A 288,358-nucleotide genomic window follows, 5' to 3' on the forward strand; every position below is an offset into this window, starting at 1 on the left:
TGGATAGTGCGACATAACATAGAGTCCACCTAGAACATGACTAAGGAATACATGTCTGCAAGAATGGAAGCTTTGTATGTTCTGTCCTTGCAAAGTTTCTCAACGTCTATGGCTAATCTATTAAATATCTGGAAGGAGTTATGTGGAAACATATTGTCCAGGGAGGACATGCTACGCAGCTTCGATCTGTATGGGGAGGTGTTGGACTGGCATCTTCTCCTGTCGGACGGTCTGGCGATGGGATGTTAAACTTCTCCAATGTGTATTTGTGGGATGGTAGAGGATACAGAGCATATTTTACGGCAGTGCGTAAGATATGATATACAAAGGAATATGTTAATTAGGCAGATTGGCTCCGACTCATACACCTGGAGTGACTTGTTTAAGAATGCAGTGAAGCTTTTGCTGGGTTTGCTAAAGAAGTCAGCAGGATTAGACAATTGTAAAAATTTGTATATATGTAAATAGTGTTTTTATGGAGTTGAGATTTAGTTGGAATTGGAGTTTATAGATTTTATAGTTTATAGTTGTATAAAAAGGAAATGTTGAGAAAAGTATAAAATACAAAGTACAAAAATGTATTGATGAATTTTATTGGAGTTTTATATTGATTTTAGAGTTTATAGTTGTATAAAAAGAAAATGTATAAAATACAAAAATATATTGATGAATTTTAATTTGGCTGGAACACGAATCACAATTTATTAGAAATTTGCCTTTGAAGTTTAAAGTTTAATTGAGTTCTAGATAGTGGGGATCCGCCTCTTCGGGGAAGGGGGCAGGGGGGGTAACCTGTTTGATTTATATTACGGAGGATATGACTAAGGATTAAAAGATTAAAATTGATAGGATAGAGGAATAAAGTTCGGATGAGCTTTTATTGCTCATGAAGCGCAGGTACAAGTAGGTGTTAGGATAGTGATGATGATATGCTATTAGGCTTATTAATCGAATTCCAGAGGGTATATGGCTTATGCCGCATATTCTTATTATATTCAAATTCTAATAAATTTATTTTTTAATTTCCAGTAAATATTTTTTAATATTTGTTTTCAAATCTTTCAAATAAAAAACCAGAATGTATATGCTATTCACCTAAAAATCCCCGCGTATATCCTCCACTACAGCCCTGTATTGTTGTACCCGTTGGCACTACTAATGGTGTTAAGAGTAGGAGATCTGCAGACTTAACAACTACAGGGAAATGTAAAAAAGTAGCAAGTTAGGGTTAAATTTGAAAATGTCTGCAATTCTGCTCAGATACAATAGGAGGGAGTATATCATGAGAGTCTTGTCAATAAGTTTGGCCTTGGAGAGACTGTGCAACGCTCATGGGGTAGAATTTTTCTCAGTGGTCTGTGCTTGTTAACAGGAGAGACTACTTCTACAGAGATAGGGTACACTTAAATAGAAAGGGTGCAAGAATATTGCTGATGCTGTTCAGGTAGTGTTAGGTGGTTCGGAAAACTGCTAGCTAGGGAGATACGCAGATTAACAATAGCCTCAGTATGAAGTGAATGTGATTCTTGCACTGCTTCTATTGGAACGAGCAACAGCCTTGGAAGCAAGATGCTGGGAATGTGAAGGACTGATGGGAATCATCATGAATCAAGTAAATATGTGGGTTGTGTTAGGGTAATTAAGAGTCAGAAAAGGTGCATGTATATTTGCATGTACAGCAATGTTAGGCGTATAGTAAATAAATTTAATGAAATTCAAGACATCAAATGCAGACATTGTGAGATTTCAGAGAAGTGGTATCAGTCAGATGTAAGGGATGCAGAATTTGAATATGGGAAGTACAATGTATACAGAAAGGACATGGTACAGTGTAGTTTGGCTAGCAGCACCAGGAAGTTCCCCCAACTCCGCGATTGGTACTTGGAGACGTATACAGTACTCTGTAAAGGCTAGATAGTGTGACTTAGTGTCTTAGGATAGAGGAATAAAGTTCGGATGAGCTTTTATTGCTCAGGAAGCGCAGGTGTTTGGGAACGGTTAGTATAGGTTGTGTTGGTAATACAGAAAGTACAGACATGAGGGAGGGAGGGGTTATGCTTCTTAGTTAAGAAGCACATAAAATCTAAGGCAGTGAGTGCATCCAATTGACATGGGTGGTCAGTGCGATGTTGAGTCACTTTGGTTTGTGACATAAGTGTATTATACGACATAAGTGTGAAGATCTAGTGGAGAGAGAGAGAGAGAGAGAGAGAGAGAGAGAGAGAGAGAGAGAGAGAGAGAGAGAGAGAGAATCTTTAATGCCCTTCACTGCCAAAAAGCCAGGGGTTTACATTTTTAAAGCCTTCCGAAACTTCCGGGAAAGTAGAACAATTAATTTAAAAAAACAGGTAATTTTACAAATGAAAACATATTTTGATACAAAGGAGAGAACTCCTTACGAGAGTTAGGTCTGACTGAGCTGGCTTAACATCGAGATAAGAGCACCAGCTCAATCAGACAGGAACAGATGCAAGGTACACATGTCATTGCTGATTAGTTCTACTAGACATATTTTTTTTCCTGTAAGTCCGGTCAACAGCGAATTTGTTCAGGTCGGCGTCAAGTGCCTGGGTTTGCTTGAACATCTGCTGAGGGAGGAACCTGTCCGAGAGATGGAGTCGCGCTGAATGCGAGTAGAGCTCAGGATTGGCCCTAAGGGCAGCAGGGGGAATCCTCCAGCCACAGGTATCCCAGAATGAAGGTGTTGCGATTATGCCTGTTATCATCTTGACTGTTGCTAGGAGGCGTTGGTCGTCGACTAAGGTGGGAAGCCGTGGAATCCCGAGAGAGTTGGCAAGCTGTGTGGTACGAATCAGAGCTGGAAGGTTGTGCTTCCTGTTGGCCCACTTTAGGAGCCAGAATTCTGTGGCAAAGAGTGGTTTCTTTATTGACGGTGCCGCTGACGCCAAAATTTCAGCAGCATAGAGTAAAGGTGGAAAGATAATTGTTCTTATGTACCTCACGGTTGTCTTTTTATCTCTGATATGAAGGAGATGCTGTTTTGCTATCCACCGGAGTCTTGAAGCACGTGTGAGGAGCATGTCTATGTAGGCGTTGAATCGAAGTTTAGAGTCGAATACAACGCCCAGATCACGATGGCTGGATACAATTGGGATGAGGGTGTTGCCGACCGAAGGCTGGAGAGAAGGAGTTTGCTTCAATGAATACACCATGAATTCGGACTTAGCAGGAGTGATCTTGAGCCCGAACTGGCAGAGGTAAGATGTGACTACAGTGAGAGTGTTGTTAATTTCCGTTTTTACCAGATCAAAGTCTTGACCAAAGATGATGGGAGTAAGTATCTTGATATCATCTGCATAGCTTAGTAGACATCGAGAATGTGCAACCAGTGGGAAGTAATAGATGAGAACAGAAGGCCGGAAAGGACCCCTCCTTGTGGGACTCCTGCGGTGACGGATCTAGTAAGGGTGCGATCTCCTGTATGAAGCTTTATAACTCTGTTATTCAGAAGAGAGGAGAGAAAGCATAATATGTTCCCTGTGATCTGGTAGTGGCATTCCAGGAGAGTGAGTAGTTGGTTTACTTGGACGGCATCAAATGCAGCCTCAATGTCTAAGTAAGTAACAGCTAGTTCGTGCCTTTTCTCGAATGCTGACAAGATAGTATTCGTGGTGGCTAGCAGATTTGTGATCGTTGATCTGTTTGGAAGGGAATAGTGAATTTGGGCTGGATTACTGGGCAAGATCTACTTGGTGAGGATGGGGAGTAAGGTCTTCTCCAGGAGCTTCAGCAGGCTGGAGGAGTTGGAGATGGGTCGGAAGTGTTTAGGTTTCGATGGCTACTGAACTTTGGCTAAAGGTTTGATGAGATAGTTTTCCCATTGCTGTGGGAAAATCTGGTTCGAGAGTAACTGGTTGAAGATAATTAAAAGTGGCTGAATAATGTACGGACTTAGGCATTTGAGCATGAATTGGGGAACTCCATCATCACCAATGGTTGACGAGGCAGGTAGAGAATTGATAGCGACGAAGATTGAATAGATCCTGCAAGAACTGAAGAGATGCCGCTGAGACTGCATAGCATGCACGCACCAAGGCAAGTAATATGCTCCTTTGTATAGAAATTAATTTGTATTGAAATTTTTTATTCTGTAACCTGTGAAACCAGGCTGAGGGTTGCAATAGGGATGAATGCTGCTTACTAATTAAAGACTTAAGAGTTTTCCTCGAAAGGCTCCTGTCTTGTCGAATAACACTTATGCGAGCTCTGGAGAAAATTTTAACTTTTGTTGCCAGATGAGAAAGATGGACATTGAAATCATTCAATATTAATCCCAAATATCTCGTTTCTGCTATTAACGGAAGTTAAAGATTATTAATTTTTTTTATGGAGGTCTGTTTTGATCTGATTTACCTTTCAGCAGAAGCATTTTAGTTTTAAGTGGATTAATATTTGATTTGTTCAGTTTGGCCCAATTTGTAAGATCTTATAGTACCGATTTGGCATTGGATTCATGTATTGCTCTTGATCTTCCCCTTATAATAATAGTAACATCGTCTGCATACGGAATGTTATGTGTGTTTAAAAAATTTCTCATTAGCCAGTCGTTTAATACCAGATTCGATATCAGAGGCCCTACAGTAGAACCCTGGGGCAACCTTCTGTAAACAGCTCTAGTAATAGATTGATGTTTAAATTTTATTAGAACTTGTCTGTCCTGGAAATAGTTTCGAACTAAAGAGAAGAGTTGGGAGCTACAGTTTTTCCCAAGTTGAAAACTGCCCTCAAAGGAAAGAGATTACAGGATGTTGAGAACATTAAGAAAAATGTAATCGCCGAACGGAACATAATTTCTGTGGACGCCTTCGCTGACTCTTTTCAGAAACTTTTAGAAAGGTGTAATAAGTGCATTCAGTCAGGTAATGATTACTTTGAATAAAAATAAAACCGTTTTTGAACACCTTCACTTTGTGTTCTTTTTATTGTACCATTCCGGGAACTTCATTGCCACACCCTCCGTACAAAGTTATGCATTTGAGGAAAAATCCTGGAATCATATATCAGCTAGGGCGAAAGGAACTAAAAGTGGTTCACGGCGAAAACGACTTAGGTGTTACGATTCAATGAAAACTAGCCGTCTGTTTATACTGCATCAAAAATTATAACATTTTCCACAGGATAAATGGCCGCTAGGAAGGCACATAGTATTCTGTCCATGGTTTTAGGAATTTTGTTAGCAGGGAGAAGGGCGTCATTATCTTTCTTTACAAGGCGATGGTTAGGCCGCATATGGAACATTATATTATTGAGTTTTGTGACCTCACCTAAAAGACAACTTATAATTCTTGAGAATCTAACATAAGAAGAATGTGAGATTCTCGAGAACTTTGCAGTCCACACTTTCTCGGCTGAGAAAATATGGACGGAAAAGTTTGACAATTCGACATTTAATGGCAGATCTCATTGAGGCTGAAGGAGCTGAGTAAAATAAATAGCTCTGTTCTTCCCCTCAGGTGAGAGACAGATGGCACAAATATAAAATCTTCTGTTATTATAAGGGAATAACAGAAGATTGGATCTTATGAAGTTCACTTACGGGCAGCTGGTTGTCCAACACTGGAAAAGTTGCCTCAGAGCTAGTAGAGGCAGAAAGTCTGGTTAAGTTCAAGCAGAATTGGATGATACCTGGTGGAAATGGAAACACAGTAGTATCAATATTCTGTTTATTTATTTTACCTTTTGCTTATTTTTATATTTTGACCGATACCCACAAGTCTGCTTTCTTGCATTATTTGTCCTTACTTGTACTAATGTGTGTGCTTCACTGGCACTTTGCTCTCCTGAGTTGTCTCGTCTCTAACTGAATAAATAAATAAATAACTAATACAAACAGATTGCATGAAAATCGTTGCTTCCTTTTGTGTCTATAATAAAGCTTGCAATTGTTGCAAGTAAATTATTAATAAATCTAAGCACGCGTTCCTTGAGTGGACCGGGGTTCAAGCCCGTGACTACTAAATACGATAAATATTTGTATTGACGATTTATTGTAAACTCTACTGACTTGGTTGTCGTGCCGGAGTATAATTTAAAGTCTGAGGTTAGAAGATTTGTTTCTTATATATTGGTTGCTGTGCCGTTTTGTCCTCCCTTACCTAAGCTGTTGGCAGTTGGGTCACCTCTTTTACATGGGATGCCATTCTGATTTTCCTCTTTAAATCTTTAATGATTATGAAGTCTGCTCTTGATAAACATTATCAACACTTCTCACTAATGTCTCTTTAGATTAGATTTTTTGTTAGAAATTAATCTGAACAAATTTGAGCATTCTTGATGCCAGCAAGTCTTGTAATCTGTACAATTATTAATTCCCGAGTTATTTTTTGTATTCCGCCTTTATCTTGATTTTAACTACTTTTTATGCAGTCTTTTGTTCCACTAGTGTTTTCCTGTTGCATGGAAATTAGACTGAAACAGTGATACAGAGTGGCGCACGAATGTGTTTGTTTAAATGTTTACTAAGAAACTTACCCTTGCTTAACAAAACCGCTTGCTTTACTGATAAACTCATTCAATCATTAACTAACTTTTACAAAAAATCGTTATGAATTTTCATGTCAGACTCTTGGGAGACGTTTTCATTTTATTGCAGGTTCAATATGTCCTCCATTTTGATGAACAATTTCCTGAATGCATACACCAACTATTGGCGTATGCATTCAGGACGCGGGCAGGAAGTTTCTGTTGCCCCAAACCATACATTCTGCTTCGTTATAATCCTGTACAAATGAAAATAAACTTCGTCTGTTAGCCGGGGTTTGTGTAACACTGTATTTCTTCTCTCTACCTATGCTGCTAATTGAAGTCATCTCTGTTTATCATTTTTCAGAAAGTTTATGCAGCACCGTAATCATGTATGGAAACATTTTCAAATATAGTTGAAAGCATTCGTTGAACAGAAGGCTGAGATATTCCAAGTTTATAAACTGCTTTTCTTGTTGACTTTCCTGGACTCGCTGCATTGCAACTCGGAGGGATTTGAAGCATTTAGCACTTTCTGGAGAACGGACACTGGCTGCGCGAGGTCGTTTCAGTTCCTTTATATATTTATATAGCTTTCCTCTTCACACTTCTGGTATATACCAAGAATCCGTTTTTGTTTTTGTATGTCCATTGTTTAAAAAAAAAAACCTCGAAGTCTCTGCACAGCAATTATATTTTTTTTGGCGAAAATAAGCACTTTTAGGCTTCTGCTCGATTGGAGGCGCGACTTTTCTGCCGATTTGATTATTGACGGAGAGCACGTTGGATTCACGAGCATGTAAAGTTCCGTGATTTATTGCTACTTTCTAGCATTTTTTTTTAAAGAAAGTGCTGCAGACTACTTCCGAATTTAAACGAAATTCAGGTAATAGTTCTGTTTTAATCGGTGGCACAAATGTGTCAACACTTCGGTGGCCATCCTATATATTCTGTCTGATTAACGATTGGAAGTAGAGAGGCCCCCAAAAAGAAGTTTGAAAATTAAAATTTGATTGGATTTCGCATAAAAGTCGCCTAAGCAAGCTCCTCTTCTGTCATCTCTCTTGTAATTGGGTAGTCAGTTTTCTCTCTGACTGTACTCTCTGGCTGATGGATGGTTTTCTGTTTTCAAACTTCATGTCTATAGATGGAATACTTGAACGTATTGCTCTTTCTTGTACTTTCTGCCATTAACTGGAAATCCTGTTCGCAGATGACAGTTTTCTCTGTTTTTTTTAATACAATCTGTATCCTTCTCTCTTGGTTTACAAACTTTACTATCGAATATTCATTTTTACATCCTTAAAGATGAATATTTTGGAGCTGTAATTAGCTGATAGAAGGCGGAGGGAGTGCGGTCTTCTAGCTCACCCAACGTAAAGATACACTTTTACAGAAATAATACATTGATGCAGTACGATGCCGATGCGCCGTAATACCAACAACTCAATTTTGAACGCTGCTCTTCATTTCACTTGGCATGTTTTGCCAAATGTTCTCGATACTCCCTCTGAAGAGGTTCTAGGATCGTTGACGCAGCATTAAAGCGATATAACTTTTAAATTTTAAATGTCAAAATGTTAAAACTCTAAGAATACAGATTTTGACATCGACCACGAACTGCTACCAGCAACAATTAAATGGAAATTTAAAAATATGAAGCCATAGAACAGTGGAACAATATTAAATATATCGAAATTTGAAGAAGACAAAATAAAAGAAATTTATGGGAAAACACTACAAAAATTAAAAGACAAACTATTCAACATCTGTGGAAAAGGCCCGTGTTGGAATCCCGTCGATGACGCGAGGAACTGTAATGGGCTTTTTTCACTCCGCAGCTGAGTTAATCGGTCTCAGGCGTAGACAGTAAGGTTTTTACCCCCAGAAATGGGGTTTTTCCAGCAAAACAGGCAAATCGACCAGAGAACACACAATTTAGACGCAATACATATATGGGTATATGGGAAAAATTCTGGGTGACTCTAAAATATAATTGTTTGTTTATCCATCATCTGTGGAAAATATATGGGCAAAAACTAAAATAAATAATTAAAGATACAGCTGCGTAAACATTAGGAACTAAACCAAAACCAAATAATCCTTGGATTACAACAGAAATCTTAGACGTATGGAGAGAAAAAAGCCAAATGAAAAACCCCCTAAACAAAGAAAACACCGAAGAAAATAAGAAAAATATAAAATCGACAACCTATGTAAAGCCGCTAAAAGGAAATGTTGAAAGATAAAGTAAAGCTGTGCAAAGAAGCAAATAAACGCCACGACTCGAAAACGACTTACCGGGTTGTAAAGGAACTCTCTAAAACATACATCCCGAAAACACGGACAATGAAAAACAATATAAAAAACAGGAAACACGCAAAAAAAAAAAAAAAAAAAAAAAGAAAGAATATTATTAAACCCTGTTTAAAGGGGAAAGAAAAAATGTTATTGCCCTAGATAATAGGTGAGATAAAGCATCCCTTCCCCATAACAAAAGAAGAAGTTCAGAAGGTAATTAGCCAAATGAAGAAGACAAGGCACCTGGAAATGATGATGGTATCTGATCAGAATTATGGAAATTTGGAGTCGAAGCAATGTTAAAACATCACGCACAATTATTTAATCTAATTCTATTTACAGGGATATACCAGAAGACTGGAAAAGTGGAATAATAGTTAGTACCTATACTTAAAAAAAAAAGGAGATAAAGAAAATTGTCAGAATTATAGACCCCTTTAAACCATATATATATAAAATATTCATAAGGATCTTACAAAACAGGATACTTAAAATATATGAAGAACTAAAATCACAGTACATCGAAGAAACAATAGGGGAAGAACAAGCAGGATTTAGAAAAGACAGATCAACAATAGACCAAATATTCGCGCAAAACATCATTGCAGAAAAATATTGGAACCGGAAGAAACCTCTTTATCTATGCTGCATTGATTTTAAACAGGCATTGACTGTAAACGGAGAATATTTAATGGAAAAACTACAAAAATCCACCTAGATCACGTTTGTAAATATTTACTACAAAAAATACAAAAACTATTGTAAAATTGAACAACCTTAAAACAGAAATTTGAAATAGAAAAAGGAGTTATGCAGGGATGCCCTTTATCCCCATATCTATTTAATATCTACCTCGAGGAACTAATGAAATTAATTGAAGAAAAAAGAGGCACAATAATAAATGGGGAAAATAGGAACCACATAAAAAGTATGCAGATGATGTGGTGATATTAACAGAAACCAAAGAGCAACTCAAAGAAATTTTAACAAACATCAATAACATAAGCAACAATTATGGAATAAATAATTATAAGTAAAACCAAAGTAATGCAAATCGGAAGAACCACAGAAGACATACACCGATCAGCCAAAACATTATGACCAGCAAGTCGTTATGCAAATCGAAGCAGCTGCAGGTAAACTACAGCGCGTGCGCGGGTCGGGACACGGTATAAACAACACCTGATACTAAGTTCCGTTAATCAGTGTTACCCTTGTTCTTCAGATGGGAAAGGCAGCGAAGCGAGTTTGACAAAGGCCAAATTGTAATGGCCAGACGACTGGGTCAGATCATATCCGAAACGGCACGGCTGGTGGAGTGCTCACGGTCAGCCGTGGTTAGTACCTACCGAAAGTGGTCCGAGGAGGGAAAACCCACGAACCGCCGGCGAGGTGTTAGACGACCACGGCTCACTGATGCTCGAGGTGTGCGAAGGCTCTCCCGGATGGTACCTGGCAACAGAAGGGCGACTGTGGCGCAACTCTTCGGTAATTAGAATGCTGGTGACGGGAGTAATGTGTCACAACACACAGTACATCGAACCCTGCTGAAAATGGGGCTGCGTAGCCGCATGCCGCTCTAAGTGCCCATGCTAACTACGGTTCACTGGCGACAGCGCCTACAATGGGCATGCGGTCATCGAAACTGGACATTGCAGTGATTGGAAGAAGGTCATCTGGTCCGATGAATATGGTCCTGGACGGCTTCTTGAACCTAAACTTGAACCTGGAAATGCCAAGTCCCAAGCATATGCGGATGACCTGATTTTGATGCTAGCTAAAGACAGCAGAGCCCAACTAGAAACCACCGGAAACCGAACAAGAATGGGCCGACCAAAATAACTTTTTTTTTTTTTTTTTATGAAAACCCCAAACACGAAAGGTATCAAAACCTATAGTACTTAGTACCGTGCATAGGTTGAAGAAGTATGGGGGGGGGGATGCCGGAAACTTTGCTCTAGAGACTAAACATGGATTTCACCACTTCAAGCCTCCAATAAGCAAAGTGGTGGTATTTCACCTGTTGATGAAAATCATCTACCACCTCAAAATATCATTAACAAAGACATGCTCAATATTACTTCGAAGGACCCTAGACATTAGGAGACCCCCCCAAATAAAAGTGCAGGGGACCACAATCAAATTAACAACTGAGCTGAAACACCTTGGCATCATCTTGGACAGACAGCTATCCTTTGCTCCTCATATCAGCTACCTACGCAACAAAATCAGAAGGTACTCCTCCCTTATTGCCATAGTTACTCGCAAAGACTGGGACTTGAGAAAGAAAACCCTCGCCCTCTACCACAAAGCTGTCTTTATGCCAATCATCCTGTATGCGGCTGGAATAAGGTACCACAAAGCAACTACTGCAACTAACAGACGAAGGCTCGATGCAACACAGCGCCACATTCTGCTCACCATATCCAGAGCATGCAACACAGTCAGCACCCATGCACTCCAAGTTCTGATGGGTGACCTCCCCCTGGACTTGGAAATAGTTCGCTGTGGTCTCTTCTGCCACCTTTCCAAGGGCAAAACTGTCACCTGCCAAGATTTTACAACGGATCCGAGAAGTGACATCAAAGCAGAGAAGAAGAGGCTTACCCTACACCTACAGCAAACCTGGCAAACACGCTGGGAAAACTCAGAATGGCACAATAACTCGGAAATTCATACCTCAGGTACTCGCCGTCTATTCAAAATACCCATACTGGCTATCACCAGGAATACAACCACCTATCTGCTCACCGGCCACGGTGCCATCCGACAAAAACTGACTGCCTTGGGACTCAGTAACACATCTCTTTGCCACTGCGGACATTCAGAAACGTGGGAGCATCTTATGCACCACTGTGAATTATACGAGGATCTACGATGTCGCATAATCACAGAAACACAATACGTATTACAAAACCAGGAGCATCATGTACTAGAGGAGGAGTATAGCTACAAGGCGCTAACTAAATATGTGTAGGACCTTTTCGGCCGAAGAAGAACCTTTCCTGAGCCATAACCATAAGAAGTGAAACCCCGTTGACTCACCAGCCCAAAGAACGCTCTTGCCTACATAAACTTTCAGACCGAAAAAATATAACTACCTGGAAGAAACCCCATCTCATTACTCAAACTCCCGAGGGAGAAGCCTCTCACCTGGACTAGACAAATCCATCAAGTGCAATACACAGGGACACTATCCATATGGACATGGAAGCGACTATCACCAGAAACGGTGCTGCTAGGTAGAAATCGCTGACGCGTTCACCCGCTGACCCGCAGAAATCGCGTGTGACAGCTCACCTACCAGACAAAGAGTGTAAACTAGACGCCGCTGGCAACGCCGTCGAGCAAGTCACCATTGAGAGACATCATCCGCAAATGGCATACGCACCGAGACAACAACTTTAGTGCCAGAACCTGCGGGGACAGCAACACCAATGACAAGACAAACAGCAAGTAAACTGCTGCAGAGCCTTACTGGCGATCTGAGCCGGCTCCCTTGCTGGCGATCTGAGCCGGCTCCCTTACTGAGCTCACTATTCTCCCCTACCTGGCGGGTGGGGGGGCGACGTCCTTCCTGTGTCCTCCTCTAGCCAACCCCTCTTTTCCTTCTGGTGGGGCATGCCCATGCCCCACCAGACTTTTGCCTGGGTCGTCTTATCCATTGACCCCAGTTCTTCCTACCTTTCTCCCCCCAGTCTTCAGTCTTTCCCCCTTCTCTATCTGCACGCCAGCGCACGACCTACCAAAATTTTAACTTCTCTATAAACTGCTTTCGCCAACTGCTCGGCCACTAAATCTCCAATGCACCACCATCTAACCGGGAAAATACAATATGTATGTGTTCAACTTACCAACGGGCCCGATATATACACTTTTTTTATTTTTTTTTATAGGTCCTCGCCACTGAATCAGGAAATTAGGTGGCAGGACCTGCCAGAGAAATGCAAACTACTAGGTACCTGGTCTGCTTCCACGGGGCGAATTTGGGACAACGTTGGGCCTCAGCAAGTCCTCCCTTATTGCGGCTAAATGGCCAGAAGAACAACGGTACACGACACCGCACACCTCAAGATCCATACACTTTTAAATTTCTGGCCTTTACAGTGAACTGTATCACCACACAATGTAAACTGTGCGGAGATGAGGGAAATCCCTGGTGCCGTCTGACCCTAAATACACTTTACACTTTACCTAAGCATCATTACCGATCAGGTACACCCTTTCATGGCAACGAGCTTCCCCTCTGGCGGTGCCATCTTTCAGCAGGATATTGTGCCATACCACACCGCCCGAATTGTTCAAGACTGGTTCGCAGAACACGAGGAAGACTTCCAAATATTGCCCTGGCCTCCAGTTACCCCAGACATCAATCCCATCGAGCATCTGTGGTTTGTGTTGGAACAGCAACTCCGATCTGCGGCGTCTCAACCACGGACCTTACAGGAGTTAAAGGATTTGCTAGTTACGTGTTGATACCAGATACCACAAGACGCATTTAGAAATCTTGTAGCGTCCATGCCTCGCCGGGTACGAGCTGTTTTGGCTGGACGTGGAGGACCAACATCATATTAGGTAGATGGTCATGTTTTAGCTCATCGATGCAAATATAAACACCCAAATCAACAGATAAAACATGTGTAAAAATTCGTATACCTGGGCTCTTTAATAACGGGAAACCTTGGTAATTTTGACCAAATTAATCACAGACTGAACATCGGATGGACAAAATGAACAGACTCAAAAACATATGGAAGAACAACAAAATTTCAGTCTAAAAATTAAAGTCATCATACCCGCAGAAACTTACGGATCAGAGACATGGAGAATAAATAAGGAAAAAAAAAAAAAAAAAAAAAAAAAAGCAAAAGATAATGGCATTTGAAACGAAATGCCTAAGGAAATTTAGTAAAACAAATTGGAAAGAACACAAAACTAATGAACATGTAAGAAAAGATCTAAATTTTGAACGCAGCATAATAGAACTGATCTACAAAAAAACAACTTCGGTGGTTTGGACATGCGAATCGGATGAAACAACAAAGGCTTCCAAGTGTAGTATTGACAGGAAGAATTGGAGATAAGTGACCATCAGGAAGACCCAAAAGAGAATGGCTCCAATGTCTAAAGGAGAACACAGGCTTTCAGCGCTATCGACAAATGATGAGAGATTCAGGAGACCGACAACAATGGAGGTCGATGTCCAAATAGAGACTCAACACGTGCTAATCGGAAAAGTAGAATGATGATGATGAACTTTTAAATAAAAAAGAGTAACTTTCCTCTTGGGGTAATGCTACTTTTTTTTCGAAAATAGTGCAATAGATAAGGCAAGTTATAGAATGAGAAGCTAGCATCGGTATGAGAGAATTAAGACTTACAAAAAGTTTTTAGCTCAACCTCATCTGGCAGGCCTGCAGCATAGGAAAAGGATTGGCTCGTCCAACTTTTCGCCTTTCCCAATACCTGACATAATTTTCTGATAACACAGACCATGGATTATAGTGTCATCTTAAAGCTAAACCGCCATCTTGATGAAAATAAATGGTGTCAGAATAGCTATTATAATTAACAAAGCTGCAGGTAAATTTAAGAAAAGCTTAAATTTTATTTTCTTCAGATCCTTTTTAAAAATCACGAATGGCAATTTAATTATGAAGATTTTGTTTTGTAAAAGTTACTTTTTTTTTTTTTTTTTTTTTTTGTACTGTATTCTGTATATATGAGATGTTATGAGTCCACTGGGTTGAAAACAGCAAAGTATGTATAAAATACTTCTAATTATAAGACTTTTTAATATGGGTACTGTAGTAATCACTGTCTGGTGAGGCGTAGATTATACAGTATATTTCCTGAAAACTCGGGGTTTTATAGGCACGCTGACGCCTCGTGGCTTTAGTTGCCTTGGAGAAGTCGGAAAACAACCCAATCTTCAGTAAAGCTTGTATTTCTCTGCTTGGAATAATTTTAAATTAGTTTTAATGCAAAGTTTTCTAATTTTTTCTTTTCTCTTTTTTAATTTTCGTTTCGAAAAATTGTATCACTTCCTTTCCTCCTAACACTATTCCAAATCAGAATAACTGCCCATCCTGTGTGAATTCGAACTCCATCCTACTGTATGATGCCCTCATTCCATCTGTGCTATGTGAGTTTGGAGTGAGCGTCCTCGATTCCTAGGTAAAATTCTTCTACTTGGTTCAAGACGCGGGACTTTTAATCAGTTCCTTCACATTTCATCTGCAAGCTTTCTCTGAACTCACTTTTCTTCTTTCTTACTCATTCCTTCTGCTTTTCTTCTTCGGACTTTCTAAAATGTATTTCCTTAAAACTGATTTTCTTGAAATCACTTCCTTTTGTCTGCAGTGCCATTCCTTTGATTTGAAGTAACTACTGTCTTTTGCATCTTCGAATTCTACATATATTTCGTGTACTGTGCAATGTCCCTTTCCAATATCCTTAAAAGTCCTTTTTTGGATTATGCTCAAGCTATGCTTATTTTTGATTATACACTTTTTTTTTGCTTTTTATTGTTTAATAATGTAAAATAATGTTTAATTTTATTTTATAAAATGTGGCGAAAGGTAGTCACAGAATAAGCTATGTCTTTCACTTTTGTGCTTACATGTTATATTTTAATACAGCATTGATTAAATTGTCCTTACAATGCAGAGTCCAGTTACACATAGCTTGAATGCGATTCAGAAGCGAAATGTGGCAAACTGTGCAGTTAGGAGAGGTATTCGTGCTCTAACATGCAAGGTTCATACCTTTCAGTCGCTATTTCTTTTGAAAAATTCTGAGTAATTTCCGGGAAATATATCACAAGGGCAATCAGTGGTTTCCCTGCTAAAGAAAAGAATGAACTACGTGTAATATTTTCTTGTTATTTATCGTCCTGAAACCCGGGTCATTCTGTAGCACGTGGTTCTGTATTATTCTGCCCACTAGGTTGACGAAACAATAGCCTGGCGGCTGAATCAACAAGCGCGCACACGTGTCACGGGCAAAGAACTTGTAAATAGGCAACAGGGACTATTACAGTGACTGCACTCGGTGCGAGTGAGGGGGAACTGGGACTGGCAGAAAGAGACCTGCGAAACAGGAAACTAACACGCGGACATGTTCCGGTCTTGGCTACCGTAGTCAGAGGCCCGTGTGGCCATTCACTGCGCTGAGTACCTGCAAATTTCGCCAGCTACGGGAGGTGTGTCCTGTTGACTAGCTTCTCTGCTCGCTTTCTCCACTGTTTGCTGTAAGAAGGAATGACTGGCGAGAATTAGGTTTGCGAGTTTTGTTTCTAATCGCAGTGTTATGTAAACACTCCCTCCTTCATTTCGTGATGTACAGTGTGCCGCATCGAACTCTGCGTCATAGCATCCGGCGATGAAGCACCTGTTAGAGCGCAGGTGGGCCGAAACTCGTCCAACCTGTTGCTTCGTTCACCGCTGCGGCTACGGTTGTGTTCGTGGCCCTCGCTCGCTAAGGAGGGCGTGATGGTCTAAGTGTTATTTATCTTGGATTCTAAACAACACTCCCTACCCGCTATGATACAACTTAGGTTTGCCTCTGTGATGCTTCTGTGGGTACTTGTGTCGCCGTGTACAGCACAGTTGTGTTACCCACCCGGTGGGGTGGCAGGAATTGTGATTGCGACATTTGTGGTCACCGTGGTGCTCGGAGGACTGTCTGTTGCCGCTGCTTGGTATTTTTGGAAATGTAGGCAAGGTAGGTCTAGTTTGGATTGTGTACTTGAGAATCCATAGTTATTATTAAACTTGAAATACAGCTTTAAGAACTGGTATATAGATTTAGTTCATGGCAAATCAATTCTTAGTTACATAAAAACTTGTTATCTTGACAACTAAGTTGATACTGTTCTTGAATTATTGATAGAAGTCAGTAATTCAAGGGGGCTGAGTTATTTATATATTGTAAAACACATTAAATAAAATTTCTTTGGCAGCCGAAGATTATGAGACTCGGCCCTCATCATATTATTATGAGCTTCTTTACTTGCTGCTTAAAAATTTGTCCGACGTTTTTGAGAATGTCTTGAATTATAATAAATATCAATGCACACAATCCACCCAAGAGGTCGGAGAATATTATTGATAATATTTAATTCTCTTTTCTGACGATATTTATGTGAAAAGGGACCGGTCTAGAAACGCAAAAGATAACAGGAATGAATTCAAATAATCACCAGTTAAATCTTTTTCATTTTGATTCATTGAAGAAATGCTAATTTTTAGTTAGGATAAACAGCTAAGAGAATTAGAGATGGCAGCCATTTGCATTTTTATAATTTATATTAATATTAATATAAATTATAGTCATTGGAAACCTTTGCGTGTAGTACAGTGGGTGGAAAAGACCCGACTTCGAATCCCATAGATGACCTGAAGAATTTTTAAGGGCCTTTTTCAAAATGTCTCAGGCGAGGATGGCATAGTTTTTCTCCGTGAAACTCTGGTATTTCGTCCAGAAAACAAGGCAAATCGAGCATACAACATGCTCAGTTTGCTGACATAATATATACGGCACAATGTGGCCTAAGTCGCTGATGCGCCTAACACCCTACAGCAAACACACATAGTCACTGGAAATATTAATTTGAAGTAAAGGGTACCTACCATTCAGAGACCTCTGATAGACGGCACCGAAGTGCCATTTAATGTATTCGTTTCAGAATCCGAGAAAATACATTGTGACACATGCATACACCTTTAACATAAAATTCACATTCTATAATGCTTGGTATTTGTGGAGTAGAAGGATTTATGGATGTAATTGTAATCTTTAATGCTTTTACAGAAATCCAGTGCGGCATCCCCACTGCAGAGTTCTGCAGTACGGTAGTTGTCCATAAACCGAAGGATAACATGCTGTTTCCCTTATTTATCCCTTCACAGACAAGCAGACTTCTAAGATGGAAAAAGCTCAGATATGGTTTGTTAAATAAAACTTCTTCGAAACGACAGATACATCATTAATTCATCGACACCTTACCATTTGGTATTTTTTCAATGAACGTAAATGTTTCCCTTCTTGTTTATGTGTGGTGTAAGACTGAAGCAACTCATGGTGATTTGCTTCACAATATGTCTGATGCGATTATGGAAAACTTTTAATTATTTTTCTTAAATGAATTTTTTATTTCGGCAAAGAGGTAAAAAACTTATTCCAAAAACTACAGATGCGATGTGGGTTAAGTCGTTTAGGGTTGATACCATAAAATTACGATTTGTTTCAATAAAAATATTCACTGGTTTAATTTTCTCAAATCAGATGTCATTGGTTTAAATATTAATAAATGAAAGAATTTTGCTCTCCAAAGAAGAATCTGGTATTTAAAAAAAATAATTGAATGTAGAGAGAATATTGAAAAGTGTTAGAATAGGAACATTGAACATTGGGAAGATGAATGAAAAGAGCAGAGTGCCGACCCCATATGAACGTGGGCAGAAGGTGAGGACAAAGAAGAAGAAGAAGAGAGAAAATATTGAATCTAACTGACTAATAATTAATTTTGGTGTTCGAAATCAATCGCAGAAAAGGAAAGGATATTTATAAATTTCTCTGCTGTTTAGTACAGTAAAAGAAACTGAATTATTAACCAAAAAATAACCCCTCTTGCTTGCACGCCGTACGAGGGGTATCTTATAATCAACTGAAAAATAAATAAATATCGTATCTCCTACTTTGTGCACTCATGAGCCAAAACATTATGACCATTAACCTAATAGCGTGTTGGGCCGTCTTTCGCCTTGATGCCCGTTTGCAACCCGCTTGGCATCGACTTCACCATGGAACGTGTCTTCAGGTATCCTAGACAGAAGGATGTCCCGGAGTTCGGCAACGGAGTGAAGTACTAGCGTGGACTGGTGAATGTTGCGTTCAGCCGCATCCCACAAATGTTCGATGAACATTGAGCACGTTGATCCCGTACCCACTACATACAAAATATCTCGGTCTAATCATAGACAACAAACTCGACTTTCAAGTTTGTTGTCTATGATTAAACAACAAACGTGTTCTTGACTTTCAAGAACACGTAAAGCAGACATCAGAGAAAATAAAGAACTTCTCTGATGCAGTAATGAGAGTCTCAAGACAGGAGTGGGGTCTCAATAGAAAAGTACTTGCACTGTACTTTACATAAGACTATCTTCGTCCTTATCATGACATATGCTGCCAGGGTCTGGTTCAAGTCAGTCGCCAAAGTCAAAATCAAAACCAAGTTATTATCAGCACAAAGGAAAATCCTACTAGCAACCACACATGTACCAAGAACAGCATCAAACGACGCGCTACAGGTAATAGCAGGAACGATCCCCCTAGATCTCCATATAATATACACAGAAATGTCACAGAACCTGAAGAAAGGGGCAAGCACAACTGTGCATGGAATAACCACCATCCCAGAAAACAGTCTTAAAGACGAGAAGAAAACCACATGGCAAAAACTGACAGCAATCTGGCAAGACAGATGGGACACCAGCGAACACGGAGAACCTACAAAAACGTTCACCCCCAAGGCAGATTTTGCAAGCAGTAAGATAATAACCAACTGGTTCCAACCTAAGAAAGCTACGACCTATCTAATCACAGGCCACGGCTCACTAAGAGCAAAGCTTCATGAAAGGAATCTAGAATCCGACCCCCACTGCTCATGTGGCGATCCCGATACCTGGGGGTATATGCTACTAAACTGCCACCTCTACTCAGATGAAAGAACAAAAATAAATGCGAAACCTTCTACCAGAACTTGACAATAACTACCTCCACATCCTCCTGGGAACTTGAACGCCTTCCAAACCTTTGCTGAGGAATCATTCAAGAAAAGACAAACAATAAGAGCAACTAGATCAGCAGCGGGAACCAGTAATGGATAATCCCGCTATTGATGACTCTAAGCTTTTTTTTTTTTTTTTTTCCCTCCCTGGACAGCAACTGGAAGCAGCCACTCATCAGTATAGCACTACCTCTGCTGAGTGGAAAAGTACAAGTACAAGCACATCAGATGATAGCAAGAGGTCCGGCTCCTCGCGCCTAGGGCGGACACCAGGGGGCAGCAAGACTTTCCGGGCTGCCCTCTGGTGGCCAAGTGACCTAACACTAACAACACGCTACACAACACAAACAACACCTCCAACTGCTTAAGCACTTTCCTATCCAAAATTATCACAAACCATCACTAATAAAAAAAAAAAAAAATTCCTCTTCTTTTCTAAATTAACTTTATCTCCTTATAACTTCATCCTTCAAGAAATTCAGATAGGCGCCCAGATCTGCAGAAAACTGCAAATAAGAGGCCTGAGGGACACACACACCTCTGCAGGCGGAGATCTCGATGACGGTCGGTCAACTTGAGCGCACGAACTGGTCGCCTACTCCGTAGACCTATCCGTTAGATGGTGTGCTTGGAAACGCTTCTCTGCGTCCCCTTGTTGTAGCCTGCCGTTAATTGAGGGTCGTGAGCTGACAGTTAGCATGTACTGTCTGTTATCCGGAGCAGCACATGCTAACCGCCGTTCACCTCGATTGTCAACCAGTGATGATCTCCCCGTCCGCGCTTTGGGTGGTTGTCTGTGTCCGTCTTCGAACCATTTCCACCACACCGTCACCATGGTGGCCCTCGAACAGCCGACAGTGCCTGCAGTTGCTGAGATGCTGGCCCTGCCTTCCAAGCGCAGCAAATCATTCCTCGTTCAAACTCCGTCAAGTGCTTCCCTTTCCCCCATTGCACGGGCTTTGTACTGACACGTAGTACTGTGCCGTCACTATATATACTGCTTCACTCGTAGGTGCTGTGGGTTAGCTCAGAGACACAGAGAGAGCCACCCGCCGGGTTTTTCAGTTTACACAACAAACAAATCAGTGTTGGCACATTGTAAAACCAACACCAGCACACAAACCACTGAGGTCGCACCCCTTTTTTGCTCCTTTTTTCCGGCGCCTCTCTCTCCCTTTCACTTGCAACAGTTGAGCTTCATCAGAAGCTATAAGGCGCTATTTGAATACACAGTAGCATTAGCTGCTTAAATTGTATTGAAACTAAGTATGATTAAGAGCTTCTATTGTTAAAAAAAAATGTCTTCACTTCAATGTTCCCAATGGAATGAGTGAGTTGCATCCCAGTTGTAGTATCATTCAGTCTTGCTGTTATCTGCGGACATTTCCAGGCTTCAGTCTGATTTCAGAAAACGTAGTTTTCTGAAACTACGTTCTCCCCTCTGAAAAATCTTTTCAGAGGGGGAGAACGAATTAGATTATCCTCTATTTTGTGTCTATTACCATGAGTTCACCAACCGTTAGCTGACTTCTTCAGAAAGTCAGAAGAACTATAGGCCATCGAAGCGAGGAAGAACTTCTTCCTCGCTTCGATGGACTATAGTTTGCACACCTCAGTATAAATTAACGTTCTGGCAATATGTTTTTAGAATTCGCCGTTTCCAGCTTTTAAAATTTCACGCTGAACTACCGTGTTTTTTTTTTTTTTTTTTTTTTAATAGGGAAGTGTGTTTCAGTTAGGTTTTGAAGCTAAGAGGCGTAGAGTGTTTCATGAAATACAGTTTCAAAGCTATTCATAAATGCATAAATTGTTTATGTATGATTTATTGTTTATGTATTAATAACAACCATAAGAATGCGAGTTTCCTCGCATTCTTATGGTTGTTAGAATATTAAATGGCATATTTTCCTATGAGTAACCGGACGGAAATGATCAATTCTTCTTTTTCATTATATCGTGCACTATCAAAATACATTTCACTGCATTCTTAGTCCACCGTCACAGTTAGTGGTTCCGCCACTTGCCACTCGTTTGAAGAAGTCTAGGTTCGATTCCCTTCTATGACTGGAGGAATTTCTAAAGTCCTCTTCAATCGAGTCTGTGGTTAGCCGATCTCAGACGGAGGAAGTAGAGTTCCTTCCAATGAATTATTCGAGTTCTTCAGCCCGTGCAACATTGAGATTGCCCCTTAAACAAGCACACACTTGTACAGACATAATACACAACTGTACAATATCAAAGGCCTCCGTAGCCGAGTGGTCAGGAGCGGGAGTGCAGTGGCACACGCTCTTTGAGTATACCGGGGTTCAAGCCCTTGACTGCTAAATACGGTCGATCTGCAAACCCGCACTGGACCAGCGTGGCAGATTATGGTCCATTTCCCTCAGCATGAATTGTTGAGGAGTCTTCCATCCTGCAATTTACTTTTTACAATATGATTTAAATCGCCGCTGCACCTAAAACCTTACGACAGTAATCTTAGTGCGTATTACTTGGAAATCCTTCATCAGATTCACTAGTAATGTGCATTTATTCATCTATCTAACTACGGTTTATAACTGCGTCGGTGCTGTTCGGGAACAGGTTTGAATGCATGATAAATTCTTTGCACTATGTGTGTAAAAGTTTTCGCTCTGGTGAGAAATACTTGAAATTTATCAGTCTGTTGAATGGTCTTATTCCGTTACGCCAAGTGGAAAAATGAAGCGGTTTTTATTTTGCTTTGTCATTTGAGTCTTGAGGTATACGAAGTGTTTAAAAATATAGGGCTTCCTCAAAGCTCTTTTGAAACAAGAACAGTGAATTTACTTGGGACAGGAAATTCCAATGCAGTACCAATACACTGGCCTGCATAGCATGCAGGCTAGTGTATTGGTACTATATTTGCATCAGTTCCATTACATGGATAACGTCCGAAAACGTCGAAGACAAAAATGCGACATACGCAAATATAAATACGCAAATATCATTGTATCGTCAACGAAAGAAAGCATTTGTGTAAATCCCACACTATAGGGCGGAATTTATGATTTCAGTAATATTGGGTCCGAAACAACTCTTCTTTCAGGGTCTGTTGCGTTAATTAGGTTATCTTTTGAAATTAGCCGCGTGTAAACAATTACTTCTGACCACAGTACACTTGTGTGGTTAGCACAGTTGGTAGAATCGCCATCCTCTACCCACCGGGTGGAAAGGACCTGAGTTTTAGTCCCGTCGATGACATGAGAAATTTTTATGGGCATTTTTCACAACGTGGCTGAGTTAATCAGTCTCAGGAGAGGGTAGCATGTTTTGTTTTCTCCCGGAAACTCGCGTTTTTCGTCTAGCAAACCGACCACAGAACACGCAATTTACAGACAGTATATAAGGAGCAATATGGCCTTAATCGCTAATGCTCCCAAAAACCTACTACTACCACTACCACCACAGTACATGCTGTAGTCATTATCATTTTTAAATGAATGTAAGAAATAGCATCAGATCAGTATTTCAGTTTTTTATTTGAAATTGTCCTTTATGAATCCCCCCCCCTTTTCTCGTAGAAAAATGTTTATGTCTGAGGCACGCAAAGTTATAAATGTGTTTCTGTCACACGTTCTCCGTGACAATATTGTGCTTTCGCCACCTTTCACTCTTATCGATATGGAGAAGCCCTCGTAGATAGTACAATCGGTATAATCACCGTCCTTTCCATACTGGCTGTAAAAGGCTCTAGGTTCCAATCCCGCTAATGACGCAAGGAAATTTTATGGGCTTCGATTTTTTCTCCCGGAAACTCGGATTTTTCGTCCAGCAAACAGGCAAATCGGCCACAGAACACACGCGATTTACAGAGATGTATATTGCGCAACATAAGATGCATTGCAGGATCATCTAGACAAGACTGCAGCAATAATTCAGACACAGCATGGGTTTGTTAAGGGAAAGTCTTGTCTGACAAATTTGATAGGATATTATGATGTGGTTACAAAGGAACTGGATGCAAAAACCAATTTTGATATCATATATTTGGATTTCAGGAAAGCTTTTGACACTGTTGCGCATGGAAGACTATTGTACAAATTGGAGCAGAATGGTATTAAGGGTAAGTTGCTACAATGGATAAAAGGATGGTTAAGTGCGAGAAGACAAAAGGTGGTAATCAATGGGTGCTGCTCTTCTTGGACTAATGTTATTAGTGGAGTCCCACAGGGTTCGGTGTTAGGTCCACTGTTGTTTTGTATATTTATCAATGATATTGATGAAGGTATATCAGGCTTAATGTCAAAGTTTGCAGATGATACAAAGGTTGGCAGGGTTGTTAATGACAGTAATGGCAGTCTGCTACTGCAACAGGATCTAGATAATTTGGGCAGATGGGCTAAGAAGTGGCAACTGAAGTTTAACCTTGACAAATGCAAAGTACTGCATATGGGTAGAAATAACCCCAGAGAAACGTACCAACTGTGTGGTACTACACTTAAGGTGGTAGAAAATGAAAAAGACCTGGGAGTAATTGTGCAGTCAGATATGAAGTTCTCTGAGCAATGCAGACAGGCTGCCAGGGCAGGTCATGGGGTTTTGTCAATGATATATAGGAATTTTGCTAGCAGGGAAAAGGAGGTGATTATCCCGCTGTATAAGGCAATGGTCAGGCCACGCCTTGAGTACTGCGTACAGGTCTGGAGACCTCATTTTAGGAAGGATGTAGATTTACTTGAGCGGGTACAGAGAAGGGCAACAAGATTGGTGAGGGGAATGAAGGGATCCTCTTACCAAGAGAGGCTTAAGTTCTGCAAATTGCAGTGGCTGGAGACTAGGCACCTGCGCGGTGATCTGATTGAGGTATATAAGGCCTTGAATGGATTGAGCACGCTGAATTCTGATGGGATCCTTCCACTTGTTCAGATTACGAACCTAAGGGGGCATAAATTCAAATTAAGAAAAGACAGATGTAGAATAGATGTGCGGAAATTTTCCTTTAGCCAGCGGGTGGTTAATTGCTGGAACAAACTTTCATCTGTCGTTGTGGAAGTTGATAGGTTGAATAAATTTAAGGAGGAACTGGACAGGCATTTGGAGGGAATGGTGTGATTTTTTTTGGCTGATGCTGCATAAGCTCATACATTTGCTTTCTTGCATCACATGCCACTACTACTACCACTACATGGAGCTTTCTATTATATACGGCTTGTTCCTCATCAATCTCATTTTTAGAACTGTGAACGACAAGGAAAGAGGCATTTGCTAATTTACTGACAAGTGGAGGACGGTGTTTTAGCTAGTATTTCTACTTTATCGGCATCGCCATAGATGAGTTGCCTTTCCGCACATTTATTTTCGAAGAAAATAAATCTTTAATGATATTTGTTTTTATAAACTTTAAGTACTTTTATTAATCTTTATTACCTTCTAAATTCAGAGAGGATATCATCCTTGGGTCGAATTGTATGAGTTGCGTTGGAAATGGAAAACCTGCAGAATGAAATTTGCTTTTATTATTATTATTTATTCAGGTAAAGGAAAAGTTACATTCACTCCTAGGCAGAAAACATTTGCTAGCAGGGTAAACAACTATAACACATCAAACGATATGTACATTGAGTAATATAAAAGATGCAGAGATACCGTCAAATTAATGACAGCAATCTAAGACAGAACATGTTCAAGATATGTTCTAAATATATTCAGCATCCTTCCAAGAAGGGTGCAGGGTTACCAGAAAGTTGTAGAAGGCTGTCCAGAACAGGAAAAGGAGCGCAGGTTATCCTCAAACACAGAAATCCACTGTGAGCGAAGGAGACAAGAGTTGAACTCTGCGACTCCTTCCACCCTCTCCGGTTTACGTTTACAAACTTTGATTACTTTAGGGGAATGTTTTCGGCCAACTGTCTCCAAATCTACAATAAACTGGACATCAACCCTGATAAGTTCGGGGTTTTTTTATCGAGTTTTTCTATTGATTTTTTTTATTTTATTTTTTGTTGCACCTACTGACCATAATCATTCAACAATACTTGTATGAAGCTTAACAAAGTGAAATTAGCCATTTCCGTGTATACTGTTTGGAAGGTTATCATCAAGCAAAGCGGTTTTAAGTTGTTTAAAGAAGGAAAAATCAACAGGATCAGTGAAAGACGGGCCAAGATTGGGAAAACCAAGAACACCTAGAAGGTCCCCCTCTTTTCCTCGCTTCTATGGGGCCAAACATTTGGCCCTACCTTCTAGGTGTTTTGTAATTAAACCCGCTTTGTAATTAAACTTAAATAGGAGGATGTATCAAATTCAGCAGTTTCGAGAATATCACCCTACAGGATTAATTTTTTAAAGCTATATTTATACATAACAGCTGGTGTTGTAAGGTGTTCCGAAGAATTTGACCAGATCAACCCGTCTTATTCCCTGACATCCTATTTTTAAATGAGATCGTTTTTTCTTAATGGAAACTAACACGCATAATTTCTGACACTGTACTTGTAGGACGGAACTCGTCAATTTGCCATTGTGAGTAAAAAAGCAAACAGATCGTCTATTATACGTGATTAAAAATTCTGTAGACGGTTGAAGGTCATTCGTGAGCTGCCGCTTCTCTTTCATTCCGTATACCTTTCGCCCACATAGTCCGTGGTACCGACTGCTTACGTAAGTAGCACGTTCCCTAGACTAAGAGTTTGTTGACGAGAAGAGGTGGAATTGTATTATTATAATTGTTGCTCTTATATTATTTCTCCCAGATTGAGTATTTTACCCCGTGACGGGTATTGCTACCAAGTACACAGAGTGGTTGTTGTTATGTCTGGTGTTACTTTGGTCTAGGAACTAAATGACTATCCTACAGGTGTTCAGGAGTAGCTAGTGAATGACTTTGATCCACCTAAAAATTCTCCCTACTATAATATTCTCCCTACTACTCTAGTGTGGCAGGGTTGGTTAGTCGTTTTACGAATCAACAGCATCTAAAGCCACTTTCTCCGCCTCTGATCGGCTGACTACAGCTCCAATTGTAGAGGTCTTTAAAAATTCTTGTAGTCTCCGACGAGAACTATGATTTCACCATACGAGTGAAAAGAGGCAAAAACACAATATTGTCTCAGACAACATGTCGTAGAGGCGCATTTATAAATTTGCGGGCCTACATAGCCATGAATTCAAACAAGACCAACAGTAATTCAACCATCGGTTTGTGGCAGTCTCATCTCAGTTGTGAATAGCTATAAGGACCTTGACGTCTATTTTGACCTGAAACTGAGATTTGATGCTCACACAGAATACCTCCAGAAGCGATTTAACACTTTACCTGGAGAACGGAACAGCACTTATACTCCATATTAACGATGCTGCAACCGGTATCCGATATCTATAAACCATTGTTTATCTCGTAATTTTATATGCTGCTGAAATTTGGGCATCTGCTTGGCCCTCACTTCAGACACCGGTGTACGCATGTGAATACTGGACCTTGAAATTGACCACTCGTAATCATCGCCGACCTCTTCAACTGCGAACCATTGACATGGCTGCAGCTAAATGTGCTTAAGCTCTCAAAGTTGATTGACATCATACGTTTAATTACTAATGCAAAAAATGTTCAAAGGTATGATAAATGTCCCGAACGTCTGGGATATCTATCAGTAGCACAACCATCCCCATCCTTGAGGTCTAATCCCACACTTATCCTGAAACACCATCGTCTGAAACTATGTGATTGTTTCTTACCTGTCCAGGCGGTTTTAAAAACACAGGCATTCCTGCGACTTGTAATTGATCTGCAGAAGATGAATGCCGATAAGAAATTCTGTCGCATTTTCCTAGAGCGGATCAAATCTGTACAATTGGAATAACTCCTCCTAAATTTCTGGTGTAAACTGTGCCAGATTACCTAATAATGAAATGAGCTGTCCACATCGCCTGTTCGAGTCCCGCGGTAATTATAGAACTGCAACGTCTGATATTTCGTAACAAAATCTTAGTTTTCTATTTTGATTCAGCTTACTTGCCATATCTTTTTTAGTGGTAATGTACAACGATATAAATATTCTCTTTGAGATTTTCCTTTATTATATATGCATTTTTAAATAAAATTTGTGTAACTAAATATTCTTGGCTTGTATCTCTTTGTTTTGGCCATAGACACTGCCATCCTTTTTTTTTTCCTTCTCAATTTTATGTATCATATTTTACATAAATGTAATATTCCTGGCCATGTTGCCATGATGAGTAATATTGTTTCTAGTACTGTACTGTGTAATATCTGTACCAGACTTAGTAACATTAAGATGTTTTTTCTTTGAAAAATTATTTCACTAAACTGCAGCATTGAATTCAATTTACGAAACACTTGAACCACAGGCACGTGCGTAGCCAGGTGGGAAGGAGCCGCAGTGCGTAGCACACGCTTCTTGATTAGACCGGGGTTCGAGCCCGTCACCACCAAATACGGAGGATGCGGAAAGGTCAGGGAATGACCACCGCATATCCCGGAGCAATATGGCCTTAGTTGCTAATGCTCCTACAAACCAAATAACAAACAAACAACTTGAACCACAAAATAAAAAGCAAATTAATTAATCCAGTTAATAGGGTTATCAGTAAAATAACTGAAGTGTTTCCTAAGTTCAGTTGAATAGCATTATAACCATATTTTCATTCTCCATAATAAACTGCAGGCATTTTAGCATAATAGGAAAATTTTATTGAATTGTGAATATCAATAGAACTAATAATAACTTTTAATATTTAGACTTCTAGAAATGATCTCGAAGCACTTGCAGCAGTGTCAACACTAGAAATGATCTCGAAGCACTTGCAGCAGTGTCAACATGTGTATGTCAAACATTGGAGGGGGGGGGGCGAATGTTTAAATCTGAACAGTTTGGAAACTTACTCATGTCGTGCATAGCTATAATTCCGTGTTTTGTCTCTGGGATGTATAGTGGCATAGTATAGTATTTAGGGTAAGGGGCCACCGGTGATCTCCCACAACTGCGCCATCTCTTGTGAAGTATACGGACGACCTCTGTAAATGCCGGAAGTGTGTGGGGCATACATTTCCCCCCATTTATTGAGTAAAGTAATTTATTTAATTTATTGATAATATTGTGTTGGGTTCCGTTGTTTCTATAGCTACTTGGCCGCAAGCTCCCAGCAGGATCCTATGTTGCCCGCCACCACCACTAGGCGGTAAGCCAGGCTGCCCATTATTCTTTCTCTGGCTGGACTCCGCCAGGGTCGCCTGAACTTCCTGGACTAAGTCCAACTTAAAAAAAAAAAAATATGAGCAAGGATGATAGTCGAAGAATGGGAGTCAAAGCTCGGAGGAAGATGGAAGGAGAGGAAAGAAGGCGCCCTCCAGATTAGGAAAGGCAGGGAAGGAATGAAGGATTGGACATTCCTGGGTCGGGAAGCCCACCCGAGCCCAGGTACAGTAAAAGTTTGCAAGGCCAGAGAACCCTGCAAAGAGGAATGCCATTTGGCATTCCACACCCGAAAGTGTTAGCAGCACCTGACTCACTCTACGGTGTACAAGTCATAATTATTTCACACCCGAAGGTGTCTGTGGGGGAAGAAAAAATCCTACCCTTCTCAGGGTTTGCAAGGTAGGTTGTTCCTGCTCAGGCATGGGAAGAATATATCATCTTGCACTTTAGGGGAGTGTCAGAAAGAAGATCCGACAAGAAGGCATAATTTGCCTATTATTAATTTTCAAAATTTTTTTCGCCAGCCGATTAAAACCTTGTCGAGGACGCAACTGGCCCACACTTTGAGCACACCGAGTTTAGAGAGAGAGAGAGAGAGAGAGAGAGAGAGAGAGAGAGAGAGAGAGAGAGATAATCTTTATTACCCTTCACGGCCATAAAGCCAGGGGCTTACCCGGAAGTTTCCCAAACTTCCGGGAAAATTGAACAATTATTTACAAAAAGGTAATTTTATTTTAGTATACAAGTAAAGTATACGAGTACACAAGAATGTGTTTTCCTTAGACAAAACACTATAGTTTTTAGCTGCAGTTTTAGCTCAACGGTTTTGCAGTTGGATTTTAGGCGCATCAGCAACTTAAGTCACAAGTATGAGACGCAATTTACAGTCATATTATATACTTGCATGCCCAGTATATAATATGTCTGTAAATTGTGTCTCTTCTGTGGTCGATTTTCTGTTTGCTGGACAAAAAATCAGAGTTTACGGGAGAAAACACCATGCTACTCTCGCTTAAGACCTGCTAAATCAGGAATATTGTTAAAAAGACCCATAAAAATTCCACACATCATTGACGGGATTTAAACTTTTCTATCCGCTGTGGGGAAAGATGGTGATTATACCAACTGTGCTACCCACGAGGGAGTTTTGAAGTTGTGTATAAAAAATGGTTATTACTGTATAATTCAAACAAAGAAACAGTCGGATAAGTAACACTTTTTTAGCTCTGGCTTATAATTGGTTATCCTCCGATCCTCTTCAACATGTCAAATAGCTGAAATAAAAGTATCAGAAAACATCGTATTTACTGGGAACATGAAATTATTTCGGAAATATAAAACTGGGAATCTGAAATTATTGTGGAAAGATTAGCAACCAGGTTCCCCAGACAATAATATAATTAATTATTCTAAAAAGAAATCATATCATTTTGCATTTTCGTCAGATGTGCTTGATTTCACCATTTTACCAAAGTTGTATTTTAAATTGAATGCTATATTTAACTGCATGTACACTATATTAAATTGTTAAATATAGTACATAAAAGCTGAAAATATTTCATTCTTACCCAGTTTACTTTCAAAAGTTGACGCTTTATGACGTCGCAGAAAAAAGTTTTCATAGTTAAAATATGAGTTCATAAATCGAATGGAATGTTTGGTGTCAAAAAATGTTTGGTCGTAAGATCGATGGATGTTCTTAAATCAGAGCGATTCGCTGTTGAGAAATGAACGAGCGTTCTAAATTCTTCAATCCATACATAGCAGTTCTATTTGTTGACTTGACCATTAAAATTGAAATAGTTGGTGTTTTGACTATTTTTATTACCTTGGTTTACTTTGGTTTGAGTATCGAAATCTGCTCCCGTAATCTTTTAAGTTTGAAGTCTAAACAAAGAGTTTATATGTAAACGATTAAAGATTCTAGGGCAAGATACTTCTTTCTTACGCTTGTCTATCTAATATTTTTCTCTGCCGATAACTATTTCGTGAGGATTTTTTTTAGGGTTTTGTGTCTGTTTGGTTTAATGACAGCAGTGGAACTTTTAGGACTTCCGATAAATTTGCGATGGTACGCAGCTGATATCAGTTCTCTTTCAAAATGGGCATCAGCTGCAGAGTAGAAGAGCAGCCTCCTCGTTCATCCTAAAGGTGTTCAGAGGGATTCTAGTTAGGAATCGGTGAAGTGAACGCCGTTCTAACGTCATTCTCCTCAAACCAGGCGTCTGGTCTGCGGGGTAGCACAGTGGTATCGTCACCGTCCTTCCTACACCTGTTGTAAAAAGCCCGGGTTCGAATCCCGTCGATGACGCGTGGAACTTTAATGGGCTTTTTTCGCTCCGTTGCTGAGTTAGTCGGTATCAGGCGTAGATAGCAAGGTTTTATTCCCAAGAAACTGGGATTTTTTTCGTACAGCAAAACAGGCAAATCGACCTGAGAACACACGCAATTTATAGACATATACTGTATACGGGTTTATGTATTGAATTACGAGTAACCCTAATGTAATAATTACATTAGGGTTACCCGTAATTCAACCAGAAGTCTACAAGTTAAATTTTTTTCCTAAGCATTAAAAGACGGTTATTATATTAGCACAGTGTCTCATATAGGGTATTATTTAAAATGTCAACGTTTGACGTTTCAGTTTCTAGGTACTTTGATCAACTAGTTGTCCTAGTCGCACAAGAAGCAGCTGTACACTGTGATATCTAGTCCAAATTGCATCTTAGAGACAATGCATTCCGGTAAGTAATATTCTCCAGGACATCCTCTGTTTCTCCATTAACCACTTGACCGTGTACTACGAGCAGTATATACCTTACTTATCCGTGGACTTCTTTCCACTCTTCCAAATATGAGAGGCATCGCACCACTCCAGGCAACATTTGACGCTGTGTTGAGTGGTTAATGAACTGCAGCCCTCCTATGGAAACCAAAGCTGTGCAACTGCCTATGGAGAGTGAGGCACTTAGAGCCTCTGTTCTTGGCTCATATGATATTTTCATAACCATTGTCCATCTTCGTATTTTGCCATTTTCGCCTAATCACAGTATCTTTGTAAGACTTAAACAATATACAATATACAATTACAAATAACTGATTTCACATCTGACAATGAAACGTTTAAAACCACGTAATTTCTGCATTTCGTCCTGCATTCCTTGTTATTGACACGTCGTTTAACCTTAAGACTTATATAAACTGCATTTACTTTATGTGGAACTGGTCGGACCTATTTCATTGGCGTCGAAAGGATGTACACATACCTTTGATAGTATAGTATAGTGGCATAGTGTTTTGTGGAAAGCGCCACCGGTGGTTTCCCACATCTGCACCATGGTACTTTGCGAAGAATTACAGAATCTCTGTAAAAGCCAGAAAAAGTGTGTTGTCTGGTTTGTGACTGAGTAGTGCTATGTTCTGTCTTTGGCTGCTTAGCCGCAGGGCCCTAAGGGAACCCCACTTTTCCCGCCACTACCACTGGGAGGTGAGCGTGAGCCAGGCTGCTCATTATACTCTGGCTGGCCTCTGCCAGGGTTGTCTGAGCTTCCTGACGGAGACCAAATAAAAAAAAAATTATAATAAATAAATAAAAAAAAAAATATATATATATATAAATAAAACATAAATAAAAAAAAAATATATATATATATAAATAAAACATAAATAAAAAATAATAATAAATAAATAAAGTAAATAAATTAACAGATTAAAAAAAATAGAGAAAGAGAGAGAGAGGAGCATAGAAGAAGAGAGGATTGGAGGGGGAATGAATTTGGGTGGGTTGACAGGGGAGAATAAATTCACCCTAGTTTAGGCGAAGTATAGGAAAGGGTGTGGGTTTAAAAGTCATAGGGAACAGACGCTCCTGTTTAATTGCCAATGGCATAGTGTCTGTAGATCCTGCACTGTGGTCAGTGTCAGCAATCCCACACCTAGATAGGTGCCAGCAGTATATCCTACCCATTTCGGGTTTGCAATGACTTTTAAATCCCACACTCCGAGGAGTGCCAGCATCCCGCACCTTGGATGGTGCCTACAATAGATCCTACCCTATTAGGGTTAGCATGATCATGTCGGTGTTGTTCTGGGGGGATGGAGAGTTATCCCACGCCGGTCCGGTTTAGTTCTTAGGCTCTGAGTTCTGCAATCTTAGCTCACCTAAGTGCAAATGTTTCCTGCGCGTAGGTGGTTAATGCCTTATAGGTATCTTCCTCGAGTAGCAGAGTGAATTCTTGATTGCGAGGGTTTCTCTGTATTGTGGTGAGGAATTTAAGCCTACAGTTGTCGCAGCTGGGGCACTCATACATGAGGTGCCCCCAGGACTCCTCTTCGCCGCAGTGGCAACATGACTCATTCTCGATTCCCATGTCGGTCAGTTTTTGTTGGAAGGATCCATGGCCGGTGATGATAAAGGTCACATGGAGGCCAGGCGAAAACCAGGGTGGAGGTTCTGGGTGAGTTGAACTTATAGATGGAAGGAATCGTTTTGTGATGGCCCCTTTTGTTGTAGTGTCCCAGTTATGTTGCCATATCGCTTGTAGATGTTGGGTTATCCGTTGTCTTTCCTGCCTGGTGCAGTTTGTGGTGTCAAGTTGAAAATTAAGCAGTTGGGTTGGAACTCCCTTCCTTAAGTGATAAAAAAGCCCTCTTTTAATCACATCTAAGTATAGTGGCTGACATCCAGTCAATACCTGCAGAGCAGGGGTGCTGACGTTGCGGCACGCCCTGCAAATTGAAAGGAGCATGAACCTCTGGATTGAATCCAGCTTACATTTATTTCTTGCTAGGATGGCTTTTCGGTACCAGATGGAGGCACCATAACACACAATTGGCACGTATACCGCTTGGTATATGAGAGTAAGAGCTTTGTGCTTCAGTCCCCCAGTCTGCCCTGCTGATCCGCCTTATCATAGCACTGTACCTTTGAATTTTGTTGGCTAGATATTTTAGGTGGTGGTGGAAGGTAAGCCCCGAGTCTAAGAAGATACCTAGGAGCTTGACTTGAGTGTGCAGCCGTATGGGTGTAAAGTTTAATTTTATTGTAGGTGGTCTTGTGATTTGTAGCCTGCCTTTAAGGAGTATGGATTTTGTTTTCTCTCCTGAAATGGTAAGGTTGTGCAGGGCTGCCCAGTTCTGAAGTTTTACCAGTGCTCCATTTGCCATTTTTTCCAGGTCCGTCCTGGTGTTAGAACATACCAAAAGGACAAGATCATCCGCGAAGGCCAAGGGCTCAACACCTCCCAGGTCCATGCCCAGGAACTCATCCAAGACAATAGACCAGAGGAAAGGGCCAAGCACAGAGCCCTGCGGATAGTCTCGATCGATGTACCTAGTCATTGTCTGGAATCTGTTGGTAACTTGGACTTTTCTACCAGTTAAATATGACCTTAAACTGTTGTATAGGTTGTTGGAAACATTTGATTGCCGAAGCCTCCGAAGAACACTGGGCCACCATAGTCGATCAAAGACCCTCAGCGAAGTCTACCATGATTGCAAGGGAGTACTTAAAGGCTGTGTGAGTTGCTTGAGTGATTAATCTGTTAATGGCATCTTCTGTGCTGCTTACCTACTTTGAATCCAAATTGCTTGTCACTTGGAAGTTTTTGTTCTTCATATCTGGCGGTTAAGCGAAATAGGAGCAGGCGTTCTTGTAACTTGGCCATTACAGAGAGCAAGGCAATCGGGCGGTAGGAGGTTGGAATTTGTGGTGGCTTGTCGGGATTTTTCAATATAAATTTCAGGGTTGCCGTTTTCCAGGATGTTGGAAAGGTGCCTTCTGTCAGGCACCTATTTAGAAGGTTTAGGAGAGTAACAGAATAGTATTCTGCAAATTTTTTAACCACATCCACTTCCAGCAGATCCACACCAGGTGTTTTTCCTACTTTCATTTTGTTTATTGCCAAGCCCATCTCAATGTTAGTGAAGGGGGATTCCACAGAAGCAGGATGATAGTTGTGATTTTCATCTACTATTTCTTGTTGTTGTTGAGTCATAGCTGCAGCTTCAATGGGATAAACGTGTCTAGAATATTGTTAATGCTATCCTTCCAGGTGTAAGTAGAGGAGCCATCCATCTTTAGTGTCGTATCGAGTACTTCTCCTCGCGGCAGCTTGTTTGTTACGATCTTGAAAACGATGCCTCAGGGGTCCTTATTCCCAGAAGTGGATACCAGGGTTTGCCACGTTTGCTTTTTACTTTTACGTATTAGCTTTGTGTATTCATTTCTGACAATGCGGTAAGCCTCCCTGGCGGCATCTACCTCATGGGGAGGTAGCCTTGATCGAGCCTGCTGGAACATTTTTCTTGCATGGTAGACTCTTCTTCTGAGATCTTGTAGTTGGGGATTCCACCAGTGAACTGCATAGTATAGTATATACTTGATTTGAAAAGGAAATGCACAAGGCATGATCTTTATGGGTTTTGGTAATTAACTCTATAATATCGGTGTAGATACGCCATAGTTAACCCATAAATTTGAACTACGTATGTAGGATAAAAGGCATCGTTTTAATAGTATCTCATATTGTGGGTGCCTTCACAACGAGATAGCTGGTATTGCACTACTTCAAATAAATAACGCTTCTCTGGTAGAGAAGACTACTGTTATTTATTTTCAGAGGATACCGCCACCCAGACGATCGTTTCGAAACTAGTGGGCTTCATCATCAGGGGGCGGGCAGGTACCCTGGTAGTGCAAGATGCCATCACAGTTGCGAAGTTATATCCACAATATGAGAGATGCCAAAGGGTATTGGTAATAATGTATTTGAAAACGAAATGCACGAAAACGAAAGGAGTCTTCTCTAATAGAGAAGACGCCTGTGCATTGAAGACGCCTGTGCATTTGAAGTAATGCAATACCAGCTATCTCGTTGTGAAGGCACCCACAATATGAGATAGAATTAAAACGATGCCTTTTAAACTACATACAAAAAAGTAGTTCAAATTTATGGGTTAACTATGGTGTATCTACACCGATATTATATAGTATATACTTGAGTACATGAAGGTAGCAAATTTTTCTCACTACAATCTCCTTACACACACACACACACACACACACACACACACCTTGGATTAGCGTTCTCTGAAAGCCATCGAATCACCCTTAGATTTGTCATAAATCTTGTGTTTTAGTAGTTTCAACCCCCCCCCCCCCACCGCTTTCGTCTAGCGACAGTAATCTGATGAGTTTTGGCGCATGAGTAAACTGGCAAACCAGTTATCACCTTCAGTAAGGCTGGGGTGAACAGTTCCAAAGGATTGTTCTTGATATCTTTGTTATGTTTCCTCTGCTTAAATACTAATAATGTAATTAGTGTGCATGCATTCGTGCATGCTTTTCGTCTTTCTTTTGTTCTTCCTGCTATTAGTTCCGCACGGCATGCATCTCTTGATTCGATTGTTTGTGTAAAACTTAAGCACACCTTACTTTCCATTATTTATACCCTGAGTGCCTTTAGTATTGGGATAATGAACTTCATTGATGTCAGTTATTCAATTGATAGCAAATATTCATTGATAGTAAGCGAATTTCCTTTAGATTTAATTTTTCATTTAAAATCACCGAAATTACACCCTTTCGGCAGTGTTGAGAGATTAGGACCTCCCTCCCCCATCACTATCACGACTATAAAGTAGCAGGAGGACACTGTACGTACTTTCGAATTCCACTTCCTTGATGCTGTTAAATATCGGTCATTTAATTTTGAGCCTTTTGGAAATTTCAACATCTCTATTAATGCTAACCTTTTGTTTAGTACAGTATTTCATCCGATTGGCTTAATATTTCGCTTATTTTCAAGGTAAAAAAAGTATAGCTTTTTCCAGGTGCGTTTCCGACAGGGCATGATACTCATCGTAGAGGTGTTATGGTAAAACGGTAAGGGCGTTATTGTGAAGAACATTAGTTACCGTATTTCACCACACCCGGCTTTGGGGTAGTTCGGCTGAAGAGTTTTATTTCTTTTCTGATCAGGTGGTTCTCATACACTCGTATCTCTCTTCAATGGAAATATAGTGCATTGTTGGCAGTCACTACTGATCCAAGTCGCCATTTATAGCTTTATACATTGAAAGGTATGCGACTCTTTATTGTCAGTAATATAATAAAAATATTGATCTATGTATTGATACAGATATTGGTTTTAAGGTAATTTTGATGATAAACAACAGAAAGCAGCGTTATTCAATATCGAAGTGTTATTCAATAGCTTGTTTGAATTTTTTTTTATAACTTATCTATATTTTACTGAAAAATTCCCTAACAAGTGACAGAAAAACTGAAAGCACACTTTTGTAATGTACTGACGAGAAGAGTAAGCCTGTTTTCTTTTCATTTAATTTTAATTAGCACATCCCATGTGGATCCCACGCTCTTTCTTATCTGGTAAATCATTTATGAACACGTTAAACTGGAGTATTTCACGATGAGTTATAGAAACTTCTGAAGCAGGTGTGAACGAAGCAGAGGAAGCACCTTTACGATCCAAAAGACGAGAGAAAACCTAATGCAGTCATGGAGATTTTTAAAATTCCACAAAATTTTTATATTAATTGTTTGTTGCACTCCTGGGCAAAGTTAAGGATGTTGTATCGTTTTCATTATCTGAGACAAAATTTTATATACACTTTGCTTTTAATTATTATCTAACTAAAGGCAATGTCCCACAAGGTGACCTACGTTTTGGTTTATTCTTCACAGCCGTGAATAGTAAACAAGAAAGTACGTATAGCCATCTTCCAGTAATGTTTAACAGCACTTCAATTTCAGGGTCTACCACATCACAGATCTAGAAGTGATATTCTGACTAAAGATGCCTGTGGAATTGTAGCATAGTTCCACAGGCATCTTGAAGTCCTTCACATCAGAATGTGTAGATTGATGGACAGCAAAGCAGCATCTACCTCACGTTTGGGACTCAGCAGTTTCCATCAAATACACTTATAAGATGATTCAACCCCCATTTCTACATATTTCCAAGATTTGGGCTTCAGCTTCCACATCAGTACTTGTCAGCATTCATTAGACGAATGTTGGATGATCAGATGGCTTGCACGCAAACATAGGAGGATCCAACATTAAACTGAGCCCTTCCTCATTTTGGATGTATTTCGTAACAGTTGCAGTAGGCTCCACCTAGCTGATCGCTTCATCCCTACCAGCATGCTTCAGACAGTACAGAACGTGAATACAGATCTCTATCTATTTATAAATAAAAATAAAAATAAATTTTCTGTTTATACTCCGGGATGACCAAACGGTCAGAGGAGTTCACAAGATAGATTGAATACAAGAAACAGCATCGTATTCAGCAGTCACGGGCTTGAACTCCGGTCACTCAAGGCACGTGTACTTATGCACCCACGCACCTGACCACTAGGTTATCTGTGATACAAGTGTAGAAAAATGTAATCGTGAGCAATACAACCATTGCAGAGCCGAGCCGAGGATTTGCTATACCGTGTAATATACGATTTGCTATACGTTCATTTTAAAAGTTTTCGTTCTATTGTTATTCGATTTCTGACTTTGTAAAAATTCTATTTTTATTTTATTTCAAAAACCGGTACTTAAATCAGAGGTCTAGAGAGGCTCAAGATTTTGATGAGCCATAATTGTTCTCCCCCCCCCCCGTGTAAAAGCCCTGGTAACTGGCCATGAAGAGTGTTTTTATATTGATTTGCAATAAATATTTTTATATGAGTCGTATATAAACTTTCAGCTCTTTAAGGAAATATGAAATATATATAAGGTTCACATAAAAGGCCCCAAAATGCAACTTTTAGCATTATAGAGATAGACTTAATTAGTAGCTTTCAGTTTTATTCCTGTTAGTCGAGAGAACGTACGACCTCCATATGGTTCAACAGTTCGCCCGACGTGTCAATCGTGGTTGTGAAAACAATTCCAGGAGATAGAAATGTGTAACTGTGAGAAAGATGAAAGCCTTATACAGACAACAGCGTCGAAATACGAACCAATATATAGCCTTCAGTGCCAAACAGAAAATATCTGCAGCCTTGCTTAATAAAACTACGTTTTACGTTGTCTAAACTTAGCCGGTCAGTTTAATTTCAATTATATAATATTTATTAGTCTCTCCCATATACTTTTTAGTCTCTTTTCTCTCTGTATCTCTACTAGTCTTACATAACAATACGCACGAAGCATGCATGGACTTTAAAAGGATTCTCTCTAAAGCCAATACTACTGCTTTAAAACTGCGTTTAATCTATGAATTTATTTTTTCCATACAATTTGTATGGAAAAAATAATTAATTACCGAATTTCTATTGATCCAATTTTAATGAAATTTGGAATGGCTCAAGCAATTTTTATAAAAATCCGTCCCTGCGAGCCGTCCGTTACATCCGAACCTGCGGACAGACAGACAGACATGCTGAAGATAATAGGGGCATATATATATATATACACACACAGTACTGCCATAAATACTGTCACAAAAGTAAGACTCTCGTAAAAGTAGAAAATGATATCACAGAGCTGTGGGTTTTGCATCATGTGTAATACTAATGTATGGTTTTCTTTAACAGGTATCATCAACTAGTAAAGGAAGCCAGTGAAAATGGAATGGGGAGATAAAGAAAACAGGACCACTATCATGCCTACAATTTTCAAACTTCTGAAACCACTTGGAATAAGCCGAATATTTGTCTACATGGCAATTGAGAGGTACAATGAACAACAGAGAATTGATGATAGGCCCGATCCGGCCGCTGAATCCCCTACGAAAACATAAAATCATGTCCAGAGAAACGGAAATATCACCAAGGTCGATGTCATGCATAATCAAAAGTGATCTCCTGCGGTAGGCACTCATCCCTAGATGAGTGCCTACCGCAGGAGAACAAGACAGTTCCTAACTCCAGCTCTGATGGAACGGAGGCAAAAAAGATTAGAGTCACTGCACTGTACCCTAATGGTAAGCATCGACAGATACTCTTCACAGATGAAAAGATTTTTACTATTGAGGAGAGTTACAACCGTCAAAATGACAGGGTGTATGCCCATAGCTCTGCAGTTGCATGTCAGGCCGCCGTTAAAAGGATTGAAAGGGGTCATCATCCAGCATCAGTGATGGTTTGGTGGGGTCCTACAAAGGTGTAACAAAGATGCATTTTTGTGTTCAGGGGGTGAAAACCAGTGCAAGGGTGTACCTGAATGATATTCTGGAGCCGCATGTGAGACCTTTCAGTCAGATTCTCTTCAATGGTCAGCACTGGATCTTCCGACTCATCGCCTGCCCACAAGACAAAGATAACCCAAACATGACTGACAGAGAATGTGCTTGGGTTCATCAAGCATGACGAATGGCCACCTGCCAGCCCAGATCTTAATCCACTTGATTACCGTTTGTGGGCTATTTTGGAACGGTTGGTCTGTGGTAAAAGGCATGCCACATTGGAGAGCCTGAAGAGATCACTGGAGCATGCTGTGGCCAATTTCCCCCTGGATGTCCGTACTTCTATTGATATTGCCGGATCGTTTGAGGTCTTGTGTAAAAAACAAGGGGGGGGGGACATTTTGAATGAGTGTTGTGTTGCTTCATTTGTTGGGTGTTCAATAATAAACGCACAGAGTTTTGAGTTCCTGTCTTTTTATTTTGTGGCTACATGCAGTAACACGTGACAGCATTTACGACAGTACTATGTATGTATAAATACAAAAGTTGTAAGTTATGCGACAATATTCTTTTCTAGTGTGTGCTTCTTGATTTATTTCATTTCCTTACTCCTTTATTCCTTTTATATTTATTCACTTTTTTATTTTTATATGAATAAACTATATATATATATATAACTGTATACAGCTATATAGAGTTCCCTAAGAGATTGTTTTCATTCTGTCTTTTTTTTTTTTTTGAGTTCGAATTCCGTCAGTGACCATTAGGAATTTTTATAGGTCTTCTTTTTCAAAACTTGGCTGAGTTAATCGGTTTCAGGCGTGGGTAGCATGTTTGTTTTTTTCTCCAGAAAACGCTGGTTCTTTTTCCAGCAAACAGCAAATTGACCACAGAACACACGCAGTTTACAGACATATTATGTACGGTGAAATATGCTCCCTAGCCCTGCAACAAACAACCAACCAACCATTCTGTCTTTTATATATATATATATATATATATATATATATATATATATAGAGAGAGAGAGAGAGAGAGAGAGAGAGAGAGAGAGAGTGAGAGTGAGAGCTTTGCAATGCTTGGGCGCAAAAAAAAAAAAAAAAAAAAAAAAAACCCAACCAACCAACCCTGCATTGACCTATATTTTATTATAAATCGCATGTTTATTTATTTATTTTAATATTTTATTTTTTTTTACGAATTTTTGTTATTTATGTTCGGTGTGGCATTTCTTTAAATTGCTGTAAAACTAGGATGTAACTTACTCGAACTTCGAATGTAATATGAGTAACCTGAGAAGCAGACACATTGGTTACTTGCAGCTAGACAATTTTTACAGGAAAATGAACTGTGTCGAGGTTTTATATAGAACATACGATACTGTTGGAGGAATGACGGCGGGACCGCTGTCCAACTTCAGCTGGCATCCACAGCCTCGGATGGTTTAGGTTCATTTTCAGTAGGTCATTTTATAGAAACCACAACATTTCTCGAATTGAATTTTTTTGTGCATGTAAATCATACTGCTATTTACAAGAATAGCAGCTACGTAGATTTAAGTCTTAGTTATGCGAACCTAGGTAAAATCAGAGGAACAGTGACTCTCCAAGGTATAAAAAAAAAAAAAATTTTCAAATTTACTGTAAAATTACTTTAGAGGTGATCACGCATGAAACGAGATATCCTTCATTTGTTTAAATTTTCGGTCCCATAGAAGGGAACGTTTGTAAAATAATTCGTCTTATGACTGGCAATTAGCTTTAATTATACCTTTTTTATTAGCTGCTTTTAACATTTAAATAGCATTAGTAAGGAATATGAGAAATAAACGAAATAATAATGAAAGAAAATGCGCAATCTATCAGTGTTGCGCTTAATACTGTGTTATATTTCATTGTTGTTATTTGGATTTTCCGGAACTTATGCAATGCTCTGTCGAACAGGGTAAAAAAAAAAAAAATCTCGTGGACTACACGGATGCCATGTCTGAACGTTTTTAGAGGTGCATATATAGGTGAAAAGTATGTGGTATCTCTGCCCAACGAACTATGCTCTTGTGGGAGATACACACGATGGTAGTTTGCTCAGATAAGTACAGCGTATTATTATGGAGTTTCTGGCCAATTTTTGGTCGCATGCTGGTTTACAGAGAACATTATCTGAGGCAAGAAAGCCGCAGGTGCTCAGTGGACTGAGCACCTGCCACGATCTGGATAAAACACATTAGAGTTAACAATATTGCAGTTGTGAAGGTAAATGACCTAGTATAGGCAGGGTGTTGTTGTGTACTGTTTTGAGAGAGAGAGTGAAAGTAGTAAATGTCATTGTTAGTATTATGAGTCACGGGTACTTGATATCTAGCTGGTGGGTTGGATTATATGCTGTTTATAATTTTAATTGGTTGTTCGTTGCATTAATCAAAAGAACTGTTTATAAACAATCTGAGGATTTCTCCTCGATAGACTGATGTAAATCAGTCTTGTAGTGAATTATATGATATAGCATTGCGTTGTGGAACAATCCATTTGGTGGATTCTTGGGAAGTTTGTTCTTAAAAGACTATGTCAGTTGTCTGTGGAAATAATTTGTTGATGATCTGGCTAATGTCTGGAATATTGACATTATATAAATAAATTATATAATGTCTGGTATATAAAGACGAACTGACATGATGTTAGTTTCCTTGAGTCTTAGTTCCATTGTTTTAATTTTAAGTTTATTTTGTTTATTTTCTTGTATGTTGTGAATGGAAAGCCCAGTTCACAGTTAAACCAAATTAAGGTTAATTGCTGTAACAAACTTCCATCTGTCGTTGTGGAAGTTGATAGCTTAAAGAAAATCAAGGAGGAACTGGACAAACATTTAAAGGAAATGGTTGTGTGATTTTTTTTTTTTTTTTTTTGGCTGATGCTACATAAGTTCATACGCTTGCTTTCTTGCATCACATGCCGTGATTACTATTACTATTAAGCCAGCTAAAATCCAATATTACTATTAAGCCAGCTAAAATCCAATTTGCGCTGGTGGCACCAGCTGTATGCTAGCTAAATTAGTGTGCTCTTAAAAATTAATAAATAAAGAAGGTTTTCGGGAGTGTTGCTCAAAAAGAAGTTATATTTTAGATAAAATAAGTGTGGGTGAGTGATAGGTTAAGATTTGGGACCTAAACGTGGTTTTATTTTTCGGACTGAACTTTTTAAAATGGTTATCATTATTATGTTCGGACATAGGAAATTTCAAGGTCATTAAATTTTTAAGGAACTATAATCAGTCACTGGGAATTCTTAGTAGAATAGTTGTGCTACATGATAGCTTTGATGTAGAAGTTTTCAGGATACCAAATTGTATTTAAAAATGCTCACGTTTTGCTGAGTTATACATTATTGGTATTTTCAAGGTCACAGTAATTTTACCGAGTCAGCCATTTGGATGTTTCCAGGAGATAAAACTACAGCAGTGCCACCTGCTTGGTCAGTGGTGACTAGAAATTCGGCATAAATTGCGTAAAATTATAACATCACGAGGCAGCTTCATCACTGAATAATAAGAGCTACTCCATTTATATGGCTGCGGCAGGTTTAGTAGTTTAATTTGTTAAACTACTAAAGTAGTTTAATTTGTTAAACTACTAAAGCACCGAAAGATATATGCTCCCAGAAGGGCCTCCCATGGCGGAAAGGTTTCAGTGGAGACGTCAGACGAAACCCGTTTCAAAAGGTCCACACACGACCTTTTCAACTAAATTGTGATCCAAGAAAGCAACGGGAAACTACTTGGATTATCCTTCCCTTGAAAACTTCAATGATAGCAAGCAAAATAAACCACGGCCCCGAGTCTCGGCGTCCCTTGAATGGGACAGAGGTGCTAAGAATCTCCGAGCTTGCGTCGAAGAATTTTCTGAAACTAGCTACATGGAACGTTAGAAGCCTACTACAACCAGGAAAACTAGCCAATGCTTTACAAGAAATGGAACGCATTAACATCAACATACTTGGGCTAAGTGAAACCAAATGGCCTGGAACAAAGAAGTTTATATCAAACGACCACCACGTCTTCTGTTCCGGAGGAGAAGAGAACACCAAGCAGACGTACGGCGTCGCTTTCGTTGTCCACAAACAACTGGCCAACAAAGTCACCAGTTTCACCCCAATATCGGAACGAATCGCACTACTACAGCTAGCAGGCAACAAGATCAACCTGAATGTGCTCCAGGTCTACGCACCAACAGCGGACAAAGACGATCAAGAAATTGAATTGTTCTACGACAAGCTAAGCAACACTTTAAAGTCGCTGAAGAAGCACGACATGACGGTCATCCTCGGTGACTTTAATGCCAAAATCGGTCAAGGAAAGCTACAAAATATAGTCGGAGAACATGGCTTGGGGACACGGAATGAACGAGGCGACAGACTCGTCCAGTTCTGCCAAGAAGAAAAATTTAGCATTGCCAATACTTGGTTCAAACTACCACCTCGTCGACTATACACCTGGACCTCACCACAAGACTCTGACAACAATATCGTCAGGAACCAAATTGACTACATCTTAATCAACATCAGATATAAGTCAAGTGTCCTCAAGGCAAAAACTTACCCCGGAGCTGACATATCATCAGACCATAACCCAGTAATAGCAACACTACGTCTTAAGTTACGAGCAGTCAAACGCACAACAAAAAGAATCGACCTGGAGAAACTGAAGAACACCGCCAACAGGCGACAAGTACAGCTTCATCTCAACACTACAATCCGATCGATCGAAGCAGTAACAACAGACGTGCAAGCATTCGGGCGTTCACTCAAACAGTGCATCAATGAAACAGCAGAAACCCTGCTAGGACATCAGGCGTCGAAAAAGAAACAACGGTGGATGATCCAGCACATACTAGACCTAATGGATGAACGGAGAATATTCAAAAGCAACAACAACCGGGAAAAGTACAAAGAAATACAACAAAAGATCAAACAGGAAATCCGGAAGGCGAAGGAAAAATGGATGGAAGATCAGTGTGCAGAAATCGAAGACCTAATCAAGAAAAATGACAACTATAACCTGCACAAGCAGCTTAAAGAAGCTGGAAACATCTACAAACCGGCTCCTATCCCAAGTTTATATACGGACAACAATCAACCTATACTAAGCAAACAAGCCAAACTCGACACCTGGAAGAGCTATATATACAATCTGTTCGGCACCAACAGAAAACCGGCAGAAACGCAACAACAAACACAGGAAGACAATCTCCACATATTAACATCTGAAGTGGAACATGCCATCCGAATAACAAAGGCTACCAGCCGGAAATGCGAAGACTTCAGGCTGATCAGTCTAATGAGCCAGGTGCTAAAAGTCTTCCTCAAGGTGATTCAGCAAAGGATTAGATGTAAGTGCGAAAGTGCACTAGGAAACACACAGTTCGGATTCTGCAGGGGACTAGGCACCAGAGAAGCAATTTTCTGTTTACAAATATTGCTACAAAGGTGCTATGAACATCAAAAAGACGTGTATATATGTTTTATTGACTACGAGAAAGCCTTCGATTCAGTAGACCACGACCGCCTAATTGACCGACTGAGAAAACTTGGGCTTGAAAACAATGATATCAACTTTATTACAACTCTCTACTGGAATCAAACAGCCCGGCTTCGCTATGACAACAATCTGACAGACCCAATTCCAATAAAAAAAGGCGTCCGGCAAGGCTGTCCATTATCTCCCATTCTTTTTAACATCTATTCGGAAATGATCTTCGACCAAACACTGGCTGACAAGAACATCGGCATAAAAGTTAACGGACACTACATCAATAACTTAAGATATGCCGATGACACAGCACTAATAGCGGATTCAGAACAAGATTTACAGACTATCTTGAACGAAGTGGACATAGAAAGCCAAGCATGGGGGCTACGAATCAACAAAAAGAAAACAAAGGTGATGAAGGTCAGCAGGACTGCAAGCAATATCACGATCAAACTAAACAACGAAAAATTAGAGCAAATACACCGCTTCAAGTATCTCGGAGTACTCATTGATGACCAGCTGAACCATGAGGCCGAAATCAAAAGCAGAATTGAACAAGCCAGGCAGGCATTCACCAAATGGAGAACCCTCCTCACCGACAGAAGCTTGAACATCATGCTCAAATTACGCACATTGAAATGCTACATCTGGCCAATACTGCTCTACGGTGTAGAAACCTGGACTCTAACATCAGCCACTACAAAAAAGCTCCAGGCCTTCGAAATGTGGCTCTACCGAAGAATGCTGAAAATTCCGTGGACAGCCAAGATAACCAAGGCACAGGTCCTGCAGGACATGCACACGGAACGGGAGCTGCTCAAAACCATCATCAGCAGGAAATGCAAATACCTAGGTCACATCGCTAGGAACCAACAAAAATATCACCTACTACCACTCATCCTGGAGGGAAAGATCGAAGGCAAGAAACGCCCAGGCAGACCGAAAATGGCATGGCTAGATAACATCAACACCTGGCTTCACATGACAACAGCACAAATTCTACACGCAGCGCTAGACAGAGAACAATATCAAAACGAAGTCGCAAACGCCATTCGGCAGCATTAAAGAAGAAGAAGAAGAAAATCCAATATTCTATGGCAAGGAATTTCTTGAGTGGATTGTGGATTGTGGAGCAGTGGTATATTCAGACAGAATATACGATTGCTAAAATCTGTTTCTGTTGCTAAGATAACCAGTTTTCGTAGTCATATGTTAATCTGAGGTAGGTGTAATGCTAGAATTTATGATAATTATTTTACTGTTGTTTATGGACGCTGCTTCCTGTTTAATGATCCACATGGAGTTTTAGATTTCTATGCTACATGAGTGTAGTGTTGGTTGGAACCGAAGGTTAAGCCAACATTCATGCTTAAGTTTTTATACGATGCGACTCTTGACAGAGGCTTGTTGTGAAGTAAAAAAAAAAAAAAATCTAATGACTGTGGCTTCTTCTGAAATGGTAGAATATCCTTTGAGGAGACGAGGCCTACTTCTACTTGAATGCGACTGTCAACACCTGTTTGGGCCACGGAGCCACTCGCTGCAATACAGAAAATCGCCTTTCATTTATTTGGGAAATTACTTCAAGTAGTATTAGTATTGACAAGGAAGAAAGTTTATACAGCACAAAAAAAATAATAATAAAATAAAATAAATAAATAAATAAATAAATAAAAAATATTACTCGCCTCATCTGTTGTTCTTTTACAATTTGTTTAATTCTTCCTTAAATTTGTTCACACGACCCACCTTCAGAACACAGACCACAACACAGTTTGTTCCAACAATCAATCATTCTCTGGCAACTTTTTGCCCATTATCCTATAACAATTCATTTTCAGTTTAAGTTTATGTCTCCTTACGTTCGTTTCGTTCAAACAAGAGTTGAGATACCATCTTGATTTAATTTACTCAATCCAATTAAGGTCTTAAACACTTCGGTGTAATCTCTTAGCAGTTTTTGCCGAATTTTCAGCTGCTGCAATTTTAGGATGGAATATTTCTTATTATCCTTTCGTGCCCCTTTTTAATTTTATTGCTCTTCTCTGCAGTGTTCCAACAGATCCACATCCTTTCAAAAATGAGGCTTCCAAACCTGTACTAAATATGCGGCCTAACCATTGTCCTACACAACTGGACAATCAACTCCTTGTCCTGCTGGCGAAATTTCTGTATATCATTGACAAAACCCCATGAGCTACCCTGTCAGCCTGTGTACACGCACATAAAAGTTCATGTCAGATTGTATAATTGCCACCAGATCTTTTTCATTCTCTAATTACCCTGAGTGCGGTACCACATAATTGGTATGTTATTCTTGTATGTGATTTTCTGGGATTACTGCTTTCTATATGCAGTACCTTTGCATTTTTCAACTAAACCTCAGTTGCCGCCTCTCATCCCATCTAGCTAATGTTTCCTCTTGTTGCAGCATCATACCTGATTTCTGTTATTAAGCACCTTCGTATCATCTGCAAACTTTGACATTATACTTGACATATCTTCATCAACATGTTAACAAATATAACGATAAACAATAAACGGTCCAGCACTAAACCGCGAGGGACTCGACTAACATCGGTCCAAGAAGAGCAGTATATATATATATATATATATATATATATATATATGACCACCAAATACGGAGGATGCGGAAATGTCATGGAATGACCACCGCATATCCCCGGAGCAACATGGCCTTAGTTGCTAATGCTCCTAAAAACCAAATAACAACAACTGTATATATGATGTTACAATTATTTTTGGATCGAGTTTCATTGTTACTACGTCGTTGTAGCGAATCACGTTTATTAGACGAGATCCTTCCTTAATGAATCTTCGAGATCCTTCCTTAACGAATTCTTACTTTGATTGCCGTATAGCGGCATTCCTGTTAAGATAATCCTGCATTACTTCTTTGATCATTTCTATTAAAGGCGAGACACAGTAATACACTTTTCTTTTAACTCGTACTCAAAATAATAGAAATTTATAAATTATAGAAAATAAACTTTATAACAGAGAGCAGTTTTAAGTCCCCAGCACATCCTATTACAATTGCGTCCGCGTGTTTTCGAATATTTTAAGCTTCAAAATTTTCTAGCAGTTTTGAATCCCCCACCCTCCTGTCACTCTGGTTTTTCATTCCTCAATATTGGAAAACCAGTCATACATACACTGGTGTGCAAAATTTTAGGACCAACACTATTTCTAAAGGTTATAACCATAAAATCAAACGAAACAGTCTGTGGCGATTTGCATAATTGTGGCCATTCAGTAGAAAGCTGGTGCACGTGCAGAAATTTGAATCGTGATGAGAGGGCTCACATAAACAGATAAAAGCAGCAGTTATGTGCAAATTACCGAATGGTGAGCACGATTGTTAGAGACGTTCGATTGGTTTCATACAGTGTTGCAGACAACGAAATGGTCAGTAGACAACATCTGGATGACTTTACCCGGGGTCGAATAATTGGGAAGGTCGAAGTGCGAGGAGTGTGGCTGCAGAGTTCGGTATCACCCATATCATCGTCTCACGTGCGTTGTCGGCCTTCAGAACGACAGGTACAGCTGTTCGAAGGACCAGTGGTGGTCGTCTACAAAAAACAACGCCCAATAATGACCGCTATATACTCCTACAGGCCAAGAGGGACCGACACCAGACAGCGGAATTCATTGCAAACCAGCTGCACAGGACGCAGAAAATCGCGGTTTACTGTGGCCAGGCGACTCCACAAAGGTGGACTGTTTACCCGACGGCCATTACGCTGTGTCCCTTTAACACCTGCCCATCGGAGACACCGTTTACAGTGGTGCATCGCACACACAAGGACTCGACAGCAGCGCATTGGAGTAAGGTACTCTTTACTGATGAGAGTAGATTCAGTCTCAGCAGCGATTCTGGACGTCAGCTAATCTGGGGAGAGGTTGGCACACGGTATCACCCCGCAAACATCACTGAAAGGGATCGATATGGCGGTCGAGGTGTTTTCTTGGATGGACGTACACAACTCCAGATACTGGAAGGCGGTACTGTAACCGGTGCACGCTACTGTACTGAGGTAATCCTTCCCCATGTGCGTCTGTTCCGAGGTGCCATTGGCCCCGAGTTCGTGTTTATGGATGATAACGCCACACCCCATCGCACTGCAGCCGTTCATATGCTTTTGGAAAGTGAGGACATAGTTCGTATGGATTGGCTTGCCCGTTTCTCCCAATCTAAATCTCATCGAACACATATGGGACACTCTGGGGAGACGCCTAGCGGCACGTCCACGCCCACCAGAAAATGTTCACCAGCCGAAGTGGCGCTGACAGAGGAATGGACGATGTTACCGCAAGACCTTATCAACAACATTGTTCTAAGTATGGACAGGCGGTGCAAAGCCTGCATCGACATTAGGGGTAGCCATATCTCCTACTGAGGACCACCTCTTTCCTTTGTTCCATCTTTGGCAGTGATGCATCTGTATCATGGCAGCCAGTACTATGTTGCCATTTTTGAATAAAGTCGCTCTGTACCGTTTTGTTTCCGTTGTTGAGTCGGTGTTGTTTCCTTCATCATTTCTGTACCTCACGAGGTTCCTTTGGTATGCTTTTCCCATATCCAGGTCACTCCTATGAGAAGTTACAGGTGAAAACCTGACTGGTCCTTACGTTTGCACACCAGTGTAGTATACAAACGGTTCATTCCTGACGCATGTTGTTATTTGTTACTTTCCTTCAGATTGCAAGTATGTTAAGCGCCCAAGCAACTAAAGCTCCAAGACATCAGTATATTGCGTTTATTCTTTGATTGATTTGCTGGACGAAAATCCAGTTATGAAAATTCCTCGTCTCATTGATAGGATTCGAACACAAACCCTTTACCATCCGAGGCGCCTTCGTAGCCAGGTGGGAAGGAGCAGCAGTGCGCACACGCTTCTTCATTAGACCGGGGTTCGAGCCCGTCACTACCAAATACGGTGGATGCGGAAAGGTCAGGGAATGACCACCGCATATCCCGGAGCAATATGGCCTTAGTTGCTAATGCTCCTAAAAACCAAATAACAACAACCTTTACCATCCGGTGTGGGGAGGATAGTGATTACATCCACTGTGTGGTCGCTTCCTTTCACATGCTAACGATACTCACTCTCTTTCGCTGATATTAATGCTTCGTATTTGTTATAATATTTTTTCTCCTTCCACTTTCTTTGTATATGTAATAATAATTATTGGTTTTATGTCATTCTGCGTTGTTCTACCTTCACGGATAATAAATATAAGCGTCGTAATAATGTTTCTCTTAACGGTTCACTCCGCCTACCTGAATCCCCTTGATCCATTGTATTCTCATTCTGTGACCTAGTTTTTTCCCCTTTGTTCTATTCTTTCTTTTCTTTATTAGTTAGTAACGTTAAAGGGTGTAGGGTGGGAAGGGGGAACCGGAGCAAGCCTTATGGAGTGGATATTTCTTATTCGTTTTTAGTAGTGTATCAGTTCAGTGTATGAACAAATTTTTGAGTCATTAATTATATTGTTTCTTTCATGTTTTTTCTTGTGTTTGAAACCACTTTGATAACGGAAATTATATTTTTCTGACTTAATGAAAGTGTCTTAAATCCATATCGGCAACTTTGGCACTTTCTGACAGCCGTTTACTGTTGATTTTAGCTTTTTTTATATATATTAATTTTTAATGTTTAACACAATATAACGATAATAGAACTTACACGATATTTAACTTGAAAACTTTAAAATTGCAATTAACTTCAAAATATACTAATTAATTGTAGTAGATGAAACTGAACTGACTAACCGCTTTTTTAGATGTGACTGCGCAGTTGTGTATCAGGAATGGTTAATGGTATAAATAAGTACAGAAAAGAATCGCGAGGAGCTTTCACACAGTCATATTCATTTTTGGTAACAGAATTTATAAATAAGCAGTTAGTTTAGGATATTGGAATTCTGGATGTAAGGTTTTTCCCGACATTACAAAATTATGCCTGCTATTCAACATGTCAATTCAATAAATGTTTTGTAGCAGTTTATTTCAGTGTTCCTTTGATTAAAATTAGCTCGCACCTCACTCAAGCTTTTCTACTAATGGTGAGTCACAATCACACAGTTTTCTTGTACAACAAGAGTGTTCTTTTAGACAGGATAAATATTTGTTTATTTTTTTCCTGTGTATTATGCGTATCATAAGTTGAAAATCATCAAACTTGAAGGTAGAGTAATTTACTTCGGCTGCGTACTATTAGTATCTTTGCAGGACAGCAGTCATGTTTACTAAATGTTATGATTCTGGAAATATTGGTGGAAACACAGTAGGATTAAAACGATTTAGTTAATTACACATCAGATAATTTTATAGTCTAGTTTCTACCAAATTTACAGGAGTTGCTTCTTAATTATTCGAAACTGTTGGGAGGAGCACTTGCTCTCTGAAATTCTCTGCTTAGCTGCTACGAATCCCAACGTGAAGTTAGTGTTGGGACTTCTGATAAGCAGATGACTGCTCTTTTGTTTATTTTGAGTTTTGGTGTTTTTGTGTGACAAGCCTTATAATCTTATCTAAAATTATTGAGAAGAAACTATAGCTGGCAATAGATGATAAAATAGAACCAAACCATTTAAATTCTGCAAAATTGGCAGCATTTTTAAACTATCATTTTTGCTCGATACTAAGTCGGACCCCACGATGTTTAACTTGAAAACTTATATTGTTTACTGGCTTATTTTACTGTTTTATGCAAACAAAATAGGTGCGAGTATTAACCCGCACCTATTCCTCTCCAAAACCAGAAACAGTATGCCAAATAGTAGTAAGAGCTGAAAGAGTTGATCTCAGAGCATATCCGTCTTTCTTGAACTTCAGAGGATGATGAATCAATTCGTGGCCCTGGTATATTGCTATACACGTACTGTACCGAGCAGCGACTTTCATTTTGTTGAACGCTTATGGTGTCTACCTATGGTGTCTACTGGTTGGCTGAACGAACTATTTCTTTGCTCCTGCTAAACGTTTTTGCTCTCTCACCTGTACTGCGGAGATGAACTGCGTTCAGGTGTCGTCCTACATAAGATACTACTTCTCTCACCTGTATGCGGCTGTCTATGGCATACCTTTTTCCTTCGCTTTCTCCTGATCAGGAAGAAACTACTGAGTTCCAAGGAGAACGTTCCACTTCTTCAGGACTTTGCTACCAATGCTTTGTTTCGCTGAAAACAACTGCTTGCATCTAGACCGGTGGTTGTCAACTGGCGTTGTGCAGCGAGATAAAATAAAAAACATTAAAATTACAAATTTTCAAATTTTTAAGAAAAATAACAAAAATGCGCTATCACCTGTTTGTCAAGAGTTAGTGCCAGCCAGATATAATAGAAAATTCATTTTATAGAGATGGAATTCGTCTTCTGTGCATGGTCCCAACTTGAGTCTGGGGAATTCCGCCGGAACACCCCTTTGGTGTCACGGTTATGATTTGTATATAACCTCCTTCTAGCTGTTATCTTGCTTTTAACTTGCTTTTCCATAATGCTTCATCATTTCTAACCTCAAGAGACCAGTTGGAAGGAAATAGTGATTACGGAAGGAATTCCGCAGAGAGAGAGAGAGAGAGAGAGAGAGAGAGAGAGAGAGAGAGAGTGCTGCCCATGATGGAAACAACCGAGCTGTCTACGCAGCGCAATGCTACTTCTATATAATTATTACAATGAGCATTACATTGTAATACCTTCTCTGTGGTGGTGCCAGCTTTCTGGGTGCAAGCGCTATCTGGCAACTTATGCCCATTGGCCAACTCACCTAAGAGAAATAAAAAATTCTCATACAGTTTTGCTTTGCTCGGTAATTTGCAGAGATATAATCAGCGTTGTGAGTACATTCGTATGATTACATAAAGCATTTTAGCAGTCTATTTTTCATCGTTTAATATAATCGTTAGTTTTTCATGTTTAAGTAGCCACCCTAAAAGTAAAATGTAAAATTTCATCAGAAGACGTGGAGTATGCTGCAACAAGGATTATATTGGGAAGCCCACGAGTGATAAAAGCCAGCTTGATTTGAGAAGGGACACGTACCCGCAGAGGTGCAGAGTTAACGAAAGTATATGGACAGTTTCAAGTTGCGGGGTTTCTTCGTGTGAAGAGGACTGTCATTTACATCCGTGTATTGTTTGTAGTGAAAAACTTTCCAAACGATGCCATGATTCCTAGCAAATTGAAGAGACATTTAATGACTAACCATGCGAATTTTGTGGATAAAAATTTGAGCTATTTCAAAAGATTACTTGAACAATAAACCGGCAAACTATTTTGAGAAAAGAATACAGATTTCTGAAAACGATCAGACTGAGAGAGATAATCTTTAATGCCCTTCACGGCCAAAAAGCCAGGGGTTTACATTTTTACAACCTCCCGAAACTTCCGGGAAAATAGAACAATTAATTTACAAAAACAGGTAATTTTACAAAAGAAAACATATTTTATACAAAGGAGAGAACTCCTTACGAGAGTTAGGTCTGATTGAGCTGACTTAACATCGATATAAGAGCACCAGCTCAATCAGACAGGAACAGATGTAAGGTACACATGTCAATGCTGATTAGTCCTACTAGACATAATTTTTTTCCTGTAAGTCCGGTCAACAGCGAATTTGTTCAGGTCGGCGTCAAGTGCCTGGGTTTGCTTGAACATCTGCTGAGGGAGGAACCTGTCCGAGAGATGGAGTCGCGCTGAATGCGAGTAGAGCTCGGGATTGGCCCTAAGGGCAGCAGGGGGGATCCTCCAGCCACAGGTATCCCAGAATGAAGGTGTTGCGATTATGCCTGTTATCATCTTGACTGTTGCTAGGAGGCGTTGGTCTTCGACTAAGGTGGGAAGCCGTGGAATCCCGAGAGAGTTGGCGAGCTGCGTGGTATGAATCAGAACTGGAAGGTTGTGCTTCCTGTTGGCCCACTTTAGGAGCCAGAATTCTGTGGCAAAGAGTGGTTTCTTTATTGATGGTGCCGCTGACGCCCAAATTTCAGCAGCATAGAGTAAAGGTGGAAAGATGATTGCTCTTATGTACCTCACAGTTGTCTTTTTATCTCTGATATGAAGGAGATGCTGTTTTGCTATCCACCGGAGTCTTGAAGCACGTGTGAGGAGCATGTCTATGTGGGCGTTGAATCGAAGTTTGGAGTCGAATACAACGCCCAGATCACGATGGCTGGATGCAATTGGGATGAGGGTGTTGCCGACCGAAGGCTGGAGAGAAGAAGGAGGTTGCTTCAATGAATACACCATGAATTCGGACTTAGCAGGATTGATCTTGAGCCCGAACTGGCAGAGGTAAGATGTGACTGCAGTGAGAGTGTTGTTAATTTCCGTTTTTACCAGATCAAGGTCTTGACCAGGAATGATGGGAGTAAGTATCTTGATATCATCTGCATAGCTCAGTAGACATCGAGAATGTGCAACCAGTGGGAAGATAATAGATGAGAACAGAAGGCCGGAAAGGACCCCTCCTTGTGGGACTCCTGCGGTGACGGATCGAGTAAGGGTGCGATCTCCTGTCTGAAGCTTTATAACTCTGTTATTCAGAAGAGAGGAGAGAAAGCATAATATGTTCCCTGTGATCTGGAAGTGGCATTCCAAGAGAGTGAGTAGTTGGTTTACTTGGACGGCATCAAATGCAGCCTCAATGTCTAAGTAAGTAACAGCTAGTTCGTGCCTTTTCTCGAATGCTGACAAGATAGTATTCGTTGTGGCTAGCAGATTTGTGATCGTTGATCTGTTTGGAAGGGAATAGTGAATTTGGGCTGGATTACTGGGCATGATCTGCTTGGTGAGGATCGGGAGTAAGGTCTTCTCCAGGAGCTTCAGCAGGCTGGAGGAGTTGGAGATGGGTCGAAAATGTTTAGGTTTCGATGGCGACTGAACTTTGGCTAAAGGTTTGATAAGATAGTTTTCCCATTGCTGTGGGAAAATCTGGTTCGAGAGTAACTGGTTGAAGATAATTAAAAGTGGCTGAATAATGTACGGACTTAGGCATTTGAGCATGAATTGGGGAACTCCATCATCACCAGTGGTTGACGAGGCAGGTAGAGAATTGATGGCGACGATCAGCTGTTGTTTTGTGATCTGAATGGTGTTCAACACTTCTTGCTGGGTGGGCTCTGTTAGTAGAGCCAGATCTGAGTTTGGCATGGGATTACGATTAAATCTTGTGACGAAATCGAGCCACAATTCAGGATCAAGTTGCAGAGGAAAATGATGGTTCACTTTCTTGTATGGAATTTTTCCTTTAGCCAGATCTCGGTTAACGTATAATTTGATTGCCTCAGATTTCATGCGATTAAATTGAGCCCGTGCCCTAGAATAAACGATGCGATCATTGGCATTTTGCGACTGTTTCCATGTGCGATGGAGCTGTTGCTTCAGCTGGAAACTCATTTTGAGTTCTGAATTCCACCAAAGTCTTGTATATGGACTGATTGTGATTTTTTTAGAGGCGGCATATTTGGCAACCGTGTTGATCCAGTTTGTGAGAATGTTCACAGCTATTTCTGGGTCACAAGTCTCTAAGGCCACCCAGGGAATGAGAGAGGCGGCTCTGATGCACTTATCTACGTCAAGTAAGTTGGGGCTAGTGATGTCAACCTTTTTTGTTGTCCTTCTGGTTTCTAATTTGGGGGCTGGCAGATATGCAGTCACATGTATTGGGACATGATCAGAGTCGAATGACGTTTCTGCAATGTAATCAAGGGTGCAAGGGACTGCTTCTTACCAAGCAGCAGAAATCATTGCATTGCCAAATACCGCACACCGTAGGTGGTCCCTTATTTCGCCAGCTTGTTATTTGATTGTGAGAACACTGGTGCTGAAGCTGAAAAAGAAATTTCTAAAATGTTCCTATCTGATGACACTATTAGAAATGTCTTCTGATATCGAGGAACAAGTATCTACAAGGGAAAAAAAAAAAAAAAAAACCAGATTTCGTTACAAGTGGACGAATCTACTGATATTAGTGGCAAAGCACGTCTACTAGCCTTTATTCGTTTTATTCATGGAACTGAAATTATAACTCAATTCTTACGCTGCAAAGAGCTTAAAGAATGCACCAGAGGTAACAACGATTTTGATACTTTGATCGGCTATTTAGAAAAATTAGAACTTTCATGAAAGTCGTGCGATACATGAATCTGATTTAAATAATAATAATAATAAAATATATATCTGAAACCCATAAAAAGGATATCGCTGCTCTCGTAACTGATCACTTAGCTTCGTAACTAATCGCATTGGAAAACAACATTGAAAATGCTAAATACAGAGAGTTTTGACTGGGGACAAAACCCTTTTATGTCGGTCTCATGTGATTCACTATGATTGAAGAATTAGCATCTGTTTCATGTGATGGCTTAAAATTAAACATACTGAAGTCCCTCTAGATGCGTTCTGGATTTCAACCCAAGATGAGTATCCTGAAATTTCAAATCGTGCCTTGAGAATTTTATTGCAGTTCTCCACATCTTATTGTTGTGAGTTGGGATTCTCGACATTAACAAAAATTAAATCCAATAAAAAGGAAAAACTGATGTGAGTTGAAGACGACATGAGAGTAAGTTTATCTGAAACTTAGATAGAAAATTGATCAAAAACATCAAGCTCAGGTATCTTATTAAAATATTTCAGTGAACCCTTCCAATTTGTATATTTGGCAACTAAATAAAAAGTCTTTGGCTTGGGTTCTTTCTTGATTGAATATTTAACATTTTTTTAGTTATAACCACCACATAAATTATATTTGATAAAGTGTACCGCAAAATTCACATTAATTTTAAAGTGTGTCATGTGCCCAAAAAGGTTGAGAACCACTGATCCTCCCCTTTCCTCCTGCCTGGTTTTGTGCTTGAGGCGGGACTTTACTGGTGCCAGGGTTGTGGCTCCTGGCCACGGGATTGCATTCATTGGTCTCGCACTCCACCACTTTGTTTTTTCTTCGTCTCCTTTTTTTCTTCTTTTTTTTCTGGCCTCTTTATTTTATTTTTTTGAGGTTCTATCTGAGTTTGGGCTCCCTGGGTACGAGCTGGTTAGTATCCACCGGTCTTGCACTGCACCATTGGATACAGGGTTTTTAAATTTCTTATAGTTTTTATTTTAATATCTTATTACTATTTTTTATTTTTAATTAATTAATTAATTTTATTTTATTATTATTTTTTAATGATTCCAAAGTCCCTTTGGGCATTCAGTATGGAATAGTTGGCAACGATTCATGCTTAGTTGTGGCCCGTATCCTCGTGGTGGTGTAGTTGGACACTTGGCAGGCTTTCCAAGTGATCTTCCTGGTGGCAAAGTAGCCAAAAACAACTAAACAAGTTCAGAGTTATCTTAAACAGCACAACACAACAGCCCACATACAGTGTGTGTACACTGCACAAACATAATATTATACACATTACTAGGCCTTTACAAATATCTGTATTCGTCACAGTGTACCCAGCAACAGTTGAACTAGTGTTTCGGAGTCGCACTACATAAGATACTATACATGTCTGTCAGTTAGATTCCGCACTTGTGCTCTCCACATGTTGATAATCGATAGGCTTACAGAAGGCGTGACGTCTGTAACATCTCAGGTAACATTCAGCAATGGCGTTATTCATACATTGATCTGTCAGACCAAGGTTTCATGCAATCACTCTAAGCTGAAAGAATATATCGTCACTAACGAACTTGGTATTGTGAATAGATTCTGGAGTATATTATTGAAGGGCCACATTTATAGTTTATACATGCTGTGCATTTTCGGAAGAACTTATTTTATTTTGGCATTGAATATAATTGTGCAGTACAATAAGTAGCATGTTTAATCTATACGTCGGAGAGATGAAATAGAAATGAAGCTGAACTTCTCTAGATTTGCAGTTAATAATTGTGAGTGTAGATATGAGGCAGGTAGTCAAAATACGAATTAATCATACTAACAGTCGAAGATATTTATGGCTGTTTAGAGATGCTTAGTTATTTTAAAATTTGAGTGGGTATCAGCTGATAGAATTGGCTTTCTAGTATTTGAAGTAATTTGAAACGTATAAAGGACAGAGAACTGTAGCTAGCTATTATTCTCCTCTAATAACTGATCATATCACGAGGTACTAACGAGGATAAAAGGGGAAATCGTGATCACACAAGGTTACAGAAAACCACGTGACCACTCACCACCGGAAATCCTTTTAGCTGGCAGCTATATACAGGTGTTTTGGTCAGTGAAAAGTGACAGCACGAAGAAAGCGCTCACGAACCTATTCAGAACTTCAGGTGTGATTATTGTAATTAAATGAAGAAGTAACGAACTAGCGTAATTTTTCTGCTACGTTTCATGTACTCCTCCTTCAGTTCTTCTACTCTGTGATATATATAGAAATACAGTATATATGTACACTTCCCTGCGAGTATATTAGAAACCGTATCTCCTCCACACACTTGAATTACAGCTTTCATTCGAGATCGTGGATCCAGCTAGTGGCCAAAAGGAATGTAATGAAATTAAACCAGCGTTGTGGCAATAATTCCTCCAAGTTCCTTCGGGGATGAGGGTAGCATAGAGCGCATCCGTACACCATGTTCTAAGCTTTCCCATAGACTTACAGTGGGATTCAGATCTGTAGATCTGGAGAGGGGGGGAAGAAGATTACCGAATTCACCATGATGTTTCTGGAACCACGCACAAACAGATTTAGTGCGATAGATAGTCGCACCTGTAATTGCTGTTTCCTTTAATAATTGCGATGCTTTACTTGTTCTTTTTTTTTTTTTTTTAAATATATAATCTGAAAAATTGCCGATCCCTTTTAGAACGAATAAAAAAAAAATAATAAAAAAAAGAGAAAAAGAAAACAACTGTTCTGGTCCGTAGTGTTTCGTGTGATTTATGGAATTTGAATTTTTTTATAGAAATTAGCATTTTTAAATTACTTTATTTTTGGACACTAGAATAATCATTCACTCGGTTTTCTTTCTTCTAAGCTTCTTTCTTGGTAGGTGCTTACAAGTTAGTACACATGTAGGCATAATAATAATAACAGAATTCATTTAATTGATATAATTGTGATTCTACTCCTAACATTCCCCCTGTATCTTTTATTCGTGTTGTACCCTGAGATACATCGCAGGTAACAAGATGCTATGGCAATGGCTACTTTGTCATTAGCTACTCGTCATATAACTGCCTGGGTGATTACTCGGTAAATAAAAGTTCCCACCTTAGTAGTGTAGCATAGTCACTTGCTTTGCCGTTTTCCTCTAGTGTTGTGCACGCTTGTCAAAAGGCCAAGGACATCAGGTAGTAAGATCAGAAAAGTGAATGAGACGTTTTTTAGTAACATGACGTAGTAAAACAAAAATTCTGTTCTTGTAAAGTGAACTTTGAAATTAATTAAAAATAATTGATCATTCATTGAGTTGACGATTACATAAAACATTTATTTTTTAAGAGTAAAAGAAATCTTTAATATGCTATCTGACTTTGTCTCTGATGGATTAAAGGATTTCCTTTAATCTGTTAGGAACAGCGCAGACAAAGAATGAATTGTGCGAAATACTGATGAATAACCTCACTGTCCTTTGAAATTAATTTTCTGTGCCTAAATATTTTATTTGGGTGCTGTACTTAATTAAGATTTAAAGCACATATCCACTTATTGCTGCAATGAATAAAATTTCGAATGAAGCCAGATCTAGGTTAAATTCGCTTAATATACTCTCTGTTCAGAGTTATCCATTTATTTCTTTACTTTTACACCAAATCTCATTGGGGAAAAATATCGATAAGCTAGACTTTGTTAAATGCTCAGATTAAAATCATATGGATCATTTCTTCTATGTCTGCATTGCAAAAAGAATTTTATAAGATCAAAAGGCACTTGAATAAGGATAGCAGCATAAAAAAATTTAAAACATTTAAGGTTTCTCACGTTAGTAACTAATTTCACACAAAACTTATACCTGATATGTCTGATATGTACTCCAATAACATATTTTAATTACAAAAGCGGGTGAATTTTTATAGATAATTCTAGCTAAAAGTTTCGAAAACCAATGTATGTTATGTGCTGAGTGAGAGGTTTGTATTTGAGCCAAAGAAACTAAGGCATTATGTACTCTGTAAATGCCTACAGTAAATTATATGGTCGCTTTGGCTTTTCCTGGGGGGGATTAAAATCTCGAGTTTTCGAGAGAGGAGGAACCATTAGACCTTGTCTGAGGCCAACTATTTCGCCACACTGTAAAAAGTCCATGAAAATTCCTCCCAACTTGATTCGAACACAGGTCTTTTCACACCATGTGAGGCGAAACCGAGCGAAGTACTCATCTACCCAGGATGCATCTAATATTTCTGTAAAATTGGATTGGCGCGATTGCTCTTTTTATGATCTTACAATTATATTTACAATTATATTAGAAAACTATAAAATATGATATAAACATTTTATGATTCTTATTCTTAAGTTGCTCATCTTAATTTTCTTTACAAGACTTCAAGAATCGGTTGCTTTTCTTATTTAAATTGGCATTTTTCGTAAAATATTTTACTTTCAAAGTTTTACAGGATAATCTGTATTTGATTATAGTTAATTGCGATATAATATTTGTCTAAAATATAAAAATTAAAATCGCGTTAACTGGATGAGATCAACGCAGTTTTTGTCTGAATTTTGTTGTATATTGAGTGTCATGAATTGAATTCTGATTGTCGCTGGTTCTAAGGGATTCATAAATTTTCGATGTCATCTGTTGGTAAAACAGAAAAGAAAAGGGTAAAACATAACAACTTCATCCTTCAGGTTAATGCTTGAAAAGTAGGAAAAATATTATTGCTTCTATTTTTGAATGCGCTAATAAATCTGATGAAACGATAGAGCTAACAAGTGCCTTTTCACTAAGAGTGCGAAGTTCTCTTGACTATCGAAAAGGGTGTAACATTTGGATAGGCAGGCGGGAAGTGCAGGAAGTAAAGCTGTAAGGACTTAGAGTCGTGAAATAGGACACAATTGTTTTGTATCCTCTTTTTAAGCCGGGAACATACCGCCTTAGGTCAACAACCTTTGCAACAGATACCTAGAAAGGTTATTTTAATAGTGATTTAAAAGCATCTCTATGAGCCCTTTCATGACCATTACGATCTATTTCCAGGAGCATCCAGGTTGATTTTTGACATTCCTTCAAAGGCATTGCTGCGGAACTGTAATATTTCTTGTCAAGAACTGAAGGCTTTTAACTAAGGAGAACTGCTTCAGAAAGCAAAAGTGAGAGGTTGATTAAAAACAAAAAGTGAAAGAGGTACGAAAGGCATGTAAACACGGTTTACGACTATGACGCCAGCGTGCCGTCGGCGCTGAAATTCCATTAGCGCGTGACACCACCATTTAGTCCATTCACCTGCGTCTGTTTACGGTGCACTGAGCTAAAAACTGTCATAAATATTTCTTGCGGTCAGGTATGAACTTGGACATATTTTGGTACACGTAATATGGAACAGTGTGAATGGATGCAGTTGGTTTGGGACGTGCTATGTGTTCATCTGTATTACGCTCTGCTGAAGATTCATTTCTACATCACGAAGGGCGATTTTGCGTTTTAAATTGTAATTAGAATTTATTTGATAATAGCATTCACAAGTTGAGAGAGCTACCAAAGGAGATAAAAGATAATATTCTCTGTAACTAAGGTATTGAAAGTAAAAGATGGCAAAGAAGAGTGATGTATTGTAAACATATAAATTTATGGTAAAGTAGGAAGAATTGGATAAACAGCAAATTGTAATCATGTATGATGTCTCCCCCCCCTCCCCCAGCTTTTACGTCTGTGTACAGATGATTTGCAATATACAGAAAATAAATAAGTAAAAATAATAAAATATCAGTACTAGTATATATTTTTTAATAATCTGGGATATTTTATGCTTTCCATGGCTATTCATGCCAATGAACTAATTATTGTTGAAACTGAATTTCAGTATAAATGTTAATGTCATTTAAAATACATTTTTGTGTAACAGCACATTTTTTTATAACTATCATATTTGTATATTGTGTAAATGGCTGATTGCTAGCTATTTAACGCGGTTGGCAAAGAGTCAGCTATCTAATTAATAGTCCTCCGTGGCATGATAGTGGTTTCGCCACTTATTATTGTTTTTTTTTTTTTTTTTTTTCACATATTGAGGCCTTCAGAGTTCTCACTACAGGATAACAAGATGCAAGAAGGGTTGCACATCAAATATGATACACATATGCAAAAGAAGCAACGCCGTAATAGACACAAAAATATTTGAAAATTGAAAAAAATATTCTAAAACTGGCAAAGAATGTTAATGTAAAAAAAAAAACAAACAAAAAAAAAAAACACTATCAGTGCTCGTATTATGCAAAAGTTGACAACACACAGTGGTTAAGAGCATGAAAGAAAGATGAATGCATGCACATCTCACAATTAAATTAGAGGAGTGTTACGCAGATTTCTAAGTATTGCTTGTTAAATGGTACCAAGCAATACTTAGAAATAATACCAAGCAATACTTGCTTGGTTGCTTGCAAGCAATTCAAGCAACCAAGCAAGCAGTCTCGCAGATTAAGCTTCTTCACAGGTTAGCTCTAAACTCTTCAATTCAAGCAATTCAAGCAACCAAGCAAGCAGTCTCGCAGATTAAGCTTCTTCACAGGTTAGCTCTAAACTCTTCGAACTAAATGTTCCTTTCTATTTCTGTTCTTTGGAACAGCCTTCCTTCATATATATTTCCTAAAAATTATAATTTTCTAGTCCTCCAAAGCAGAACCTACCACACACAGTACTAGCGAACTATAGGTTCCAATACTTTTCGTGTTTGGACTCCTCCTCATAAATAAATTTATGAAAATAGCCCCGTTAAGTTTGGGGGAACACTTCAAAACGCTCTGAGTACTTCATGGCTACTACACTGCCTGGACACTTTATTAAGAATATGACAGTTTTGGCTAGACTGGGCAAAAACGTGTTAATCAAACCAGTCATATGGTATGTGACATGCGCAGGAAAGCTGTGGGACCCGATTAGTGCCAAAATCAGTTCACCGGTAACGGAGATGGATATGATCTCCGAACTTTCAAAGAGGTAGGATTGTCGGTGCGCGTTCAGCAGTGCTGCAGTACAGAGGGTAAAAGAGCAGTGTCATTAGAGTCTTTAACGAAATGGAAAAACGCCAACAAATATCCGTAAATGGGCTCAACTGCAGCCGAAAATGTAAAGAATGTATGGAACGAGAAGTTCAACGTAGAGCGGATTATCAAGTTCAATCGTCGCCGAGCAACGGATCAATTAACCTCTGCATTTCATAGTATCCAGTCAGATTGGCCAGACAACGTCCCCCTTAACAAATCCATGCCGTGACTGTATAACTGCATTCTTGTATAGATGGTGCTGCATTACTTCTTTAATTGGTAACTCCATTTCCTTGGAACAGAAGTCAAGCTAACAGGTGGTAATTACTCGCGTCACCCTTTGATCCCCCACCCACCTTCTGAATTGGAAATACATTCGCACATCCCCAGTCCACAGGGACCTCTCCAGAATGCAAGGATTCACAGACATCACTAAATGTTTAGTTACTTACCTCTTCTGCTGATCTATGAGATCTATTCAATTATATTAAACTCCTTTAATATAATTAGATAGATCCCATCCACACCAGATACCTTTTTTATGTTTAACTTCAACAATTTCTCTTCCACGTTCCTCAGTTGCCACAGAATCATTGAGCCACCTTTCAGAATTTGCTACACTTCTGGCATCCTCATCCTTAAAAATTTTCTCATGTGTGTGTGAATGCAAAATACCTATTCAGTTTGTCAGCAACCTGAGCAGAGTCATCAACAGTTAAACCATTCATCTCGTGGACAATGTGATTCATTCCCTTCCTTCTAGTGTTTATAGAAGTAAAGATTGTTGTTGTAATTGAGGATTTTTGGCACATGGGTCTCCTGGGCCATATTGTGCCTGTTCATGAATTTCTTATGACTGAAAATTGTATATTATGTCTTTCAGAGATGGTTATATAACTTTATTCGTTTCAAGTATTGAAATAGTTCTTCAAAATTTTCATTTTTGCTAAGTATGTGTAATAAAGTTAAAGGTTCCTGCAAATTGGATAGAGAATAGAAACAGGATTTTCGGATAGTATTAGTATTAGTATTAGTAACGGCCGCATGGTGCAAGAAAGCCTATGGCTTATGCTGCACCAGCCAAAAAAAAAAAAAAAAAACCGAACAAAACGATAGTTGTGTACTGAGGGCATTCTATTAGAATATGTTTAATTGTTAGCTGGGTCTGACAGATGAGACATTGAGGAGGATTCTCTCCCATAAGCAAGAACAGATGCGTTGTATAAGAATGACCAATTCGAAGTCATGCCAAAATAACTTCTTCTCGCCTGCTTCTCCTGAAACTAGAAGTCCACAGCTGAGGTTCTTTTTTAATCTAAAATAGTTTATTATTGACTTTTGTTTGCCACAGTTTTGACCATTGAGTTCTACATGCTGTTTTAATAGTGGATTTATAATCAGTGTATGGGACTTTCAGATGGCAGAATGATGTACTGTCAGGATGTTTAGCAGCATGATCCGCACGTTCATTACCTGGGATGCCGACATGACCAGGGATAGAAGTAAAGAATCTTTGCATTCTTTGTCAGAGACGTTTTCTAATCTGCCTTAGCTTGCCTAACCACCTTTGTCACTTGATTGTAGATTAGTTTATATCTGCTGTCGGTATCTGTATTATTTGATAATTTATATGCATCCCATGCATTTTTCTTCTCTACCACCAGTCTCATTAGTTCTGACATCTATTTAGGTCTAAGCCTTGAACACCCTCGTGGGTAGTACAGTTTCTAGAATCTCTGTCCTCCCCACACCGGGTGGATAAGACCTGGGTTTGCGTCCCATCGATGACGAGAGGAATTTTTATGGGCATTTTTCACAATGTGTCTGAGTTAGTTGGTCTAAGGCGAGGGTAGCATGGTCCCCCCCGGAAACTTGGGTTTTTCGTCCAGCAAACAGAAACTCGACCTCAGAACACACGCAATTTACAGACACTATACACCGAGCAATATGGATTTAGTCGCTAATGTTCCTAAAAATAAATAAATAAATAAATAAAAATAAGCCTTGAACTTTTTTTTATACCAACTCTCATAGTTGATATAAAAAGCCTATTTGGTTCTACGATTACTTTTCCGAATGCTTCCCATTTAGAATTCGTTGATAACTTCATCAGTTGATTCCACTCCATATAATTTAAAAACTGTCCAAGACCGCTGACGAAAGCAAAAGCCCTTTCCTAACATTAGTAATATCTTTAAGCAAATTCCACGTCAATACACTGCGATCTTGTATCTGCGTTTATTCTTAATGCATGAAGTGTCACTGTGATGTATGGTTTTATGTTGCCGTTCCCTTATTTATTTATTTCGAATATGAGATACAGAAAAGATACCCATAGATGCGCAGTTCAAACAATAACAGTAATAAATAATGGTTAACCACATGGTTGGTCTTTGCTTAGACTTACCGTTTCCTTAATAACAATATAATATCTTTATTGCAGGCAGTGAATAGTTACATGGATGTCAGATGCAATAATACCCATAACAGCGACAATGCTAAGCTATACATACAAGTTAGTGCATTGTATCAAGTCTGTACGTACGAGTAAGTTAACCAAAGTTGATTACCTGTTTTATTTACATCTCACATTGTGAATAAGCAACTCGTTGTGGAGGCTTTCACATTATGAGATATAAATAAAACGATGCCATGTAATCAACTTCGGTTGACTTACTTCGTACAGTCTTGATTCGGTGCACTAACTTGTATGTCTAGTAAGTTCTCCATAGTATGAGGCTTTCAGCTCAAAATTTTTATTGAGTTCAGTATAAGCTAGCTATTTTCGATCAGTCTAAGTAGGATAAATACACTTCTTCCTCCATTTTGAAAATGATTTTATCAAGGCTTTAATCTGTGTGTGTTTAATCATGCTAATTGAATAATAGCTACAGTGTACCTCACTAGTATGAACAAAGCAATTACTTTTTAGAAGTGAGTATGTCGATTTTTCAGAGGTCCACGTCAGTTCTTGCAAGACAGTTCGGTGTGCATGACAGTTCACTTTTTTGCGACAATTCGGTGTATGTTAGTTCGGTGTATTAGACAATTTGATGAATGACATTTCGTTGTATGTGACAATTTGTGGAAGACAGTTGGTGGCTATGACAATTCGGTGTTATCACACAGAGGTCAGAAATTAACAAAATCAAGAGAAATTTTGGCGACTTAGAAAAGAAGACTGCAGAAATATATAAAAAAAGAAAAGAACATTTTTTTTATCCATATATTTTGCATAAAAGGATTATATCGATCTTTCTCATAGGCAGGTTGGAAAGTAAGTACGTGCCTGTTTCAGCATGACTCCGTTCATATTGTAACACCTGTAATCTAGATAAGATTATTTATTAATTTGTTTTTAACATACTTACTCAGTAGAATCCAGTGCTTTTTCAGGAGCATAAATTTCTTGAGGTTTGGGTTGGGAAGCTGGAAGAAAATTACGGGCTCAGAAACCAGGTGAAAGGAACAGAAATGAAGATTATCACTGTATTTCCTAAAATATGCAAGTAGGCTAGTTGTCTACTACTGACTGCTTTGAATAAAAACTATAGCGCGGGTTGCAAACCGAACTTCAGATGATGCGCATCATCCAGCCGGTATCCCTTAATGATCTGTACTTTTGACCTCTGGAACGCTACATTCCCCATTTCTATTTCCTAAAAAATACGTCTTTCAGAAGTGAACGTAAAGTGCAAACAACGTTCTCTTGTATCCTAAACTTTAACCTGTCTGTGGCACTTTTTTAATAGGATCTCTTAAAATAAAGTAGAATGTTCATTAAAAACGAAGGTGGATAGTACGCTCCACAAAAAAAAAAATATAAAATACAGTATCATGAATGTGAGCAATAAATTCACCATTTACAGTAGGGCATGCCTAACACTGCATTTTTCGTCTTGCTTTGCCATACACCGAATTCTTCCAAAGAATTCACCGAATCGTTGCTCCTGCTGCTGCTGTAATAGGGTTTTAGGAGCATCGGTAACTAAGGTCATATTGATCCGTATGTACTGTCTGTAAATTGTGTGTATTCTGTGGTCGATTTTCTGGACGAAAAACCCGAGTTTCCGAGAGAAAAAAACATGTTACCCTCCCCTGAGACCGACTAACTCAGCCACATTGGGAAAAAAGACCCACAAAAATTCCCCCCGTGATCGACGGGAATCGAACTCAGGTCTTTTCCACCCGGTGTGAGGAGGACGGTGAACCTACCAACTGTGCTTCCCACTAGGGCTACCGAATCATCGTACTCATCGAATTGTCGTAGCCACCTATTGTCTTTCATCAGATTGTCATAAACTAAATGTCTCATACAGCGAAATGTCATTCACAGATTGTCTCGTATACCGAACTGTTATTCACCGAATTTTGGCATACACCGAACTGTCATGCATCGAATTGTCGCGTGTATTATGATGCTAAGCACTTTATATACATAGTCTAAATTTGTTCGCAGCTTGAGGCTCTAGCCCTAAATGCGCCTTAGTCTAAATACATCATACACCATCAGGCATCTCTCATATTGTGGAGTTATACTTCATAACTGTTTTTGCCATCATTGCATCACTTGGGTACCTACCCACTCACTGACGAAGGGCCAAATAGCCCTGAAACAGTGCTGTCTGGGTGGTGGTACCTATCTGAGAATAAGTAACACTAGTCTTCTCCTTAGGTGAAGCGTTACTTATTCGAAGTAGTGCAATATCATGGCAACTCGTTGTGAAGGCATTCACAATATGAGATATAACCTAAAACGATGCCACCATAAAAATTTTCTGTTTATTCAGAAATGGCTGTGTATTATGATGCTAAGCACTTTATATACATAGTCTAAATTTGTTCGCAGCTTGAGGCTCTAGCCCTAAATGCGCCTTAGTCTAAATACTTATGACATTGTAATTAACATGATTCTATGCATCCGCTATATATATACATACATACATATTATATTATATACAATGATTCTATCATTTCTCTATAGGGGCCTCTTGTTGTTTTGTTAATAAAGAAAGAAGAAGACAGAATCTCAATCGAATCTTTCGATTTTTCAGAAGAAATGGCTTTCTTGTAAGCACTTCCAGATCCCAGTTTCTTCAACTACCGTGACATAGATCGGTTGGAAATGGGTCATTCTTTGCTTAATTTGAATATTTCAGTCATTTTGTGTACACTGGACTTTCTAATCTGGTGTATAATTCGCTTTAAATTCCTGGGGTCTCATTCTTAGTGTACAGATTCCTGCTTAATTTCTTTCTTAAAGCTCTAAAGAGCTGCAATTTTCTTTTGGATTCCACTCATTGTATATTTTGGAGATGGTTGTTTTTGGCACACCAGTAATTTTCTTTGCTTTTCTGGATAAGAGCTCCTGTTAAATGTGATCCAACAATAACAACTGTCTGAAAATTGTAAAAAAGAAAAAAAAAAAAAAAAAAAAAGATTATCTGTATTCTCTGACCGAATCCAATCCAATAAGAAGCTCCAGGGAAGCTTACAGTATTTATCAGATACCAAGGAACTTACATTTACATATCGTACGTTTAATTATTTGTTGACTCCAAAAGATTCCTAATTTTTTGGCCAGTGATTATATTAGGCAATGGTTAGGCCATACCTTGATTAATGAATACAGGTCTGGAAGGATGTGGAGCTGTTGGCGCAGAGAAGGCAATGAGATTAGTGAGGGAATAAAAGGGTACTCTTACCAAGAAAGACTTCAGTTCTGCAAATTCAGCGTTTGAATATTAGGCACCTGCGAGATTTGATTGAGATGTTTAAGGCTTTGGATTAAGTAAGCTAAATGCTGATTATATCCCCTAAAACTGTTGATCAGGCAACACACATGAGGGGCCATAAATTGAGATGGGACAGTTGCAGGATAGATGTCTGGAAATTTGTATTTATCCAGCGGGTAGTAATAGTAATAGACATATAGTGCAAGGAAGCCACAGGCTTTTGCTGCACTGATCAGAAAAAAAAAAAAAAAAAAACCCCGAGTAGATAAGAAAATACAAATTATTTGTTTCCCCTCCTCACATAGGTATCTATCCAACTGACCTTTGAATTTATTCAACTGTCATCCTCAACTACCTGTGAAGGCAGCCTGTTCCAGCAATCAACGACTCGCTGGCTAAAAGAAAACTTCCCGCAATGTAATCTAAACCTCAACCCCTGCAATTTGAATTTGTGGCCCCTAGTTCTGGAATTCTTTATAACAGCGAAATTCCACCTTCGTTCATTTTACAAAACCCTCTCGGAGCCTTATAGACCTCAATCAGGTCAACTCTGAGGTGCCTGGTTGTCAAGCTCTGCCGCTGACTTATACGGAGTCTTTCCTCATATGGTTGCCCTTTTGCCGATCTCACTATGCGAGTTGCCCGTCTTTGCACCCCTTCAACCTCAATGTCTTTTTTCAGATGAGATCTCCTTACTTGAGCACAGTATTCATAATGTGGTTGTAGAGTTGCCTTATACATTAGGACTATGACCTCCACATTTCCACAGGATAATGTTCGACAATTCACCGATAGGGCACCATGGACTTTCCTGGCTGCCTGTTTACACTGTTCAGAAAACTTAACATCCGCCCGTATTATAAATTCAGATCCCTTTCCTTTTCCACTGTTTTTAATTGAACCCCACCAAATGTGCAATTTATTTTTGGAATTGTTATTCCCCAAGTGTAAGACCTTGCATTTTGCTGCATTAAAACAAAGCTACCAATTTTCTGTCCATTCTTGCAGCCTGTTCAAGTCACCGAAAGGAGCTCTGCTTGGTACTGATCATTAACTACTCTACCAATCTTGACGTCGTGTGCAAATTTTGGCATCAAGCCTTCTATACCATCGTCGATATCGTTTATGAAAATCAGAAACAACAGTGGTCCAAAAACCGACCCCACTTCTGACTTTACACCAGCCTGAAGAATATCCATTAATCAAAACGCTCTACCTTCTGCCCTGCAGCTACACAGCAATCCATCTTAGAATTTTTCCAGAAATCCCAACATGTTTCAGATTATACAATAGCCTTTCATGAGGGACTGAGTCAAATGCCTTACTAAAATCCAAATAAACTATGTCAAAATTTTACCCTACATCCAGCTCATGAGTAACTGTCAAAATAGCCTTTTAAGTTAGTTAAACATGATTTCTTCTCCTTAACAAAGCCAAGTTGTTTGTTCTTCAGGATGGCATATCTATCTAAATATTCCTGGATTGCACTCTTAATCATTGCCTCTAAGATTTTTTCTACCATTGAAGCTAGACTAATCGGTCTGTAATTACCAACTTCACTCTTAGAACCTTCTTTATCTATTGGCACTTCTCCAATCCAAAGGAATCTACCCTGAGCCCAAAGATGCCCTCATAATTAACTTCAGTGTTTCAATACACTCTCCCTGGCGGCATCCCTCGAAATTATTGGGTATATGCCATCAATTCCGCCTTACTTGCCTTTATGCTCGAAAGTCGAAATTTTTTCTAATAAACAGGCATTTGTAATTTCGAAATCACTGATTTCATATTCTGCCTCACTTGCACAGCTTCTTCTCAGCATGAAGAGTCTTTCTTCGTGATTTATTGATTGTGTATTGCCACTTAAAGTCCGCGGATATTCTACGGATTTGTTAGTAAGCATGTATTGACGGTTTTGTTTGTGTTTGGATATGCTTTGTTAGATGGTTTTCCTGATGCTATTCAACTTTGAAATTAATGCCTTTGATTTACCATTTACTGTCATGGTTTGTGAAATTCCAGGTAGCGGGGCACCAACAATTAAGTCCTCTCTCTCTGGATCTTCGTTATAAATTTATTCTTTCCCATTTCTGGACATGCACGGATCTGAAGTGAGTGGGCTGTTTTATCCAGCAGTGTTGGAAGTACGTCTGGTTCCACCATGGAATAGCTTCCTCCATCACTCCTATTTTACATACGATGACAGTGTGTGTGCTGTGACAGGAGTTTCTAATACTTTTTGTCGATAATGTAAATTAATACGACGAAAACCGCGTTCTGTTTATCTGTGCGTACCTACCGCCTTGCAGTTCATCGGTAATATGTGAGCAGAGACCAATAGCGAGTGGCCAACTGTTCGTACTTCAAGGATATATATGTGTTATGCACGAATGAGAAAGGAAGAGGAGTGTAACAACGCCAAGAATGTTTTTCACATCGCGCAGCTAACTTTCTGTGTGAGTTAATTAGAGAAACAAACTAATGAGCACTTTCACAGTACCTTTCATAAGTGCAGCTGCTTTTACATGATTAGTCAGGTCGTAATTTGAAATGTTCCTTTTATTTAGTTACAAGATAGCAATTTTCTGTTTCGCTTATTCAAAAGCAATTTTGATGAAGAGTTGGAATCTTTTGAAATAATTTGTATTGTTATTATATTTATAATTCGGATCAGTGTGAAATAGTTAAGGATGGCGTAGTTTTCAGCAGGAAAATGACTCGACGGAAATGCTGCAATTTAAAGCGAGACCTCCCTTTACCCTTCCCTCCAGTTTCATTATTTTATTCAAAATAAAGCCAGTCTTTGCTAGTCGGAGACCTTCATGGTTTGTGAGTTTTGGGTCACGGCCAGCTTGCATATCAAAGTGGTGCAGCAAATAGGCACATGCTTCACGGGTTGTGAAAGTTTGATGAGTCAGGTATTTCAGAATGAAAGTGTTTCGGTGTGTTTGAAACAGCTTGCAAAAAACTAAGCGCGAACCGCAGATCTGAATAGTTTTCCACCGTGAGCATCTCCTCCGTACAAGGTTGCAGTACAGGATGTACGGAGTAGTTTCCTAAAATTCAGTGGCATGAAAGCAAAATGAAACATACTGTATCGAAGTGAAGTTTGCTGTAAAAAGTTCTGAAGAAAAAGTTTATGCAGAACAATTCTCTCACACTTACCCTCAATAAGAACGACTCTCTGGGAATCAGTGGCGTGATACGAACAGGGTAATCTCAGCCCCTGCGGTTCGGAGGCCCACAAAAAAAGGAAGGATCAGAACCACAAGGCTATGGTGTGTGTGTGTGTGTGTGTGTGTGTGTGTGTGTGTGTGTGTGTGTGTGTGTGTGTGTGTGTGTGTGTGTGTGTGTGTGTGTGTGTGTGTTCCTGCTGGTAAGTTCCCTGGTAAGTGTAAGTGTAAGTGTAAGTGTATTTAGGGTCAAACGGCACAAGGGGTTCCCCCCATCTCCGCGTAGTTTACATTGTGGGTGAACCAGTTGACTGGAAAAGCCAGAGATTTAAAAGTGTATGGACTTTGTATATGTGTGATGCCTTGTACCGTTGTTCATCTGGTCATTTAGCCGCTGGGCCCCTACTGAGGCCCAACGTTGCCCCACTTACGCCCCGTGGAGGCAGACCAGGAACCCAGTAGTCTGTTTCACTCTGGCAGGTCCTGCCACTTAATTTCCTGAGATTTCGGCGGCTAGGACCTTAAAAAAAAAAAAAAAAAAAAAAAAAAAAAAAAGAAAAAAAAAAGAGACAGAAACGCGTCGACGTAGGGGTAGAATCGCTTAGTTTTGCTAGGCCAAGTTATGGGCGTAAGGTAATTTAGATATGTTAGGTTTTTGGGTAGGGCTTTCGCTAGCTTATAGATAGAGAGGGGGGGAGGCAGAAGGCTGGGGGGAGAAAGACAGAAATATGGGGCCAATAGAGTAGGTAGCCCCAGTTTTCAGTGGGACATGCCCATGTCCCACCAGAGTAGAAGATATAGGGTGGAGAGGAGAGGAGGACGAAAATGTCCCCCCTCCCCCCAGGGAAGTAGGTTTAAAGGTGAAGGAGGCTAGAGTGCCCTCTTCAGATCGCCATATGGCTATTGGCAGCTATTGTTTCAAGTTTCTTTATTCATGGGGCAAGCTCCGTCCTTGTGCTTGTGTCCCTCATCTTTAGTTGCAGCCTTTACATTGTGCTGGCTGGTGTCTCAATAGTGGTACTTGATGTCAGTCATTGTAGATGGTGATTAATGTCCTTCTCCTGATGAAGAGGTCTTGTGCGAACTGGGATAATGCTCTATATTCATCCTCAGTATCTATGAAATGGGATTCCAATCCTTTTGGTAGGTATCTTATTTTTGTTATAAGTACTCCTCTGAGGTCTTCATATTGTGGGCACTCGTACACTATGTGATTCCAGCTTTCTGTCTCCCCGCACGTACAGTTTGGGTCCTCAGTGAGTCCGAATCCGTGCAGCTTCTCATTGTAGGGTCCGTGTCCTGTTATTAGAGATGTCAAATGGTACCCTGGGAAGTACCAGGTCGGCTGTTTTGGGTAGATTTTCTGGAGGTCAGGTAGATATCTTCTGGTTATCTCACCCTTGGTGGTCTCCGTCCATCTTCTCTGCCATAATTTTAGCAGGTGGTTCTGTAATCTAGTTTTTTCCGTTTTTAGGTTGTTCGCTGGGTCAGTTGTGTAGTCCAGATGTGTGGCCGCCACTCCCCTGGATAGCAAGTATAGCAGACCTGTGCGAACGACCTCCAGGTCCAAAGGAAGCGCTCCAGCGAGTACCTGTAGTGCTGGAGTACTCACTGTACTACACGCACGCGTCGTAGTTAAGAGTATGGTCCTTTGGATCATGTCCAGAATTCTTCTATTCACTGCCAGTGCAGTTTTTGGGAACCAAATTGCTGAGGCGTAAGTAATTGCTGGGAGAAACGTTGTCCTGTAATATAGCGTCAGGGCTCTTTTTTTGAGTCCCCAATCTTTCCTAGTAACTCTGGCTACCAGTGCAGAATAGCTCCTGATTTTTTTTCTTATGTACTTTAGGTGCAGCTGGAACGAGAGGTTGTTGTCCAGCACCACGCCTAGGTACTTAAGTTGGTTTACAAACTTAATGGTGACATTGTTAATTTTTATTTGCGGTGGTCGTCGCAATTGCAGGGTTCCTTTAAGCAGGATTGAAGAGGTCTTTGTGGGTGAAATTGTTAGCTGGTGTTTTGCGGCCCATTGCTGGAGTTGCTGCAGTGCTTGGTTTGCGTGGGTTTCCAACTGGGCCCGGGAATCCGCTCCCACGGTCAATATCAGATCATCAGCGAATGCTTGTGTCCTGACGGGTCCCAGATCCATCACTAAGAACTCATCTAACACCATATTCCACAGGAGTGGTCCCAGCACCGACCCCTGCGGACAGCCTCTGTGTACTTCTCTTGTGACCTTATGGTATTCTACATTGATCTCCACTCTTCTATGTGATAAATAGTTTTCCATGACCTTGAATAGGTTTGTTGGCACCCGTGCCTCCCTCAACCTCGCCAGGACGCTTGGCCACCAAAGTGAGTCAAACGCCCCAGCAAAGTCAACCGAGATGAGAAGCAGGTACTTGTTTCTACATTCTTGTACCGTCCTGAGTAGGTTTCCCAGTGCGTCCACTGTCGAGGTCCCTGGCTTGAAGCCATACTGATTCGCGGCATGGAGTCCAGCTTTTCCGTAGTGAGCAATTATTCTTCTGTGAAGTAGTCTTTCGAATACTTTACTTACCACCGAGAGCAGTGCGATGGGTCGATATGCATCTGGGCTTTCTGGGTTTTTTTGGGGTTTTTTTGGAATTAGTTTTAAGTTGGCCGTTTTCCATGCCTTTGGAAAGTGGCCGGCTTCCAGGCATCTGTTGTATAAGGTGAGCAATAGGTACGGTGCGTATTCAACAGTTTTCTTTAAGATTTCCGGCTCAATCATGTCGAGACCTGGGCATTTCTTGCTTCTTACTCGACTAGCTGCCACGCTGAGCTCGTCATTGGTAAAGGGGGGCTCCATTGCCTGATTGGTGTAACTGGCATTGCTCTCGCATATTTCTCTCTGTGCTGTTAGTATCGGCATCGCTGGTTTCTGGTAGATTGTGTCCAGTATATTGTCCATCGACTGCTCCCAGGTCGTGGTAAGGTTTCCCTGCCGGGTCCTGGTTGTGGCATTCACCTCCCCTCTGGGCATTTTGTTGGTGGTTACCTTATAGACTAGGCCCCAGGGGTTAGTGTTTCCTTCTGTGGATACTAAGAGCTCCCAAGAGCGTCTTTTGCTCTTCTTAATGGCATCAGTATAGCGGTTTCTTATCTCCCTATATTGTTGTCTCAGGACTTCGACTTCGTTTGCAGGCCATGATCTGCGGGCCCTCTGAAAGTCCTTCCTTGCTTTTATCGTTTGCCGCCGGAGCATGGCAATTTCTCGAGTCCACCAGGGTACTGCCCCCAGTTGGGGGTGTTTTTTTCTTATTGCTTGGTTACTGATAGTTGTCATCAGTTCCGTAGTAACTTTCTGCAGGTCGTCTGGGCTGTTCAATGGGTTCAGGGTTAGTGGGTTACTGTTGATCGCTGTGGTTAGTAGTTCTTTGAATAGCGGCCAGTCCGCTTTGGCAACTGCATATCTATGGCATCGTTGGTTGATTGTTGTTGCTCTTGTCATTGTTCTTGTTATTGTGCAAGTTATAACTCGGTGATCCGAGGTGGTCCAGGCTTCCTCCACCCTCCAGTCGGCCACGTGGTTCGCCAGGTTCCTAGTGGCTAAGGATATGTCGATTGTGGCCTCCCAGAGGGTGTTACAGAATGTCGGTAACTGGTGTGGCTGGTTTAGGACCGCTAACTGTGATCCTGTCAGGTAATTCTCAAGCTGCTGTCCGTTTGCTGTCCCTTTTCTATCATCTGTAGCGCTATACCATAGCGGGGAGCGGCAGTTTACATCCGCGCCTATTATGATTCTTTCGTTTGGCAGGATGTTCTGTAGGTAGCGTAGGTAGTTGATGGCGATCTCTATTTCTTGTCCCGGTCTACTGTATAGAGCCACCACGTAGAGGGAACCCAGTGCTGTGATGAGTTGGGCACAGGCTGCCCAAGCCGTGCATAGTTGCGTTATTCTTGTTGCGGTAATATTCTTGTTTCTGACCAATACCGCCGCCCACGGGGTGTCTTCTTCTGTGTGGATCACTTTATATTGTAATGGGTAGCCCGCCACCCGCCTTGCATGGACATACGGCTCCTGTAATATAATAACGTCTATGTTCTCTTCATCGGCCTTGACCCGAATCTGGTCAGCCACCGCTTTTGCTCGCTGGGCATTTGTTTGTATTATTTTTATCATGGTTGTGTTATATTTCTTAATTTTTGTACCCATAATCGATTCTGTTTTGGTAGGTGCTCTTGGCTTTTATATAGATTGGGCAGTTAGGATCCCTGATTGAGTGTGTATATTCGAGTTTCATTGTTTTACAATTTGCGCATGTGGCTTCCTTGTCTTTGTGTGGGCATTCTTTATATTCGTGTCCCTTTTCAGTGCAATGTCCGCATGTTGGGACTGTCTGGGAACAGACGTGGCTGGAGTGGCCGAACTTACAGCATCTAAAGCATTTCGGTACTGCCACCCGCTCACGAAAACGATAGCTTCCCCATTCTATGTAGACCCTTGTCCGGTCCTTTAGGACTTGCCACGCTTCCGGGATTAGTTCCACACTCCAGCTGTTTTTTAAGCCTCCTCTCGCCTCTATGTGGAACTTTGGTGTTATCACTTCTTGTGGCTGCTTGTCCGGGATCTCGCGTTGGAGGTTTCTGTGGTAAAGTTCTTCAGCTATCTGGGTGGCTGTAATTTCTGGGCTAACGTCATAAATTATTATATTTGGTCCCTTCCTTTTGGGCGGCTGGGCCGTTAATCCAAGGGCTTCAATCTTGGGGTTTTCAATGATGCTCTGGATTTCTTGCCTCGTCTCTGTCTCTATTACCAGCCCTACGTCTCTCATCTTTCTCATCCCTTTTATTCGTGTTAGCTTCAGATCCTCCTTCATGTTATTTATTACTTTTGCTTTGAGGTCTTCGCTTGTGGGAATTTTCCCTGTTTGTTTCGGTCTAAGTATCACCAGGTTTGGTGTTGGTAGTAGCGTCTTCCTCTTCTGGTGCGTTGTTATTGTCTGGTGCGTTGTTGTCTGTTGCGTTTCCGTTGGGGTCCTCAGCGCTTCTGTATATGTCGGGGCGCGCTGTGGCATTTGTCTTGCCCCGCATTCGATGTAGGCGTGTAGCCGTGTGATGGCTCTCTCGTTTTCAACATATGTGTCATGCAGGATTGTCTCCATCTTGTGAAAGATGGTGACAATCTGTGATCTCAGGCCAGACGATATCCTACTGGGATTCTCCTTAAAAATGGTTTCGAGGGCCGTTTTCAGAAAGAGAGTTTTCTCGTATACGGAGCCTTCTGGTATGGTATGGTCCAGACATAGTTCTTGTTGTTTTTCATCATTTCTTTCTTTTTGCGATGCATTGGCTTCTGGCTGTTCCTTTGTTTCAACCCGAGATCGTGTTTCGCGTTCCGGTTCGGGAACCAATCGCTTGCGGGTTTTCCGCTTGGTTGGGGGGGTCCCAGGTCGGGTGTCCTCTATATCCTCCAGTTGATCAATAATGATGGGATCATCATTTTGTGTCTCTGTCAGGGAATGTTTGTGCTTATCTTTCCCCTCCATATCCGTGGATTCCGGATTACCGGGACTGTTCGGTTAATCGGGTTCACAATGTTGGGGTTAGATGGTTTGTTAAAAATGATGGCGATTGATGCCAACCACAAGTTCGTGGGTGTATTTGAAGGCACACAATGGACTGTGAAAGTTTTGGGTCTCCCCACAGCACTTTGAGCGGGGGGAGGGGAACGCCGGATATATAAATTCTCCTAAAAGGACGGGATTACTTTCCCAGCGTGATATCTAGTAGCGGCGAAGACGTTCATGGCATTCAGGTTTCTGGTAGAAGCACAGGTGCGAAGATAGCCTCTCTCTCTCTCCGTGGAGAGTTTATGGTGGGGGGGGGGAAACGCCGGATATAGAAATGCTCCTAAAAGGACGGGACTACTTTCCCAGCGGGATATCTAGTAGCGGCGAAGACGTTCATGGCAGTCAGATTTCTGGTAGAAGCACAGGTGCGAAGATAGCCTCTCTCTCTCTCCATGGAGAGTTTATGGTGGGGGGGGGGGACACATTAAATTCATATTTCTTTGGTGATATTATTCGGTAAAGGCACAGATTGATAGAGCACAACAACTGCTCAGTTTGCACTAGTTGGGGCACCTCCCCAGTCAAGGTGTCAGGTGGAAACGCGGCCGCCGTGTTATATCGGCAGCCTCTCTATAGCCCTGTTGTCAGCGACATGGTGACCATGCGGTCTGGCAACAAAGGATACAGATAAATAACGCTTCAACCTGACCAAATTCCCAATATATAGGCAAAATTTTCTCACCAAAGGAATCCAGTCCAGTTTGTCTTCAAGTGAGGATACATTTCATGGCACTGACAGAAGTAAAACACATATTTTAAACTGAAATTAGCGGAGCGATGAAACACACGTCTGTTCACAACGGCAGCCATATTGGCGATCCAGTTCCCTGGTATGGGCAACCCAGGGAGCGGTATTGCTGGCACCCACTGGTATTGCACTACCTCCGGTGGGTGCGGGATTTCATGCGCGAATTGCGCTATAGTAAAACCAGACCCAGGTAATTCAATATACTTTCCAGGCCTGCTTTGTAAAGACTCAAATTTTCAAGGTGGAGTTGGGCTTATGCTTGGGGGCCACCCTGATTAAAGAACACACTTACACACACAAGAGTTTAATGATATGTACAGAGCATCTAATTATATGTAAATAGATCTTGTTTATAAATAATGTACATAAACTTGAGACCATATATTGTGCGTAATTAATAAATGAATGAAAAATGAACGTGTGTGTGTGTGTGTGTTTGGGGCTTGGGTATTCTTAAAATGCTGGGTTCCGTTTATCAAGTTATTCCGCCGGCTCTGTGAAGCATAGAAAATGTTTTTCATGATTTTTATTGCACAGTGTATAGTACGTCATTATTAGTGCCGAAAATTTCAGAAAATAAAGATATTTGAAATAAATACGTAGAATTCTCAAATACGATCTTTTGGCCATTGCCAATTTCGTAATGAAACCTTTTTTGATACATCGCCTTACTATCAGTGGTGCAGCGTAATAATAATAATTTGATATACAGTATCAGTACACTGTAGTTTATTTTTAATGTGATATACGCTAGAAAATAAACTGTAATGTATGCATTAAATAAATAATGCATTATCCTGTGGCTTCCTTTGCATCATTTGGCGCCCTCGCGCGTAGTACAGTTTGTATTTTCACCGGGTGAAAAAGACTTTAATTTGAACCCCGTCAATAACCAGGACTTTCTATGGACATTTTTCGTTACGTGGCTAAGTTAGTCGATCTCAGGCGAAGGTGGCGTGGTTTTTCTCCCTGAAATTCGGATCGTCCAACAAACAGGACACACGCAATTTACAGACATAACAATAAACGACTCAATATGGTCTCATTGATGCTCCTAGAGCCGTACAGCTAACCATCATTTGGCCATTCCAATATTAATCATACTGCAACAGAGAGCGAAACATTTTTTCCCCTCTATACGATATACATGTATGATGCATGATTTACCATTATATCATGATGAAGTCAAATTAAAATTAATATTTACTTCCAATTAGATTTTTTTGCTAATAAGTGGTATTTTATGTTTCAAAAATTTTCGGCCACATTAAAGGCACACGACCCATCTGTATACAAGATTTTTTATACCCTGATAATAATTATAATTGTATTTTAGTTGTTGTTGGCCCTATCACTATTGTTTTGGCTTCCTTCACATCTCATACGTGTGTAATTGACTACCTGTGATATATATATATATATATATATATATATATATATCACAGGGTGTTTCAAAAATGATGGTCAATAATTTAAAGGTGAAAAGTACAAAGTATTCAAAGTATTTTATTATATTTTTTTGGCGGGCTCCAGGGTTTCCCCTATTAAAAAATAAGCAAAATGTTCCAGTGAATATCGGGCTGCAAATGAGCCGTTTTCGAGATAATGCACATTTTCTGTTAAGATCCGCCACTGACTATGGGCGCACTAGTTTAGCAAAAAGCTGTGAATCCTTTGCTAAGGGTGGTTTTATTAAACATAAGATAGTGCATTTTTAATTTTTGGTTTCAACACCACAGGATTTTACAGATATTACATGTTACAGGATGTTACAAAAGATGTTCAAAATGCTGTCCTTGCATCCATACGCAGCTTTGTAGTCTTCTCTGCATTAAGTTGCGAATCCTCTCAGGCATTCCTGGGTCATTTCTGATTTTTTGAAAGGCTCCTTCAACCCGATGCTACAATTCCTCAACTGTGTTAATGTCAGAAGTGCACACCAAGCTTTTTACATTAAGCCAGATACAAAAATCCATAGGATTTATGTCTGGTGTTCTGGGAGGCCACATTACAGGCCCACCTCTACCTATCCACCGTTCACCATACCTTCTAGTTAGATACCAAGTCACAACTCGAGCAAAATGAGCCGGTGCACAATCATGCATAAACCACATGTTCTGGCGTTGCTGAAATGGAACATTATTATCATCAAGGAGGTCTGGAAGAACATTCTGCAGGAACTGAAGGTACAGCTCTCCTGTTAGCCTATTTGGCAGAAAGTGTGGTGCAGTTAGACGGTCTCCTGCCCAGACATTCAACGAGAAACGTTGCTGATGTCGTGACTCAGGAATTGCATTAGGATTTTCATTGGACCAAACGTGACAGTTATGAAAATTAAAAATACCATCACTAGTAAACCCAGCTTCGTCAGTGAACAAAATGTTGTTTAAAAATTGGGGGTTCAGGACACACTGCTGTTGCATCCACTGGCAGAAGTTCACTCTGGGAGGGTAGTCTGTATTGCTGAGACCTTGTATATACCCTGGTTATGGTAGAGGTACAGTAATTGGCGATGTAAAATTCGCCACACACTGCTATGACTCAGTACACTCTCTTGCAGAGCAACCCTCCATGTCGAAATTCCTGGATTTTGTTCTTTTCTTTCTAACATCCTTTCTTCAACATCAGGTGTTATGATTCTGGGCCTACCTGCTCGTACTCCATGTGCGAAGCGTCCATGTTCTCTAAGGCGTTGATGTACCCTGATGAATGTGCGCCTATTGGGCTGCCTTCGTCGGGGAAATGCTTCTTGGTACAAACGTGCAGCCTCGAGTGCACTGTTGTTGGCTTTACCATACATGAAGTGCATGTCCGCATACTCTTCGTTGCTGTAACCTCTTTCCATGTTGACTATCCTTTGACAAGTACTAGTATGCCTGCTACGTCTCAGAGCATTGAGAGAGGGGAAAGGGAGAGAATGAGCATAACCTAACCTAAACAAACAAGTCAGTGATGGATCCCAACTCTGTACAGTTTACCTTGTCAATGGTGGATCCCAACTAGAAACGTGCAAAGGACCCATGTTTACTAGGCTTTTTTTGCATATTGTATTCTGTACAGTTCACCTTTAAATTATTGACCATCACTTTTGAAACACTGTATAATAGAACCGCCGTCCTCCCCATACCAGGTGGAAAATAATCGAGTTCGAGTTCCGTCGCTGACGTGAAAGTATTTTTACGGGCCTTTTTCGCAACGTGGTTGAGTTAGTCGGTCTTGGTCGAAGGTAGCATCGTTTTTACTCCAAAAAACTCGGGTTTTTCGTCCAGAAAATAAAAAATCGACCACAGAACACACTATGTTTACAGACAGTATACACGGAGCAATATGGCCATAGTCGCTGATGCTCCTAAAATCCTACAACAACAACATTAACATGAGTCGTGTGTGGTTGGGCATTTTATGTAACAATATGACACCATCGGTCAGATAACCAGTTGCATATTTTTGAAAGCACTGTCGATCAGTTTTGAGGATTTGTGGCTCAATATTGTGAGTTGACTGCTTCACTTTCACTTGTAAAGTAGCATGCATGTGTTAAACAACAAAGCCAGTATATGCCTGGTGTACTATACACCTGCACAGGTGCAGGAACATTGGGCCATTTTTAAACACCTGGGCAAAAGAACGTTGTGTCATCATATTTCCTCGCCCTTGCAGGAGGATGTCCATCTTTGGGGACAAACTTGCGTTATCCGTATGGAGTTGTAGTACCACGTCCTCCATTTTGGACCATATTTCTGCCTATATTATATCGGATCTGATAGCTGCAGAAATCCTGTTCTTCTGCTTTGCCATGTATCTTTCCTGTATCTCTCGAAGTTTGAGGAATTGATCGATTGGTGTCCCTTCTAGCGGCTCTTATCTCTCTCTTCATCCTCATTTGAGTCAGACTCGCATGGAGGAGCCTCTCATATGCTCTTTTGGAATGTCCCTAAGAGGAGGGGACTCAATACCCGACTCGTATATACTGATCTCTTAGTTGTCCCCTACTCTGGTATAATTTAAGGTTCCTCAAAGGGTCCTTATCCACATCACGGGGTGTATGGACAGGTGGCTCTCTTTAAACTTTGCAAACCCCTATAAAGTTTTCAAATGACAAATAGAATCATCTCCGAAAGCTGTATTTAACGTTTAATATTAATATCAGCTATATGAGTTCTACGTCCGAGTTCGACATAAGGTAATGTTTCCAAACTACTAAAAGAAAGTACGGATAAGCTAAGTTTTTTCGTATTATCGGATTTTCGTATTACCGTATTACCGTATTTTCGTATTACCTCTAGAAAGCTGCTCTAGCGGTAATCCGATAATCCGAAAAAAACAGATTACTCCAAGGAAACCCATCAATAATCACTTGTATCATAAAAAAAAAAACCGTTCTTGCTGCATATCTCCATCATTTGGACTAAACCTAAACTCGAAAAAAATCGGTCAGAGTAGTCCCCTCCCCTAAATACTATCCCGAGGTTATCATGCTCTCATTATCAGGTAAGAACATTTCCTATGTCACCAGTTATAAAAATCTGGGCATCACATTTGATTTGAATCTCAGATTCAAGTCACCACATTTCAAAAGTTCTCAAGAGACTCAGCTCCCTTTGCCAGATAACTAAGCTGAATATCAGTTATACAAGGACCATGACCAAATGCATACTTCTATAAACAGCAGCTTAACCTACAATTCTGTATGCAGCAGGAATATGGGCATCGGCTGCACGCTCGGTTCAAAAATTTTTCGGATATTTGTCAGTAGTATGTCCCATCTCCAGCATTCAGGTCTTACTCCATTCTTTGAAAAAGAACAGACTTTGACGAGAAAAAAAACAGACTTACCGGTTTATTTCTGCTCATGTGGACATGTGTTTTTGTAAGGTGCGGCACCTAGAACGGCAGCTCACATCAGCCTCGTATCTCTGTGAAAAACAGTACCACTGTAAGAGAGCCAGAAATGTGAGTAGTATAGGTTTGTGTGTATTATGTATGTGTTCTATTGTTATGTTATGTTATGGCCGCTTGTCTACCCAGAAGCATCAGTCACCTGGGCATATGATTCTGGGTACTTGTCCACACCACGGGATTGTGGGCCAGTTCCACACCAATGGTATCAGCGTATGAGCCAAAAAAAAAAAAAAAAAAAAAAAAAAACACCACCCTCTCTATGGGGCCTATTCCAGAGTGGGGGGGGGGAATGCAGAGGAGAAGAGAAAAAAAAAAAAAAAAAAAAAAGAGAGAGAGAGAGAGAAAGGAAAGAGAAAAAAGATCAAAAGAAAAGAAGAGTAGATCTTCCAATTGTGCAACCATTAAAAACAGCAGCATCAAAACACATCAATGCCTCCACCCAGCTGAATTTTATCAACCACATATCATTGGAATCACCCAGCTGAATTTTATCAACCACGTATCATTGGAATCATTCTTTTCCTTAGTTCAAACACTTCTTTAGCAAATACCTGAAACAACTGAAACTTACTACAGTCTGTTAAAAATATAAGTGGCGGACAAAAAAAACTGCATCGCCTTAAAAAAAAGTAATATTTGTAGTGAAAGGTATAAGATATTGTTTGATTACAGTCATTTTGTTTGTCGCAAAGCAAAGAGCTGAGGGCGCTGTATCGTCCAGTGTGGCTCATGTGTTCTGAATGTGCTCCTGCTTTTTGAGATATTTAATGCGTTCATTGACAACCCCCTTATGTGTAAATATGTTTTCCTAGAAGTTAAAGTTGTGGTGAGTTCATAGGTGATTTTTTGGTTGTTGGGACCGTGGGGTTGTGGAATTATTTGCATGAGATTATATTACAAACTGAGTAATTGATTTCATAGTGCTTATACATATATCACTGAAATCTCCCATAGAGATACCATTATCCCATAGACTTTGTATGGATGATAATGGCGACTTGAAATATTCCTTTTTTTGAAATTAGTCATGGAGACGGAAAACATTTACTAGCGCCATCGCAGTATTTTGACTTAATATCGTTTGTTCATTAGTTTACTTAAGCCTTCTGCTGGATAACATTGTGGGCTTGTTTGGGCTATCATTTCTCAATCTTAAAGTTGATATTTCTCCTCATCTATTGGTCCTTGGGACCCCGTTATTGGTAGGTGAGGATCTTATAAAAATACTTAATTTCAAGAATTTTTCTGGCGCCCTCAGGCTATTAGGGACTGAGATCTAGACACTGCTTTTCGAAGATTTCAGAACTTCCCTTCCACTTTCCATCCAGCTGGATAAGTGAAATACATATTAAACATAGACCTATTGATATAACTCTGTCTTTAGGGTACTAATGAGTATCCTATTAGGATTGAGAAGACAAGTTTAGAACAAGAGGATAGACAATAGTCGTGTGGTTTTTTTTTTTTTTTTTTGCCTACACTTATCTGACATGGATACTGACTTGGACCATGACCAAGTTAGGATACTGACACAAGATATTGACATTGAGAATTCTTCTGGATCAGAGTCTACGGATTCATCTAAGAAAAAAAAGGGATGCAGGGGGAAGAAAACTCCCAAAACTCCTAGAATTACTCAAGCTCGAGGAGATAAAAACATTGTGGTGGAGAGTCCCTCTGTTTCGTTGGCTTCTGAGCCGCCGATGGTCATTGTCGATAGTAACTCGATTCCAACAGAATCTTCTGAAGATCTTTCTCTAACAGAGGGATTGGACCTGGGTGGGTCTTTGAATGTTTCAATTGTATATGCGACGGTTGCCAAAATCAGGAAAGCTCTGGGAGAGTTTCTATCAAAGGATTCTAGCAAGATAACTAAGTCTGCCTCTAACCGCATTCATAGTCTATGGGCGGATCTAGAGGCAGTTACCACCGCAATCTTAATTGACAATGAACGACTTAAGACCAAAGCATCTGAATTGGAAATCAGAGCAGGTCTTTTGGACAAGATGATACAGATCCAACGTGATCTACATCCTCATAAGACTTTTACGGAAGTTGTTCGTGGTGGGACAAAGCGAAATAGACAGACTCCTGAAATAACAGAGATTCCTCTGCTAACGTCTTCAGTGGAGGTGGCAGCTTCTTCGGGCAGACCAATTGCTGGTGAAGATAGGATGGATTCCGGAAGTGGGATCTCTGATTCCGAAAACATACTAATACTTAGGCCCTCAGCAGAATCTTCCCTGGCGTCTAGCCAGGATATCAGGAAGGCAGTTACTGAAGTGATTAAAAAAGATCACAAGGACATGAAAATCAAGGGTGTACGTCTTTTGAGAAATAAAGGTGTGTTGTTAGAGACAACAAATCCTGATGATGCCAAGAAGATCTCAAGTGCTTCTGCATTAAAAAAAGCAGGATTATCAATAGAAAAACCCAGATTGTCCGATCCTACAATTTTGATCTACGGTGTCCCGAAGGAATATTCTAAGGAGGATATTTTGGAGGATTTAATTAATAAAAATTTAAAAGACTTTGGTTTTAGCCAGGAGGAAGTTAAGAATGAGATTACATTCAGATTTAACTCTGGCACCGGAACCAGAGTGACCAATTGGGTTATTGGTTTCAGCCCACGCCTTATGGGACACGTGATTCAGAGTGACAAAATTTATCTAGGTTTCACGTCACATAGATTTCGTAAGTTTACACTTGTAAGCAAATGCTTCAGATGTCTAGGATATGGTCACAGTGCGCAGTTCTGTTCCCATAAAGCTGTATCTTGTGGCCACTGCGGGGGTGGAGGCCATGTTTTTTCTGATTGTATTCACAAGGAGGAACCACCACAGTGTGTTAATTGTAAACGTAGAGGTAGGGATTGTAATCACTCGGTCAGGGATAATAAATGCCCTGAGTATCTTAAAGCTGTTGAATTGACAGACCGAAGAACCAGACATGAATAATACAACGGTAATTGATTCAACAAGTGTTAACCTGCAATACGGCGAAATAAAAATTCTTCAGATTAATGGGCAAAGATCTCGTGCAGCGGCGGACGAGATTAGGAAAGCTGCTGATGATCTGGGGTTTGATATTGTATGCTTGCAGGAACCGTATTACTCTTCTCAGGTAGGGGGTTCAGCGTATAAAGTTATAGGATATCCAATTTCGGCAAGGATTATTGCCTCAAGTGACGATCGACCCAAGGCCGCCATAATTATCTTTAACAGTGAACTAGTAATAACAACTATATCAAGTGAATGTTCTGCTACCACAGTTTGTATCCTGGTTTCCTCCAGGGACCAGTCGTTTTATCTGGTTTCCCAGTATTTTCCTCCCTCAGAAGATATTCAGCCAGCCTTACACAGACTTGACAGGGTATGTAGCAGATTTTCAGCTAAAAACCTACTAGTTACAGCAGATTTCAACGCTAAGTCTACACTTTGGAACAGCGGCTTTTCTGATGCTCGAGGCGAGCAGTTGGTGGATCTGATCTTGGATCATAATCTCTGTGTAAAGAACTTGCCAAATAAACCATATACATTCTCGACGACAAATGGTGAATCTAATATAGATGCTACTTTAACCTCCATTAATCTGGTGGATAGGGTGCAAAATTGGGACGTCAATCCGTATCTAATTAATAGTGACCATCGAGCAATCACCTTCTCGATTTTACCGGAGGATAGGCAAGTGAATATAACAATAAGGGATTTAAGGCGTTTTCGGATGGACAGGGTGAACTGGACCAAGTTTCGTGAATATCTGAATACAATTTTTAATGGAGATAACAAAGTAATCATTAACACCTTAACAGCAAAAGAATATGTTTTTCTGGTTCAATATCATTTATATCAAGCGATGGCCTACTCGACGAAAAGAAAACAGACAGGAAGAACTTCTGTCCCATGGTGGTCTTCGACACTAGCTGAATTGAGACAACAAACTCAACAAGCACGAAAAGCATACCAAAGGAATAGGCATCTATCGGACGCAGACACTCAGGCTTTGAAAAATGATTACAGAGACTTGAGGAAGAGGTACCATAAAGCAATTGCTGATAGCAGGCAAAATTGTTGGCAACGTCTGGTGAAGGAAACAGGAAATGCTGACCCTTGGGGTATAATCTATAAGCTTTCAAGAAATAAACTTTTGTGTGGTGAAATTTACAACACGATAATTAGAGAGAATCAAGAAACTTCGGACTGGGAATCTACAGTCGAAGGGATAGTGAGTAGCCTATTTCCGGAAGATTTGCCGTTTATGGACAGCCCTGATCAAGCGGAAATTAGACGCATTAATCGTGAATATAAGGGGACAACCGAAACTGCCATTTTTAATATGCTTGAGCTAGGTGCTGCAGTAGCTAAATTGAACCATAAAAAATGTCCTGGCATTGACCTCATTGAGAATCAAGTAATTGGAAAATTTTATGAATTCTTCCCTGAGATTTTATTAAACTTATTTAATAAATGCCTGCTAGAAGGGCTTTTCCCTCTCGAATGGAAGCTTGCGCTCTTAAAAATCTTGCATAAACCGGGAAAGCCAAAAACAAACCCCAGAGCATACAGGCCAATCTCTTTATTGGCAAATCTTGGCAAATTATTTGAAAGGATGATTGCCCCAAGGATTTTTAAATTATTTACAGAACATAATCTCTCCTCTGATTGCCAGTTTGGATTCAAAAAAGGACGTTCCACTGAGGACGCAATCTCAACCCTGCTGACTTACATTCAGGAGGCAAACAGCAAATATGTTCTTGCTGTTTTTATTGACTTTGAGGGCGCTTTCGATTCCCTTTGGTGGGAGAGTGCTCTCAGGTCACTGCAACTGGCAAAGTGTGATGACTACCTGTTCAGAGTCCTCAGATCTTACTTTAAGGATCGACAAATTAGAGTATGTGCAAAGCATTTATCATACACGACTACCGTTTCAAGAGGATGCCCTCAAGGTTCAGTCTTGGGACCTCTCTTTTGGAATGCAGTGCTAGACCAGTGGCTCACGAAGGATAGCGATGAGTTCATCCAAGTTGCATATGCAGATGACTTGGTGGTGGCGGTGCAGGGAGGATCAAGACAAATTCTCGAACAAAAAATTCAGTCAGTTTTGAATAATTTAGTGGCATGGGCGGGTTTGAATAAACTAAAGATTTCTGTCACCAAGACCAATTTCATGGTGTTTAAACACCACTTCGATTATGGAAGGCCGCCAAAGGTAACCCTATATGGTACTCAAATTCCATATGTACAGAACACCAAATATCTGGGTTTAACTTTAGATGATCGTCTCAGGTTTCATGTACATGTCACTAAAATCAATGAAAAAATCAAAAAGTTCGTAGCTGCAGTTGTTAGAATTTCCCGCAAGGAATGGGGTTTATCCAAAAAAACTCTGGTATTGTACTACAAGACGATATTTCTTCCCATTGTAGATTATGGTGCTGGTATTTGGTTTGCGGCTGCTACCAAGGTTACAACTAAAGCCAAGCTTCTGTCCCTGCAACGTACAATGTTGCTTACAGTTATACGCGCTCCAAGGACAGTGTCGACAAATGCCTTACAGGTTATTGCAGGTACCATCCCCTTGGATTTACACATTATTTTCCGAGGTATTGTATATAACTTAAAGAAGGGAAGGGCGTTACAAATATTGAATATCACCTCTAATCCAAATAACAACATAAAGGAGGAAAAACGTAGAATTTGGGGCGAGCTTGTGAATTGCTGGCAGCAACGTTGGGATTTGAGTGAGTATGGAACCATTACAAGAGGCTTCATTCCAGCCGTAAGCTTTGCAATGGACAGGAGGGTGTCGTCTTGGTTTGCTCCCACCATGACAACGAGTTACTTAATCACTGGACATGGCTTAAGGGCCAAACTATTTGAAAGAGGATTAGAACCTGACCCCTACTGTTCGTGCGGTGAGGTGGAATCTTGGAGACATGTCATCCTTGAATGCGGACTGTATACTTCAGACAGGCAGGAATTACTAAATAGGTTGCCAAACCTCACGGAGAATAATTTACCTCTCTTGGTTCAGAGGTGGGACATCTTTGCTTTGCTTCAGGAATTCTCGGCCAAAGTTTTTAAAAGAAGACAGGAGCTAAGAAATCTATTGCAGGATACCAATTAAGGGAAGTGCTGCACATTTGACGACAGAACACTTCGTGTAATGTCATCTTTATAGGATGTTTCTTGTCTACAGCGAGATGATCTTCTGCTCCTGGACACCCAATTCAGGCTTGCATTTGTGGATGGACTCTAAAATGGAGATAATGTTAATGTTTCTAAGTGTTAAGTTAATGTAAGTGTATGTATTTGCTATTTGCATGTAAATAATCGTATAATGTTGCTTTTTTTTTTTTTTCAACAAGTGTACATTGTCCTTAGTTGGAAAATTTTTATTCTTATTTTTTATTTTATTTTTATTTTTTATTTTATTTTTATTTTTATTTATTAATTTTTTTTTTTTTTTTTTTTTTTTTTTTCGCTGGCCTCCAAGTTTGGGCAGCCTTGGGGGCGGGATTGCTGGCACCTACCAGTATAGCACTACTTCCGGTAGGTGCAGGATTTGTGCATTACAGCACACATAGAGAATGGTGGATCCAGGTGTTAGTTAATCCCTGGTGGCGAAATGGCCTGACATAATGCTCTTTTTTTCAGGCCTGTTTTGCAGACGTTCTGAGCTTTCTCAGGAGTAAAAGGTGGAGATGGGCTTGTGTCTAGGAGCCACCCTTCATATCAGGACACACACAATCAATGTACAGAAAGACTACAGTATATATAAGAGCATGTATATAAATCTGTATATAAATATTGTATATAAATTGATTAATATTGTATGTAAATTGATTAAGATAACTTGAGAATGTATATACAGTTGTGTGTTAATAAATAAATAAATAATAATGTCGCAAAGCAAAGGTATTGCGTCAGATAACGCTGCTGTTGCATCAGACAGTAATTGCAAGGCATCAGCCGTTTCTATAAATACGGCGTTGGAAGGGTATACACGCTCATTAGTATTCTGTTTTGCGGAGGTGTAAGCATGGCTCCATATGTTCAGTTGACACCGAGAAAAAAAGTGTAGCTGTTGCTCTGTCCCAGGAAAGGCTTTCTACGCGTGCTATCGCTAATAAAATAGGCTGCCACAAGTCAACAGTATCCTGGGTGCTGAAATTAAAGCGTGAAACCGGTGATATGAAGAGAAGACCTGGATCAGGCTGTAAGAGAGTGACTACGCTTTCCCAAGATCGATATTTGAAACGGCGATGCCTTCGTAATCGCCATGCTAGTACTTCTGATCTAAAACTGGACTTTGAGAAGGCCTCTGGTGTTGAAACAAGTGCACGAATTATCGTAAGTCGGCTTTAGGAATGTGGTCTGCATTCAGCCCAACAAGAAGCCTTTGGTGACCCAACAAATGAGGAAGAAGCGACTTTCTTGAGCTAAAACGCATGTTTCACGGACAAAAGAACAATGGGACACCGTGATCATTTCTGACGAATCGAAATTTAACCTGCATGGCTCGGATGGGAAGCGATATGTCAGAAAACGAAAATCGTAGGCATACCATTCTGACTGTAAAGTTCCCCGCCGGTCTGATGGTCTGGGGATGCATAACAAGCGGGGCGAAACAAGGGGGGGATTAAGTTTATTAACGGAACGGTGAATACAGAAACCTACACTGCTATCTTGGAGGAGTGCCTGAAACCCGTTATTAGGGATCACCACGCAGACGTCCAAAACTGCATTTTTAAATAGGACTCGGCATCTTGCCACACAGCAAAATTTGGTAAGTTTTATACTATTTAGATTTAATGATGAGTTTGTCTTCTTGTCTCACAAGGTTTAAAACATACTTACACCAATGTTTTCCCTCGTTTGTCTCCCTTAAGGTGCAGCCATACCTCAGAAATGCTGGCATTACAGTGTTGGATTGGCCCGACAACAGTACAGATTTGAACCCTATTGAAAATTGGGTATATAACGTCGTCTAAAATTGCCCAGAAGCAGCCAACAAGTAAGATTCGGCTGCAGGAGAGTGTTGTAAGGGTGTGGTATCTCGAAATTGGGCAACCGTATATCCAGAAGTTGATTAACTCTATGCCAGATCGTTGCAACGCTGTAGTTGCAGCTCGAGGAGGAACAACAAAATATTGAGGACTTATTTTGCTTATTTGCAGTACACAGTACTATTACGTTAACTTGTCATTTCAGTTTGTACATGTCAATGCAATAAAATGTATGTTTGGTTGTCATGATTGCAATTTGCGCGATTTCTCATATTTCATTAATTACGCATTTTACCCTTTGGGAAGATATTTATTACAATTAGGTATATCAGGTGGAGTCTTTTTATTGGATTTCATTCACAAAGCTATATATCCCATCCAACAAATGCATTTCGAACATTTCTGCAACCCACAATGCAGCGCAAAACACATTATTTGCAAACTCACAAGTGATGCAGTTTTTTGTCCGCCTCTGTAGCTTCTTGTCCTGGAGCTATACTGTCGAGGATTTCACGTATCGCTGTCCTGGCATTGTCATATATTCGACAATCATATAGTATGTGCTGCCAGCCTTCTGTGGCCCTGCAAAAACAGAGTTCCGTATTACTTAGTTGTAATGCATATAATTTCTCATTCAATTGACCCGTGCCCTGTTAACAAAAGTAGTGACTGTAAACTAGATGTAAACCAATTGCGAACTTTTTTATCATTAAAGAAAGTCACATTCGGGATAAACAAGTTGGCCACTCTTCCAGTAGGTGTGGTATCCCATCTTGTCTGCCATAAATTGATTACTTCATTCAAGCGTCTTTTCTTTTCGCCTCTACAGTCAGAGAGAATATTGATCTCTGTACCAAATATTTTTGTAGGAATTACCCTCTTAATACGGTAACAAGACCGCGTACAACAAATGTAGATCCAGGGGTATCGCTCCAGCAAACAACTGGAGCGCTGCAGTGGACACCGTTCTGCACACTCTTAGGATACCAAGAAGTACGATGCAGTATAGAATTTAGAATTTAATTTAGAATTTATATAATTTGCTGTATAGAATTTAGTTTAACCCGAAACCTAGCAATTTTAATTCTATAAAACCAGGCTCCCGCTGTGTATGTAGTTATAGGAAGAAATATTGCCTTGTAATACAGAAACAGTGTTTTATGTCACAGGTCCCAGTCAGACTTTGAAATTCTAATGATCGCACTAGAAAATTTCCTGATTTTATTTTGCATAAATATACAGGGTGTCTCAAAAATATTGGTACAAACGTTTAGGGGAGGTAGGTAACATCTAAAGGAATGTGAATCGCATAGGAACCCATAACCGGAAATGTCACCGTAAGTCGGTACACGGCGCTGTTCACCATTTCGCGAGAGGGAAAATTTCTGGTTTACTCATTCAATCAGTAGTCGCCGCACGAAGAGCATGCATCGATATACGAACTGTGAGCTGGCAGACATGCACCTAGTGTATGGATTAGCAGAGGGCCCACACAGTGTGCGTCCCCATGCGGCACAACATCGCTTCGCAATAAATGTGTGGGCAGGTATGGTCGGTGACTGCTTAGTCGGCCCATGTTACCATCCCGCATGAACTCCGCTAAATCTTTCTTGAACAAGTTCTACCAGGGTTATTTGACGATGTTCCAGCAAATGTGAGACGCATCATTTGGTTTCAACATGACGGGGCGCCTGCCCATTATGGAAGGTGTGTTCGTAACCATTTGAACAGGCGTTTTGGGCGTCGATGGATTGGCCGTGGTGGACCCGTTGTCTGGCCCCCACGCTCACCTGATTTATCGAGCCTTGATTTCTTTCTGTGGGGAGGGTCCTCAAATCTATCGTGTATGAATCGCCTGTGGAGACGGAAATGGATCTCGTGGCGAGACTCGTCTGCGCTGCTGCTACTGTCAAAGAAACTCCAGGTGTGTTCGACCGTGTCCGCCAATCCATGCTGCGTCGGTGTCACGCATGCATCGCGTCTCATGGTGGAACCTTCGAGCATCTGTTGTAACACCATGAAATGCATCCATCTCGTACTCCATTGTTAATATTATGTCAAATAAATGTTTGCCACTAATTACTGTCTTGTGTCATTTCTGCTTCTTGTGCCTCTGCTACTACTTTCCCGTGACGTTTCCGGTTATGGGTTTCTATGCGATTCACATTCCTTTAGATGTTACCTACCTCCCATAAATGTTTGTACCAATATTTTTGAGACACCCTGTAAGTGCTGGTGAAATGACAACTTACTGTCCATAATAATTCCCAGGTATTTGCTATCCAGGACCATAGGTAACTGCACGCCATTCAACTTGATCTCAGGAGGTCAATTTATATCCACAGCTGTTTTAAGCATTTTGGTTTTGTAAGGACTAATAACAAGCTTATCACTTTGAGCCCAAGAACTTAGTCTGTCAGCATACTACTAGCGCTCTGTTTTAAGAGTGAGCGAGATCGTACCTGCAATTATAATCGTCAGATCATCTGCAAATGCCAGCACCCTACAATTAGGGAACATGCGACCCAACCAATTCTGTAAGGCTAGGTTCCAAATAAGGGGTCCCAAGACTGAGCCTTGAGGACACCCTCTCACAACTTGTTTTCGTAGCTCAAAGTGCTTGGACTTTACTAGCACATTTCTATTTGAAAAGTAACAGTTGAAAAGCATATACGATACCTTGGAACAATCAGCGTTTCTTAACTGAGCCATCGCTCCCTCCCACCAAACTGTATCAAATGCCCCTTCGAAATCAACGTAGATTGCTAATTCATATTTGGATGTAGAATTCTTAATATGCGTTTGAAACGCCACTAGACAATCTTCACAGGATTTCCCAGGAGTGAACCCATATTGCTGAGGCGATATCATATTCTGCTGCTAGCAGGTCGGTTACCCTTAATGACATTGCCAAAAGAGCGATCGGGCGATTTGATTTAGGTTCAGATAGTGGCTTCCCAGGTTTTCTAACTTCAATAATGGAATCTTCCACTGTGTTGGAAACAGCCATTCTGATAGACATTATTATTTGTTATCTTATCTTATGAAATCTTATTATTTGTTATACAATTATAAGAGGATATTAGGTAACGACTTATAGAACCTTGTTATAAATATATTCTCGATTAAATCAATTACAGGACATTTTGTGAAATTAAGCTTCTTCAAAACTCCTGCTAGTTCATCCATCGTAAACTCCGCAGTTTGTTCTTGGGCTGCATAGAGCCGATTACCTATACGTAAACCGGCTTGATAATCACTAGCTTCGTGAGGATCGTCAGTTGGTAGTAGCTTACTCAAAATTATCTCAACGGAGGCCTTCCAGCCGATAGTCTCACTGATATCCGTGGTTACGGTATTAAACACTTCACCCCATACCTGAATTTGTCACGTGATATAGTAAACATGTAAACCACGTCGTATAATAAACCACGCAGGTTAGAATTTCCCGATTCTTTCACAAAATGTCTTCAAGTCTCCTGTTTTTGATCAGATATCTTCCTGCTATAAGTGTTTTCTTAAGGACAAATAGTCCTCGTGCAACCTTGTAACCTCGGAGGAGGACCAATTTCTATGGCATTGGTAGTCCTCTAGCCCTATTTACTGCTCGCCTTAATACTGTTAACTCTGGAGTCCACCAAGGCAGGATTTCGATCTAACAACTTTCTTCCTACCAGACTTGTACGCTTCCTCTTATAATTGAATCCTGTATAAATATAGCAAGAGAGTCAGCCGAATACTCTATTAACTGTCCATAAGAATTGATGCATCGAACACAGATTAATGAATTGTTTTCATTGAGAACCAAGCCAACTCTGGCACTCGATGTTGACTAGCTGAAGTTACTGTAACATTTTTTACATAAAAAGACATAACTCTATGGTCACTAGATGTCCAGTCAGAAATGACCCACCAATCATAGATGTGGTGTCGTAGGCCAGAAGTTACTAGAGTTATATCAATGTTGGACTCCCCATAGGTCCAGAGAACGTGGCCGGCTGATTGGATATATTCATCACATGCAAATTGTGATTAAATATAAATTCTTCAAGCAGACGACCTCTCCCATCTGTTGTAGAACTATGCCGTAAACTTGATTTAGCATTTGCATCAGTAGTAATTATTACATGATTAGGCTTTAACATAAATAGTACATGTTCCAAGTAATCCAAAGAGCTATTAAAATCCATTGATGGAGGACAATATAATGAAATAAGCTAAAATTGCATTGCTGTTGTTGTTGCAAACATCACGCATGTGGCACATTGATTACACAAGCCGTGTATTACCACAACATCTAAATCGTTATTGGTTACCACGATTCCTGATTTGGGCTTTTCTTGTATCGGCTGCACAACTCGTGTACTCAGAGGATATCCCGGTTTATTTCTGCTCAAGCACACCTCGTAATTCGAGACCTTCAAGAGCTCTGTATTAGACGATCACTATTAGACTGTGGCCAATTTATAAGCAATGTCCATAATTATGATATCCCGAAGGAAAATACCTTCTGCCCATGGAATACTCAATAAAGTCACTTAGCTATGACCTGACATAACCGAGTGGTCAAGAGCGTAAGTGCAGTAGCACGCGCTCTTTGAGTGCACCGGGGTTCAAGCCCGTGACTACTAAATACGATTAAAGTTTGTATTCATGATTTACTGTAAACTCTACTGACCTGGTGGTCGTGCCGGAGTATAAACAAGAATCCTTTTTTTTTTTTTTTTTTTTGTTTGTTAGTAAATGCTTACGATTAAAATTTGTACCGGATAATGTGATTGAGTCTTGTTATATCCAGGCATGCTGAGAGGTCCACATTGGCCTGGCCACTTCCCATAATTTTAATGTAGCTTTTTCTCCCCTCTACATGTGTAAATGCACTAATTATTGAGTAAAAATCTATTTGAAAACCTATTTGAGCTCCACCCTTTGAGCTTGAGGCCCAGGCCAAATGGCCTTCAAGTTCCTCCCCTGATAGGTATTAGCTGTATCGTATATATCTATGTATGTATATTTTTTCTGCGGCATTATTTAATATATCTTATAATCTCTATTACATCCTTGGGTTTTCTGTTGGCCGTGAAGTATAATCGTATTTGTAATTGCATTGTATAATTGTGCAATCATTGCACAATTGCATGTGTACTTTACTATGTAATAAAGATTATCTCTTTATTTAAACAATGTATTGTAATAATAGCAAAAACTCAGAAGTTTAATACCTAATTTTTCATTCTCAAAATTTGGGTCCTCTTCAGTTATACAGAAATGAAGGTTACGACTTGAATTTGGAATAATAGTTTTTCTATCCTGCGCAGAAAAACGGTAGTTTTGTACAGTTAGAATGCTTCCTGTTCATTTTATGGTTCCTTTCTAGGGTTATAAATCATATTCCAGCAGTTGGAGAATAATGTCAAGGTGGATCTGTGTACGTTTAAATGTCGCAAAATATTTTCATGCTCTACTGGTTATTTGTATAGAGGTAGTCTTATAGTTATCTTTGAACGAATGACATTGTTAACGTTTCAAGGTCGCTGCTTTACCGGAAGGTATACTGGTTTCATCCTAACCAGTCATCAGATGTCTTCCATTCACGAAATTATGGTCGCCTCTGTTTGATTATAGCTAACTTGTCTGGTAAACAGCCATCACTTTACAACCTCCGGGATTAAAATTCAGGCCAATAGCCATGACAACCGGATGAGATTCATTTTTGTGGAGAAAAACAAACAAAAAAGTTGTAATCTTATGCTCTACATTCTTGCCTGTACTTGCCCGTATCTGTACTTCTGTTAGCTTATGCGCTTTAACGATCCCTAGAAAAATATGTTTTTTTGTTGGTTTTTATTTGGTAACCGTAATAATTATTTACGTAACATTTTAAGGAAACTAAATCTCTTAAGTAACAAAACCTTATGATCTGTAAAAGTAGCATGTTTTGTATTAAAAGTTGTCTAATTGTGCCTGGCTGATAAAGTACTTTGAATTTAGCTAATCGATGCAAATAAAACCGGAAAATCAACGTTAGTTATTTTTTCTTTTACAAAGATGAAAAGGAATCTGTTAGCTTGCAGCTCGATGCTAACTGCTATGTATTACAAGGCCACTACTACCTTCGATGAGGTTTCAGATAGTAGTTATTTCCTATCTTATATTAGGACAAAATAAACGAGCACTTGACCCTGGTAAATTCTGAATTTCTTTATTATAAAATGACTATACATCCGACGTTTCGTGGATGTTCCTCCTTCTCTTTTTCATCGATTGCTATACCGCCTTCAAAAAACGTTTTGTGAAGACTCGGAACGACTGATGTGTAGCCCTTTCATAATAAAGAGATTTAAAATTATTGCTTATTTTGTCCTACTTGTCTGTCATTTTCTCAATTTATATCGATTTTAAGAAATAATTAATTTTCTATGTACTGATCAGTTCCATTTTGTCTTTACTCACATAGGGCTGGCTTGACTCCAACACGGTCAAGAATCTGGAGAGGGAGGTAAAAAAAAAGTATATAGTCTTGGCTGAAGCTTAAGAGATGAGCTTTTGCCCTAGCACTCGTATGATAATTATTAAAAACGCGACTAAAGTATATGAGTTATAAAACCAGAATAACGCAATGACTACAAGATTAAATTTCTCATTCAAATTTTTATGTTCTAAAAAAATTCCATAAAATTAATGATAGAATAAGTTAAAAACGTATTAATTAAATAAGTTTTATTAAAATATATTAATAAAACTTATTAATTAATAAATTATATAATAGAATAAATTAAAATTAAAAAGAAAAGCAAAAAATGAAACCACGACGTCCTTATATAGTGCCTGAAGTAGTTATTACTTAGGTTTGAACTGAATGAAATAAAAACTATTTTTCTACTTTTACAAACGAAAAATTTTTTGTTATAACTATTACATAGAAAATTATACTGTACTCCGTCGGTAGCGTCATTACTGAATAATACCTACACTGCCCAGTAGAAATATTATGACCATCTATCTTATAGAAGTTACGTTCTCCTCTTGCGCCACTAACTCAGCCACACGCAAGGCATGGAGTCTATAAGGCTTATGAACGTTGCAGTTGGTATGTTGTACAATTTCGCTAGAATTGCATGACCTAGATCTGTGATACTTCGTGGTGGAGGGCCCAAACGCCGGATCTGTCAATCCACTCAATCCCAGAGATGTCCTATGGAATTCATATCCGGCGCATTTCGCGGCCAAATGATCACCAAAAAGTCACTTTTGTGTTCTGCGAGCAGTACTGTTTCATATTAGGACCAACCGAAAACTAATTCATCTGCCCACGTGTATTATGTCTGTAAATTGCATCTGTAAATTGCGATTTTCCACCTCACCGTGTGGCTCACCTCCCTGTGGTGTAGACAGACATTGGACTGGCTTTCCAGGTGATCGCCTACCTGGTGACAAAGAGGCCAGAAACAACGTAACAACACACACATTTCTGGCGGCGCCTCCGTAGCCAGGTGGGCAGGAGCAGCAGTGCGTAGCACACGCTTCTTATTTAGACCGGAGTTCGAGCCCGTGACCACCAAATACGGAGGATGCGGAAAGGTCAGGGAATGACCACCGCATATCCCCGGAGCAATATGGCCTTAGTTGCTAATGCTCCTAAAAACCAAATAATAACAACAACATTTCTGGCCTTTTACAGAGTTCTGTATCCATCACAGTGTACCAAGGAGGAGATAAACTGACGTTCAAAGTGCCGTCCTACACAAGATAATATACATGTCTACATGGTCGATTTTCCTATTTTGCTGGACGAAAAATCTGAGTTGCCGGGAGAAGAAACCTTGCTATATACTCCCGAGACTGATAAACTGCCACGGAGTGAAAAAAGTCCATAAACGTCCCACGCGTCATTGATGGGATTGGAACCTGGGCATTTTCCAATTTTTTTTTTTTTTTAAGGGTGGGGGGGGTTGATTATAGCCATTGTGGTACCCACACGGACTCTGCGAGCAGTATTAGCAACATGGTAGGGCGCACTATCCTCCTGGAGCACACCTGGGCAATCCTGGAAGACAGTCAGCATGAAGGGGGTATACCTGATCAGCCATAATGGTTAAAAAACTAAACTAAACTATTATATTTAGGGCCACCCGTAGTTTCTTACATATACCCATTTATTTATTATGTCTGTAAATTGCGTGTGTTCTCTGGTCGATTTGCCTGTTTTGCTGGACGAAAAAACCCCAGTTTCTGGCCGGGGAGCCCTTGCTATCTACACCTGAGACCGACTAACTCAGCCATGGAGTGAAAAAAGCCCATTAAAGTTCTTCGAGTCATCGATGGAATTCGAACCCGAGCCTTTTTCAGGCGGTGTATAGAGGACGGTGACGATACCACTGTGCTACCAGTGCAGACCGCAATAATGGGTATAAGGTCTCGGGGTATAAGAGCCTCAAGAGATTCCCAGAAAAAACATCCCCCATACCAAAACTGTCGCCACCTGCATGTTTCGGTTGGATCGCGCGATATCAGAGTGATTAATCTTCGCATTTTATCGCTTCCCATCATGGATGGTGATGCTGATTCCATAGCAGAAAACGTTTACTTATAAATAAGTTTCAGATAATCTTATCTTAATTTGGCCATTTGGTTTCAGATCTTTATACAGTTAAAAAAGGACTGTTATGTACTAGCCATTTGTAGGTGAAACTTTTTTGTTTTGTATTTTTATTGAGATGTCAGGTCACGTTACAATATTTCCACCAGTCTAGGAAGTAACTTCAACAAAATCACGCATCAAAGCGATTAATTGGCTGATTCATTGCACAATTGCATGTGTACTTGACTATCCCAGAATCATGTCAAATGTGACTAGTGCGCCACCATGAGATAGCAGTTTGTCAACAGAACCGGGAAACAGTTAAGTTATAAGAAAATTCCTTGCATAGCAGATTGGATTCCTAGACTTTATAATAATTGGTATAAAGAATAAAAAAACTTTCTGCTGTTTTACGTGTAGATGAACTTGGATGTTTGGTGATGCTGATTCCAAATAATGAATATTTCTAGTGATTATGCTCTACTACCAGATCAGGTTTTCTGATAAAATCAACAATTAAAAATATTGGTTTCCTAAGTAAACATAATACTTTTACTTTGAAATAAGTTTCAGATAATCTTGCCTTAATTTGACAACAATTCGAAACCTGTTTATTTTCTATTCAAAGGAATTTGGTTTTATCTTAGGAACCCAAAGTAGCATAATACCTTAATTAGAAAACAATATTTTGAGTTTGTAATGCGACTAAATTATAAAACTAAAATTATAAAGGACAGTTGCATATCTTAAATAAAATATATAAAAAAGGTTATGGATAGACTTATCAGCCACAATATTGTTTTTAATAATAAGAAGAAACAAACTTAAACACACAACGAAATTTACGTGTAGTCTAATTCATTCAGTTCCTTCATAAACTAATTCATTCATTCAGTTCCTTCTCCACTAATTCATTCAGTTCCTTCATAAACAAAATAATGAATCAGTTATGAGAAATGTCAGTTAATCACAGGGCGCAGTTCTTTGTTCCTTGGTTTAGAACGTCGAAATTAGCTGCCTGGCTTTCCCAGTCAACTAATTTCTCTAATATTTTCGTCAACAAGAACTCACGTGCAAATTTGTAATTTCTTGATACAACTCTTGTAAATGGTCTTTTCAAATGAGCCTCAGAAAATAAATTATATAATTTTCTATGCTTTTCCGACATTCGAAATGAGGCTACAAGTGACCTCCTATGGTTACGTTAATCGAAATATTTTTATCTTTGAAAACCAAAGAAAGTCAAAATTTTCGTTGAAATGATAACGCACATGACAAGGTAGGATTACTAAATATTCGTTCTTTGTGCCTTCATATTGAATTTTGTGTCTATGAGCTCATCAAGGACTCAGGTATTTCGTAATCTGCCAAGTTGTGTACCTCCAATTTGGGTTCCGGAAAAAAATAGCCAAGAGCAGACTACTTTTATTGGAATCTACTCTATTGTCAGGGAAACAGCTAACATTTTTTGTAATAAAAATAGGTGTGTTTGCCAGGGGCAACAATTGATCGTGTTACCAAAGGTTTGTCGAATTTTGAAGGAGGTAAAGAGAGAGCATTGTTATTCATGTGGTGATTTATTATATTAAATGTACACGACCTGACCATCTGTTGAATAAATATAGTACTATGCTGAAAAAATGCCACGAGTTAGGTCAGAATGTGTAAGTGTCTGAAATTTTGCCCAGAAACGAAACGAGGGATTATATGTGAGGCTTGTGGATTAACTCGAGACTTGAGGGAATCCGCAAGGCTCTATGGGAAAGGAATTTTTATCAGCGTGGTCCGCATTTGTAGGAAGGAGGAATCTGTTTTGTAGAGATGGTATTCATTTGAACAAAAGTGATGCAAGGACTTATGACAGTATTATTGAGGATACCCTAAGGCCCAGGCTCCCAACCTGTGGGTCGCGACCCCCAAGGAGGTCGCAAAGTGTTTTCTGGGGGGTCGCCGCGGTTATTTTTAGTTGCAATTATTTTTATAGGAAATTTCACCACAAAGGTTTTCAACACTTATTTATTTCAATATGGCATATGGCTACACTGCAATGTTCTACTAGTGGTTGTAACACTGATTTTTGATAAATGGAAGGAAGTTATTTAAGGTCCACCGTAGCGAATACTTAAAAAATATTAAAAGCCTGCCGTGTTCATACATATTAAACATTTTATATTATTTTAATTATTTTCTATGGCGGGCTTTTAATATTTTTTCAAATTTCCGCCGCGGCGGACCTTGATTCACTCCCTAAAAAAAAAATATACAAATGCAGTGTTATCATTAGAATAAAATTTTATGTTACAAATAGTAAACTGAAAAAAATATTCACTATGATCCAAAATTCATTTTTAATCGGTGTCTCGATGTGTGATTAACAGACTGTCGAATAAAGGTGAGTTGCTCTCTTAACGCAGTTGAAGATCACCCCGTATGTTTTGCTGACGCCGCCATGTTTGCAATGATGTAATTCAATAATGTCCGCGATGGGCCGCCTAATGCAAACTGGCGCGAACTTAGTTCGCCAATAGTCAACCACCTTTAGTTGGCGCCATGATAGAAACCAGCCACTCGCTGTCGAGCGCGGGTTAGCTACTGGTTGCACTTTCTAAAATCTAAAGAGCGTCAGTAGGTCGTCATCAGTCCGTGCTAAATCCGTACCCATGGAGAAAAAACGTAAATATTCAGAAGACTATCTAAAATTTGGCTTTATCACCTTGATCAGCAGGTATAGAGAAGCCACAATGCGTTTTGTGCAATGTCGTTCTCAGTGCTGAATCTATGAAACCTTCAAAACTGAAACGTCACTTAGAGACAACGCATTAAGAACATACTAAAAAAGGTTTTGGAGTTCTTTCGACGCCATGAAACTGGTCTCAGACGTCAGAGACTTGATCCTACAGGAAGTTTTCAACAGAGCACAGCAGCAGCGCAAGCATCCTATGAAGTCGCATTGGAAATTGCCAAACAAAAAAAAACCTTACACGATTGGGGAAACGCTCGTCAAACCCTGCATGTTGAAGATGGTGAAGTTAATTCTTGTGGAAGCCGGCGAGATAAAGCTGCGACAAATATCTCTGTCCAGTAACACGATTCAGAGGCGCATTTCAGATATGTCAGTAGACGTGAAAGAGCAGGTTTTGAATGAAATCAAAGTTTCTCCATTGTTTTCTTTTCAAGTTGATGAATCAACGGACGTGAGTTCATGTTCTCATTTGCTTGTCTTCGTGAAATATATTCATGCAGATGACATCAAGAAGAGTACCTGTTTTGTAGTGCATTTGAAACTACTACAAAAGGTGAAGATATTATGTAGAAGATAAAGACCTTTTTCGAAACTGGAGGACGACAGTGGAAAAAACGTCTGTGGGGTTTGTACAGATGGAGCACCAGCTGTGCTAGGGTCAAGGTCGGGCTTTCAGACAAAAGTGAAAGAACTTGCTCCCCAAGCAAAGGGCATTCACTGCATGATTCACCGATATGCTCTTGCCAGTAAGATTCTTCCAGCTCCTCTACAAGAGGTAGAGGAGCTGGAAGAGTCTACCAGCTCCTCTACCTCTTGTAGAGGAGCTGGAAGAGTCTTTTGGAAGAAGATTTTGATCAAAATCTTCTGGAAAAAGATTCTCTGATCAAAATTGTGAATTACATCAAATATGGAGCCCTCAACACCCATATGTTTAAAAAACTCTGCAAAGACATGAATTCTGATCACCAGGTTCTCCGTTTCTACACACTATACGTTGGTTTTCGAAAGGAAATGTTGTTCATTCGTGTCTTTGAGTTGAAAGACGAAATCAAGTTGTTCCTGAAAGTGCAAGGGAAACATGACCTTGTGGCTTACTTTAATGATGAAGCTAAGAAGAAAAGAGTTGCGTACTTAGCAGACATTTTAGACCAGCTAAATAAGCTGAACCTGAAACTTCAGGGAAAGGAAACACACATTATCCAATTTCAAGACAATCTTCAGGCATTTGTATCCAAGCTACAAAACTGGCGTCGGAAAGTAAATCTTGGAAACATTGCCATGTTTGAAAAACTCTGCAGTGTGGTAGAGGAATCTGAAGGTGAACTGGGTGAGAGTCTGAAGGAGGAGATTACTGGGCACCTTGAATCCTTTAAAAAGGAATTTCAGCGGTACTTCCCTGAGCTTACAGAAGAAGAAGCTGCATTGGTACGAAACCCATTCTCTGCTTCCGTGAATGTAGCCAGCACTCCCGATGAAGTACAGGATGAATTCTTGGATCTGCGGAACGATTCATCGGCACATAATTTGTTTTATGAAAGATTACTGAGTGAGTTCTGGTGTGCTATGTATCAGTCATATCCAAATGTCACTATGCTTGCCTTTCGAGTTTTACTTCCATTTGCCTCTACATATCTCTGCGAGAGTGGATTTTCAACGCTTATTCATACCAAAACAAAGGCAAGAAACTGACTGAATGTTGAGGATGACATGAGGTTGGCTTTAACACTCAGCCGCGAATTTTGAGATTGGTTGCCCAGATGTAATTACACAGGTGTGCAAAATTTAAGGACCAGTCAGGTTTTCACCTGTAGCTTCTCATAGGAGTGGCTAGGATATGGGAAAAGCATACCAAAGGAACCTCGTGAGGTACAAAAATGATGAAGGAAACAACACCGACACAACAACAACGGAAACAAAACTGTACAGAGGGACTTTATTCAAAACTGGCGACATAGCATTGGCTGCCACGATACAGATGCATCACTGCCAAAGATGGAACAAAGGGAAGAGGTGGTCCTCAGTAGGAGATATGGCCACCCCTAATGTCGATACAGGCTTTGCACCGCCTATCCAAACTTAGAACAATGTTGTTGATAAGTTCTTGCGGTAGCATCGTCCATTCCTCTGTCAGCGCCATCTTCAGCTGGTGAAAATTTTATGGTGGGTATGGATGTGCCTCTAGGCGTCTCATATGTGTTCGATGGGATTTAGATCGAGGGAAACGAGCAGGCCAATCCATACGAACAATGTCCTCACTTTCTAAAAGCATATGAACAGCTGCAGTGCGATGGGGTGTGGCGTTATCATCCATAAACGCGATCTCGGGGCCAATGGCACCTCGGAACAGACGCACATGGGGAACGATTACCTCAGCACAGTAGCGTGCACCGGTTACAGTACCGCCTTCCAGCATCTGGAGTTGTTTACGTCCATCCAAGATAACGCCTCCCCAGACGAGAACACCTCGACTGCCATATCGATCCCTTTCAGTGATGTTTGCGGGGTGATACCGTGTGCCAACCTCTCGCCAGATTAGCTGACGTCCAGAATTGCTGCTGAGACAAAGATTTTTTAGTTGTAACCTTTAGAAATAGTGTTGGGCCTTACGTTTTGCACACCAGTGTACAACAACCATCGCATTAAATATTAGGTTAGAATTATATTTTGAAAAATCTATTTTTAATGTGTTTTCTTTACCCTATTAAAAATGCCTTTTTATGCAAATGTGGCGGGGAAAGCAGGTTCCCTGGCTATTATAAAAGGGAGTCGCGATTCGAAAAAGGTTGGGAAACACCGCCCTAAGGGTTCAGGGGAAACTGCCAGTTAGGGGGAGAAGGGTAATTTAGATCCGCGGTAATCTGATGATATGGGTCAAAGTATTGCTCGGGCTTCCCTCAAGAATTTTTGTTTCTTGCCACATTAACTGATATTGAAAAGATGTTCTGAGGGTGGAAACTTATGAGGGGTAATATAAATCTTGGGATACAAACATAAATAATTTCAAGGGATGTGTCAGGGTAGTAAATTATAGAAGATTACTTAGTCTTAATTGCGTGGCTATAGTAATGTCAGGAGTGTTGTCAATAATATTTCTGAATTTTATCTGGTTAGGACAACTAATGCTGATATAATAGGGCTAACAGAAACATGGTTCCACCCGGAAATTGGTGATGAAAAGTCTCACTACGGACGTATATTGTATTTAGTAAAGATAGGGAAGATACAAATGGCGGAGGGGGTCATGTTTCTTATCAAAGCAGTCTGAGCGCGAAAAGAACTTTTGCTGAGTCTGAGGTTACATCTGCCAGCATTGAATCTGTGTGGTGCGAGTTAGAAGCAGAGGTATAATGAGAGTGGGAGCAATACACAGACCGGAAGACTATGAAGACTCTGCTGAGAGTCTCTACATGCAGATGGAATGGGCAAGCAAGCAAGCTGAATGTTTTATTATGGGTGACTTTAATCTGCCCTAAATTGATTCGAATGGGGAACTCACCATGGGGATATATATATATATATTTTTTAAAATAAACTAGATGACTATTATTATTTGTACCAGCATGTTAGAGGAAAGTACTAGGAGTGAGAATATTCTTGACCTAATTATTAACAGATGATTAGGTCAAGATTAACAAATCAGATGACATTACAGGCCCATTGTCAGGAAGTACTCATGCAATTGACAATTGGAAGATGAAGAAAGATGTTGTTGTTGATAAGGGTAAAGACACGGGTTTTTAACTTCAGAAGAGGATGATTTTGACAGTTTAATGCACTATATGGCATCTGTGAATTGCTGATTGCCGAGGGAGGGCGAATACATTTGAATTACGGAATACTTTTAAAGCAAAAATGACAGAAGCCATGAACGCAGACATACCATTAAGTAGTGGGGTTTAGGACCATCAGCGATTAAGGCCATATTGCTCCGTGTATATTGTCTGTAAATTGAGTGTGTTCTGAGGTGATTTTCTGTTTGCCGGACGAAAAAAACCCGAGTTTATGGGGGAAAAAAACCATGCTACCCTTTGCTGGGACCGACTAACTCAGCCACCTTGTGAAAAAGGCCAAAAAATTCTCACCTCATCGATGGGACTCGAATTCAAGTCTTTCCCACCCGTATGGGGAGGACAGCGATCCTACCAACTGTGCTACTCACGAGGGCCATGCCAACAAGAAAATATTGCAGGAGGAGGATGCCGAAATGGATGAATCCTGAACTGGCCCGTCAAATAGAGCAGAAAAAGATTGCATCGGACAGTTACAGAGCGATGAAAAGTACTGAAGACTATAACAGGCAAAAGTTGATTTGTAATAGTGCCACTAATAATGTTAGGAGGCCAAGTCTGTGTATGAGAAAGCATTGGTTAAGAGAGGGAAGAATAGGGACAGGGAATTCATGTATGTGAATACAACGAAGAAGAAAGTTAATCAGATCGGACCCTTGTGCACTTGGTGCGGGAAAGTCTTAAATAACCCAGCTGATGAATTGCATACAGGTACTTTGCATCGGTCTTTACTAACAAAAGACCCTTAATGCTGTAAAGAGGCTGTGCGAATGAGGCTGAGCCATATGAAATTAGTGATTTCGTAATTTCAGATGATTGTTTATTAGAAAAACTTTTCGGTATAAAAGCAAGTAAGACCTCTGGAGTTGATGGCATATACCTGGTAGTATTGAGGAAGACTGTCAGGGAGTGTAGTGAACCATTGAGGTTAATTATAAGGGTATCTTTGGATTCGGGGGAGGGGAGATTTCTTTGGATTGGAGAAGTGCCAGCGTATCGCCACTACATAAAGGCGGTTCTAAGAGCGAAGTCCATAATTACAGACCGCTTACTCTGACTTCAGTGGTAGGAAGAATCTTAGAGGCAATGATTAAGAGTGCAATCCAGGAATATTTAGATAGAAATGGCATTCTGAAGGACACACAATATGACTTTGTTAAGGGAAAATCATATTTAAATAACTTAGTGGTCTGTTTGACACAGTTACTCATGAGATGGATGTATGGAACAATTTCGACATAGTTTACTTGGATTTTAGCAAAGCATTTGACTCGGTCTCTCATGAAAGTTTACTGTATAAACTTGAACAGGTTGAGATTACTGGTAAGATTCTAAGATGGATTGCTGAGCGGAAGGCAGAGGGTTGTGATTAATGGATATTCTTCAGATTGGTGTAAGGTTTTTGGAGCACTGTTGTTTCTCATTTTCATAAATTACATCGACGAAGGTATAGAAGGCGTGATGTCAAAATTTTACAGACGACATAAAGATTGGTAGAGTAGTTAAGGATCACTGCCAAGCAGCACACATTCAGAATGATTTAAACAAACTTTAGAGATGATCAGAGAAGTATTAGCTATGTTTTAATACACTTGGGGAATAGCAACCTTAGAATAAATTATTCACTTAATAGGAACGAATTAAAAACAGTAGATGGAGAAAGGAATCTGGGCGTAATACAATACAGATATGAAATTTTTTGAACAGTGTACACAGGCAGTAAGGAAAGCCCATGGGGTCCTATCGACTATTTATCGAACGTTATCCTTAGAGATAGGAAGATTATAATCCCACTGTATAAGGCAATTGTAAGACCACATTTGAAATACTGTGTTGAAGTATAGAAACCGCATCTGAAAAAAAGACATTAAGCTTCTTGAAAGGATCCAAAGACGGTTAACTGGAATGGTAAGATTGGCAAAAGGACGATCGTACGAGGAAAGACTCCAATTATGTGGGCTACAGAGCTTGACAGCTAGGCACCTCAAAAATGACTAGATTGAGGTTTATAAGGCTCTGATAGGGATTAGTAAAATGAATGAAGGTGGAATTTTCACTCTTATAAATTCCAGAACTACGGGCTGTAAATTCAAATTACAAGAGGTTTAGATTAGAGTGTAGGAAGTTTTCTTTTAGTCAGCGAGTCGTTGATTGCTGGAACAAGTTGCCCTTGCAGATAGTTGAGCCTGGCAGTTTGAATGAATTCACAGGTCTACTGGATAGTTACCTGTGTGAGGAGGAAAGCATATACACTGGGTGATCACTGAATTATGACCACCCCTATGAAAAGTAATGCGACCCGTTGACCACGTGAGGTACGAGAGTGCGGATATAGTCGACCTACGTAGCATAGATAAGGTGTCAGTGGTTCAGTAGGTAGTAAAATTCCGAGCGTGATGGGTAAAAGGAAGGATTTATCGGACTTTGATAAAGGACAGATTGTGGGTGCTTGACGAGCTGGTGCCTCGATTTCCCAAACGGCTGAACTGATGGGGTGTTCGAGAGCCGCCGTAGTTAAAGTGTACCAGGACTGGCGTCAAAATGGTCAAACAACGACCCGACGACAAAACTGCAAAGTTCAGCGAAAGGTTGACGTTAGAGGTGAGCGCCGGGTCCAACGACTCGTACAGGCGAACAGGCGCAGCACTGTTGGAGAGTTGACTATCCAATACAACATGGGCCAACCTGGAACAATATCTGGCATGACCATGCGTCGCACGCTCGCCCGTATGGGATATACCATCAGACGATCCCTACGGCATCCTCTCCTAACCAAGGCTCATCGGCGTAAAAAGACTAGCTCTCCTGGTGCAAAGAGCGTGCAAGTTGGACGTTAGAAGGCTAGAAGGTGTTTTGGTCGGATGAGTCCGTTATTTACTCCACACCATGGATGGTCGTGTACGGATTTGGCGTCAACAACATGAGGCTCTTGATCCATCATGCATCGTATCAAAAGTGCAGACCAGTGTGGAGGCGATTGTATGGTGTGGGGCATGTTTCACTGCCAGGAACTTGGACCCCTGGTACATGTGGAACAACGTATCTCTGGTTTCTGCTATCATCAACTGCTTGTTGACTGTGTACACCCCGCTATGTTGTTTTTTCCAGAATGGCGATGGTGTCTTCCAAGATGACAATGCGCCGAGCGATCGGGCACTTGTTGTGCAGGAGTGGTTTGAGGAACAGAGTTCTAACTTCCAGGATATCGATTGACCTCTGAAATATTTTTGAGCACCCCCAAGTATCAACATGAACCAGTACTCAGTATGATCCCCTACAACGGCTAAGCAGGACTGACAGCGGTGAATCACGCTGGATATAAGGGTGTTTGTAATGTTCTTTGGCAACAAATCCCATTCTCCCACCTGCGCAGACCTTAGCTCACCAAGTGGTGGAGTTGGGTTTTTTTTTTTTTTTTTTTAAAGGTGCATTAGCAATTAAGGCCATATTGCTCTGGTGATATGCGGTAGTCATTCCCTGACTTTTCCGCATCCTCCGTATTTGGTGGTCACGGGCTCGAACCCCGGTCTAATCAAGAAGCAAGTGCTATGCACTGCTGCTCCTGGCTACGGAGGCGCCGGAGGAATTGGCTGTCGGCGTGCAATGCAATGCCAACATTTGTCCGATCGGATTTAAGTCACCACTTGAGCTCTATGTGGAGTTGCGTTGTCGTGCACGAAAAGAAAATCGGGCCAACTGCAACCCTAAAAAGTCGCATATAGGGTTCGATGATCTATTCGCGGTACTTCTGTGCAGTGACCGTACCCCTATGAAAAACATGAAGGGGGTGCGGCCGTTGATCATTATTCCGCTCCACTGTAAGTGACCCTTTCTCCGATGCTGGAGTGATGGTACCGTATTTCTCGATGTCTCCAGATGAAATAACGTCTAGAATATGTTTGTATGCTAAAACGGGACTCATCAGAGAACAAAAGTATAGCCTATTTGTCAGGGCTCCAAGTTACATGTTCATGGCACCAGTTTCGACGAGCTGTTCGGTGGTTTGGGGTTAATGGGATACAAACCGCTGGCTTCCTTGCGCAAAGTCCACTTGAATAGAGCCTTAACACGGTCCGGGTGGAAATCTTTTCACCTGTGGCTGCAGCAACCTCACGAGACAGTTGATGACAGGACATCGTAGGGTTCCATCTTGCTTTCAGATCCAGATATCGGTTGTTCTGGTTGATGTAGCCCTCGGGCGACCTTGGCCATCTGTTCTTATAATGGTTCCTGTCTTCTGAAACTGCTTCCATAGTGATCAATCGATAATGCGTGACATATTAAGCGAACGTGCCACCTCCACCTGCAACTGCTCGGCTTCAAGTCCTTCAATGGTCCGCCCCATCTCAAAGAATCATCTAAACGACGATGACTTGTCATTCTGAGTACTGGAGACGTGGCTATCCCTCTGAGCAAGCCAAAGGGGAATGAAGTGATGTGGTCGCAACCTGTGTTTTTGTAGGCATGAATAATTTGCATAATGTGTGGCTGTGTAAGGTAGTAGATCGATTTCTATTAGATACTCGGAATTTGCATGCCAGGATGCCTATTATATCAAATATTTGCCTTCGGTCGCAGTGTTTACAATTAAATATTCACGAAAAACATTTTGTTTTGTTAATATTGTCGAGCAGTGTAATACACTTCTGCTAGAAGTGTATAGTGTACACTTCTGCTAGAATTGTGTATCCTACTGCTGCTGTCGTACTGATTTCTTCAGGTGCAAGTCTCATCTCTGTTACTGGCTCAGCGTTTTTGTGGCTCAGTGAGCGGGTTTGCTGGCACTGCGATTATTATTATTATTTTTTAGTTTAATTTTGTAGTGCTGGTTCGCCCCCAACAGTACGGGATTGTTGGCATCTATAGATTTTGCACTTTCTCCTATAGATCCGGGAATTTTGTCTTATCTTTATGTAAGATAATATGAGTAGCTGTGGTGCGCTTCCTCGTGGCATTGACGGGTACCAGGAAGCAGCTTTTCTGGGAATCGTTGTTTTCTGGTAGGGTAGCAGAGTGGCCAGAAACAACACCTTCAATTGCATTTCACAAATATTCGGCCATTTTACAGAGCTGTTTGTCATCACAGAGAACCATGGCGGAGTTGAATTGACGTTCAGGAGCCGCCCTACAGAAGATGTGACACATGTCCATGTAATTTGGTCTAATATCTTGGGTGAAAGGCAGAGTTATTCAAGCTCGTAAAATAGAAACATTTATACACCGCGTTTACTAATCTCTTTGTATATTCTTTAGTGTTATTTTGGCCTAATGAAGAAAAGCCAAATTAGGGAGGGAGGGAGGGAGGGAGGGAGGGAGAGAGAGAGAGAGAGAGAGAGAGAGAGAATCCCAACGAAGTCTGAATAGGAGAAATCATTATCCCTTGAGAACCAACAATTAGGAACAAGGAGTTTTTTTTTTTTTTTTATTGTGTGGACATGTTTTATGTTTATTTCACTTTATGACATTGTAATTCATGTGACTTTGAATCTGTATATTGTATGACTCTGAAACTGTATATCGTATGACTCTGTATAGCCTGTATATAATATAATATACAAATGTACATAGCGGATTTGCTATATGCATACATATTATACAGTTTCTGGCTAGAGGGACGCTTGTTAATAAAAATGTAAAAAAAAAAAAAAAAAAACCCAGCTGCGTCTGTGCGACTAGAAAGTCTGCGCCAGTAGCACAGTGTCGCCAGTATCGTCACCGGCTCCCCACACCGAGTGAAAAAGGCACTCGTTCGAATCCACTTGCTTCAGAAGGCCTCTCGCCACCTTTTAACTTTTTTTCTTGATAAATTTTAAAAAATTGCTGATCAACCAGGGCTATAGTGGAGAGTAAACGCCGTACATCCTCTGGATCTTTTTAGGTGAGGCGTATACCGTCTTGTTTTGAGATTTCAAAAAACAAATATTATAAAAATTTTATTTCATTGGTTAACAGAAGTTTTTCATATACAGAATATTATATTGAAAAATTGCTTGTTTTATTCTAATGCGACCGAAGCGAATTCGATTTTAAAAAAACGTAATATATATATATATATATATATATATATATATATATATATATGGGTATTCAATGTTTAAAGAGTTACATAAGAAAATTACATTACCTATACTGGACCATTTACTAAAAATGTTTTCCCCCATATCTAATGAGCTAGACCATTTTATTTTTATTTTCATTTTATTAGTATTTTGATATATTAATTTTACTTTACAGTTCCCCCACTTTATATTGGCTTGGCAATTCAGCCCATAATTTTTTTAATTCATCATAACCTCTAGGATATTAACATTCTTTCACCTTTCATAAATCTACTGCACTTCTTTTTCTACTTTCCTCACCCTGCTAGTTATTACCACTTTGTGTAACTTTCACGTCCATTTATGCATACTTAATTCAATATATTAATGTAACTTATACAGCGTATAAGTTATACTCGTCCCCTTTACTCAGGATATATATATATATATATATATATATATATATATATCCTGAGTAAAGGGGACGCCGAAATCTCTTTCTGCCAGGTTTGTGAAATTCCTTGGTCCGGCCCTGTATATTTTCTATTTTTCGCAACATTCATAGAGTATACTTTCTGCCAATTTTAGGACTACAGCACTATCACCAAGGGTCCTGAGCTGGATATCATCATTCTTCTCTTTCTTGGTGATTTCCTTCTACTTTTGACTCTCTCTCTCTCTCTCTCTCTCTCTCTCTCTCTCTCTCTCTCTCTCTCTCTCTCTCTCTCTCAGGGTAACTTGGGAATTTTTTTTTTTTCCCTGGTGCAGCATAGGCCTCAGGCTTCCTTGCACCATATGGGTAATAATAATAATAATAATAATAATAATAATATTTCACTTAATTCCACCGTTTTATCGAACTCTCCTGATCTTCGTATCGCAAGGCTGAATTACCATTGTAGTTCCAGCTTCTTGTCCGGTCGATGAGGAAACTAGTTTTCCCTGTTTAGCATTAGCATTAGTACAGGCATATGATGCAAGAAAGCAAGCTTATATGGCATCAGCAAAAAAAAAAAACCCTTTCTGTTTCACCCATCAGTTCGCTCAAAAAAGTTTGTCTAGCAGCCTTGAATTTATTTAAGCTATCAACTTCCACAACAACAGACAGAAGTTTGATCAAGCAATCAACCACCCGCTGGCTAAAGGCAAATTTCCGCACATCTATTCTACAACTGTCTTTTCTCAATTTGAATTTACGCCCCTCAGGTCCCGAATCTGCGCAAGCGGAAGAATTCCATTAGCATTGAGCTTGCTCAGACCATTCAAGTCCTTATACACCTCAATCAAATCACCACGCTGCAATTTGCAGAACTTAAGCCTATCTTGATAACAGAAATCCTTTGTTCCACTCACTAATCTCGTTTCCCTTCTCTGTACTCATTCTATTGGCTAAACATCTTTATTAAAATGAGGCCTCCAGACCTATATGCAGTACTCAAGGTGTGTCTTTACCATTTTCTTATACAAGGGGATAAGCACTTCATTATCACTGCTAGCAAAAATCTTATATATATATATATTTGACAAAATTCCATAAGCTACTCTTGCACCTATCTGAACTGCTCAGAAAACTTCATATCCGACTGAACAATTACCCCCAGATCTTTTTCATTCTTCAGTATCCTGAGTGTAGTATCGCACAGTTGGTATGTTACTCTAGGGGTTACTGTTATCCATATGCAGTACTTTGCATTTGTCAATGTTAAACTTTAGTTGCCACCTCTCATTCCATCTGCTCAACTTTTCTAGATCCTGTTGCAGTAGCGTACCGTCCTTGCTGTCATTGTTTTCACGTGGCGCATTAGTGTGAAATGTAATAGAGAAAAATTAGTATCCATATATTTTCGCATAAGATTTAACAACTGTTACAGCTTTATAACTTTAATTCGTAAAAATACTCTGCTCAAAAACAAACAAACAAAGGGAAAAAAAAAAGGAATTATTACATAACAAATAAGAGGGAAGAAACTTTAAGAACGTAGAACTACTTTGTATAGTGTTCGCATATCCTACCATCGGAAAAATTATGTATCATGCTTTTGTATTTTAACTTCCTTCTTTAAAACACACACACACTCCCCGACTTACGTAAGGGTTGCGTTCCGCGTATCTCTACGTAAGATCATATATTTGGATCTTAGAAAGGCTTTTGATACTGTTGTACATGGAAGACTGCTGCTCAAATTGGAGCAGTGTGGCACTGGAGGCAAATTGCTGCTATGGATAAAGGGACGGTTGAGTGGGAGAAGACAGAGAGTGGTAATCAATGGACACTGCTCATTGTGGACTAATGTTATTAGTGGAGTCCTCCAGGGTTCAGTGTTGGGTCCATTGTTGTTTTCTGTATTTATTAATGATATTGATGATGGTATATCAGGTTTAATGTCCAATTTTGCAGACGATACGAAGGTCGGCACGGTTGTTAATGACACTAATGACAGTACGCTGCTGCAACAGGATCTAGAAAAGTTGAGCAGGTCGGCTGAGAGCAGTGTTGCCAACTCTTAATAATATTTCCCGCTAGCCGCATACTCAAAATCCGCTATTTTTAGCACTTGACCCGCCAAATTTTTTGAATTTTCATTTGTTCGTACTTTGTAGTGAATAAAAACAAACAAACAAATAGTATATATAAATAGTTATTTATTTTTCTGTTTTTAATATAAAATCAATATCTAAAAATCTAAATTAATTTCGAAATTCAATACCTCCTCATCATATGCTTCTTGTGTACCTATTTTGCGAAGCACTTCTTCAGGTAAAACATAATTTTTACAACACTTTTCAACTCTTTCGAGCCCGTATCGTACTGATAAGATTGCATTAACCGTGCCAACACTCATTCTGTTGCGTGTTTTGTTTTTTACTAGATTTAAGTTGCTGAATATTCTTTCCACATCTGCATTGGATAATGGCAAAATTAAAATACCCAATGCAAATCGCTAATTTCTTTAAATGGATTTTTACCGCTTGCATCTCGAAAAATTTGAAACTTCTGACCAAAACTTCATTGTATTGTTGATGTTTTCCCATTTAACGAGAGTAATGTTTATATACTTTTACTCAATTTTTTCAATTTCTACTTCAGACAATTTTAAGTTTTGTAATAAATTTATCAGTGGTTCTTTTTGTTGCTTTAATATATTGTTAACTGAGATTAATGATATTTTTTCTAATTCTTTTATGTTGTCCAGAAGGCGTTGGTTTAATTGTAGATACAAATCAATCAAGAAATTACGACCTCTCTCTCTTATTGCCGTTTCATCTGATAAGTTTATTCATTATTAACTCATTTATTTTTCTTTCAAATTGGTAACCTAAATATGGCTTAGGGTCTAAATAATTATTAATGTCTTCTTCTATCCTTTCAATATGTGTATTTGGTAAAAACATTTTATTGGCAATCATCGACAATAGCATGTTTAAATCATGTAGTAATGATGTAGGATCGGCAGTATTTGATTCAAAAGATTTGTTTACTCTTTGTACTTCAGATAAGATAGATTTTAAAATAAAAGATATGCTAAATTACTTTCATCTTTGAACATTGAATAAAGAAGTTCTGCAGTATAACATTTGTCAGTCAAACGAGTTATTTCAAAATAGGCTTTTAATTCAATATACTGTTCTAAAATTCTTGTTATAGCAACTTCAATGGATAACCACCTTGTTTGACACGAATGAACTATCTTTTTCGGATCTGCACCATCGTTTATGGCACTGTATAAATATTTAAATTGATTTTGTTGGCTGGTGGATTTACTAAACGCACGATTTTGCATTGCACGAGGGTTGCTAGGAATACAACTATCGTGCTATACGAGGACTGACTATACTAAGATATTATTACACTGTGGTTATTAGAAATAATTATTACTTATTACTTATTGCTCTGTGGTTATTAGAAACGTTGAAAGAGATGTCGGTAATTCGGATCGCATTTCTTGGAAGCCAAACAAATAGGACGAAGAAAAATTATCCAATGCCATTCCTTCGCTGTTTCAAAAAAAGGCGTCATTAGAATTTTTTCCACATTTTTAGATTTGATTCAACAATTTAAAGCTATGACCCAATGATCAGGTCGTTTGACCGCGAGCGTAACTACGTAAAATTGTTGGGGTTCTCCTCAGGAAAATCCAGAATAATATAAAACCGATTCTTCGCTTTATAAAAAAAAAACTATGAAATATGATATCCCTACTATTTCAATTATGAATTATTTTTATTGTTAATTAAATAATTAATTGAACAATTAATTAAATATTTCTTAAATGAATATTTCTTAATATAAATGTTACATTGCCAAAATACATAAAATGCTGAACATTTATACTCTTCCCGCTAAAAAATCCGCTATCCGCTATTTCATATTTTTATCCGCTAAACCTGAAGCAATTCCGCTAAATCTAGCGGGAAAACCGCTAAAATGGCAACACTGGCTGAGAGGTGGCAACTGAAGTTTAACATTGATAAATGTAAAGTACTGTACTGCATATGGGAAGCAGTAACGCCAGTGTGAAGTATCAGCTGTGTGGTATTACACTGACAGTGGTAGAGAGTGAAAAGGACCTGGGGGTAATTGTGCAGGCAGATGTGCAGTTTTCTGAGCAGTGCAGACGGTCTGCAAGAGAAGCTCATGGTGTCTTTTCAATGATATACAGGATTTTTTTTAGCAGGGATAAGGAGGTGATTATCCCCTTGTATAAGGCAATGGTCAGGTCACACCTTGAGTACTGTATACGTCTGGTGGCCTCATTTTAAGAAGGATGTAGAGCTGTTGGAACGAGTACAGAGAATGGTAACAAGATTAGTGAATGGAACAAAGGGTTGCTCTTACGAAGAAAGAGTTTTGCAAATTACCGTGTCTGGAGACTAGGCACCTGCTAGGTGATCTGATTGAGGTGTATAAAGCCTTGAATGGTTTTGAGCATGCCCAATGCTGATGGGATTCTTCCTCTTGCTCAGAGTAATCGCTTGAGAGGGCATAAATTCAAATTGAGGAAAGATAGTTATAGAATAGATGTGCGGAAGTTTGCCGCACATCTATTGCTGGAATCTATTGATTGCTGGAACAAACTACCATCTGGTGTAGAAGTTGATAGCTTAAATAGATTCAAGGCAAAACTAGACAAATATTTGGAGCGAGTGGATGGGTGAAATGAGAAGGGTGTGTGTGTCTGTGTGTGTGTTTTTTTTTTTTTTTTTTTTGGCTGATGCGATATAAGCTTGCTTTCTTGCATCATGTGCCTTTGCTAATGCTAATGCTAATGCTAATGCAAAGTCGGAATTTCCCCAAATGCTTATGCAGCACTCGCAAATTTGATTGAAGCAAAAAATAAATGTTCGACGGACATGTAAATAGAATTATTTGTTCAATTTTTTATCTCATGCACAGGAAAAATTACAAAAGTGTACAAAATTACAAAAATTTCAAAATTATAAAATTACAAAAAGAGAGAGGAGACAGGCATAACATCAGCAAGTTTTACCTTTCAAGCATCGTTTCCAGAATTAATTCTCCAGCTGATAAGCATGCCGCTGCGGAAGTTGAGGGCTGTGGAGATTTAGAAGATGTTTTTTCCAACACATCAGAAAATTTCTCTGCAGCTGCAGAATCGGCACTGGCAACTTCACCGCATACTTTAAAGTTTTAGAATCCAGCGCGATGCTTTAATCTATTAAACCACCCGTTGCTTGCCACGAATTTGGCTCAGGGTTCGCTGTAATACCTCCATAAATACTTCTTGCTTTTGCTTGAATGGCCATTGGACTCAGAGGCACTTGCTTCTGAATCTGATTTTCCATCCATATTATTAATAGCTTTTCCATCTTCGATATAACACGCGAATGGTGTTTTGTGATCACTGTTGATCTTAAATGCGTTGATCCTTTAACATGTTCTTTTATGTCTCTTAAAACAGTATTCACTGTTGAAGCAGTGAGACCTAATTCCGTGCAATAGATGACAAACTTTGTCGTGCTTAGTACTTCTTAATTAACCATCTTCATTTCTAAATCAATTTTGTTTCGTTTTCTAGCATTACCAGCATTTGCACTTTCCGTTGGTCCCTTTCCCTTCATTGTAATAAGTAAATAGGAATGAAGAGATGATTCTGAAAATTTATTTATGTTTTTTATATGATTGAATATTTCAGTGAAGGATAACTCATTTCACCATAATATCGCAACATAAAAACCCACAGAATTCCAGTTAACGGTATTATCTCAAATGCAATAAGATCGAGTTTACTACCTGTTTATAATAGATGGGGTTAACTGAAAAGCCCAATAAACCCGACAGTGCAAATTGTTTTTATTGTTTTATGGTAGTGACCTACAGAAATGCGTTTTAGGAAAATATCACAGAGGCGTTCAAAATTGATTCTTGTAACGGGAACATATGATAGCGATGAAAGTGTAGTGCAATTTCCATTATAAAAATGACTTTTTAGAGAGATAAATAGCTTAGTAAAAATTTCAAATTCATGGTCTTGGAACAAATTACAAAAAAAAAAAAAAAAAACACAATGTGTTGTTGGGTTCACATTACGATATTTTCACGAAACCTCCATTTATTCCTACGGAATGCAAAATACGTTTCCACCGGCCGGCAAAAACTTACATAAATTTCCATAAGTCGAGTATTACTTTAGCAGGGAAGTGGCTGTGTGTGTGTGTGTGTGTGTGTGTGTGTGTGTGTGTGTGTGTGTGTATATATATATATCTCGATATATATATATATCGAGAGAGAGAGAGAGAGAGTGAGAGAGAGAGAGTAGTAAAGAAACTGTTAAGAAGTAAAATAAGCAGAAAAGGGAAAATAAAAAAAGTTATCGTATGTCTAATGCTCCAAAACGCGCAGTGCAGCAGTAAAGGAAGCAAAATGATATAAATAATGTCTGGTTTGTAAAATAAATAAAGTGTCTGTGAAAATGGAAATGAAAAGTACACACGTTACCTGAACTAAGAGAAGTTTAAGGAATAGTCGAAAGTGAAGTAGTGGTTAAACAGATTAAAGAATTTGAAAAACCTAGTACAAAAATGGACTGGGATTGAGGAAGTTTTTTGACCGACTGACCTAGTTTTTTGTACTAGGTTTTTCAAAATTTTTCACCTCTTTAACCACTACTTCATTTTCACTTTCGACAATCCCTTAAACTTCTCTTAGTTCAGGCACCTTGTGTACTTTTCATTTCCATTTTCACAGACACTTTTTTTTACAAACCACACATTATATATATACTGTATATACAATATTTCAATCGCATACCCCAGCAGAATAGAAATCTCATAAACTGGTAGCAGGGTCCCATCCCCCGGAAACTCGGGTTTTTCGTCAAAGATTTCGGATAGAATTTATCGAATGGGCGCCAGTTTCTCCCACAATTGAGTAAATCTGTAGTCACAAAACAACGGAATGTGTTTCCCGCACTTCATATTAGATAGGCGTGCTTCCACCATCCTCTTGTGGGTGGTGTCATGAGAAAAGGAAGTACGACCCGTTTAACACAAGAACAACTTCCTGTTTGTCCATTTACGTGATATCTGAATTCGCTATCCGTGTCGACTCTATTGAAAGTTTCAGAAGCGTCATCAGATTCCTAAACAAGCAACTCAGAATGGAACAAATAGGTGACTTTATACGTATAAAAGAGGTCATTGAACAAATAGGCGAAAGGCTTAGAGACGAAAGATTTGCAAGTAACAACAGATTCTGCGGTAACTATGATTTTACTATGATTTTTTCTAAATCATACTTATCGCAGAATTTTCATAGATTTTTCTGGAATCACTAAAGGCACCGAGAAAGATTTATGAAGGAGGAAGGCAAAAAGTGGCCATCATTACGAGTTTGGGATCTAATGCTGCAGCAGAATAATTTACCGTATTTATTTTTATTAATCTTATCAGTGTTTCCCGTTTCCTTTTCCCCCCCTCCGCTTCCATGGTCCTGGTGTAGCTGTATTGCCTGCACCGTAGGATTCACCACCGAAGGCAAGTAATTGTAGTTGAGGCCTTGGTGGAAGGTGTACACCGTGTATACTCTGCTTTTTGAAAGAAAATAGCATATAATCACGGTTGTAGTGGAGGGTATATGCTGTATACGCTCTGAATTTTTTTTAGGTGAATGGCGTATACCTTTTGGTTTTTGAAAGACTTGGGAAAAAAAAAAAAAAAAATATTATTAAAATATTTACTGAAAATTAAAAAAAAAAATATATTAGAATTTGATTCTTAGGAAATACTTATACATGTAATTTTATGCAACTTCTATTCGACCGAAGCGAATTAGATTAAAAAGCCTGATATGCACAGTATACTTTCGGCTTTTCGTAAAATTCATAGAGTATATCTTCTGCTAATTTTACGACTAGAGTCCTGCATATATTTATACCTTTTTATGTACCGTTGACGTGAGTGTTTTTTTTTTAAAGCATAGCAAGGTCTACACGAGCCACAGTTCAAGCTCGAAGATAGATCACCACATCAACATAAAAAAGTACAGTAGACCCTCGAACCTCGATTTAATTGATTTCGGAAATAACGGACTGTGTCCACTAAGCCCTCGTGGCAGTGGCTTAGCCAGGGTAGGATCAGCAGGTACATGCAACCCTTAAGCGAAATCGGATATTGCGGCGCTTTTTAGCAATAGACAAGTGATGCCTTTTTTTTTTTAGGAATGTACCTAATGACAAAAAAACAGATAATCCTGGCTACGCCACTGCCTCGTGGGTAGCACAGTTGGTCGAGTTGTCGTCCTGTGCACACCAGGTGGAAAAGACCTGAGTTCAAGTTCCATTGATTACGTGAGGAATTTTAATGCGCCGCTTTTACGTGGCCGAGTTAGTCGGTCTCATGCAATGGTAGCAGGGTTCTGCCCCCCCGGAAACTTGAGTTTTCGTCAAACAGAAAATCGACCATGGAACACGCAATTTGCACAGTATACCACTAACCAGTTTATTTTATTTATTTATTTTTTATCCTTATGGGAAGAACTAGACGAAGTATTGGATGGGATGGATAGGTGAAATGGTTTTTTTTTTTTTTTTTTTTGCTGGTGCTGTACACTGGAAGGAGAATTCATGGGCTACCTGGTTCCTAGGCAATGTGATGCTATCACCCCTCTCGCTAGTGGATGAACCCACTGCTTGGCAGGTATACAGGTACACTGCATTCATGTGGACAGTAATTCAATGTCAGTATGGATAAACGCTGTGAGTTTACTGACTTTGAAAGAGGTACACTGAATGAGATTGTCGATGCCTGATGCACAGGGTCACTCTGTCATGGAGGTAGTACAGAAATTGCACTGTCCCCGTTCGACAGTATCAAGAGTGTATTGGGAATGTGCCATTTCCAGAATAACATCTCATCATGGATCACACTGTGGGAGGAGAAAGGTAGCGGATGAACATGGCCGTCGGCATCTGTCTTGCATTGTTTCAGCCACTTGGAGAACAACAGTGGCAGAAATAATCAGTGACTTCAATGAGGGAGGTGTCAGAAATGTCTCCACCAAGACCATCAGGCAATTATTAGCCGAAATAGGTTATGGGAGATGCTGAGCTACCAGAGTTCCATTGCTAACACCACGACAGAGGATTCTACGCCTCAACTGGGTAGAGAACATCAGTACTGGACATTGGATGATTGGAGACAGCTCTCCTTGTCTGATGAGTCCCTGTTTACAGTTATTTCTAGCGGATGGGAGGGTGCATATCTGGTAGAAACTGCACGAAGCTATGCAACGATCATGTCAACAAGGAACTGTTCAAACAGGTGGACGGTCAGTAATGGTCTGGGGTATGTTGGGACCTCTGGTGTGTCTAGATGCATCTCTGAATGGTCCAGGTTACATGTCCATCCTTGTAGCCCATCTGCATCCTTTCATGGTCATGTACCCACAGTACAATGGGCTCTTCCAGCAGGACAATGCTCCTCCCCACAGAGCCATGGTGACTAGAACATGGTTCAAAGAGCATTCCACAGATTTTACCACCATGGAATGGTCTTCCCATTCACCGGATATGAATTCCATGGAGCATCTTTGGGATGAGGTAGAAAGGTTCGTTCAAACTTTGTATCCTCCACCCAGGAATGCAATGGAATTATGGACAGTGGTGCAGCAAGCATGGATGGAAATACCTGTAGAATGCTTTTGTGAACTAGTGGACTCAATGACTCACCATGTGGCTGCCCTTATCCAGGTGAAAGGTGGGCCTACCCGTTACTAGGTAGGTATCCCATGATTTCTGTCCACTCAGTGTATAAGCTTGCTTTCTTTCATCATTTGCCACTATTAGTATCAGGGTTATTTACGATCAACTAAAATATTTTCACAAATAAAAGCAAGTTAGGAAGCCATAATTTTCCTCACCTTCACTCGGCCTGCCTTTGTCAGACAGTACTAACCTGAACATCTTACAGAGTTACTCAAGAGCTTTAAACTTGAGTCAGTTTTCACTGTCACTTCATTTTTACCAGAGGCAAAATTAGATCTTGGTGCCATTTTAGTTATCTCCAAATATTTTTCTGAATTCTTGTGAATAAATCATTATACCACTTTCATTATATGATCATTTATATTTAAACTGAAGGGACAGAATTCATGGGATACCTAGCGAGAGGGTTCATCCATTCTCTCTAGGTCAGACTGAAAAAAACTGAAAGAACAGAATTCATGGGATACCTAGTGAGTGGGTTCATCCACTAGTGAGAGGGGTGACGCTGTAACCCCTCTTGCTAGTGGATGAACCCACTGCTTGGCAGGTATACAGGTACACTGCATCCACATAGATGGTAATTCGATGTCAGTATGGATAAACATTGTGAGTTATCTGACTTTGAAAGAGGGATGATAGTGAGTGCCCAATGCGTCGGTAACTCTATCACAGAGGTGGTACAGAAATTGTACTATCCCTGTTTGACAGTATCAAGAGGTATCGGGAATATGGTGATTCCGGAATAACATCTCACCATGGACAGTGGTGTGGGCAGAGAATGGAGGTGGATGGAGCGTGGCCATCGACGTCTGTGTTGCATTGTTTCAGCCAACCAGAGAGCGACAGTGGCACAAATCATCATTGACTTCAATGAGGGAAGTGCCAGAAATGACTCCACCGAGACCATCAGGTGATCATTAGCCGCAGTAGGTTATGGGAACCACCAACTCACCATAGTCCCATTGTTTACACCACTACACAGGACTCTATGCCTCAACTGGATGAAAGAACACTGGCACTGGACCTTGGATGATTGGAGACAGCTCTCCTAGTCCAGTCAGGCCTGTTTCCAGTTATTTTGAGCGGATGGGAAGGTGCTTATCTGGTGGAAACTGCACGAAGCTATGCAACCATCATGTCAACAATGAACTGTTCAGGCAGGTGGATGGTCGGTAATGGTCTGGGGCGTGTTCAACTGGCACACATTGGGATCTCTGGTATGTTTAGATGCTTCTCTAAATGGTCCAAGTTACGTGTTCATACTTACAGACCATCTGCATCCCTTCAATATCATCGTGCACCCACAATGGACTCTTCAAGCAGGACAGCCGACTGGGCTAGACGGGTGGGTAAAGTGCCTGCCTGGCAACCCAAAGGTCGCGGGTTCGAATCCGACCTTGGGCTTGGATCTGTACTGCAGAAACCTTGGGAGGTGCATTATGGCCACAGAAGCCGATGCGCCAACAACTATCAAAAAAAAAAAATCAAGCAGGACAACATGCCTCTCCACAGAGCCATGATGAATAGAACGTGGTTAAAAGAGGATTCTGCAGATTTTACCACCATGGAATGGCCTCCCTGATTACTGGACATGAACTCTGTGGAATCCATGGGATGCTATGGAAATGTCCATTTGAGCTTTGGATCCTCCAACCAGAAATGCAACAGAATTATGAACAGTGGTGCAGCAAGCATGGATGGAAATATCCGTGGAATGCTTTTGTAAACTAGTGGACTCAATGCTTCACCCTGTGACTGCCCTTATCTGGGAGGAAGGTGGGCTACCCATTACTAGGTAGATATCTCATGATTTCTGTTCACTCGGTGTACACAAATTTGTATTTAATTAAATTGTAAATAAACATCTAAGCTTAATATTAATAATAAGGAGAAAAAAAATCATAATAATAGGAAATGGCAACCCACTTGATCTACCTAGTGGTGCCTAATACCAGCAACCTCCAGATAACCTATGAGAAAACAATCATGAAGTCAAAGAAATGTGGTATATGAAGCAAGTAATGACCATCCTGATCACTGTGTCAACCACTGGCATGGTGCCAAAGAGCCTTCATAAGAAGCTAGTGGCAATAGGCCTCCCAAAGAATGTTTACATGAAAATCTCAACAGTAGTGATCCTGAACAACTGTAGGATATTCAAAGAGCTGTTCAGCCAAGAGTAATAATAATAATGATAAAAATATAATATCCAGAATAGAGGACGAATGGAAGAAGGCCCTAACAGAATTCAAAGGAATGGACCCCACAAGAACCCACGTAATTCCTAAGCAGAGGCCAAATAAAATCCTGTGGAGAGTAACAGACCACCTCAATTGGCAAATAATGCCACATTACCTTGACAACAATGGTACAACACTGGAGGCTATCCACACAATATACTGTGCTGCCATAGCAGCTACTAGGATTAATGGAAAAGAAACGAGAGACCAGCAGCAGAAGAACCGAAAAGAGAAGGAACCGCCAGCTTGGGAAAGAAGACTTCAGCAGAAGATAGAAGAATTAAGAGTCAAGATAGGTCATTTGACCCAGTACCAACAGGGTAATAGAAGTAAGAAATTGATTGGAAAGGTGAAGAGCATCCTCAAGAGAGACAGCGTCCACAGCAAACATGAGACCAGAAATCAGAGAATAGGAGAATACTTGGACACACTGAAGCAGAACCTCCTTGTGCTCAGCAAGAGACTACACAGATACAGAGAGCTGCCAGAATTTTTGGATATGGCATACATGTGGTAAGAACATACCCAGATCCTTGACATAACATGGCCTCGACAATGCTCCCCGCATACACACTACTCGGACTCCCTCCAGTCACTATCTGGCAGAGTAGAGGTAGCAAGATTATACACTAGCTGATCTGGAAGCTTCCTAGAGAGTTACCAATAGGTTCAGTCCGGTGTACTAACTAGCGGCCGGCCTGCGAACACCGTTTTAGAGCTGTACCCTCGAAATGTAAGGAATATTGGATCATTACTGCTTATTACTGGGAATGTGTAATTTACCTCATTTTGCATTTCTGATTGCTTGACTGGCTGTAAATTTGCTTCTGATTTTAGTGTCAAATTTGAAACTATCGTGCTGCTGTTTAGTCATCATCATGCTGCTCCACTACCTCTGTTATTGCATGTTATTCCATTTGCAAAAGGATGGATGTAAGAGTGTAATTGAATGTGTATGAGTGTGAATCTGATAACTTCAGAATACAAGTGTTTTCAGTGTGGATGTTTGATGAGGTGTACCAGCCAGCATGTGAGGGCTGATGAGGTTTTTTTTTTTTTTTTTTGTTTGTTTTCAAGCTGTTTCTTAACGATTTGATTTTTTTGCAGTAATTGTATGAGTTGTTAGTAACGGGTTCTCTTTATATTAGCGGGGTGTGGGGACAGCATCCCCCAAAACAAAACGGGGGGGGGGGGGTGAAACAAAAGGATAATTTCTGTTGACGTGCATGAGCAATTCTCATTGTTTATGCACATGAAATCATCTAGTACTGTACGGGTGAGAAGGATCAGTGGTTGCATGTGGTGTTAATTTTTGTCAGCTGTTTTAAAAAAAAAAAAACATGCCATTTTCCCATTTCTTTTTCTTCATTTCTTCTAATTTGTGCTTAGTAGCACGAATTAAGAGAAACTAATTGCCTCAGTTGCCTGAAGACCAGAGGTGTGAACAATGCATTCCCAGTTCTCTCGTAATCGGTTCATTATATGGAAAATTTCTTTGTTCTACTGAAACTATTTTAAATATCACCAAATAGAAAATTTCGATGTAAAGAAATTCGTTAAAGAGAGGTTCGACTTGTATATGTAAAAAAAAAAAAAAAAAATTGGTGCCTTCCTGAATTCTGCCCGTAAGCAATACTTACCTCGCCTACCCACTTGCGGTAGCCCTGAGTACTGCATATGGGTAGCAGTAACCACAGAGATATGTACCAACTGGATGGTGTTACACTCAGGGTAGTGACAAATGAAAGAGACCTGGCGGTAATTGTGCAGTCAGATATGAAGTTTTTTGAGTAGTGCAGATACGCTGCCAGAGTAGGTCATAGGGTCTTGTCAATGGTATACAGGAATTTTTCTAGCAGGGATAAGTAGGTGATTATCCTCTTTTATAAGGCAATGGTCAGGCCACACCTTGAGTACTGCATACAGGTCTGGAGGCCACATTTTAGGAAGGATGTGGAGCTACTGGAACGAGTACAGAGAAGGGCAACAAGATTGGTGAGTGAAACAAAGGGTTGCTGTTACCAAGATAGGCTTAAGTTTTGCAAATTACAGCATCTGAAGACTAGGCACCTGCAAAGTGATCTGATTGAGGTGTATAAGGCCTTGGATGGATTGAGCAGGCTCAATGCTGATGAGATTCTTCCTCTTGCTTAGATTACAAACCTGAGAGGGCATAAACTGAAATTGAGGAAAGATGGTTGTTGAATAGATGTGTGGAAATCTGCCTTTAGCCAGCTTGTAGTTGATCCTGGAACAAACTTCCTTCTGTCATTGTGGAAGCTGATAGTTTAAATAAATTCAAGGAAAAGTGGACAAACATTTGGAGTGAATGGATGGGTGAAATGGGAAGGTTTTTTTTTTTTTTTTTTTTTTTCTTGGCTGATGATGTATAAGTTTGCTTTTTTGCATCGTATGCCTCTGCTAATGCTAAGAACAGGTAATTGCCATCAGGAACTACAAAATACATTGCCAAGAAACGCATAGTGATACGACACATGTCAGTGATGTCATCTTGCTCCAGAAACAATCCAGCACATCACCATCGGATGCAGGATGATCACGCAGACAAAGTACACTCACAGGCATGACCATGCAGCCAGAATAATATATCAGAAGTACCAGTTGATCAAAGAAAGCATACTGTATTACAAGCACAAAACTCAGGTTGTACTAAAGACCCTACCCACAAGCAGTACTGGAACTGTGCCATGAGAACAGATAAGATCATTGCACATAGCAGACTGGACATAGCCCTCATTAACAAGAAGGAAAAGATTACCTACATCATCGACACAGCGGTGCTCAATACCAGCAAACATACAGAAAACTTATTGAGAAAAAACAGGAAGTCAAAGAGATGTAGCATATGGAACAAGAATCGACTATCCCAATCACTGTGTCAACCACTGGTTTTGTGCCATAGAGCCTACATAAGAACCTATCAGCAATATACCTCCCAGAGAACACCTACGAGGAACTCCAGAAATCCATGATCCTGAACGTCTGTAGGATAATCACAGTTCCTTGACCAGTAATAATACCTGGATATAAAATCACACTTGGTATGAGATGGGGAAAAAAAAACCATAAGGAGAATCAAAACGAAGATGATAATAAAGTTTATTTGTCCCTTATTTGTTACATTTGTTGGGAGATAACAGCAAAAAGCAATGGCAAACACATAAGTCAAAAGACTAGGATATGCCCCCTTTTTAAGGGGGCATTCCGTTAGGAAAAAAAAAATTACAAATAATAATATAAAATTTACAATTCTGAAATTGTACAGTATAATAACAAATAGACCATGACTAAATCGGAAGTTTTATTTACATTTTAGTATTAGAAAATTTCGGCCCTTCCCCAGAAGGGAGAGAGGGGGGAATAAGGAAAGCTATCCACATGTGGTTTACAAGGTTATTTACAATTAAAATAATGAATTATCTATTGTTTAAAATGAAGAAATATTTCATTTACAGTTTCAAGCATTTTTTAGCATTATACAAGCAACCAAAAAATATTTACTTTTTTGGTTGACATAGCCAGGTAATCAGGCATGAGGGTGCATAATTGTCTCAGTCTTGTGAATTCCTCTTACTGTGTGGTTGTCCCTGAGTATAAACAGAAAATTTATATATTTACATATTTGATAACACAGCTTATTTAGTTTTAATTGATACTAAACATAAATTTATATGAATCCCTTTTAGGCATATTAGCATTTATGTGTGAAGTGTATATTTTCTTCACTACCCATTTGTCTGTCCCCATATAATAATTCAACTCCCAGTGAATGGATTTTCATAAGATTTTATATTTTACTCAATTAGAAAGATTTTTTGAGCCATGCCAAACTTTATTAAAATCAGCCAATTATTATTTCTTTTTTAAGGCGTGTTAGCCTGTATGCCTAATGCACGTGTTGTCCTTGCAATGTGTGTGTGTGTCTGTCTGTTTTTTCCTCATGTCGGCTCCTAGTGGTTGGATTTGAATAAAATTTTACATTTGGCCTTTTTAAAGAGATTTAATGAGCAATCCCAAATTTTTATTAAAGTTATATGAACAAAAATCCAGCAGCTGTTATTTTTTTATCTGTCCGTCTGCCAGCTCACAGTAATAACTCAACTCCCAATGAATAGATTTTCACGAAATTTTATATTTTTCCCTTTTAGAATGATTTTTTATCAAAGATTTCCAAATTTCAATAAAATCAGACAAACAGAAATCCAAAAGGTATATTTATTTTTTTCCAAAATATCATGCAAGCTATTCGTATACTGTATATTGTAGCTTAAGCAATGGATATTATGTTTATTGCTATGCATTTGTTGGAAGAATAAACAGGCAATTTGGTGGATGTGTAGAAATGAAATGTTCTTGGTTTGCAGATAAGTTATTGCTTTTGCTTATATATATATATATATATATATATATATAAGCAAAATTGTAAAGACTAACAAATTATAATGAAAGGAATAAGAAGAAAAATAAAGATAAAAATAAAGTTAGCATCTGTGGCAGCATTTTGCTATTCCACCAAATGTTGCATAAAATAAACTAAATTAAAATATATGTGAGTAGGGTGGCAAACCAGTAGAATGAAAAAATAAACTAAACTAATGAAAAAATACAAAGGAAATGGGGGAGTAATCAAGAAAAGGGTGTTGTAGAAAGAAGAACCTCCTAATATAATTAAGAAAAGCCTAAATATATGAAATACCAAAAGATAATTTTGAAAGCTAATCAATTAAAATTTAGCAGTGCCCTCTTGCTGGCACCAGGTCCAAATTATGTAAAATATCACGAAGAATGGAGACACGAACTACCTACAATACTGGACCAAATGAACTAAAAATAAAAAATAAAAATAAAATAGACTGACCATTATGCCCCATCTCAATGGAGGACCACAAGGCCAATAATAGTCAGGGAATCACTGCATTTTGAACGTTAGACAAATCCATGCAAAGACGAAACAATCCAAAGATCGAACTGCCATTGCAATGGATTTGAATAACAGTGGTCCTTAAGCAGTGGAAAAATAATATGACAGAAAGTTGAGCACCCTCATGGCAACAACAACATACCACTGGCAAAATGACTGTTTTACTAAAATATATAGGAAAAAATTGGGATATAGAGGGCAGTACGAGTTTGTTACTTTCTACCTACCTATCTACAGTATATGTATAGGTTGAATAGAATAATAAGAAGGTATAAAAATGGAAATCAGAAGATAGAAAAATTGGGTAATAGTCTAGTGCAGTCAAAGGCAGCAAATGCTAAACCTAAGCAGAGCATGGACAGTAAAGCAAAAAATTAAATTAATTAATTAATTAAAATAAATAGTAAGGAAAGTGAGGGAGATAGTGATAGAAGGGAAGTAGATGATAACTAATAAAGTGTGTGTAATAAAATATAAATAATTACAAAACTGACAAATGAAGGATTTACAAAACTGGTCAAAAACCGGAATAAAATTTTGTTACCAAAATAAATGAAAATTAAAATAAAATTTTGATTATAAGGTGTTGTTTTAAAAAATGGTTTTGTGAACTTTTCAGTTGACACATTATAATGACGAGAAATTAAAACTGGTATTGATAACAGAAATTTCTAGAGACATATAACATATTTGTCTAATACAGTGATATTCAAACTGGGTTCCACGGAACCCCAAGGTTCTGCAAGAATTTTTTATGAATTTTATGAAGAAGAATTTTGATTCTCTTTCAAATACCTCAAATACTCATTTCTTCTTAGCAGTTAAATTTTGTCCTCTCTGATCTTTTGGCTTTACCAATACAGTTTTGTTTGCTTCTACAGTCCCCCCCCCCAATCCACCCAACTTAATGTTTTTTAACAACTGCAATTTGCAGATATCTTTTAGTTTCTTATAAAACCTAATTGCTGTTACTTTCGAAATCTCCAGATGTAATGCTGTCGTAGTTACTGGCATGCACATTGACCAAAAATATATAATATACATTATCTTTTTTTAATGGAAGTTTTGTATTTTCCATAAAACTGTTTTAATAAAGAAACTTGTGCAGAACATTTTTTGCAGTATCAGAACTTTCCACATGACTCTGGTCACGATTCAATTTATTTAAAATAATCATTGCTCTTAAAACAGTATAATTTCGGTCTTATTAATTTGGTTTTCATCAAAAAATCAAGCAACATTTTATTTTCCATACAAATTTCTTTCATCTTTAAAAGATTCATTGCTACTATTATCTGTTTACCGTTCATTACAAAGCTAATTATGCAACGTTCTTTACTCATAAATACACATCATAATGCCGACCAACGAATACACAGTAGCTTGTTGTCTGTCACGCCCACCACCAATAATTTCATCGTTTGCCATGCCTACCTGTCAATCAATATATTGTTCTTGACCTCTGCGCCAGACAGATAACACCTACCATCTGTTTACTGAGCAAGCAGCGCTAGAGTGCAGTATCGGGAAACTAATTTTCTGGATAAATTAGCCAACGTTTCCAGTGGATCTCGTGTTGGCTTCCTTTACCTTAGCCGTTTACTTTTATATCTCTATATCAGTTTTTCTGCAAGATGTTGCTTATAATTTTGCTTAAGCATTATCTCAAGTCTCTTGCTCTCTTTTAAGCCTACTTGCTTTTTATTATGTTTTCAAATTTCTTTACCTTAACTTGTATTAGACTAATTTGTTATATGTCTCTAGAAATTTTTGTTATCAATTCCAGTTTTAATTTCTCATCTTCATTGTAGTAGTAATGGCAAGTGATGCAAGAAACCAAGCATCAGCTTGGTTTCTTGCATCAGCATAGCATCAGCCAAAAAAAAAAAACTTCACCCATCTGTACTCTCAAAGAATTTGTCTAGTTTTCCCTTGAATTTATTTATAACCCATCCACTTTCACAACAACAGATGGCAGCCTGTTCCAACAATCAATCGCCTGCTGGCTGAAGGCAAACTTCTCATGCATGTAGTCTCAGCACCTAGAAGAATACCATTAACATTTAGCTTATTCAATTCAGTCAAAGCTTTAAACACCTCAATCAGATCTCCTCTCAGGTGCCTGGTCTTGAGATGCTAAAATTTGCAGAACTGAAGCCTTTCTTGGTAAGAGCACTCTTTTGTTCCCTTCACCAATCTGGTTGCCCTTCTCTGCATCCATTCCAGCAGATCTACATCCCAAAGTGAGGCCTCCAGACCTGTATTATAGTACTCAGGATGTGGCCTAACCATGGGCTTAAACAAAGGGATAATCACCTGCTCATCCCTGCTAGCAAAGTTTCTGTATATCATTGACAAAACCCCATGAGTTGTCCTGGCAGTATGTCTGCACTGCTCAGAGAATTTCATGTCTGACTGCACAATTACCACCATGTCTTTTTCATTCTCCATTACCCAAGTGTAGTACTGCATAGTTGGTACATTCCTCTGAGGTTACCGCTACCCATATGCAGCACTTTGCATTTGTCAATGTTAAACTTCAGTTCTGAGTTCTCCATTTCTCAGCCCATCTGCCCTACTTTTCTAGATCCTGTAACAGTAGCGTACTGTCACTACTGACTTAACAACCCTGCCAACCCTTCTATCATCGGCAAACTTAGACATTAAGCCTGATATACCTTCATTAGTATCATTGATAAATTTGAAAAAACAACAATAGACCAAGCACCCTGGGGCGCTTCACTAATAACATTAGTCCATGAAGAGCAGTACCCATTGATAACCACTCTCTGCCTTCTTACACTTAACCATCCCTTTATGCATAACTTACCCTTAATGTCACATTGCTCCAGTTTGTACAGCAGTCTTTTCTGTGCAACACTAACAAAAGCCTTCATGAAATCTAAGTATATGATGTCAAAATTATTTTTTGTATCCAGTTACTTGGTCACTGCATCATAGTAACTTATCAGATTGGTTAGACAAGACCTCCCCTTAACAAATCCATGTTGCGATTAACCTATCCAGATGTCTGCATTACTTCTTTAACCAGCGATCCCATTATTTTTACTGGAATAGATGTTAAGCTAACAGGTCTGTAATTACTCATGTCACCTTTTGATTCCTCTTTATAAATTGGGAATATATTCGCATTTCTCCAGTCTATTGGGACCTCCCCTGAATCCAAGGTTGCTCTCATAATTATGGTTAAGGGTTTGCTTACCTCCTTTGCAGCTTCCCTTATAATGTCAGCTGTAAAATTCACAAATCATTTTCGAAAACTTCCCTTTTAATGCTTGTAATTTGTATTTTGTTTTCAAAATTTTATTTTCCTTTTCATTCATTTATTTTGGTAAAAAAATTTTATTCTCATTTTTATTTATGTTTATGGTTTTTACCCTTTGGCTTGTGGTTAACATTAGAAATGAAGACATGTTGCTGTTTTTCTTGCAATCCTGGCCGTTTGACACCTGATGAGAGGCTGGTTTTATAAGTTGTTTGGCAACATCCTTAATTTTGTAATTATTTATTTCTTATTATGCATATTTTATTAGTTATCTTCTGTCTCCCTTCTATCACTCTATCTCTCTCTCTCACTTTCTTCCCGTATTTTTGTCTTTTTGATATATATATATATATCATTAAATATTACCATTTGCTACCACCACTGATATCTAATAATGCACTGCATTCATTAACTAACTTGGTTTTCATACATGTCATATTGACTATCCAGGACATGCCATATTGACGTGTCCTGGAGATTGTTTGTTGCTCTGCTCTCACTGGAAAAATGAATAGGCAGTATGGTGGGGTGCACAGAAAGAAATGTTCTCTGTTCATGCAGATGAAATTTAAGAAGCTTATTTTTTTTTTTGAATCATCATCTTACTAAATTATTTACTGAGCTAAAATATTATTGTGCAAGTTTGTATGCTTGATACAAACCTAAAACCTGTGGGTTTGAACCATGTTCATCCACAGCATAGGTAATTCTTTAATTCTCTACCTTCATGCTTGTCCATTTAGCTACAGTGGCTCACCTAAGAGCATGCCTGAAAATAGAACAAACATTATGTGCAGTGCATAATATTTCAGGCGAGTTCAATTTTTGTTTCTTAAATTAATTTTAAATTCTTAAATCTGTTTTTTCTACAATTAATAGATTTGAAAAGTAAATATAAAATTTTCATGTATCAGTTAAATACTAATTAACTAATTAATAATATATTACAGGCTCAAACTTGCTGTGCAACCAGGTGCGAGGTGCAGAATCACACGTTTTGAGTAGACAATGGCTCAGGCCCATGTGATTACTAAATACGGATTGTATTCGTTGTCAAAATAATAAATTAAACTCCACTGACCTAGTGATTATGCCACAATATAAACAAAAATAACTATCTCAAAATGTAATATTCATTCAATATTTGTAATAATGAATGAATCTTCCTCCAGACTTTTAATAACAATTGAAAGATAACATGTATTTCTTGTTTCTTCTGTGATTAATATAATAAGCCAATAGTGATATGTATTTATTTTGTTAGCAACCTAAACAGGATCATCAAACTGTTATGCCATTCATATGTAGTGGGCCAATGTTGTTCATTCTTTTCCTTCTAAGTATTAACATAAACAAAGAATTCTTTGCTACTTTTCTTTGCATTTTTAGCCAAGGATTTAGGTTTATGGGAAATCATCTAGGACCTACCACATAGGTTTTTATAACATGCTGGGACATTAAAAAGAGGATCACTATAAAGAGATTTGATTGTGGTAATAATTCATGATTTTTATGCAGGGGTGCCCAACCTAAATTGTTATTGTGTGAATCAGGTACATGATACCAACCTGAAACCACTTCCAAGGGGCCCTTTAAAGATTATTATTATTATTAGCATATGGTGCAATGAAGCCTGAGGCTTATGCAGCACCAGCCAAAAAAAATTTCTGAATTACCCTTCGCGTGCGTGTGTGTGTGTGTGTGTGTGTGTGTGAGAGAGAGAGAGAGAGAGAGAGAGAGAGAGAGAGAGAGAGAGAGAGAGAGTCAAAAGTAGAAGGGAATCACCAAGAAAGAGAAGGATGATGATATCCAGCTCAGGACCTTGGGTGTGCCAAGCCCATACTAACCAGATGTCAGCCCCTGGGATACCAGAGTCCAAAAAAAACCAATTTGCATATATAAATATAATCAGAAAAAAAATAAAATAATTTTTACCGATGTGTTTTGTTTTCAAATTTGATCTTTTTCTTGTTGCCTCTTTTGTTTAGATCCTCCAGATTGATATTTTCGCTGCACTATTATCTTAGCTTATATAGATTCTGAAATCTATGGGTGGTCCAATTAAAATAGTTTCCTTAGAATGAATAAAATTTCCATATAAGGAACAGATTTTGAGAGACCTGGGTATGCATTGTTTGCACCTCTGGCCTTTAGGCAATAGAGCTGCTGCTGCAGAATGCACAAATTAAAAGCTAAAGGGACATTCCACAATTTAGTGGTGTCCATAACACATTTACAACCAACTCCCACATACTATACTGACAAGTTGTGCTGGTCAACTGCTTTCTTTAATAGCCAGTGAAAAAGATTAAGGCATATTTCCGACACAGATAATATGCCGAGGTCAACCTGTGTTCTCCTGTTACACTCTCTATTAAAGAATTAGGAGAGAGTGATTTTCCTTTATTCTGGAAATTAATCTGTTCTTTCACAGAAATGAGTTATCCACACTTGCAGTAAATGTCACTTGTCTCTGTTTACATGGTAGGTACAAATGGAACGTAGTTTAGATCAGGGTGTTAAAAAAATGAAATCGCTTTAAAAATTTGAGATTACAGAGGACATGCAAGGCCACCCCCCCCCCCCCTCATAGTGAGACCCAAAGCTAGCGCTTCATATGCCTGTTCATACATACGCTCTACTTCCAGAGAATAAAGGATATTAGCATTAGCATTAGTAGAGGCATTTGATGCAAGAAAGCAAGCTTATGCAGCATCAGCCAAAAAAAAAAAAAGAAAAAAAAAAAAAAACCCACTTCCACTTCACCCCTGTGTTCGTTCAAAATACCTGTCCAGCTGAGCCTTAAACTTATTTAGGCTATCAACCTCCACCACAAGGGATGGCAGTCTGTTCCACCAACCAACCACCCGCTGGCTAAAGGAAAATTTCCGCACGTCTATCCTACATCTGTCTTTCCTCAATTTGAATTTATGCCCTCTCAGGTGATTTTTCTGAGCTAGAGGAAGAATCCCATCAGCATTGAGCATGCTTAAACCATTCAAGGCTTTTATACACCTCTATCAGATCACCTCGCTGGTGCCTAGTCTCCAGACACTGTAATTTGCAAAACTTAAGCTTTTCTTCGTAAGAGCACCCCTTTGTTCCATTCACTAATCTTGTTGCCCTTCTCTGTACTCGTTCCAGCAGCTCTACATCCTTCTTGAAATGAGGCCTCCAGACCTGTATACAGTACTCTAGGTGCGGCCTGACCATTGCCTTATACAATGGAATAATCACCTCCTTATCCCTGCTCGAAAAATTCCTGTATATCATTGACAATACTCCATGAGCTACTCTTGCAGCCCGTCTGCACTGCTCAGAGAACTTCATATCTGCCTGCACAATCACCCCCAAGTCCCTTTCATTCTCTACCACTGTCAGTGTAGTACCACAGAGTTGATACGTTGCTCTGGGGTTGCTGTTTCCCATGTGTAGTACTTTACATTTGTCAATGTTAAACTTCATTTGCCACCTCTCAGCCCATCTGCTCAACCTTTCCAGATCCTGTTGCAGCAGCATAGTGTCAGTAGTGTCCTTGACAACCCTGCCAACCTTTGTATCATCTGCAAACTTGGACATTAAGCTTGATATACCATCATCAATATCATTTATAAATACAGAAAACAATAATGGACCCAACACTGAGCCCTGTGGGACTCCACTAATAACATTAGTCCACGATGAGCAGTGTCCATTGATTACCACTCTCTGTCTTCTCCCCCTCAACCACCCCTTTATCCATAGCAGCAATTTGCCTCCAATGTCACACTGCTCCAATTTGTGTAGCAGTCTTCCATGTGCAACAGTATCAAAAGCCTTTCTAAGATCCAAGTATATAATATCAAAGTTATTCTCTGCATCCAGTTCTTTTGTGACTGCATCATAGTATCCAATCAAGTTGGTCAGGCAAGACTTCCCCTTAACAAAACCATGCTGTGTCTGAGCTATAACTGAAGTCTTGTCTAAATGATCCTGCAGTGCTTCTTTAACCAGTGCCTCCATTAATTTTCCTGGAACAGAAGTTAAGCTCACAGGTCTATAATTACTTGTGTCAGCCTTTGATCCTCCTTTGTGAATTGGGGTCACATTTGCACATTTCCAGTCTATGGGTACCCCCCCCCTGAGTCCAAGGAAGCTCTCATAATTATGGCTAAGGGTTTGCTTACTTCCTTTGCTGCCTCCTTTAATATAACTGGATAGATCCCATCTACCCCAGGTGCCTTTCTTGTGTTTATCTTCAACAATTTCTCCTCCATTTTACTCTCAGTTATTACAAGATTCTCTAGCTTACTGCCAGAGTTGAATACACCTCTGGCATTCCCCTTGCTGAATAACTCCTCATGTGTGAATGTCAATGCAAAATATTCATTTAGTTTGTTAGCTACCTGAGCAGGATCATCAACAGTTGACCCATCAATATCAAGTGGACCAATCTGATTCATCCCCTTCCTTCTAGAGTTTACATAAGTAAAGAACTCTTTGCTGTTTTTCTTTGCATCCCTTGCCAAGGATTTCTCGTAATCTGCCTTCGCCTGCCTAACCTCCTTTGTAACTTGGTTGCATATCAACTTGTATCTATCATAGGCTTCTGTGTCATGTGTTAATTTGTAAGTATCCCATGCATTTTTCTTCTCTGCCATATGCCTCATTAGTTCATCTGACATCCATTTTGGCCTAAACCTTGAACAATATTTCTTAGTTGGTATGTAAAGTCTAGTAGCTTCCAAGATAAGTTCTTTGAATGCTTCCCATTTTGAATTTGCTGTTGGTAACATCATCAGTTGGTCCCACTGTATAGAATTTAAATACTGTCTCAGTCCATCGTAGTCGCCTTTACGGAAGCAATAACCCTTCCCTTTACCCCTAATGGTAGTTACCTCTTTCAGTAAATCCCACTTCAGCACACTGTGATCACTGCCACCTAGTGGTTCATTTATCTGCAGATTCTTAATGCATGAAGAATCACTGCTGATAATCAAATCAAGAGTATTACTCCCTCTAGTTGCCTCCCGAACATGCTGATGTAGAAAACAATCATCCAATAAATCCACAAAAGCCCTGCTAGTGTGTGAGTAACCAGCCCCCAAATTCCAGTCAATATCTGGGAAATTAAAATCTCCCATTATAAGACTCTCTGATTTACTGGCCCACTCTATTTCCCTGTACAGTTCCTTATTATACTCATCAGAGTCATTAGGCCTATAGCACACTCCTACTCTCAATTTTGATCTCCCAATGCTTATGTCACACCAAACTGACTCAACACTGCACTGTCCAGCGATGTCGACTGGCTTCACTTCCTTGGTTTTTATGTGTTTCTTAACTAATAGCATAACCCCTCCCCCCTTCCTATCCTGTCTATCCTTTCTGTAGACGTTGTACTCCCCAAATTGCAGTTCTGCATCCCTTATATCTGTGTGACACCACGTCTCTGATATCCCAACAATATCTGCCTTTGATGTTTTGATCAATACCTCAAATTCATCAAATTTATTTACTAAACTCCTAGCATTGGTGTACACGCAAGTATACCTGCACCTGTTTCTATTCTTAGCTACCCTAACACAACCCATGTGTTTACTTGTACCGCAATGGCTCCCAGCAGTCTCTGAAATACCATGCATCTTGTTTTTCAGGCTTCTGCTCATTCTAATAGAAGCAGTGCAAGAATCTCTTTCACCTCTGCCAGTGGCTACTGTCAATCTATTGGTCTTTGTCTCCCCCCAAGCTAGCAGTTTTCCGACCCACCTAACACTGCCTCGATAGCATCAGCAAATATTCTTGCACCCTTTCTATTTAAGTGTATCCCATCCCTGTAGAAGCAATCTCTCCTGTTAACAAGTACAGTCCAGGCTGAAAAAAATTCTACCCCTTGAGCCTTGCACAATCTTTCCAGGGCCGAATTGATCGACAAGGCTCTCATCATATACTCCCTCCTATCGTGTCTGGGCAGAATTGCAGACACTTTGAAATTCAACCCTAATTCTCGGCTTTTGTTCAACAGTGACCTGTACTTGTTAAGTAATTCTGCCGGTCTCCTACTCTTAATATTATTAGTGCCAACGTGTACAACTATATCACCTTTTGTGCCCTTAAAAGATGATATTCGCTCTACAACGTCATCAACCTTTGCCCCTGGCAGACATACCCTGGTCCTGTTCCACCTATCTTTTTTACAAAGCATGTTCCCCGTTTCCCTGACAATAGAGTCACCAACAACTACTAGTTCCTTCATCAATAGATGGCAATATAATTCCAAAACTGTAGTCATGTTGGAAATTTTATCTGTATTTTGTATGGTTTCATCCTCAGATGGTGATAGAACACCTTAGACACTGATAAACTTGCGATATTAAGCTCATGGCTGGCATGCCATATTTTGTATCACATAAATGAACTAGCTCCACTGCACCCTCACTGACTTGTTCAGCCACCACCTTAGCTGGGATGATTGCACAAACAGACATTCTTATGAATTTTCCGTACCATTGTAGAACTATGGGTCTACTTCATAGAACCAAAGTACTCGCTACACCTTCTGGTTGGTAAAATCTGCCATGATTATAGTTTTGTGATTATACTGGCATCTGTTGTAGAATGCACATTTTCCAGTTATGAATAAAAACTTGAAGGTGTTTTCTGTCACCTAGAAGAATTTGTTTCAGGTTTATATCATGTATCCTATTCACACAATAACATTTAGTTTTGTTAAGGATGTTTGTGAAAATCATGTGTATATAGCATGAATGCAATTGAACGTGTGTTGTGAGTGACTATGTTTCAAACATGTTCTTGTATTTTTTCTCTCTCTATCTTATGAACTCTTCTGACCTTATGTTTTTGTCCTGGAGTACAAACAGAAAATTTATTTACTTTTATTTATATGTGTAAAGCACATGTTGTATGTCCATTGATTTCTGTTTGCCCATTCGCACATAATAATGCATTTCTCTCGATGGACAGATTTTCATGAAATTTATGTTTCAAACATGTTCTTGTATTTTTTCTCTCTCTATCTTATGTTTTTGTCCTGGAGTACAAACAGAAAATTTATTTACATGCATAAAGCACCTGTTGTATGTCCATTGATTTCTGTTTGCCCATTCGCACATAATAATGCATTTCTCTCGACAGACAGATTTTCATGAAATTTTATACAGTTGGGTCTCTGTATTTGCGAGATCTGTATTCGCAGATTCGTGTTTTTGTGCTCTCGGTTGCAGAATTTATTTATGATACTAAAAATTTGGCTGCTGCTCACTGCATTCACTCCGAGTGATGGTGCGGCACGCGTGTCTTCAGTCTCACAGTGATCATCATCTGAGTAGGACCGCTTGTGACCTCTGCATGTTGTGTATGTCTGTGTTAGGCTACTTGTGCTTGTAATATTACTATCCTTATGTGAATACCCACGGGTTCTAAACAAAGTGCATCTAGTGACGGACAAAAGCCTAAAAGGACCAAGAATGACTTTGAACAAGAAAGTGCAGATTCTAGATAAATGTCGAAAAGGGCTGACATACGCACATACGCGGCCACAGGCTGCATGTTTGGTATCAACAAAAGTACCATACAATACTCAAGGAAACAAGAAAGTGAGATCAGAGAGACAGTGCTGGTGGAATTCTTACTGTTAAATATGTGACTTATGTATGTGATAAAGTGATGTTAAAAATGGAGACTAGACTGTTCATTTGGTTTGACGAAGACCAGCACAAGAAAAATTTGCCTGTGAACACTGGTATGATTTCTGCTAAGGCCCTTGTTCTTTACGACAGATTTAAGCAGCAAACCTCCTGTACCAGCAGCACCACAGAAACCACTTTCATTACCAGCAAAGGCTTGTTCTAGAAATTCAAGAGGCGTTATTCATTCCATGATGTAAAGGTTATGGGAAAGTCTGCTTCAGCTGATCACGAGGCTGCTAAGGCCTACCCTGCGCAACTCAAGAAGCTCATCAAGAAGAAGGGATATAAACCCGAACAGGTTTTCAATGCTGATGAAACAGCATTATTCTGGAAGAAGATGCCTGAGCACACCTATATAGCCATCGAACAGAAGAAGGTCCAGAATTCAAGGTGGCATGAGATCGGATTACACTGCTAGTTTGCAGCAATTCAGCAGGCCATATGACAAAGCCTGGCCTAATTTTCCACGTGCAGAACCCAAGAGCTCTTAGAGGACATAACAAAAATATACTGCCTGTATACTGGATGTGGAATGAAAAAGCCTGGACAATGAAGAACCTCTTCCTGAACCGGTTCCACTCCTCAGGGTCTATGATGGGTGGCACAGGGAGTACATCGTACCTGGACCTGGGGTCCAAAAGGAGGCCTGGGAGCCAAATTATTAACTGTAACCTATATTACACGTTATTGCAACAGTTCATAGCTTATCTATAGAACTTTTGTGGCCTAATGATGATAACTATGATCGCCAGCTTGGCTAAGCCTATTCAAAAGATCAGGCATCCCATATTGTATGTTCTGATAAGCCAATGATTTTATGCTACAAAGAAACTTAAGTAGGTATGCAGTTTGTATGTGAATCAAGAAAAGGTAAAGTGTATATTAATATACAATATTAAAAATCGGAATGGCTTTTATCGTTGGCTGGTGGATATTGACATTGCTTGAACTTATCAGTAGTAGCATGTTCACTTAAATGACAATGTACATCATGTTAATTATAGCAGTACTACTACTACTAAGACTACTATTAATACTAGTCTACTACCACTACTTCTAAATTATTAGTGTATAATATTTTTTGTCTTATTGCCTTTTTTTCCCCTTTTCTCAGATATAAAAGTATAAATTATAAATCGTCTCTCCAAAATGTATTCTCATAGTATCCATCACAGTTGGATAAAGTGTAAAGTGTAAAGTGTGTTATTGTCATACGGCACCAGGGGTTTCCCCCATCTTCGCGTTGCTTTCATTGTGGGTGAACCAGTTCGTTGGGATATGCCAGATTTAAAAGTGTGAGGGACTTGTTCATGTGTAGTGTCGTGTACTGTTGTTCATCTGGTCATTTAGCCACTAGACCCCTGCTGAGGCCCAACGTTGCCCCACTTATGCCCCGTGGAGGCAGATCAGGAACTCAGTTTTACTCTGGCAGGTCCTGCTGCTTACTTTCCTGAGATTTCAGCGGCTAGGACCTAAAAAAAAAAAAAAAAAATCCATTAGGTTAGTGACAATGCACACACATATATATACACATGTACAATTACATACACATATGCGTTGGCGTGGGGGGTATGATCGCTAAGGTTGTTATGCCAAATTTTGGCTCAAAGGATTTTTGGCACGTTAATTTTTGTTGTGTGGGGCTTTTGTTAGCATAAAGATAGAAGTGGCGGGAGACAGAAGACTGGGGGGTGAGAGACAGAAATATGGGACCGATAGAGTAGGGAGCCCCAGTTTTCAGTGAGGCATGCTCATGCCCCACCACAGTAGAAGAGTAAGGTTGCCAAAAAGGGGGGAGCGAAGGTCGTCCCCTCCCCAAGGATGTGGGAATAAAAGGTAAAGGGGCTAGAGTGCCCTCTTCAGGTCGCCGTCAGTCTGTTGGCAGTTATGTTGCTTTTTGTCTCTTCTCTGTTTTCAATGTCACTCATGGGGTAATCCCTGTCCTAACATCTCTTCCAGTTGTCAGCGTTCCATTTGGTCGAGTCTGGTATCCCGCGAATTTCGATTTTCTGTTTCATCTGGTAGCGTTTCTTGTCAGTCTCTGTGTTGATTGCTGTAGATTGCAATTAACATTTTCCTCCTAGCGAATAGATCCTGCGCAAAGAGGGAGAGCGCCCTGTATTCTTCCTCTGAGTCCAGGAAGTGGGACTCCAATCCCTTTGGAAGGTATCTGATTCTTGTTATGAGAATCCCTCTGAGGTCCTCATATTGTGGACATTCATAAGCTATTCATAAGCTATGTGGCTCCAGCTTTCACTCTCCCTGCATGTACAGCTGGGATCCTCGGTGAGACCCAGCCCAAAAAGCTTTTCATTGTAGGGGCCATGTCCTGTTAACAATGTTGCCATGTGGTACCATGGGAAGTACCAAACCGGTTGTTTTTGGATATATCTTGCGGATGTCCAGTAGGAATTTTTTTGTCACTTCTCCCTTGGTGGTCTCAGTCCACCTTCTCTGCCAAAGGTTTAGGAGGTGGGTCTGTAACCTGACTTTTTCATTGGATACTGTGATGTGGTCACACAAAGGAACTGGATGCAGGGAATAACTTTGATATCATATATTTGGATCTTAGAAAGGCTTTTGATACTGTCACACATGGAAGACTGCTGAACAAATTGGAGGAGTGAGCATTGGAGGCAAATTGCTGCTATGGATAAAGGGATGGTTCAGTGGGAGAAGACAGAGAGTGATAATCAATGGACACTGCTCATTGTGGACTAATGTTATTAGTGGAATCCCTCGGGGTTCAGTGTTGGGTCTATTGTTGTTTTCTGTACTTATAAATGATATTGATGATGGAATATCAAGCTTAATGTCCAAGTTTGCAGATGATATAAAGGTTGGCAGGGTTGTTAAGGACACAAATGACAGTGCGCTGCTGCAACAGGATCTAGAAAAGTTGAGCAGATGGGCTGAGAGGTGGCAAATGAAGTTTAACATTGACAAATGTAAAGTACTACATATGGGAAACAGCAACCCCAGAGCAACGTATCAACTCTGTGGTACCTGGGGGTGGTTGTGCAGGCAGATATGAAGTTTTCTGAGCAGTGCAGACGGTCTGCAAGAGTATCTCATAGTGTCTTGTCAATGATATACTGGAATTTTTCTAGCAGGGATAAGGAGGTGATTATCCCCTTGTATAAGGCAATGGTCAGGCCACACCTTGAGTACTGTATACAGGTCTGGAGGCCTCATTTTAAGAAGGATGTAGAGCTGTTGTAACGAGTACAGAGCAACAAGATTAGTGAATGGAACAAAGGGTTGCTCTTACGAAGAAAGGCTTAAGTTTTGCAAATTACAGTGTCTGGAGACTGGGCACCTGTGAGGTGATCTGATTGAGGTGTATAAAGCCTTGAATGGTTTGAGCATGCTGAATGCTGATGGGATTCTTCCTTTTGCTCAGAATAATCACGAGAGGGCATAAATTCAAATTGAGGAAAGACAGATGTAGGATAAATGTGCGGAAGTTTGCCTTTAGACAGCGGGTAGTTGTTTGATGGAACAGACTTACATCCTTTGTTGTGGAAGTTTATAGCCTAAAGAAATTTAAGGCTGAGCTGGACAGATATTTGGAATGAACGGAGGGGTGAAATGGGAGCGTTTATTTATTTATTTTTTTTTTTGGCTGATGCCTGCATAAGCTTGCTTTCTTGCATTATATGCTTCTACTAATGCTAATGCTAATTATAGGTGTTTAGGGAGCATTATAATCTCCCATTCCCGTCTTCCACTTTTTAAACCTTTTGGCTCTCCACCTATTTTATTAAAGTACACGGAAACTTGAGAAATGGCTCATCTCTTATCAGTTCTTTAAGAGATTTAGAACTTATTCGCAAAGTGATATTCCTATATCCCTTGTATTTTCTGGATTTAGTTTTGTATAGGTCTTTGACATTGTTCGAAATGGAGGAGGTCACTGTGAATGACTTCTTCATTTCTGATGTTTAGGGTAGTTTGGAAGTTGTTCATTCCAATGATAAACAGCTATCAAAGCTGGCAAATACAAGGATTAATGTTGAAGAAACAAGGGTTGGTCTCTATCCCACCACGAGTGACCCTGATTGAAGCACACCACTGTTGCTATGCTACTACATAAACAATAAAGAAAGAAGTTCTGAGGTGCATATTAACTTTAAGAATTAATTGAGGCTAAACATTGTCTTGATAGAGTGCTAATAGTGCTAATATTGAAGCAATCTGTATCAAGTGCTGGATTTATGCAGAAGGCCATGGCTTGGCATCTCACATTTACATTTCGAGGATAAAAATCTATAATTGCATATTTCGGGGGAGGGCCCTCTTCACATGCTCTGGATTAAGGCTTCACCATCTCTAAATCTGGCCCTGCCCATATCAGTGTTTATGAACTGGTGGGCTCTGTAAACTTTTCAGATTGATATATTCAAGGAAATAGCCTTTTGGTGTATAGGTGGGTGCACAAAGTTACTTAAGGGTCTGTTTTATTAAAATTTTTTAAAATGCTGGCTTTTACTTATTCCTCTATTTTTGATCTGAGTTTAAAATTTTTTAACTTTTTTCTTTAGAATTTTCTACATTAAATTAAATGAAGTATTATTTAATTTAAAACTTTTCCCCCCCAGTAAAATCTGAAGGTGCCACCACGCCAGTAGCTGAGAAAATCACAGTAGGAGAGTTTGCTTTTGATAATCCGTACTTCAGAGAGCAGGATGAAGATGATGCAGTTGACTCATCTGAAAAAGGTTTGTGGACTTTTTTAGAAAAAGCAATGTGAGCAGAATAGAGAAAGCTATCGAGATATGCCCCCCCACAGATTTCTAAGTGGGTGGAATATGCTGGCAGTGAGATTACAAGAAACTCTGTTAACTTGATATTGGATAATTCAATGTTGTTAATTGTCACCAGAATAAAGCTTGGAATCATTTTTAGTACAGGCGGGCCTCAATTAACGTGATTAATTCGTCACACGAGCGCATCGCACAAAACGGAAACGCATTAATCGAATATCATAACCAATAGGAAAAATTATAATTGGTCTTTGACCTTCTGGAATGTCCATAAAGAATTTTAAAAATACCTTTTAAATAACTTTTTAACTGTATATAATGTAAAAGATAATGAAAATAATTATGGAATTAAATTTTTATTGCATAAAACAGCGGTTCTTAAACTGTGCGCCACGGAATATTTTAAATTTTCGAGGGAAACACAGCGATACTCGACATCTGTCGGACACCGCGCGAACTACTAGCTCGAGGTAGTTCACAGTTTCAGCATTTCTTATTAAGTTGTTTGGACCTAACTACTAAACGAAACTGTTAGGTATTTCTTTTGGTCTGGGTGCGCCTTGAAAAAATTACTGAGACATTAAAGGCACCGTGAACCGAGAAACTTTGGGAACCTCTGACATAAAATACACAATGAAGAAATTACTGTTGCGGAAATATTTGAACAGTGTTGACTTTCTCTTTTCATCAATCAATTTCCGATAGCCGACAACAATCTTCTCTGGGCTCTGGTGAAATAAATATCGCAGAGAACATCAAACCTTTTGTTTGAGGTTCTATGCGATACGAAAGATTTGATCTAATTCTTTTACCGTTATCTCCTTCGTGGTAACATTTTCATCTGGCTCATTTAAAAATTTGAATTTTTAAATGCAAGTCTGCATTGACTTTATTAGCAGGAAACAAACACGTCTTCTTCCGATGGTTGATGGAACACACCGAGGTGGGCAGCAGGCAAACGTTTGTTTATTGACCATACAACTCATGGTAAGCTTAATGCGCAATTCAAATCTTTTTCAATATCGCATCAAAAAAAAAAAAAAAAAAATGATTGCGCTAACTGGAAATTTGCATCGTGTAAAGTGAAAAGTGGTATCATTTTTCAAATAGCGTTAACTGAATATAGCGTTAATCGAACTCGCGTTATGCGAGGCCTAGCTGTACATTTATTTTGAAATACTGTTAACTTTTAATTCAAAATAAAACATTAATTGCATGAACAGTTTAATAGCCCTCCCCAACATTCTGCATCCACAAATATCTAATCTTAGAGTGAGTGAACATGTGTATGCACATGAACTTGCAAAGTCATCTGATTGAGGTGTATAAGGCCTTAAATGGTTTAAGCAAGCTGATGTGATCCTTCCTCTTGCTCTGATTCCGTACCAGAGGGGGCATAAAGACTGTTTAGAATTGATGTGTGGAAATTTGCTTTTAGCCATTGGGTGGTTGATTGTCGGAACAAACTTCCATCTGTTGTTGTGGAAGTTGACAGCTTAAATAAATTCAAGGCCGAACTAGACAAACTTTTGTAGTGAATTGATGGGTGAAATGGGGTGGGGGGGCATTTGGCTGATCCTATATAAGCTTGCGTTCTTGTACCATATGCCTATGCTAATGCTAATGCATGCACAAAATGTGTAGTCATACTTTCTGTATAGTTTTACGCTTTCGTAATCTAATTTTGTAAGTTTTGCTTAGGTTGAATCTTTTTTTGTTTATCTCTTTCACAGTTACATCCCTCAAACAAGTATTGTTTTAATGATGCAATTGAGGATGGAATTTTATTAATTTCAGTATATATATAAATTGTCACTTTTTCATTCTTTGAAATTTCTTCTACTGCAAGCACACACATTGTTTTTTTTTTTTTTTTTTTTACTTCTGTTATGTACAGTAAAAATTGCATTACAGTGAACTTCTCAGGGGTGCACGAATCCTTTTAATTTTACCAAAATTTTGCTATAATGAATATAGCATAACATCTGAGATGTAATGTTATAGCATAACATTTCAAGAAGCTTGATGAAAGCTTCTTGAAAGCTTCCAAAGATGGGCAACTCAAATGGTGAGTATGGCAGAAGGACGACTGTATGAGAAAAGACCCTCACTGTAGAGATTTGTACCCAAATTGCCATAAAACCCTTTGTGTGTCAGTGAGAAATTATGGGAGTGAAGTTGAAAAATATGTAATTAATGATACTGAAATTTCACACGATTATTTAATGAAAAACTTTCAAGCCTACAGGTGAGTAAGACTCCTGGAATTGATGGCATATACCCTATAATTTTAAGGGAGGCAGTAAGTGAGTGCATTGAACCATTGAGGCTAATTATAAGAGCATCACTGGACTCAGGAGAGATTCCGTTTGGATTGGAAAAGTGCCACTGTATCTCCAATACATAAGGGCACTTCTAAAAGTGTAGTGGGAAATTACCGACTGGTCAGTCTAACTTAAGTAGTAGGGAAAATCATGGAAGCAATGATTAAGTGTGGAATTCAAGATGATTTGGATAGAAATGAAATTCTGAAGGATATGGAGCATGGTTTTGTAAAGGGAAAATTATGTTTAAAAAATCTGGTTAGCTGTTTTGACAGAGTCGCTCGTGAGCTGGATTTAGGGAATAATTTTGACATTGTTTATTTGTATTTCAGCAAAGCATTTGACTCAGTCCCATATGAGCTGGAACAGAATGGAATCACATTGAAAATCCTTAGGTGGATAGCAGGATGGCTTCATGGCAGGATGTAGAGGGTTGTGATAAATGGTTATTCCTAAGATTGAGTTAATGTAAGAAGTGGGGTTCCCCAAGCATCAGTATTATTATTCTTATATCATTATTATTAACATATGGTGCAAGGCAGTTTGAGGCTTATGCTGCACCAGCCAAAAAAAATTTCTGAAGTACCCTGAGAGAGAGAGAGAGAGAGAGAGAGAGAGAGAGAGAGAGAGAGAGAGAGTAGAAAGGATTCACCACTATCCCAATAAGGGGATAAAGGGTGTGGTGTCTAAATTTGTAGATGATCTAAAGATTGGTAGAGTAGTTAATAATCACGGCCAAGCAGAGCTTCTTCAGATGACCTAGATAGACTTCAGGGATGGTCAGAAAATGGCAGCTATGCTTTAATCCAGCAAAGTGCAAGGTCTTACACCTGGGAAACAGTAACTCCAAAATAACTTATACACTTGGTGGAGTTGAACTAAAGTCAGTAGCGAAAGAAAGGGACATGGGAGTTATGATATGGTCAACGTATATATATATGTGAACATGAAGTTCTCTGAGCATTGTAGAAAGGTTGCAAGGAAAGGCCATGATGTCCTATCGATAATATATCGAACCATTTGCTAGTAGAGATAAGGACATCATAATCCCATTATATAAGGCTATTGTTAGATCACACTTGGAATACCTGTGTTCAAGTGTGGAGATCACATATAAAAAAATACATCAAGCTTTTTGAAAGGGTCCAAAGACTGGTAACTCGCCTGGAGAGATCAGCAAAAGGGTGTCCACATGAGGAAAGACCGGAAATATCTGGGTTGCACAGTTTGGAAATTAGACATCTTAGAGGAGACTTGATTGAGGTGTTTCAGGCTTCAAGAGGCATAAGTAAAATGAATGATGAAATTTTCATGGTTATAAATGAATCTGGAACTAGGGCCATAAATTTAAGTTGGGGGGGGGGGATGTTTAGACTGGATTGCAGGAAGTTTTATTTTATCCAGCAAGTTATAAATTACTAAAATAAGTTACCTACAAAGAAGCACTGCAGGATCATCTAGACACGACTTCAGTTATAGCTCAGACACAGCATGGTTTTGTTAAGGGGAAGTCTTGCCTGACCAATTTGATTGGATACTATGATGCAGTCACAAAAGAACTGGATGCAGGGAATAACTTTGATATTATATACTTGGATCTTAGAAAGGCTTTTGATACTGTTGCACATGGAAGACTGCTGCACAAATTGGAGCAGTGTGGCATTGGAGGCAAATTGCTGCTATGGATAAAGGGGTGGTTGAGGGGGAGAAGACAGAGAGTGGTAATCAATGGACACTGCTCATCATGGACTAATGTTATTAGTGGAGTCCCTCAGGGTTCAGTATTGGGTCCTTTATTGTTTTCTGTATTTATAAATGATATTGATGATGGTATATCAAGCTTAATGTCCAAGTTTGCAGACGATACGAAGGTTGGTAGGGTTGTCAAGGACACTACTGACACTATGCTGCTGCAACAGGATCTGGAAAGGTTGAGCAGATGGGCTGAGAGGTGGCAAATGAAGTTTAACATTGACAAATGTAAAGTACTACATATGGGAAACAGCAACCCCAGAGCAATGTATCAACTCTGTGGTACTACACTGACAGTGGTAGAGAACGAAAGGGACCTGGGGGTGGTTGTGCAGGCAGATATGAAGTTCTCTGAACAGTGCAGACAGGCTGCAAGAGTAGCTCATGGTGTATTGTCAATGATATATAGGAATTTTTCTAGCAGGGATAAGGAGGTGATTATTCCCTTGTATAAGGCAATGGTCAGGCCACACCTAGAGTACTGTATACAAGCCTGGAGACCTCATTTCAAGAAGGATGTAGAGCTGCTGGAACGAGTACAGAGAAGGGCAACAAGATTAGTGAATGGAACAAAGGGGTGCTCTTACGAAGAAAGGCTTAAGTTTTGCGAATTACAGTGTCTGGAGACTAGGCAGCAGCGAGGTGATCTGATAGAGGTGTACAAAGCCTTGAATGGTTTGAGCATGCTCAGTGCTGATGGGATTCTTCCTCTTGCTCAGAATAATCACCTGAGAGGGCATAAATTCAAATTGAGGAAAGACAGATGTAGGATAGATGTGCGGAAATTTGCCTTTAGCCAGCGGGTGGTTGGTAGGTGGAACAGACTTCCATCCCTTGTCGTGGAAGTTGATAGCCTAAATAAGTTTAAGGCTCGGCTGGACAGGTATTTCGAACGAACAGAGGGGTGAAGTGGAAGTGGTTATTTTTTATTTATTTATTTTACTTTAATTTTTTTGGCTAATGCTGCATAAGCTTGCTTTCTTGCATCAAATGCTTCTACTAATGCTAATGCTACATGGTTTATAGAATCTGACAGTTCAGGGAATTCAGCTCGATAGATACCTACAGGAGAAGCGAAATGTATAGGTTGTCTATTTCCTTTTCTCGTATTGTTATTATTATTATTTATTAATTATTTAAGGGATTCTGTTGAAGGGACATCTTGCCCTAAAAGCTTCTATTTTATGCATTTTATGTATTTTAACACTTTTATTTTATTTTATATCTGTTTTAGTGCCTTATTTATGTATATTTTATATTGTATTTTATTTTATTTATTTTAATATAGTTTAATTTAAACCAGTCCATCAGAAATTATAATAGAAATAATAGAAATTATAGTCATTGCTGTAAATCACTTTAAATATATAAATTGGAGATTGCTACTTTTGTAGTGATTTACAATTCATGTTACTTAAATATGAACTTTAAAATCAATAATAAATAAAGTGGCAAAACATATAATGCAAAAATAAAAATAGTTATTCAGAGATACTCGTTTAAAAGCATATGGTATTTATAAGAAATCTGTATTGTGTGAAATTTTAGTAATGTATACTTTATTGAAATATGATGCAGTAAATGTATATTTAATTTATTTATTTTTTATTTATTTTTTTGTGAATTAAAATGATCTTTGGTCCCCTCATCCTTGATTGGGAGGATCAACGATGCTAATATGCTGTACCAAATTAGATCTGCTGCATAATCATTCAAATATATTGAAAACTTAATGGAGATATGAAATTCTGAAACCTCCCTTATTTGTGTGATTATTCATAGTGTCATTTGTAATTTTTAAGTAGGCAAACCAATATATTTTAAGAAATATGTAGACTTTTGAAAATAATTCACTGTAGCAAAATTGCTACGATAAGGGAAGTCAGCCGGATCTGGAAACATTTTCATTATTATGAAATTTTCATTAAAATAGTATTCAATGTAATGTGATTTTATTGTTTTTGTTCTATTTAAATAGAAGCATGTAAGAATATTTACTGATGCTATTGCAGCACTGTTAGCTGGGTCAAAAAACTTTTAGTTTCGGATGATACACACACAAACAGGTTAATGTCAGATATTAACAAAGTTGAAATTGATTCTTGGAGTTCTTCTATTCATACATGCAGTAGCCTGGAAAGCAAGTAGGGGGGTCACAATGCCTATTAGGGCAGTTATGAGACAAGCAATTATACCAGCTACGTTGGAGTTACTAAAAGCACAAATGGGCACACGTATACTTGCTTATACACCAATGCTAGGAGCGCAACAAATAAATTCATTGAAATTGAAGTATTGGTTGTCATCAAATGTGGACATTATAGGAATATCAGAAACAAGGTGCTCCTTCTGACTTGGGGGCAGGTGCAGAATTTGAATATGATTAGTAAACTGTGTACAGAACCTTCACTTTTTCTTCTGAAAAACCTTCTGCTTTCCTCCAGCTTCTTCTGAAAATTCTGTTTCCTCCTGCTTACAGTTGCCAGATCTCCAGCTTTTCAAAAATTGGAAGTTGGCAGGTGTGCAGTAGGAGTATGTTATCGAATAAATGGCTGCGATGAGCATAACAAACAACTATTCAGACAGAATGAGTTAGTACAGTTGTAGCTGAGGGGTGATGCACACGTGTTCGAGCGAATAGTGGTTCAAGTCAGCTTGGCTGCTAAATATAGTTCGTGAGTGTGTTCAATGTCAAAATTGTAAACTGTAATGTATCCTAATGTGTTGGTGTAAAAAAAAAAAAACTATTGGGTTTTATTTTGTGATCACACATGTACTGATGTGGGATTTTTTTAAAAATATAACTACTGTCAAGGGTAAAAGAAGATATTTGGCTTTCACAAAAGTGATTACACCCATATGCTGCTACAAAAAGTGCACAGCCATTGTTAGGTGCAATAAAACTGTTATAATTAAGTGATAAACTGTTCTGGCCATAGCCATCCATAGTAGAAATGGATATTTATTTATATATTTACAATGCCCCTGGACAAGGCACTGGGAGAAAGTCACTGCTATGAATAAAGAGATTACTCAATGGCACGAGACAGAGAGCAGTTATTAATGACTGACATTATGAGTTGGCCTCCCAGGGTTTAGTGTTGTGTCCTTTACTGTTTTTAATATTTATGAACAATATTGATCAGTATTTTAGCAATTCCAGAATATACCAGTTGGGTATATTATTCTGCACTGATGCTACATGGATAGTTTCCATGACAATCTCCTAAATGAGTAAACTGGAATTTGTGATGCCAAAACATGTTTTAGCAACTTTGTTTCTTTCTGTTTACTTATTGGAGGGGGGGGGGATTTGTTTCCATTGCTACATTCACTTATCTATCTTAAATGGGAAGTACTGAATTTAGTATATTCAACCTATTTAAAGCCTTAAACTCTTCAATCAGGCCTTCTGTAAATTGTAACATCTGGATACTAGACTTCTGCCAGAAGGACCGATTGAAGAGTTTAAGGCTTTAAATAGGTTGAATATACTAAATGTTGATGGCATCCTTACTCTTTCTTGGATGATTCACAAATGAATACAAATTTAAATTTCAAAAGGATTTTTTTTTAAATTATTCCTGTTTGGGAAAAAAAAAATAATAAATAAATAATAATGAAAAGGGTGGTATCTGCCAGATTCCAAGCAACAGTCAATGAGTTATATAGCATAGCAGCAGTGTAATTTTTTTTTAACAGTAATCCTTTGATCCCTCCCTCCATTTGCTAATGAATTCATAATTTTATTCTTTATCTTTTATACTGATGCTATAGAAAGCTTGTGATGAATTTTCAGGCAATTCTTGCATTGAGGGAAACTGATCGCAGTTTTCACGTACTGGGCTGGATATCATCATTCTTCTTTTTCTGTGCGATTCCTTTCTCCCCAGGGTAAAAAAAAAATTTTTTTTTGGCTGGTGCAGCAAAAGCCTCAGGCTTCCTTGCACCATATAGCTAACAACAACAATAATATGTTGCCACTAATTCAGATATGTGTGCTGCCATGAAAAATGCAGTGTTAAATGTGGCACTGGTTTATTGGCTGCAATAAACAGATACAATGACTATTTAAAAACTCTTGTGGCCCCTCATGGGGGGGAGGGTACTTTAATGAGATTATAAGAAACTTATACAGAAGTGTGCAGGGTGGTTAATGAGAGTAATCAAGGTATGCTGCTTCAACAGGATTATAAAAAATTAGGCCGCTGGACTGAAAGAATAATAGCTGAGGTTTAACAAGGTGTGTGCTTGTAGCAGTAAACTCAGAATAACATACTATTCTGGATGAAAATAACCATAGCCTGGTAATAACTAATGAACTGAAAAGATTTATATTCAGTTAATGAAGAAGAGTCAAAATTTATGAACAAATTTTATATTTTTCCAGTAGTTCTATGTTGTTTTCCAACCAACAGAAAGGTAAAGAGCATTGTTGTTATTAGCATTAGCATTAGTAGAGGCATATGATGCAAGAAAGCAAGCTTATGCAGCATCAGCCAAAAAAAAAAAAAAAAAAACCCTTCCACTTCAACCCTCCATTCGTTCAAAATACCTGTCCAGCTGAGCCTTAAATTTATTTAGGCTATCAACCTCCACAACAAGGGATGGAAGTCTGTTCCACCAACCAACCAACCACCCGCTGGCCAAAGGCAAACTTCTGCACATCCATCCCACATCTATCCCTCCTGAATCTGAATTTATGCCCTCTCAGGTGATTATTCCAAGCAAGAGGCAGCATCCCATCAGCATTGAGCATGCTCAAACCATTCAAGGCCTTGTACTCCTCCATCAGACCACCTCGCCGGTGCCCAGTCTCCAGACACTGCAACTTGCAAAACTCAAGCCCTTCTCCGCAAGAGCAACCCCTCGCTCCGTTCACCAACCCTGGGTGAAGAAGTTAATAGTCTTTCCCCATCCATATTTCTCAAGGTAGTTTCATCTTTCAAACAGAAGAATGAGCTCCTATATAGACACAATGAGACACACTGCACAGATGCTTACATGGATAGAGTTGCCATAGCAATCTCCAAAATGGGTAAACTGGAATTTGTGATGCTAAAACATGTTTTAGCAACTTTGTTTCTTTCTGTTTACTTATTGGAGAGGGATTTGCTTCCATTATTACAAGCAGTGGAAGCAAATCCCCCTTCATTTATCCATCAAACCATTTTATGTGTACTGAACTGAATTTTGTTTTCACTTTCCATATTTTACTAAAATTTAACAAGCATATGTAAAGAAAATTGTTAGTAAAAAAATATTATTTGTCAGTATTTACCATGCATTTATTTGAAACTTTCAGAAAAAAGCAGGAATGTGTTTCATTAATTCTTAAAGGTATCTGGTATACCTTCCCTTGGCTGCTAGGCAATACTGTAGCTAATGTGGCAAAGCAGTTATATTGGTCTCAGGCTGTGTGGCTGATTTCAGATGCAAAATAGGTTTGGCGGAAATTAGAAAATTTAAAATGTACATTAAAAATGTTTGCTTCTATAGCTAAGGTATAATAAATGAGAAGAGTGTTTCATATATTTTTATGCATTTATTCAGTTGTTTGTTATTTTTGGTTTTTAGGAGCATTAGCAACTAAGGCCATATTGCTCTGGGATATGTGGTGGTCATTCCCTGACCTTTCCGCATCCTCCGTATTTGGTGGTGACGGGCTCGAACCCCGGTCTAATCAAGAAGCGTGTGCTATGCACTGCTGCTCCTTCCCACCTGGCTACGGAGGCTCCTATTTATTTAGTGAACCACATTTTGGATAGATTATTTCCCATAGATGATCCTGTTGCTGATTCTGAGAAACATTCTAGAATCTGGAACGACAATTTGCAATATATTTCTGATTCTCCGGAGAGACCATGCTTCCTGATGAATTAGGTAATGTTGCTAGGAACTTAATGTTATGAAGTGTTCAGGCTTGGACTTGGTGGAGAACATTTTTATATTGAGATTTATTAAATTACGAATACACCCTTATGTTATTATACAATGATTATTTATTGGAGGGTATTTTCCCAGTTGTTTGGAAGACAGCCTTGTTGAAATTGATTCATTCGTAAACCTAACAAACCATTAACAGAACCTAGATCATACCGTCTGATCGCCTTATTGGCAAATCTCGGGAAACTATTGGAAAGACTAATGGCTCTTTGACTTTTAGAACTATTACAGTCTCAGAATCTAATAGCTTCTAACCAGTTTGGATTTCGTGTTGGCAAGTCATGTAAGAACGCTTTGGTGGAACTAGTTTCTCAAATTAAAAATTCATCGTTTAAGTATATGTTGGCAATTTTTGTTGACTTCGAGGGCACTTTTGACTACCTATGGTGGGAAAGCACCCTGGAACGTCTTCAGGCAGCTCATTGCCCACATCAAATATTCATTTCTCTGATAGATTTGTTGTGGTCAAACAAGGCATATGCAGGTTTCTCAGGAGATATCGAGAGGGTGTTGTCCTCAAGGATCAATATTAGGCCCATTTATATGGAATATGGTTCTGCACGATTGGATTTCGAGAGATTTTCAGTTTACTAAAATAATTGCATATGCAGATGATGTTACCATATTGATTAACAAAAACTCTCGTCAGGCTTTGGAAAATACCACAAATTATGTTCTTGCTGATCTTTCAGCATGGCCTGTCGATAATAAATTAGTGATTAGTCCTAATAAAACGAAAATGATGGTCTTTGGTTCTAAACTTGACATTAATCGTCCACCTCAAATAAAAATTAGTAACAAACAACTTCCAATGGTTGAAGAATTAAAATATTTAGAAATTACCATGGATAAGCTAAATTTTCATACCCATTTATTTAAAATAAATATTGCCATGAAAATTAAAGGATTTACTAGGGCATTGGTTAGAATATCACGTACTGATTGGAGGTTGTCGTAAAACTATGTCGATATATTATAAGGCAGTATTTCTCCCTATGGTCACCTATGCTTCAGGAGTATGGTTCCATAGGGTTGGCACTGTCTGGTTTAGTTCAAAATTGATTTTCACTCAGCGAACTATGCTTCTGGTCATACTGAGGGTATGCAGGACTGTTTCTACACCAGCTTTAAAGGTTCTTGCTGGAACATTGCCTTTGGACTTGATGGTGTTTTTTACAGGTTTATGTTACCGCATTTGTAAACAGCGATCAGCTGAAATTTTTCAGATAAGCATCGACACTGGCACAATAAGTTTAAAAACTAGATGTTTTAATGAACTGATTAATATTTGGCAAACAAGATGGGACATGACTTCCAAAGGTCTGGTTACCAGAGCATTTTTTCCCTGTCATTACTTTATTCTTGAATAAGAACCAGAGATGGTTCTCTATGGGAATGTATTTGTCTTATTTACTTACTGGACATGGTTCTTTAAATGCGAAACTTTTCCATTTTCAGTTGTCTGACATGGATCTTTGTTGATGTGGTTGTTTAGAAGATTGGAAACATATTCTTTATGATTGTACATTATATAGCGATTTTAGAGAGAGATTAATGGTCAATGTTGGGAATATGACTTTAGGGCAGGAATGGATGTTTGTTCGAGATGAACAAACTTTGAATGCATTACAAGTTTTTGCAAACACTGTTTTTACGCGAAGAGCTTCGAATAGGCAATTCACTATTTCTAGTAGTTAATGGTAACAGACAGTCTCTGACTAACTCAAATATGTTGGTGGGTTTACTATTTAGTTTTATTGATAGCTATGTTTTTGGGTCTTTTGTATTGTTTTACATCATTAAATTAATATGATGTTTTTAGTTATTTAAAAGTGAAATTTGTGTAGCTGATTGGAAGTTTAATATAATATTATACGTTTTATATAATGTTTAATTTATGACTTCGATGTTATAAATTTTTATTACTTTTATGCTGTGTGAGTTTTTCACCTTATACAGGCTTTTATTTTATTTATCTATTCCATGGACGCATGACTCTGTGTATCGAGATTGTTTTCATTTTTTTTTTTTTTTTATGAAAACCTCAAAACATGAGACGTATTAGAACGTATGGTACTTAGTACCGTGCTTGGGTTGGAGGTTGAGAAGACGAAAGAAGATATTTGTTAGACATTAGACTTGAACTTCTGATGACTGTAATTTTCTGGAAATACATATGAAGGAAGATTGTTCCAGGAAACAGCAGTTGGATGAAAAAACCGAGGAAGATGAAAAGTTGTTTCTGTGAGTTTGAAGTTGGATAGTAAATGGATGTTGGCTGGTGGTGGCATGTGTTCGGACTGTTTTAAGGAGAGAGTGGGAATTATAGAAGCCAATTCAGAAGAACAGTGCCCATGGAAGTATCTGTAGAAAAGGCATGCAGCAGAAACAGTACGTCTATGAGACAGCGAGTGGAGAGACTCTGTTAGAGATGAGTCATTAATTAACCTAACTGCCCTCTTCTGAATGGAATCTAGAAGCCTGAGAGAGGTTATGGGGCCCCCCCCAGATGTGGGAACAATATTCCATGATAGGGAATATTGTTCACTTTTCTTCCAAACAGCTGTATAAATCGCAGATTTGCGATTTGTACAGCTGTTTGGAAGAAAAGTAATGCGGAGAGCAAAAGAGAAAACCAAGTTTTTTAGATGCAGAGGAAGCAATATTTGAATGTGCTTGTGCCAAGAGAGATTAGAAGTCAGCGTAATCCCCAAAAGAGATATATCATCTTGCCTAGAAATTGGAGTGTTACCAAAGATAAGCATAGGAGCAGAAGAATCCTTTTTGCGAGATATAAGACAAGGCTGAGTTTTAGAAGGATTTAAATCAACTAAGTTGTCTTTGCCCCACTGGAGAATTACTTGGAGATCGGCATTTCAGGAATTGGTAACATATATTTGAGAAGTTGATGCTGATTGAGCAGGGCAAGGTTTCTCAAACTGGAATGCAACATTTGGCAAAACTATGGATAGGATTTCCAGTCAATGGAAGGTCATTAATATAAAAGAGGAAAAGAGTGGGGGAAAGAACTGAACCTTAGGTGACACCAGCATTAGTGGAGAAGTTAGAAGACAGAGAGCCATCTACCATCACCCTCAGTGAGCGATCACAGAGATAACTCAATAACCAATTACAAAAAACAGTTGGCAAACCATAAGATGGAAGCTTGTTTAGAAGACCTTTGTTGTTATTTTTGGTGCAAGGGCTGTTTAGACCATATTGCGCCTATCAGTGATATGAAAGTTATCAATGGTGACTGTTATGGAAAGTCAGAGATGATCATATAATTTTATTTGTTTAAGAAAACAGAATAACTCGAAGGGATTAGTATCGTTGCCTATGATATGAGAGAGTTTTAGAGGTTCTTTTAGATTTGGAAGGAAGCTGAATGAGCATTGCCGAGCATGTTTGTACAGAGTGTATTCAACATGTGCTTAATTGTGAGCTGACAGTTGCATTGAAAACACTGTGGAGGATCATTTCCTGTGAGGAGAAATAGGTGAGTAAACTGGCTGTGGCCGATTCGTGCTCTGGTTAAGATTACTTCTTTCTTTCTGTTAGTACAAAAACTAGAGATCCATAACTGTGGTTCTGGTTTTATTTGCAATAACATATTATCCATTTGAGCTTGCCATAGAAGTGTCCATTGTTCCTTACATATCCTTCATATCATAGGTCTGTAATCAACATATGGAACGCAAAAGCCTGAAGATGATGGGTTAGATGGATGTTTTGCGGCAAAATCTGCGCATTCGTTTCCTGGGATCCAACAGCAGCAGATAGAAGATCTTTATGCCAAACACGATCAAAAGCCTTTGAGATATCAAGAGCCACTTGTGTTTTACTAAACTTTTCCATTGAATTTGTCCATAAATGGGTAACATAAGCCAGAATATCACCAGTGGATCGACACTGATGGAATCCATACTGGCGATCGTTGTTGATCTACTGAAAATTTGGTATCCATCTAGCTTTTCCCTTCTCAAGAGGCGCCTCCTTAGCCAGGTGGGAAGGAGCAGCAGAGCATAGCACACGCTTCTTGATTAGACCGGGGTTCGAGCCCGTCACCACCAAATACGGAGGATGCGGAAAGGTCAGGGAATGACCATCGCATATCCATGGAGCAATATGGCCTTAGTTGCTAATGCTCCTAATAACAAACAAACAACACTTTGAAGTACCTTCTCAAGAAATGTCGGAAATTTATTTTCATTTAAGCCTATATACTGCAAAAAGATTTCTTTAGTATTGAGGAGGGGATAAAATGGGGATATGGAATCGAAACTGATTCCAAAATCACTCCAGGGACTATAGAATATACGCTGAAAATTTACCGGGATCCAAATTTCTTTATAGAATAATGCTCAAACATCTGAAACGTACTTTTACATATACATACAGATAACTCAAAACTTTATGAGAGTAAAAATTGCCTAATTTGTCCATAAATCAATAACATAAAGCCAGAATATCACCAGTGGATCGACACTGACGGAATTCATACTGGAAATTGTTGATCAGATGGAAGGTTTACAGGTAGTTTAAGAGTTGACAGTTAATTAATTTCCTCATTACTTTAGAAAGAGTAGAAGTAATTGCAATGGGACGATAATTGGATGGGAGGGATTTGTCACCCTTTTTAGGAACTGCCTGGATATGAGCAAATTTCCAAACAGAAGGGAAACACCTTGGGAATAAGAAAGTGAAAAAAAAGGCACCAAAGAACAGGAGTAAGTTCAGGAGCACAGGTTTTGAGAACAAGTGGAGAAATACCACCAGGACCTGGAACTTTCTTAGCATTATGTTTCGTCAAAATCCTTCTGACACCCTTTTGATGGAAGACCACAGGAGGCATTGAATGGAGCATGTTGGGAATGGTGGGAGGTGTTTTAACAAGATCATTAATATATGAGTTGGAAGAAATATGGGATGCTAGCAGATCAGCTTTATCCTTGGTGTAGTGACAACAGAACCATCTGGTTTTGAGAGAGATGGGAGCAGAAATGGACAAAAGTTGCGGCCAATAGCTTTGGCAAGCGACCAGAACGCTTGGCTACCATTAGGGTAAGAAGCAAGTTTTCTGCTCTTAGCCTGTTAAAAATCTAGTATGGACTGATTAATAACTGCTTTACAATTGTTGCGAGCTTTAGTGTAGGCAGAAAATCTGAAACTGAAGAATTGGAAACAAGCCAATTATGATATGCAACATTCTTCTCTTGAACAGCCCTAGCAAATTTATTGGAAAACCAGAGTTTAGATAAAGGATGAGATTTTAAAGTGGAGTGTGGAATATAGGATTCCATTCCTACAAGAATAATTCACTGGCACAATCAGAGCAAATGTTGACATCAGAAGTTTTGAAACAGTAATCTGACCAGGGAAAAGAAATCTTGCAGGTCATCCCATTTTGCATCCTTGTAATGCCAAACAACACGAGGTTGGGAATAGCCACGAGATAAAGGCTCCATTGGAGAAGAGACAATCACCAAGTTGTAATCTGAGGTGCCTAAAGGACCACTCATTTCGATCGTGTTCTTAGAAGGGTTGTTTGTGAGAAAAAGATCAAGTGTGTTGGCTGTATGGTTAGGATTGTCTGGTATTGTTGTAGGTAAATGAACAATCTGTGCGAGGTCATTAGTAATTGCAAAAGCCTCAGCATCTCGACCAGCTGGGTTGGTGTGACTAGAAAGTGGAAGCCATGAACATTAAAATCACCAAGGAAAATTACCTCACTGTTAGGAAAGTTGGACTGGAGAAAGTCAAGTTGCAAAGAGAGGAAATCAAAGAGCTCCAAGTGATTAGTGGAGCTGGGACAACGGTAGAGACAACATTTGCTGTACATAATATAATTTATCTATTTTGTTGTTCTGCAGGTTTCTGTTAGTGTTTTATTTTTAATTTGTTGCATGATGCGTTCTGTTTATGTTATTGGGTGTCACACATCAAAGTTCTAATAACCATGCTTCCAGGAGGTTACTTTCCTTGTACATAATTTTATTACGGTTGATCTTGACCTTATACGGATCTTATATAATGATGTCTAATCTTAGATGTTTATCGTATAAAGCCGTTTCTTGAACAATATGATGATCATCTTCATCAGTTATGGAAGTGTGAAGTTTACAGAATGAAATGCTTACGTGGCAGAAGATTTAGTTCGAACAGTCAACGGCATACTTACTATCTGGTTTGTGTGGCGAATTCCTTTTATACCTTGTTTCTCGTCTGAAGCTACTATTGGAAATATGAAGATTCGTTTTATCAAGAAGACCTCTACGATATTTAGTTCCAGAAGTATGATGTTAGAGCTCTTGGTACCCATGATTGTATAAGACCCGGACTAGTTGTTAGTGTTCAAATTTTGTGTTTTATTTTATTTATTTATTTTTATTATTTTTTTTATTAGGAAGCTTGCAAGGTACTCAGTTGAGAGTTAGGTGGATTTGAACTAACGTTCTGGTTGCCGCCTTTATGTTTAATAAAAATAAAAATAATTATGCATTTACTGCTCATTTCAGAGATATCTTTTTAATCTCATTTGCCAGGTAAAATGTCAAATACAGTTAACAGAACTGGTAATTCTTCTAAGGTAAGAAAATTCTATTTTTATAAGTAATAAAATTATGATGTTACAGAAGGCTTTCAAAAATGAAAACTTTCTGTAATTTCGTATTCAGAATTAAATAAAATGTAGCATTAAATTTAAGAAATGCTTGAACCACAAATTAAGACAAGGTGCTATTCTGATCCTAGTGCTTCTGAGCTCTTTGTTTCTTTTTTTGTGGTATTTTTATTTCACTAGCACTGATTCTTTGGACATTCTCCTCATTGACCCCCCCCCCCTTGTTGGGATGTGGGCATTGAGGAGAACTGATCATGGTTGTTTCTTTGAGTGGAGAGCTGTGAGTATACTACCCTGAGTGTAAGTATTATTAGCCGTATGGTGCAAGGAAGCCTGAGGCTTATGATGCACCAGCCAAAAAAAAAAAGGGATGGTTAGGTTCATAACAGCAGAATAGCACCTTGCCTTGCTTTACATATACAGTGTGCCAATTAAATAACGAGACTGATTTTACTACAAAAAACAGAATAACACCAACGACAAAATAAGGTTATTTATTTTCAAAGTAATCTCTGATGTGTACACACTGTTTACATCTTTTATACAAGTTTTGAAAACACTTCTGAAACTTCTCTTCTGGTACCACTTTCAGCTGATCGGTTACCTGCAACCTGGATGTCCTCTATCATCCCATCTCTACATTCCTTTCATGGCTGTTTTCATTTTGGGGAACAAAAAGTAATCTGCGGGAGCCAAATATGCCGAAATTGGGGGTGTTAGATGACTGGAATCGATTTTTTTGCCAAAAATTGCTTGATGTTGACTCCAGAAGGTGGGGGTGCATTGTCATGCAACATAAACCAATTTTTGGAGTTGAACATTTCATGTCTCACCCAACAAATTCGATCCCACAACCTCTTCAACACCTCCTCATAGAACTTTTTCGTGACTGTTGTCCCTCGAGGCAAACTCTTGATAGTAATGCCTTTGATATAGAGGAAGATGATCAACATGGTTTTCACTTGCAATTTTTCTAACTGTACTTTTTTCTGACGGGAAGAGGACAACGAACGCCATTCTGAACGCTGATGTTTTTTCTCAGCAATGTGAATTGTTACCAACTATCATTGCCGGTAACGATTCTACTCAAAAATACTGGGTCATTGTCAACTTTTTTTTTTTTTGTCCTCGCCTTTTCCCATTATTATATGGGGTCAGCGTTTTTATTGTTTTGGCCTGCAATTTTTACGGCCGGATGCCCTTCCTGACGCCAACCCTCGCCCTTTATTCGGGCTGAGGATATGCGCTGGTCATTCCCTGACCTTCCGCATCCTCCATATTTGGTGGTCACAGGCTCGAACTCCAGTCTAATCAAGAAGCGTGTGCTATGCACTACTGCTCCTGCCCACCTGGCTATGGAGACGCCACTGGGTCATTGTCAACACACGCCATCAAATCGATGCAACACTCGACTCTCTTTTCTCTTTGCTCAAAACCCAACAAATGTGGTACAAAACGAGAACAAATTTTTCTCTTACCCAGATCTTCTTTTAGAATTTCTTGTACAGATTTCTTATTGCTACCAATCATCTCAGCAAGCAACCTTGTTGAAATCGATCTGTCTTCTGTCACAATTTTTCTAACCTTTGTGACAATCTCTGGTGTTCGAATAAAGATTGGTCAGCCAGGTCGGGGATCATCCTCTGACTCACGTCCTTTATAAAAACAAGAAAATCATTCAAACACTCTTGGTCAAGTCAAATATTCATCAGCATAAACTTTTTTAAATTGGCAAAAGTTTCCGTAGCACTTTTTCCCAATTTGCAATAAAATTTGATAACTGCTCTTTGCTCCATTTTCAATTTTCTGATGACATGCACAAAACTACTATTACTCTTTCCATCATAAATTACAAATTACTGACTGGACAAGTTTCAACTTGCACTCGGAAAGAGCACACTCTGTCAGATCCAATCATGTACTGTTTGTTTATTATTTGGTTTTTAGGAGCATTAGCAACTAAGGCCATATTGCTCCGGGATATGCGGTGGTCATTCCCTGACCTTTCCACATCCTCCGTATTTGGTGGTGACGGGCTCGAATCCCGGTCTAATCAAGAAGCGTGTGCTACGCACTGCTGCTCCTTCCCACCTGGCTACGGAGGCGCCTCCAATCATGTACTATTTTGGCCTCTTACTTTAATACTAAATGCAGAGTACACGCAGTCTAGTTATTTAATTGGCACATTGTGTATAACCCTATTAACAGCATTAATTAATTTGCTGTATTCATTTCATGATTAAAGTGTTGTTTAATAAAATTTAATTTAAAACAATATAACCACATTTTATTATAATAAATTGGAATATAGAAGTTTTCATAGTTTAACAGTTTAGTTTTGAGCAGGGTGGTAAGAGAAGAGAAGGCAATAAGTGATTAGGGATGCTGTGAAACTCAATTTTTTATAATAAAATTTTTATACATTAAGTGTGAAAATCACACTGCTAGTGTAAAAGCTATACTACGTTATCAAACAAAAGTATTGGTATTAGTAGTGGTAAATAATGCAAGAAAGCAAGCTTATACAGCATTGGCAAAAAAAAAAAAACTCCCACATTACTTGTCCATTCATTCATATTGCTGGCATTCACACTCAATAGTAGCTGGAAGTTTGCCCCAAACGTTTACTACCAAATGGCTAAAGCCTAACTTCCACACATATATTCTTCAACCATCCTTCCTCAATTTGAATTTGTGCCCCCTCATATGCTTAGTATGAGCAAAAGGAAAGATGCTATCAGCATTGAGTTTACTCAATGCATTTAAAGCCTTAAACACATCAATCAGGTCACATCACAGGTGCATAGTCTCCAGATGTTGTAGTTTGCAAAATTGAAGCTGTTCTTGATAGGAGCACCCTTTTGTTCCCTTCATCAATCTCGCTATCCTTCTCTATGCCTGTTCCAACAGATCTATATCCTTCCTAAAATGAGGCCTCCAGACCTGTATGCAGAACTCATGATGCAACCTAAGTATTGCCTTCTACAGTAAGATAATCACCTCCTTATCCCTACTAGAAAAATTTCTGTATATCATTGACAAAACTGCCTGAGCTCTCCTGGAAGCCTGGCTGTATGCACTGCTCAGAGAACTACATATCTTACTGCAAAATTACCCCGGGTATTTTCCTGTTTCCGCGATCCTCAATATACTACCACACAGGTGATACATTGATCTGGGATTACTACTACCAATATACAGCACCTTGCATTTGCCAATGTTATATTTCAGTTCGCACTTCTCAACCCATCTGCTTAACTTTACTAGATCTTGTTTTCTAGATCTTTTTTCGAGACCTCTCATTAATTGCCCTGCCATTAATCAGAGACCATTAATCACTCTCATTAAGTGACCTTTGTATCACTACAAACTTAGACATTAAGCCTGATATACCTTCATCAATATCTTTAATAAATATAGAAAATCTACAGTGGCAGCATTGAACCTTGAGGGACCTCACTAATAATGTTCGTCCACAAAGAGCAGTGTCCATCAAAAACAACTCTCTTTCCTCTTCTACTCAACTGTCTCTTTATCCATAACAGTAACTTGTCCTTAATATCACACTGCTCCAATTTGTACAGCAGTCTTTTTTGTGCAACAGCATCAAAATTTTTCCTGAAATCCAAGTATATATGATATCAAAATGATTTTTTGCATCCAGTTCATTTGTTACCATATCATAGTATCCAATCAGATTGGTCATACATGATTGCTCCTTAACAAATCCATACTCTTCTGCAGTATAACTGCATTCCTGTCTAGATGGTCCTACATTACTTCTTTAACTAGTGACTCCATTATTTTCCCTGAATAGAAGTAAAGCTGACAGGTAATTTCTTATGCCACCTTTGACCCCATTTGTGAAATGGGTATGCATTCTGGGATTTCCCTTAAATCCAAAAATGCTCTCATAATTATGGATAAAGGTTTGCTTACCTCCTTCACTGTCTTCCTTAATATAATTGGATAGATGTCCTCCACCCCAGATTCCTTTTTTTATATTTAGCTTCAACTATTTCTCTTCCATTTCCCACTTAGTTAACATAAGATCATTTTCCTGCCTGTTAGAATTTTATAAAATTCTGGCATTCCCCTCTCCCAAGAACCAGTCATGCATGAATGTAGATGCAAAATACCTATTCAGCTTGTTTGCAAACTGAGCAGGGTTACCAACAGTTTAGTCATTGATATCAAGTGGGCTAGCATGATTCCTCCCCCTTCCTTCTAGTGTTCACATAAGTAATGAGTTCTTTTCTGTTTTTCCTTTGTATCCTTTGCCAGAAACCTCATAATCTACCTTATCTTGCCTAACCTCCTCTGTGACTTGATTGCAGACTACTTTATATCTGCTGTAGGGTTCTGTATTATCTAATAATTTATATTCAACCCATGCATTTTTCTTTTTAGCCACGAGTTTCATTAGTACGTATGACATCCATTTAGGCCTAAGCCATGAATAGCATTTCTAAACTGGTATAAAAAACCACCTAGTAGCTTCTACAATTACTTCCCAATTAGAATTTGCTGCTGGTAACATCATCAGTTGGTTCCACCATATAGAATTAAAAAAATTCTCTGAGACCACAATAGTAGAACCTTTACAAAAGCAAAACCTTTCCCTTTACCCTTGATGAGAGTTACATCTTTTAGTATACAGTTCAAGACATAAATAGATGTCATATGACCTGATGAGATTTGTGGAAATGAATAAAAATGTATGGGATGCGTATATATAAATTATCAGGTGATATAGATGCTTCCAGTGGATATAACCTAGTCTGACTCAAGTTGCAAAGGAGGTTAGGCAAGCTAAGGCAGATTACAAGTCTCTGACAAAGAATGCATAGACTAATTATGTAAACTGAATCACATTGGTCCACTAGAAATGAATGAATTAACTGTTGATGGTATTGCCTGGGCTGCTGACAAACTGAATGGTTATTTTGCATCTACATTCACATATGAGGAATTTTTTTAGGGATGCGAATGCCTGAGGCAAGTCAAATTCTGGTGGGGAGCTAAATAATTTTATCATAATGAAGAGGAAAGTGGAGCAGAATTAGTTGAAACTAAATGTTAAAAAGGTACCCAGGGTAGATCTATCCAGTTATATTAAAGGAGATATTGAAAGAGATAAGCAAACCAACCATGATTATGAGAGCATCCCTGGATTCAGGGGTGGTCCCAATGGTCTGGAGATGCGCAAAATGTATCCTCAATACACAAAGGGAGATCAAAGAGAGACATGAGTAATTATAGACTTGTTAGCATTATTTCTGTTCTAGGTAAAATAATGGAGTCACTGGTTAAAAAAGTAATCCACGGCCATCTAAACAAAGATGCAGTTATACTGCATGCAGTCAGAGCATGGATTTGTTAAAGGGGGACAATCCCTTAACAAATCTATTATCATATCCAATCAGATTTTCTCTTATCTGATTGGATACGATGACACAGTAACAAAGGATCTGGATGCAAAAAATAATTTTGACACCATAACATACATATATTTCGAAAAACCTTTTGAAACTGTTGCACATGAAAGGCTTCTATACAAATTAGAGCAGTGTGGCATTAAGGGAAAGTTGCTGCTATGGATAAGGGATGGTTGAGTGGGAGAAGACAAAGAGAGGGAGAGAGTCGTTATCACTGGGCACTGCTCTTCTTGGTCTAATATTAGCCCCCCAGGGTTTAATGCTAGGCTATTGTTGTTTTCTACATTTATTAATGATATCGATGAAGGATATTATTATTATTATTAGCCATATGGTGCAAAGAAGCCTGAGGCTTATGCTGCACTAGCCAAAAAAAAAAATTTGAGTACCCTGAGAGAGAGAGAAGTAGGAGGGGAATCACCAAAAAAGAGAACAACTACTATATCCAGCTCATGACCTTAGGTGTGCCAAGCCCGTACTCACCAGATGTGCACCCCTGGGATTCGATCATGCTTACAGATATACAAAGGTTGGCAGTGTCACAGTATGCTGCTGCAACAAGATTTAGACACATTAGTTGGATGGGTTGGGAAGTGACAATTGAAATTTAATAGTGACAAATGCAAGGTGCTTTATATGGTGAGCAGTAATCCCAGATTAATGTACTAGCTGTGTGTACCACACTTGTCAGTAGAAAATGAAAAAGACTTGGGGTAATTGTTCAGTCAGAAATGAAGTTCTGTGAAGAGTTCAGATAGGACAGGTCATGGGGTTTTGTCAATTATAAACACGAATTTTACCAGCAAGGATAGGAAGGTGACTATCCCTTTGTATAAGGCAATGGTTAGGACACATCTTGAATACTTACGGTGTACACATCTGGAAGCCTCATTTGATGAAGGATGTAAATCTGTTGGAAGGCCTGTCTAGAAGAGCAACAAGTTGGTGAGGGGACAAAAGGGTGCTCCTACCAGTAAAGGCTTCAATTTTGGGAATTACAGTATTTTAGAGACTATGCACCTACAAGGAGATCTGATTAAGTGTGTAAGGCCTTAATGGATTGAGGAGTAGTAGTAGTAGTGGCATGTGATGCAAGTGTATGAGCTTATGCAGCATCAGCCAAAAAATAAAATAAATAAATAAATAATCACACCGTTCCCTCCAAACGCCTGTCTAGTTCCTCCTTAAATGTATTCAACCTATCAACTTCCACAATGACAGATGGAAGTTTGTTCCAGCAATTAACCATCCGCTGGCTAAAGGCAAATTTCCGCACATCTATTCTACATCTGTCTTTTCTTAATTTGAATTTATGCCCCCTCCCCTTAGGTTCATAATCTGAACAAGTGGAAGGATCCCATCAGAATTCAGTGTGCTCAACCCATTCAAGGCCTTATACACCTCAATCAGATCACCGCACAGGTGCCTAGTCTCCAGCCACTGCAATTTGCAGAACTTAAGCCTCTTTTGGTAAGAGGATCCCTTCATTCCCCTCACCAATCTCGTTACTCTTCTCTGTACACGCTGAAGCAAATTGACATCCTTCCTAAAACGAGGCCTCCAGACCTGTACGCAGTACTCAAGGCATGGCCTGACCATTGCCTTATACAGAGGGATAATCACCTCCTTTTCCCTGCTAGTAAAATTCCCATATATCATTGACAAAACCCCATTACCTGCCCTGGCAGCCTGTCTGCATTGCTCGGAAAACTTCATATCTGACTGCACAATTACTCCCAGGTCTTTTTCATTTTCTACCACCTTAAGTGTAGTACCACACAGTTGATACTTTTCTCTCGGGTTACTTCTACCCATATACAGTACTTTGCATTTGTCAAAGTTAAACTTCAGTTGCCACTTCTTAGCCCATCTGCCCAAATTATCTAGATCCTGTTGCAGTAGCACACTGCCGTTAACAACCCTGCCAACCTTTGTATCATTTGCAAACTTCGACACTAAGTCTGATATACCTTCATCAATATCATTGATAAATATACAAAACAACAGCGGACCCAACACCGAACCCTGTGGGACTCCACTAATAACATTAGTCCACGAAGAGCAGCACCCATTGATTACTACCTTCTGTCTTCTCCCACTTAACCATTCTTTTATCCATTGTAGCAACTTACCCTTAATACCATTCTGCTCCAATTTGTACAATAGTCTTCCATGTGCAACAGTGTCAAAAGCTTTCCTGAAATCCAAATATATGATATCAAAATTATTTTTTGCATCCAGTTCCTTTGTAACCACATCATAATAACCAATCAAATTTGTCAGACAAGACTTTCCCTTAACAAACCCATGCTGTGTCTGAATTATTGCTGCAGTCTTGTCTAGATGATCCTGCAATGCATCTTTAACCAGTGACTCCATTATTTTACCTGGAACAGAAGTTAAACTAACTGGTCTGTAATTACTCGTGTCACCACTCGAGTAAGCTCAATACTAATGGAATTCTTTCTCTAGCTTAAATTAAACACATGAGGGGACAAAATCAAATTGAGGAAGGATAGTTGCAGGTTGGAAATTTGCCTTCAGCTACAGGGTGGTTTATTGTTGGGACAAACTCCCATCTGGTGTTGTGGTTGTAGGTTTGAATAAATTCAAAGAGGGATCAGACAAACTGTTAGAGTCAATGAACAGTGAAATGGTTCTGTATAAGCTTCCTTTCTTGCATCATTTTCCACTATTACTATTATTTTTTTGGCATATTTTTATGATTACATACTCAATTACTTCATATTCAAATACTTCTGTTTCATGTCTCTCAGTTAAAAAATAATGTATTTTTATATGAAACTACTCAATTTCATTCAAATTATTATTTTTTTTAATTTCATCATATCATTAAATGTCTTAATTTTTAACATTTTTATAAAGATCAAGAAACCAAAAGGATCGAAGACTTATCATTTCAATACTGTGTTTGGTCAAGGGAAAAAACAAAGAACTATGGATGATTCCTGTCTTGCTGTGGTAAGTGAAAGCAGAGTTTTGAACCAGGGCATCACTAAGATCCTTTTACTAGTAGAATCAGTTTCAAATTGTGAATTTTTGTACGTGAAACCTGTCTATAGTAGACACCACTAGGGCAGAAGAAAGTGTCTGCTCTGCTGAGGTCAGTGTACATGTAGTCAGTTTCAGGAAAATGAAATTCGAGAAAATGAAATTCACTGTAACTGGTCACTCAACACAGACTTTTTTTTATTGCTTATCATTATACATTTGGGTTTCAGTTAACTTTTAATAAATAATGCATAATTAATTTTTAATAAATAAACTTTTTGTAAAAAATGAATATAAATTGCTTTGTTTAGAGTATTTCATTTTCATTGCGGTTAATTAGATTGCTCACTAGTTTTACTCCATATTCATCATTTTTGCTTGCATAGAATTCTTTTAATGTGTTTTGGTAATCTAATGCATCAGCATAATTTTTAAATTTGGGGCCATGCTTTTTTATTATAATGCTTTTTTTTTTTTATAAAGGTTCTTCATAAATCTATTTAAGGTTCTTCATTCTCCTCTTTCTCCATAAGTTTTTCACTTAGTGTCCTTTACTTCAGTGTTTATGCCTTCCTCCACTACATTAGTCTACAGAAACATATTCATCACTGCACAATGAAGAATTTCCTAGTGTCCATAGCAAGCCATTAAGTACAGATGCATCAGCTGCATCTACAAAGTCATCACACTGACTAACATCCAAATCAAATCCTGCTTTTTGGAAGCAGTTTGTAATTGTAGAGGGATTCACTGCATTCCATGCTGCACTAATTTAGATTACAGCATTTAGTACATCTATACTTTCACAAAGTTTTGAACAACTTTTTTCTTCATCAGGTCTTTAAGACCATTTGTCTATATTTCACTTTAAAATTTGCAATTATTCCTCAATCTAGTGGATGAGAAGCAGATGTGGTATTGGGAGGAAAAACACCATTTCAACATTATTCAGTTTAATGTGTGAGTGAGATGTGGTATTGTCAAGGAATAAAATAACTTTTCTATTCTGGCAAATCATTCTTTTAACCAACTGGATCAGCCATTCTGTCATTATCTCCCTAGTCATCCAATCCTTATAATTTTATGAGTTTGATTAAATCAAATCTTTAAAACATCCTGGTTTCACAGATTTGCTTATAAAAAGAGATATTTCATGAGTTCCCCCTCATGCTTGCACACAAAAGTATAGTTAGATGCACCTTTCTGCTTTACCTCCAGCACATGTTCCCCTCTAAGGCACATTATTTTATCTGAAACTGCACAAAATAAAAAGTTCCATTTCACCAGCATTCGGTATGTTTTCTGATGAGTATGTAACAAATATTGATGGTAGCCTTTTTTTTCCACTCAGCAACAGTTTCCAAATTAACATCAGCAGTAGAAATTGCTTTGAAAAAATATTATGATGTGTCTACATAACTTACCTAATCAGCCATTAGACACTTTAAAGTCAATGATGCCAATTCTTTAGCAATTTCTAAAGCTTCAGTTTGAATCATAGGCCTAGAAATGGGAATGTTTTGACTGCAACTAAACCACTCAAATGTCTATTTATCCACCAAAGCATCTTTACCAATAGAAAATGTATGGTACTGCTTTCCATTTCCATGCCACTGTTTTAACAAAGTTTCATGATTTTTAATAATTGCTCCTGCTGCTGAAGTCCTTCCAATTTTGAAATGTTCAGCTAACTTACAAACTCTACACTTTTCTTTTCCAAAATATGCTATCACTTTTCTTTTTCTTTCAAAGTTAACTGCTTTCAAGACATTGTACTACAGTACAAGTATGTAAATGTAAATTCTTACCTGGGCCTGAAACTCTGTACAGAATTTCACAGAATCTGTCAACTTTAAATTTACTACAGTACTGTAACAACCACACACTCTGAGGAAACAAAACTGAGCCTTAAAGAATAGATAGATGGTAGTGCCAGATGTGAGTCACTTTTTATACATCTGGAAGATCTAGACATACCATATATTTAGTGGTGATAGACTACGGACAGTTTCACTCAAAGTGCCTGATTAAGTTTGACTGACAGTTTTATTAATGTAGCAATGCATCTGCAGCAGACTCTAATACAAATGCATTAGAGTCCATTTGTAGGGTGTTAATTTTATTGTGAATGTAAGAATGCAGTTTGTTCAACTGTATTCTCACATTCGTGCCGAAACTCTCCCCTTTCTCTCAGCAAAAGTCTCTCTTGGGTTTACAATTTTATTGCCTTGCTAAACAATGTGCATGTCAGTGAATCTGTTGCTATCAGAGGTCTAATTAGTGTGACTTACTGTAATGACCTACCTTGAGTTTTACTTGCCTTTGTGACTAAATTAAGACCTATGAAAGCACAGCTAAAGTAAATAAATCCAATACGAGAACCACTGCAAACTTTGGGAAATTTATAGGACAAACTGGTTTGCCACTACCGCAGTTTCTCCCTGCATTCTCGGTAACAGACAGTGCATGTCATCGGTAGTGACAGTAGAAGTCGAGAATGATGTATTGATTGACACGTAGGCATGACAGATGATGTAATGATTAGTTTTTTCTCGTTATTAAAAGCTGATTATTAGAGTTCATGAGTGTTTTCACTATTAAAAAAACCATATTACTGATTTCTTTGTACGTTTTTAAGATTCGGTGTCTTAACCTAACCTTAAAGGATAGGTTAGGAAAATGTTCCTTTATTTTATTTTTTTTTTTGGTAACCTGACCTTAAATGTTAGGTTAGGAAATATTAGGGTTTAGTTTTATTGGCGCATCAGCAACAAAGGCTATAATGCGCCGGAAATATTAGGAAAGGAAAGAACGATTCCTTATATATATACACGTATCTAACGTCAATCAACTGCTTAATGCTATGATGTTATTGTCAACTAAGGCTATATTACTCCGGGGGATATATGGTGGTCATTCCCTGACCTTTCCACATCCTATGTATTAGTGGTCACGGGCTCGAACCCCAGTCTAATCAAGAAGCGTGTGCTACGCACTGCTGCTCCTGTCCACCTGGCTACGGGGGCGCCTGTGTCAATCAGTATGTATTTGTATAAGATGGCACCTGGAACTTTAGTTCATCTCTGCCTCATTTCACTGTTAAGATACAGGACTCGGTAGAAATGGCCAGATATGAACTGGCTGTTTGACTACCCTGAATCAGCAAGCCAGAAACACGTCCACCCCCATGGGAAGGTAGACACCATTTAACCGACATACATAATTTTACAAAAGAATTTTAGCCCAGAAGTGGGCACAAACCTTATAAACAGATTAGGTTACATGTGACATCCGGTAAGTTTTGCAATCATCAGTAACAGTCATAGTCGGTCAATCACCAATAACAAAGTCATAGTCAGTTAACCCATTAACAGCCATTGTCCCATTTATGGGATGCAACTTTTAATGAAAATAAAAATAATGGAAATGCAGAAAACTGGATTATAGGCAGCACAGTAGTTTGAAACTGATTTATAATCACGGCATTTATTGTCAGATGGCCCTGAAATACAAAAAGTTAGGACAGAAAGCATTTACAAGTTTTTCGTTTTCAAGCATGTGTGTGTCATAAGAATCATATGATAAGTGTATAAAAGTTTCTCTGTTTTTTCAAACACTATAAGGGCTCTAGAAATATATTCTAGAATATTTGCTTTTTGTGATTCAACTAAAAGGGTAAGTCACCTACACTATTATTTATTGTAAATTTGTTATTTATGTTGATGTCCCATTTTTAGTACACTGGCTGAAAATAACATCAGCAAGCACGTGGATGTTTCTCGAGTCAAAACGAAATTTTAGTCGTTTACCTTTGTAAAAATATTATATAACAAAGCCACAAGTGGTGGAAAGTACGCTGTTAGAAAATATCTAGCTACAAAAGAGATAGAGGAAATGTTTGCGGATCCTGCATTTTGGGAAGACATGGATAACGGCGGTGTTGAGTGTGAGAACGAGGATAGCCTGCGCAGACGTAGCTTTTTGCTGCTCCTGGAACAGAGAAGTTTTTTCTGATTTATTTTCTGTTTTATTAGCTTAAATTGGCATATTAACTTATTTTCTAGAGTAGCTTTATATTCCTATTTACGATACTTAGTTTAAAGTAACTTAGATAGAGATTTTGTAGGTATTACTTAGTATTCATAAGGGTATCAAATCCACGTGTTTACTGTTCGTAAATTGCCGTCATTGTTAGGCGATACAATATATCTCGAACTAGATAGCATAAGCTTAATATAGTATAGTATAGTACATAATATTGTCAATTAATCAGTAAAATCTATTAATCTTGTTGAACTTCATTGTCAATTAAATTGTACTTTTAACTATACATATAACGACTTAGGTTACATAACATAAATAATTAGTAAAAATAAATAATTAATACTTAACTTGATACGGAAGTTATATAAACGGATTTTCGTAGATAACACTCGATACTGAAACATAAATATAGCATTATAACTGTGTTGGGATACAAGTTTAGGGTTTTAATTTTGTACTGAAATTGAAATTTTATTGAAATTAAATCGAAATCATGACTCAGACCAGAGCAGCAAAGCAAAAGGCTCAAGCTAATGGGAGTGCTGTGGCTCAGGGGAGAACTGAGGGGGGGGGCAGTTGCTCTCTGAATCACAGCCTTTTAAAATGCACTACTTGCTTGATGTTTGTGGAGCACTCGGGTACGGGACATGACACTGCCATGGGGGATGTCTTTGTGTGCGCGCGCGATGCAAGGAGTGTAAGGAAATCAGGCGACAACTCAGCATTGTTATGGGCCTATATGAGAGCTTGAAGGACAGGGTGGATGCTCTCGAAGGATTAAAAGTGAGGGGGCCCATCAAGCTCTCAGCTGCCCACACCAATGCCAGAGCTTGCACTTGGTCATCACGCAACACAGCGGCAGCCCCCAAGGCAGAATGCGCTGGTCCCAAAGGAACTAGTAGTTGTTGGTGATGCTATTGTCAGGGAAACGGGAAACATGCTTTGTAAAAAGGATAGGTGGAACAGGACCAGGGTATGTCTGCCAGGGGCAAAGGTTGATGACGTTGTAGAGCGGATATCATCTTTTAAGGGCACAGAAGGTGATATAGTTGTACACACTGGCACTAATGATATTAAGAGTAGGAGACCGGCGGAATTATTTAACAAGTACAGGTCACTGTTGAAAAAAGCCGTGAATTAGGATTGAATTTGAAAGTGTCTGCAATTCTGCCCATACACGATAGGAGGGAGTATATGATGAGAGCCCTGTCGATCAATTTGGCCCTGGAAAGATTGTGCAAGGCTCAAGGGATAGAATTTTTTTCAGCCTGGTCTGTAATTGTTAACAGGAGAGATTGCTTCTACAGGGATGGGATACACTTAAATAGAAAGGGTGCAAGAATGTTTGCTGATGCTATCGAGGCAGTGTTAGGTGGGTTGGAAAACTGCTAGATTGGGGGGGGGATACAAGGACTAATAGATTAACAGTAGCCACTGGCACAGGTGAAAGTGATTCTTGCACTGCTTCTATTGGAATGAGCAGCAGCCTGGAAAATAAGATGCAGGATATTTCAGAGACTGCTGGAAATCAACTAAGAAAAAGAACAGGTGCATGTATACTTGCGTGTACACCAATGCTAGAAGTTTAGTAAATAAATTTGATGAATTGAGGTATTGCTCAAAACATCAAAGGCAGATATTGTTGGGATTTCAGAGACATGGTGTCACACAGATACAAGGAATGCAGAACTGGAATTTGGGGAGTACAATGTCTACAGAAAGGATAGACAGGATAGGAAGGGAGGAGGGGGTTATGCTATTACTTAAGAAATACATAAAATCCAAGGAAGTGAAGCCAGTCGACATCGCTGGACAGTGCAGTGTCGAGTCAGTTTGGTGTGACATAAGCATTGGGAGTTCAAAATTGAGAGTAGGAGTGTGCTATAGGCCTAATGACTCTGATGAGTATAATAAGAAACTGTACAGGGAAATAGAGTGGGCCAGTAAATCAGAGAGTCTTATAATGGGGGATTTTAATTTCCCAGATGTTGACTGGAATTTGGGGGGTGGTCACTCACACACTAGCAAGGCTTTTGTGGATTTATTGGATGATTGTTTTCTACATCAGCATGTTCGGGAGGCAACTAGAGGAAGTAATACTTTTGATTTTATTATCAGTAGTGATTCTTCATGCATTAAGAATCTGCAGATAAATGAACCACTAGGTGGCAGTGATCACAGTGTGCTGAAGTGGGATTTACTCAAAGAGGTAACTACCATTAGGGTTAAAGGGAAGGGTTATTGCTTTCATAAAGACGACTACGATGGACTGAGACAGTATTTAAATTCTATACAGTGGGACCAACTGATGATGTTACCAACAGCAAATTCAAAATGGGAAGCAATCAAAGAACTTATCTTGGAAGCTACTAGGCTTTACATACCAACTAAGAAATATTGTTCAAGCTTTAGGCCTAAATGGATGTCAGATGAACTAATGAGACATATGGCAGAGAAGAAAAATGCATGGGATACATACAAATTAACACGTGACACAGAAGCCTATGATAGATACAAGTTGATCTGTAACCAAGTTACAAAGGAGGTTAGGCAGGCGAAAGCAGATTACGAGAAATCTTTGGCAAGGGATGCAAAGAGTTCTTTACTTATGTAAACTCTGGAAGGGGATGAATCAGATTGGTCCACTTGATATCGATGGGTCAACTGTTGATGATCCTGCTCAGGCAGCGAACAAACTAAATGAATATTTTGCATCAACATTTACACATGAGGAGTTATTCAGCGATGGGAATGCCAGAGGTGTATTCAACTCTGGCAGTAAGCTAGAGAATCTTGTAATAACTGAGAGTAAAATGGAGGAGAAATTGTTGAAGATAAACACAAGAAAGGCACCTGGGGTAGATGGGATCTATCCAGTTATATTAAAGGAGGGAGCAAAGGAAGTAAGCAAACCCTTAGCCATAATTATGAGAGCTTCCTTGGACTCACCGGAGGTACCCATGGACTGGAGGTGTGCAAATGTGACCCCAATTCACAAAGGAGGATGAAAGGCTGACACAAGTAATCATAGACCTGTGAGTTTAACTTCTGTTCCCGGAAAATTAATGGAGGCACTGGTTAAAGAAGCACTGCAGGATCATCTAGACAAGACTTCAGTTATAGCTTGGACACAGCACGGTTTTGTTAAGGGGAAGTCTTGCCTGACCAATTTGATTGGATACTATGATGCAGTCACAAAAGAACTGGATGCAGGGAACTTTGATATTAAATACTTGGATCTTAGAAAGGCTTTTGATACTGTTGTACATGGAAGACTGCTGCTCAAATTGGAGCAGTGTGGCACTGGAGGCAAATTGCTGCTATGGATAAAGGGGTGGTTGAGGGGGAGAAGACAGAGTGGTAATCAATGGACACTGCTCATTGTGGACTAATGTTATTAGTGGAGTCCGTCAGGGTTCAGTGTTGGGTCCATTATTGTTTTCTGTATTTATAAATGATATTGATGATGGTATATCAAGCTTAATGTCCAAGTTTGCAGACGATACGAAGGTTGGCAGGGTTGTCAAGGACACTACTGACACTATGCTACTGCAACGGGATCTGGAAAGGTTGAGCAGATGGGCTGAGAGGTGGAAAATGAAGTTTAACATTGACAAATGTAAAGTACTACATATGGGAAACAGCAACCCCAGAGCAATGTATCAACTGTGTGGTACTACACTGACAGTAGTAGAGAATGAAAGGGACCCGGGGGTGGTTGTGCAGGCAGATATGAAGTTCTCTGAGCAGTGCAGATGGGCTGCAAGAGTAGCTCATGGTGTCTTGTCAATGATATATAGGAATTTTTCTAGCAGGGATAAGAAGGTGGTTATTCCCTTGTATAAGGCAATGGTCAGGCCACACCTTGAGTACTGTATAAAGGCCTGGAGGCCTCATTTCAAGAAGGATGTAGAGCTGCTGGAACGAGTACAGAGAAGGGCAACAAGATTAGTGAATGGAACAAAAGGGTGCTCTTACGAAGAAAGGCTTAAGTTTTGCAAATTACAGTGTCTGGAGACTAGGCACCAGCGAGGTGATCTGATAGAGGTGTATAAAGCCTTGAATGGTTTGAGCATGCTCGATGCTGATGGGATTCTTCCTCTTGCTCAGAATAATCACCTGAGAGGGCATACATTCAAATTGAGGAAAGACAGATGTAGGATAGACATGCGGAAATTTGCCTTTAGCCGGTGGGTGGTTGGTTGGTGGAACAGACTTCCATCCCTTGTCGTGGAAGTTGATAGCCTAAATAAGTTTAAGGCTCAGCTGGACAGGTATTTCGAACGAACAGAGGGGTGAAGTGGAAATGGTTATTTTTTATTATTTTTTTTTTTTTTGGCTGATGCTGCATAAGCTTGCTTTCTTGCATCAAATGCCTCTACTAATGCTAATGCTAATGTTGATGTTCCAATCATTCCTCCAGATCCTGATGGGCTAACTGACACAGAGAATTTTGAAGAAAATAATCTTGAAGGAGAAGAAGTGGAAGATGTTGCAAGTACCCTAGAGTTATTTACACCTATAAATGATGAATCTGAATTGAGCAGCAATGACGACGCACTGGCTGTAAAAAAACATAAGCTGTGTAAAGTGACGAACCATCTTCCACGTAATGAAGATACATCAGGAAGCTTTTCAAGCCTATCAGAATCTCGCAATAAATACAAAAAATAAATTTCTCAAACAGTTGCAAAAACAAGTCGCATAAAAGGAAAAACACCGAGTGGACAAAGAATCAAATACAGTACATTGAGACGAACAGTTTATCCCAAAATAATTTTGAAAATGTTACATCTCTGTTATACGGTAAAACAGCAGTTGAAATTTTTGAAGAGTTTTTCTTTCAAGGCATTATTGATCATATAGTAGAGCAAAGCACACTGTACGCACAACACAAAAATGACCCAAATTTTTCACTTAGTACCAATGAATTGAGAAGTTTTATTGGGGTTCTATTGTTTAGTGGTTATCACAAACTTCCTCAAGAGGACATGTATTGGGAACAAGCCCCGGATGCTGGTATACCTTTAGTATACAATGTGATGCCAAGAAGACGATTCAAAGAAATAAAAAAGTATCTCCATTTAGTGGACAATTCACACCTTGATATAAATGACAAAATGTTCAAAGTAAGACCATATTTTGATATGCTAAAGCAAAACTTTTTAAAATTTGGCGTGATTGACGCCCATTTATCAATAGATGAAATGATGATTCGATATTATGGACGACATTCTGCAAAAATGTTTATGCGTGGAAAACCAATCAAATTTGGTTACAAACTCTGGTGTTTCTGTAGTTCAAGCGGTTATTTATATAATTTTGAAACATATTGTGGCAAAAGTGAGAAAATGGAGGGATTGTTGGGAGTTTGAGTTATTACAAACCTAATTTCATCAATACCTGCTGACCAATATGAAAAACGTGAACTGTTTTTCGACAATTTCTTTACCAGCCATGAAATAATGTGCCACCTTAGAGAGTTGAGAATGAAAGCAACCGGAACAGTCCGAGAAAACCGAACACAAAAGTGTCCTTTGATTTCTAGCAAGCAAATGGAAAAAGAGAAGGATCGGGGCTATTTTGATTATAGATTCAACCAATCAAATGAAGTACTTGTGCTAAAATGGAATGATAATAAACTGGTTTCACTTGCCACTAATTACAGTTGCATTGAGCCATTAGGACAAACTAGACGTTACTCCCATAAAGACAGAAAGCAAATTCAAATTTCTATACCAAAGGTCATACAAGAATATAATTCACAAATGGGTGGAGTGGACATGTGAGATAAGCAAGTTTCACTTTATAGAATCAGAATTCGTTCAAAAAAATGGTGGTGGCCATTATTCACACAACTCCTAGATATATGCATTGTCAACACTTGGAGATTGTATCAAATTACAAATTCTCAAGAAAATGTATCGCTTCTGGATGTACACAGGAAAGTAGTGTTGGCCTACCTTTCTAAAACAACTTTTTCTGCTTCAGAAAGGCCGGGTCCACAAAAGTCTAAACTTTTAGGTGGACAAGTGAGCTTGGACATGAAATTCGATGGCAATGGACATTTGGTAGTTCCAATAACGACAGAACGAAGATGTGCTTTATGTGGTTAAAAAACAAAGAGACTTTGTAACAAATGTGATGTACCCCTACGTGACATATGTTTTGTTCCCTTTCACACAAAATGACTTTTTTAATATTATATGTTTGATACATAGTTAGTATAAAACACCATTATTTGATTTTGAATAAAATAAAATAATGGTGTTTTTTTTCTTTGTCTAATTTCCTAAATATTTCTTATTCTCAGCCAACGTCCCGATGTACTTTTTTTTCTGTAACCAAGGAGTTTTTAGAATAAATTTTTTTTACAATGTCTTCATTTGAATGCTTTTAGCTGATATTAAGCGAGAAAATTGCATTTTTCTTTTAAATTTAATTATGGCTGGTAATGGGTTAACAGCCAGCTGAGCAATTGCAGGAGCACAGGAATTTTCATCATAAACTTGAGTTGTAGTCGAAGTTTAACATTGACAAATGTAAAGTACTACATATGGGAAACAGCAACCCCAGAGCAATGTATCAACTGTGTGGTACTACACTGACAGTAGTAGAGAATGAAAGGGACCCGGGGGTGGTTGTGCAGGCAGATATGAAGTTCTCTGAGCAGTGCATTTGTAGAATTGGGGGGAAAAAAAAAAGTGTCAATCAGTATATTGTTTTTGACTTCTACTGCTGCTACCAATAACATGCACCATCTGTTTGCCGAGAATTCAGGGAGAAACTGCGGTAGCAGAAAACCAGTTTGTCCAGTAAGTTTGCTGTGGTTCTTGTGTTGGCCTTCTTTACCTTCGCTGAAAATGCATATGTGTATATGACCAGCTATGAACATGTCCATCTGAAATTTTAACCGAATATCTCTACCATATGATTATAGGTCAAAAAAGTGTTTTTCATTGGTGGAAGAAACTGACAGAAAGATACAGTTTTCCTCTAGCATGTCTAGATTTTGTAATGAGACTGATTACACTACTGACATATATATTCATCCAATCTACATGAATAAAATTGTTATATTTTTATTATTAATGTTATACATTCATATTTATATATTATTTAAATATATATATATCCACATCTGTGTTATTTCAAAATTTAATTATTTGATTATAAATTGTTTCAGATAAGATCATGTATCACTTGTTCAGATGGATTACATGACCAGTTGAACAAAAGGAAAATTCAATGCCATTTGCCATACCTGTGACATGGAGGGAGCCAGAAGACCACAATGGTGACTAATACTTTTGTAATGTGAATGTAACTGGATTTGTAGCAAAGAATAAGTACAAGATTGTTTATCCAACCCTGGATTCAGTGTTGAGACTAATCCCTTACGATGACAGTATGCCAATTCTGGTACCTCCATGGACTAGATTCTTTAGAAGATGAAATTGCAATTGGTGGAGACCTAAGAATTTCAGTTCTTCCTGAGTACACACCCAAAAAAGAGACATTGCAGTTAGTGCTGTTTACCCAGGATGAGTTGAATAACCTCATTACAGATCTAGCCCTCTACATAGACAAAGCCAAACTTCTTACCTTGAGACTAAAGTAGAAACACTTGGTTAAGAATGTCTGCCATATGATTATATCAAAAAAGAAACCATGTTTTTGCAACATTCTTTAAGTGAATGGTTTTCTCCTTTACTGCCATGATATCAGTGTAGTTTTTAGGGAATTGTCATAAATAGATTTGAATGGCTCCCCTTCATAGATTCCTCACAGTGAAGTTTTTCTCTTAAATAATGGAAACTTAAAGCCATCCATCTTCATTTCCCACTCTATTCATCTAAAGGAGACGTGCCATAATATGAAGACACCATGGAAAGAAATTTAGTATAGTGCTCATTGATGGAACACATGCAATGACCTCAACATCATTGGTATGTTAATGGGCCTGCAAGAAGGGTTCACAAAATGTTGTTTTCTATGCCTGTGGGCAGTGATTCTACTGCAGACCATTACATCAGATGTGATTTCTTTGAGGCTAGTCATATCAGATGTGACTGGCCTCATAGAAGCACATATAAGTCAGGAACAAGCATTGTACAGTATGTTCCACCAGTGGATCAGTGAAGATTTTTGCTCCCAACTCTCCACATTAAACTTGGCCCAATGAAGAATTTTGTGAAAGTGATGGGTAAGGTGAAATGGAGAGGATTTCATTACTAAAGTGCGAAATTTCCAAAGACCTGCACCACAAAAGTGAAAGTGGGGAATCTTTATGGGACCTCAAATCAGAGAGCTCCTGCAGGATGAAATCTTTGAAAAATGCCTCAATGAATTAGAACTGAAAGCATGGCAAGCTTTCAAATGGTGTTGTGGAAGCTTTGGGGAATGAAAGGTTTACAGTGTACAAAGATAGAGTTTGTAAACTGCTTGATTCATGAAAAGAAATGGGATGTCATATGTCACTGAAACTTTATTTCTTGTATTTGCATTTAAACTTCCTTTCCAGAAACTTTGGCACAATGAGTAATGAATAGGGGTAAACAGTTCCATCAAAACATTAAGTCAATGAAAAATCACTACCAGGGTTTCTGGAACAAATCTATGTTGGCAGACTGCTGGATGTTGTACTGTAACATTCTGGGAAAAGTGTACTAAAGGATTATCTGCATAACATTTTTAAATTGCATATATCTTTTTTTACAATAGGGTACTATGTTATTTTAGCTATGTGTATAAAGTGTTTTGGATTTAAACTATAAAAGCGATTAGAAGATGAATTAGTGAGGATTTCATTACTTAAGTGTGAAATTTCCAAAGATCTGCATCACGAAAGTGAAAGAGGGGAAATCTTTATGGGGCCTCAAAGCAGAGAGCATTTTAATAACATATTAATTGTAACAGTCTCATGTTTTGTAATGAAATTGTCTTAAATGACTTGTATTGATATTTTTAACAGTCACATTATGAAAACTACACATGCTAGAAAAAACTGAGAACATATTTCAAATCAGTGTGAAAGACTGGTTCAGAAAAGTATGTTTACATCTTTGATGTAAGAAAAAGAAAATTTTATTTTGTTGACCACTGTTAAATAATGAATAGGGGTAAACAGTTCCATCAGTCCAATATGCAAAAGAGATACCAAATAAGAATAATATACCTTTATATTCAGAATATTTATGATTAGAAGCCATTCACAAATTTATATAAAATGATTTTTTTAAAATTGTCTAACGCAAAATATCCCAGAAAAGACATTTTTAGATAGTGGGCATGGCATGGTAAATGCCAATCTCCATATAAAGCCAGGCAAGTCTCCTCCCCTCAATGCCAAAAAATAGACCACTAAATCGAAATCCTAGCTGCGATAGCCACTTTTATAGTTACTGATATTTTAAATATTTTACTAATATTATAATAGTACTAATATTATAATAGGACTTCTACAAGCCCTCATATAAACACCCATCAGAACACTGAATTTGCTCTTAATATCCTCATTTTCTTTGTAATAATACACACACAAAGGCATCATCTTTGGCTGTATCATATTTTGCCACAAATAACTTTCCAGATAAGTGGCAAGTAGTGCATTGAATAAAGTCATGATTTGCAGGAGAATTACCCTTGGCAGTTCTCTGCTGAACTGAACTTGGATTCATTCCCAGAGCATTTCCAATATTTTGAGCTCTTTGCTTTGCTGCTCTAGTCTGAGGCATAATTTTAGTTAAAATTTTCAAAAGGGTTTAGAGCCGAAAGTCTCAGGCTATGGGAAATTTATTAGACAAACAATTTAGTGCAAAGCATTATTTTAGTTCATAGTAAATCACCGAAATAGGTGAAATGGCATTGTTCTTGTTACATCTCATATTGTGAATGCCTTCCCAATGAGTTGCCTGTTATTGCACTACCTCAAATAAGCAATGCTTATTCGAGGTAGTGCAATAGTAAAGAAGACTAATTGTTACTCATTCTCGGTGGCTACCCAGATGGCACCATTTCAAAGCTTGTTGGCCCCTCATTGGCGGACGGGTAGGTACCGCCGTGATATGATGAATGACAACCCAGTTATGAAATTTAACTCACAATATGAGAGATGCCAGATGGTGTACAACAGTAAAATACAAAAAAGGGTTTAGGGTTAAAATCCTCAGACTACAGGAATTTACTAGACAAACAAGTTAATGCGAAGCATCATAGGCTTGCAGCCCTAAATCCTCTTTAGCACTTTACTATTGCACACCGTCTGGCATCTCTCATATTGTGGAGTTAAACTTCATAACTGGATTATCACTTGTATCACCAGGATACCTACCCACCCACTAATGAGAGGCCAACAAGCTTTGAAACAGCGCCATGCCGTCTGGGTGGTGGTATCCACCAAGAATAAGTATCGTTAGACTTATTCAAAGTAGTACGATAACAGGCAACTCATGAAGGCATTCACAATATGATATGTAACAAGAACGATGCCATTTCACCTACTTTGGTGATTTACTGGAAACTAAAATGATGTTTTGCACTAACTTGTTCATCTGTTTAAAATTTTAATTAAAAATACCGCTGTAAACTAAGATACATAAGTATAGTAGTAACTCTACACTGTTTCAGGGTCATGTGATTCTAGTACTTACTATGCTATGAGATTACTTACTGTAGTATTATACAGTTTTGGTATTATAGTACAAAAAACATGTTTGTATTGTTATTAAGTTTTAGTCTACAAAGTTAAGACACTTCTGATATTAATTATACTCCTACAGAATTACATAAAAGAATATTAAATAGTGTTTTTTCTATGCATGCCCCCTCCATTTTCTCAGTGACTGCTAGAATGTTCATAGAACATTCTAGCAGTCACTGAGAAAATGGAGGGGGCATGCATAGAAAGCAACCTCTCCTAATATTAAACAGATAAATGAAGACTATCTTTGTACAAAGGGATAGGAGTGATAGGAGAAAGAAGGATAACTATATATGTTAGTGATTGGTAAGTCTCCTTTCAGGCATGATTTTTTTCTAAATAAATTATAAAACTTTATAATTTATAAAACTTTTTCTAAATAAAATAAATTATAAAGACAACTCTCACATACTGAGAATAATTTTAGAAAGAAATGACCTAATGGAGTGGAAATGGAGATTGTGTGACCTATACAAAGAAAGAATGGGAATGAGAAAATGTACAAGGAAGTACAGTCATCAATGCCTAATCTCATCAGGGAAAGCTGCAAGGCACTTCAGTGGGCAAAGAATGAACATAGTGTTTTGATAACCTCTCAATCAGGAACATCTGATACGAGCAGCTGTAGCACCTATAAAAAAGATATACAAATTATATTTTATATATAAAATAAAACAGAGAATAGTGTAGATATCAGCCATTATGTCATTTCTTTTCAAAATTCTATTCAGTTTGTGAGCATTCTAGTCCAGTAAAGAACACACATTCTCACACTGGTCACATGACGTGTTTTTCACTTCTGAATACTCTCTTCTGGTTAGTCATGTAATTTATTTAAGAAAAATTTATGCCTGAAAGGAGACTTGTTGTGTCACTGACATTTATAGTTATCCTTCTTTCTCCAATCACTTCATTCACTTTGTACAAGGGCAGTCTTCATTTATCTCCTTTAAATTTCAGGGGGATAGCTCCCCCCATCCCTTGTTCAGTTGGCAACTGCTGTGTACCTTTTCTCAATCACATAAAGGGCTTTTATAGTTTAGCCTTGATGTTGTTTTTTTTTGTATCCATACAATGGAACAGAACGATGGCAGCAGAAATTCTCTCCTATTTCAACTCTTGTTTTTGAGTTTTCCAAGGCCAAGTAAGAAACAGTTTCACCAATTTTATCAGATACAAAAAAATAATAATTGCATCATTCTGTTACTAATTTTAACAGAATGATGGGGAGGGGATAATAATAATAATAATAATTTTAAAAATTATAAAAAGTTTACAGATTTGAAAATGGCTCTGACACAGCTGTTAGCCTTGTTCTCAAGATCACCTTCCTTTAAAATAAAGTAGATATTACAGATAATACTTTAGAATGACTTCAGATAAGTATGCAACAACAGACCAGTTGAAAACAACTGGTCTGTTATTGTTATGATACAGTGATTACAACAATGGAACATATGAGAAAATTTTGATATACTTCTAAAAAATTCAAATTTACTGCAAGAAAAAGGTGTGTTTTTTGCAGCTTCCAAACTGGAAAAATCTAGTAGTGAAGAATTACAAAGTATGCCAGCAACAAGAGTCCTGCAGTGATGGCAGGGGTGTTGGAATCTACATAAAGTTTGAACCCAAATTAAGGTTGTGATCTCAAACTTCAATTTCGGTCATGTAATTAATATGAACCAGACTGAATGACAGTTATGTATCTCTGACTTTGACAGACAAATGTGATCCTCTTCTAAAAAAAAAAGAGAGTGGATGCATTGGTAAGGGACTAAAAAAATGTCACAGTAACACCAAATCTAGTAGGCTGCAATGGAATGGTGCCTTTTTTTTTTTTTGAATAATTGTTTGCAGCCAAATGTCAAACAGAGTATTTTTTGTTGCTAGTTGAATCAATCCTGGGGCAACCAGGCTACATTTGTCATTATATTTGGCAATGATGATGCTGAAGCAACATACAAAACAATGATAAATCTACCAATTCACACCTCTCTACCAGACATATATTCATTTTTATACACGGATTAACACTAAAATTACGGTGGCAAATGATGCAAGAAAGCAAGCTTGTCGATCAATTTGGCCCTGGAGGGATTGTGCAAGGCTCAAGGGGTAGAATTTTTTTCAGCCTGGACTGTACTTGTTAACAGGAGAGATTGCTTCTACAGGGATGGGATACACTTAAATAGAAAGGGTGCAAGAATTTTTGCTGATGCTGTCGAGGCAGAGTTAGGCGGGTCGGAAAACTGCTAGTTGGGGGGGGATACAAGGACTAATAGATTAACAGTAGCCACTGGCAGAGGTGGAAGTGATTCTTGCACTGCTTCTATTGAAATGAGCAGAAGCCTGAAAAACAAGATGCAGGATATTTCAGAGACTGCTGGGAGTCATTGCAGTACAAGTAAACACATGGGTTGTGTTAGGGTAGCCAAGAATAGAAACAGGTGCATGTATACCTGCGTGTACACCAATGCTAGGAGTTTGGTAAATAAATTTGATGAATTTGAGGTATTGCTAAAAACATCAAAGGCAGATATTGTTGGGATATCAGAGACGTGGTGTCACACAGATATAAGGAATGCGGAACTGGAATTTGGGGAATACAATGTGTATAGAAAGGATAGACAGGACAGGAGGGGAGGAGGGGTTATGCTAATAGTTAAGAAACACATAAAGTCCAAGGAAGTGAAGCCAGTCGACATCGATGGACAGGGCAGTGTCGAGTCAGTTTGGTGTGACATAAGCATAGGGAAATCAAAATTGAGAGTAGGAGTGTGCTATAGGCCTAATGACTCTGATTTGTATAATAAGATATTGTACAGGGAAATAGAGTGGGCCAGTAAATCAGAGAGTCTTATAATGGGGGATTTTAATTTCCCAGATATTGACTGGAATTTGTGGGTTGGTCACTCGCACACTAGCAAGGCTTTTGTGGATTTACTGGATGATTGTTTTCTACATCAGCATGTTCGTCAGGCAACAAGAGGGAGCAATACTCTTGATCTGATTATCAGAAGTGATTCTTCATGCATTAAGAATCTGCAGATAAATGAACCACTAGGTGGCAGTGATCACAGTGTGTTGAAGTGGGATTTACTCAAGGAGGTAACTACCATCAGAGGTAAAGGGTTTGATTTTTTTTTTTTTTTTTGATTTGGTAGTTGTTGGCGCATCGGCTTCTGTGGCCATATTGCACCTCCCAAGGTTTTTGCAGTACTTTGATCCAAGCCCGAGGCGGGAATCGAACCCGCGACCTTTGGGTTGCCGGGCAGGTACTTTACCCACTCGGCTAGCCCGGTCGGCAGAGGTAAAGGGAAGGGTTTTTGTTTTCGTAAAGGCGACTATGATGGTCTGAGACAGTATTTAAATTCTATACAGTGGGACCAACTGATGATGTTACCAACAGCAAACTCAAAATGGGAAGCATTCAAGGAACTAATCTTGGAGGCTACCAGGCTTTACATACCAGCTAAGAAATATTGTTCAAAGTTTAGGCCTAAATGGTTGTCAGATGAACTAATGAGACATGTGGCAGAGAAGAAAAATGCATGGGATACTTACAAATTAATACATGACACAGAAGCCTATGATAGATACAAGTTGATCTGTAACCAAGTCACAAAGGAGATTAGGCAGGCAAAGGCAGACTACGAAAAATCCTTGGCAAAGGATGCAAAGAAAAACAGAAAAGAGTTCTTTACCTATTTAAACTCAAGAAGGAAAGGGAGGACTCAGATTGGTCCACTGGATATTGATGGTTCAACAGTTGAGGATCCTGCTCAGGTGGCTAACAATCTAAACGAGTATTTTGCATCTACATTCACGCATCAGGAGTTATTCAGGAAGGAGAATGATGTAGGTAAAGTAAACATTGGCAGTGAGCTGGATGATTTTGTAATAACTGAGAGGAAAGTGGAGGAGAGATTGTTGAGGATAAACATAAAAAAGGCACCTGGGGTGGATGGGATCTATCCAGTTATATTAAAGTAGGAAAGGAAGTAAGCAAGCAAGCAAGCCCTTAGCCATAATTATGAGAGCTTCTTTGGACTCAGGGAAGGTACCCATAGACTGGAGATGTGCAAATGTAACCCCAATTCACAAAGGAGGATCAAAGGCTGACACAAGTAATTATAGACCTGTTAGTTTAACTTCTGTTCCAGGTAAATTAATGGAGGCACTGGTTAAAGAAGCATTGCAGGATCATCTAGACAAGAATTCAGTTATAGCTCAGACGCAGCATGGTTTTGTTAAGGGCAGGTCTTGCCTGACCAATTTGATTGGATACTATGATGTAGTCACAAAAGAACTGGATGCAGGAAATAACTTTGATATTATATATTTGGATCTTAGAAAGGCTTTTGATACTGTTGCACATGGAAGACTGCTGCACAAATTGGAGCAGTGTGGCACTGGAGGCAAATTGCTGCTATGGATAAGGGGATGGTTGTGTGGCAGAAGACAGAGAGAGTGGTAATCAATGGACACTGCTCAACGTGGACTAATGTTATTAGTGGAGTTCCTTAGGGTTCAGTGTTGGGCCCGTTGTTGTTTTCGGTGTTTATGAATGATATTGATGATGGGATATCAAGTTTAATGTCCAAGTTTGCAGATGATACAAAGGTTGGCAGGGTTGTTAAGGACACCACTGACGCTATGCTGCTGCAACAGGATCTGGAAAGGTTGAACAGATGGGCTGAGAGGTGGCAAATGAAGTTTAACAAATGTAAAGTACTACATATGGGAAACAGTAACCCCAGAGCAACGTATCAACTCTGCGGTACTACACTGACAGTGGTGGAGAATGAAAAGGACCTGGGGGTAATTGTGCAGGCAGATATGAAGTTCTCTGAGCAGTGCAGACGAGCTGCAAGAGTAGCTCATGGTGTCTTGTCAATGATATACAGGAAGTTTTCTAGCAGGGATAAGGAGGTGATTATTCCCTTGTATAAGGCAATGGTTAGGCCACATCTTGAGTACTGTATACAGGTCTGGAGGCCTCATTTCAAGAAGGATGTAGAGCTGCTGGAACGGGTACAGAGAAGGGCAACAAGATTAGTGAATGGAACAAAGGGTTGCTCTTACGAAGAAAGGCTTAAGTTTTGCAAATTACAGAGTCTGGAGACTAGGCACCGGCGAGGTGATCTGATAGAGGTGTATAAGGCTTTGAATGGTTTGAGCAGGCTCAATGCCAATGGGATTCTTCATCTTGCTCAGAATAATCAGCTCAGAGGGCATAAATTCAAATTGAGGAAGGATGGATTTCGGATACATGTGCGGAAATTTGCCTTTGGCCAGCGGGTGGTTGGTTGGTGGAACCGATTTCCATCACTTGTTGTTGAAGTTGATAGCCTAAACAAATTTAAGGCTCAACTGGACAGGGATTTCGAGCGAACGGAGGGGTGAAATGGGAGTGGTGTGTTTTTTTTTGTTTTTTTTTTTTGGCTAATGCTATAGCATTAGCCAAAAAAAAAAAAAAAAAACTTCTCATTTCCTCTAATAGTTTTCTAGTTCTTCCTTGAATTTATTTAAGCTATAAAATTTCACAACAGATGGAAGTTCATTCCACCAATCAGTTTATTCAACCATCTTTCACACATCTATTCTGCAACCATCCTTGAATTTATGTACCTTCATGTGTGTAGTCTGAGCAAGAGAAAGAATCCTATTAGCATTGAGCTTGTTCAATCCATTCAAAGCCTTAAATACCACATCAGATCACCACACAGGTGCCTAGTCTTGAGATGCTGCAATTTGCAGAACTGAAGCCTTTCTTATTGGTAAGAGCATCCCTTTGTTCACATGGGGTGGATGGGATCTATCCAGTTATATTAAAGGAGGTGGCAAAGGAAGTAAGCAAACCCTTAGCCATGATTATGAGAGCATCCTTGGACTCAGGGAGGTCCCTATGGACTGGAGATGTGCAAATGTGTCCCCAATTCACAAAGGGGGATCGAAGGGTAACACAAGTAATTACAGACCAATTAGTTAACTTCTGTTCCAGGTAAAATAATGGAGTCACTGGTTAAAGATGCATTGCTGGATCATCTAGACAAGACTGCAGCAATAATTCAGACACAGCATGGGTTTGTTAAGGGAAGGTCTTGTCTGACAAATTTGATTGGTTATTATGATGTGGTTACAAAGGAACTGGATGCAAAACATAATTTCGATATCATTTACTTGGATTTCAGGAAAGCTTTTGACACTGTTGCGCATGAAAGACTACTGTACAAATTGGAGCAGAATGGTATTAAGAGTAAGTTGCTACAATGGATAAAAGAATGGTTGAGTGGGAGAAGACAGAGGGTGGTAATCAATGGGTGCTGCTCTTCGTGGACTAATGTTATTAGTGGAGTCCCACAGGGTTCGGTGTTGGGTCCACAGTTGTTTTGTATATATATCAATGATATTGATGAAGGTATATCAGGCTTAGTATTGAAGTTTGCAGATGATACAAAGGTTGGCAGGGTTGTTAATGACAGTAACGGCAGTGTGTTACTGCAACAGAATTGAGGAAGTTTGGGAAGATGGGCTGAGAAGTGCAACTGAAGTTTAACATTGGCAAATGCAAAGCTGTGTATGGGTAGAAGTAACCCCAGAGAAACATACCAACTGTGTGGTACTACACTTAAGGTGGTAGAAAATGAAAAAGACCTGGGAGTAATTGTGCAGTCAGATACAAATTTTTCTGAGCAATGCAGACAGGCTGCCAGGGTAGGTCATGGGGTGTTGTCAATGATATACAGGAATTTTGCTAGCAGGGAAAAGGAGGTGATTGTCCCTCTGTATAAGGCAATGGTCAGGCCAACCCTTGAATACTACGTACAGGTCTGGAGGCCTCATTTTAGGAAGGATGTAGATTTGCTTGAGCGTGTACAGAGAAGGGCAATAAGATTGATGAGGGGAATGAAGGGATCCTTTTACAAGGAGAGGCTTAAGTTCAGCAGATTGCAGCAGCTGGAGACTAGGCACCTGTGAGGTGATCTGATTGAAGTGTACAAGGCCTTGAATGGGTTGAGCAAGCTGAATTCTTCCACTTGTTCAGATTACAAGCCTAAGGGGGCATAAATTGAAATTGAGGTAGGAGAGATGTAGAATAGATGTGCGGAAATTTGCCTTTAGCCAGCGGGTGGTTAATTTTTGGAACAAACTTCCATCTGTCGTTGTGGAAGTTGATAGGTTAAATAAATTTAAGGAGTAACTGGACAAATATTTAGATTTTTTTTTGCTGATGCTGATAAGCTCATACATTTGCTTTCTTGCATCACATGCCACTACTACTACTACTACCTCACCAATCTTGTTGCCCTGCTTTATTCACGTTCTAGCAGCTCTGCACTCTTTCTAAATTGAGGCCTCCAGACTTGTACGCAATACTCAAGATGTGGCCTAACCATTTTCTTATACAATGGGATAACCACCTCCTTATCCCTACTAGCAAAATTCCTGTATGTCATTGACAAAACCCCATGAACTGTGCTGGCAGCCTGTCTGCATTGCTCAGAGAACCTCATATCTGCCTACACAGTAATCCCAGGTTTTTTTCATTTTCCACTACCCTGAGTGTAGTACTACACGGGTGGTACAGTACTCTGTGGTTACTGCTACCTATATGCATTACTTTACATTTGTCAATGCTAAACTTCAATGGCTATTTCTCATCCCATCTGCCCAACTTTTCTAAATCCCGTTGCAGTAGCATACCGTCATCCCACACCCTGCCAACCTTTCGGTATCAACCAACTGTATCATCTGCAAACTTGAAAATTAAGTCTGATATGCCTTCATCAATATCATTGATTAATACAGAAAACAACAATGGGACCAAAACTGAACTCTGGGGATTCCACTAATAGCATTAGTCCGTGAAGGGCAGCATCCATTGATTACCACTCTCTGTCTTCTCCTTCTCCCACTCAGTCATCTCTTTATCCATAGAAGTCTTAATGCCACACTGCTCAAATTTGTAAAGCAGTCTTTTATGTGCAACAGTATCAAAAGCTTTCCTGCAAGCGAAGTATGTGATATCAAAATTATTTTTTGCATCCAGTTCCTTTGTAGTCACATCATGGTATTCAAAGTAATGGGTCAGGCAACATTCCCCTTAACAAACCCATGCTGTGTTTGAACTATAACTGCAGTCTTGTCTAAATGACCTTGCATTACTTCTTTTACCAATGACTCCATTATATTCCCTGGAACAGAAGTTAAACTAACAGGGCTGTAATTAGTTACACTTTGATCCTTTGATCCACCTTTGTGGATTGGGGATACATTTGCTCATCTTGAGTCCGCGGGAACCTCACCAAATACAATGATGCTCTCATAATTGGCTAAGGGTTTGCTTATTTCCTTCACTGCCTCTCAATAGCATTGGACAGATCTCATCCATCCCAGTTGCCTTTCTTATGTTTAACTGCAACAATTTCTCTTCAACTTTCCTCTCAGTTATTACAAAATCATTTAGCTCCCTGCTAGAGTTTGATGAACCTCTGGTATCTATCCCCTTCCCTAATGAATTCCTCATTTTTGAATATAGATGCAAAATACTCATTCAGTTTGTCAGCAACCTGATCTGGATCATCAACAGTTGAACCATTGATACCAAGTGGACCAATTTGATTCATTCCTTCTAGTGTTTTCATAAGTAAAAGAAGTCTTTGCTGTTTTTCTTTGCATTTTTTGCCAAATTTCTTAATTTCGCTTGCCTAACCTCCTTTTTAACCTGATTACAGACTAGTTTTTATCTACCATAGGCTTCTTTGTCGCCTGATAATTTATATGCATCCAATGCATTTTTTTCTCTGCCACGAGTCTCATTAGTTCATCTGCCCTCCATTTAAGCCTTGAAGAGTATATCTTAGTTGGTATGAAAAGCCTAGTAGATTCTATGATTAATTCCTTGAATGCTTTCTATTTAGAATTTGCTGATGTTATCATCAGCAAATTCTAAATAGAAAGAATGATCCCACTGTATACAATTTAAAAACTGTCTGAAACCACAGTAGTCATCTTTACGAAAGCAAAAACCCGTCTCTTTACTCTTGATTATAGTTACATCTTTAAGTAAATCCCAAATCAATACACTGTGATCACTGCCACGTAGTGATTCCTTTATCTGCAGATTCTTAATGCATGACTAATCACTGCTGATAATCAGATCAATTGTATTACTTCGTCTTGTTGCCTCTCTAACATTCTACTTTAGAAAATTCATCTAGTAAATCCACAAAAGTCTTGCTAGCATGAAAGTCAATATTTGACTTTCCAGATGACTTTCAATAACTGGAAAGTCAAAATCCCCCATTATAAGACCTTCTTATTTACTGGCCCTCTCTATCTCTCTGTACATTCGGTCATTGTACTCATCAGAATCATTAATCAAAAATTTTATCAAACGTCTGCCGAAAATCTTCTTACTTGTAGGAAGAACGAGAAATTACATCAGAGAAAGATTCTATAAACTGAATTTACTTCTGCATCATAATATTTTAAGGCATTCTGTACTGTGCACATACAGTGTGAATTCATGAATGATATTCATGACTGTGGATATCATGAATAATATGATATTCATTCACTTCACTCATGATAGTGGAAATTGTAAAAGAGTGGGTGTAATTGTGCAGTCAGATATGAAGTTTTCTGAGCAGTGCAGACAGACTGACTGGACTGCTCATGGATTTTTTTTTTTTTTTTTGATGATATGCAGCAATTGCGCTATTAGGGATTAAGGAGATTGTCCCTTTGTATAAGGCAATGGTCAGGCCACAACTTGAGTACTGCATACAAGTCTGGAGGCCTCATTTTAGGAAGGGTGTAGAGCTGTTGAAACGAGTACGAAGGACAAGATTGGAGAGGTGAACAATGAGGTGTATTTACCAAGAAGGGCTTCAATTCTGCAAACTGCATTGTCCGGAGATTAGATACTTCCAAGGTGATCTGAGTGAGGTGTTTAAGGCTTTGAATGGATTGAGCAAGGTCAATGCCGATGGGATTCTTCCTCTTGTTCAGACTACATACGTGAGGGTTGGTTATTTGAGTTTTTTTTTTTTTTTTTTAAGGAGCATTAGCAACTAAGGCCATATTGCTCCGAGGATATGCGGTGGTCATTCCTGACCTTTCCGCATCCTCCGTATTTGGTGTTCACGGACTCTCGAACCCCGGTCTAATCAAGAAGCATGTGTTACGCACTCCTGCCCACCTGGCTACAGAGGCGCCAATATACGTGAGAGAGCATGAATTCAAACTGAGGAAGAATGGTTGCAGAATAGAATTGCTGAAACAAACTTTCATCTGTTGTGGAAGTGGAGAGCTTGAATAGATTCAAGGAAGAACTAGACAAAGTATTGGAGAGGATGTATAGGTGAAATGGGTAGGTGGATTTCTTTTGGCTGATGCTGTATAAGCTTGCTTTCTTGGATCATTTGCCACTACTGACATAAGTACGTGTTTTCCATCTTTTGTTAATATTCACTACAATGTTGTGGTGTTGCCTTGATCAAATGTGCATGGTGCAAGTTGACCTTATATTTCACTTGCTTTTATGATGAGCATCAGAGGAATAAGCTTATGTTTAAAAGTTGTATAATGTCAAGTTAAAAATGGAGATTTCTTGTTAAACAAACTGACATGTTACTATCTGTCCATCACAGTGTCTTTCAGCTAATATTCTTACACTTAAGTTTTTATAATTTTGTATGATAAATGGTAGATGTTTAGAAGGAGAAGAGAATCTTTATTGCAACAACAACAATAATAATAATAATAATAATGTAGTGGAAACTTACCGGTTCTGAGAATGTAGTGGAAACTTACCGGTTCTGAGAATGTGGTGGGAAATTACCGACCAGTGACTCTAATTTCAGTAGTAGGGAAAATCATAGAGGCAATTATACAAGGGTGGATATTTGGATAGAAATGGAATTATGAAGGATAAGCAGCATGGTTTTGTAAAGGGAAAATCATGTTTAACAAATCTGGTTAACTATTTTGACAGGGTTACTCACAGTGGCGTAGCCAGGGTAGGATTGGTAGGTGCATTGTATGTCGACATCTGGTATTGTGGCGCTTTTTAGCATTAGGCAATTGGCACCTTTTTTTTGTAAATTACCTGCTGACAAAAAATCATGACTACGCTACTAATAACCCGTGAGCTGGATTTAGGGAATAATTTCGACATTGTTTATTTAGATTTCAGCTAAGCATCACTATATACTTTATAAGCTGGAACAGGTGGGAATCAGAGGAAAATCCTTAGATGGATAGCAGAATGGCTTCAGGGGGAGTCAGAGGGTTGTGATAAATGGTTATTCCTCAGATTGGGTCAATGTAAGAAGTGGGATTCTCCAAGGATCAGTATTGGTGCCACTGTTCTTTTTAATTTTCTAAAATGATATCGATGAAGGTATAGAGGCGTGATGTCTAAATTTGCAGATGATGTAAAGATTAGTAGAGTTGTTAATGATCACGACCAAGCAGAGCTTCTTCAGAGTGATCTAGAAGAAGATCACTTTTAGACTTTCATCAATATCATTGATAAATATACAAAACTACAAAGTGCCCAACACTGAATTCTGGGGAACTCCACTAATAACATTTCACCACGAAGAGCAGTGTCCATTGATTACCACTCTCTGTTGTCTCCCACTCAACCATCCCTTTATCCATTGTAGCAACTTATCCTTAATGCCATACCTCTCTGGTTTGTACAGCAGTCTTACATGTGCAACAGTATCAAAAGCTTTCCTAAAATCCCAGTATATGATATCAAAATTATTTTTGGCATTCAGTTCCTTTGTGACCACATCATAGTATCCAATCAAATTGGTCAGACAAAACCTCCCTTTAACAAACCCATGCTGTCTCAACTATTACTACAGTCTTGTCTAGATGATCCTGCAATGCTTCTTTAACCAGTGATTCCATTATTTTCTCCGGAACACAAGTTAAACTAACAGGTCTCTAGTTACTTGTGTCACCTTTTGAACTCCCTTTGTGAATTGGTGATATATTTGCACACCTCCAGTCCATGAGGGGGGGCGGCGCCTCGGTAGCCAGGTGGCAAGGAGCAGCAGTGCGTAGCACCCACTTCTTGATTAGACCGGGGTTCGAGCCGTCACCACCAAATACAGAGGATGCGGAAAGGTCAGGGAATAACCACCACATATCCTGGAACAATATGGTCTTAGTTGCTAATGCTCCTAAAAACCAAACAACAACAACAACAACTATTCCATGGGGACCTCCCCTGAGTCCAAGGAAGATCTCATAATTATGGCTAAGTGTTTGCTTACTTCCTTTGCTGCCTCCTTTAATGTAACTGGATAGATCCCCTCCACCCCATGTGTCTTCCTTATGTTTATCTTCAACAATTTCTCCTCCACTTTGCTCTCAGTTATTACAAAATTACTTAGCTTCCTGTTAGAGTTTGATAAACTTCTGGCACTCCCCTCATTGAATAGCAACTCATGTGTGAATGTAGATGCAAAATACTCATTCAGTTTATTAACTGAATGAGTATTTTGATAATCAAAATACTCATTCTGAGCATGATAATCAATAATCAACCCATCTATGTTAAGTGGTCCACTCTGATTCATCCCTTTCCTTCTAGTGTTTACATAAGTAAAGAACTCTTTGCTGTTTTTCTTTGCATCCTTTGCCAAACATTACTCGTAATCTGCCTTCACCTACCTAACCTCTTTTGTGACTTGATTACAGACTAGCTTATATCTGCCATAGGTTTCTGTGTCACCTGATACTTTATATGGATCCCATACATTTTTCTTCTATGCCACGAGCCTCATTAATTCATCTGACATCCATTTAGGCTTAAACCTTGAACAGTATTTCTTAGTTGGAATGAAAAGCCTAATAGCCTCCAAAATTAAGTCCCTGAAGGCTTCCCATTTAGAATTCAGTACTGGTAACATCATCAGTTGATCCAACTGAATAGAATTTAAAAACTGTCTGAGACCTCTGTGGTCACCTTTACAAAAGCAAAAGCCCTTCCCTTTAGCCTTGATAGTAGTTACATCTTTAAGTAATTCCCACATCAGTACCTTGTGATCACTGTCACCCTGTGATTCCCTTATCTGCAAATTCTTAATGCATGAATAATCACTGCTGATAATCAGATCAAGACTATTAAAACCTATGGTTGCCTCTCGAACATGTTGCTATAGAAAACAGTCATCCAATAAATCCACAAAAGTCCTGCTAGTGTGCGAATGACCAAAACACAAGTACCAGTCAATATCTGGAAAGTTAAAATCCCCCATTATAAGACATTCTGATTTACTAGCCCACTCTGTTTTTCTGCACCATTGCTCATTATACTCATCAGATTCATTAGGCTTATAACTGTTATAACAGACTCAACATTGCATTGTCCACCAACATCAATTGGTTGCACTTCCTTAGATTTTATGTGTTTCTTAACTAACAGCATAACTCCTCCTCCCTTCCTGTCCTGTCTATCCTTTCTGTAGACATTGTATTCCCCAAATTCCAATTCTCCACTGCTTATGTCTGTATGACACCACATCTCTGATATCCCAACAATATCTGCCTTTGATATCTTGACTAGCACTTCAACCTCATCAAATTTATTAACTATACTCCTAGCATTGTTGTAGATGCAAGTATTCATGCACCTATTTCTACTCTTAGTCACCCTAACACAGCCCATGTATTTACTTGTTCCACTATGACTCCCAGCAGGCCCGAAAAATCTCCAATGCCTTGCTTTCCAGGCTGTTGCTCATTCTAATAGAAGCAGTGCAAGAATCACTTTTGCCTCTGCCTGTGGCCACTGTTAACCTTTTAGTCTGTGTATCTCCCCCACAAGCTAACAGTTTTCCGACCCTCTAACACTGCCCTGATAGCATCAGCACATATTCTTGCACCCTTTCTATATAAGTGTACCCCATCCCTGTAGAAGCAGCTCTCCTGTCAACAAGCACAGATCAGGCTGAAAAAAATTCTACCCCTTGAGCCTTGCACAATCTTTCCAGGGCCGAATTGATCGACAAGGCTCTCACATCATATACTCCCTCCTATCATGTCTGGGCAGAATTGCAGACACTTTCACATTCAACCCTAACTCACAACTTTTTTTCAACATTGACCTGTACTTGTTGAGTAAATCTGCAGATCTCTTACTCTTAATGTCATTAGTTCCAATGTGTACAACAATGTCACCTTTTGTGCCCTTAAAAGATGATATCTGCTGTACAACATCAACTTTTGCCCCTGGCAGACATATCCTGGTCATGTTCCACCTATCCTTCTTGCATAGTATATTCCCCATCTCCCTGACAATAGTCACCAACAATAACTAGTTCCTATGGATAAGGAGGTGATTATTCCCTTGTATAAGGCAATGGTCAGGCCACACCTAGAGTACTGTATACAGGCCTGGAGGCTTCATTTCAAGAAGGATGTAGAGCTGCTGGAACGAGTACAGAGAAGAGCAACAAGATTAGTGAATGGAACAAAGGGGTGCTCTTACGAAGAAAGGCTTAAGTTTTGCGAATTACACTGTCTGGAGACTAGTCACCAGCGAGGAGATCTGATAGAGGTGTACAAAGCCTTGAATGGTTTGAGCATGCTCAATGCTGATGGGATTCTTCCTCTTGCTCAGAATAATCACCTGAGAGGGCATAAGTTCAAATTGAGGAAAGACAGATGTAGGATAGATGTGCGGAAATTTGCCTTTAGCCAGTGGTTGGTTGGTTGGTGGAACAGACTTCCATCCCTTGTCGTGGAAGTTGATAGCCTAAATAAGTTTAAGGCTCAGCTGGACAGGTATTTCGAACGAACAGAGGGGTGAAGTGGAAGTGGAAGTGGAAGTGGTTATTTTTTATTTATTTTTTTTACTTTATTTTTTTATTTTTATTTTTTTTTTTTTTGGCTGATGCTGCATAAGCTTGCTTTCTTGCATCAAATGCTTCTACTAATGCTAATACTATGGGACCAGCACATTCTGTCTTGGAGATTGCATCTGTGTTTCCTGATGCGGAGTGAGCTCTGCCATTGAGCTGGGCAGCTGAGAGCTTGATAGGACCTCATATTAATTTCTTCAAGGACATTTACCCTATACCTCAAGTTCTCATAGATGCCCATCAGAATGCTGAGTTGGCACCTAATTTCTTACAGGATATTCTCCTGTATCCTCCTCCACTCTAGACACCTAGCCCACACATAAATTACATTTATTTAAGCAAGAGTGTGCCCTTCATTTCTCCCCCAAGTCATAGTACTCTCACTAGTCTGTGATCTTTTGCTTCAAAGCTCTAGTCTGGGTCATGATTTCCATTTAAATACAATTTAATTAACAATGAAATTTAATAAGATTAATAATATTTTTGATTAATCAATAATACTATAATGAGCTAACAGATTCCTAATATAATGTTTCATATTACGCTATCTAGTTTTACGTTATACCTTACACTATCAGTTCGAGATATATATATATATATATATGTTTCACTATTTCTTATCGACTACAATATGGCGGCTAGTTCAACAATATTGGCGGCAACACCGGGAGTCGTAACTTCCAAAAATCTCTAGTTAAATTCAAAATAAGAAGCTAATGAACGTCACCGAACCTATTTAATATCTCTGTAAAACACAATGTAGTATGTTAATTAAAGAAGAATACTTATCCCTTTACAGCAGCCAAAAATCCACCGACTGTTCTCTTCAGCAACCAGAGTACCCTCCAGAGTATATTAGTTATGGTTCATAAAAATTCTATGAAAGCAGTGATTTTTTTCATTACTTTGCTCATACTAGGACCACAGGCAGCTGTATAACACTAATATTTCATTGGCCCACCCCTTGCTTTGATGACTGCACATCATCATAGCATCAACTGGATAAGGTTCTGAATGAATTCCTGGGAAATCTTGGTGCCTCCGTAGCCAGATGGGCAGGAGCAGCAGTGCATGGCACATTCTTCTTGATTAGACCGGGGTTCAAGCCCACCAAATACGGAGGATGTGGAAAGGTCAGGGAATGACCACGGCATATCCCCGGAGCAATACGGCCTTAGTTGCTAATGCTCCTAAAAAAAACCAAAACCAACTGGGAAATCTCATTGTACTAAACATGGATTAATGTTTCCTGCAGCTCTCTTAAGTGTTTTTCATTTCTTTTGCAACAGTTTTCAATTAGATTGCAGTCTAGACTGTTCCCAGGCCATGTTATTATACAAATTGATCTATCCTTCAACCATTTTTGGACAGGAAAACATGGACAGGAAAGACAGTGAAATTAAATTACATTTATTTAAGCAAGAGTGTGATGTTTCATAAATTTAAAACATTTGGTAATTTTATGAAGTAGTATGGTTTTGGCTCTGTGACATGGAGCAGAGTTGTTCTGAAAAATGAAATTGGCAACATCCCTATAGTGATCTCTAATTGTGGGAAGTAATTTTGTCTCAAGAATGTCTTTGTACACCTCAGCATTCGCTGTGTCCTTCACAAATTCAAGGTGACCAACTCCTGCATGTGAAATACAGCCCTATATGATTTGAGATTTGGAATGTTTTACTGTGAAGATGATGCAGTCAGGATGAAATTATTGTCCTCTTCTTCTATCAGTCTGCTAGCCATCTGAACCATGCAAGTTGAATTTTGAGTCATCAGAAAAAATAACACATTTTCATTGATCCTCAGATCAACTAACATGCTCTTTTGCCTACTTTAGACACTGGGCTTTCATTTTTTTTGCATCAAAGGTGGCTTTTTTCTTGGGTGACATGCTACTAATCCCAATGAGAAAGGCATCTACATATTGTAGTGGTACTTGTCTTTATTGCCCTGTATCCTCCCTTCCATGATATTTTGAGATCTGTTGATGAGGATTTTCTGTTTTGGATACACAGACAGAACAGAAATCTGTCTTGTCCTGCAGAAGATTGTTGTTATTTGGTTTTTAGGAGCATTAGCAACTAAGGCCATATTGCTCCGGGGATATGCAGTGGTCATTCACTGACGTTTCCGTATCCTCCGTGTTTGGTGGATCATGGGCTCGAACCCTGGTCTAACCAAGAAGCGTGTGCTATGCACTGCTGCTCCTGCAGAAGATATCCATGGACATCCACTTCCTTTCTTTCAGTTTAGAGTGCCAGTTTCTCATAATTTTCATAATAAATGTGCCGTTGTTAACTGATTGCAGTGAATCCTTTTAGCTATTTAATGCATAGAATGACCCTCGTCATTCAGCTCAACAGCAACACTTTTCCTATGTAGTGTTATTGTGAAAACTTAGCCACTGAAATAGCACAGATTTTATATTGCAGCTAGGGTAATGCTATTATAAAAGCATTGGCATTAGCTGAGGCATATGATGCAAGAAAGCAAGCTTATACAGTATCAGCCCAAAAAAAAAACCACCCTTCCCATTTCCGCCATCCGGTCATTCCAAATGTTTGTCTAGTTCAGCTTTAAATTTATTTAAGCTATCAACTTCTACAACAAAAGATGGAAGTCTGTTCCAGCAATCAACTACCTGCTGGCTAAAGGCAAACTTCCGCACATCTATTCTACAACTGTCTTTCCTCAATTTGAATCTATGCCCCCCCCTCAGGTTCTTAGTCTGAACAAGCAGAAGTATCTTGTCAGCATTGAGCCTGCTCAAACCATTCAAGGCCTTATACACCTCAATCAGATCAGGTCTTTTTCATTCTCCACCTCCCTGAGTGTAGTACCACACAGATACGTTTCTCTTGGGTTACTGCTACACATATGCAGTACTTTGCATTTGTCAATATTAAATTTCAGTTGGCACTTCTCAGCCAATCTGCCCAACTTTTTCAGATCCTGTTGCAGCAGCATACTGTCATTAACAACCCTGTCAACCTTTGTATCATCTGCAAACTTTGACATTAAGCTTGATATATCTTCATCAATATCACCGATAAATATACAAAACAACAGTGGGCCCAATACTCTCAGAACCCTGAGAACACCACAAATAACATTAGTCCACATACAGCAGTATGCACTGAATACAACTCTCTGTCTTCTCTCACTTAACCATCCTTTTATCCATTGTAGCAACTTGCCCTTAATGCCATACTGCTCCAATTTGTACAGTAGTCTTCCATGTGCAACAGTATCAAAAGCTTTCCAGAAATCCAAGTATATGATATCGAAATTATTTTTTGCATCCAGTTCCTTTGTGATCACATCATAGTACTCAATCAGATTGGTTACACAAGACTTCCTCTTGAAAAACCCATGCTGTCTGAATTATCACTGCTGTCTTGTCTAGATGATCCTGCAATGCTTCTTTAACCAGTGACTCCATTACTTTCCCTGGAACAGAAGTTAAACCAGCAGGTCTTAATTACTCGTGTCACCCCTTTGATCGCCCTTTGTGAATTGGAGATACATTTGAACATCTCCAGTCTGTGGGGACTTTCCCCAAGTCCAAGGATGCTCTCATAATTATGGCTAAGTGTTTGCTTACTTCCTTTGCTGCCTACTTACTGGGTTAGATCCCATCTACCTCAGTTGCCTTTCTTATGTTTAACTTCAACAATTTTTCCTTCACTTTGCTCTCAGTTGTTACAAAATCATTTAACTCCCTATTAGAGTTTGATGTACATCTGGCCCTCTCCTCCTTGAATAACTCCTTATGTGTGAATGTAGATGCAAAATACTCATTTAGTTTGGCAGCTATCTGAGAATGTTCATATACAGTCAAACCATTGATATCAAGTGGACCAATCTGATTCATCCCCTTCCTTTTAGAGTTTATATAAGTAAAGAAGTCTTTGCTGTTTTTCTTTACATCCTTTGACAAAGATTTTTCACAATCTGCCTTCTCTTGCCTAACCTCCTTTGTGACTTGATTACAGACTAGCTTGTATCTACCACAGGCTTCGGCGTCGCCTGACAATTTATGTGCATTCTATGCACATTTCTTCTCTGCCACGATTCTCATTAGTTCATCTGACATCCATTTGGGCCTAAATCTAGAGCAGTATTTCTTAGTTGTAACAAAAAGCCTAGTAACTTCCAAAATTGCTTCCTTGAATGCTTCCCATTTAGAATTTGCTGTTGGTAACATCATCATCAATTGGTCCCACTATCTGAGATGTTCATATACAGTCAAACCATTGATATCAAGTGGACCAATCTGATTCATCCCCTTTGAATCAGATTGGTCCACTGAGGCCACTGTATTTGCCTTTACGAAAGCAATAACCTTTCCCTTTACCCCGATGGTAATTACATCTTTAATTAAATTTCACATCAGTGTGCACTGTGATCACTGCCTCCTAGGGGTTCCTTTATCTGTAAATTCTTAATTATATAATATCGGTGTAGTTACATCATAGTTTACCCATAAATTTAAACTAAGTATGTAGTGTAAAAGGCATCGTTTTCATTGTAACTCATATTGTGGGTGCCTTCACAACGAGATAGTTGGTATTACACTACTTCAAATAAACAACGCTTCTCTAGTAGAGAAGACTACTGTTATTTGTTTTCAGTGGATTCCCCCACCCCAGCAATCGTTTCAAAGCTAGTTGGCTTCGTCATCAGTGAGTGGGCAAGTACCCTGGTAATGCAACATGCCATCACAGTTGCAAAGTTATTTCCACAATATGAGAGATGCCAAATGGTGTATAAATGTATAATAAATAATAATGTATTAGAAGACGAAATCCACAAGGCATAATTTCTTATGGGTTTAGGTAATTAACTATATAATATCAGTGTAGATACACCATAGTTTACCCATAAATTTAAACTATGTATGTAGTGTAAAAGGCATCATTTTAATTGTATCTCATATTGTGGTTCGCAACTGTGATGGCATGTTGCATTACCAGGGTACTTTCCCACTCACTGATGACGAAGCAAACTAACTTCGAAATGATTATCTGGGTGGTGGTATCCACTAAAAATAAATAACAGCAGTCTTCTCTACTAGAGAAGCGTTATTTATTTGAAGTAGTGCAATACCAGCTATCTTGTTGTGAAGATACCCACAATATGAGATAGAATTAAATCAATGCCTTTTACACTACATATGTAGTTTAAATTTATGGGTAAACTATGGTGTATCTACACCGATATTATACAGTTAATTACCTAAACCTATAAGAAATTATGCCTTGTGCATTTGATCTTCTAATATGTAAATTCTTAATGCATGAATAATCACTGCTGATAATCAGATCAAGAGTGTTACTCCCTCTTGTTGCCTCTCTAACATGCTGCTGTAGAAAACAGTCATCCAATAAATCCACAAAAGCTTTGCTAGTGTGCGAATGACCAACCCATAAGTTCTAGTCTATATCTGGGAAGTTAAAATCCCCCATTGTAAGACACTGATTTTTTGGCCCACTCTATTTCTCTGTATAATTGTTCATTGTACAGTAAACCCCCGCTATTCGCGGGGATTACGTTCCTGAGAAATGTCGCGAATACCAAAAAAGCAAATACTGAGTTATGGCTCCCATAGTAATAAAGGGGTTCCGTTCCAAAGTATGAAATATATAAGAAAAACTAGTCTAAAATTTTGTCTATGTATGTATTATATGTACCTTCATAACATGACTATGTTCATAGACAGTACATAGTGAAATGCAAGCATAGGGCATCAAAATGAAAATAAGAAACAATTTAATATTAAATGTAATATTTATTAGAAATTTCAAACAAATATTTCAAACCAGCACCTTTGCTAGCTAAAAAACTTATCCTGCCAGTGCTATCACCAGTTTTGCTAAAGTGTTGATAAAGGAGTTTTGCCTTTTCACGAATGATGAGTGAACTTAACGGAATTTTATTTTGAGTTTGGTCTTCTATCCACAGATTTAAAGCTTTTTCCATTTTTTCTAATTTAACATCCCGAGTTACAGAGCGAATTTTTGAAGCAATTAGTGCGTTTTCACGGATACTACGGCGGATTTTTTTTCTGATTTCTTGATTGATCGTACTCTTGACTCATTGATTTTATAATGTTTTACCACTGAGGAGACACTTTCACCATTAGAAATTTTATCTAATAACTTAATTTTATTCGCTAATGTCATCACCTTCTTTGATCTTTTCACATTTCCCTTGTTATTCGTAGCCATATTTTTGTACGGGTTAGAAAGAACTTGTCCACAATAAAGTCACTTTCTTCCATTAACATACTAGAAAAAGTCTGTTTTACACTGCAAAATGGTAGATTTATCACTTTTGTAAGCATATCAATTTATAAATTGATAAATTTATTCAATTTATAAGCATATAAATTAAAAGCAAACGATGAAACCTTCCATGACAAGCGCATAACACATACCGAACAAGGATTAGCGAGAAACATCCATGCTCGCGATTTTGTCACCCCTCTTCCCCCACCCACTGAGCTCTGTTTTGACTGGGAAAGATAATTTTAGCCATGCCCATGTTTTTTTATGGCGGAAAATGTTCACGGCACTTTAAAATTCACATTTTTTTAGGTTTCATTTTATATTAAATCAGCGACCGCGAATACGCGAAAACAGATACCACGAATAGCGGGGATTTACTGTACTCATCAGAGTTATTAGGCCTATAAGAAACCCCCACCCTCATTTTTGCTTTCCCAGTGCTTATGTCACACCAAACTGACTCAACATTGCACTCTACATCTGTCAACTGGATGCACTTACTTAGATTTTGTGGTTCTTAACTAACAGCATAACCCCTCCTCCCTTCTTATCCTGTCTGTACACATAGTACTCCCTAAATTCCACTTCTGCATCCGTTATATCTGAGTGACTCCACATCTCTGATATCCCAACAATATCCACCTTGGATGTCTTAACCAACACATCAAGTTTATAAATTTACTCTGCCAAATAGCAAGTGGATGCAGTCTAAGTAGTGTGTATGCACTGGGCATTGTGAAAGCCATGTTATGTCAAGATGGGTATATTCTTGCTGTGTGTATGTCGTATCTAAAAATTTCATTACGTTATACATCTGTTCTCCCCACCTTTTCTTATTACTGAATACATCATGAATAGTAAAACTAAAAGAACAAACTTATCTGCAAAAAGATCTACATCTCCCAAGCACTTCCTTGTTCGTTTGACAAATGTATTAGTTGGTCTCAGTTCCAATCTCAGTGATGTCCATTTCTACTTACATTTTGCCAAGCCCCACCTTGCTTTTTCTGACAGAATCCCAATTATCAATTGATTCAACCAATGCTTATCTTGTTTGTGCTAATTATTCACTATATGGCTTCTTTTGCTTAAAAGGTGTTGGTATGTTGTTATTTGGTTTTTAGGAGCATTAGCAACTAAGGCCGTATTGCTCCGGGGATATGCGGTGGTCATTCCCTGACCTTTCTGCATCCTCCGTATTTGGTGGTCACAGGCTCGAACCCCGGTCTAATCAAGAAGCATTTGCTATGCACTGCTGCTCCTGCCCACCTGGCTACGGAGGTGCCACTTCAAAGGTGGCATTTGTGCATGTGTCGACTGTGATATTTTCTGTTTGAGACTTAATAATTTGGAATCACCTTTTTTATTGATCCTCTCAGGCTTATCTCTCTACCACATTCTATCAAATTCCTCTGTTGCCTCTATCGTTCTCCTAATTCTACTATTACTTGAGACTCTTTGATGTCCTTTCTTTGAAACTTGACTTAATCCAGTCCATCTTTACTAACAGTGAGGTAATTTTCCTTGGTGATTTTAATGTTCACAACTCCAACTGTCTTCTGTTTTCTACTTGCAGAGACAAGCATCAACTTCTTGAATATTCACTATTAATTCTTTAAATACTAATCTCTAGGCATTTCTTCAGTGGAGCAAAGAAAACTTGGTTAATTTCAACCCTTCTAAAATTCAGTCCCATCTTACATTTCATAAAAAACAATCTAGAGCTCTTACACTAAGGTTCAATGACACTCAGATTTCTAGACAGGATCATATATAGACAAGACCATATATTTGGGATTACTCTAACTTTTATTCTCTCCTAGCATAAGCACATCTCAAATATTGCTTCTTCTTCATCTAAAAAACTTAGTTTCTCTTTCAATCTCGGCATTACTTTTCTTCTAAATAACTACTCACTCTCTACAAATCTGCCCTACCATGGAATATTATTCCCACATCTGGGGTGTGTCCCTAAAACCTCTCTCAGGCTTCTAAACTACATATAAAAGAGCGCAGTCAGGTTAATTAATGACCCATCTCTTACAAAGTCTCTTCACTCTGTTTCGTAGATATTCTGTTTCTGCTACATGCATTTTCTGTAAATACTCCACACAAACACTTTTCTTCTTAGTTGGCTTCTTCCTCCTCTCTCTTCCAAACCAGTCCAAACAGGTGCCACAACCACTCAGCATCCTTTTATTGTCAAACCTCAAACTCACAGAACCAACTTTTCTTCTTCCTCATTTATTCCTTCAACTTCTGTTTAACGGAACAACTTCCCTTTGTGCATATTTCTTGAAAATTACAGTCTTCAGAAATTCAAGTTTAATACCAACATTTATCATCTTTAATCTTCGCAACCTTCAACACATGCACAGCTGAGTACTGTATGTTGTAATACCATTTGTCTTTGGGAGTTTCATAAAAATAAAAAAACAATAAATTGAAAATGGGGTAGGTGTTTTTAAAAGGAGAATTTGGTGTAAGTGGGTAATATTATTAAATCTGGCAATATGATTAATTCAGTTGTCAAGTTGGAAGTCTGATAGAAGAGTAAATTTTGTTTTTGGGTAATTGAGGAGTGGTTTTTAACTTGATTTTATGAAGTCATGAATGGAGAATTTGAGGAAAAACCTGGCTTCATCATCTGCTCATCAGCAGAGGATGAAAGCAGGTTGAAGTCGCCAGAAACCAATACTGATTTCTTCTTTCCAATGACAGAGATGACCCGGGAGGTAAACTGAACACATCTCAAAGCCTGGAGGAGGAGGAACACAGAGGCTTAATAGCTAATCATATATGTTGAGACAGATAAGAACTCCTTCAAAGTTACTGGAAGGACATATTTTATTTTGTGATTCAAAAAGAATTCTTGATGAGAATCAAGGCCCCCCCTCCACCTTACTTGTCTTTCTGTGAACAGGTGAAAATATTCTACCCAGCCAGAGATAATATCAAAAAAGTAATGCTGTTTGTTAGAAATACAAGTTTACAAAAGAAACATGGCATCATAAATACAAGACCAAAATAGGGATTCCATCATGGAGAGTTCATTCTTAATACTCCTTAAGTTTTGGAGAAAGAGCAAGATGTAATAATGCTGGTGGTTATTGGTATAATTGGAATTTTCTTTCAATCTACATTTTCCTATGTGGCAATTTGAATCATAGAGTTTCTTGCTGAAATTCGAAACTGATGTGTGGTGACAAAGTTTGAGAGGATGACATTTAGAATTTCTCCTAGGGATCTGAAGAGAAACATCATTATCAGAGTTCAAGATTAGGTTGTTGGCACAGGATGACAAATAGCATGAGTTATGCCAGTTGAAATGGCAAGCGTTCAAAGACTGCTGATGGCAGAAAGCCTGTGTCTAATGCCCACTCTTTTTCTTTTCTTTTCTTTCTTTTTTTTGTAATGTGGCCTCTTCTTTAACTGCAGTTCAGCTAAGTGATTGAAAATAAGTTGACCTAAAATGCTTTTGACTGCAAGCTAAGAAGGAACGTTTTACTCTACATCTTAAAGTTGGCAATTGCTGTTAATAGTTGAAGAGCATGACATTTGGTATGTTTACATGATTGCAGCAGGATGACGACAATGCTGCATACACACAAATTATGCTTACCATATCAGTGATTACAATACTAATACCATAGCCTATGCAGACACCCTCACAATTGCCATCTCTGGTGGAGTCCCACTTTGCACTAAAATATCAGACAGAAAATCTCAATGATCTGTGTGAATGGACTTAAATACAAAATGTTTCACCTACCAAAACCAATATGGTTGTTTTTCTAGAATAAGTTAAACTATGCAAGACCACCAAAAGTTAAAATAAATGGCTCATAGGTACCAATGGTGGCAGAAACAAAGCATCTTGGCCTTATTATAGATGAAAAATTAAAAACTTTATTTCTCATGCTAGTCACCTTTTTTTCCAAAGTTAAAAGATTAACTGGAATGTTAATAAAAATTTCAAGACAGGAATGGGATCTGAAGGACCCAATTCCTGTCTGAAATCTTTGGGATATGAGGTGTACAATAAACTGGCAATAAAAAGAACACAAAGTGAAAGAGCTGAAAAATGGTTTTATTTTTATTCAAAGTAATTACCATCTGGTTGAATGCACGTCATACACCAGAGCCGTGCTGAGGGTGAGGCGAATGAGGCTCTTGCCCCAGGTTAAAAGCTGAAGGGGGCACCAAAGTTTTTCATTCTTGCCTCAGGTACTAGAAAGGCTCAGCGCGGCCCTGTCATACACCATTTTAAAAGTTTCTAAAAAGTGTCAGCAAAGGTGTCCAAAGAGATGATGTTCAATTTGGCAGTAACATTTTTCTTTATGTCCTCAACATCCTGAAATCTCTTTCCTTTGAGGGCAGTTTCACTCTTGGGAATGAGGAAGAAGTAGTCTAGATTGGGAGAGTAGGGTGGATGGTTGATCTGTGCAATGCCATGTTTTGTCAGAAATGTCTTCACAGCAAGTGCAGAATGGGAGGGGGGACACTGTTATGCAATAAGAACAGCTGCCTTTCTCTTGCAATTGCAGATTCATCCATGAAATGAGCTTCAATAGCACCTGTACACAGAACACAGCATTGAATCTCTCCCCTTCAGGTACAAATTCCGTGTGAATCACACCCTGTTTGTCGAAAAACATGATCAGCATAATTTTGATCCTGGACTTCTGCAAATGATACTTTTTGGGCCTTTGTGATGATTTTAAGTGCACTGCATGCCCTGATGCTTTGTCTATGGGTCATACTGCAACACTCAAACCTCATATCCAGAGCCAATACATTTGAGGAAATTATGATTGTCTTGACAAGTCTGGATGAAGTCTTTGCATGATGACACTCTTTGTTGCTTCTACTCATCCATAAGGCTGTGTGGTACAAATTTTGTACAGACCTTCCTTTTCCCTAAATCTTAATGCAGAATTTGATGTTCACATCCAACTCATAAGCCATCATTCTGAGGATCAAATAACGATCTCTTGCCACAATTTCCCAAACTTTTGCAGCTCTATACTCATTTTGAGAGGTTGACAGATGCCCACTTCTTGGGTCATCATGAACATCTTCATCTGTTTTTGAACCACTTATACCTTTCAAACACACTGGTATGACTTAACATTTCATCACCATAAACATTTTTTAACATTTTGCACTTTTCTGTTGCAGATTTTTCCAGTTTAAAGGAAAATTTGATATTTGTTGCTCTATTTCAAAATTGTGACATGGAAAGTTAACACTACTAGTGAAACTGATTGTTACTTGCAACCTGTAAGCATACTGGACAATCTCTGTACCACTATCTATGGGAGGAAGTTTAAACTACACCACTTCCATTTATCTCTCTCTCTCTCTCTCTCTCTCTCTCTCTCTCTCTCTCTCTCTCTCTCTCTCTCTCAGGGGGTAACTCAGGATTTTTTTTTTTTTTTTTGGCTGGTGCAGCATAAGCCTCAGGCTTCCTTGTACCATATGGCTAATAATAATAATAATTTTCAGACTCATCAAACATGATCACAACAGCACCAGTCTGAGAATTTTATTTCCACACCTCATATGTAGATCCCCATTCATGACAAGAATGGGGTCTACATATTTGTTACAATGCTGTGCTTGTCCTTATGGCCATGTACAATGCAGGGGTGTGTTTTTTTTCATAGGGCTAAAAACATGAAATTGCAGTCCAGACTTTGTACGATGCAGATATCCATTTTATTTGCTACTGTTGAAGCCTCTGAGATGGTCTTGACAATAGCACTTGAAGTCCTGGTTGGGGTTTTGCCACTAGACTAGCATCTAGTTTTTAAAGGTCTCAGTTACAAAATAAGAAAAAATGTTCCTTCTGAGTTTATGGGTATAATTACAAACATAAATGCTACCATTAGGAGAGAAAAGAATTGCTGATGGAATGAATTAATAAAGTTATGGGAAATTGAATGGGATACCTCTACACAAGGAATTATCACAAAAACTCCAATTTCAGATGTTAGCTTTCCAACTGAAATAACAAAAAATGGTTCTTCCCTGAGATGTTCACTTCTATTAAAGCTAAGTTGTATGACCTTGGATTGGAAGGTTCATATTTTTGTTCTTGCAAACCCAGAGAAGACTGGAAATATCTGTGTTATATCATTGTTCCAGCTTCAGTGATCTAAGAGTATGGGCTTGGCACACCCAGGGTCTTGAGCTGGACATCATCATCATTCTTTTTTTTGGCGAGTCCCTTCTACTCTCTCTCTCTCTCTCTCTCTCTCTCTCTCTCTCTCTCTCTCTCTCTCTCTCTCTCTCTCGGGGTAATTCAGAAATTTTTTTTTTTTTGGCTGGTGCAGCATGAGCCTCAGGCTTCCTTGCGCCATATGGCTAATGATAATGATAATAATAATGATGATAAGAGATTCTTTGCAAACATGTCTGGACCCTTTTATCCCTGGTAAAGAAAATTGTTTTGTGGGTAATCAGCACTCATTATAGTACCTTCAAGAGTTTGCCAATTTGCTTTTCTCCAGAAGAAAGCCTTTAGCATTAGCATTAGTAGAGGCATTTGATGCAAGAAAGCAAGCTTATGCAGCATCAGCCAAAAAAAAAAAAAAAAAGAAAAAAAAACCACTCCCACTTCACCCCTCTGTTCGTTCAAAATACCTGTCCAGCTGAGCCTTAAACTTATTTAGGCTATCAACTTCCACGACAAGGGATGGAAGTCTGTTCCACCAACCAACCACTCGCTGGCTAAAGGCAAATTTCCGCACGTCTATCCTACATCTGTCTTTCCTCAATTTGAATTTATGCCCTCTCAGGTGATTATTCTGAGCGAGAGGAAGAATCCCATCAGCATTGAGCATGCTCAAACCATTCAATGCTTTATACACCTCTATCAGATCACCTCACTGGTGCCTAGTCTCCAGACACTGTAATTTGCAAATCTTAAGCCTTTAACCCATGTTATTGCTAATATTGCATCATCCAATAATAATGAAACTCCGAATAGCTTAAAACCTTAATGATTCCAGCAACTCATGTGTGGATGCGCATCTTCTGAACATGACTTCTAAAAGAATATAACACCTGAGCCAATTCCAATTTTTGCTTTTCTTTTACACTTAAATTTTTGCTTTTCTTTTAGACTTAAATTTTTTATTATTTTTTTATTTTTCATTATTATTTTACTTTTTATTTTTATAATTATTTTATTTTTATTATTTTTTATTTTATTTATTCATTTATGATTATTATTATTTATTTATTTCTGTTTTTTGCTAGCCCTTTGTGGCAAGTTGCTGGTGGCTCTGCCGTGGGTTACTGAGGGTATGGTATTGCAGGTACTCATAAGTTTAGCCTTTTGTCGTCCTCTCTGTATAGTTGTGGCCCAACTCATGGTATGGACAGGTAGTGGAAAGCACACTTCCTGGTGATTGCTGCATCCCAGTGGCAAGAGTGGCCAGAAGCAACTAAACAACATACACACTGTGCAAAAACAGCACTACACTAATTTTTATTATTATTATTATCATCCACATGATGCAAGGAAGCCTGAGGCTTTTGCTGCACCAGCCAAAAAAAAAAAAAAAAAAAATTCTGAGTTACCCCCACCCAGATAGAGAGATAAGGGAATCACAAAGAAAGAGAAGAATGATGATATCAAGCTCAGGACCCTGGGTATGCCAACCCATACTCACAAGGTATGAGCCCCTGGGGTTTCTGGCCATTTTATAAAGTTCACAAGTTTTTATCATCGCAACCATAAACTAATGTTTAGGGCCACCCTGCATAAGACAATACATTTCCACATATGAAAAATAGTCATGTGTGACCAGAAATAAAGCACAGAAGATGATAAATTTACCAATATCACATGTACAATAATCACCAATTTAAACAGAACACAGGAAAGTGAGAGAAAAAAATCACAAAAAAAAAAAAAAAAGAGCAATAAAGGCAGCTAATAATATCAAGCACATTCACATGACTACTTTTTGAAAAGTAATTAAAATAAGTTTGTTTTTTTTTATGGCAAATTAGTATTGAATTAAATGTAAAGAAAGGAAAATAAAAATATAGAAAATTATACACACACACACACACACAAAAAAACTTCTTTTAATTACTTTTCAAAAAGTAGTCATGATTTAGTAGTAATGGAAATTACTAGTAGTAAAAATTTACTAGTAATGATTTAGTAGTAGTGAAAAGTAGTAATATTAAATAAACACTATATATATAGTGTTTATTTAATATTTAAAGTTTATAATGATAGAATTGTATGGTATGGTTTTTATAATGTCTAAATTATGCATGTATAAAAATACCACTTACTTGAATTAATCAACCAATATATATATCAGGGTGTTGAAAAAAACCTTTATTATTAGAAAATTTCTTAACTTTTTAGTCTTATATGAGATAACAGATATAGTTTTCAGCATTACAAAGAATAGCTCAAAAAGTTTGTTTTCCATGCACTTCACAGATCACTGGTTCAAAGGCTGCACCACAGTCAGACATAAAACAAAATGGCTACTGTTCAAGAGAAAGCTTAGTGTGTTTTGTGGATTGCTGCCACAAATTCACTGATTCAGGTTCAGTGTAATTATCATCAGGTGTTTGGGAAAGATCCACCAAGTGTTCCAATCTTTTATGCATGGATGAAGAAGGTCAAGAAAACTAGAAATTAAACTGGAAATTTAATGCATGGTAAAGGTAGCAGATGGCTTTGAATTTATACCAAAGCCAAAGTTCAGGAAAACATTCATTCCACTGAATCTTTAGTACTGACATTGTGACAGTACACGATACCATTCATAAAAGGCTTTGGTTATTTGTGTATAAAGTTCAAGTGGAGTATCAGTTATTACCAGACAGGTCAGCACAGTGTTATAGTCAGTTCAAGAACAGCAGTTTCCTATAAAAAAAAAAAAAAAAAAAAGTCTACTTTTCTGATGAAGCAACTTTTCATGTTTCAGGACATAAGAATAGCACGTGTGGGGATGTGAGATCCCACATGCGGTGTGTGAAAAATGTATGTAACCCAAAGGTTAGTGTGTGGTGTGGTTTTTGTCCTGATCAGTTTATTGGTCTATTTTTTTTTCTCTGAAAAGTCAGTTAACTGACTTTTGGAACAATCAATCTTGATCTTTTAGAAAATTATGTTTCCTTCCACAATTGGAGGAATATCATCTGAATGGTATGTTTTTTTTTTTAGCCCAACCTCATTGATATTCTGTGCATGTAACACTTGATGGCATTTTGTTAAATCACTTGATTGGTCATGGTGGACTAATTTGAGTGACTGCCTTGCTCACCTGACATAACTCTGCTCAATTTTTTCCTTAAGGATAAGGTATTTAAAAAAAAAAAAAAAAAAAAGTTCTGATGTGCCAACAGTAAAGACAAGAATAATTGAAACAATCTCTTTGATTTTACCTGAAATGTTAATCATTATAAGGTGGGAGGTTGAGTTCAAATTTGCCATCCTCAGTACTACAAAAGAGGCACACATTCAAGCATGTTTGTAATTATAAAAACAGTTGAAGTAAATATGCATCTGATCAAAAGTTACAGACTTTTTCTAATAATAATGATTTCTTCATATTCCCCTGTACATTTAACATAGAAGAAGATTGAATCTGTGACATTTGGACTATTAGGCTGTCATCAAGGAAACCACAGGGAATGATATGATTTTCTTGGTTGTTTCTGAATATCGTTCTACTTCATTCAATAAATGTTATCTTTACGAAGTTTAAAATAAATCGGAGATGACATGACTGCACACTTGTTATATTAAGTAATTTTATCTGTTTATCCAGTCCAGAATGTGTTGTGTCTCCAGATGTTGGTGCCCTTGGTAATTTGCCTAGTTTTCCTGATAGTAGCACCAGTCCCGTACAGTTGTCATCATCTGCTTTCACATCATTTGTATTATTGGCCAGAATAACTTATAATAATTTAGAATGCTTCACTAGTTCCAAATTATGTTGGAAAAAGAAGGCCTTTTGGCCATAATCCAAAAGAGTTAATTTTGAGACAAATTGCACTGTCACTTTCAACTGTCAGCTTCCCAAATAATGATTTCAGGTCTCATTCGAAGAGGTGCATCAGAAATATGATCCTGTTATGTGCTCCTACATAACAGGATCATATATCTCAGAAGCTCTGTTAGTCAAAAAAGAGTTATTGGTGCATTTTAATCAGGAATACTTGAAAATGTTGAAAAAAGTTGAGAATCAAAGTAATTTGTTAATCTCAAATATTAACACTTTTATACACTGTTAATATCATTTCTTTGTATTCTGAATATATTGCTTGCCTACCATGTTTTTACAAACTAATAATAATATTAAAAAAACAACAACAAAAAGTCTCGATTTCTTCACTTTCATTGAAGGCTGGACAAAGTTATTTCCTGAAGTGAACATGACGTTACAGACATACATTTGGCTTTGATGGCAAGAAAACATTTTTTAAATAACTACCCTTAAATTTTACTTGTTGGACCTAGTTTTTATCTGTATTAAATAAATTAAATATATTATAAAATTTTAGAATATTTTTAGACACTTGAATACTGTCTTAAATATAATTTAAAAGCCAGTAATTTAGTCAGTTATGCTAGGCAAATGAAGAGTGAATTTTATATTAAAAATTGTAAATTATTTGAGAAAAATAAAATCTGAAAAGTGTTAAATAGACATTTTTACATTTTTTTTAACCATGCACTACTTGATAATTTTTATAGGAGCCGGAGAGGACAGTTGTTTCTCTGAAAGGACATGATTTTACAGGACTCGGTTTCAATATCTGTGGTAACATGAGAGATGGCATCCTTGTTAAAGATGTACTGCACCGTGGTCCAGCTAGTGAATCTGGAAGAATTAAAGCAGGTGAACAGTAGCGTACAAGTTTTGTCTTCATTTCACTAAAATCTTAATCATATATGAAGATGTGGGATCACTGAGAAATTGGACAAATTTTCCAACTAAATTGATTGTGATATTAGTATTACATATTATTAATTAGTACATATAGTATTACATATATACAGGCACTCCCTGACTTACATTATTTATTGTTATTTGGTTTTTTTTTTAGGAGCATTAGCAACTACGGCCATATTGCTCGTGGGATATGAGGTGGTCATTCCCTGACCTTTCCGCATCCTCCGTATTTGGTGGTCACGGGCTCGAACCCTGACTTGCATAACACTCAACTTACGTAAATTCAACTTTACGTAAGTTTTTTCCAGCCAGTGCAAACTGAACAAAATATGGAAACATATTTTGCATCCCGTAGGAATAAATGGAGGTATTGTTAAAATATCATAATGTAAGCCCAATCACACATTATTGTTGCGTTTTTATTTTTATTTTTTTTTTTTTTGTAATTCGTTCCAAGACCTCGGAAGTTCAAATTTTCACTATATCTCTCTAAAAGGTCATTTTTATAATGGAAATTGTATTACTTTTATATAAGTTTATGTCAAATAAGCTCAGCATGAAAATCATTTTTAACTAAAGGATGCAAAAACAAAACACGGCCAACACATTTACAAATGCTGCTAAGAGGAAGGGCTACACAGCCTGGTTGGCGAATTTACTACACTTTCATCGTTATCATACGTTCCATTATACAAAACAATTTTGAACACCTTTTCGATATTTTTCTAAAGCACATTTCTGGAGGTCACGACCATAAATCAATAAAAAAAAATTTGCCCTTTCTGGTTTATTGGGCTTTTCTGTTAGCGCAATCTATTATAAGCGGGTAGTAGACTCGATCTTATTGCATTTGCAATAATACCAATAGCTGGAATTCTGTGGGTTTTTATGTTATTATGGTGAAATTTTTTTTCCCTTAATTGAAATCTTCAATCATATAAAAAACTTAAATAAATTTTTCAGAATCTTCTCTTCATTCCTGTTTACTTATTACAATAATGAGGGCAAAACGACCAATGGAAAGTGCATCTGGTGGCAGTGCTAGGAAACAAAACAAAATTGATTTAGAAATGAAGATGAAAATGATTAATAAATACAAAGCAGGACAAAGTTTGTCATCTACTGCATGGGAATTAGGTCTCGCTGCTTCTACAGCGAATACTATTTTAAAAGACAATGCACGTATAAAAGAACGTGTTAAAGGTTCAATGCATTTAAGATCAACAGTGTTCACAAAACAGCATTCAGGTGCTATATCAAAGATGGAAAAGCTATTAATAATAGGGATGGAAAATCATATTCAGAATTGAGTGCCCCTGAGTCTAAATGCCATTCAAGCAAAAGCAAGAAGTATTTATGAAGATATTAAGAATAAGTATGGTGAACTCTAAGCCACGTTTGTGGCAAGCAACAGTTGGTTTAATAGGTTCAAGCATCGTGCTGGTTCCTACAATATTAAAGTAAAATTTTTGTAATTGCATGCCTTTGTAATTTTGTAATTTTTCCTGCGCATGAGATAAAAAAATTGAATAATAATTCTGTTTACATGTTCGTCAAATATTTCTTTTTTGCTTCAATCAAATTCAGTGCGCATAATTGTGAGTGCTGCATAAGCATTTAGGGAAATTCCGACATTTTATATTAGACCTACATAGCGTTCCGCAGAACGCAACCCTTAACTTACGGGTTAAGTTAAGGGTTACTCCACTCCCCAACTTACATTTAAGTTAAGGGTACATCCACTCCCCAACTTACGCAGAATGTAAGTTGGGGAGTGGATGTATATATTACATGATTGGTATATTAGTATTACATATCTGCCAACTCTTCAGATTTATGACAGTGAATCATCCTGACTATTGACTATATCCCAATCCAAACTATATCCCAATTATGTAAAATACCCTCCCCTCAACCTTTCTCTCTCTCTCGCCATGGTAATAGTTTTTATCCCTCTTTTTTCACAAAAAAAAAAAAAAACTTAGCTTCACCATTAAATTCTGAATTTTTTTTTCAGAAATTCTGCTAATTTCTGTTAACAAATTGGCTGTCAGGTATGCTAGGCTACATTGAATGAAGTGTACAGAAAACAATGAACATTGTTCTGTTATGTGTGACCACAGTTTCATTGTACTTGCGTGTGTGATGTAGATGTGATTTTTCTATTTCAAGTGGTGAAAAATGTGATGTAATCTGACACTTGCAAACTTAAGGACAATGTGTACTACACAGAAAGAATGCAAAAATAGATACAGAATTTCACAGGAAAATTATACTGTCATTATCCAAATGTTTATTTGCATCATTTATCTAAGAACATAATGTTACTCTAAGTTGTGCTAATCATGCAGGTGTATTATTCAGAAAACAGCATACATTATTATTGAAACTGTGAATATAGGAGAAAAAGGTGATGGCTATGAAAAAGATGCCATTTTCAGTTACTATGGATAACAATAATCAAAGTGATTTCAAGTTATATCCCATTGTGAAGGCTTTTTGTAATAAAAAAAAAAAATCTTCAAAATGAAAATACCATGCATTCAGTGCCAACACTAGAAGAAGACTATACAAGATACACCATTAGTCGTCAATTTTTGGACAACCTGAAAGCCAATGAAATTGGCTTTCAGTCTTAAATATTAAATACCAAAAAACTGGTATTTAATATTGATAATGCCCTTGCTATTGGAAGCCAAAAAACTGGAATAGCAAGAGTATTGAAAGAAAAGATTGACAACTTCGTGTTGCAGGATACTTTATAACCATATAGGTTAATTTGTATTATGTTTTTATAATTTTGCATTATGGATTTCAGTATCTTTAACCCCAGGGGCTCACATCTGGTGAGTATGGGCTTGGCAAACCCAGGGTCCTGAGCTGGATATCACCATTCTTCTCTTTCTTGGTGAGGCGCCTCCGTAGCCAGGTGAGCAGGAGCAGCAGTGCATAGCACATGCTTCTTGATAGATTAATTTGTGTTATGGTTTTATAATTTTGCATTATGGATTTCAGCATCTTTAACCCCAGGGGCTCACATCTGGTGAGTATGGGTTTGGCAAACCCAGGATACTGAGCTGGATATCACCATTCTTCTCTTTCTTGGTGAGGCGCCTCTGTAGCCAGGTGGGCAGGAGCAGCAGTGCATAGCACATGCTTCTTGATTAGACCGGGGTTCGAGCCCGTGACCCCCAAATACGGAAAGGTCAGGGAATGACCCACCGCCATATCCCCGGAGCAATATGGCCTTTATGGCCTTAGTTGCTGATGCTCCAAATAACAAACAAACAATAACTTTCTTCGTGATGATGGCGCCTCCGTAGCCAGGTGGGAAGGAGCACCAGTGTGTAGCACACGCTTCTTGATTAGACCGGGGTTCGAGCCCGTCACCACCAAATACGGAGGATGCGGAAAGGTCAGGGAATGACCACCGCACATCCCCGGAGCAATATGGCCTTAGTTGCTAATGCTCCTAAAAACCAAATAACAACAACATCTTCGTGATCCCCCCCCCCTCTCTCAGAGTAACTTGGGAATTTTTTTTTTTGCTGGTGCAGCATAAGCCTCAGGCTTCCTTGTACCATATGGCTAATAATGATAATAATAATAAATGTGTGCATTTGACTTTATGAAAGGAAATAATCATCTCATCATAAAAAGTTACATGTAACTTTTTATGATGAGATGATTAAAATTTAATTGTATGTAGTATAAAGTAAGATAATTTTGCAACTTTTTACATATCTTGCGTAGTTTCTCTCACCAAACTAGCATACTTACTTGACATTGTGAACTATGATTTGAGTGACATGAAGTAAAAAATTATATTAATTTCAGCACCATTTAGGCAAATGGAAATGTGGACGATGGAATGGATAATTTAAAGGCTGAATTAGAACAGCTGATACTTAGTAATTGATAATATAGAAATCTGTATGTGCAAGTTTCTTTTTTGATTTTTGTTTTGTGAGTTGAAATTATGTTTTGTTTCTTAAAGCACCTAAGAGTATTTTGTTTTTGCTTTATTATGCCTCAAAAGTTGGAATAAAAAAATTAACTTTTCAGTAATTATGTGCATTTAAGTTTTAATAATTATATTTGAATGGATTTTACACCTAGAATGATAGAAACAAAAGGTATGATAAGTCAGTTATTTATATTAAAATTCCTGCATAGAATTATGCAGGAATTTTAATATCCTTGTAATTCTTGCATAGAATTACAAGGAAAGAAAGAGAATACTTGTTGAAAAGAGGAAAATAATACTACTGCTGAGAGAAATATTAAGATTAAGGGTTTCAAAGAATTAATGTTCAAGCCAAGTTTTCTTATCTGTATAATAAGAATCATGTTTTTCTTTTGGCTTAATATTCATCTCAGAAAATTTCCTTAACTTTTCTTGTTCTTGTTGATTCATTACAAATTATACATAGCAAAAGACTTTATTTACACAAAAAGGAGTTTGTGCAATTGAAAATTTTTAGAAAGGAGTTAGTTAGCTACAAACTGGCCTGGCATGGTGAATAAAAATAAACAAAGAGGAAATCAAAATATACCAAAGTTATGATAAAAGTTTATAACACTCAGCAAATGTACTAGACAGACAGCAGATTTTTCTGCAATGTTTCTACAGGCTAATTTTTGTTTGCTTTTGAAGAAAGGAAATAAGATAAATATAGGCAAAAATGTTCCTGTGTGCTGCTATACCCTTGCACCTATTGCAAAACAAGAAAAACTAGCAGAATATATATATAAAAAAAATTGCCATGATGAAAAAGTGACAAGAAATGAAGCATAGTGGTAACATAAGAAACAAAGTAGAACATGTAGAAATATGCAAGACTGTAAGAAAGTACTTAAAAGAAGAAATGTGTAAATTCAATGTTGATCTCGTCAGAGAATGCCAGAAGAAAATCAAGAGATAAAGAAAGCAAAATGAAAAGTGGTTACATACAACAGCCAAATGCTTTCTTTGAAGCTTGAGGATAGTGCGACAACAAATAATGAAACAAATGGAAGAATTTTATTCATATCTTTATAAGGATGCACATCTGATGGGCAGGAGCAGCAGTGCTTAGCACACACTTCTTGATTAGACTGGGATTCAAGCCTGTGACCACCAAATATGGAGAATGCGGAAAGGTCAGGGAATGACCACTGCATATCCCTGGAGCAATTATGGCCTCAATTGTTAATGCTCCTAAAAAAAAAAAAAAAAAAAACATTTGGTGAGTATAGGTCTGGCACACCCAGGGTCCTGAGCTGGATATCATCATTCTTCTCTTTCTTGTGATTCCCTTCTACTTCTGATTCTCTCTAAATTTTTTTTTTTGGCTGGTGCAGCATAGGCATCAGGCTTCCTTGCACTATGTGGCTAATAACAATAAAAAAAAATTATAACAAAGAAAAACTGTATCCAACACCAGATACAGAAGCCATACCAGAAATTTTTGGGAGAAGTAGATGCTATAAAATAAATGAAAAATAGCAAAATAGTGACTGTTTTGTCACTATTTTGTCATTGCTGAAATTTTGTCACTTGAAATTTTGAAAGCTGGAGGCCAGCCAGTATGAAAAGCTCTAGCCAAACTATTTTCAAAATACTTTCTACTTAAAGTACCTGTAGCATGAAAAAATGCAGAAGCCATGCTACTGCACAAAAAAAGGTGACAGGGCAGATATAAAAAAATACCAACCAATAAGCCTATTGCCATTTGTCTACAAGGTTTCCACAAAGATACTTTCAAGAAGAATAGGCAAAATACTTGAACTTGATGCGGCACAACCCAAGGAAAAATAGGTTTCAGAAGTGACTTCAGTACAATGGATCGCATCCAAACAGTGCAGAAAGTTATAGAGCAGTACAATGAATGCAACCTTCCATTATGTATAACCTTCATTGCCTATGAAAGAGCATTCAACTCAGTCACAAAACAAGCAATCATCAGCAGCTTGATCAACCAAGGTGTACACAGAACTTACATCAATATTTTCTGATCAATAGGTGACTGCATCAATACTGGTTAACAATGATAAAGTTCATATCAGCATAGAAAAAGGCATCTGACAAGGAGAGACAGTCTTCCCAAAAATATTTTCTGCCTATTCAGAAGAAATTTTTTGAAAGCTGAACTGGGATAATAAAAGACTCAAGATAAATGGAGATTATGAATCACTTATGATATGCAGATGATATAATTCTCTTTTCCAGTGGCCCTGAAGAATTGCAGCAAAACATTAAACTGTGGCATGAAAGAAAGAAGTTCAGTCTGAAGATGAATATCAAGGAAACACAGGTAACGTTCAACAGATTTAACAGACCAAAGAAAATCATGGCCGTTGGACAAGAAATTTCAACAGTGTAAACATTATGATGGAAATTGAACAGTGCATAAAATTGGAATGGTAAGCATTTGGAAAACTTAATATATCTTCAAGACAAACTTGCCACTCTGTCTCAAATGAAAATTTTTTGATCAATATATCCTCCGTCCTAACATATGGTTGTGAAACATGGACACTGAATGCCAAAGCTTTACCAAGACTGAGGGTCACCCAGCGAAGTACGGAGTGTCGAATTTTGAATATAAACAAAAGAGACTGAAAAACATGCATGGAATTGCCAACAAACCAAGGTCTGTGACATCACAAGAAAAAAAAAAGCACTGAAAATGGAAATGGGCTGGTCACATATCAAAGAGAACTGATGATAGGTGGACCAAACAAATTTTGTAATGGATATCTCTTGACTCTAAATGTCCAAGAAAAAGACCAAAGATGAGGTGGATTGATGAAATTGTGAAATGTGCTATAATGCCAACAGAAGCACAAGATTTCAGTTGCTGAAAACGTGTTGAGTTGGCCTTCATCCTACAATGGCTGAAGATGATGACGCTTAGCATTTTTCTTATGACTTTTGAAAATTTTCAAAAATTTCAAAATTTAAGTTTATGCAAGTCCAAGTATGGATAACTTGAATACAGATATGGAAATTCACAGTTTACAAAGTTTTTCCATAAATTCCAAAAAAAAACATGTTTTTCAGGAGAGAAACCAGAATAGTCTGTGACATTATCCTTACATCATACTGAAATGATTAGCGACAACAAACTGGCCAGAGGCACACAGTTACTATAATTCATTCCAGACTACGAGGAAGATCTCACTGCTTTGTATTTAGGTACACTCAAAATAAGAGAAACAAATTCATTATAAGAAGTTAAAGAATCTCTTTTGGCAAATTTTACCATTAAAAAGTTATTATCATTTACACTTTTGTCATTAGTCTCTTTAAAACAGGAAGAAGGTCAAACCTTCAACAGTTTTATAATCAATTCATGCTTATGTTTGAAGGCATGAAGGTACATAGATAAAACTGTGATTAAAGGCTAATTATATGTTGTTTTTTAATTAAATTTAGACCACATACTAGAGCAGCAAAGCAAAAGGCCCAGAGTAGTGGGAATGCTTTAGTTCTGATGAATCAGGATTATGGTGTGTGTGTGTGTGTGTGCGTGTGTGTGTGTGCGTGTGCGTGTGTGTGTGTTACTTGTGCTCTGTTTTACGAATTCTATCATGTCCTGTTAGGGAAGCTTTCCCTAGCAGGACATGATAGAATAGAGGAAACTCTATTCTATCAAAAGAATTAAATCTGAGTACGCTCAGATTTTCAATCTCTGTGCTTGATCCATCAGCCCGAAACTCTTGAGCCCATGCTCCAGCAAGAGAAAATGCAAAGACATCCTCTGCAGCAGAAATACTTGTTCCCACAGAAAGTAGCTATAAGGTTGGTGACTCAGTTGCCGGGAAGTGGAAAATATATTATACAAAATGGTTAGGTGGAATATGACCAGAGTATATCTGTGAGGACCAAAGTAGACGATGTTATAGAGCAGCTGTCATCTTTTAAGGACAAAAAGGTGATATTGTTGTACAGGTTGGCACTAATGATATTGCATTAGCAGAGACATATGATGCAAGAAAGCAAGCTGTTGTTTGTTATTTGGTTTTTAGGAGCATTAGCAACCAAGGCCATATTGCTCTGGGATATGCGGTGGTCATTCCTTAACCTTTCCGCATCCTCCGTATTTGGTGGTGACGGGCTCGAACCCCGGTCTAATCAAGAAGCGTGTGCTACGCGCTGCTGCTCCTTCCCACCTGGCTACGGAGGCGCCAAGAAAGCAAGCGTATACAGCATCAGCCAAAAAAGAAAAAACCTTCCCATTTCACCCATCCATTCACTCCAAATGTTTGTCTAGTTCTGCCTTAAATTTATTTAAGCTGTCAACTTCTACAATGACAAATGGAAGTTTGTTCCATCAATCAACCGCCTGCTGGCTAGAAGCAAACTTCTGCACATCTATTCTACAACTGTCTTTCCTCAATTTGAATTTATGTCCCCTCGTGTGTTTAATCTGGGTGAGAGGAAGAATTCCATCAGCATTGAGCATGGCTAAACCATTCAAGGCCTTATACACTTCATTCAATCACCTCGCAGGTGCCTAGTCTCCAGACACTGTAATTTGCAAAACTTAAGCCTTTCTTTGTAAGAGAAAACCTTTGTTCCATTCACTAATCTTGTTGCCTTTCCAGCAGCTCTACATCCTTACTAAAATGAGGCCTCCATATTACGTTCTTAGCGTTTTTTCACCAACCTTTCATGGAGTAAAATAAAATTAAAATAAAATAAAACAAAACAAATCTTGATAACTATATTTACAATAACCTGTATTTACAAAATTAATATACGTATTACAATATTCTGGGACCGTAAGTGGCTCGAGAGTTTGCGGATCAGCTCTACAACCAACATTAATAGGGATAGGGGTGTACGGATTCACCCCCTTTTAGAGACTATTATCCAAAAAAAGGATGAACGGTTCCGTACGACTTCCGTTCGAGCCACTTCCGGTTCCACAATGCAAGAGAGCGGAACACGTGAGAATGGAAACATGTGATGCCTACCATTACCCTGCTGATATTTAAAGGTGTACTGAATAATAGAGAGTACTGCTGAAGAAGAAGGCTGGAGCCTTTGAAAGCTACGGGATTTTATCGCTTTTAACTTAGTATATTTTAATGCATTTTAATCTTGTGATTTAATACTTTTAATATTGTAATACGTATATTAATTTTGTAAATACAGGTTATTGTAAATATAGTTATCAAGATTTGTTTTGTTTTATTTTATTTTAATTTTATTTTACTCCATGAAAGGTTGGTGAAAAAACGCTAAGAACGTAATACGAATATACCCAACCTCAGAGGCCTATTTGAGGAGTTATGAGGCCTCCAGACCTGTATACAGTACTCAAGGTGTGGCCTGACCATTGCTTTATACAAGGGGATAATCACCTCCTTTTCCCTGCTAGAAAAATTCCTGTATGTCATTGACAAGACACCATGAGCTACTCTTGCAGACCGTCTGCATTGCTCAGAAAAATTCATATCTGACTGCACAATTACCCCCAGGTACTTTTCATTCTCTACCACCCTCAGCAGCGGTTCCCAAACTTTTTTTGTCGTGGAGCCTCTATACGCTGTTTCAAAAATTATGGAACCCTAACTATATATATAGTTATTATATTAAAAATATATATTTGGATAAAAATGTTTTACAAAATTATGGTAGTGGCATTTATTGAAAACATGTTTGATACAACTTTTAATACAAAAAAAAAAAACTGAAATAAATGCAATACATTTTCACAAACTTTTATTTATATAAATGAGACTGAAAAGTAACAGTTTTAAAAGTTAACATTCAATTTTATTTCATTCCTAAAAATTAGAAAACATTAAAATGAAAAAAAAAAAAAAAATCCTGTAATAAGTAAACTACCTTTTATGATTTGTCTTTGTTTCATATTTATATTTTTCACAAAGTGTGCAAATCTTTGATAAAACTTTAGCTAGATTTAATGAGAAGTATGCTTTTGCTTTTTGGACTCAAAATTTGGTTCAATATTGGATAATGAATTCGCATATCTGGTACAGCATTTAGTTTGCTGCAGTATTTAGTTTTTGTATCAATGTATTTCAAAAAGGCAGATTCACACATGTACGTAGTTGTAAACGGTAACAAAAACCGAATAGTCCTTTTTGATAAATAAAAATATTTGTCATATATATCAGACCAGAAAGTTGTTATCAGAACTGCTTCGAATTTAGCTTTTAATTTAGAATCTGAGCTAATTTCAATTAAACTTTCATATTCTTCTGGCAGAAATCCTTCTGGTTTTTCTTTTAATCTGAATGGGTTTTGTATCCAACAATTATTCGTATCTTCATTCTTAATATCTGGAAAATATTTAATTAGGGATTCAAGTAAGCTGTGAAGATGACTTCTAACGTCATTACGGATTTTGTTATCTATGCCTAGTCCAGATTCTTGGAGAAAGTCACTTAAAGTTGGAAAAGAGTCAAAAGTATTTTGTTCCACAGCAGATATCCAATATTCTAATTTACATGACAATGACAACAACCTATCTTTGACTTGAAAAATATTAATTTCTTTTTCTTGTAAAGTTGCACATGACCCATTCAATTTTGAAAATATATCAGCTGAATAAGCAGATCTTAATAACCATGATGTGTTTGATAATCTGTCAGATAACTTAAATTTAAATTTATTGTCAGTGAAGTACATTAAGAGTTCTTTCCCCAATTCAAAAAATCTGGCAAGAATTCTACCTCGTGACAACCACCTTACTTCCGTATGTAGAAGTAAACTGGTGTGAAGACAAAACTTTAAAAATCCGTGATTGCAATGCCCAACTTTTTATAAAATTAATAATTTGAACTGCTTCTTCTAAAACTGATTTCAATGTGGCTGGAATTTGTTTTGTAACTAATGTATATCTGTGAAGAATGCAGTGATTAGAGATACAATTTCTTGCAACATTCTTAATTCGTGTAACAGCACCAGCTATTGTTCCTACCATTGATTTAGCTCCGTCACTGCACATGGCAATACATTTTTCCCAACTTATTTCATGTGTTTTCATAAAATTATCAACATGGTTAAATATATTCTCCCCTGTGGTGTTTAGTTCCAGACTTTCACACAACAGCAAATCTTCTTAAATTTTTTTCTTAAAGTTGTACCGAACAAACACAAGTAAAATTGCCAACCCCACAACGTCTGTGGACTCATCTAATTGCAAAGCATAAGCGTCACAAACCTTCAATCGTGATGTAAGTTCATTTTCAATATGATTAGCGATATGCTTATACGCCTTGATGTTGTTGTTGTTGGGTTTAACGACACATAGGCTACTTGGGCCATATTGTGTCTTTCTAATGGTGAATATGAAATAACTATATTTTATTATATATTCCTATCCGGTTTAGGAAAGTAAATAGTTCTTTTTTATTAGGATCATCTCCCAGAATCTTCATTAAATTTATTGATGTCTGCATATTAGTAAACGATTTAAAAGTGTCTAAGCGGATGTTTTGAAAGTGGGGACAGTCCACTAACAAATGGCGAATGGTCAGTTGTACTTGACATCATGTACATTGTGGAGTGCTGTCATTAGTTAACAGATACAGGTGAGTGAGATGAGTATGCCCAATCCTGAGCCTTCCTAAAATTGTTTCTTCTCGTCTGCTTTTCTGGAAGCTGGAGGACCACAGCTTTGGTTCCGGTTTTATTTGGTAGAGTTTATTTCCTGGATAACCTTTCCAGATTAATGACCAGCTCTTATAACATGCTTTACGGATAATGTGTTTGTAATCTGTATATGGAACTTGAAAAATCTGCGAAATAGTGGTTTCTGGTTGTTTGGCTGCATGATCTGCTCTTTCATTGCCGGCTATTCCAGAATGTCCTGGGATCCAGCAGAATGTCACAGTTTGGTTCAATTCCTTACAGGCAAGTAACTTAGAATGAATCTGTTTTATTACAGGGTGAGAGGAGTTGGTATTAGTATTTATGGCAGAGACAGCACTGAGTGAGTGAGTGTATATTAAAGCAGACAGAATTAGATGTTCAATAATGTGATCCAGAGCTAAGTTTATAGCATAGAGCTCAGCAGTGAAGATATGTTCTATTGGCAGTGAGACAGAAGTGCTAAATGATGGGAAGATTGCAGCAGCACCTACTTGGGTCTCAGTTTTTGATCCATCTGTATAGATTTCACATGCATTTGAATTAGAAAGAGTGTAAGTTGCACGTAACTGTGCGTTATTGGAAGGAGACAGCGTGTTATTTCCCCACTGTTGAAAGTAGTCATCATATATTGCACAGATATTTTCCCAGGGTGGATCTGGTGGTGTTTTGTCCTGAAATATATTGCTGATTTCTATGTTCCATGATTGAGCCAGTTCCTTAAATCTAAGTGGAGCAGGTCGGTTTTCATTAGGTTTATTGATGTAAAATGACTCGCATTCAGTATTGTAGAGACATCTCCAACAAGGATGAGAGGGCAGACTATGGATTTTTGTGGCATACATCAGAAGTAATGATTTTCTGCGAAGATGTAAGGGGGGTTCATGAGCTTCGATGTACAGGCTCTGAACCAGGGAGGTTCTGAATGCGCCTAGAGCGACTCACAGTGCTGGATGGTGTTTAGTCGTTCTAAAGTACTTTTCCTTGCTGAATCATATACTGGAGAGGCATAGTCCAAGCGAGACGTGATGAGAGCTCTATACAGATGGATGAGGGTATGACGATTAGCACCCCATGACGTGGATGACACACACCAGAGGATGTTTAATTTCTTCAAGCAGATAGTTCGAAGATAGGCCACATGTGCTTGAAAGTTCAGTTTCCTGTCTAGTATCAGACCAAGGAAACAGACATTGTGAGCAAGAGGAACTGGAATGTTATTTATCTTTAGCTCTGGATCAGGATGAAGCGACCGAAGTTTGCAGAAATGAGTGGTAGTGGTTTTTTGTTCAGTGAGATTATATCCATTTCGTAAGGTCCAGGATTGAATTCTCGTTAAAGCAATTTGTAGCTGTCTTTCGATAGTATTCATGCTTTGCGATTGGCAGGATATGGTGAGATTGTCAGCATACATGTATACTTCAATCGTTTTTGGAAGTTCTTCCAAAATATTGTTGATCCTAATCGCAAATAGGGTTGGACTCAATATGGAACCCTGTGGGACACCCTCTTCTTGAATGTGAGATGTTGACAGCATGTTTTTATATCGGACCTGAAATGTACGCAATTTTAAAAAGTTCTGAATTATTAAAGGGAGATGTCCTCTTAGCCCCAACTGATGCATATCTTTAATAATACCATGACGCCATGTGGTGTCAAATGCTTTATGAATATCCAGGTTGATCATCACTAGATGTTGTTTTCTGACGAAGGCATTACGAATGTTGGATTCAATTTTTACAAGTACAACTAGGGTGGACCTGTTTTTACAGAAGCCATATTGGTGATCAGAAAGGAGATTTTCGGAGTCTAGAATCCAGGTGAGCCTCTTACGTACCATCCTTTCAAAGATTTTGCCCAGACAGCTTGTCAATGATATTGGTCTGTAATTCTCAACTAGAGAAGGATCTTTGCTGGTTTTGGAATAGCACAAATATAGGAATGACGCCATGACAGAGGATACGTACTTTCAGAGAAGATCCGGTTATAAAAGAGTAATAGTGTGCCAAGATCGGCTTCACACAGATGCTTCAGCATACTGTAGTGAATGCCGTCTGGTCCTGCTGCACTGTTCGGAGGTTTGCTCAAAGATTCTCTCGGTTCAGATAGAGTAAACAGCTGGTTATATGGAAGTGAAAGTCTAGTTGCGAAATTAAACTTATGACATTCTGAATCAGTTTTACTGCGCTGAAAGGAGATCACATAAGAGGAACAGGCAGAAATGTTATAAAAAGATTCGGCTAAAGCATTTGCAATGTCAGTAGGAGAGGATAAGTCCTGCCCATTGCATTGTATTATCAGAGATTGCTGCGGTAGAAATTTCCCATTGAGAGCTTGAATTTTTTTCCAAATGTTTCGAGTGTCAGTATTTTTGTTAATAGCTGAGGCGAATTTAATCCAGGAGTCGCGTTTTGCTGTCTTCCTTTGGCTCTGAGTTTTTTGTACATAATTAGGTTGGTGGTAGTTGGAAATTTGCGAAACTGGTTCCAGGCACGGTTTTTTTCTCGTTTCACTTTGGAGCATTCTTCATTCCACCACTGATTTTGGTTGGATTTTGGAATGGAAATTTCTGCTGCAGATAATATATGACTTGTAATGTGGTCAGTTACGTCATCAATATTATTTTGTTGTATGTATAGTTTGTCAAGTAGAACACAAGTTGAATAGTTTTTCCAGTCTGCTTTATGAAAGTTCCAAGAAGTACAGCCTTTAGGACATGACACCGTCTGTGTTTGAATTGTACTGATGATAGGAAAATGGTCACTGTGGAATGGATCATTTAGCACTGACCACTCCATGCTTGGAAAAAGAGATGCTGAACATATTGATAAGTCTATGGCTGATGTACTACCTGTAGGTAGTTGGATATGAATTGGAGAGCCAGAGTTTAACACAGTCAGGTTATGGTTATCCAGGAATATTTCTATTAATTGGCCTCTCCTATCCATGATGGAAGATCTCCACAATGGATGGTGACCATTGAAATCGCCGAGTAAACAGACTGGAGGTGGCAATTGTGTGATAAGATTGTCAAGTTCAGTCTGGGAGCAAGGATAATTCGGTGGGATATAAATGGATGCAAGGGTTAACGATATTCCCATTGCTATCCGAACCGCTACAACTTCTAAAGAGGTTTGTGTTTGGAGATGTCTTGACGGTATGTTAGTTCTGATAAGAATAGCCACCCCACCACGAGCAGAAGTGTCAGAATCCCTGTCTCACCTAAACATAGAATAATTTTTAATTTTCAGAGAAACTTGTGGTGATAAAAAGGTTTCCTGTAAACATACACCTATTGCTTTAGTTTGTATGAGTAAATCATTCAAGTCATCTATATTACTGCGTAATCCTCTACAGTTCCATTGAAGGAATTTATTCATTTGTTGGATTTATTGGAGGAAGATTGATCTGACTGTTTTTTCTGGGAAGGTTTCTGTCTGCTTAGTTTTGATTTTTCATTTCTGGGAAAGGTTGGGCGTCCTGTATCCATGGTATCATTAGCATGTAACTCTGGTACTGTCTCTTCATCCTCTGACTGAATCTCCATTTCCATGTTGCTAATCCTTGGTTTCGCTTTCTTCTGGTTTTCAATAGTAGCTGATTTTGTTGTTTCTGGCAAGGCTGAGATAGCATCAGTTGGGATGCTGATTGGGGTGTTGCTGGTCTCACTGACTGTAGTTTTCTTATTGTAAGTTAACGCAGTTTTGGCCCAGGCGGCAAAGGAAATATTCGGTTCGATGGAGACATCTGTTTGGGTTGCAGCTGAGCGGCTATTTTTTGTGACCGATGCATATGATTGGCTAGGCATGGTTAGCATTATTTGCTTTCTTGCTTCAGGGTATGTGACTTTATGCTCCACTTTATACTTCTGGATTTTTCTCCCTGTTTTCCAAAGGTCACACACTTTAGAAAATGCAGGATGGCTTCCTTTACAGTTTGGGCAAGTGGGAGTGGAAGCTGTACAGTCTCCTTGGGAATGCTCCTTGGAGCCACAAATAGGACACACAGCATCGCCTCTGCATGCAGTCTGTGCATGGCCATACTTCTGGCACTTAAAGCAGCGAATGGGATTTGGGATGTAAGGTCGAATCTTGCAGTTTAAGTAACCTGCTTTGACAGAAGATGGAAGATTCAGAGTGCTGAACGTCAAAATAATGGACCTAGTCGGAATTAGGTTGCCATCTTTTTTGGTCATTATTCTCCGAGCATGTGTCACCTTTTGTTCGCTAAATTCTTGTACAATTTCTTCTTCAGAAACAGTTAGTAAGTCCCATTCACTGATAATGCCTTTAGACGTGTTCAGGGTGTTATGGGGCGTAACTGACACTGGGATATTGTTGAATGTCGTTAAATTTAACAATTTTTCTGAATGAGACGTTTTGGAAGTTTCAATTAAAAGGTCTCCAGATTGAAGACGCTTCACCATTTTAGGGGATCCAACAACCGATTCTAAACATTTCTGTATTAGAAACGGCGATAACTTGCCTACAGGTTGTGTGGATAATGAGTGCATTATTAGAAATGCTGGCATATCTGCACTCTGTTTTCCAGTCCGCTGTCTCTTCGGACAATTCAAGTCATGCTCTGAATCAGAGTTGACAGGTCTGGAACCCGTGGGCTCTAGCGGTGGATATGCATCACAATCCATCGTTGCTCCTTTCAGCCCTGGAAGAGGGAATTCCTTCTCCCAAGTTACCGACCCCACCACGTGGAGGCAGGAGCGGTGCCAACCAGTGACCAAGCGATCAGCAGAAGAAGAGAGCAGTACGTTGCTAGCGATAGCAGTGACGTTGCAAGCGGGGTTAGCAGTAACGTTGCTAGCGGTGAAGCAGTGACGTTGCTCAGCGAGGGAAGCAGTAACGTTGCAAGCGGTCAGCAGTAACGTTGCGAGCAGTGGAGGGATTATTTAAGCACTAGTACTCGCCCTAGGAAAATCGCTAGAAAGTCGCACTAGAAAGATCACTTGGGAACTATCGCTTGGCACTCGGGGCCTTAATACAGTATTATTAGAAAGAGACACAACATTAACCTTTCTAGCAAACTCTTCGTCAAACATACATGAAACAATATCTTTTACACAACCTTTAATAAGTGACTCACCTATTTACATGTGCCTCGCCGGCAAGACCAATGCGATAACATACTTTATACGATGATAATGTTGCATTCTCGTTGTCCATTTTAAATTTTTTTAGCATAAAACTTTTGGAGTTATCATGACTTTCCAACATTTCTTTTAAAAAAAGAAATGTCCTTGTCTTTATAGTTCGGATGATTTGTTTCAAAATGTCTCCTTAGTTTCGCTGGTACTAATGAACTGTTTGCTAATAATTTATTGCAAAATAAACACACGACATCTGCAGCTTCTTCGTCACCAGCACTAGTAAATCCTAATTACAAATAACTTTTATCGAATTTGCGTTTTTTCACTGATGTTTTCACAAAATTAGATGGTAAAATCTTTTCTTGTAGTTTAACGGAATGGAAGTTGATGGTTGGGCAAGTTCTGAAATCTCTACGTCTGCAGATTCCACGGTTTCTACTGTTTTATTGATAATGGTATCTCCTGTTTCTTTGAATGATCCACATTTTAACCATCGATCCATTGTTAAATTGGAATCCCTACATCCACATTTTTTTTTAAAGAAAAGATTATAAAAAGTTAGTGATAGAGTTTTACTTAATTTATAAAAGCACAAACTGCAATCTTAATGAGTAGAAAATGAACGTAAAATAGAATAAATTTGTTAAAAATACAATAATCATAAACAATAAACTGATTCGGCAATCCGCAGTGCAACAGTGAATGATTTGTTCTAGTCTAACGAAATCATAACAAGTAATGAGGTGATGTTTTGTTTTAGGTCTTTTAGGATATTCTGACGATAAGATAATACATCCTGATTGGCTGGATCACGTGAGGCCACACTACAATATACAGGCCATGCTGCTGGTACAGTGACGTCACAGTCAGTAGACGATGGGCCGCCTACAATAATTTTTAATGTATTTAGGCGGCCCATCGTCTACTGACTGTAATTTTTTTGTATTTTTCTTGAGTAACTTTTTACATAACTTAAATTCTTTCATTTTTTTAAAATACTTACCCATTTTTATGAAACAAGAAAGATATAAAGGGCACCCTGTCTTGCGGAACCCCCTGAATTTTATCACGGAACCCTGGGGTTCTGTGGAACACAATTTGGTACAGTGACTTGCTATGTAGTTCCAAGATCAACATTTTAAAAAATGATCAAGTATATTGCTTGTAGTATTTGCATTATGTGCATTTATCCAAAGTCTTGTCATCACTCAGTACAGTATTAGACATCGTGTGTAACGGACAGTTTACTTGAACATTGTATCATAATTAATGCAACCAACGCAGTTAAATTTTCGAAGAGTTAATAATGGCCGATAAGAATGAAAGAGCAACAACATCTGGGCGCAGTACGAAGACTATAAATGTAAGAAAAATACTACTGAATTTTCAAATTAAATTAGACGTTTTGAAGCGAATCGATCCAGTCAAAGACAAGCGGATGTGTGCCATAATTTAGGACTTGCAAGTTTAAATGTAAGAACAATTATGAAAAAATAAAGAATTAATTTTAGCAGCGGGAAAGATAGCTGTTCCACTGCAAGCAACTAGGACTAGGCCAGCTATTAGGGTTGAAATGGAAAGACTAATTTTATTGAAGATAATATCCAATGCAGAATTCAGTTAAGTTAAATGTTATAAATAATAAAAAAGAGAGAGAGAGAGAGATTAGCCTATATGATGATCTGAAGAAAACTCACCTAAAAAAAAAAAATTGGAACCATTTAAAACTAGTAAGGGCTGGTTGAATACATTTAAAATCCAGGGAGAAGCCGCAAGTGCAGATCGAGGAGCCGAAACTTTCTCAAAAAAGAACTTGTTAAAATTATTGAAGAGGGGTATTGTGTGTTATACTTCTCAACAAGTTTATAACATAGATGAAGCAGGACTTTTGTGGAAACGAATGCCTAAAAGAAGTTTCATATTGAAAGAAGAAAAAGTGCCAGGTTTCAAAGCGGCGAAGGATCGGTTGACTTTATTGTTGGGTGGTAATTAAACTGCGGGAGATTTAAAATTAATACCCCTTTTAGTTTATTTGGAAGAGGGCCAAAGTTCAACCCAAAATCGACACATTTTTCATAATTAAATTCATCAATTAAATTAAATCAATTAAATTCATGATTTTAATTGGAATTTTAAGTTTAATTTTGATACGTAAGTAGTTACCACATAATTATATACGCATGTAATGCAGAATATTTTATATCTACAAATATTTGAATATTAAATATTTTGACCAACATTTGTGCATCTTTTCACTACCGTTTATTATTGATTAGGAAATATCCTATGGCACCGACCGCAACTCACAAATACATATGTTACCTTATGGGAATGCGGCGCTCGCTTAGAGCGGATTCACTTAGCGCTCTGTTTTTCCGGAACGCATTATCAGCATTAAGCGGGGGTCATCTGTATAATTCATTTTAACTATGCTAGCAGGATTTAAACCACCTACTTGATACATATCTCACAGTAGAACCTTTGCCTTTACAACAAATTGTGCACTACTTTAAAACAAACATTATCACCAAATTGGATTTTTTTTTTTGTATCCTCATTGATACTCCGAACCAATTTTTAATAATGCAAAGGTGGTATTTTGGTCCATTCCTCCTTCAACACAGCAGCAGCTAATTCAGCTTCTGTTTGCTGGTCTCTTCTGAGGCTAACCTTCCATTTCATCTAGTAGGTGTTCAGTGGAGTCAGGGGTTTGGGCAGGCCACTGAAGCTTTGGCATGCCCACATCTTCAAACCAAGTCACCACAGGATGTGCAGTATAATAGAGTGCTTTGTCATGCTGAAACAGAAAAGGGCCCTCCCCATCTTGCTGTCATAGTGTATGAAGAGCAGAATTCTCAAGAAATCAATGTTCCGCATATCATTTATTGTACCCGGAACAATGACCAGTGGCCATGGTTCCCTCCTAATTTTTTTCCTCATTTCATGGAATGAATATCACTTTAATGCTTATGTCATTGCACAGCTTGTCATCATATAAAAATAATTAATAATGTTGTTTTTTGATTTTTACATAAATCAGAAAAATGAACAATTTAATAACAGAAAATTTTAATTATAGATTAAACAGATTTACAAATATAAAATTAGGTTTAGGAAAACCAATCTTGACAGTTTTAACAAATATTTTTATAAATTACGGGGTGACCGTTCAGAAAGTAATCCTTATATGCTCCCCATACATCCTTCACTGACAGCAAGACAATGTAATCTCTTACTACTGAGGGTTAGGAGGTACATTTTCCATGAAAAATGTACCTCCTAACCAAATTTTCTAGCACATATGGTTTCCTAACAGATATAAAGCATAATTTGTATTTGAATAATAGAAATGTGTGAACCCTGAGACCTGGGTGCAGCCATATTCAGTTGTATTCCAGAATGTAGTGTGCACTCAAAAAATTTAGTGCACAGCACTACCAAATCAATTGCATGGCCAACAGGTGCACAGCTTAGAGGCAAACCCTGTCATTGACAGGGTTCGCCTCCCCCAAATTCAGAGTTCAGACAACACACTGGTAAATCTACTACAGCATATAAACCAAATGTCACAGTATACAATGTATGCTGTACTCTTCTATAAAATCTGTTGCTATGCAGCTCCCCACATATTGTCTTTGCATTAATATCAATTTCTGTAGCCTCCCTTGATTGAAAGTATTTGCTGAGGTCTGATGGGATCTATATATCCCTTGTCTGAGAGCCCTCCAGTCTCTTTCATTTTCTGTAGCCTTCCCAAATGTTTTCTGGCTATACTTGCACCATGACATTTCCATTTGATGATTATGTTATCCATCATTAATTTAGTGTTGCTGCAATGGCACAAACAGATTGATTAATATGGTGTCCTATGAAGACTGAAAGCTGCAAATCTCAAAACTCTGACCTGTGTGCTGTATTTGTTAATCTGCTTATGTCTAGCATGAACACAGTTTCTTTTATACCTGTTCTTGACATCTGGATGGTGGGTGTAGTTAATTTTTCCAAATCTTATAGGTGTCTGGATATTTTTTGGCAATGTAGTGTATATTTTTTTCTGGGTCTTTTCAGTCACATTTCAAATAATGTGTCCATTAATATACAAATTGTCTTAATCTTCCAGTACAGCTTTGAAATTAGAGAAGATTGTTGTTGTTACTCTCGATTATCTTATTTGGAGCAAACTCAGGAATTCAGCTGAGTTGATGAAAATGAATCAAGTGATATAGCAAATAAAGAGACAGAGGATATTATTGCATAAAAAAAAAAAAAAGTAATATAGAGTTCTATTTATGAATTTTTTAAACATTTTTTAATATTGTTTAAAAAGTGCAATTTGAATTTTGACAAAAATTTTACTCTAACGTTGGGCAGCCAATAAAAGTGAATTTTAAAAGCATGTACAAAGTTTTTGTTTTTACAATATTTCAAAATTCCTTAAACAACTTTACTCCACAGAGCTGGCAACTGGAAAATTAACTGCCCTCAGTAAACACTCACTAGTAATAGCTTCATTGGTGGTGCTATCCCACTTTTTTAACAACAGATTTGCTTTGATTATTCCCTTAGTAGTCTCTCATTATTACATTTTTTTAATTTTTAAGAATTGATTCTACCATATGGAGTGAGCCAGCTGGATAACACTGCCCTTAGTATTATCTTGTGTGATAACATATGATTTATAAAGTGTATAATTTTGGTGACATTTTATTAAATCTATATTTTCTTTAGGTGATCGGATTTTGAGTGTGACTGTTTCCTTCATCAGTATGGTCTATGAGGATGCCCTTACTATTCTTAGTTATGCTTCTCCTTATGATGTTCAGTTGGAACTTGAACGACCACCTGAACAGTCTCGTGGAATTCAACCATCGACACCAGGAAAGCGACTAGGCTCTTCTAGCTTCAGTAGTGGAGGTCAACGACTGTTTCATCCTCTTTACCGAAGCCAATCAATTGATGATCTAACTCAAATAGGAAAAGACACATTTCCTGGACATGGACTAGGACCTCGGCGATCACAAAGTGTAGGAGTAGCTGCTCACAAATTAGTATCTCACTTTAAGAATTCAGAACACGTTCTCCAAGAAAAAGATAAAACTCCAGTGGTTGTCAATGTATCAACTACGGGTTCATTAAATGAAAGAATGCTTGCTAGTGCTATGACCAAGGGAGGTATGAAGAAAGGTGTTCCTCAGTGGGAAAAAAAGTTTGAAGATACATTAGAAACAGAAAGTCTACATTCTGATCCAAATGGATTGGCCATGGTCTTGCAGTCTTCTTTAAAGCAGTCAAAACAAGAAATTCATACTGAAAACTCAGTAGTGTTACCATCAATGAATAAAATATCTATTTCTTCTGCTGAAGATGATAAATCTGATTCTTCTGATATAGCACATGATAGGGGAGTAATTAACTCAAATTATGATAATGAATTATCTGTTGAAAAGCGAAAAGCTTTTACATCTTTAAATTCTAATAATGTTTCAATAAAAACAGCTGCACAAGTTCACTGTCAACAAAATCAGCCTGAAGAGAGTGGAAAGAAAATAATGAAACTTGCTACAGAAGCAACCAATGCACTGTGGCACTTGGATCAATGCATCAGAGATGAATCTGCTGGTTCAAGTTCTGATTCTGATGGATTTAGGCCAGCTATTAACAAAATATGTAATTCTACAAAAGCACGGTCTAATAGAGGCCAGAACAGCATAAAAGTAACACTAAAAGATGACAATACATCAGATGTTTCTGTAGATTCTTTGCAAAAAGAGGTAAAGTGCAATTTGCAGAAAACATCAACTGTAGTGGATCTAACCCATTCAAGTGACCATGTGAATAACAAAGCTATCATTAATGGTGCACCATTATCCTTTACTAATCAAGATACTTCCCAAAAGCCTATAACCAGTAGTGTAGTGTTGAAACCAAACATTGAAAATTCTAACAACCCATCTTCAGGTGAACAAAAAAATACTTGGGAGTATACTACTAGCTGGAATAGTCTAGATAAAATGAGAGGTTCAGACTACATACAAGAAGCAGCATCAAGGGTGACATATTTGCCTGGCTCATTAGATGAAAAAGAACCTAGACCAGAACGAGGCTTGAGCCATGTCAATCGATCACCAAAACTTTCATCTAGGGGACTTAAAAGCAAAGCAAGAACAAAACATGAAAGAAAAGATCACCACAACAATTATTACAAACCTGAAATTCAAAATAAAGATGAACAATCAGCTTTAAGAAGAGTGAAAATAGATGACACTAAAAGTGATTATAGTAAAGTAAATGGTAGTTGCACAAGTGATGATAAACACTTTCAAAAATATGATATAAATGTGGGATCGCAGGATCTGGGTAACCACTTCAACTCGAGAGATAGTGGTTTGTCCTCATTAACTGGGAATCAAATTGTTCATAAATATCTAGAAAGAAGAGATTCACCTTTAGTACATGCAGGGAGCTCATTGCCATTGCCTGCTGATCTAAATGAGCACCATTTGGATGGAATCATGCCGACTCATAGACAGTTTCTTCTCAAACAGGGGAATGCTTCAGTAGCAGGACATACCAAAACTAGTTCAACTGGTCGTCCTAAGCCAAATGTTGAATTTGAACATCTGGGTTTTTGTTCTGATAAACCAGCTAATGGGACTGCTGTTTACACATCTGGATTTCATCGGTGTACTCATAACTCTAGTGACTCTTCAGGGAGACCAAAATTGAAGAAAGACAAAGTGCCTGAAGTACCTAGCTATCTCTACAGATCACCAGAAAGTAGTGTTCCAAAAATTGTTAGTTCTGCTTTTGATAATAATGGGGGAAGGTCGTCCATTCATATTAGTAGCATGGAAACACAAACACGATCAAACTATTAGAAACAAACTAAGTTACTAATGAGTTTTGTAATGTATTTTATGAATTTTGTTACTGTTTTTTGCAGTATACAGTCCATCTACTGTACAGTGTTGGAATAGTTTTTACTTCAGAGCTAAAATTTCCAACTGAATGTTCAGTTGATATTTGTAAATTAGTGTGGAATCATAAGCTTTCAGCTCTTTAGAACAGCAGCCTTTGAAAATCATGAAGGTCCCAAATTGTTTCCATTAATTGTTAAAGAGTTTATTTTAATAAAATTTGTACAGCATGTTCTATATTTTGTAATTCCAACAAATAAACATTTTTGGCATGTAATATCTGAACTAATTTACAGTGAAGTTACAACAAGAAATTTTTGGTACTCTTGTATATCATAGCAACAGCCAACTGACAGCTTCCTGATATGATTCATGACTACCTGAAGCAATTCTGTCAGGTCCACAGCAGTATTTTTGTGTTATGCTAGCCAATGAGAAATAAAACATCAATCCCATAATTCATGTTAATTGCTGAATGGTATGATTTTGTTAATAATGTCATGTTTATTTTAGAATACTGTTAAAAATTATTACTCATTGGTAATTTGGGAGGAGGGGATATCTGTAAAAGTAAATAAGTAGGCTCATAAAAGTAAGTACTCCCCCTCTTGAATTTTTTTTGTTTTTTATGTAAAACTTTCACATTTATTTTAATCAATATATGCATTTTCAGGATACAAAAGGATAAAAAGCTAAAGATTCTGGGGCTACAAACCATGTATTCATTGCTGAGACTGAATAATTATACTACAGTGTGTGTGTGTGAGGGGGGGGGGGGGACATTAAAAGTCCTTCCTGTCCCAGGATATATTTTTCAACTTTGGTCAGTCCTTTTCTGCCTGGTGTGGAAGACCTGTGGTTTTGGTTGCACCTACTGTGCAACCAATCCCCACTGTATAAGGCAATTGTAAGACCATATTTGGAATTCTGTGTTCAAGTAAGGAGACCTTTTCTGAAAAAAAGACATCGAGCTTCTTGAAATGGTCCAAAGACAGGCAACTTGCATGGTGAGATCAGCAAAATGGCAATCATATGAGGAAAGACTGATTATGTGGGTTACAGTGCTTGGAAACCAGGCACCTCAGAGGTAACCTGATTGAGGTTTATGTCTCTGAGAGGGAGTTAGTAAAATGAATGAAGGCAGAATTTTCACTATTGAAGAGAATTCCAAAACTTGGGGACATAAATTCAAATTACAAGGGAAGAGGTTTAGACTAGATTGAGGAAGTTGTATTTTAGCTAGCAAGTTGTTGATTGCTGGAGCAGGTTGCCTTTGCAGATAGTCGAAGCTGACAGTTTGAATAAATTCAAAAGTCAACTGTATAGTTACCTATTGTGGGGAGGGGACAAACTGTCTTTTTTACCTTCCCCCCCAGCCAGCCAGTGCATAGCTGCAAGAGCTGGTATATTACACGTATTTGTTGTAAAATCAATTTTTTTGTTCACTAGTGAAATCAGTAAATTTAAAAAAAGTATATTTTCTTGTTTATGTGTATCAAAGTTAAACTGTTCACGCTTGTATACTGGTATAATTTAAATTTTAATTAGCATGCATGTTATGTTTAAATAGTTTATTTTCATGCACTGGCACTTCATATTAAGATATGGCCCCTGACCATCATTAATGAGGCAAAAGTGATTCCATTAGCATACGTACGTTGTCAATCAGTGGTATACAGAAATTCTATATTTGATTGCCTCTTTGTCATGGTGGACATTTTATTTTATATTCGTCCCCGAAAATAGTTTTTATCTACTCAGACTAATAATAACTATGAAATCCAGTAATATGAATTACAAGGCACTCTTTTTTTTTTTTTTTTTTTAAATATAAAAATAGACAACTTTTATGAACTAATTTTAAAATAGATCTATTGAGCATATTTTATGCGATATATCAATGTATTATGGTGTTAGCAGAGTTGAACATGCTTCAGAAAAGCATTGCTCATTGTCAAGTAGCAAGTGTTGATTATTAACCCATTAGCAGTGGTGTGGATTAGTGAAATATGGATGTTGGTTGTACAATTCTGTTCTTCTGTAACTTTAAAATGTTATGCTCATGATGGTAATACCCCAGCCCCAATTTCATACTCTAGTGGAAAAAAATGCTGTGCTTACTTTTAGAAAATTAGAACTGCCACATGAATATATAAATTATTCATAGTTGCAGTTCACATTCCTAAAGCAATAACTTTAAGTTAAGTTTAGTCTTTTACTACCTCAAAAAACATGAAACCTCTGTGATTTCATGTCTTCCTCATTGATATAAGTGATAACTGTCACTACAGGAAGCAGTATCTCTGACAAAAATAATATGCTGCACTGTGGGAAGCTTAGCTAAGATTTTTCACAAAAAGTTATGTTGAAGATTTGTTATTGGTCAAGAGGGCATCTTAAACGTTACTCTCAACAGTTGCTGAACTTAAATGAAGTCATTGTTATGCCCCATCATTTGGAGTTTTCTTGAAAAGAACAGCCAGATCAGAATTTTTTTTTTAATAGATAAAATATATTTGAGGAACAGAAATTCGATCCCTCATCGTCATTGAGGTTAAGTGCTGAAATTACGAAAATCGGTATTGCATATTTTGCTGTAGGAAACAATTTGCAGTTCATGATTTGTATATATAATTTTTTTTTTCTATCAAAACATGCAAAAACTTGTATCCAGAAAAATAAATAAAAAAAATTAATGGGCTCTGAGATTCCTAATGATAAACAGAAGCAAAGAAGTGATTACAATAAAAATACCAAAAACCTGATTTCTTACAAGTTTTTAACTTCAAACACATAAATTAAAAAGAGTTCATACTTCTAATAAACATTCCTATTGCTGGGGTGTGACAAATATAGTTGTCATGGCAACTAAGAAATTTGACTTGGTGACTAGTATTTTACAGGTTAGTCCAACAGCTGTGTGGTTGAATTACCAGTTCTTTATTTTATAATCACTGTGGTTTGTATTTTGCAAGGTGTGGCATGACTTTCATTAAAGGTACAGTACAGTACAATAGGCTCAGTATGGACACAAAAATATCAAATGTTATTTCATGAAACAAATCTTATCGGTTGAAGGAATGTGACAAAGAATAATAGTCCTGTTAATCATATCTGAATGTCATTAAGATAGTATGAAAATTAAAGTTATCTATCAAGTATTTCATAATTAGTTTTTCACTCAACGTACTTTATCTGTTTTTTAATTGATCAGGCAAAAAAATTAATACATATTCAAAGGTTGTTCATTCATGAAAATATTATACTGTTGGCACTTAACAACTGTTGTAACTCAGAAAGTAACATCTTTTTTGTGTTTTCAATTTTTATGGCTTCTGTTACTGGTAATAATTAGTAGTGCATTAGTAGTGGCAGATGATGAAAGGAAACAACCTTGAACATCATTAGCCAAAAAAAAATAGAAAAAAACCCTATCAACATCTGTCCATCCTCTAATAATTTGTCTAATTCTTCCTAAATTATCCAAACTCTCTTTTTCCACAATACCATATGAAAGTTTATACCAACAGTCAGTCAGTCATTCTCTGGCTGAAAGTGAATTTTTCACTTTCAGCCAGAGAATGATCAAGAGTGGAACTACTGATCAAGAGTGGAATTCAGGATCATTTAGATAGAAATGGAATTTTGAAGGATATGTAGCATGGTTTTGTAATGGGGAAATCATGTTTAACAAATCTGGTTAGCTATTTTGACGGGGTCACTCAAGAGCTGGATTTAGGGAATAATTTCGACGTTGTGTATTTAGATTTCAGCAAAGCACTTGACGCAATCCCACATGATTGGTTACTTTATAAGCTGGAACAGGTTGGAATCACAGGGAAAATCCTTAGATGGGCAGCAGGATGGCTTCAGGGAAGGAGGCAGATGGTTGTGATAAATGGTTATTCCTCAGACAGGGTTAATGTAATAAGTGGGGTTCCCCAGGGATCAGTATTGGGACAACTGTTCTTTTTGATTTTCTTAAATGACATTGATGGAGGGATAGAGGGCATGATGTCTAAATTTGCAGATGATATAAAGATTGGTAGAGTATTTAATGAGCATGACCAAGCAGAGCTTCTTCAGAGTGACCTAGAGAAATTCAGGGATTATCACAAAAGTGGTAGCTTTTCTTTAATCCAGCAAATTCTTACACCTGGGGAACAGTAACCCCAAAATAACCTATACACTTGGTGGAGTTGAACTAAAGCAGTGGAAGAAAGTGACTTGGGAGTTACAAAACGGTCAGACATGAAGTTCTCCAAGCATTGTAGACAGGTTGCAAGGAAGACCAATGGTGTCCTATCAACGATTTATTGAACATTTGCTACTAGAGATAAGAATGTCATAATCCAATTTTACAAGGCCTCTTGTTAGACCACATGGAATATTGTGTTCAAGTATGGAGACTGCACCTAAAAAAAAAGCCATAGAGCTTCTTGAAAGGGTCCACATGAGAAAAGACTTCAAATATGTGGGTTGCACAGCTTGGAAACCAGGCACCTTAGAGGAGACGTGAGGTATTTAATACTCTGAGAGGCAAAAGCACAATGAATGAGGATGAAATTTTCACGATTATAAATGATTCTAGAACTAGGGGCCATAAATTCAAGTTACGTGGGGAGATGCTTAGGCTGGATTGCAGGAAGTTTTATTTTAGCCAGTGAGTTAAATTACTGGAATAAGTTACCTACATGGGTGGTAGAGGCTGACAGTTTGTGGAAATTTAAAGGTCAGTCGGATAGTTACCTACGGGAGGGCGCCTCTGTAGCCAGTTGGACAGGAGCAGCAGTGAGTAACACACGCTTCTTGATTAGACTGGGGTTCAAGCCAGTGATCACCAAATACGGAGGATGCGGAAAGGACAAGCCCGTGACCACCGCGTATCCCCGGAGCAATATGACCTTAGTTTCTAATGTTTCTAAAAACCAAATAACAAACATAACAACCTACGGGAGAAGGGAAATGCATAGGTTGTCTATTTCCTTTCCTTTTATTATTTATTTTTAATTTTTTTTATTATCATTTTACTTTCTTTTTTATTATTATTATTATTTTACTCTTTCTTTTTTTTATTATTATTTTACTCTTTTTTTTTTTTTTTTTTTTTTTCTCTTTTCTTAAGGCTTTTTTTTGTACCATATGGCATTACTAATACTAATTTGTAGAACTAAATTGTTCATTGTAAGAGTATTGTGCCTTCAACTAATAGGCTTATCTGCATCCATTCCAATAGATCTGCATCCTTCTTAAAAAAGCTTCAAGACCTGTATGCACTACTGAAGATGTAGTTTAACCATTGCCTTATACTAGGCATTCATTTGTATTAGGTACAGTGCTATCAAGTAATGAAAACTGGTGTAGTTGTGTGAAGGGGTGCTAGTGGAGGATGTTACAATTGGATGAAATGATAGTTTTGTATTTCAAATGTTCAATTTGTTACAATCTCAGTGCTGGGCTGGAGGGAGCTTGGCAAAATTCACTGATAAGAAATCCTGGGTTTAGCAAACCCATTTATCCAGTTTCAGATTTATGCATTTTCATTTGGGGTGATTAAAAATACAAATAGTTCTCCTTTTTTGCTCATTGAGTCAGTTCTTTTCCCCCCTCTCTAAATCAGCAAGGTACTGCTATTTTGCATTTTGAATGTTTCATGTTGCATGTGTCATTATTGGTAAATAAACGTCATTCTGCATACCATTGAGCAACATGTTTTTTTAGTGGGATCTTACTTGGAAATGAAGCCTTACAGTGAATACCACCAAAAATTTGTTGAAAAATTTCCTAACACTAAAAGCCCATCCAAAGCTGCCATTTTCAAAATAATAAAGGTTTTGTGACTGCAAACCAGTTGAGAATAAGGAACATGAAAGGAGACAGGAAGTTCTTAGACAACATTACATAAAAACTTTGACCTCCAAACAAAAAATCTATTGAAATGCTGAACCAAATGATATCCCTTCAAGGAGGGATATCACTTGGTTCAGCTTATTTCTCTGCAAGAAAGCACCTAAAACTTTTCCCATACTGAATCCATAGTATTCATGAGCTGCAATTTCAGGATAATGTAAAACGATTATGGTACTGTTGCTGATTTAAAATTTTACTTTGTCATGAAGGTATTGAAATTTTGGATAAAAGTTATTTCGCTAATGAAGTGTGGTTTCACCTTAGTGTATATGTCAACAATCAAAATTGGAGAATAGGTGGTAAATTAGCATTTGATGTGACATATCTCAGGAGAATAGTTGGACCCATATTTTTTTACACAAACTTCCACCTCTTATGTTTACCAAGAGAACAAAATGCAGTTTATTGCATTCCTAGAGGAAAATGAAAGCGATATCTGACTCAAACAGGATGGCACAACTTGCCAAAGTATATTTATACTTTGGCAAGTTGCTCATCCACTGAAATGTTGCAAGAGGTTTTTGGGGGATCAAATCATATTACAGCAGAATCCATTGATAACAAGCAACTCAAAGAGAACATTGCATATAAGGCAGAAGTGTATCAACACAAACTCTGTCACATTGATCACAAAATCATCAAAATAGTGAATTTATGTATTGCTAACAATGGAGGACACTTGCAGCATTGTTTATAAACTGTTATTTATTAATTATTCTGATAAATTATATTTCCTGTCTGTTTTTGAGTTCACTTTTAAAATGAATGCCCAGTACAAAGAAGATTATGAAAGCGGAGGCAGATTATGAGAAATCTTTGGCAAAGAATGCTAAAAAAAACAGCAAGGATTTCTTTACTAATTTAAACTCTAAAAGGAAGGGGATGACTCAGATTGATCCACTTGATATCAATGGTTTGACTGTTGATGATCCTGCTCAGATAGCAAACAAACTGAATGAGTATTTTGCATCTACATTCACACATGACGAGTTATTAAGGAAGGAAAATGCCAGAAGGTTATCTTCTTAAGATAACCTTCTCGCATTGTTGAAGTTAAACAGCCTTCAGTACTGTGTACAGGTCTGGAGGCCTCATTTTAGGAAGGATGTAGATTTGCGTGAGCGTGTACAGAGAAGGGTGTGTACTTATGAACAGTTGCTACATGTACAAGTCACTCATTCACGAGTAATTCACAATTACTCCCTCTCTTTAGGCCTGCATCAGCATTTCATATCTCATCATGAGAACTCCTGCTGCTTCTGTGACAGTGTTAATTTCACTGACCTCTTTTGGCCTTTCAGCGGAAGACATTATTTTAAGAAGCAGTTTCTTAATAGTAAAACTTTATGTGGGTTTTCACTTAGTTGCAAGTGGAGTTTTTTGATATATTCTCTTTTATCAGCATACGATATCTTAAATTAACGTTACTTAAGAATGTCTGATTACTGTTATTTAATTGGAAAAAAAATTGGTGAAAATACAGTTTATTAGTAAGTGATACATACATTAAAAGAGAAACGAAAAGAGCAGAGTGACTAAGCAAATACAGATTAATTCACAGTAGAAAAAATAAATGGGGGTAGGAAAAACTCTGCTCTGGACCACTCTCATCATGTACTCCCTTCTATTGTGTCTGGGCAGAATTGCACACACTTTCAAATTTAATCCTAACTCGCAATGAATTTTTCCAAATGTTATCCTATACCTCTTAAATAAATTTTCAGATCTACGTTACTACCAACGTAACGTAGATCTGTACACCAACAAAAGGGTATACAACATATCCTTTTGTGCCCTTAAAAGATGATTGCTGCTTTACATCATTGTTGAACCCCATTTCCCAGCAGACATATACCCTGGTCCTATTCCACCCATCCTTTTTATACAGTATATTTCCCATTTCCCTGAAAATAGTCACCAGCAATAGCCAGTGACTCTATTTACTGTGGGAACAGAGTGCTTTGCTGTGCTGTGTTGTCTGATGCATGAGAGTGAGCTCTAGCATTGAGCTGGGAAGCTGAGGGCTTGATGGGTCACTCATTTCAATTCCTGTTCTTCAAGCTCTCATATTGTTTGTTTGTTCTTTGGTTTTTAGGAGCATTAGCAACTAAGGCCATATTTCTCTGGGGCTTTTTGCGGTGGTCATTCCCTGACCTATCTGCATCCTCCGTATTTGGTGGGAACGGGCTCGAACCCCGGTCTAATCAAGAAGCATGTGCTATGCACTGCTGCTGCTGCTCCTGCCCACCTGGCTACGGAGGAACCCAAGCTCTCATGTTGTTCCCCATCAGAATACTGAATTTGCACCTATTTTAATAATGTTATTTGCATCATAAACATACAAAAATATCCACCTTTCTGTATCCCTCTGTAAAAGTCATTTTAGTCTAAATTAATTTAGACTAAAATTACACTGAAACTAAGACTTACAAATATAATAATGCTACATTTCCCTGCTTATCCAATGGCAACCCATATACACCACTGTTATGCTATGTACTACGTGATAAAGTTACGTTATAAAATCATATTTATATTACAGCCACTCCCCGACTTACATAAAGGTTGTGGTCCGCGGAACTCTGCGTAAGTCAAATTTTACATGTCAGAATTTCCCTAAATGCTTATGCAGAGCGTGCAACTCTACACACTGAATTTGATTGAAGCAAAAAAGAAATGTTCAACGAACATGTAAACAGAATTATTTATTCAATTTTTTTTTTATCTCATGTGCAGGAAAAATTACAAAAGTGTACAAAATTACAAAAATTTCAAAATTATAAAATTACAAAAAGAGAGGAGACAGGCATAATGTCAGCAAGTTTTACCTTTCAAAAATCGTTGCCAGAATTAATTCTCCAGCTGATAAGCACACTGCTGCGGAAGTTTGAAGGCTGTGGAGATTTAGAGGGGGGTTTTTTCCAACACATCGCAAAATTTCTCTGTGGCTGCAGAACCGGCATTGGCAACTTCACCACATACTTTAATGGTTTGGAAACCAGCGCGGTGCTTGAACTTATTAAACCACCCGTTGCTTGTGACGAACTTGGCTTGAAGTTTGCCGTACTTATACTTAATATCTTCATAAATACTTTTGCTTGAATGGCCATTGGACTCAGGGACACTTGTTTCTGAATCTGATTTTCCACCCATATTATTAATAACTTTTCCATCTTCGATATAGCACCTGAACACTGTTTTGTGATCATTGTTGATCTTAAATACATTGATCCTTTAACAAGTTCTTTTATACATGCACTGTCCTTTGAATTAGCATTCACTGTTGAAGCAGCAACACCTAATTCCGTGCAATAGATGACAAAGTTTGTCCTGCTTCATACTTCTTAATTAATCATCTTCATTTCTAAATCAATTTTGTTTCATTTCCTAGCACTGCCAGCACTTGCACTTTCCATTAGTCCCTTTCCCTTCACCATTGTAATAAGTAAATAGGAATGAACAGAAGATTCTGAAAATTTATTTATATTTTTTATATGATTGAAGATTTCAGTGAAGGAGAACTCATTTCACCATAATACCGTAACTTAAAACCCCACAGAATTCCAGTTATTGGTATTATAGCAAATGCAATAAGGTCAAGTTTACTACCCGTTTATAATAGATTGTGCTAACAGAAAAGTCCAATAAACTAAAGTGCAAATTGTTTTATGGTAGTGACCTCCAGAAATGTGTTTTAGAAAAATATCACAAAGGCATTCAAAATTGATTCTTATAATGGAACATATGATAACAACGAAAGTATAGTGCAATTTCCATTATAAAAATGACCTTTTAGAGAGATAAATAGCTTAGTTATATAGCAAAAATTTCAACTTCCGAGGTTTTCGAACGAAATACCAAAAAAAGCCAACGTGTTATTGGGTTCACATTACAATATTTTCACGATACCTCCATTTATTCCTACAGGATTCAAAATATGTTTCCACGATTTTTTTTTTAGTTTGCACCGGCCAGCAAAAACTTACATAAAGTCGAATTTCCGTAAGTCAAGTATTACGTAAGCCAGGGAGTGCCTGTATTATAAATTTATAATAATATAAATTAAAATGAAATACAGTACTAAGTTCACAGAAGTAATAAAAACAATTTTATATTAATTACCTCTGTGAAATTACCTAGAATACTAATTAGCATTTATATCATTCTTAAATCAATTCAGTGAACAATTGCAGCAGAATTACATTATAAAATTATAAATGTGATATATCTTTAAGAAGCTCATTTAATGAGTTTCTTAATATATCATTTAAAATAAATTTAACATAGATAAAAGTTAATCACAAAGAAATTTAGAAGCTTTTGACCATCCAGTGTTATAGCACAAGACAGATGGACATTGGCTGCTTTAAGAAATTGGTACTATATGAATTTAATGTTAATAAGCAGGTAAACACTGGAATTTTTACCTCATCACATGACTTGAGCTTACTGCATAACTGATCCAGAAGCCTTTTTTTAGTATGCATCTTGGCAGTGGTAACCAGCCCTTCAACTAGTTTCAAGACTTGTCTGTTTCATTTATTAGCAGAAAAGCAATTGATTTGGGAGAAACAATGAGAACTGTTACTACTAAAATCTGTATATTAGAGCAGTGCTTCCCAATCTATTTTGTGCCAAGGCACACTTGGAAAATTATAATTTTTGTATGGCAACACAGAGATAAACTGAGGCATCTATAAGGACTTTCTGAAAAAAATTACTACATTTGCATTATATTATAAATATAATTATTATAAGAAAAGTAAAATGTAAATACACCTAATTCTGTTTTTGCACGAACTTTTTTTACACGAATTTGGTTTAACACGAATTCAAAATAAATATTTCATTCTCTTTTTACGCGAGTCATTTTGATTTAACACGATTTCTATGAATTTTTTTTTGCCTAAATTCTAAGAAAATTTTTTTTATTTGTGGCATATTAGTATCATTTCTATATTACACGCATCAATAGATTGGATAACAGCTAGTGTATGCGTTTTGAAACGCGTGCTTTTGCTTACCAATGTGTACGTCTAGGTATCTATGAATCATCAACGTTTTTATTGAATGTGGTGCACATCTACGGTATTCGTGCATTGTATCTTCGGCAGACATGTAGTAGTAAGCTCTATTTCAAAGTGAAAGAATCTTTAGTGAAATCTGTGCACATATAAATTTATTAATTTTGCCGATAGTCAATAAATTGTAAGTTTACAAAATTTTCATACCTTTTTTTATTAATTATAACTGAGATATTTTTCGGTAGCCCTTATATAATGTCGAATAATTTGCCTATTACCAAAATGAAAAGGAAAGCGATTTCTTTGGAACTTAAAATTCAAATTTTAGATCGTCTTGCAACTGGACAAGGGGCTACGTCTGTAGGAAAGCATTTTGATGTACATGAAGCTACCGTAAGAACTATTAAGAAAAATGAAGCTGCAATTAGGAAGTCGGTATGTTCTGGAACAAAAGTAAGTGTTAATTCATCATCATATACAAGAGATATTGTCAAGGAAAAAATGGAAAAGGCCCTGGTAATATGGATAGAAGATCAGTCACAAAAAAGAGTACCAGTAGATGGAAATGCCATCAAGCAAACAGCACTAAGAATTTACAGACAGATTAAAGAAAAGGAGCCAAGCACTTCATCTCAGTTAAACAGAAAGTATGAATTTTCTGCGAGTACAGGTTGGATGACAGGATTTCTTAAAAGGAATGCTCTTCATAATATAAAAATTAAAGGTGAAACTGCATCTGCAGATGAATCGGCTGCTAAAGTATTCCCGCAGGAACTTGCAAAAATTATTGAAGATGGAGGATACACTCCTGATCAAGTGTGGAATGCAGATGAAACTGGTTTCTTCTGGAAACGAATGCCGAACAGAACGTATGTAGCCAAATCGCAGAAAACTGCTGGTGGTTTTAAGGTAGCTAAGGATCGTGTGACCTTATTATTTTCCTCCAATGCTACTGCAGCAAGATCTAGATAAATTAGATGGGGTGAGAAGTGGCAAGTTTAACAAATACAAGATTACCCATATGGAGTATCTTGTATTTGTTAATACCAACTGTGACACTCAAGGTAGTAGAGAATGAAAAAAATCTGGGGGATTATGCAGTCAGATATTAAGTAATCTAAGCAATGCAAATAGGCTTCCAGGACAGCCTATATATAAGGTATTTTCAATGACATACAGGAATTTTTCAGTAGGAATAAGGAGATGATCGTCCTATAGTATAAAACAGTGGGTAAGCCACATCTTGAGTATCAAGATAAGTAAGAACTCTCACCAGGAAAGGCTTCAGTTTTGCAAATTTTGGCATCTGTAGACTAGATGCCTGCAAGGAGATCTCACTGAGGTATTTAAGGCTCTGAATGGATTGAGTAAGCTGAATGTTGATGGCATCCTTCATTTTGCTTGTACTAAGCATATGAGGGGGCACAAATTCAAATTGAGGAAGGATGTTGTTGTTGTTGTTATTTGGATTTTAGGAGCATTAGCAACTAAGGCCATATTGCTCCAGGATATGCGGTGGTCATTCCCTGACCTTCCCGCATCCCCCGTATTTGGTGGTGACGGGCTCGAACCCCGGTCTAATCAAGAAGCGTGTGCTGCGCACTGCTGCTCCTTCCCACCTGGCTACGGAGGCGCCTTTGAGGAAAGATGGTTGCAGAATGTGTGTGTGTGTGTGTAAATCAGGCTTCAGCCAGTTCGTAGTGAATGTTTGGAACCAACTTCCACCTATTATTGTGAATGCCAGTAATTTGAATGAATGGACAGATAATGTGGGAGGTGGTTTTTTTTTTTTTTTTTTTGATTTGGTAGTTGTTGGCGCATCGGCTTCTGTAGCCATATTGCACCTCCCAAGGTTTTTGCAGTACTTTGATCCAAACCCGAGGCGGGAATCGAACCCGCGACCTTTGGGTTGCCGGGCAGGTACTTTACCCACTCGGCTAGCCCGGTCGGTGTGTGTGTGTGTGTGTGTGTGTGTGTGTGTGTGTGTGTGTGTGTGTGTGTGTGTGTGTGTGTGTGTGTGTGTGTGTGTGTGCTGATGTCAACCTGGTGGTACAACCGTGCAGAAAACAGGGCAGGCACATACAATGGCCAGCAGATACTGAATACAATCTCCACATTTCAAGTATTAAATCAGCCAAATAACTTGCCAACTTTCAGCAGCACCATGTGGGGGAATGACATTGATGTCGCTCTTGCTACAAATTCAACAGCTTATGAAATTACAGACCAGTGTGTCCAGCCAGCCTGGACCATCAGATCATAGAGAAATTACTTTCAAACTAAATAAACAATTACAAACAGCTCAAAAATCCCTGTTGGATATCAAAAGATATAACATAAAGAAAGCAAATTGGAATATCTTCACAGAACTTATAACAGATGAGCTGTTGTAAGTGGAAAATGAGTGGTCTAGATCAAACAACAATTATAGCCTGGATGACAACACATGATTATGACAAATGTCTTAATAAAAACATCAAACCTGCTATCCAAAAGGAAAAACTGAGGAAGCAGGTAGTTCCCTCGTGGTGTCCTGAACTGAGTATACACAGGAGAAGGGTGCACCAGGCGAGAAAACATTTTCAAAGAGCCGGAACACCCTGGCCACAAAATGAGGTTGATGCACCGAGAGATGCTTTCATTATCATTATTAGCCATATGATGCAAGGAAGCCTGAGGCTTTTGCTGCATCAGGCAAAAAAATAAAATTTCTGAGTTACCCTGAAGGGGGGAAGAGAGAGAGAGAGAGAGAGAGAGAGTTTGTTATTTGGTTTTTAGGAGCATTAGCAACTAAGGCCATATTGCTCTGGGGATATGCAGTGGTCATTCCCTGACCTTTCTGTATTTGGTGGTCACGGGCTCGAACCCCAGTCTAATCAAGAAATATGTGCTACGCACTGCTGCTCCTGGCTACAGAGCCACTGAGAGAGAGAGAGAGAGAGAGAGAGAGTCTAATCAAGAAATATGTGCTACGCACTGCTGCTCCTGGCTACAGAGAGAGAGAGAGAGAGAGAGAGAAATCACCAAAAAAGAGAAGAATGGTGATATCCACCTCAGGATCCTGGGTGTGCTAAGCCCATACACATGATGATGTAAGCCCCTGGGGTTAAATTACAGAACTCTCAGGAACCAGTTATGTTGGGCAGAGTCTGTGAACATCTTAGACACTATTATCCAGATTGGGACTGGGGATTATTCCCCTACTCAGATTGACATTATAAAAGAAAATACTGAATATTAAAATGGCAACACAGAACCTCCTTTTACAACAGAAGAATTAGAAATAGCTCTAACCAAAACCAAAAACAACAAAAGCCAATTTTTTGACCTCCTAGAGGTTGAAATCATCAAAAAATTATCTTATATAGCGCCAGATAAGCTAGTAGCTTTATAGAACCTGAAAAAGCATAAGTCCAAGACCGGCAAGTGTATGTAAGTAGGTGTTTAAAAATAACTAAATGCACAAGGCATAATACGTTAAGAGTTAAGAGTTTATTATCTATATAATATCGGTGTATAGATACACCATAGACAACTCTTAAGAAACTACAAAGTAGTTGTTGTAGGCATCATTTGCTCTGTTTCTCATATTGTGCTCTGCCTTCACAATGAGTTGCCATGATATTGCTTGTTTGTTTGTTTGTTATTTGGTTTTTAGGAGCATTAGCAACTAAGGCCATATTGCTCCGGGATATGCGGTGGTCATTCCCTAACCTTTCCGCATCCTCCGTATTTGGTGGTGACGGGCTCGAACCCCGGTCTAATCAAGAAGCGTGTGCTACGCACTGCTGCTCCTTCCCACCTGGCTACGGAGTCACCTCCATGATATTGCACTATCTCGAATAAGTAACGCTTCACTAATAGAAGACTATTGTTACTTATTCTCGGTGAGTACCACCACCACCCAGACGACACCATTTCAAGGCTATTGTGAATTTAATGTAAAAAAAAAACCCATTGGACCAGATCTATTAAATCAAACAAATGAATTATAAAATCCAAACCTAAATCATGAAAAATCTTAATTCAGACGATCATTTCAAAGCTATTTGTGAATTTAATGTGAAAAATAACCCATTGGACCAGGTCTATTAAACCAATCAAATGAGTTATAAAATTTAAACCTATATCATGGAACTGTTTTGATGAGAGCCTAAGAAAACTGAATTTTGTAATAAACGAAAAAAAAACACAGTTTTTTTTTTTTTTTTTCCCTCCAAATAACTAAAACCAGTACTTAAGATGAACCTCATCTCCAACCAAACTGCACAGAAGAGGTGGCTCTCCCCACCTTTTCAGAAACTTATCAGACCCTAAATGCCATTTTTCCAACTGTAAAAACCTTTGCATGGAAGCAGACATTGTTTGTTTCAAGTCCCAAAGATATCCCCTAAAGGTCCCAAACCTTTTCCGTTTTCGAAGCTTCCACACATAATATTTTGCCTCTGTAATTAAAAATATCGTGAACATTTTTTTTTCTTGCCCAAGGGATGATCGAATTGCAAGTGAATTACCTCCTCTAGTGTGAACTGTCTTATCCTCAAAAATCTACAAATTCTTTTCCAAACTTCCTGCGCGAATCGACAGTAATAAAATAAATGGTACACTGTTTCAATTTCGGTACAAAATTCGCATAATCTGTTGCCCGTCTTACTAAATCTATACGTATTATCGTTCACTGGTATATTTCCGTAACCAACCCTCCACGAAAAATCAATATGCGATGGGTAGTTTCCGCCAATTTTTAGATTTTTAAAAAACAATTGGGCATTATGGTTTCCTAAATTTGGCTTTTCTGGATTTTCTGAGTTAAACAGTGCCCAGTAGATTCGTTTTAAACCAGCCTTAAAAGGATCTACATCTTTCTCCCTTAACTGCGTGCACATATCCCGAATTTTTTTGTAATATATAGGAATTGTCTCTGCTTTTGGCCCTAAATAATTGCCGCCTTTAATTAAGGCTGTATTAAATCCCATAAAATATTTTATCAGTACCGCTACTAAACGGTTAGATTGCACCATATTAGCCACATCCAGCAGTCTCTTACAGCTACACCTCAAATTAATTTTTGGAATACTTATTCCCCCATCTTCCCACGGTAAAAATAAAAAATTCTGCGCAATCTCTTGCCGTTTTCCACCCCACAGAAACTGAAATGTTGAAACGTAAAATCGTCTCATTGTCCTAGCTGTGATTCCTGTTATAAACACTGTGTATAAGATTATAGGAAGAATTACGGTTCTAACAATAATGGATTTGTTCTCAAAAGAAAATTGTCCCACTTCCCACTCTTTTAAACTTTCCCGTATTTTAGTGGTGAGCCCTCCTATGGGTAGCATGGTACTCTCTCTAAACGGAACTCCCAATATTTGGATCGATTTATCCGATTCCACTTCTCGTTGTGGTAAAGGCCGATGTACCCATTCCCCTCGCAATTTGATCCTAGTCTTGTCTTCGTTTATGTTTAACCCCGACTTCTTACCAAAAAAAGTAACGAGTGACATAAATTCTTCCACCGCATAACTCGTAGTGAGAGTGGTGGTAACATCATCCGCATACACTATACATTTACACTGCTCTGCCGGCTTTGACAACGGTATCACCTGAATGCCTTCAGTTCTGTCTATTCTTCCCAGTAGTGGTTCCAGGGCTAACATAAATAACAAAGGACTAAGTGGACATCCTTATTTTACTCCCCTATCAATTTTAATGTTTTTCGAAATTTCTCCATTTATCAAAAGTCGTGTGCTATTACGTGTATATAGATTTCTCAGGACTGTAAACAACTGAGATCCTATGTTCGTATCTTTAATTATAGAGAAAAGGTAGTCGTGGTCGATTCTATCGAAAGCCTTTTCTAGGTCGATTGCCACTAATGCTAAATTGTAACTCTTTCTTTTCCAATATTCTAATATATCTTTTAATAGCCAAAGGTTATATTCTATCCGCGTCCCCTGTATACCATAGCACTGTGTGCTTCTAACTACCTGGGTTACGTCACATTTTAACTTAGTTATCAAAATCTTTGCAAATATTTTGTAGTCACAATTAGCCAACGTTATAGGTCTCCAGTTAGCAATTTTCGTTAAATCCCATCCATGTTTCGGAATGAAAGTAGTATAGGCATTTAAAAAGCCTTCGGGTACAACCCCTTCCTGAAAAAATTTGTTAAAGACAGCCAGAAGAATAAACGCTAACAAGTTCCAAAATTTCTTATAAAATTCAACCCCCAAACCATCCGGTCCCGGCATGCGTCGTAATTTACATGATTTTAGAGCCACAGTTAAGTTAGATCCCCCATAATTATTTCCCTGTCCTGTAATGCTTTTTGCTCGGGTGTGAATTGTCCAATCATCCAAATGGACGATTGGACAATCGTCCTCTCTCTCTTTTTTCTGCAAAGCAAGCTCTTTTTCATAGCAATTTACAAAACTATTCATAATAGGGTTGTTGAATGTGTGTTGTCATCGTCTTTAATTTCCTGAACCGTTTTGGCTAAATTATTTAGCCTTAGTCTTCTTTGGTAAAACGCAGCTGAAGGACTATCAGCCTCCCTAAAATTCAGCTGTATTTTTCGCGCCTTTTCTTTCTCGTCTTCCAATATTATACCATCAATAATCGCTTGTACTTTCGCTGTTGCCCTTTCATCCCCGCACCGTTAGTAAATTCTTTTTTTTCTTGTAAGAGATCTTTCAGTCTATTTCTGCATTGTTCGTTTCTTTCCTTAATTTTGGAGTAATAAAATGATTTAGCACTTTCTTTAATTTTCTCCAACATTTCCCACTCATTTCCCACCTTGCTCTACTATCTTTTTAATAACTGCTGTAAAGTCCCAGTCCTCTCTCTCCAGAACTGCTGGGTTGAGTTTCCAATAGCCTTTTCCCAGACTAACGTTTGTAAATAAATCTCCCTTCCACATTACTGCCATGTGATCTGAAACTTGTCGACCTCCCGCAAATTTCACATGCCGTATCATTGTTATCTTATCCTTCAACTGACTTGTTGCATAAAAGCGATCTATCCTAGTTCCTATATTATTGGCTATTCTCGTGGCCGCTCGTTTCTCCGGATTTTTTTTCCCTCCAGACGTCTACCAAGTCCAATTTAGTACGAACCTCGATTAATTCACAAACCCCCCACCCCCCCTGTACCATGATGCGGGGTACCCGCCAGAATTTTGTCCATAATGGGGTCAGGAATGCAGTTCCAGTCCCCTGCCATTATAACCTACTGCACCCCCCCTCATATAGTTGCCCAGCCCCTGAAACAGAGTTTTCCTTTCTAAAGTGGAATTTGGACTATAGACACAGATTAGTCTAATTGTGCGTCCCCCATAACTCCAATCCACTGCCACAACCCGACCTTCTGTATCCCTACCTGCCAGTCGTACAGTCCCTAAAATTGGAGGAACCACTACTATTCCCACCCCTATGGATCGATTTGTCCCAAAACTCCAAAATCCTAACAACCGGTATCTGTTTTGAAACTGCTGGATGTCTGCTAAACTTGCGAAGTGGGTTTCTTGTAGAAACCAAATCTTCACTCCCATGTTCATCATAATTTGCCATATCATCCTTTGTTTGTTAATCACTCTCAGACCCTGTACATTTAACGACATAAATGTTATTCCGGACACTATGAGCAGAACTTTACTAGAACTTCTGCTAAGATATTCCTATGTTCGGCATTTAACTTTAACTTGTTACTGGTGAGCAACATGGTGAGATCTCCAACATTCTTGTTTTTAATATTGGAAATAACGAAATCACCCCAATTGAACTGAATATTAACTAGTTGACCCTCCTCGTTTTCATTCCAAAGAAAATTCGGTTCTCCTCAAGTTTTTAACAATTTCCACCAAGCTTCGCCTATATTCCCTGTATTCTTTTGTGTTTCCTACTACATTTAACCATTCTATTTCTTTGTATTCCCTCATTTGTATGCCATCTGAATCCGAATCAGACCCCGAAAATGTTTTGCAATCTTTCTTACCGCCTGACAAAATTAATAACTCTTCCCCCTCTATTTGTTTTGTGTCGGTCTCTTCTTGAATTTCCTCTGTTCCCCCTTTTACTCTTTTAGTTTTACCGCTTATTTCTTCCTTCTCCTCCCGCTTATGTACATTTTGTACTGTATTTTCCACTTCCATATCCTCGGTTAGTTCTGCATGTTCCGATTGTGTTACCGACATATCGTACGCTATTGTAAATGTTGGTGTGATTTCTTTAATCTGCATCTCACCCCTCTGCACTACTATAGTTTCCACGCTCTCAGCGTTAGGCATATCTTTTGATGGCTCGCTCGCTTTCTGCTGTCCTCCCCCACCAGCAACTCTTTCGGCAAACGTGCATTCTGGGCATTGAATGAATTTATGCGTGGAAGCTCCGCATTTTTTACAATTATTAAGGCAGTTGGCCATAATATGACCGGTGCCATTACAATTAAAACAACATAATTTTTGGCATTCTGCTCCCAAATGGTCGTTACCTCCACACCTCAAGCAAACTTTCTGAACTCCTGGGTAATTTATTAATAACCTATGACCCATCAAATCAATGGTGTTTGGCACAGGCGTTTTCATGTCAATATGAATTTGCACCATACCTGTTTCTACGCCTGGCCATTCCTCATATTCTTTCCTGTGAATCTTAACAACCTTACCAAACTTGTTAAAAAAAACTCTCGACAGGATTATTAGACATTTCTACCGGAAACCGGAAACCTGTCAATAGTAACCACTTTGCATACGTTACCAATTTGTACAGGTTTGATCATTACGTTTCTAATAGAAAACCCTTTCAAAACCTTTTCTCTTGCCTCTATTGTTTTCAAGACCAACTGATATTTCTGCCTCGGTAATGGAGTTAATCCTTTTATCTCGTGAACCGAAACAACCTGAGTCACTCCCCGCATTACCTTTCTAATTGGACAAACCTCTGTAGTCAAACTCCACTGTTCTTTCTCTAAAAAAGAACTGTGCCATAATTAATCTCGATTCCTTAAGGAAAATGAATAGTTAAACATAATAGTTCCCCACAATGGGGTAACTTCAGCTGAAAGGACTGCCGCTAACCTCCTGATACGATCGGACACTTTCCTCAACCTTCAGAACGAGTAGAACACCAATGAACGAAACAATTCACAAACTAGCCTCTAGACATGTTTCAAGGCTATTGGCCTATCATCAGTGGGTGGGTACCATTTCAAGGCTATTGGCCTATCATCAGTGGGTGGGCACTGTTTCAAGGCTATTGGCTTATCATCAGTGGATGGGCAGGTACCCTGGTATTGCAGACATGACGACCCAGTTGTGAAGATAATCACACAATATGAGAGATGCCAAAAGGTGTATATGACAATATTTAAAAATAACTAAATGCACAAGGCATAATACGTTAAGAGTTAAGAGTTTATTATCTATATAATATCGGTGTATAGATACACCATAGACAACTCTTAAGAAATTACAAAGTAGTTGTAGGCATCATTTGCTTTGTTTCTCATATTGTGCTCTGCCTTCACGACGAGTTGCCATGATATTGCACTACCTCGAATAAGTAACGCTTCACTAATAGAGAAGACTATTGTTACTTATTCTCGGTGAGTACCACCACCCAGACGGCACCGTTTCAAGGCTATTGGCCTATCATCAGTGGATGGGCAGGTACCCTGGTATTGCAGGTATTGCAGGTACCCTAAGTATGTAGGTGTGTAAGTACATGTGTTGTTGTGTTGGGTGCCGGCACCTGGCAACTTCACATACAGGGAACACTAGGTCCCCTGACTCCCAACCTTGGCCATGAGGAGGTGTGCCAGGGTCCACATTCTACCTGAGACACTTACTGGGGCTATCAGGCAAGCCTGGGAGCCCAGACTTTTCAAGGAAAGGAAAACAGGAAAATAGAAGGAATAGTATGGAAAATGTTAGGGTAGGAAAGTGAACAGAAAGCAAGAGGATTAAAAGAGATATCCTCAAAAAGAAGAAAATAGATGTAGAGAGATAGAGATAGTACTAGTGGACAATACGAAGTCAATAATTAACATGACAAGTTATGACAACATAACTTGTCATTACTTAAACTAAACTGGAAACATCCAGCTGCCCACTTGCAGCCACTATAAAATTTTAACAACCTGTTAATTATAGCAACACCCTCTCCATACACTGTAGAATTCCAAAACATCATCTATCAATTATTGCCACTTTTCATTACTTACAATAAAGCAGTAACAATTCAGCATCTGAACTCAACTGACAAACCTCAGTACAAATTTGATCAACCTCAGAGAGAGTACATATTCATTTTGTCAAGGCTGCAGTCATATACAACAACAGAATATACATGCAAAAGGAAAGTGAAAATCCATTAGGATTTCCATCTAGTCCATTACACACAAAACACATATACACTGGTGTTCAAAGAAAGTGCATCACCCATTAAAATTCTAATTGCCGTCCGAATAACGTAAGTATATGGCATTATTTCTTGCAGATTGCATCAGATAAGACTGACATGCATGCATGATGATGTAATATTGCATCAGCTGTTACTTTCAGCTATATAAGCACGCTCTGCAAGAGTTGCAGTCATTCCTGCTTGTATCAGGATGGCGAGTTACGTGCAGTTGATGCCACGAAGAAAGAGTGCCATTGTGCTAAAAAAGGAACTGGATGCAAACGAGTCTCTACACCAAAACAGGACAGCATTTTGAAGCGCTTATGCCTTAAAAACCATGAAGCTTCTTCGTCTGAGCTGAAAAGAGAATGGGAAGAACATACAGGAGTCGTAGCAAGTGCAGTAACAGTCAGAAGACACCTCTTCAAAAATGGACTTGTGGCCCGTCGTCCTAAGAAGAAGCCCCTCCTCACACAAAAAACGAAAAAGGCCTGATTAATTTGATGTAAGGAGCATGTCAAATGGACCCCCGAGCAGTGGAAATCAGTTATTTTCTTGGATGAGAAGAAATTCAACCTGCATGGCTCTGATGGGAGACTACAAACAATTTGCGGTAGACATGGTGAAGAATACCATCCAGACTGTATGGTGTCTACAGTGAAATTCCCTAGCTAAATGATATGGGGATGCATTTCGTATCGCAAAGCAGGTCACTTGCAGTTTATAAAAGGTTCTGTAAATGCCACTGGATACCCGGTTATATTGAAAGGCAAATTGCTGCCAACCATTAGAGACCATTTCAACCTGCCAAGTAATTGCATCTTTCAGGACGACTCTGTTTCTTATCATCGGGCAAAAAGTATAAGTACACACTTCTGTAGCTACTTTAGCCTCATTCCTGCATTAGAGGTTCAACAGTAATGTGTTTACAATTGTTACAGGTGAAAAAATGGTTGGAAGAATGGCCCACCAACGGCCCATTACAACTCTTAGCTGGCCAGGAAACAGGCCAGACCTGAATCCAGAGAACTGTGACATCCTGTGGAATTTGTCAGAAAGAAACCAAAGAACCTTTGTGAACTTCAGGAAGCCATAATTTGTGTTTGGAACCACGAACTATCAGTTGATTATCTTCAGAAATTGATCTTGTCAATGCCTCGATGGTGTGCTGCTGTCATCAGGGCCAGAGGTGGTTTAGCTAAATATTAGTTTGCACCTGGTGAACTTTTCATTTTGTTTTCCATTTAAAATGATAAACTGAAGCAAATTGGGAGTGTCTGATAACATTTCAGCCATAATTGTTGTTTACCAAAACTGTTGCAAATAAAGGTTGCAAATGCTCATTTTGAGAGCACCTGTCAAATATTACCTAGCTTTGCCTTAACTATTAATAAATATCTTTTGTTTATATTTTTATTTGTGATGCTAGTCATTATAATGTAACATACCATCGCGAAAAAGGGTTAGAAATGTGAAATTCCTAGGTGATGCACTTTCTTTGAACACCAGTGTACTTATTCTTCTACCATTCTAGAAGAAGTAAACTATTAAACCGATCACATTCTGAACCAAATCCAAGTTCTATCTTGTAATGCTCCCAACATACATATTGCCTACAGCAGTTGTTCTCAAAATTTTTAAGGTGAAGACACCCTAAATCCATTACGAAAAATTCCCGGCACCCCAGCACCGCATGCATGGGCGCTGGCAGAATATTTTGTAGGTGGAAGGGCAATGAGGGAATTTTTTTTTGAAAAATTGCATGAAAAAAACATTTGGTCTTTGGTACAGGATTTTTAAACAAAAATTTTTAATTAAAAATTGGCCTCATACCACATTTTATGCACAATTTCTATATCTCTAAGAATAATAAATTGCATGAAAAAATCTAAATTAAAGAAATAATATTCAATTGTTTTTTCATACTTATTTTAATGTTTTTAGAACAATAAGTACATTTTCTAATTTATATTCAGAAATTAAAATAATTCAAAAAAAAAAAAAAACAATATAAAATTATATTGAAATTTTATTAATTTTAGGAAAAAATGCTTATTACAATAAAAATATATTCTTGAAAAGAGAACAAAACATAAAAAATGTGAATCATGTGCTTGATGCAATTTACGTAGTTTGTTTATAATTTGGGTGTATTTTTGACAAACATACTCGCGTTTCAGGTGGTAGATGACTTTCATCAACCGGTGAAATACCACCACTTTGCTTATTGGAGGCTTGAAGTGGTGAAACCCATGTTTAGTCTCTAGAGCAAAGTTTCCGGCATCCCCCTCCCCCCATACTTCTCCTTCAACCCATGCACGGTACTAAGTACTATAGGTTTTGATACCTTTCGTGTTTGGGGTTTTCATAAAAAAAAAAAAAAAAAATTTCATTTTCAACAGACTTCAGTCTTTCTCTCTTTTTAGTTTTGATATTAATGAGCATAGAAAACCCAAGTTCGCACAAGTATGAGGAAGAAAATTGTACCACAACTTGAAGTGCTCGTGCTCTGGCTCCTATGTTGAGATATTCCCTCTTAATTAATATTCAAAAGGATTCGAGTGAAATTTCAGAGTATTTTAATTGCAACATATGGTCATTGCGAATTTGTATTAATTCTGCTTCTTCTTTAAGGCTTAACCCCATTTTATTAGATGTCACTTCAACAAATGGATTTCATATCCAGTCAAAACTGTTGATAGATATATCAGGAAAATAATGACAAATCTGTTCTTCCAGATGTTAAGTATTCAGAAATTAACTTCTTTATATTTTTATTTTTGCAGCTGTCTTTGAAAACATTTCCACGCTGGCTTTGTTAACTTTAATTTTCCAAAATTTTACCATCTTTGAAAGTGGCAATTTTATCAAAAGATTTTTAATAAATTTTCATCTCTTCCTTGCATACTAGAATTTACATTATTCAATTGTTCAAATATATTTGTTATATAAGTGAATTTTGTACATCGAAAATCATTTTTCAAGAACTGACAAAATTCATCTTGTTTTCTTGTTCAAAAAAAAGTGAATAGTTCTAAATTTAATTCGTAAACACGACTCAATACTCGTCCTTTGGACAGCCATCTGACATCGGTATGAAGAAGAAGGTTCAAATGCACAGATCCAAGTTCTTCACACAGTTTTGCAAACAACCGTGATTTGAGAGGCCTGCTCTTAATATAATTAACCAACTTAATTATTTCATTCAGGACAGTTAGTAATTCCTCTCCTAGTGTTTTTGCGATTAAAGCTTGTCGATGTAAAAAACAATGAATAGATATGATATTCTTATTTTCTTTTTTGGTTAGTGATAGAAAACCCTTTAATGACTCAACCATGGATGGTTCCCCATCTATACATATTCCCACACAATTCCCATGATAGCTTTTTTGATAGCTATAGCTTTTAAATATTCATTCAAGACGTTAAAAACATCTTTACCTGTCGTGGTTTGTTCTAATTCTTTGCAACATAAAAATTGTTCTATTATTTTATCATTTTCAATAATATGAACAAATGCCAGTAGTTGGGCTTTACCTCCAATATCTGTAGATTCGTCTACTTGTAATGCAAATATAGGAAATTCTAGAAGAAACAATTTTTTCAATATTATCTGACATATTGCAAATATGTCTGCAAATCCTATCATCAGACAAAGCAATTTTCTTTAATTCTTCTTCTTCTTCTATCTCAAACGTTGTTTTACAAATTACTGCACAAGTGGGGAGAATTAATTTTTCTGCAGTTTCATTTCTTTGGCTATTATTTCTGCCACTAAATAACTGGCTTCTTGTGCTCACCCAGCAACTTTAAATTTTTTTATAAAACTATCACTTTGTTTTTCTTGCGATTTTAATAATCTTTTGAAGTAACCTGGAGTCCGATTTGAAAGGTTTTGTAGTGAAGTGTTGTGATAATTTGCTTGGATTCATAGCGTCATTTGCTAATATTACTTCACAAACAATACACATAGGATTAGGTGCAAAACTATCACCACACCATGTAAACCCCATTTCTAAGTAACTGTCTTGATACATACGAGTTTTTTTCTTTTTTTATAATTGAACTTGAGCTTACTTCAGTTTTTCTGCTGCTCTGTGAAGTATCTTCGTTGTATGCCACTATTTCTTGATTCAAATGTTCATTACTATCTTGATTTTTTTTTCTCTTTTTAATAATAAAGTTTTCCATGGCCACTGTTTTAAAGTATTTGAAATAGAAATATTCACTAAAACTTTAACGTGCAAAACATGCTTGACTATACACACAACTAGGCACACTGATACGCCAAAGGAGGAATGGACGCCAAGGGCTATGATCGGCTAAGTGGGTATGAGTGTTCGCAGCGGCACTGTGCTGTTTCAAATACAGTGTACATGACGGACGGCTCGGCTGTTCCATATATTTAGGTGTATGTACATAACACTGCGATGTGGTCAGCAATTATTTCATGACAACTTCTAATTTACACAGTTGGATGAAAATCAACAACCTTTTGTAGCAACAGCCACGATGTAAGCTGATGCTAAATTTGACATTGCAGCACCCCTATAAAGAGTAAGCAGCACCCACTTTGAGAACCACTGACCTACAGCCAAGACCAATACATAAAACTAATTAAATTACAATCCAAGATCAAATGAGAAAATTGCAGTCCAAGTTCTAAAACTAACTGAATATACCCCTGTAGTGCAAGTCAAAATATGTGTCTTGCTAAACTAGAACAGGGACCACAGTGAGAAACAAATCCAACCCATTGATCTTATGATCAACCTCACCCTTATTCAACAACACATACACCAACAATTCAATACCCATTATACACAATATACACTATGGGATATAACTAAACATAAACCATATACACCAAAATATCAAGTTATCTACATTATATACACAGTGGGATAATAACTGATTCTCGTGGCACCCTCCTTAAGGACTTCATTCTGGCCCACAACTGGACGGTACACAATGATGGTGGTAGGAGTCCAACATCGACCTCACTTTAACTCACCCCCAGTTTCTAATCACATTGCAGAAATTTCTAACAGTGACTACCGTGCCATCTCCTTCACTATCACAGCTGCAGCACCAAAGAACAATGGCAACAATTAAAGTTTCCAGCATCCCCCTCCCCCCATACTTCTCCTTCAACCCATGCACAGTACTAAGTACTATAGGTTTTGATACCTTTCGTGTTTGGGGTTTTCATAAAAAAAAAAAAAAATCTGGAGGACCTTAGAAGATTCTGAATCCAAAACATTAATTGGGCTAAATTTAAAGCATCTCTGAACATTGACTTTAAAGCGACAGCTCTAAACCTTAGCAACATCTCTGCAGCTGAATATGCTTGTTACATACAGTCATCCCTCTTCAGAGCCACTGAATATGCTGCCAAATGAAAGAAAGTCCACACTCCTTGTACTCCTTGGTGGACACAGGAACTTACCAATTAAAGAAAACAAAAGCATGTGGCATTGGCCTTTACCAATTAAAGAAAACAAACGGCGCAGGCATTGGCCTGATCCTGATGTTAATGCTCTCAGGAAAGAATACAAGGACAAGCGAAAAATCTACCATAAAGCCATCACGGAAAACAAATTAAGGTGTTGGAGACAACTAGTTTTCCAAGCAGGGAACACTGGCCCTCTAGGCCTCATAGACAAGATATGTAAGAACAAAATTATCTGCCCAAATACAGGGTGTCTCAAAAATATTAGTACAAACGTTTGGGGGAGGTAGGTAACATCTAAAGGAATGTGAATCACATAGGAACCCATAACCGGAAAAATCACCGTAAGTTGGTACACGGCGCTGTTCATCAGTTCGCGAGAGGGAAAATTTCTGGTTTACTCATTCAAGCAGTAGTTGCCGCACGAAGAGCATGCATCAATATACGAACTGTGAGCTGGCAGACATGCACCTAGTGTATGGATTAGCAGAGGGCCCACACGGTGTGCGCCCCCATGCGGCACAACATCGCTTTCAATAAATGTGTGGGCAGGTATGGTCAGTGACTGCTTAGTCGGCCCATACCTGTTACCATCCTGCATGAACTCCGCTAAATATCGGATCTTTCTTGAACAAGTTCTACCAGGGTTACTTGACAATGTTCCAGCAAATGTGAGACGCAACATTTGGTTTCAACATGACGGGGTGCCTACCCATTATGGAAGGTGTGTTCATGACCATTTGAACAGGCGTTTTGGGCATCGATGGATTGGCCATGGTGGACCCGTTGCCTGGCCCCCACGCTCACCTGATATTGAGCCTTGATTTCTTTCTGTGGGGGGGGCCCTCAAATCTATCGTGTATGAATCGTCTGTGGAGACAGGAAATGGATCTCGTGGCGAGACTCATCTGCACTGCTGCTACTGTCAAAGAAACTCTAGGTGTGTTCGACCATATCTGCCAATCCATGCTGCGTTGGTGTCACGCATGCATCGCGTCTCATGGTGGAACCTTCGAGCATCTGTTGTAACATCATGAAATGCCTCCACCTCGTACTCCATTGTTAATATTATGTCAAATAAATGTTTGCCACTAATTACTGTCTTGTGTCATTTCTGCTTCTTGTGCCTCTGCTGCTACTTTCCCGTGATGTTTTCGGTTATAGGTTCCTATGCGAATCACATTCCTATAGATGTTACCTACCTCCCCTAAACGTTTGTACCAATATTTTTGAGACACGATGTATATACAACACATTGCAATATCAAAACAGTGAAACATATCACTGGCACTCGACAGTTGAGAAAATCATTGAACACGTCTTTTCCGAAGATGATCCCAATCTTGACAATATGCATCAAATTCAAATTCGAGCAGACAGTGCCACTTACAAACGTACCCTGGACGTTGATCTTTTCACTGCTGTTGAACTTGATGTTGCAGTGGTCAAGTTGAATCCTAAAAAGTGTTCAGTCCTTAACCTGGTAGAAAATGCAGTCATCACCAGATTTCATGAGTTCTACCCTAATATTTTGTTAAATCTTTACAAGTGCCTCTTGGAAGGAATATTTCCCAATTTCTGGAAGCAGGCACTGCTTAAAATTATTCAAAAACTGGGAAAACCTAATACCGACTCAAGAGCATACCACCCAATCTCTCTGTTAGCCAACCTGGGAAAGACGTTTGAAAGAATGATTGGTCCCAGAATCCAAACTCTCCTAAACTTACAAAACCTTTCATCTAACTCGCAGTATGGCTTCAAGAAAAGGATCATCCACGGAAGGTGCCTTTGCAGCCCTTGTAAAACACTGTACACATTCCACAGCAATCTATGGCCATCTTTGTGCATTTTGAGGGTGCCTTAGATACCCTTTGGTGGGAGAGTGCCCTCAGGTCCCTTAGACTAGCAAAATGCAATCAATATCTTTTCAAAGTCATAAGATCCTACTTCAGTAACAGATTAATTCAGGTCACTGCCCAACACCTGTCATATTCAAAATTTATAAACAGAGGTTATATGGTAATATGTCTGCCAGGGGCAAAAGTTGATGACGTTGTAGAGCGGATATCATCTTTTAAGGGCACAAAAGGTGATATAGTTGTACACGTTGGCACTAATGACATTAAGAGTAGGAGACCGGCGGAATTACTTGACAAGTACAGGTCACTGATGAAAAAAAGCCGTGAATTAGGGTTGAAATTGAAAGTGTCTGCAATTCTGCCCAGACACGATAGGAGGGAGTATATGATGAGAGCCCTGTCAATCAATTCGGCCCTGGAAAGATTGTGCAGGGCTCAAGGGGTAGAATTTTTTTCAGCCTGGTCTGTACTTGTTAACAGGAGAGACTGCTTCTACAGGGATGGGATACACTTAAATAGAAGGGGTGCAAGAATGTTTGCTGATGCTATTGAGGCAATGTTAGGTGGGTCGGAAAACTGCTAGATTGGGGGGATACAAGGACTAATAGATTAACAGTAGCCACTGGCAGAGGTGAAAGTGATTCTTGCACTGCTTCTATTGGAATGAGCCGCAGCCTGGAAAATAAGATGCAGGATATTTCAGAGACTGCTGGGAATCATTGGGGTACAAGTAAACACATGGGTTGTGTTAGGGTAGCTAAGAAAAAGAACAGGTGCATGTATACTTGTGTGTACACCAATGCTAGGAGTTTAGTAAATAAATTTGATGAATTTGAGGTATTGCTCAAAACATCAAAGGCAGATATTGTGGGGATTTCAGAGACGTGGTGTCACACAGATATAAGAAATGCAGAACTGGAATTTGGGGAGTACAATGTCTACAGAAAGGATAGACAGGATAGGAAGGGAGGAGGGGTTATGCTATTAGTTAAAAAACACATAAAATCCAAGGAAGTGAAGCCAGTCGACATCGCTGGACAGTGCAGTGTCGAGTCAGTTTGGTGTGACATAAGCATTGGGAGATCAAAATTGAGAGTAGGAGTGTGCTATAGGCCTAATGACTCTGATGAGTATAATAAGAAACTGTTCGGAGAAATAGAGTGGGCCAGTAAATCAGAGAGTCTTATAATGGGGGATTTTAATTTCCCAGATATTGACTGGAATTTGGGGGCTGGTCACTCACACAGTAGCAAGGCTTTTGTGGATTTATTGGATGATTGTTTTCTACATCAGCATGTTCGGGAGGCAACTAGAGGGAGTAATACTCTTGATTTGATTATCAGTAGTGATTCTTCATGCATTAAGAATCTGCAGATAAATGAACCACTTGGTGGCAGTGATCACAGTGTGCTGAAGTGGGAGTTACTCAAAGAGGTAACTACCATTAGGGGTAAAGGGAAGGGGTATTGCTTTCGTAAAGGCGACTACAATGGACTGAGACAGTATTTAAATTCTATACAGTGGGATCAACTGATGATATTGCCAACAGAAAATTCAAAATGGGAAGCATTCAAAGAACTTATCGTGGAAGCTACTAGGCTTTACATACCAACTAAGAAATATTGTTCAAGGTTTAGGCCTAAATGGTTGTCAGATGAACTAATGAGGCATATGGCAGAGAAGAAAAATGCATGGGATACATACAAATTAACACGTGACACGGACGCCTATGATAGATACAAGTTGATCTGTAACCAAGTTACAAAGGAGGTTAGGCAGGCGAAGGCAGATTACGAGAGATCCTTGGCAAGGGATGTGAAGAAAAACAGCAAAGAGTTCTTTACTTATGTAAACTCTAGAAGGAAGGGGATGAATCAGATTGGTCCACTTGAGATCGATGGGTCAACTGTTGATGACCCTGCTCGGGTAGCTAACAAACTAAATGAATATTTTGCATCGACATTCACACATGAGGAGTTATTCAGCGAGGGGAATGCCAGAGGTGTATTCAACTCTACCAGTAAGCTAGAGAATCTTGTAATAACTGAGAGCAAAGTGGAGGAGAAATTGTTGAAGATAAACATAAGAAAGGCACCTGGGGTGGATGGGATCTATCCAGTTATATTAAAGGAGGCAGCAAAGGAGGTAAGCAAACCCTTAGCCATAATTATGAGAGCTTCCTTGGACTCAGGGGAGGTACCCATTGACTGGAGATGTGCAAATGTGACCCCAATTCACAAAGGGGGATCAAAGGCTGACACAAGTAATTATAGACCTGTGAGTTTAACTTCTGTTCCCGGAAAATTAATGGAGGCACTGGTGAAAGAAGCACTGCAGGATCATCTAGACAAGACTTCAGTTATAGCTAGGACACAGCATGGTTTTGTTAAGGGGAAGTCTTGCCTGACCAATTTGATTGGATACTATGATGCAGTCACAAAAGAACTGGATGCAGGGAATAACTTTGATATTATATACTTGGATCTTAGAAAGGCTTTTGATACTGTTGCACATGGAAGACTGCTGCACAAATTGGAGCAGTGTGGCATTGGAGGCAAGTTGCTGCTATGGATAAAGGGGTGGTTGAGGGGGAGAAGACAGAGAGTGGTAATCAATGGACACTGCTCATCGTGGACTAATGTTATTAGTGGAGTCCCTCAGGGTTCAGTATTGGGGCCTTTATTGTTTTCTGTATTTATAAATGATATTGATGATGGTATATCAGGCTTAATGTCCAAGTTTGCAGACGATACGAAGGTTGGCAGGGTTGTCAAGGACACTACTGACACTATGCTGCTGCAACAGGATTTGGAAAGGTTGAGCAGATGGGCTTTGAGGTGGCAAATGAAGTTTAACATTGACAAATGTAAAGTACTACATATGGGAAACAGCAACCCCAGAGCAACGTATCAACTCTGTGGTACTACACTGACAGTGGTAGAGAATGAAAGGGACCTTGGGGTGGTGGTGCAGGCAGATATGAAGTTCTCTGAGCAGTGCAGACGAGCTGCAAGAGTAGCTCATGGTGTATTGTCAATGATATATAGGAATTTTTCTAGCAGGGATAAGGAGGTGATTATTCCCTTGTATAAGGCAATGGTCAGGCCACACCTAGAGTACTGTATACAGGCCTGGAGGCCTCATTTCAGGAAGGATGTAGAGCTGCTGGAACGAGTACAGAGAAGGGCAACTAGATTGGTGAATGGGACAAAGGGGTTCTCTTACGAAGAAAGGCTTAAGTTTTGCAAATTACAGTGTCTGGAAACTAGGCACCAGCGGGGTGATCTGATAGAGGTGTACAAAGCCTTGAATGGTTTGAGCATGCTCAATGCTGATGGGATTCTTCCTCTAGCTCAGAAAAATCACCTGAGAGGGCATAAATTCAAATTGAGGAAAGACAGATGTAGGATAGATGTGCGGAAATTTGCCTTTAGCCAGCGGGTGGTTGGTGGGTGGAACAGACTTCCATCCCTTGTCGTGGAAGTTGATAGCCTAAATAAGTTTAAGGCTCAGCTGGACAGGTATTTCGAACGAACAGAGGGGTGAAGTGGAAGTGGTTATTTTTATTTATTTGTTACTTTTTTTTTTTTTTTTTTTTTTTTTTTTTGGCTGATGCTGCATAAGCTTGCTTTCTTGCATCAAATGCCTCTACTAATGCTAATGCTAATGCTAAACAGCTACCTTAAAGACAGAAGTGCCTCAGTTCGCACGAGGTTCCAGGAATTGACATGCCCTGTGAACAAAGTTTGCCTGCAGGGCTCAATCCTTGGCCTTTTCTTCTGGACAATTGTTCTAAATGAAATTTCTGGCCTTGGATCTGGGCCTAGTGGAAAGCCTAGCCTTTGCAGACGTTTTGATCCTCCTTGTAAAAGGAAACACAAGAGTGGTTGTACAGCAGATGATCAAATGCCACCCTCATGCAACGCAGTATTGGGCACAAATACACGTGTTCAGGATATCACCTGAAAATACTAAATCCATACTTTTGAAAGGAAACCTAAGGAGACCCCCTCAAATTAAAATTAATGGAAAAACTAAAAATGGTATCAGAACTAAAATACCTAGGGGTTGTTTTTGACTCAAAATTAACTTTTTATACTCATTTGGCATACTTGGAAAAAAAAGTGAGAAACTATGCAGGCATGATTGCCAGGATCAGTTGGGTTGACTGGGGGCTCAAAAGAAGGACCCTGGCAATTATATACGAAGCAATGTTCTTGCCTGTCATCACCTATGGAGCCAGTGCTTGGTTTACCTGTGTGGCCATAATCAGAAACAGGAACAAATTAGAGACAATTCAGAGAAAAATAGTTCTCACTATTACCAGAGCAGGCTTTACTGTAAGCACACCTGCACTACAGGTACTGGCTGGCACTCTCCCACTTTACTTGAAAGTAGCCAAAAGAGGCTTATATGGGTAACGCGGTAGTTTGGTTAATACAAAATCTTGTGTAATGCGAAACTGTGTTATATGGGACTGAGAACTAATACAAAAATGGGGGTTACATTCCAAAAGCTAACAAAAATACACCATTTATTTTATAACTATCAGAAACTTAATTTTTATAATGGTAATAACTTAATATTTTAACTTTATTTTTATAATAGTAGTAACTTAAACAGTAATAACTGAACAAACGTCTTATCTTTCAAACTGTGATACATATAAGTCAGATAATATCTATATAACAGGAGTGGCCTACTTAATTTGTGATGTGATCTACTTTTTTCCTTCAAAATGTGCCGCGATCTACCATCTCAAAAATTACATTGCACAAGGTGCACAAATCGAGGGATGACTGTATATTTAAAATTTGTCGTGATCGACCGAAATTAAATCCGCGATCGACTCGTTGGCCACCCCTGCTATATAATATTGGTGTAGATACACCATAGATAACTCTTAAGAAACTACGATGGTAGTGTGGGCAGCATCATTTGCTCTGTATCTCATATTGTGCTCTTCCTTCACGAGTTGCCCACACTACCATCCTAGTTTCTTAAGAGTTATCTATGGTGTTTATTTACACCGATATTATATAGATATTAAACTCTTACTCTTAACGTATTATGCCTTGTGCATTTAGCTATTTTTTAGTAAGTCAGATAATGTATGTTCACTTAATTTTCTTTCTCTTCATTGCTGCTAAGCACAATCAAATGAGAATGTTTTTTCTGTTGCAGAATCTTCACCTTCTGAACTGTCTTCTGCAGCATCTAGATTTCATGTGCTTTCTGATCTCTTTAAAAAAATCAGTATCCTGGGTTTGTTTGCTTTTGCTTGATAGATCTTTGTAAATTTCGTGATACGGAGCTAAACATTTTTGAAGCTCCCTTTTGAACTTTGTGCTCCTTTCAGAAGAAGGATCTGCATTCATAAAATAAGATTCTAATTGCTCGGCTAAGTTTATACCTTCCAGTATGCTTTTTAGTGTAAAATTTGGACCTTCAGAATTTTCAACTCCGCTATCATCCTCTGAATTGATTTGGTTTACCTCTGATGCCATTTTCACCAAATGGCATCAGAGGTAAACCACTTCACCAGCCTCTTTTTCTACAAATAATTCATGAACATCTTCAGTAGTCATACCATCAAAACCTTCCCCTCCTACCGACTTAGGTAGAGGTAGGAGGGAAAGGTTTTGATGTGATAGTAGAAAATGGTAATCTCATAGTAGACCTTAGCAAGTTCTACTATCACACCGATTACCGTTTCCTGTCAGTTTGACCACACTTCCTGAATGAACTGACTCTGGCCATACATTTTTCTAACATGCATTTAATGTTGACAGTTTTACTTCTTTGAGTGATAAAGTTATGATTACGATAACAGTTCACAATTGAAAAATGTTTTCATTTGGTAGGAACATCACTTCAATAGATTCGGAATCAATTTTTTCCAAAATCCATTGTAACGATTTTCTGATGTAATGAGTTTTAAAGGTAGATATAATGCCTTGATCTGATGGCTGAATTAAAGAAGTTGTATTAGGTGGTAGGAACATTACTTCAACGTTTGGATGACTTAAACCTTTTGGATGGCCGGGCATGTTATCTAATAGTAATAAAACTTTGAAATCTAGATTTTTCCGTTTTAAATACTTTTCCACAGCTGGCACAAAACAATTTAAATAAATCGGTATTACCCAAGCTTTTTTATTTGCTTTCCAACATACTGGTAATGCATTTTTATTAACCTTTCATTACACGAGGATTAGAGGATCTATAAACCAACATAGGTTTTAATCATGTAATCTCCTGATGCGTTACTGCACATAAGTAATGTTACACGATCTTTTGATGCCTTAAAACCTGGTACAGTTTTCTCTTTTTTTGAAATAAACGTTCTGTCAGGCATTTTTTTCCCACCAAAGACCTGTCTCGTCGGCATTGAAAACTTGATGTGGTGTGTATCCGTGCTCTTCAACAATTTTTTGAAATTCCTCTGCATACTTCTTGGCAGCTTCATTATCAGCCGATGCACTTTCCCCCTCATTTGTTATGTAACAAGAAGAGGTTTTTAAATCACTCAAACCAACTGGCACAAACTCTGGGTTAACAGAAGATTCTCGATTTTCTTTTAAATGGCTATAAATTTTTAGTACCTTTTGTTTAATTACATTTCTGTCTAATGGGATCCATTTTTTATTGCTATCGTCAATCCAAATACTGAGTGCTTTTTCCATTTTCTCAATTATTGGTGCTCGGGGATGATTGTTTGTTTGTTTATTTGGTTTTTAGGAGCATTAGCAACTAAGGCCATATTGCTCCAGGATATGCGGTGGTCATTCCCTGACCTTTCCGCATCTTCCGTATTTGGTGGTGACGGGCTTGAACCTCGGTCTAATCAAGAAGCGTGTGCTATGCACTGCTGCTCCTTCCCACCTGGCTAAGGAGGCGCCGCTCGGGGATGAGCTGTCATATTTGCAGAAATTAAAGATGCTGCAGAAACAGCAATTCTAATTTTCTGTTCATTTTTCTTTATGGTCCGGATTGTTGCTTCATTTAAATTTAAGCTTTTTGCAACATTTTTTTTAAGACGATCCAACATTTGTATTTTTGATTCTAAAGAAATAAAGTTTCTTTTGAGCGGTGCTTTTTTGCTTTCTTAGACATAATTTAGGGCTGGAATTTAATTCACAGCAAAGAAATTATTCCAATACAGTTCTTAAGAACAAAATTAATAATACATAACGGAAAAATGTATAAATTATCAAATAAAAACCAAAGTAACCGTACAAAAATATTAAAAGTCACGAACTGCATGCTTCAAAGTCACAATTTCTTTCTTATTTCGTATTTCTTTACTTATGTAAACTCTAGAAGGAAAGGAATAAATCAGATTGGACCACTTAACATAGATGGGCTGACTATTGAGATCATGCTCAGGTAGCTGATAAACTGAATGAGTATTTTGCATCTACATTCACACATGAGGAATTATTCAATGAGGGAAATGCCAGAAGTTTATCAAACTCTAACAGGGAGCTAGAGTGATTTTGTAATAACTGAGAGCAAAGTGGAGGAGAAATTATTGAAGGTAAACATAAGGAAGGCACCTGGGGTGGATGGGATCTATCCAGTTATATTAAAGGAGGCAGCAAAGGAAGTAAGCAAACCCTTAGCCATGATTATGAGAGCTTCCTTGGACTTAGGGGGAAGTCCCCATGGACTGGAGGTGTGCAAATATATCACCAATTCACAAAGGGGGTTCGAAAGATGACACGAGTAATTATAGACCTGTTAGTTTAACTTGTGTTCCAAAGAAAATAATGAAGTCACTTGTTCAAGAAGCACTGCAGGATCATCTAGACAAGACTGCAGTAATAGTTAGGACACAGCATGGGTTTATTAAAGGAAGGTCTTGTCTGACCAATTTGATTGGATAATATGATGTGGTCACAGAGGAACTGAATGTCAAAAATAATTTTGATATCATATACTTGGATTTGAGGAAAGCTTTTGATACTGTTGCACATGAAAGACTGTTGTACAAATTTGAGAGGTATGGCATTAAGAGTAACTTGCTACAATGGATAAAGGGATGGTTGAGTGGGAGATGACAGAGAGTGGTAATCAATGGACACTGCTCTTCGTGGACAAATGTTATTAGTGGAGGTCCCCAGGGTTTGGTGCTGGGCCCATTGTTGTTTTGTGTATTAATCAATGATACTGATGGAGGTATATAAGGATTAACGTCCAAGTTTGCAGATGATACAAAAGTTGGCAGGGTTGTTAATGACAGTAAAGACAGTATACTACTCCAACTGGATCTAGATACGTTTGGGAAAATGGGTTGAGAAGTGGCAACTGAAGTTTAACATTGACAAATGCAAAGTACTGCATATGGGTAGCAATAACCCAAGAGAAACATACCAACTGTGGTTCTACACTCAGGGAAGTGGAAAGTGAAAAAGACCTAAGGGTAATTGTGCAGTCAAATATGATGTTCGCTGAGCAGTGCAGACACGCTGCCAGGGCAGGTCATGGAGTCTTGTCGATGATATATAGGAATTTTGCTTGCAGGGACAGGGAGGTGATTATCCCACTGTAGAAGGCAATGGTCAGGCCACACCTAGAGTACTGTGTACAGATCTGGAGGCCTCATTTTAGGAAGGACGTAGAGTTGCTAGAATGAGTACAAAGCAGGGCAACAAGATTGGTGAGGGGAACAAAGGGGTGCTCTTACCAAGAAAGGCTTAAGTTCTGCAAACTGCAGTGCCTGGAGAGTAGGCACCTGCAAGGTAATCTGATTGAGGTGTATAAGGCCTTGAATGAGTTGAGCAAGCTGAATGCTGATGGGATTCTTCCTCTTGCTCAGATTAAGAACCTGAGGGGGCACAGATTCAAATTGAGGAAAGACAGTTGTAGAATAGATGTACGGAAATTTGCCTTTAGCAGTGGGTGGTTGATTAGTGGAACAGAAAGTTGTTGACTGGTGGAACAGACTTCCATGTTTTGTTGTCAAAGTTGATAGCCTAAATAAATTTAAGGCTGAGCTGGACAAGCATTTGGAACAAATGGAGAGGGTGAAATGGGAGGGTTTTTTTTTTTTTTTTTTGGCTGATGCTGCATAAGCTTGCTTTCTTGCATCATATGCCTCTACTAATGCTAATTTTTTATGGTCAAGTTTTCAAGTTCAATAGCACAGAACCTAACCCAGGGATCTTTCAACAAAATACAGTGGATCCCTGCTTTACGGATAGTTCACAGTAATTAAATCACTTTATGACGGACTCTTCATAATAAAATACCATTTTAAACAGCATTTCTAATAAGCAAAAATAGGAGGAATATTATCTACAGGCACAATATAAAGCACAAATTTAACTTTATTACCTTACCAATTAACAAAATTAAATGATATGTGAAAATCGGATGAATATTTTTCAATTAGCAAAATAAAAATAAATTTACGCTTATGTACATAGCTTAATTAATACGTAGAACGTACTGTAATATGTACATACTAAGTAAATGATATTTCTGTTCACTGACTTTTTTTTGTGTGTAAAATTTATAACAGTAAAAATGATAAGCAGTTAATAAATAACAAAGAACACAACACACACAAAGGTGCCTCCGTAGCCAGGTGGGAAGGAGCAGCAGTGCATAGCACACGCTTCTTGATTAGACCGGGATTCGAGCCCGTCACCACCAAATACAGAGGATGCGGAAAGATCAGGGAATGACCACTGCATATCCCAGAGCAATATGGCCTTAGTTGCTAATGCACCTAAAAACCAAATAACAACAACAACAACACACACAAGTTGCAACAAACATGATATGCGCAAGTGAAACAAGGAGTAATGAGTTACTGAAAATTTATTTACGCTTTTTATATGATTGAATATTTCATGGAACACATTTCACCCTAAAAAAGTGAAAACCCACAGAATTCCAGCTATCAGAACTATTGCAAATGCAATAAGATCGAGTTTACTACCCGATTATAATTGATTGCACTAACAGAATAGCCCAATAAACTCTGGTTTATTGTTTTATGGTAGTGACTTCCAGAAATGTGCTTTAGAAAAATATCACGAAGGTGATAACAACTAGCAAGTCAACAGCGGGGATTCACAAAAAAAGAATGGAAACGTTGAAAAATTACATATAATAGCAGGGTTTGATGAAAAATTTGGTGAAAAATTACAAAAAATTAATAGCAGGGTTTACCCAGCAAAAAAGCTCAAAAATACCATGTTATGTAAGGTTTCCCACAATTCTCTAACCATGTTACATAAGTACTGTGTTGTGTGAGGATTGCTGCAATTATCGTGTTAGAGCAAAACCATGTACAAGGTATTCGTGTAATGATTGCGGCCTCCAGGGTTTCTCCTATATACCGCTGTATCTTCTGTAGTTTATTTATAGCCGGCAAGTGTGTATAAATGTATGTGTGTATGTTTTAGTGTAGGTTCTGATGGGTGTTGTTTGCCGGCCCTGGAGACTTTGCAGCCTGGAGGCGGGGGGGGGGGGGGGAAGCCACCTGCGTCCAGACTCCCGTACCTTGCCACGAGGAACGAGGAGGCACTCCAGGGGTTAGTAACCGCAAAGAGGGTTTCCAACCAGTGGTAAACCCGTGAAAGTTATGGGAAGGAGAAGTAGGACAAAGAAAGAAGAGAGATATTCTCTTAAGAAAGGAGCAGAAAACGGTAGGATGAATTAACAACTAAGAACAGAGAGGAAAGTTAGGTTTTCTCCGACTGGAAGAGGAGCCCAACCTCAGCCAGCCAGAGAAAGGAAAACTCAAGAAACAAATTTAATTGTGTCTGAGACACCAAGAAAATAACTTAACTTAACTTAGCATCTAATTACAAAATTTTCCAAAAATTTACAGTGAGAAGACAAGACTTCTGAGAAGCCCAGAAGAACTTGTCTGAACAATAGTTGGTAAGAGTTTTAAACAGTTACACTAAATAACAAGCAATCTAATAACCTTCAGTGATTTTGTTAGAACTGCATTTCTAGTATCTTAACGCACAATTTCAAGGCTATTAACTCCGAGAGTCATAGTAAAATTAAGATCACAATTACATAAAAAGAGGAAGCAGACCATGTAGAAGTACCGTGTTATACAGGGGTGCCTGTACTATAGACTCAAAAAGGGCATACCCACAGAATTTCTGGGGATAGCCCTTGACACAGCCAACAACAATATCAAGGCTGAAAGGAAAAGAATAGCCACAAAGCTCTATGAGCTATGGCAAACAAAGTGGAAGCAGGAAACCGGAGATCTGGTTACCAAAAGGTTTCTGCCACAAGTGGCAATGGTTAGCCCAAAGCCACCAAAGTGTTACTACCTTTATATAGACAGATCACAGCTCCCTAAAGGTGAAATTCACCTCCTTAAAGCTGACTGATGGCCCAAACTGTACCTGTGGCAAGAGTGAAGACTGGGCACACTTTCTTTAAGAATGTATAATTTATGACATACCAAGAAAATAATTAATAGCAGAAATTGGCCCCCTCCCCAGGGCACAAGAACACATGTTTATAATAGAAGATAATTCTTCTTCTATTATAAACTTTGTACTATCTTCTTCTATTATAATAGAAGATGATAATACAAAGCTTTCACAAATTTCACACAAAAAATATTTGAAATGCAAAGGAATATCCAAAGAAGGGCAATTCAGCCCCCTCACCCAACAAACAAACAATAATCAATAACCAAAAAATGCCCATGTCTCTCACCATGCTCAGATTGATGACATTTTAACCTGACAGGGCAGCTGTTTCCAGCTCTCTGACAGATACTTGACTTGATAAAACCAGAGTCACCGGAATTCCCCCTCAGAAACACCCTGCTCTGTACAGGGACTTGAGGTTCTCAATGTAGGGGGGGGGAGATGTACAGGCAGCCAAGGAAGCAACTAAGCTGAAAAATATTAGAAAGCTACTAGCATGGGGTTGCTATACAGAATGAAAGAAGTATGAATGAATTAATGAATAACAGAGTAAATGTGCTGGGCACTGACTGATTGAGTGAAAAAGGAGTTGTGGTAAAAGGAAATGAATGTTAGTTTGGGTGAAAGGGAGTGGCCCGGTAAGGGAGCAAGAGAAAGAGAGAGTGAGTGAGTGTTGTGAAGTGCCAGAGGAATGCAGACCAGTAAGAAAGAGCCGAACAAATGAGATGAATGCCAGAAGAATGAATGAGAGTATGCAGGAGGGGGGAGAATAAAATTCATATGTGTCCAATTTTAGTACTTACTTCTTTTCTATACCCCTTTTAAGTTACTTAAATTTAGCTATTAGTTATCTAGCACATTAAGATGCAGTGGTGTGTTATGTATCTTAATGTGCTAGCTATTAGATATCTAGCACATTAAGATACACAACACACCACTGCATTCCCCGCCCCCAGTGTGAAAAAAAGGATAAATGAGAGGGGAAAAAAATATAACAGAAAATGTTAAAAAAAAAAAAAAAGCACAAAATCATAAGGAAAAAAAAAAAGGATGAGAGCAGAGAGCGAATCACTATTGAATAAGAAAAATTTGAGTTACCCCCTTTCCCCCCTGGACTGATTGGTCAACAGATGGACCAGCATGGCCCTGTGCCTACCAAAGCAGACACCGCACTGTAGCTATTTAGCCAGCATGGAGTGGGACACACAGGTCAGCAAGACTTATCCCTGATCATTGTGAGAATAAGCAGCAAACAAGTGCTCTAATGTGGGCATTCCTTTCCCTATGAACTTTCTCTCACTCCCCATCCACTTTCCCCCCAACCTGGGTGGCCTCCACCACCTGTAAACTCCCACCCCCCAGGGCAGATGGGTATGCAGTCCTGTGGCCCTATACTGTCCCTCTTTCGACCAGGCAGGCACCTACATTACTGCCCTCCTCTTATTCTCTACCACTTTAACACCCTCCCACTACTACCTTCCATTTTCACTTTTTTTTTATTATTGTTATTAGCCATATGGTGCAAGGAAGCCTGAGGCTTATGCTGCACCGGCCAAAAAAAAAAAAAAAAATTTCCTATTACCCTGTGTGTGTGTGTGTGTGTGTGTGTGTGTGTGTGTGTGAGAGAGAGAGAGAGAGAGAGAGAGAGAGAGAGAGAGAGAGAGAGAGAGAGAGAGAGAGAGAGACAGAGAGAGAGAGAGAGAAGTAGAAAGGAATCACCAAGAAAGAGAAGAATGATGATATCCAGCTCAGTACCCTGGGTGTGCCAAGCCCATACTCACCAGATGTCAGCCCCTGGGATATCAGCCACATCTGCTTTATATCAAAGTTGCACTGCATATTAATACTTATCAAAATACTCAATGTTCATTGTAAAAAATATTGATATTGGAGAGGGAAAATTTTCAAACACCCCACACTTAGTTTCTGGTATCTTATACTTTTTAACAATTATCAACATTAATTTTTAAGTTTTATATATATTGTATTTATTTTTATTTTGTAGGTAAAATATTTTAATTTCTGTACTCTGATTAGATTATAGTATTAATATTTTCATTTATTAACACTTTTTAGATGAAGATTTTTCCTGAGCTGTTCTGGCAGAATGTCTGCACTGCTCAGAGAATTTCATTCCTGTCTGCACAATTACCCAGGTTTTTTTTCATTTTCCACTGTCCTGAGTTTAGTACCACATGGTTGATAAGTTACAATGCGATTACTGCTACTCATATGCAGTACCTTGCATTTGTCAATGTTAAATTTCAGCTGCCATTTCTCCACCCATTCATCTAATTTTCCTAGAACTTGTTGCAATAGCTCACCCTGATTACTGTCATTAACCACCCTGCCAACTTTTTATCATCTACAGACTTAGAAATTAGACCTGATATACCTTTATCAATATCATTAATAAATATTGAAAACAAAAATGGGCCCAGCATTGAACTCACCAGAAACTCCACTAATAACATTAGTCTACGAAGAACAGTGTCCATCGATTACCACTCTCTGTCTTCTTCCACTTAATCTTCCCTTTATCCATAGAAGCAACTTGCCCTTAATACCATATTGCTCCAGTTTGAACATCAGTATCAAAAGCCTTCCTAAAATCCAAGTATATGATGTCAAAATTACTTTTTGCATTAAGTTACTTTGTCACTGCATCATAGACAAGACCACCCATTAACATCCCATGCTGTGACTGCAGTATAATTGCATTCTTGTTCAATGGCCTTGCACTATTTCTTTAACCAATGACTCCATTATTTTCTCTGGACAAATGTTAAGCCATCAGGTGTGTAATTATTTATGTCACCTTTTTGACCCCCCCCCCCTTTATGAATTGGGGATACATTTGCACATCTGCAGGCCATAGGGATGCCCCCCCTGATTCCAAGGGTGCTCCCATAATTATGGTAAGGGTTTACTTACTCCTTTGCTGTCTCCCTTAACATAATTAGATAAATTCTATCCACCCTAGACTTTTTTTTTATATTCAGCTTCAACAATTTCTCTTCCACTTTCCTTTAAGTTATCAAAAAGTCATTTTGCTCCTCATTACAGTTTGATAAACTACTGGCATCTCCTTTCCCTAAAGATTTCCTCATGTGTGAATGTAAATGAAAAATACCTTATTCAATTTGTCAGTAATCTGAGAGGGGTCATCACCCATTGACATCAAATGACTCGATGTGATTCAATCCCTTTGTGCTACTGCTAATATAAGCATATTATGATATATGCAAAAAAAAGCAAGTCTTTGCTGCTTTTCTTTGCATTCTTTGCCAGAGACTTATGGCAATCTTCCTTAGCTCACCAAACTTCTTTTGTGACTTGATTACAGACTAGTTTATAAATACCATAGGCTTCTGTATTACCTGATAATTTATATGCATCCCATGCACTTTTCTTCTCTGACACTTGTCTCAACAGTTCATCTGACATCCATTTAAGTCTAAGCCTTGAACAGTATTTCTTCATTTTTATGAAAAGTCTAGTAGCTTATATGATTACTTCCCTGAATGCTTCCCATTTAGAATTTGCTGTTGTTAACATCATCAGTCCCACTGCATAAAATTTAAAAACTTTCTGAGATTACTATAGTCACCCTTATGAAAGCAAAAGCCTTTCCCTTCATCCTTAACAATAGTTATGTCTTTAATTAAATTCCACATTAGTACACTGCAATCACTGCCATCTAGTGGGTCTTTTACCTGTAGATTCTTAATTCACAAAGAATCACTGCTGATAACCAGATCAAGAGTATTACCTCCTCTTGTTGCGTCTTTAACATGTTGCTGTAGAAAACTGTCATCTAAGAAATCCACAAAAATCTTGCTAGTATGTGAGTGACCACAAATTCCAGCCAACATTTGGAAAGTTAAAATCTTCCATTATAACACTTTCTGATTTACTAGCCCATCTATTTCTCTGTACAGTGTTTGATATACTCATCACTGTCATTAGGCATATAATACACCCCTACTCTCAATTTTGTTTTCTCGGTGCTTATATCACACCAAACTGATGCAAAATTGCACTGGTTACCCATGTCAACTAAATGCACTGCCTTACATTTAATATGACTCTTAAATAAGAGCAAAGCCGCTCCACCCCTCCTGTCCTGTCTGTCCTTCCTGTATACAATGTACTCCCCATATTCAAAACCAGCATTGTTTATGTCTAAGTGACACCATAACAACAGGTTTAAGCAGCAAACCCCCTGTACCAGCAGCACTGTGGAAACCACTTTCACTGCCAGCAAAGGCTGGCTCCAGAAATTCAAGATGCATTATTTACTCTGTAATGTAAAGATCATGGGTGAGTCTGTTTCAGCTGCTAAGGCCTACCCTGTGCAACTCAAGAAGCTCATCGAGGAGAAGGGATATAAACCTCAACAGGTTTTCAATGCCGATGAGATGGCATTATTCTGGAAGAGATGCCTCAGTACACCTATATAGCTGTCGAAGAGAAGAAGGCCCCCTGGATTCAAGGTGGCATGAGATTGGATTACGCTGCTAGTTTGCAGCAATGCAGCAGGCATCTGACAAAGCCTGGCCTAATTTTCCATACACAGTATCCAAGAGCTCTTAGAGGATGAGGTTTCAAGAACTTAGAGGAGGAGGAGATCAATGATTTAACTGATGGACAGGCGACAACACTAATGGATGATGAACTCGAGGAGCTTGTTTGCTCCAACTGCCGCTAGTTAGAACACCGGACCGAACCTATTGGTAACTCTAGGAGGCTTACGGATCAGCTAGTGTATAATCTTGTTACCTCTACTCTGCCAGATAGTGACTGGAGGGAGTCCGAGTAGTGTGTGTATGCGGGGAGCATTGTCGAGGCCACGTTATGTCAAGGATCTGGGTATATTCTTACCACGTGTACGCCATATCCAAAAATTTCATTACTTCATACAGCATGTCCCACCCACTTTTTCTTACTATTGAATACACCATGAATTGTCAAAGTAATAGAGCAAGTTTATCTGCAAAAAGATCTAAACCTCCCAAGCACTTCCTAATTCATTTCACAAATATACGTGGTCTCAATTCTAATCTCAACGATGTCCATTTCCACTTGCAGTCTGCCAAACCTCATGTACTTTTTCTGACAGAATCTCGGTTATCGGTTGATTCAACTACTGCTCATCTCAGATGCCAAAATTATTCGCTGTATGACTCCTTTCGCCTCAGAGGTGGTACTCGTGCATATGTCCGTTCTGATATTACCTGTTAGAGACTGGCAATTCGGAATCTCCTCTCTTTGATCTTCTCTGGCTTAAAATCTCTCTACCTCATTGCGTCAAATTCATCTGTTGTCTCTACCATTCTCCCAACTCCACTAATCACTTGGAGCTCTTTGACTTCCTCTCTTTGCAACTTGACTTTCTCGAGTCCAACTTTCCTAACAGTGAGATAATTTTCCTTGGTGATTTTAATGTTCACAACTCCAGCTGGATTCCGTTTTCTAGTCACAGCGACCCAGCGACCTCGAGATGCTGAGGCTTTTGCAATTACTAATAACCTAGCACAAATTGTTCATTTACCTACAAGAATACCGGACAATCCTCATCATACAGCCAATACGCTTGATCTTTTTCTCACAAACAACCCTTCTAAATACACGCTTGAAGTGAGAGGTCCTCTAGGCACTTCAGATCACAATTTGGTGATTCTCTCCTCCCCAATGGAACCTTTATGTCATGGCTATTCCCAACTTCGTGTTGTTTGGCATTACAAGAATGCAAAATGTAATGAACTGCGAGACTTCTTTTCTTCTTTTCCTTGGTCGGATTACTGTTTCAAAACTTCTGATGTCAACGTTTGCTCAGATCGTGTCAGTGAAATTATTCTTGCAGGAATGGAATCCTTTATCCCACACTCCACTTTAAAATCTCGTCCTTTATCTAAACCTTGGTTTTCCAATAAATGTGCTAAGGCTGTCCAAGAGAAGAATGTTGCATATCGTAATTGGTTTGTTTCTAATTCTTCAGTTTCATTTTCTGCCTACACCAAAGCTCGCAACAATTGTAAAGCAGTTATTAATCAATCCAAACTAGAGTTTGAACAGGCTAAGAGTAGAAAACTTGCTTCTTGCCCTAATGGTAGCCGAATGGTTTTTTTACTGAACTCTCCCTGTCTGTAGCCTTGGCTACCACAGGGTTTGCCCTGCCAGTGCTTTACACTCCCTACTGCCCGACCTGCCTCATCATGGCACTGGATGGTAAACTAAAGGTTTTTGTGTGAAAACACAGGCCCCTAAGCTAAGAAGCCGGATGTAAAACACAATCAACCCCATATGAACACTTACTAAACTACATAAATCTGCCCTTTACAGAGTTTCTGTATTCATCACATAGCCTGGCACTAGTTTGGGGAAACTCCTGGAGCTGCATTACAAATAACACTGTACACCCGAAAGGAGGTAGGCATTGAGAAGAATGCCCAAAGAATGAGTGCTACTGAAATAAAAATAACAAAAAGAAACAAAGAGCTCAGAAGCACTAGGATTAGAATAGCACCTTGGTGGTTCAAGTGTTTCTTAAATTTAAAGCTACATTTCATTTATTTATGAATACGAAATTATAGAAGGCTTTCATTTTTGATAGCCTTCTGCAATAAAGTAATAAAAATATG

General features: G+C 38.5%; 1 protein-coding gene across 1 annotated transcript; it reads left to right on the forward strand.

Annotated features, from left to right (window-relative positions):
* The first annotated feature begins 16,198 nt into the window (after positions 1-16,198).
* Positions 16,199-241,616, forward strand: LOC150088438 (uncharacterized). Its single transcript, XM_090370156.1, has 6 exons — positions 16,199-16,509; positions 145,898-146,017; positions 162,630-162,673; positions 171,031-171,126; positions 217,825-217,969; positions 239,467-241,616. The coding sequence occupies exons 1-6, from the start codon at positions 16,329-16,331 to the stop codon at positions 241,614-241,616; spliced, it is 2,736 nt and encodes a 911-aa protein (XP_090226282.1). The 5' UTR covers positions 16,199-16,328.
* Positions 241,617-288,358: the final 46,742 nt, after the last annotated feature.

Source organism: Mastigoproctus giganteus, chromosome 3, assembly GCF_048544385.1.
Source record: "Mastigoproctus giganteus isolate SK-2022 chromosome 3, ASM4854438v1, whole genome shotgun sequence".
In the NCBI taxonomy this organism is placed as follows: Eukaryota; Metazoa; Arthropoda; class Arachnida; order Uropygi; family Thelyphonidae; genus Mastigoproctus; species Mastigoproctus giganteus.

Bases quoted from the DNA above. Each gene is read 5' to 3' on its own strand.
- LOC150088438 (XM_090370156.1), top strand. From the start codon at position 16,329: ATGATACAACTTAGGTTTGCCTCTGTGATGCTTCTGTGGGTACTTGTG. The intron at 16,510-145,897 runs GTAGGTCTAGTT...TTTCCCCCCCAG, and splicing joins TTTTTGGAAATGTAGGCAAG to TAAAATCTGAAGGTGCCACC. The intron at 171,127-217,824 runs GTAAGTGAAAGC...TAATTTTTATAG, and splicing joins ATGATTCCTGTCTTGCTGTG to GAGCCGGAGAGGACAGTTGT.